The sequence below is a fragment of the Delphinus delphis genome, chromosome 1 (assembly GCF_949987515.2).
Source record: "Delphinus delphis chromosome 1, mDelDel1.2, whole genome shotgun sequence".
Taxonomy (NCBI): domain Eukaryota; kingdom Metazoa; phylum Chordata; class Mammalia; order Artiodactyla; family Delphinidae; genus Delphinus; species Delphinus delphis.
This window is the reverse complement of record NC_082683.1, coordinates 123,586,910-123,811,125: the sequence shown is the minus strand read 5'-3', so window position 1 is coordinate 123,811,125 and position 224,216 is coordinate 123,586,910. Positions and strand designations below refer to the sequence as shown.

The following is a 224,216-nucleotide window of genomic DNA, read 5'->3' as shown; positions in this document are numbered from 1 at the left end:
ATACCTGACCCCAGGGATATCACAGAAGAGGGGAGGGCCAAGATTGTGAGGGTCAAGCAGTGTATGTAGGGGTGGAGTGTATGATCAGGCCACTCAAGATGGCTGCTCTCTTGCTCTCTGTACATCTCCTGTTCAACCAGTCCCTGCCTTACCTACGCCCTAACTCACCTGACTTCCTCCTAATCATGGAAACTAAACAGTAACTGCCCATGTGCTTGCCCTCCAACCCCTGCCCCGAGCTCGTGATTGTTCTAATCCTTAGGCCAGAACAGCTCCACCCTGCTAGTTTATCAAAGGGAAACACCTGCCCAGGACAGCCTTAACCTGAGGGCTCGGAGGGACCTGCTCCTCTGCTGGTCTCCCTCATAACCAATGAGCAAACCTGATGTCAATTCCCCCTATAACTGATATCCTCCCTCTCCCCTGTTAGCCAAGACTGTTGCCCTGCCATTTGTTCTGAAATCTGGTTAGCAATGTAATCACCTAGAGAAGTCAGAAGGGGGCCTGTGGCTGTAAGGGGCAAAAGAGTACCCAGAGTTCCCTTTTAAACACTAAGCCAGCTCCCTTGGGGCTGTAGTCACCCTCAGAAATACGTATGTGTTTGGTTGGTATGTTTCTTGTGCAGCTTGGAAGTCAGAGTCCCAGCAGAAGGAGGAAACTCCCCAATACTTAATTCTAATTTGGGAGGAACCAAGAGAAACTGATTTCATTACTGCTGCCCTTGTGGGCTGGGGGAAGTATCTCTTTTCTTTTTCTGCCACATCACACATGACGCGGTTCACAGGACATACACTCCCACAGGCAGCTACAATGTCTCTTCTCTATATATGTGAGTCTGTTTCTGTTTCAGAGATAAGTTCATTTGTGTCATATTTTAGATTCCACATATAAGTGATATCATGGTTTTTGTCTTTCTGACATACTTCAATTAGTATGATAATGTCTAGGTCCATCCATGTTGATGCAAATGGCATTGTTTTATTACTTATTAGTATTCCATTGTATATTTGTACCACATCTTCTTTGTCCATTCATCTATCGATGGACATTTAGGTTGTTCCATGTCTTGGCTATTGTGAACACTGCTGCTATGAACATAGGAGTGCATGTATCTTTTTGAATTATAGTTTTGTCCGAATATATGCTCAGGAGTGGGACTGCTGGATAATATGGCAGCTCTAGTTTTTTGAGGAACCTCCATACTCTTCTCCATAGTGGCTGCACCAATTTACATTCCCACCAACAATGTAGGAGGGTTCCCTTTTCTCCACACCCTCTCCAGCATTTGTTATTTGTAGACTTTTTAATGATGGCCATTCTGACTGGTGTGAGATGGTATCTCATTGTAGTTTTGATTTGTATTTCTCTAATAATTAGCGATATTGAGCATCTTTTCAGGTACTTATTGGCCATCTGTACATCTTCTTTGTAGACATGTCTATTTAGGTCTTCTGCCCATTTTTCAAATGGGTTGTTTTTTGTTGCTGTTGAGTTTTATGAGCTCTTTTTATATTTTGGAAATTAAGCTCTTGTCAGTTGCATAGTTTGCAAATGTTTTCTCCCATTCTATAGGTTGTCTTTTCGTTTTGTTTATGGTTTCCTTAGCTGTGCAAAGGCTTGTAAGTTTCATTAGGTTCCATTTGTTTCGTTTTGCTTTTATTTCTATTGCCTTGAGAGACTGACTTAAGAAAACATTGGTACGATTTATGTCAGAATGTTTTGCCTATGTTCTAGGAGTTTTATGGTGTCATGTCGTATTTAAGTGTTTAAGCCATTTTGAGTTTATTTTTGTGTGTGGTGTGTTCTTTCATTGATTTGCATGCAGCTGTCCAACTTTCCCAACACCACTTGCTGAAGAGACTGTTTCCCATCATATATTCTTGCCTCCTTAGTTGAAGATTAATTGACCATAGGTGTGTGGGTTTATTTCTGGGCTCTTTATTCTGTTCCATCGATACATATGTCTATTTTTGTGCCAATGCCACACTGTTTTGATTACTGTAGATTTGTAATATTGTCTGAACTCTGGGAGGGTTATGCCTCCTGCTTTGTTCTTTTTCCTCAGGATTGCTTTGGCAATTTTAGGTCTTTTATGGTTCCATATCAATTTTAGGATTATTTGTACTAGTTTTGTGAAAAATGTCATGGGTAATTTGGTAGGGACCACATTTGTCTTTTTAAAAATTAATTAATTTTCATTTTATTTATTTATTTTTTTGGCTGTGTTGGGTCTTCGTTTCTGCGTGCGGGCTTTCTCTAATTGTGGCGAGTGGGAGTTACTCTTTGTTGCGTTGTGCAGGCTTCTCATTGCAGTGGCTTCTCTTGTTGCGGAGCACAGGCTCTAGGAGTGGGGGCTTCAGTAGTTGCAGCATGTGGGCTCAGTAGTTGTGGCTCGTGGGCTCTAGAGCACAGGCTCAGTAGTTGTGGCACACGGGCTTAGTTGCTCCGCAGCATGTGGGATCTTCCCAGACCAGGGAAGTCCTTGCCTTTCTTCCTTTTTAATTAAAAAAAATTATTTTTATTGAAGTATAGTCAATTTACAATGTTGTATTTAGTTTCAGGTATAAAGCAAAGTGATTCAGTTATACAGATATGTATATTCTTTTTCAGATTCTTTTCCATTATAGGTTGTTACAAGATGTTGAATATAACTCCCTGTGCTATACAGTAGGTCTTTGTTATCTATTTTATATATAATATTAATCCAAAACTCCTAATTAATCCCTCTCTTCACCTTTCCTCTTTGGTAACCATAAGTTTGTTTTCTATGTCTGAGTCTATTTCTGTTTTGTAAATAGGTTCATTTGTAGATTCCACATATAAGTGATATCATATGATATTTGTCTTTCTCTGACTTATTTCACTTAGTATGATAATCTCTAGGTCCATATTTGTTCCACATCTTTTTTTTTTTTTCCTGCGGTATGCGGGCCTTTCACTGTTGTGGCCTCTCCCGTTGCGGAGCACAGGCTCTGGACGCGCAGGCTCAGCGGCCACGGCTCACAGGCCTAGCCGCTCCACAGCATGTGGGATCTTCCCGGACTGGGGCACGAACCCATGTCCCCTGCATCGGCAAGTGGACTCTCAACCACTGCGCCACCAGGGAAGCCCATTCCACATCTTCTTTTTCCATTCATCTGTCAGTGGACATTTAGGTTGCTTCCATGTCTTGGCTACTGAAATAATGCTGCAGTGAACATGGAGGTGCATGTATCTTTTCAAATTAGTTTTCATCTTTTACAGATATATGCCCAGGAGTGGGATTGCTAGATCACATGGCAACTCTGTTTTTAGTTTTTAAGGACCACCCATATGGTTCTGCATAGTGGCTGCACCAATTTACATTCCCACCAATAGTGTAGGAGGGTTCCCTTTTCTCCACATCCTCTCTAGCATTATTCGTAGACTTTTTGATGATGGGCATTCTGACTGGTGTGAGGTGATACCTCATTGTAGTTTTGATTTGCATTTCTCTAATAATTAGCGATGTGGAGCATCATTTCATGTGCCTGTTACACATCTGTATGTCTTCTTTGGAGAAATGTCTATTTATGTCTTCTGCCCATTTTTTGATTGGTTTGTTTTTTGATATTGAGCTGAATGAGCTGTTTATATATTTTGGAAATTAAGTCCTTGTCAGTCGCATTGTTTGCAATTACTTTCTCCCATTCCGTAGGTGGTCTTTTGTTTTGTTTATGGTTTCCTTTCTTGTGCAAAAGCTTATAAGTTTAATTAGGTCCCATTTGTTTATTTTTTATTTTGTTTCTATTACTCTAGAAGACATATCCAAAAAAATACTGCTGTGATTTACTGACACTGTCTTTCTAAAAGTGGGTTTAAGATTAGTACAACTAGCATTAACTCATAGCGCTATACAGAATAAGAAATGCAAAGTGTCTGGCACACAGCAAGTACTTAGTAGCTATTATCACAGTTATGCCACCTTCTCTCACTTCTAGTGTGGCAAACTCCTTGAGGAGCTGTGTCTTCCTTATGCTTAGCACAGTGCCTGACATAGGATAGTTCTCAAATATAGATTTGTTGACAGATAAATCCACCTATCCATCGGCCATCTAGTCAACATTTATTGAACAACTGCTAATTGCCAGTGTTCTAAAGATGGATCAGTGAACAAAACAGCAAAGGTCTGGCCTCTCAGTGCTTATGTTCTAGTAGGGAAAACAGACAAGCACATATATAGTTCGACAGGGAGAAAAAAGAGCCAGGTTAAGGGGTTTAGGAAGAGCCAGGGATGGGTGAAGTTGCTCTTTCACATATCACGGAAGGTCTCTCTGAGAAGGTGACATGTGGGTAGACACTTAAAGGAAGTGAGGGAGCAAACCATACAAATGTGTACAATGTGTGTTCCAGGCCGAGGGAACGGCAGGTGCAAAGGACGTGAGGCAGGCACAAGTGTGGTGTTTCTGAAGAATGAGAAGCCTGTGTGGCTGGGGCAGGATAAATTAAAGAAAGGGCTTTGATATCTTCTTCACTTGATTAAAAATGAGCACACAACACAGTCCAGTAATTGAAAAAGATGTATTAAAATAGTCACAAAAATACAACAATTGAAAAAGAAAAATTAATGAACTTGATTTTTATTTTTTTTTTACCTAGCTGAATACATTTCCATTGAAAAACTACAGATAGATTGGAATTTTAATCTCAAGTAATCCTTTAGGTGCCCCCTTAGAAAAATCATGTGTAGTTTTAAGAGGTCTCATTCTGCCAATAATCAGACATGGAAAGGACAGCCCTGACATTTGGAAGCAACCCTGCTGTTGTCATCTGTGTCCAGGGATGAGGATGCTGGGACACAGGAGAAAGGGTCAAAAGATCCACAGGAGTTGGTGTGAGGAGTTTTGGAAAAAGCCCCAACACTGAGGTGCTCCACCCAGGTGTGAGCAGCTTCTCTCAGACAAATCAGTCACAGACCCAGAGTAAGAAGCTGGCAGCTGACCACCCTTGCCCCGCAGAGGAGGCCACGGGGAGGCAGGGGAGGGAAGGCCCACGGCTGTGGTTAGCGAAAGCGAGGGCCGGTGCTCTGGGTGGCAGCTTCACAAACATGCAGAGAAATCAGGGCTCTTGCTATCAGGAGGTGTGAGGAAGTACGTATAGTAGATTCACTGGACCTCTGCGAAAGGTTAAGGAGGATCCCCCTTTCTCTGCCAAAAACGACCGTAAGGAAGTTACACTTATCAGTGCACACACTTGGTCTCACCACAACCTGTCTTCTTTCCCCCTGAAGTCCCGGACGGCTGTACAATTCTCACAGTGGGAGGGCTCACCAAGAGTATCGTCATCCTGGCATCAGCCTGAACGGTGACATCCCAACACCAACCCCCGCCTTCCCAACACACAAAAATGTCTCCTAAAGGTTCCTGGAGTTTTCACCGTGGAGGCAAAGAAGCCCCAGGGCGCAAGGCAAAGTTGACCACTTTGCAGAACTGTCTCGGGTAGAGCGCTCCGCGTCCCTGTGTCCTGCGCGGGACCTGTGAGCACAGAACAGGCAGACGCAGCAGAGCCGGCAGGTTTTCTTCCCACGCCGCAACACACGCCAGACGCACCAGCTTCGGAGATGGCCGGTATGTGTGATGACGCAGCCCGCTCCCCGCTCACGTACATATCAACGGAATGTAAGTTGCAGCATCATGTGAATAACAACAAATAGTCCCTCAGCAAATAAAAGACCACACGTATGGGGCAGAGTTCGTTTTGTAGCTCACACACCCTTTCTCTATGTAACCACTTCGTGCACACCTTTAAATCTAAATCCTTCTTTGTTTCCTTAAAACTCAGCCTTCAAACTCCCTCACAAAGATGACAAGATGGGGCGGGGTGGGGGGAGATGGCAGCTCTTAGGGGTCCTCAAAGTAAATGGGAGAAAAACTAACATTACCTGTCATCCCTACTTACCTGAACACATCCTGGGACCCTATTGTCAGTATTCTTCCTCTAACTGTGGGCTTTCAATTTTAAACGAAAAAAATTATTTTAAAAAAAAATCCAGAAAATGGGGGAATGACAACATAAGTGTTTAATGATTTTCACCATGCTTTTCAGTCTGAGTTAAAAAAACACATAGGTTTGAGATGGGGTGTTGGGGGTGGTGGTCAATAGGAGAAAATAAATTGAGAAGGATGCCCAAATTGTCTAGATTTCTCCTCATCTCACTGTTTATCAAAAGAACAAAAAACCAGAAACAGAAGAGATTCCCAACGTAGAAGTACTAACCTTGTTTGCTGATTTTAAAACTCTAGACCCTTTTTAGCCTCAAAGGCCTCGGAGGCGTCATGAATCTATTACAGAAGCCATGACTGATGCTGCCCCTGCTGGAAGCATGACTGAAGCTTCATATAGAAGATTCTCTAGAAAGCACTCTGCGATACTGGAGACTGGCAATCTAATTATTCCATTTCTGCCTACTTAAAAGGAAATGAAACTCAGCTCCTTCAGGTGTATGGGGACTCTTATTACAAGTACGAAGGACTTCAGCAAAGAATGTAACACACTTTTGCTCTCCCAATGGTACAGTACTCCTCAAGCCAGGCCTGGGGTCTCTACTTCAATTATATATTGATTATGGTATTGATCTAAAAGTACCTGGAAGGAAGTGACTTGCGGCACTGATCCTTTGCTAATCTTGCTATGATGAATCCACAAATTGAGACAATATGCTTACAGGGTGTGATGTTATAGTCTACACAACACTGAAAGCTAAAAACTGCTCCGTATTTTAGAGAGCAAAATAGCAACAAAATCTTTCACACTGTCTCTGAGTGGCATAGCAAATGGATGCTTTCTAAAAACAACCGCCAAATAGGTGGTACACCCTGGGCTAAAGGCCACCCTGAACATGCTTCCATCATAGCATCTCCACTCTCCAAGTACAATAAACGCGAAGGCGGGTTAAGCCCTTACATGAAAAGGCCATGTCTATTAGAATACTAAAAGATCTGCTACCATCTCCATTAAGGCAAACCACATCTAAATGATGGTGATAGGAATGTGTCTGAATTTTCTCAACTGTAAATGACCCTGAAGGGAAGTACAAAAACAGACAATTTACGTATACGTAGAATCATACCATCTCTTCATCATGCAATAGTGGCTCCTCGCATCAGAAGATTAAATAGAATATTTATACATATTCTTTATACACTTCTTTTTCTCCCTCTATGAATAAACATGTGCTTGTCCGTGTCCAGGTTTCCAAGGCCACACATGGTTATGAGCTACATTTTCTGCACAAGAGTCCAGTTTGGATTTGTTTCTTGCTTAGGATATGACTGGGGTCTTCTCAATTTTTCCGGATGTCCGCGTACACCACAGACTCTGACTTGTTAATCTTGTCGCTGTGATGTCCGCCAGAGTGGTCTAGCTGCGCATATATGACTGGGCCCTGGAGAAGAGAAGTAGAATTAGAGGTTTGGAAAAACTGGTGGCCCCATTAGGTGCAGGGACAGAAGCAATGATTAAAGGGAATATTGTTAAGGTTCCAGAGCGAAGAGTTCCCTCTTTTGAATGTCTTCAGGTACATATGTTCCTTCTTAGGAACCGTATGTCCAGGACTGACTTTATTTTTTTCCTGGGATTGACTTTAAAACAAGATTGGGGGGCTTCCCTGGTGGCGCAGTGGTTGAGAGTCCGTCTGCCGATGCAGGGGACACGGGTTCGTGCCCCAGTCCAGGAAGATCCCACATGCCGCGGAGCGGTTGGGCCCGTGAGCCATGGCCGCTGAGCCTGCGCGTCTGGAGCCTGTGCTCCGCAACGGGAGAGGCCACAACAGTGAGAGGCCCGCGTACCGCAAAAAAAAACAAGATTGGGTATACTTGGTAATTGTTCAAGCTGGTACACAGAGATTTATTACATTGTTCTGTCTACTTTTGTATCTGTTTTAAAATTTCTATAACAATATAATATTCCTTCCCAGGAGTTACCCTTATCTTAATACCTATCACAGAATTCCTCAACTCTTGTAATTGGGAGTCTCAAGGACAAACATGGGCACTTCTGTCAACCCGAGACCCACTGAAATCATGACTTTCAGAATGATACAAGAAACCAACATATTCAGTGCTACTCGAAAATACAATCAATTCGAACTGGTCACTTTATACAAACAGGTACTTAAAAAAAACTTCAAATATTCTTCCACGTACCTACTTATACTATAATTCTGTTAGTCTAATCTTACCATAACCAATAAAAATATTGCTTCTTTGATATCTAAGATCAGGTAACCATTTTTCCTGTTTTAAAATTTAAAATAACCCCCAAAGCCACAATCTGCAGAGCTATACAGAAAAGCCCTAAATGGACTAAAGTAGAAGAGGTCCTCTTCTCACCCTCGGCAGTAAGGAAGAGAGCTGTCAGGGTCCCACCCGGGACAGCGAGGCAAAGTGGCCTGGGCCAGAGCGAGTCCTCTGACTCTTGGGGAAGGAGGGAAGGCCGAAGGTTCAAATATCAGACAGGTGGCTGTGCTTCACAGCCCTTAAAGTCCCTTCCAACCCAGAGATTCTAAAATTGTCAACAGCAACAACGAAATAGGCCTGTTTCACAGGTAAAGAAAAGTTAATATAACCCAAAGTCGACTTCTCTCCCAATCCAGGGATTCTCTCTTTGAATAGTCTACTACTGTGCTCAAGCTTTCAACTTTGAAATCATAAGCTCAGGAGCCAAAGTATGTGGTTTAAAATAAACATCCTTGAAACTGTTCTGTATGAATCTGTAATGGTGGATACGTGACATATGCATTTGGTGAAACCCATAGAAATGTACAACACAGAGACTGAACCTTAACATAAACCACAGACTTTAGTTAATAATAATGTTTTCTATATTAATTCATCAACTGTAACAAATGTACCACAACAATGCAAGTTGTTAATAATCAGGGAAACTTTGGAGAGGAAGGAGTACACAGGACCTCTCTTTACTTTCTGTTAGATTTTTCTATAAACCTAACTAACACTGCTCTAAGAAATAAAGTCTACTAATAAAAAGAAGAAAAAAATGGAAAAAAACAAACATCCTCACTCCCATCTAGGAGTCCCACAACCTGCGTCCTTTAGTGTGTAACGTGGGATCCTGTGGAGTTCAGGCCCCCCAACTTCTACAGAAGGCGTATTTTAAAACCCCCAAGCATTAGTTTCTTTATCTCTGAAATGGCACTAACAATAGTATTATACGTCTTAAGATGGTGGTGAGAATTAAATGAGATGATATCTACAAATAACTTAAGCGGCGTCTGGCAGCACTCAGTACATATTAATCATTATTCTCATGAACATATTGTTATACAAATATACTTGAAAATATACTGAGGTTACCAGTCAAGTAAATCAAGCAGTCAAAGTCAGTGTGTTTGTCTTTAGTCAGTGTGTGATACTCTCATTCCTGTCACGGGTAACACAACAGATCTCGCTGTTAATACTGAATCAAACTGAAACCCTCTATATTCATCTCAAAAAGCAGCAAGTTAAATGTGATTCTACAAAATAAAAAGTTAAAGTTAACTATTTTCTACTTCCAGGAAAACAATGAAAAAAGTGTTTTCTAGTAAGTTAATGGATCCTTGGTAACAGCCATTTCCAACAGAACAGATCCTGAAATTAAATTATGTAACTTCCTAGACAATAAGACCTCATCCATTAGGAGGCTTAGGGTGTATTCATGGGGGAAGGAGTTTACACCGTGTGATAGATGGTTACAAATTCTTTCCCTTGTTGCATCTACACCCTTACAATATAATGCTGCAGCTCCTCCCACCAAGAGTCAGAACCTGCTTCTTAACCCCTTGAATCCAGGCTGGTCTTATCACTTGCTTTGACCCACAGAATGTGGCAGAAGTAACATGTGTAAGTTCCATACCTAGACCTCAACTGGCCTTGCAGCTTCCACTGTCTCCTTGATCTTGGAACCCACAGAGCCACCACCACCACGTGAAGAAGCCCAAGCTACTGCTGGCTGATGTGAGACACACAGCCCAGTTGTCCTGTGTCTCTCTGGCCCACCAACTGCCTGCCAATTGTCAGCCTATGAGTGAGACCCCTGCCGGCTGTCCAGCCAACTGCAGATGCACGAGCGAGCCAGCAGAGGTCAGCTGAACTGCCCTAGACCAGAAGACCTGCCCAACCAACCCACAGAAGTGGGAGCCAAATAACTGGTGGTGGTTCTAAGCCACTATCTTTTAAAGTGGTTTGTTACACAGTAATAGATAACTGATAAACTGTGCGAGTGGAAGAGACAGAGCACAGAGAAAGCAACAAAGAAAAATAACAGCATAATCTCTGAATTGGTCAGTAAATGTTAAAACACCAGTAAGGTCTTTCACGTGAGACAGTATTGTCCTTCATGGCAAGAGAACGCAACGATTTGCTGAAAGTAACTGGGAAAACACTGAGGGATAAAAGGAACTCCTTCCTACTGATGGATTTAGTTTCTTCAAATTGCTTCCCACTATCTAATGTCCTCACTCCCTTTCCCCCTTAGAATGTAATAAGGCCCTCAGGTCAGGGGCTTTGTTAAATGCCTAGAACAGTCTTTGGCAGACTGTAGGTGTTGGATGAAGGGGTGGATGAAAGAATGGATCTAAAGGAATCCTCACCAGAATTGGAGCTCAGGAATCTGCTGATGAATCTAGCTCCATCTAACACAGCTCTCTAAAGTTGGGTTCCGAGGTTGACTTGGCAGCTGTAGGTACCCTGGGTCTTTGTGGGACATGCCTCAGGACTTTAACACTTTGAGGGCCAAGAAGACCACTGAGGACTTCAGGAGGGGTCAGTGAACCAAGATCAACTTGGAAATGTACCTGCCATCGCTAAGATATTTACTTTGGGGTGTTCGAGAGTTAAAACAATAGCAACGATAACACCTACATTAACCGAGCTGTTTTTTTTTTTGTCTGCATTGAGTCTGTTGCTGTGCGCAGGCTTTCTCTAGTTGCGGCAAGCGGGGGTTACTCTTCATTGCAGTGCGTGAGCTTCTCGTTGCTGTGGCTTCTCTTGTTGCTGAGCATGGGCTCTAGGTGCATGGGCTTCAGTAGTTGTGGCTCACAGGCTCTAGAGCACAGGCTCAGTAGTTGTGGCACACGGGCTTAGTTGCTCCACGGAATGTGGGATCTTCCCAGACCAGGGCTCGAACCCGTGTCCCCAGCATTGGCAGGAGGATTCTTAACCACTGCACCACCAGGGAAGTCCCTTAATGGAGTTGTTTTTACTGTACATCTTGACACTCACTCACTTTCCCTCATCCTCCTTTTTTTTTTTTTTGGCGTTGTCACAAAGAATTACCATAACCGAGTGAAAAATTGCTCTGTACATATATATTTTCCCCAACTACTTATTATACAAATAGTCTTTACTATTGAAAATGTTTCAAGAGACTAATTGCTTGACCTAGGTCTATTCATTTAGTTTCAGTTAGAGATGAAATTACCCCTGAACTCTACTTGCATGAAATTTATCCCAATATAAAAACATACTGGTGAAGGTGTGGGAAGAGGGTCCAGGAAAAGAGGGTTATGGAAGAGCAAGGAGACCTATCTCTGAACAGATATTAATTTCTCGGAAGCTATTATGTCCTGAAGTACACTTTCCATGGTCTCTGTAGCCCTTTAGAATCTGAATCTGGTCCTTCAGGCATTAGGGGACTCACACCTGACAAGCTAGCACAAGTATCACTAAGAGAGAACATCTGTTTTTACCACTTGCTCATTGATTGTTCACAAAACACATTTTCAGTATTTATTTCACATCACCAAATATAGATGTGAAACAGATGTGTCTTGTGACATTCTCTGAGATAAATGAAACTGATTATCAAAAGGAAGCTGAAAAGAACTGGACAGGCAGGGTAGAACAAATACATGCCTTAGAGCCACACACAGATCGGGGTCTAACACCAGCTCTGCCACTAACTACTGACCTTGAGCAAGTGACTCAACCTAACTAAGCCTCAGTTTCTTCACGTGTAAAATAGGGACAGTAAAAGAACCTGCCTCGTAGGGCTGTTGTGAGGACTACATGAACGAATGCACATGCTGTACTTCTGGAGACATCACATATCTATAGACTATAGTTGACAAATACATAACTGTTCCCTCACTGTCCTCCATAAATACTTGCCCCACCCCCCCACTTTTTTTTCTGACTGTACCACACGGTATGCGAGATCTTAGTTCCCCAACCAGGGATCAAACCCACATCCCCTGCACTGGAGGCATGGCGTCCTAACCACTGGACCGCCAGGGAATTCCCGCTTGCCTTTTGTATACAAAGCATTAACCATTTCCAGAAAAGGATCTAGAAAACCAACTGTTCGTAAGATATATTCGCAAAAATTATTTGAAACCCATGTCATTCAGAGCTAAGCGTTACAAAGAAAGATTTGTACTTATCTTTTCCCTAATGCCAGAATACTCCACTCTAGGTAGCGCCTACCTAACACCCTTCCCAACTCAACCTCCCTCTCTGTGTGCGGGAAGAGCCCTAATTCGGTTCTGGTGTGCACCTTTCCTCCGCTCAGGTGAACGACCCCACTCTCCCCTGCCCCCAGGGGTGAAGCCGATCTGTCCCCCTGCAGATGACTGGAAGGGGCATCAGCATGTGACCCACTCTGCCAAGGGGACTAGGAAAAGTTTGCTGGGGAGCCCCAGGTAAAGATTTTCCTCCATAATAAAAACCACCTGGGAGGAGATTCAGCGCTAGGAATTCAGCTCAGGTGCCTTTTTTCATGAGCTGCCTGAAACCACGGCAGCCATTCTGAGGCTGAGGGAAGGAGCCTGAGAACAAAGACAATATGCAGAGGAGGAAGGAATAAAATGGAAAGAACCTGAGTCTTCATGACATTGCTGGGCCTCTTGTGAGTTAATAAACTTCTTACTGTTAAAGGTACTTTTAGTCAAGTCTTCTGTTACTAGTCTTCCAATTATAACAAAAATAGTGGCCAAAGACAGACGAGGAATATAGTGCACTTAATGCCCTGCCTGGCTATTATGTTTCATCTTTTGTAAATTTCCTTCCTGGAGCACTAGTATTCTTTCTCTTCTGATAAAATAACTTTGCGTTATTGATTCATCCAAATAGTAATGACTAACGCTATTAGACTCTCAGATGATGCCTGCAGGTAGAAAATGGAAGGTTCTGATAATCAAGGGAGCATGTCATGATAGAACCCTTGGAAGAAAGTCCCAAGGGGTAGTTTGCAAACATCCCTACCATGCACCCATTTCACAGATCTGATTGCGATAGGTGGGCAGCAACTGCCTAAACCTCTCCTTATAAGGCACCATGTACCATGGACTCTTACAATTAGCACTGGAAAAATGAGAAGGGGCTTAAAGATCAACTTGCCCCAACCCATCATTTCTAAGATAAGGGAACAGATGTTGAAGTTAAATAATGCCCCACAAGTTAACACGATGAGCTGGACCCCAGCGTCAATACTAGTTTGTAACACATCACTAACCCTTAAAACACTAAGATGTCTATCTAAATATGAAGATTTCCTCAAGGCTGTTTTGTCAGGGTATTTACATAAAAAAATTCTCCATATCATAGAAAAGCCTGAAAATGACCTGAACAACCCAGGAGACTCTGAGGTTCTGGAGGGCAGGGACTGGGTGATACTCATGCCTGCATTTCCCACGTCCAGTTTACGCTGTAAGTATGCTGAGCACTCAGATGTGTGTGGAAGTGATCAAAGAGAACGTGCAATGGAATGACTGAATTTTCAAAACAATTGCTACCTTTGCTTGTGCGCAACTTACAAAAAGTACTTAATCTCATAAATTACCTAATAAAATGAACATATCAGGTCAAGCCAGTTTTTCCTAAACCGTGAAACCTTTTCTGCCTTGGTTTGAACAACTGAAGATGGAGTGTATCAAAAGGATCCTGGTAAGAACAACTTCTACAAACACCTCCGGTGCTCTGACACAGAGGTGTTTCTGATACACATACTGAAGACGGCGTGTGATGGCAAAGTAAGAGCACACGCCAGCGTCACCTAAGGCCCTGGAGCGCTTAGGAATTTTGTGGAGTATCTGAAGCAAACGTTTTAACCCCAGGATAGCAGCCCCTGTTCCAAGTTGACCATTGAATGCAAACCGAAATAAAACAAAAATTGGAAGCTAAGTCTCCAGGGGAATCACGCAGTCCACTTCCAAGCCTTGTGTGGACCGACAAAGGCTTTATAAGTCCCAGAAACAGGTAAGGCAGAAAATGTCTTTAACAAGTTGTGTAACTGTAAAATAAAAGGTACAGTACGACTTGATGACAAATAACCAAGTAAGACAAAGGGTGCTCCAGGGACGTGTCACTGAACAGAAACCCTGATTTGCAACACGTTAGAGAAGAGGCCTTCAGGGGCCTGTACTGAGCGCAAAGGAAATAACCTAGGAATCAACTGTGAGGCATGCTGCGGGTTTCCTCTCAAAGCTGACCTGGTGTCATACTGCAAATGCTGAAAAATGATCATATAGATTGACACAGTGCTTGAACTGCTTCTCACTAGCCTCCAGAAAATGCCGCAGAGTCAGGCCTGGGCAGAACCCTGGGGGTTTACTCACAGGAGAGCTGAGCCCATCTCTGACTCAGGGACAGCAGTCACTGCAGGGTAGGGTCTTGGTGCTGAAAACAGGGCAGGCAAATCCACTTACTGAACAGGGAGCCCTCCTCTCTCCTTCCTCTGCTCCATTCCCAAGCATGGAATCAGAGGATTTCTTTCTGGAGAAATCAACTAACCCAAGAGAAAAGACCTTAGCAACTGATACTTAGGGGTCCCCCAGTGAAAGCCAGCCAGCACTTTATACAAACAGTGAAGCCTACTACCCAGTAAGCTCTGTCTCTGCTTAGAGCTCGTGATCAGATCTGAGTGCCTTCAATACAAACAGATAACCAAGGATCGCTGGGCATTTGAGGAAAGCTTTTAACGTGACAGACAAAAATTATAAAAGAAAAAAGGGAATTCAAAAGAAACAGCAAAATCTAGTAACAGAAGAAAACATTGTTTAAAAATCATGAAACAAGAAAAAATGATATGCTCAGAGAGATAAGACAATGCATCCATGAAAAGTACGGGTTATCAGAACCAGAATAAGCAATGGCTCTTGAAAATTAATAAAAAGATAGCAGAAATTAAATATTTAATAAAAGTTGGAAGATAAAGTTACAGAAATTTTCTAGAAGAAACTGCAAAACGGAAAAAATTAAGAAAACGAAAGGACTGCTCTAGATGATCTAACTGCTAACAGGAATTTCCAAAAGAGAGGATAGAAAATGGAAGGAGGAAATTTTCCAAAGAATAATGGAAGACAATACCCTAAAACTGAAGGGCAGAGTTTTCAGACTGAAAAAGCCCACTGAGTAGCCAGTACAATGAACAAAAAAGGCCCACAATTTTATAAAATTTCAGAGCATGAGGGATAAAGAAGATTCTAAGAGAAGGGGTATAAAACTGGTCCCACCCGAAGGAGGAGGAATCAGAACTGTATCAACTTCTTAGCATTGGAAGCTACAAAAATCAGCAATGCCTCAATATGCTGTAGGAAAATGATTTCCAACCTGGAATCCTACCCAACCAGATGATCAGTCAAGCTTGAGGGAGGAGAATAAAAACAATTTTAGACCTGCTAAAAACAAATGTATTATCTTACAGTTTTGGAGGTCAAAAGTCTGAAATGTGATTCACTGGGCTAAATCAAGGCATCAGCAGGGCTGCATTCCTTCTAGGGGCTCTAGGGAGAATCTGCTTCCTTGCTTTTTCCAGCTTATGGAAGCTGCCTGCATTCCTTGGCTTGTGACCCCTTCCTTCATCTTCAAAGCCAGTAGAATAGCATCTTCAAATCTCTGGCTCTCACCCTCCTGCCTTCCTCTTATAAGAACCTTTATGGGGCTTCCCTGGTGGCGCAGTGGTTGAGAGTCCGCCTGCCGATGCAGGGGACGCGGGTTCGTGCCCCGGTCCGGGAAGATCCCACATGCCGCGGAGCGGCTAGGCCCGTGAGCCATGGCCGCTGAGCCTGTGCTCCGCAGCGGGAGAGGCCGCAGCAGTGAGAGGCCTGCGTACCGCAAAAAAAAAGAACGCTTATGATTACATTCGGCCCACATGGATAATCCAGGAAAATCTCTCCATCTCAAGATCTGTAATCACAGCTGCAAAGTCCCTTTTGACAGGTAAGGTAACATATCCCATAGGTTCCAGGGATTAGGATGTGGGCATCTTTTGGAGGTCATTATTCTGCCTACCATACGAAGCCTCAAAATTTGTATCTGCTGTGCATCCTTTCTCAAGAAGATTAAGGAGGCCTCCCCAAACTCTGATGTCCGCCTCCTCAATTCAGTGAGACAGGTGAGCTGTTTCTGTTTTCCCCTCAGCACTGCAGCCTGGAAAATGCCTTGAGGAGTAAGCTGGGACGATCACAGGGCTCTCCTTATTTGTTTCCCTTCTCTTAGGAATCATGGTGCTGCACAACCTGTTTTCCAGTGTCCAAAGTCCATTGTTTCTTTTTTTTTTTTCCTCCCAGTCTGTTTTCAACAGGAGAACAACGCCCATGGCATTTCAAGGACAGAAGAAAAAGTTTCCAAGGCTTCTTTAGGTATCATGCCTACCTGTAACTCTAACGCCTTTATTCACAACCCTATTCCCATTCACAATCCAAATTAGTGAACTGAGGTATCCTACATAATCCGAGAGAGACAGTCGGAGAGACAAACAGAATGAGAGAGATGGACAGACAGATTAGGAACAAGTAAGGAGCCTGATGTTGTGAAGGACAATGCCTAGAAATCTAGGTTCTCGCCCCAATTCTGTTGCTAACTGGGTCTGTGCTTTTAGTAATTTAACATCGCAATGCCTCAGTTTCCTCACCACGTAGGACAACTGTGAACCAAGACTGTGGAATACTTCTTCCACAAAACACTGTTATCCTTTACTTCCTCTTAAATCCACCCGCCCCACTACAGCCTCAATCCCGCCTCCTCAGGTCAAAGTTATAACTGGCCACATTCCTTCTAATGCTTTCTACCCCAGAAGACCAGAATTGGTACTAAGCTCTGGAATTTCTGCCATTTATAGTTACGCCAGCATGGCCAAAACACAATATTAACCTCAATGCCAGATTCCTGCTGAATTCCAAATGAAAGTTATTTCTTCTCTGTACTTTCTACAAGAAGCAGAAACTAAAGCCTTTCCTTGTTCATCGAGCCTACTAATTATTCAGATAAATGTTTACTTTCAATTTCTCCTAAAGAATTCATACAAAATAATTTTTCTGTTCTATTACCAACACCAAAATCAACTTTTTCCTGTGAATTCCATGGCTTATAGAACACCTCAGTATAGAATCTAGTTCACTAGCTTTATTTCTTTGAGCAACGAAGGAAGAAGTATTTACATCTGACAAAGTCATTTCCTAATTTTGCTTGGGCCAATCTGTTAGTGGTGGTTTGGTGGAAACCTTTACTCAAGTCAGATTCTTCCCTACATACCTTCTTGTGGTCCTCCGAAACCAGCCCTTATGTTCCCCTCTGTTTCTCTTGCTCTCTCTCTTTCTGTCCGTTTCTCACAGCTCAGTGTTCTTTCCCACACCCCACAGAGTGACACAGCACCAAACTGCAGAGCATGGCATGGTGGGCGGAACTGCAATCAGCCATTACCTGGTGAGATCCAGAAGGTAGGCTCTTTACTAGACCCTCTGTGTCGGAGGGGGACTTCCGTGGAGCCTGCTTAACCGGTGACACATTCTCTGATGTATTGCAGCTGATGAGTTGGCAATTTGGAGAATGTAAAAAAAAAAAAAAAAAAAAAGGAATTAAAATAAATGGAAACAAAAAATATAGAAATGCAAGTGATGACAAAATGAAGTAGAAGATGTATAAAAACAAAACTCAACAAAACAATGAGTATCAAAACAATCACGTATCTTGAAACTATTTTTTTATCCCTGACACTAATTCTTCCAAGTCAGTGAAGCTACTCCAGGGGAGGTACAAGAATCCAATGTGGTGCAATCTCTTTGCCCCAGTTTATAACAATGATATCTGCTGGATGGGATTCTGGCTACAATGTACATTTATCCTTTTGCTTCTTTGGCTTTTTTCCCTACCATAAATCCTCCTTTGGGATACAGATTTAAAGGAGCAAGCTATACCTTCTTGATAGCAATTCGCTTTTGTGATCATCAAAGGCAAACCTCTTCTGAATGTGCTTCCAAAATGACAGACACTGATCCAGGCTCATAGCCTTGGCTTATCTCATTCCTTCCATCCCCTAGGTCCCCATAAGTTTGTTTCCCCATCAATTCCGCAACCAAACCCAAGAAAATTCAGGAAGTCATGGATGATAAGAAACTGTGGAATGCCACATCACACGGCCTGAACTTTTTCAGGGGCGTCGGGGTCTTCAACAGCAAGCCCTATCTCATAAATAAACCAGGGAAAGTGAATGCCAGGAGGTAACTCATTAGGGATTCCCTAATGGGATGTGTCTTCAGCAGAGCTTCAATCCCTTATAACGTACTTTTAAAAAATCTTAGGAGTGTGGAGAGAATCACATTTAAAGTGTCGTTACTAAGACCAAAGCGTACAAAGCATTCTGCAAACTGTGCCTTCTCTGAACCGGGAGGCTATATGCCACAAACCAAAATGGTTTGAGTATTGTAACACAAAGAGTCTAACTCAGTAATACTACAGTTCAAGTATAAAAAAAACTAAAACACACACACACACACAAAGGCATTTTACATGAAGAACATATATGTTCAGATGACCATAAAACCTGACAACCCAATTTCATTGGGATGGTACACTCAACATGTTTCTAACACAGACACATGACATATTTGTGGACAAACCATGATAGCTGTTGGGTTAGCTCAGAGCTGGCTAGTTAGTTGTCAACAAGGGAGATGGGCTGAATACATACACATGAATATTAACAGCAACGGCCAATGTGATTAGTTACCATGTGTCTAGTGGGAGTGGAAGAGGAGACCCAGCCCTGTTATAGTCCCAATGTGTCGTCTATGTCAGCTTTTCTTAAGAAGTGGAAGATAGGCAGGATCTGATCCCGGCACACCAAGGTAGAAAAGGCAGGGGAGGGGGAAAAAAAAACCAAAGTAAGAAGAATAGCAGCATTCACGATGCCATGCAGAATTCTAAGGCACACTTTTCTGTGCCTTTATTAACCCAAAAAGCGTGAACTACAGAGACTGGCGTGTCACCACCCTGGATTAGTTTCATGTCGAAAACCAATGCTTCGGTTACATTTCATCATAAACCACTCACCATGCAAGGGGGCAGGTGCAGTCAGCAGAATAGAAACATTCCAAGCAAATGATATCTGAATCTGAACACTTAAAACTCCTTAAAACACAGCACTCCTAAAAAGTAGAGCGGCACAGCCCAAAGCGAGAGGTCCCCACCGTCCACCAGCCAGGGAGTCCAGGGCATGCAACCCTCAACCACAGTCCCTTCCGTGCACCGGGGACGCAGCTCGTGCTACATCAACTGAAACCCAGCCTCACTCTCAGTCTTACCACACGAGTTCTACCAAGCTTATACAGGCTAGCTTTCCAGCTGGAGTGGCAGAAAGAGAGGGTCCTTCAATTAGACACACACCCTATGCTCAAACATGTTCTCTTTGAGAAGCCGCAAACAAAACGAAAGTCTTCTTTATTGCTGGTATATTTTGCAACTCTTATTAACTCAGCTTGGATGAGTCCAGCCATGCATTCCAGAATGGTCAAAGCAATAAACCAAACTACAAACAGGAAAAGCCCTGCATCATCACATCGGGGGGGGTCATTTATCAGCATACTCCTCTTATCATTATTATGTTTACCTAACTGAAAAGAAGAACCTTATGAGATTATTACCTAGAGATCAAGTTAAACTCATATTAGGTAAGTGATATCTGTGGCTTAATAATGCTAACTGCAGAGTGGATGATACTGAAACACAGAGCACAGACTACTGAGCAGTCCATTTCACCAAACCTAAGAAAGAAACTGAAACAGGGATTAGTGTCATAGTCTACGTTTAACAGCAGGCCACTGATTTCTGCTTGCCCGTGTCAGAACATCTTCTAAGAAGATGGCTCGATTCCGACATGAATGCTAACGGTAGCTAATTCTTCACAATTCTTTTCCCATAAAGCATACAGAAGTTTTCATAAACTCTGATTCCTTCCCTCCACCCTTCCCCCCAAAAGCAGAGCTGCTTACCCGGTGTAATCCCGTTTAGAGTTTTTCCTTCTATAGAGGACAGCCAGAATCATGGTGATGAGCAGCGTGAGACCCAGGACCACAGCAGTAACTATACCCACCACCACCCAAACGGGAAACGCAGGCAAAATCTCTAGAGAGAAAGAACAAAACAGGTTTAAGGTACACTGCGACAGAGAGAAGAAATGGAATTGTATCAAGTTAATAAACAAGTGTCTTCCTTTAGCAATTACCATACCCTATTTGATTATCCAAATTATGAGATCCTAGTACCTAACTGATGACATAGGAACATTAGCTGATAAAGAATGAGCTTTAGAACTAAAAACATTTCTATATACATAATCCCTCTCAGTGCTCTAAAATCGAAGAAAAGCTGGGGATGTGAATTTACCTCAATCTATTCTCCAACAAAGCAGACTTTGTCTCGAAATGAGAGAGCAGAACCCGCATTGCCTGCTTATTCTCCAAAAAAGGTGAAGAAATAGCTATACTGTTTCTGCCAATGTTAAAGCTTTCTCCTGGAGAATATTAAAACAATATTAATCTCCTTCTTTCCCAATACTCACCCCATCCAACTATAATGAATCTGGCCTTACTTCTAATTAACAGTGAAAAATTCATACTCCTTTAATCTGATCAGTATGCCCCAGACAGCAGGTTTATAAATGGAGAAATCAGCCACTCCGGTGGGAATGAGCTCCCTGACCCCCAGGCATGTTCGGTAGAGCCACAGGTCGATGGAAACAGGGAGCATAACTGTATGGCAGAAATACCCCTTTCAAACACACCCTGAAATGTAACTCTTGTTCTCTAACTAAGCATGAAATAAAGGGGACTGAATCATTACTGCAAAAATACTCAAGGAAGTACCTTTCTCTACAACATAAAGCCTAATGTGTCCTGGCTGGACAACAATGTCAGGCGGATTTTTGACATCACAGATGTAGGTGCCGTTGTGTATAAACTGCATATTTTCTATGTTGATTGACGCATCTTTCTTGTCGAGGTCTCCAGCCCAGCTGATTCTGTCCTTAAATGGTGGGTAATTCCCGGCATACACTTGCCCTTGGGAGTAGTGGAAAAACTGCAATTAGAAAAAAAGAACACATGAGCTATTCTCAAAGGTAGAAGTTCTAAACTCTATTATAGGCATGCTGTGAAGGGTTTTTTTAAAAAAAGACATCATCTGAGGAGCTCCAATCAAGATGGCGGAGTAGAAGGATGTGAAAAAAAGACTTCATCCAGAAAGAAATGCCACATCATATTACAAATCTCAGGCTACAGAACCTAAGCCAGACAGGGATTTAGAAATCATGGAGTTCAACCCTGTCTCAGTTGGAGAAATAAATGTGTACGTTCTCTCTAAACCTCTCAATAGCCCAGTGGTGTAGCAATTACCACCCGTATTTTTATAATAAGGAAATGGAGACTCAAAGAAACCATTTGCCCAATGTCACAATGACAATAGGTGGTGGATCCAGAGTTAAAGTCAGGACCACCTGACTCTTCAAAGCCAATGCTCTGATGGGCACCACAGTTGAGCCCAGTGAATCCAAAGGTTTCAGCCTTAACTCACAAAGCTTACCATTAAGATATGCAAAGCCATCAAGAAAAAGAAGCCCAAATATCACAGATCAGTTCATCTGATGGGTTACCCAGTCTTACTTATTGGTTTCCTACAGAAAAGTCATGGACGTGTGAAAGGAACACAGCCCAGACAACCCAAAATGTTCTCGTCCGCCTTTGCAGGTTCAGCCTTTAGCCCCTTCCTCTTTCCACTCTCACTCTCTCCTCAGACCTGCTTTCAGCAAGGGAACACTTTGTCAAACCCAGCCCCCTGGAAGTAAGGTCAGGCCTGGTGGGTGGGGATCTATCCTGATATGCGGCTTCAATACAAGCACCTCTGCTAGAGGCTGGATGTCTGTTCATATTCACAGATGGGGCGATAGTGGGGTTGGGGAGGGTGGTGGAAATGAGCATTAGTCAACCACTGAGCTGCACTGGCAATCCAAGCACAACATTTTCAGAACCTTTTGTGGAAGCTGCAAACCCCTGTGCAATCTCACCCATTCCTATGACTTAATGGCCATCTACATTTTGTTAACGCGCAAACCTCTCTCACGCATAGTGCTTCCTGGAGCTCTAGACCCCTAATCCAACTGCCTACTCACGCAGCTGCCTCCACCCTCCAAGTCTGCCACCTTCTCCTATCAACTCCATCTTCTACCTGTGTCTCTCATCTTGACTGATGGCTACATGCCAGTCTCCCAAACCATAAATTTTGGAGTTATCGTTAATTCCTCTGTCTTCCTTCCCATCCAATTAATTTCCCGATCCTGGGACTTCCCTGGTGGTCCAGTGGTGAAGAATCCACCTTCCAAAGCAGGGGATGCGGGTTCGATCCCTGGTCGGGGAACTAGCCTCTCGCATGCTGTGGGGCAACTAAGCCCGCGCTCCACAACTACTGAGCTCGTGTGCCTCCACTAGAGCCCGCATGCCGCAAACTACAGAGCACACACACCCTGGAGCCTGCACGCCACAACTAGAGAAGAGAAAACCCACAGGCCACAACTAGAGAGAAGCCCATGCACCACAACAAAAGATCCTGCATACCTCAACGAGGATCCTGCATGCTGCAACTAAGACCTGACGCAGCCAAAAATAAATAAATAGATAATAAATCATTAAAGAAAAAAGAAATCCCCAATCCTGTCAATTCCATGTCCTAAGTTTCTCTTTTCTGTTTAGTTCCCACTGATAATACCTGATGTTCATGTCCTCAGCATCTTGGGCTATGACCTCTTAACTGGTCTCAAGCTCCTCTAATCCATCCTCCACAAGGCCTGAATGATTATTGGGAGAAAAAAAATTAAAAACCATTTATCAAATATATACCCTGTGTTTACTATAACTAATGCTTGTTAGGAACTATGAAGGCTCTGAGGTTCTACCCTCCCTGCAAGTCTGCCACAGGTTGACAGATGCCGGCAGAAGACACAAGACTCCTGGGAAGTCTTTGTTCTCATGAAGAAGACTTGGAGACAAAGGACCCTATTACTTACAAACAGCCAGCAGCATGTTTTTATCTGTGGCCCCTGCCCCGCAAGGCCCACAGGGAAGGCACGGAGGGGCTTGGGTGGATGCTGTGCGTGCAGAGGCTCGGTATCACAGCTGAGGAGCCCCAAGCTTAGGAAACCCAAATCTTTTATAATGGCCCCAAAGGGAGACATGTTACTATCTTGGACAGTAAGCAAACCTGTCCTCTGCTCCAGAGGGAGACACCGTCTCTGCCTTCCAAAGCTAGTCACTGGACAAGAAAGGCAGCCAGGGCCTCCGCTTGTAAGATGGGCAGAAATGGGAAGTACCATGAAAAATAACACTCTGACTCTCATAACCACGCTGCAAGGTGAGATTCACCTTGCCAGATATTTGGCAAGTGAGGAAAGAGGCTCAGAAAACCTTAGTGACTTACTCAAGGTCACAGGTCTCGGAGACAGAATTCAAAGCTTAAGCTATTTTCATTATTTAATGCCTCTCATGTCTGATTGTATCTCGCCTGCCCCAAACCCTTCACCTCTCTTCTTAACCAGGAAATAAACCATAAACTCTTAGCTTAGCAAACAAGTCCTTCTGTCATCTGGTCTCTGCTTTCCTTCCTACCTCATCTACAAACATCCTCTGAAGCAGCAACATAGACTTACACTACACTCTTTCCCACCTTTGGGTCTCTGCAAACCTCTCCCTCATCAGGCTGGGTGCCCTCTGAAGGCAGGGTGCAAGCTGTATTTCTCTCTGTGCTCCTCCACACTTAGCACAGCACAGGAACTGTATGTTTGCTGAACCGCACTGATTAATAACGCTTTGGTCAAACCAGTAAGAAAGAGAGAAATGAAACAGTAAAAAAACTCACACACAAAAAGGGACTAGATCTCCTTATCAACCAACATTTATTAAGTAAAAGCCACAGTGTTAAAACCATGAGGGACGCCAAAGGTGTAAGATAGATCTCTACCCTCAAAATGCTTACATTCAAGATAAAGAAGAGAAAAACTGTCATAGCAAGGGAGTGGCCCAGATAACATGGGCAGGGAGTTTTTAAGAAGAGCTAAAAAGATCAAAAGAGGTCTTATGGAGGGATCACAATGTGAAGATGGGATACAACTTAAATGGCAAGAGTTCAGAAGTGGAAAAACAAAGCATAAAGCACTTTTACTAGACTGAAGGAGATCACGTGAGAGAATAGAAGTGGGGCTAGAACAAACAAGCACTGTTTGCAATGGGAAACTCTGAGGACTCTGACTAGGGCAGTGGTGAGGTGAAAGAACTGTTTTAAGGGGCTGCCCTGGTGGCGCAGTGGTTGAGAGTCCGCCTGTCGATGCAGGGGACACGGGTTCGTGCCCCGGTCCGGGAGGACCACATGCTGCGGAGCGGCTGGGCCCGTGAGCCATGGCTGCTGGGCCTGCATGTCCGGAGCCTGTGCTCCGCAATGGGAGAGGCCACAACAGTGAGAGGCCCGTGTACCGCAAAAAAAAAAAAAAAAAAAAAAAAAAAAAACTGTTTTAAGACAAGGCACCTGATAGACTGCAGGACTGGGTTGAAAGATGGATAATTTGAAGTCGGGGAATAACCAAGGGGGTTGCCGCACAAGTCCCGGCACACAGTTTTTATCACTTAATGGAGAGTGGAGAAGCAGGAAAGCTGACAAAAAGCTAGATGCCAGAAACAAAGTAGGAAGAGCCAGCAAACGTCCTTATTTCTCAGGGTGGGTGTGAGGAATAGAAGGGAAGAGGTAGTGGATGGGGAAGGAAGGACAACCACCCCCCCCCAAAGCTCGAGATTTAAAAAAAAAAATCAAGTCCCTAGAAGAACATAAATACCCAAAAAGAACTAGCACAGAAGGGAAACAGAGGGGAGAAAAGATGAGCTCTGTTTTAGACATGTGGACCCTAATTCCATGGACCAGAAAACCCATTTCTGGCATGTTGGGCTTGATTTTACTTCTCCTGAAAATCTATAAAAATGAAGAGCGTCCTGCTCATCTTATTAACTATGCCCTGACATTTGGGAGAAAAAGGATCCTGTATCAGTGACTGAACATTCTGGAATGAACCATAATCAGACTGGTGTGTAAGTATAAATTGATTAGCTAAAAACATTAATCAGAAATACGGCATGTGTGGACTTCCCTGGTGGCACAGTGGTTAAGAATCTGCCTGCCAGCGCAGGGGACACAGGTTCGAGCCCTCATCTGGGAAGATCCCACATGCCACAGAGCAACTAAGCCCGTGCACCACAGCTGCTGGGCCTGTGCCCTAGAGCCCGTGAGCCACAACTACTGAGCCCATGTGCCACAAATACTGAAGCCCACGTGCCTAGAGCCGATGCTCCACAACAAGAGAAGCCACCGCAATGAGAAACCCGTGCACCGCAACGAAGAGTAGCCCCCCGCTCGCCGCAACTAGAGAAAGCCTGCGCGCAGCAACGAAGACCCAACATGGCCAAAAATAAATAAGTAAATAAATAAATAAATTTATTAAAAAAAAGAAATACAGCATGTTCTTAATATTAAGGCTTGGGGTATGTAAACCTGCTTTGACCCACATGACAAGAATGTTTTGAGCATAAGTAAAACTGCTCTTTGAAGGAAAGAGCATCTGGGTGTCTTCCTGATGATGCTTTACTTTCTATAGATAAAACAATGTCCCTCACTTCTAGTCTGGCAAAAGATGTCAGTGGGAAATCTTCACAAATTTAAATAATTCTTTGGACTCTCCTGGGTCAATCTGTGTGTTTAATTTTGCATCTATAGGATACATGTTCCACGTTGATGCCATATTTATGGGAAGCAAAAGAATGCCTCTGACTCTGCTTCCCCATGACATTTGCACGGGTTCCTGCTCTCACTCACTCTGGGACTCTTTTACCCAGAACCATACCCAATTGGACCCAGTGAGGAAGTCATATAAATTTGTAATCTCTGACTTTACCTCACCTTTCCTTCCTATTCAGACACAACACCCAAGGGGCCTTCCTTTTTATAAATCCTGAGGGACACAGGTCCACTCAAACATTTGGAAATCAGGCATACCTTCCAACCCAGTACACAGATAGACAGGTAGATAGAGATATCAATATCAGTATCAATATAGATAAGAAGCTGCATTTAAGAGATGCTGAATTTATTTTTTTTGGAGAGTCTGAAGCAAAAGAAGGGCCTTGAAGTCCCTGATAACAAACTCACTCATTTTGCAAGTGTGCAATCAGAAGGCTGGATCGTTAATCACACTAGAGCAGTAAAGAACCCCGTGAGGTATGACCAGCGGACCGCAGACAAGCATTCCTACCGACACAGTGGTGTCAGTCCCCTCTGGCTGGAAGCTCCAGGAGACTGAGGTCAACGTGCCGGTCGTGTTAGTAGACTTGAACTTGCATGTCAGCTTCCCTTGTGTCCCATTTGCCACGAAGATTTCTTTTGGTGTATACACCTCCAGGGCCGATACACCAGCAGTCACTGGAGAGAAAGGAACAAGGAAAGCTTAAGAGTAGGATTTAGCATGAATACCACTGTGCATGTTTATCAGAGGACAAAGAAAAGATACAAGAACGTTACAAGATGTATACAGTAATCCATCAGCACTGTGTACTATACATTTCTGGCAGAATATTATATGGCCAGGTACTTCCTACAGACTAAACCACTGAGAGTCTGGGATTTTTGCTTTCTAATAAGAAGACATTTTTACTGGTTCAGTTATACCTAATATTTATGTTTTCTTTTGAACTAGCAGACTATTTTTCAGAGCAGTTTGAGGTTTGCAGAAAGTAGGGAGTTCCCATATATTCCCTCTCGCTTCCCCCAAGCCCCAGTTTCCCCTATTATTAACATCTTGCATTCGTGTAGCACTAACGTTGAGAATATTCTATACTTGGAATCACTCAGTAAATGTAGCCTTTTCAGATTGGCTTCTCTCACTTATATTAATTTAAGCTTAATATTAATATATTAAGCTTATTAATATTAATTTAAGCTTCCTCCATGTCATTTTGTGGCATGAAAGCCCATTTCATTTTATTGCTGAATAATATCCTTTGTACGGACGTACTACAGTTTATCCATTCATCTACTGAAGGACATCTCATCATGCTTCTCTGACGGTCTGTTTTTAATGATGTGGAGGCCATATTTTCACCTCTTTAAATAGTTCTCATATTCACCTGCTACATTTCAATTTATATCGAGTTGACCTTTTCTCATCTTCCATATATAAAGCAATTAAAACTGTTTTAGGTAAGAAATCACTTTATTTTAAAGCCATGTTTATTATTTAACTAACCCTTTTCCTATAAGGTATTTAAGGCAAAAATAACATATCTTGCTTTCATGAGTGAAATCTTACCTACCTCTGGATTTTAGTGTGCTAGATACACGTGTACTCAAGAAATAACTGACCACACTGGGTCACATATTCATTTACTCACTGAGTTTTTTCAGTTAGCCTAAGCCCAGGAAGTAGTAATTAAAATGTCTATCACTTGGCATATAAAAATAGCTCTTTTTCCGAGATCTATAATCAGAGGCAACTGCAAGAATTATTAAGGATTCCTGCTAAAATAAAATAATCTTCACGCAAAAAGAGACCCTTTCATGGACTAAAGGTTAGAAAGAAACTTATTTGGCCTAAAAGTGGAAACAATTAGAGCTAATATAGAAGAGATTAAAAACACCCATTTTCAAAATAAGGTTTTTTTAAAGAAATAGTCAGGAGAGAATCCCTATCTGCAGTGTTCCCATTATTCTTAGAATGTAACAGACAAGCAGAATAAGGAAGGGTATTGTCACCCAGGACTGATGGTCATAGTCAGAATTTTTTCTTCCTGAGGTCTTAACTATGACTCCAGGCTAAGGAGAACAAGAGTACTCCCCCATTCCTCCCAACCATCTTCCAAATGTTTATCCTCACGACACAATGGGCACTTTTGGCCATTCTTCTAAATAAACTGATAGCCACACTGCATCAAGCAGATTTTTTTCTGCTAAAGAGGGTGGATTATTATTATAGGGAACAATGGATTATTCTTCGTGGTCCAAACCTCAAAACAAGCCCTTCTTTTAAACAAGAAGCAAACAAAAGACAGTTCCTTGCTATTGTGGGTAGGCAGAAAAGCAGCCCCAGGGCACTTGAGTTCAAAATGAAGGACAAAGCATAAAACTGGACAATTTGACCAGTCTATTCCAGGGAGAAGCACTGGTTTGTAACCCTTATTTACTCTGTGTGATTTTGACTAGTTTTCTCCACTGGGATGAGCACTGCATGGAAAGCCACAGTCTTTAAAGTCAACAGATAAAGTTTCTCAAGGATTTTCTCAAACCAGATCCCTGCCACAAGGCCTGGCTGCAAGAACTGTTACCCTGAGATGTTATTTAATGATGCAACTAGGCCAAGTGCCCAAGTTTACAGTCATGGAATTTTGACCAAAAAGACCAACCAAATGCCTAAATGGGCTTTTAGACAATCTATTTAAGACAGACAATTTAATTATGCCAAAGCTGGTTAATAAACAAGTGGCTTTTAAAAACAACAACATACCATCACTCTTTGGCTAATTTGGACATGCAGCTCTTGGAGCCAGGAAAATGAATTCTGACTCCAGCCAATCAGCCAGTTGCAGAAAAATAACTCCATACATAGCTAGTTAACTTCCTCTTATCCCTGGCTCTTTCTCCCACTCTTGTCATAATTCTTGGAGCTTCCATTAGTCATAGGAAGAACCTTCCAAAACCCTGATCTCTTTGTTTATCTTATCTTCTCCAACGATCTTATCCTCAGGCCTATCCCAGCTGCTAATTCCCATAATCATACCCTAGCCCAGGGTTTCTCAACCCTGGCACTATTGACAATCGGGCCAGATTAGTCTTTGCTGTGGGGCTTGCCTGTGTGTTATAGGATGTTTAGCAGCACCCCTGACCTCTACCAGGTGTCCGTAGCAGCTTTTCTCATTCCAGCTGTGACAACCAAAAGTGTCCTTAGGCAATTGCAAATGTCCCCTCCTCAGGGGCAAATTGCTCCTGGTCGAGAACCGCTGCCTGAGACCCTATCATTAATCCTGTTCCCCCTCCACAATCTTAATTTTCAGGCTCTCTGCCCTCTGATTGACCACTTCTGACTTTCCAGAACATTTCCTCCAATACCCTGATTTTATCAATCCTTCAGCCACATTAGAACCCAGAATCCATCAGTCCTCCAATCCTTTTACTGTCTCATCCCCAGCATGTCTCCACTTGTCCCGCTCGGATTAGATCCACGGTGCAGCACAAGACTCGTCCCCTGGCTGCACCGTCAGCTCCCCTGCCTCTCTCTCCCGTCAGCGCATTCGCCCGGCCAGACCTCAACTCTGGTTAAGTCCACTTCTCTATCCATTCTGCATCTCTACCAGGGTGGCTGACCATAGCTGGAGAAAAGCACACAACCCCACTGACTGGTTTTACCTTAAATTCATGACCGCTAACTTCAAAGAGGACTCTTAATGGTGCCCAGCAATCCTCCCACATTTCCCTACTGCATCTAGGCTCCACTCTCCTAAATGACTATTTTATACTTTCCTCTCTAACCTCAACTGTGGACCTCCCCCTGCTTCTCTCGCTCAGCTGATGACTGTGCTTCCTGTTTCCCTAAGAAAACAGAAGCAATCACAAGAGAACTTCTCTGTGTCCCCAACCACATCCTACCGTCACCTTCTGCATCTGTGCCCTGTCTTCCTATGTGGGAAATGTCTGCACTGCTCTCCACTGTGCACTGGATCTCATCTGCTCTCACGCACCTAGGGACACCAATCCAGCAAGTCTCCCTTTTTCTCCTGAATATTTCATTCTCTACTGAGCTACTGCCATCAGCCATAGAATTATATACATTTATATCCCAACTTTAGGGGGAAAAAATCTTGACCCTGCATTGCCCCACAGCTAAGATCCCTTTGCCCTCCTCTAACTTGTAAATCTTGAAAGAATTGTCTGCAGTCACTGTGCACAGTCTCCCTCCTCCCACTATCTCCTGAAGAAACCCAATTCAGGCTTTCATCCCCAGTACTCCACTAAACCTGTTCTTGTTAAGGAATCCAACGACCTCCATGTGGCTAAACCAACAGTTAATTCTCAAATCTCATCTTATTGATCTGCCTGCATTTGACACAACTGATCACTCCCTCCTTTTTTTCCAGTTTGGCCTCTGAAACACCACCCCCTTTTGACTCTCTCATCTCATTACCTGCTCCTTTTCTCGTCCCCCTGACCTCTACATGCTGGACAGTCCCAGATCATCCCTCTGACCTCTTATCCATCATTCTCTTGATGACCTCATCTATATATCTATCTATTTGGGCTGCACCATGCGGCATGCAAGATCTTAGTTCCCCAACCAGGGATGGAACCTGCACCCCTTGCAGTGAGAAACCAGAGTCCTAACCACTGGACCGCCAGGGAAGTTGGTAACCTCATCTAGTTTCAGGGCTTTAAATGCCTCCTAAATGCCAATGACCCCTGTACGTACACACACACACACACACACACACACACACACACACACACGTGTGTGCATACGTATTCAAACGTTTATCCAGCAATGACACTTGGATCTAACTGGCATCTTAAATTTAACAATGTCAAGATTGAACCCCTGGTTCCCACCTCCAAACCTGCCCTTCCATGGGCTTCTCCATTTCAGTAAAGGACAACTCCAGACGTCCAGTGGCTGAGGTCAAAGCTCTGGACAACTCTCTTTCTCACAACTTACGCCTAAGCCGTCACAAAACATGTGTCTCTACAAAAAACATATATAGAAGTTGATCTCTCCATGCTCTTTCAGTGCTACCATCTTGGTTCAGGCCTCCATCACCTTTCACTCAGGTTATTTCCGTGACTTCCTAAGCTGGTTCTCTCTTCCACCTCATCCACTTAACTGTAGCCAATCCACGGAGCGGCCAGAGAGATCTCGGTAAAATGCAAGTCAGATCTTATCACTCCTCTGCTCAAAACCCTCCAAGTTCCCCACGTCAGCCAGGATCAGGTCTAGGTCCTCACAGTGACCCACAGAGCCTGATGTAAGCTAGCCCCCCCGGCCACCTCTCAGACTTCATCTCCTACGCCTCCTCCCTAAACATGCTGAGCAGCCACCCTGTCACCTTGTTGCTCCTCTGCCTGTGATGAGAGCCCCCAGGACAGAGAGTGCTACGGACAAGGAGACGGGAAGTCATGATGACATGAGAGCTGAGAGAAGGGCATTCAACCAAGAGAACTGCTGGGAGTCAGGTGCTCTGCACAGCTGATCTCAGGGAGAAGTTTCAGCAGAGACCTGTACTTAAAACTGCATGTGGTTACCATGCACATCATAGAAGCCCTAAGTGCTTACAGCAGTTTCTGATCAACTGCGATGAGCATGAACGCCAGCAAAGTTTCTCCTATGTGGGGAAAGAGAAGGAAAGCATAGATCTCCCCCTCAGACTACATGCCATGCAGCCCAAGCCAGGGATGAATTCACTGGTTTCTTAAACAATTGGGAATGGTTTGCTTTGTCAGCCTTTTCTTTTTCTTTAAGTGACTAGGGGTATTATGGAAGTACATACTAAAATTATTGTGAAATTCAGATGGCTTGTCTTCAGTCATAAAAGAGAGTTTTAAGGGGCTAGTTAAAATGGCTAAAGAACGCAAATATAAAGAGCACTGAGATGCAGAGAAACTATTGTTCTAATCCATGTCATCCCATGTCACTGTAGACTGGACTCCCAGTCTGAATAAGATATTACATAGGTTTTTCTTTAAGCCTCAGATTTACAATTATGGTATAGTGGCAAAAATCACTGTGAAAAGTATGAAAACTTTAGTTTAAAAACTCATTGATGGGGCTTCCCTGGTGGCGCAGTGGTTGACAGTCCGCCTGCCGATGCAGGGGATACGGGTTCGTGCCCCAGTCCGGGAGGATCCCACATGCCGCCGAGCGGCTGGGCCCGTGAGCCATGGCCGCTGAGCCTGCGCGTCCGGAGCCTGTGCTCCGCAATGGGAGAGGCCACAACAGTGAGAGACCTGCGTACCGCGAAAAAAAAAAAACAAAAAACTCATCGATGGGGGGGAAAAAGTCTCCTGTTGAATCTTGGAAAAACCAGTTGCCTCAGGAATAAAAACACAGAAATGAAATGAAATGAAATGAAAAGATTAAATGATATACACATGTTTTTACAACCGGCCAACTTTGGATTCTGAGTTACATATTAACTTACAGATAAACTTCAGAATGGTAACAGGAGCTGAGCTTACTTTCTTCCTGGGGAAGGAATCTTGCTAAGTTACACTACAGTTCACAGGGCAAGAAAACATATAAACAAAAACAACTCTTCTGATGTGCTCTGGGAAACAAATTTCTAAAATGCACCACTTTTGTTGCCCAAAAGTATCATTTAGCAGTGGGGTGATAATGACCCTCAAAGTAGGAGATCAATTCAAATGAAAAAGCCTGCAAAATCATTTGACAAGTATCAAAAAGACTGTGCAATCAACTCACTAAGGGTCATTTCTACAGTAGTCAAATATGATACCCCAAACTTGATATTTTTCCATTTTGGATGGAAACCTGAACAGTTTAGGGGAAAAAGGCGGGGGGGTAGGGTGCAAATACAGAATACAAACATCCATCACAAGCACAAAAAAAGCAAATTCAAGAATGGTTTGCCCAAAGGGCTATTTCCTGACATGATCTATTTCAATATTTTGAATTATTGAAGTAATACAATGTCAATCATGTCTCCCAATGTCAATCATGTCTCATGTTAGTCCATGTCAGGGTGACCTTTACGCCAGTAAATTCAAACTCTGATACCACAAAATCATTTGAAATATACTGGAGTGGCATTATTACGAATGAACAAACACTTTCATGGCGTAGTTTAAAATAACAGTGTTTTCATTGTTATTGTTAAAGCAATTCCTTGCCGTGTTACTTCTGGGTCCATGTGTAATACACCCTGGTTTGTAAAAACCTTACCCTTTTAACAAACCCTGTTAAGGTTTTTCCTTGAAATTGAAAGGCTTTTGTTTTTACTTTTGATTTTTTTAAGTACTTTGATGTGACCAGTATATTCTCCTCTAAAGAGTACAATCAAGCAATTTATTCAAACAGTTTTCCAGGCTATTTCTTGTTTGCTGTTGGTACACAGTGATAATCTGATATTGTAATATCACCTAGTGCAAGCGTAGATATGACCTTTTAAAACATAGTAAAAGAGAGGGACAAAAGAACACTGAACACAAAATTCAGACTAGTGGTTCTGATTGGAACGGGGCTTATGGCGCAGGATGTGTGCAGCGCACACTGTTGGTCGTGTTTAATTTCCTAGGCTAGGTAGTGAGGGCATGGGAGCTTGTTTTTTAATGTGTACCCTGCAAAGTGTATCGACATGTGTGCGCACACACTCGCCCACTCTCTTTCTTTTGTATATATTTTATTTTTCATAATAAAAACTGATTTTTTTTTAAAGAGAGAAAGGAAGACATCAGTAGGTATTAAGAGATTTACTTCTTTAACTCCCGAATGCTCCAGTGAAAGCATCCAGCACATGATTCCCTCCTGGGAGCAGAGCTGTGACTCCTATAAACAGGCTGAATAAAGGGAAGCCAATGGACGGTGCGTGTCGGTGGGAAAAATGCCGGTGTCTAGTGAGAGGCCTCACGCCCGCCTCAGCACCAGGCCACTCTGCAGCTGAAGGGGGCTGCTTTCTGCCATGCATCAGGGCTATTCTGGACCTGCTTCAGCTGGGCGGCACAAAGTAAGGGGAGGCTAAAAAAATATACTCTATTCAATGAGCCATAAATATTAATAAACTAAGCTTTTCATTTGTCAGGAACACGCTCTTCCGTACGCTTTGTCTAAAGTTATGCTTCAGGCCACAGTCTAAAAATGACTTCCTCCCAGTGTCTGCCCCACATCCCTCACCCTGTGCCCCTTTACAGCCTGCCTTTCCCGTCAAGGCACCCTTCACACTCTACGGGAAGGACCTGCTGCCTGGAACCAGGGGAGGGCCAGTGGTTGTGTCCACCTTGTTCACCAAACCAACCTCTTTACCTCACAAATGCCTGCCCCTGTCAGTGTGCTCGACAAACATTTGTCTGAAAGTTGGAAAAAAATGAATGAATGAAAGAAGGACAGAAGAAGAAAAGAGACCAACCACAACTCATTTACGCTCAGCTATAAAAAATTATACTTGCTTCACAACCAATGGCTTCAGCATAATGCCCAACGCAGAGGAATTTCAGAGATTACTCAGGATCAAGTTTGAATGCTGACATCATCTTGGAGGAAGTTTAGATAGGTTTCCTCCAAGAGTCACCTTCCTATTTTGATGAGAAAATCCCAAAGGCAACTCATCTTTTGAAATGTTCAATTAAAATTAAAAAAAAAAAGTTATGTACTTTTACTAACACACAGGATTACCAAATTCCTCTCAGAGCTGATTCCTTCTACTCAGGATCGATGGCCAGCTGGCCACATCTTTATCCTTAACCTTTTTGCACCAGCAAAGATCTTTCTGTTTCTCAAATGAGAGATATTCAAAAGGTCATGAATCAGGCTAGTCATTGAACTGATCACTTGACTCCCTAAAGCCCTGGTATTTCTTGTTCACCCTCCTCTATGTATGTACTGTTCATCTTTCTTTTCTGCTACGGCTTTCCTTCTTTCAATCAGCCATTATCCTTTCAAACCATGCTGGGACTCGGCTTCTGCCCTTAATGGACTGACAGGCTCGTGGAGACAAATGAACAAACATCTACAGTGCAGTGCCTGGCCCCTGGGATGCACCCGGGCTGGTGCAGAGACAGGGCACAGTTTCCACTAAAGACCAAAGTCTCCAATCAAGCAGTGAACACAAACGCCACAGTTGTAGTCAACCTGAATTGTATCATCTGTGTCCAAATGTTTGTCCCAAACTGTCCAAACATTTCTCAGTTCTTAGCAAGGAGATGAAAAGAAGACACTTTGGGGAAGAAATCAGATCATTTTACTTCTGACAGATTATAGTGGACTAAAGTGTTCAGCATAAAGAACACGTTGAAAGCTCTGGGGGCATACCCACGGATAACAGAATAACACTCTCACGTGCTTTGTGCTTCCCGGGAGCTGAGATGGCATATCAAAATTTCTACTCAAGCAAAAGACCACTGTACTGTAAATCTGTATTGCCGAGCTCTCAGATTTATTTTATCGGAAGGCCTACAGTATGTTAGAAGATATTTGAACAAAAATGTAATCCAAACCAGAAGAGGCTAATACAAAACATTACAGGAACATCAAAACAAAAGATGGTAAGGTATGTGCCTATGTTCGATGGCAAGAAGGGTACTTCTTGTCTCCAAAATAGGACAAAAGGTAAAGAAGCAATGGACAAACCATCACTTATTAAGTGCTTACCATGGGTTAAACATTATTAAACTATGGCACATTTATTATTTTTCAGCTTCACTGTTGGGTATTAGCTATTGGATGGAAGCTCAGAGAGGTTAAGGAACTTGCCCAAGTGACTTATTCAGCAGCTGTGGAGCCAGAAGTTGAATCTAGGACCCTCAGACTCCAAAGCCTAGCTCTGTTCACTATGCTGATTACCAACCTTTAACAGAGTCCTTTATTCAAACAAAATCTTATGGGGAACCCAATATATAATGGAGATAGAGGTAGTTTTCATATACAAGTCAGACAAGAAGTACTCAAAACTTACAATAATAAAGCCCCAGAAGTAGAATACAGCACAATGGTTCTCAACCTTGGTTATATTTTGGAATCACCTCGAGAGCTTTGAAAATTAGTGATGGCTACTGAAACTACTCTGTATGGTACTGTGTACTGATGGGTATATGTCATTATACATTTGTCCAAACCCACAAAATGTACAATACCAAGAGTGTACAACACCAAGAATGTAAACGATGGACTTCGAGTGATTATGAGGTGTCAATGTAGACTTACCCATTGTAATAAGTGTACCACTCTGGTAGGGGATGTTGGTAATGAGGGAGGTTATGCATGTGTGGGGAGCAGAAGGAATATGGGTGTATGGCTATATGACCTCCCAATCTTTCTGTGAAAAATAAAGTCTATTTAAAAAAAATACTGGACTTCCCTGGTGGCGCAGTGGTTACAAATCCACCTGCCAATGCAAGGGACACAGGTTCAAGCCCTGGTCCGGGAAGATCCCACATGCCACGGAGCAGCTAAGCCTATGCACCACAACTACTGAAGCCCACGTGCCTAGAGCCCATGCTCCGCAACAAGAGAAACCACCGCAATGAGAAGCCTGCGCACCACAACGGAGGCCCAACGCAGCCAAAAAAGCAGTAAAACTAAAAAAAAATACTGGGCTTCCCTGGTGGCACAGTGGTTAAGAATCTGCCTGCCAATGCAGGGCACATGGGTTCGAGCCCTGGTCCAGGAAGATCCCATATGCTGCAGAGCAACTAAGCCTGTGTGCCACAACTACTGAGCCCACGTGCCATAACTACTGAAGCCCGTGTGCCTAGAGCATGCTCTGCAACAAGAGAAGCCACTGCAACGAAGAGTAGTCCCCGCTCGCTGCAACTAGGGAAAGCCCGCGCACAGCAAGAAAGACCCAACACGGCCAAAAATAAAAACCAATAAATAAATAAATTTATTTAAAAAAATACTGATGCCTAGGTCCTGCCCCTATTCCTAGGGATTCTGATTTAATTAGTATGGGGTGTGGCCTAGGCATCAGGATTTTTAAAAGGCCCTCAGCTGATTCTACACTTGTAACCACTATCCAGCACACCAATGAGATGCTGAACTCTACTTATGATACTATAATAAAAAAGACCATGCCTGAAGCAGATGAGCCAAGCCTTGCCTGGCATTTGATTGAATGTAGATATAGGTATGCTGACTTGTAAAATATAAGTTAGTGCACACGTGTGGACCTGAATTTTTCAAAAGACTGGGGCGATGGTCTACTACCCTCTTAATCAAACGCACACTTACAAGTTTAAATGTATACATAGAAATTACAAAAACGTGCTTTATTCTGAAGAATGCATTGGCTGCCAGAGTTAACATGGTGGTGTTCTCCAAAGTCCCCAAATCATGAATATAACTTCATGTCTGGCACATTGTTCCTTATTATTATTTTAATGGTTAAAAATATACTTTAGAGGACTTCCCTGGTGGCTCAGTGGTTAAGAATCCGTCTGCCAATGCAGGGGACACAGGTTCGGAGCCCTGGTCTGCGAAGATCCCACATGCCCCTGAGCAACTAAGCCCGTGCACCACAACTACTGAGCCTGCACTCTAGAGCCCGTGTGCCACAACTACTGAAGCCTGCGCTCCTAGACGTGCTCCGCAACAAGAGAAGCCACCGCAATGAGAAGCCTGCGCACCGCAACGAAGAGTAGCCCCCGCCCGTCTCAACGAGAGAAAGCCCACGCGCAGCAACGAAAACCCAACACAGCCATAAATAAATAAATAAAATAAATTTATTTAAAAAAAAATATATATATATACTTTTGAAACAAAATGTACATCAAACATTTGGAAATTCTAAAGCACTGTTCCTGAAATCCCCTAGAAGTCTACTGAAGAGAGCTTGAAAACCACTTCTCCGCTTGGTTTTTGAGAAGTTCAGGTTTACTGTAAGTGTGTAAAACCAGCTTATGCTGCCATAGCAACCTGAAATTGGACAAACAGACTAACCACATTGTAACCACAAGGGGGAAGTGAATTAAATGAGGGAGGAAATACTTCAACCTTTTTAGGTCCATAGGTACTGTCAGAGCTGATCTTCAACCTGGTAATTCTTTGGACAGGTTCTTAATTAAATGCAAATTTCTAATTTCTTATTTAAAACCCAGTTTAAAGGCTCCCTTATTGCTTCCAAGCTTTTCAGAGTAACATCTCCCCTTTCCCGCTTTACGTTTGGCGAGGGCTACTGCTGGTGAGCTGGTATCAGCTTGCTCTTGCTTCCTTCAACATGCTACGCGGTTGGCATACCTCTGGGCACAGTTTGGAATGAGGCCACCTCTGAAATCCTACAGAATCTCGACTCCACCTAAACAGAACTTCAGGAAAACCCTCCCTGATCTGACCACCTGTTGCACCCCACTACTCAATGTTTCTCGTAAGCCTCTTCAGTAGGCTGCAGTCTACTGAAGCTACAAGGGAGAAGCCAAAGCTTTTTGGTATTTAGCCCTGCAATTGTCTTGAACTCCACTCTCACTTGAGACTCTGAGGGATGGAACCTCATCTTATTTGGCCTGTGTGCGTCGAACACATAAGACAATTCCTGGTGACCAGAAAGTTCTCAAGGAGCATTTAAAGAGTAAACAGACCGATAACAGCTGTGTTTTTAGGATTCCTATAACGTGAAGCTTTGGTTAATGAAATGTATAAGCACCTTTAAAAAAATAAAGAAAGAAACCAAGTTGCCCTTAAATGGAAACCTAATCCTACTCAGTCAAACTCTCTCTGGCTCTTAGAAAACTCTGGCAAGAGAGTCCAGATTAATCAGTGCCAACTTATCAATGCCCGAAAGAGTTCAAAGTGTAAATGCTCTCCTTTGGACAGAAGTAGAACATGAGACAAGAATGGAAATGTGTGCCCTCTTTTCTGTTGAGGTGCAGGCTTTGTTAGAATAAAACAAAAAAAGACAATTATATCAATTAAATAACTCTTTTTTTTTTTTTTGGCCACGCTGCACGGCATGTGGGATCTTAGTTCCCCGACCAGGGATTGAACCCGCGCCCCCTGCATTGGAAGCGTGGAGTCTTAACCACTGGACCGCCAGGGAAGTCCAAATCATTCATTCATTGAATAGCAAATAAGTGCTACATTCTAGGGGGGATGCAGTCTCCTTAGATACTATGCATGAACATACACACACACACACACACACACACACACGCACGCAAGAATGTATACAGCAAACACTGAGTGCCTACTGTATGCAGGGTCTGGGCACAAGGGAGGACGCGGGAGAACAGCCTTCCAAACGAGGCTTACAGGCTACCCAGTCTTTATTTTATTTCTTGTTTATACCACCTTATCGTCCCTAAAAAAGTTCCTACTAAAGCATCTCCGTAAAGTAGCAAATAGACTACATGTAGTTAATTAATGTTGAAGTTTGAAAAATGAAGAGGTCAGGGAGTGTTTTAGGGGAAATACACTTGAATTTTATCTGGAATGCTGAGAAGAATCAAGATAGGATGAGCATTTTGCAGAGACAAAAACATGAGATGCTGTTTCCAAATGGATTGTGTAGATTACTTTGGCTGGAGTAGAAGAAAACTTTAAAGTTGAAAAGGTAGGCTGAGAAGTTGGAACTCGATCCTGTGGGGAAATGGGCACCAGTGAATGTTTTTAAGCTGGGCAATAAGGTAAAAGTGGGCTTCTTGGCAGAGATGTGAAGAAACACAGAAAAAGGAGGGAAAGGAGAGGCATTTAGAAGATGTTTTTCCTCAAACAATTTTTGTTTGGTTCATTCTGCCCCTAACACTGGACAAAGGAGAAAAACTTCCGAGAATGACTCATCCCTAAATCTTTCAAAAGCAATAATACTACTAAGAAACCAAATTACTTTTACATTTATAAACCTACAAATTGACTTTAGATATGTGAGGGATATTTTTAAAAACTAAGTACTGCATATATCTAATTTCTTTTAAATAATTAATAATAAGGAATTCTACATGATCGTATTTGTCATATGGTTGCCACAAGTTCTTTGAAGTTATTTTTTTACCACCACAACCATCTTGATGAAAATCTTGCTAAAATGTATTATTTTTCTTCTGTCTTCATAAAACAATAATACAGTGAGTGAAGATTTGCAGAGGAACAATATTTACGTAGTTTTGAAGCATTCCTCCACAAGATAGTTATTAATTACAAAGGGAAAAGATAGCTCCTTTACAGTGGAGAAATATGGCAGACACCATCTTAACTGAGGATCAAAGTTAATGTCACTAATAATGCAACCCATTGGTAACGAACGTCTCCTTATACGATGTACTGAGAAGAACAGAACATTACTTCTGCAGTATTCCTGCCAAATGTGCATAACCTGAATCATCAGACAAACCTGATGGAAGGACATTCTACTACGTAACTGGTTTGTACTCTTCAAGAATGCTAATTTAAATTAAGGGCAAAAAGACTCAGGAAGTGCTGCAGACTAAAGGTGACTAAAGAGACATGACAACTGGACGAAACACACCATTCTCAATTTTCTTCTGCTACGGTGGACATTTTTGGGGCAACTGGCAACACCCGAATAAAGTCAGGTAATTACACTGCGGTTATATAAGAGGACGTCCTTAGTCTTTCTTTCTTTCTTTTGGCCGCAAGGCATAGCTTGTGGGATCTTGGTTCCCCGACCAGGAATTGAACCCTGGCCCACAGCAGTGAAAGTGCCGAGTCCTAACCACTGGACTGCCAGGGAGTTCCCTTGTCCTTAGTCTTTAAGAAATACACATTAAAGTATTTAAGGATAAAGGCAGGTGTGCGCACGGGCGCGCACACACACGCACACACACACACACACGCACACACAGTATTTAAGGATAAAGGACCAGCATTTCTGCTGCTCTCACATAGTTGAGAGATACACACGTGAGGATTAAGAAAGTGTAATAAAATGTTAACATTTGAGAAATCTGGTTGAAGGGTAGATGGTATTCTTTGCATTCTTTTGCCACCTTTCTGTAGGTCTAAAATTATATCAAAATAAAAATGGAAAAGAAATAATATACTATTTTGTTGAATTTTTGGCTAACTCTTTGGTAACTCAGGACTTGTGTGGACATCAAGAACATAATATAATTTAGTGATACCTTCTGGGGCCACTCAGGTATGTAGGGCTATTTGCCCCTACCTAGCTGTCTCCGGCCATGATTATTTCTGAACTTTTGTAAATGCTTTTCATTTTCTTACAATTACCATTCCAATCAGGTAATCAGTTGTCAGCACTGCTGATGGCAGTTTGCCTTCAGCATCCTCTATTCCACCTCCTAATTAATTGCTCTAATCTATTATGGGCTTGGAAACTCATCTAGTTCATGTTTATTTTACAGGTGAAAAGACTCTAATCTAGAAAGGGTAAGTAACTTATTGAAGGTAACCATTATCATCAAGAACAGAAAAAGGATTTGAACAATTCCAAAGTTCTTTTTGTGACATCATGCTAATTTGGTCAGTGCATAAATAAGAGGGAACAGTCTCTTAATAAAAAACTGTGTTACACTGAGATCAGACTTGTGGCTGCCAAAGGGGAGGTGGGAGGGGGGAGGGAGAGGGATGGACTGGGAATTTGTGGTTGGTAGACGCAAACTATTATATTTGGAATGGATAAACAACAAGGTCCTACTGTATAGTACAGGGAACTATATCCAATCTCCTGGGATAAACCATAATGGAAAAGAATATTAAAAAAGAATGTAAGGACTTCCCTGGTGGTCCAGTGGTTAAGAATCTGTCTGCCAATGCAAGGGATGCAGGTTTGATCCCTGGTGGGGGAACTAAGATCCCACAGGCTGCAGGGCAACTAAGCCTGTGTGCTCTTGAGCTCGTGCACCACAAAGAGAAGCCCACACACCGCCGCAACAAAGAGCCCACGTGCCGCAACGAAAGATCCGACGCAGCCAAATAAATAAATATTTTAAAAAATTTAAAAAGTATGTATGTGTAAAACTTGAGTCACTTTGCTGTACAGCAGAGATTGGCACAATGCTGTAAATCAACTATACTTCAATAAAAAAATTTTTTTAATTAAAAAAAGAACTGTGTTACAAGTAAGACTCAGAACCTAGAAGGAATGGACTTTGCCATATTAATCTTAGCTGTCCCTTGGCCTTCTCTTTGCTTACTTTCCAGTGGCCAGATAAGCCTCTGCAGATTATCAAAATGTTGGTGTATTTCAAGATTTCCCCCTAACCTTCTTCTTTATTTAAAAAAAAAACCCACATGTTTCAAAATCTCTGGATACTCTATCCCTTACTGAGTGGCTGGCAGAATCGCCCAAAGTTTAGATTTTTACCCACTTACATTCACATACGCAAGAGACAACAATGCCACAAAATAGTAAAAGGAGGACACATGCTACTAAGTCATCTGTAACTGACTATAGTTTAAAATGTACAACAAAATTTTAGAGCACCTTGTTCCTCCAAAAGTATTTTTACAGATATTTTCAGATAACTGAAAGAATCTTCTGACTCCTGACTTACTGTAAACATCTAATGGAGGGAAAGCTCTTGAAATAATTCCTTGGGGTCATTCTCCCCAGAGGACTGGCATTTACTCAAAGGCTTCTGGATGGCAAGAATTGCTTAGAGGGCTTCCCTGGTGGTGCAGTGGTTGAGAATCTGCCTGCTAATGCAGGGGACACGGCTTCGAGCCCTGGTCTGGGAGGATCCCACATGCCGCGGAGCAGCTAGGCCCGTGAGCCATGGCCGCTGAGCCTGCGCATCCGGAGCCTCTGCTCCGCAACAAGAGAGGTCGCGATAGTGAGAGGCCCGCGCACCGCGATGAAGAGTGGCCCCTGCTTTCCACAACTAGAAAAAGCCCTCGCACAGAAACGAAGACCCAACACAGCAAAAATAAATAAATTAATTAATAAACTCCTACCCCCAACATCTTAAAAAAAAAGAATTGCTTAGAACAAAAAGTCTGTGAAATGGTTGAAACTGCCATTTTGAGGAGGCTGGTATGAAATAACGTTTCAAGCCACAGTACATTTTGAAATAATTTCCAAACCCAAATGTTTATGTAAATTTCCATCAACGGGGAGAGACTGCTTAAATAAATTTGATATATCTGTACACTGGAAAACCCTGGTATTATAAGAAAGAATGAGGAAGTTCTTTAGTGCTGATATGAAATGATCTCCAAGACATATCATTAAATGAAAAAAGCAAAAGGTAGACACACCATCTACAAAAATTAACTCAAAATGTACACTGACATTATGTAAGAGCTAAAACTATAAAATTCTTTGAAGACAACATAGTTTTTAGGTATGATATCAAAAGCATGAGCAACAAAAGAAACAATAGGTAAATTGGACTTGATCAAAATTTAAAAACCTTTGTGCCTCAAAGGATACTGTCAAGAAAGTCAACCCATAGAATGGGAGAAAATATTCACAAATCATCTATTTATTAATCATCCAACAATAAAATTATCCAACAATAAAATAAATAACAAAAATTAAAAAAAAATCATCCAACAATAAAAAGACAAACTAATTAAAAGATGAGCAAAGGACCTGAATAGATATTTCTTCAAAAGAAGATATACAAATGACCAATAAGCAAATGAAAAGGTGCTCAAACATTACCAATCATTAGGGAAAGGCGAATGAAACCACAGTGAGATACCACTTCACACCCACTAGGCTGGCTATTCAAAAACACTCTAACAAGTATCAGTTGGGATGTGGAGAAGTTAGAACTCTACATCGCTGGTGGGAATGTTAAGTAGCACAGCCCTTTGGAAAACAGACCGGCAGTTCCTCCGACGGTTAAACGTAGGGTTACCATATGAGTTAGCAGTTCTACTCCTAAGTATATACCCAAGAGAACTGAAAACATGCCCATCAACTGATGAGTGGATAAACGAAGTGTGGCACATCCATACAATGGAATATTTTTTAGACACAGAAAGAAATAACATCGATACATGCTATGTCACGGATGAACCTTGAAAACATGGTAAGTGAAAGCTGGATACAAAAGGCCTCATACTATGTGATTCCACTTACACAAAATTTCCAGAACAGGCAAACCCATAGCGACAGGAAGCAGCCTCTGGGGGCTGTGGGCAGAGGGAAATGGGGACTGACCCCGCTCATGAATACAGAGTTTCATTATGGGGTAATGAGCATTCTAAAACTGGGTAGTAGTGGTGGCTGTACTATTCTGTGAATTACTAAAAAACATTGAATTCTATGCTCTAAAAGGGTGAATTTCATAGTATGCAAACTGTATCTCAGTAAAGCTGCTGTTTAAAAAAAAAAAAAAGCAAGCTGTTGAGCAATAATGTATGTGATACTACCACTTACAGATTTGCTCACATGTCCATAATGTATCTCTGGAAAGATACAATGTTAGAAAACTAACATTGGCTTCCTCGCAAGGGGACTGGAGACAGAGGAAGAGTCTTCATTATGTGCTCTTTTTAAACTTTTGAACTATGTCAACACAGTACTATTCAAAATTTTTAGTTAGAAATCAAATGAAATTAGAAAATGTTTTTAATAGACTAGGTCCTTCCACTGGTTTGACAATGCAAAGCTCTATGCAAAACAATACACTTGGGAGCTGTAGACGGTGATGAGTTACTGAAATTAGCTTGAAGTAACAGAAAAATCAGTACAGTTTCCTTTTCTATACTGTTTAAATCTGCTTCCGTTAACTTTTCCCTTTTGGTCTTCTAACTCTTTATGTCTCAGTGGCTCTTTGATGAAGTAATTTTCTGTACCTCTTTTATTTGGAAACCCAAACTGAACAAATTTCTTCTATATTGGATCAAATTCCCAAACGTGTTTAAAAAAAAAAAAGGAGCAAAAATCCTATTTTAAAAAAATGTATTATAAAACCTCCCTCTACCAGACATTATACTTTAAGAGGAAATTAAGACTAATAAATGACCCTTAATTTAGGAATAAATTTAAGAATAAATGACTCTCAGGAAAAAGTCAAAACAGTTTCGAAACACTACTTCCTACATGCTCCACTCCTAAATTTCCAACCGAGTGGATTAAAACTGCCCTCTGAAAGCCATTCTCTATTTTTCACCAGCGTTGTCATAGAGCTAGTGCAGAAACAGGTTTCCAAAACAGGACACTGAACCCCAACTCCACTCACAACAGGGGCAGAAGGAAGTAGCCCCGCTTGATGAAGAAGTTCTCCCTTCCACTTAATTCCATCCACACTGTCCAGCTGGAATCACAGTGTAGTTCTGTACTTTGCAGAGTTCTGTACTGTCGATCTTATCTGATATATTGCTTCATCCACGCTCTTCTATTATTATGTCAATGCCACACACCCCCTTGAAGATGCCGAGAGCTGCAGGGCTGTGTCAATACAGCTCGACTCCGTAGCAGGGCACACAAAGCCCTTCAAAGCCTGGCTGCAGGTTACAACCATTGTGGCCAGTTCATCACTCTCCCCATCTCACCCCAGATCCTACATTTCTGCCACATCAAACTTCTAGCCCTTTCCCCAACACACTACACTTTTTTGTTTTTTTTTTGCGGTACGTGGGCCTCTCACTGTTGTGGCCTCTCCCGTCGCGGAGCACAGGCTCCGGACGCGCAGGCTCAGCGGCCATGGCTTACTACGGGCCTAGCTGCTCCACGGCATGTGGGATCTTCCCGGACCGGGGCACGAACCCGTGTCCCCTGCATCGGCAGGCGGACTCTCAACCACTGCGCCACCAGGGAAGCCCCACACTACACTCTTTAACAACAATATGCTTTATACATGCTACTCTTTTGGTCTGGAATGCCACCTCCACTAACTCACACACTCAAACTGGGTCAATGCCTGTGCTTCCTTCAAGGCAACTCCAAGATAATCACCTCTGTAAAGGCTCCCCTAACTTGGGGTCTAATCGTGGATATTTTTTCTGAAGTTTCAATGAATTTATATTAAAAAGACTTATAAAGTAATAAAAAAATTAGGATATTTCATAAACTTGAAGACACCACTGATGACAAGAGACATTATTTATGTGTCACTGGGAAATAAAAATGATGGCTCTGACTCACCAGTGACTGTAAAGTACATCCCAATGTCAGAGATATTAAAATGTACAAAACTGTCTTCAAATTTTTAAAATGTAGTAAACCACAAAGCTCAAAGGTAAAGATGTTGTCTTCCATCTGTCTGTCTACCTATAACACATCTCTTGATTGTTATAGGTAAATTGTTTCCCAGTCTCTCCGAGACCTTTGGCATCTAAGATTTTGGATTTTACTCACATTTGTTTCTGCCCAATAATTAGTTCAGAACCTAAAACCCAAGATATGCAGTGTAAAATAAGAGTCCAGCTTATTTAAATTTAAAAATAAGAGTTCCTGACATTTTGCCAAAGAAGAAACGCAGATGGCCAACAGGCACATGAAAAGATGCTCAACATCGCTAATTATTAGAGAAATGCAAATCAAAACCACAATGAGATATCGTGTCACACCTGTCAGAATTGCTATTATCAAAACGTCTACAAATAACAAATGTTGGCAAGGATGTGGAGAAAGGGGAACCCTCCTACACTGTTGGTGGGAATGTAAGTTGGTGCAGCCACTGTGGAGAATAGTATGGAGGTTTCTCAACCTCCCTTCCATATGACCCAGCAATTCCACTCCTGGATATATATCCGAAAAAACCCAAAAACACTAATTCAAAAACATGCATGCACCCCAATGTTCATAGAAACATTATTTACAATTGCCAAGACATGGAAACAACCTAAGTGTCCATCAACAGACGAATGGATAATAAAGATGTGAGATAGATACACGTGTGTGCGTGCATGCATGTGCACACACACGCGCACACACACACACACACTGGAATACTACGTAGCCATAAAAAAGAACGAAATCTGGCCATTTGCACCAACATGGGTGGACCTGGAGAGCACTATGCTAAGTGAAATAAGTCAGACAGAAAAAAAAATCAATACTGTACGATATCACTTGTATGTGGAATCTAAAAAATATAACAATAACAAACTAGTGAATATAACAAAAAATAAGCAGACTCACAGATATAGTGGTTACCAGTGGGGAGGTGGGGAGGGGCACATAGGGGTGGGGGAGTGGGAGGTACAAACTAGTGGGTGTAAGATAAACTCAAGGATGACACGGGGAATACAGCCAATATTTTGTAATAACTGTAAATGGAAAGTAACCTTTAAATATTGTATACAGGTAATTTTTTTTAAAAACTCAGTTAAAAAAGAGTTCCTATTTATTAAGGATCTGTCTAATGAAGTACAAAAAGAATGTGATAAAACTTAGAAATCATTAATGCCATAAAAACAAAGCTTAAAAAAAAAGCTTCTTGGCTTCCCTGGTGGCGCAGTGGTTGAGAATCTGCCTGCTGATGCAGGGGACACAGGTTCGAACCCTGGTCTGGGAAGATCCCACATGCCGCGGAGCAACTAGGCCCGTGAGCCACAACTACTGAGCCTGCGCATCTGCAGCCTGTGCTCCGCAACAAGAGAGGCCACGATAGTGAGAGGCCCACGCGCCGCGATTAAGAGTGGCCCCCGCTCAACGCAACTAGAGAAAGCCCTCGCACAGAAACAAAGACCCAACACAGCCAAAAATAAATAAATAAAATTTAAAAAATAAAATGCTTTAAAAAAAAAAAAGGCTTATTTGCCCACAGTGACTCAGGCAATACCCAATATTTCAGCATCATTGTTTTTTGTTTTTTTTTAAATGAATTTATTTTATTTATTCATTTTTGGCTGCGTTGGGTCTTTGTTGCTGTGAGCAGGCTTTCTCTAGTTGCAGCGAGTGGGGGCTACTCTTCGTTGTGGTGGGGGCTTCTCATTGCGGTGGCTTCTCTTGTTGCGGAGCACGGGCTCTAGGTGCGTGGGCTTCAGTAGTTGTAGCACACGGGCTCAGTAGTTGTGGTTCGCGGGCTCCAGAGCACAGGCTCAGTAGCTCCACGGCATGTGGGATATTCCCGGACCAGGGCTCGAACCCGTGTCCCCTGCATTGGCAGGCAGATTCTTAACCACTGTGCCACCAGGGAAGCCCTTCAGCATCATTTTTAACCCACACATATTGGAGATGTTAAATTTTTCAGTGTTTTTGAAAGATACACAGGATATGCCCTTGTATCCTCCAAAAACATTCTTAACAGAATGTGCTGAATCTTCCATTTGCAACATTAGATTAATGGTGTTTACTTAGTACAGAGACAACATTTTTGCCCCACAATATAAACAACGATAAGCACTTAAAACTATATTTGTAATAGAAAATCTGATGTTTGCTGACAACTTTCAAGCTGTTCCAATCCCCTTCCCCCGAGGGGAAGCTGATAAGAAAACCCAGGTGACCCCTCCTTTGGGGCAGATGGGAAGCTAAAACCAAGCCCTGGCCCGAAGCACAGATGGGAGCTCTGACCTCAGGCCCCATCATCTAATCAAAATAAAAGCAAAGCCAGACTTATTTCCCTGTTCTTTCAAGCCACTTTTGGACCAGCTTGAGAAGCCTGCCCTGCCCTTCCCAGAAAGCCTTATTACATGACTAACAAATCTCTTCATACCTTCTTGGTACACATGTGGCATCATCAATTCTTATATCTGAACCGAATATGGGGTGTTGGTCTGTTGGTGTCCATCTCACCTCTGTGGAGTGATCACAGCAATATTTATTCTTGAATTGATGGCAGCAGATATCATTCTGTTATGATTTCACTCCCAATTTAAAGTAAATAAATTTAATGATATAAATGGATAAAATGTTCACCCACTATTGTAAAGTAGCCATAATAAGGACTTTTATTAAGGCCTATATGTAAACTTATTTCAGAGGGAGGAAGTGGGAAAACCCATCTGTGGATGCGTAAGTTCTTACAGAACTCTTGGGGGGAATTCCCTGGTGGTCCAGTGGTTAGGACTTGGCACTTTTGGTGGCGTGGGACTGGGTTCGATCCCTGGTTGGGGAACTAATGTTCCGCGAGCCGCGTGGCCAAAAAACAAACAAACAAAACCTCTTGGCTTCATTCAGATATACTTTCTAATGGGTCTTATTTATCTTACACTTCAAAATTTCTCCCCCTAGTAAGGTAAGTTTTTTACAAGATATCCACAATTTTTCCTGGGAAACCACCGGTGTGGCTCTGTGGTCTGCAACGCTAGCAGCCAGAGAGCTACCTGAAATAACAAGGAATAATGAAATAACAACCTTGGGCAAAAACCTGTTGTTGCTTCAGCTGCTACTACTGTAAATGTACTCTAATAACAGTATCTACCTCATAGGGTTATTATGGAAATGAAATGAGTTAATATTTATAAAGGGCTTATTAGAGTACCTGGCCTATGATAACCTCCATACATCTATTTGATAAATAAATAAGCAGCTGCAAAAACATTTAGGTGTATTTGTGCAATGCGATGCTTCTGGACTATAAAAAGTATCTATCAAAATAGACAATAGCCTCTTTTCTCTGAAAAACTATTGCATTAGTAAGGAGTCTAAAAATGTCAGTCCCATTTACTTCATGCACATTAGTTATCTCTCCAAATGGACTCTAAGCACCTTGAGGGCAGAGGTCACTCCCACAGTCCTCTACTGTACCTGCCAAGCACTTTCACAGTGTCAGGATCCCCAGGTGTACACAGCAATGCTAGTGGATTGGCTAGCTTTGAGAATGGTGTAAACAGTGCTGAAAGTAGAGGACAGAAAGGCTGCCCATTCCGCCTCCATGAGATCTACTTTTTTTTTGAAATGGAAGGTGTTCTAAAGTAATCTCTAAGTAAATACTGGTCAACAGTTGTTCATGCAGAGTCCAGAGACAGAGGCCAAGTTAACCGGAATCGGAGCAATGGAAAATAAAACACTATGACTTGACTACTGGAAGCAAGAGGCATCGTTACTTTCATTTATTTATACTCTGCCTAGTTATATGAAGGAGTTGATGTGGCTTCCTAAAAATACGTGTAAACATAAATATTAAATAAAACATGGAATCAGGATAATACCCATTAAAAGATCAATGCTGAGGGTAGGGTAACAGAACACATATATGCAGGAGATATGGTCTATATACTGGCTAAAACAAAGCTTTTCCTGGCCACCGTCTCCAGGAAAGATTTCTCACGTAGGACACCCTGAGTAATGCAGGAGACATGTCTTCAAGAACAACTTGGAGCAGTCCAACAGTGACTTTTATAAAGCAGGCTCTCCTGACACCCCTAAAAAAAATGCTGATGACATTACACCACAACAGGATTCAAAGAAAGCAACTGTGTAAGGATCCAAAGCATGGCTGTCCAAGTACAAAGCTAAACCAAGGACAGGACGGGGAACAGCCACAGAAATAAATGGACTGCATATCACTTGAACAATCCTCTACAAATATCACTTCCCTTAGCTGGGCTCCTGATAAAAGTTGTTCGGCGAAACATTTCCTGTTATATTCTTTGCCAGTGTGGGTCTGTGCTGATTATCAAAGGTAGATCCACATTCTTGACAGATCAAAGAACAAAGCAGGTGGACTGTAAAAACTGAGGTGCCAAATCAAACCCCTCACCTAGATCTGTGGCCATCTCGCTCATGGGTGGGAGGTGAGCCATGGGAATGCCCCGGGCAAGCAAAGCAGCACTTCTCTTAGAGAATGACTTTGGGATTGCTCCAGTATAAAGAGCAAATGATTGGTCACACTGCCAACTCCAGACCATAAAGCATAAGCAATATGATTTTAGTCCAGAAACTTCCCACAGTACTTGCTAACAGTCACCCTACACAGCCAGGAGCTACACAATTTGCAGGGTCCAAGATAGGGGTGGGAGAGGGCTTGGTACTTGGATCAGGAGGGTAAGAGGACACTGCTGAGTTGCCCACCAAACTCACCAGGGTGCTGCCAGCCCAGGGGGAAGGGAATGGTCACCGTGCTGCTCCACCCAAGAACACCCCAAGGCACCTGGGGCTGGAGAGCAAAAACCCATCCCTGGGAGGCAAGGAGGCTGCAGGAGGCAAGCTTCCATGTGAGCTCAGGCTCTGAGCCCCACGCACACCCCACTGCCTCATCAGACTTCACTTACAAAGTACACATTCAAAGATAAAATCATTAAGACTTTCAAGACGGTGGCCTCAGAGCAGTAAACGCCAAGCTGGTTATAAGGTCCTTTGAGTGTGAGGTCCTGCGTGACTGTGCTGATTGCCTGCGTATGAAGCTGGCTCCAACAGCCATAAAAAGATCTGCAGAACGTTCTCGCAAAGTGTCTGATTTTGAGTGATAAACCCCATCAACAAACCTATAAACTGAATGAGTTAAAAAGACATCCCTCTATCACACTTACAACTCTCTACCATATCAGACATAGTACACATTGGTTTAAAGTTACCACTATCACCACCACCTAGAAAACAACATCTAGAGTTTGTGCGCTAGTTACAAAATGAAACTATCTATTATGACTATGGTAGACTGATAACAGACTCCTTACCAAAATTCCTTAAGGCAATCCATGTATATTTATTGTAAAAGTTGGATAGTATCTTTTTCATTTGAAAGTTACTATTAATACATCTGCCCATAATACTACAATTAAGCAATATACTCTTATGCTTATATTCCAGGCTTTTGACATTATGGAAACAAGAATAATTTGATCATACCAACAGGTTTTAAAACGTTTCAGGTAAATGACATGCACTTTAAAATAGTTCTAATGGAGGGGAATGTGGGCAGCAGGAGGGAAATTCATTAAGAATTTACTGCAATAGGGCTTCCCTGGTGGCGCAGTGGTTGAGAGTCCGCCTGCCGATGCAGGTGACAGGGGTTCGTGCCCCGGTCTGGGAAGATCCCACATGCCGCGGAGCGGCTGGGCCTGTGAGCCATGGCCGCTGAGCCTGCGCTCCGCAACGGGAAAGGCCACAACAGTGAGAGGCCCACGTACAGCAAAAAAAAAAAAAAAAAAATTACCGCAATAGTTCTGGGATAGAGCAGTGGTGACCTGGACCGGAGGAGAGAAGATGGAAAGAGAAATGGACAACCAACAGGATTTCTTGCTGATAGCTTAATATGGGAATGAAGAAAAAGAATACATCAAGAATAACTCCTGAGTTTCTGGCCTGAGCAACTGAATAAGTAAAGTGCTTACAGAGCTAGAGATTTAACTGGGGAGAAGGAACAGAAATCAACCTGCACTTTTGGAAATGTTAAGTTTGCGATGTCTATGAGACCTCCAGATGGAGTCAAGTAGGGAACTGGATACGCAGGTCTGAAACTCAGAGGTCTGGGCTGTGCATAACTTTCTGAAGTTACCAGCGTGCAGGTGGTACAGCACTGAAAACCACAGAAGAAAATGCCATCACCTCAGAAAATAATGTAGTGAAAGATGAGGGTCAGGCCTAAGTCTGGAGGAACACCAGACCCTGTAAGGGCAGGTGTGGAGAGAAGGAAGATCCTGACAAAGGTGGATGAAAGGGAGCAGATTGGGAGAGGGGAAGAAAACTAGAGAATGGGGTGTCAGGAAAGAAAAGAGAAGAGGAATGGCAGGGGGTCTCAGACGATGACTACAGAAAAGGATCTAGAGAGTCTGGCAACTTGGGGTGCACTGGTGACCCTGACGTGAGAAGTTTCAGCGGTGTGGAGGGGGCAGCCTGTGAGAACGGGTGGGAAGGGCAGAGATGTGCACAAAGACAGGAGTACAGACAACTTTTCAGAAATGTAGCTGAGGAGACTGTGAGACCAAGAAAGGACTTTTAAAGATTAGAAATTCTAGAGCTTGTTTGTATTGTACTAAGAATGATCCAAAGAGAGGCAATGACTAAAGCAACAGATTCTTGAGGAGATGAAAAGAGATGATAGGGCTGGGGGTTGGCCAGCTGATTACAATGGAGGGACAGAAGGGCAAGGGAAGTAGGAGTATTTGAAAGGGAGTGATTACAACAATGGACCATGGACTCCAAGCTGGAGACAGAGAGAGGAGCAGAAGGGAAGTGACTAATGTAAATAAGAGAGTTGGAAAGAATCATACGTCTTAATCAGTTCCAGAAAGTGCTGCAGTGAGACTGTAAGAAGGAGGTCGCACTTGAAGAGTAGGATGAGATTTTGGAGTTGGTGCATTTTCTGCTGATGACGAGGCTCAGAGAAGACAAAAGGGTAAGAGAGATGGCCACGGTAGAAGATGTTCTCAGTAGTAAGAAACAACTCCTCAAGAGACAGCATGCATCCAGGGACCTCCCACAGGTGACTGTGGTCAACGGGGATATGAAGAATGAAAGGGTAAATCCAGATACTCTCCGAGAGTAAGGGACAAACAAGTTCTCTGGCTGCATTCCCCAGGTATACAGCTGCGTAGTGGGCTCCCTGGGGCTTCTTAGGGTGTCATGGCAATGCTTGTGGGAAGGCAGCACCTACTGAGAATTCCAGAGCTCAATTTCCACAGTTGTATACGGTAAAGTATACCTTAGAGTTTTAGACAGTTTTATTTAAAAGTTCAAAAAGCTCTCTTATTTCAAAACTTTCAACTAACAAACTTTAATAAAGTACTATAGCAACACTCTGCCCACCCCCAACAAATATATTCAACAAACTCTTACTGGGTTCCCACTATGTCCCAGGCACTTTCTGGGCCTTAGTGGAGATTTATACTCTAGTGGAAGAACCGAGAAAGAAGAAACATACAGTGAAGAAATAATGTATTTTCAGCTATAAACAGCAGGGAGAATACAAACTACAGCAATGGAGACCAGCAAATAATGGGGTTAGCGGTTGTATGCTCATTTTATTTTGTGCCATTGCACTGGTAATTGACGTGAGTGTTCACTGTGTTTGTGTTCACTTTTGTGTACTCTGACTCCTAAGTCTAACGTTCTTCCCATTCAACATTAGTATATTATATACCTTGAAATCTGGTATAGAACCGATTACTTAAAGAAAAAAAAAAAGGTCTACAAATTTTGCAAGAACTATCAACACTCAATAGATGATGTTAGTCATCTGTAGAGAGAATCCACTCTATACGACAGGCTCTCTGTCTAGGAAAACTCTCAAGATGCAGGAAACTATCAAGGTTTCCAATGAAGGTTTCTAGGCTGTCTCCTCATGTCTAAAGTGTCATTGTCAGTATGCGACAGCACTCTCCAGTGAAGAGGACGACTTAACCAATCCAATGTATCTGCCAGTTATATGCCTACCACGGAGAGAGGGGTGTTTCAGGCTATCATGGCTTGACGATCATAGCCATCATGGTCATTCAACAGACATCCATTGAGTTGATCCCATAATCCCTGGGCAATCTTGTGAGGACAGTCTGTCTTTGGACAGGGAGAAAAATACATTAACAACTCAATGCACTTAAACATTCTAGCACCCCAGCATTTATAATGCTCACTGAAAATCAATAAGCTGACATGATGTTCTTACTAGATACAATGCTCTTGAGAGCTTGGTTAGACAGTTTCCCCCCGAGCCATATCACTGTCAAATCCAATGTCTGAACTATAAAACTGACATCTGACTGCTCCCTGCATCTTGAGATTCCAAGTCCCAGAAGGACCTACCTCCTTATTTTCACTCAATCTCTGCTCTAATGTTTATAGTTCCTACATGGGGTTCAATTCAACAGTTCACCTAACATCTACTAAACACTTACTACGTTCCAGGTAGTGTGCTAAGTCTTGGAGACCTAAAGATGAATAAGGCACGGTTCTGCATTTAGAGAAACAATCATATAAAAAGATAATTTCAGATGAAGTGACAGAGCAGAAGCTTAGAGGCAGGGCACTTGGCCTTGCCTCAGAATATCTGCCGCACGAGCTTGCACTTGAGATAGGAAGGCTAAATAGGGGTAGCCGAGTAAATAAATAGGGAGAAGGGTAATCAGGAGGGAGAGTGAACATACCACACAGAAGATCAAGGAGACAAAATAGCGAACCATGCAGAAATGCTGCAAACAATCAATAAAGCGCAAGGAAGGGAATGGCAGGTGACAGGGCAGAACACATGAAGCAAGCTAAGGACCTGAGCTTACCCTGGAGGCTATGGGGAGGGATGGAGGGTCTTAGCAGAGGGTAGCACAATTAAGGCTGCCCACGAGAGATCCCTCTGGCAACAACTGGGAGGGTGGACCTGAGCGGAACTTGACTTGCATTAGGGAGACCGGTTAGGAGGCTCTCGCAGTCATCTGGACTTAGAAAGATTGGCACTTGTCCAATTGCAATGGAAAACAAGGGGTGGATTCAGAAATAGAAGGTAAACATTGTCAGGGCCCTGATTAAACCCATGGAGGTGGGGTGAGGGAAAGGAAGGATTCTAAGATGATGTCCAAGTTCTTGTCTGAGAGAGAGGCAAATGGGACAGTGGGAAACAACAAGAATAATGGCCACTGGAGTGAAGTAGAGGCAGAGTTTGGAAAGGATACGTGGAGTGGAGTTTTGAACATACAAAGTTTGAGGTGCCTCTAGACATTCAAATGGATATGGGCAGTGGGTAAGAGTCTGCAGTTCAGAACACAGGAGATATATTTGGGAGTCACCATTTATTTAACAAATCTTTATCGAATGCCTTACCTGCCAGATATGAACTGCAGTAAAAAGAACAAAATTGGATGAGGTCACCAAAGATGAGCACGTGATGAGACTAGCAGATGGCTGAGAGCAGAACCTTAAAATCAATGTTGGGGCACAGGCAGAGGGAGGACGCTTGGAGCAGACAGGGAAGAGGGATGAGAATCACAAGTAATGTCACAAAGACAAAGGAAATAAGATCAAGGTGGTCAAAAATGTCGAGGAAGCAAAATAGTCCAGGAAGACCTGAAATACTGAGACGGTCAGTTGGTTTGGCAACCTCAGGGGACCTTTATCAAAGTGTCAACTAGGTGAGAGCAGGCAGAAGTCAGATCACACTGACCTGAGGTGTGAACAGGAAGTGCTAAACTAGAGCGAGGGAGAGAACTGTTTACAATCAAGGGAAATCAACGATTTGAGATCTCCACTTATGGCTTAGCTTTTATAATTCATTACTGGTGTGGCGGTTAATTTTATGTGTCAACTTGGCTGGGCCACCAGCTGGACCAATAATCTTTGTTGAAAGACTACTGTGGATGTTTCTAGGAAGGTGTGTTTTGGGATGAGATTACCATTGAATTTGGCAGGCTCTGCGCAAAGCAGATTATCCTCCCTAGTGTTAGGTGAGCCTCATCCAATCAGCTGAAGGTCTTAAAAAAACAAAGACTGACCTCTTTGAGAAAGAATTCTACCAGCAGACTGCCTTTAGACTCCAACTATACTACTTCCTTAAATTTCCACCCTGCCAGCCTACCCTGCAGATTTTAGACTTGCCAAGTCTCCACCGTTGTGTGAGTCATTTCCTTAAAATATCTATCTATCTATCTATCTATCTATCTATCTATCCATCCATCTATCCATCCATCCATCCATCCATCCATTTATCCTGCTGGTTCTGGTCCTGTGGAGAATTCTGACTAATACAGATTTTGGTACCAAGAATGGTTCTGGAAGAAGAGAATCTTAAGGATGAGTTTTCTGAATTGGTTCTGGGGCTTCTGGAACTGGCTCTCCACTCTGATGAGACTTAAAGACACTAATGACTACTTCCAGTAGTAAAGAGAGCACTGATAGCCCATGACACAATGTGGTCACAGAGATATGCAAAGCATCACCAGTGAATACTCCTAATCAAACACTTACAAAAGGCAAGGTTCTGGATGACCATGTATATAACACCTTTGAACATTTTTGTCAAACGAATGAGGATAATGATATTGGTTAATTGCTCCTAAAGTCACTAGACAAAGTGGGGAAAGGATGAGCTCAAGGATTCAAATTCCCAGCTCAAGTGTTCATAAATGACCAGAAAACTTCTACGTCTGCCCTGAAAGGGACCCTTATCTCCTACAGCTACAGGGCTGAGACTGCTAAAAATCAAATCCAGAATTTCATCCTGAGATTGGCTGAATTACAAAGCAATCTGAATTCCCAACTTCACAGGTGTCTACTGTTAAAGTGAGGGCACTGACTGAGAAGGAGTGGGGACCCTGTTGGGAAGACCCTGATAAAGCTGGGGACATTGAACCCCGAAATATCAGAGTCTTCTCTGCCAGAAGAAGCAGACCCCAGCCTGAGATTAATCCTGCTTTGCTGGAGGAAACCTTAATGGCCTCCCCTGAGGCAGCTGCCTTGAAAGACACTGCTGATTGTCTCGACCACCCATCCCACTCTTTGATTCTAGACTTATCACCAGACTCAAGTCATAGAAGGCCCCTACAGGTACAAAGTGTGACCCATGAGGAGATGCACTACACTCCAAAACAACTACTTGATTTTTCTAACTCACACAGACAGAAATCAGGGAATATGTGTGGAATGGATACTAAGCATGTGGGATAATGGTGGAAGGAACAGAAAGTTGAATCGGGCCAAATAGATCGATAAGAGCCCATTAAATAGATATTCTGCATTTAATGCCGCAACTCAGGGCCTTAGAAAGAGCTCTTGTTTGTTTTGGTTCCTCGGCTACAACGTGGACCCAAAGTGGCCCACAGTAAATGAACTTGGAATGCCAGACCTGCCTTGGCTTAATGTAGAGGAAAGGATTTTTTTTTTAATTAATTACTTTATTTATTTATTTTGGCTGCATTGGGTCTTTGTTGCCGCATGCAAGCTTTCTCTAGTTGTGGCGAGCGGGGGCTACTCTTCATTGCACTGCGTGGGCTTCTCATTGCGGTGGCTTCTCTTGTTGTGCAGCACGGGCTCTAGGCATGCAGGTGTCAGTAGTTGTGGCACGTGGCATCAGTAGTTGTGGCACACGGGCTCAGTAGTTGTGGTGCACGGGCTTAGTTGCTCCATGGCATGAGGGATCTTCCCGGACCAGGGCTCGAACCCGTGTCCCCTGCACTGGCAGGCGAATTCCCAACTACTGCGCCAGCAGGGAAGTCCCTAGGGGAAGGGATTTAATGAAAGTTCAGGAAGATTGGAAAGTTAGAGTGGATCTGTCATTTAAGACACAATCATCCACCCTGGGAAGGTCCAGAAGACATGCCTTTCAGCGTAACTATGAGAAATAAATTTGTGACAGGAGCCCCAGCATCTTTGAAGAGCCCCGGGACCACTCTTCTCTGTAAGCCAGAACTGACAGAGGGAATTGTTAACACTGATGTGATGCTTCCTAAATGCAATGGAAGGAACTGGATCCTGGAGTGTCCGGGGAAGTGGCAGCACTCAGCTGTCAAAGGCAAGGCAGGTATAGTTACCATAAGGAACAGCAGAGGGAAAGCAGCCAACCAGTGTAGTCTGACTCACAGGGACACACAACGCTGGTTAGGTGATCACAGTGCTCCTGGAAGTGATACAGACGGGCAGCCAACTAAATTCCTACTTGAGCTATATAAGCAGAAAAGTTCTAGGTCACGGGAACAAAAGTCTAACTTGAATCATAAAAACAAAAAGTCACGTCTCCTCCATCAATTCCCAGACTTGCGCCAGTTTACAGATCTAGAACCCCTTGAATAAAGAGGAGGCCGAGTCCAAGGTAGCATAAACTAAGAAAGGAGATTAAAGGCGATTAAGTGGCAAGCCATTAGCTTTATGTATTAGATGTGTTTCAGAAGGTAGACTTTTTCAGATTTCAGAAAATTAATACAATGCATATACTATATATTATATAAACAGCCCCAACCGGGTATAGGGCAGCATCCCATAAACAAACACATAAGTATTTCTGTATTGAAACATATAATTGGTCTTACCAAGTGGATCACGATTGAAAATAGTCTCTCATTAGTTCAGGTCAAATTTTGCAGCCAAAAGAGTTTGTATTGGGACTTCCCTGGTGACACGGTGGTTAAGAATCCGCCTGCCAATGCAGGGGACACGGGTTCGTAGCCCTGGTCCGGGAAGATCCCACATGCCACGGAGCAACTAAGCCCACTCGCCACAACTAGAAAAAGCCTGCGCGCAGCAACGAAGGCCCAACGCAGCCAAAAATAAATAAATTAAAAAAAAAAAAGAGTTTGTATCAAACTTAGGAAAAATCTTTCAGTTTCAGAGCTTTTGGGATTTTGGAATTGCTGGTAAGAGAATGTGGACCTATAATTTGAAATGAGAATGAGAAATTGCCCCTCAGCATTTTCTGTTCTGAAATCCATATACAAATCAGCATCACCTCTGCTTATTATTGAAATATTTTCTAATCTCTCTAGTGTATAAAGTTCAGCAAGCCTTACTGGGGTTCTTCTATACTTGCAGTCACTGGGGTGGGGGGGAGGGAGGAATTAAATTCCAAACAGCTGAAAGTGATCAAGACTGAAAGTTCCCTACTAGTTAAGAGACAAGGGCTGGAACTTCTGCTCAAGGTAGGCAGCAGGGCTACAGAACCTCTTCCAATGGGGTGGAGGGGCCAGGGAAAGGCGGCCAGTGAGAAGCCTCTGGTTTGAACACCCTGAGCCTGTCTGGACATCCTGTAGGGCAAGCCTGCCAGGAGTCTAACTGCAGAAGGATCTGCACAGCCTCCAGGGAGAACTCAGCCCAAGTGAAGAGGGAAGGTTCAGCGGCTTGTCAACATGTAGTGCCTCCTGATGAAGGGCAAGGAACCTTGCTGAGCCTCATGGTGTCAGACACTTGGATAAATGGATTCATGCTGTGTCCTCGCCAGAGGGAGCAGTATCAGAGTGAGAAACTACAAGAACCACACCCTTAACAATCCCTGAGGAGCAGTCAGAGCACGATTTTGCATCATTAGTGAGGAGGGTTTCACCGCGCAGCTTCATCCCTCTAGGGTGGAGCCAGCAGCATCAAGGCATGGGGTTCTCAGCACAAACATGACCACAGAGACGAGGACATTGGTGGATGCCCTGGGACAGTTAAAAGACTCTTTGCAAACATTTAAGACATCCTGGAAGCCTCCAAAAAAGTGGTTAGAAACTTTGAAGAAGAAATTCTATAATAATGCAGAGTGGTTGCAAATATATGCTTTGGAGTTTTGAGTCCCAACTCTACCATATATTAGCTGTGTGATTTTGTACAAGTTACACAACCTGTCTGATTCTTAGTTTCCTCATCTGTAAAATTAATAAAAATAATGATTATCACACAGAGTTGTAAGGAGATGAGATAATGGATATAAATTGATTAGCAAAGGCCTGGCACATGGTACACACTCAATAAATGAGGGCAGAACAAAAGAAATAACATGAACCTAGTTTTATATCCAAACTTCTAAGTTATACCTGGCTGAAAAGAAAAAGATATATATATAGATAAATATATATATAAAATCTGTATCTATATCTAGACAGATAGATAAAATGTGAGTTAATTAATTCAAAACTTCTCCCTAACTACTCACTTTCTCTCTGCCCTTCTTACCATTTAGGAGATTTCAAATATTTGCATTTTAACACATTTTTCTCTTAGGAAGCTGAGTCCTTTGCTTATGTTTCCTAGCAACACCCTTCAGAGGAAGGTAAATAGCAATTATGACCTGGATGTGAGTAACTGTAGGAAACTGTCTGGCACAGGGTCATATAAGTTCTTACTGAAGCTTAGTCTACAATATAGCACCTTCATCTTTTAAAGTGTTATCCGGAAGAAGCACAGGATTACGTTAAACTTACATAACTGCACACTGGGTTCTTTAACGTTTGGAGAGAAAAGAAAACATTTCTTAATTCTGATAAAAGCATTTTTAAAATGGTTTTAAATTGCACATAACGAACTCCCCAGATGCCAAAGTAGAATATCAGAGTCTCAGTATAGAAAATGTTCATTGCAAATTCACTGACATTTGCTCAGCTGGTTACAAGTTACAGCACAGTACTAACAAACTCAAGTCAGGGATTTCATTCTAAGGGGCAATCTTATCTATAATAATAAATAACTCAGGCTCAACAAAGACATACTGCCTCTCTAACGCCAATTAGTTAAACCTAAGAACTGGGTACAACACATCACAGTTGTTAGAAAACTATTCAAGCCACAGGCCCTGAGAGTAGATCAAAGGTGTTACAAAGGATCACAATTTCTAAAGAGACTTTGAGTTTGGAAGGGGGAAAAAAAAAAGAATAAATCACTGAAGAAGAATTTATCAATGAAATTATCCTTTTCATAAAGGCCTAATGGGACCAAGGGAAAATTATAAGTGAAAAAAAAAAAATTACAGCAGTCCACATGCATTCAAAAAGATAATAAATAAATAAAGAGGTTTAAGGGCAAAGATATAAAGGTCCCAGGAGACAATTGCAATTTCTCAATTCAGGCGCTACAAATGGTCACAAAGCCAACTGACCTCTGCCTTCTTAGCAGCCAAAATTCCAATGACTTTGGTCTAGACTCTAGGGCATTGCTAATGTCAAGCGCTTGGCAAAGAGTGGAAAAGGAAGAAAGGACTATCACTCAAGATATATGAAGCCTTCATATCTCACCAGCCTTAGGGATGGAGACCCAGAGCCATCTGATACTTGAGACCTCAGGCAATGCTTTTAGTTCTTCTAATAATTAAATTTCCTTTGATGGAGGCTAAAGACCAAACTAACCTATAATGAATTCCATGTCAAAGCAAACCATTTATTCTCTTTTTTAAAATGACTCCAATGGTCTTAAGCAAGATTAAAATCTTTGCAAGGTTTAGGTACACGTGAGATGCATGTCCTACACAGAGAATCCAAATTCTCAGATAAAGATACAATTCAATAAAAACACAACTGGGCTCCAGTTAAAAGATTCTAATCATCCAGGAGAAATGTGATTGTGGCTGCACTAAATCAGCCTCGGTGGCGATAGAAAGGAATGTGAGAAATATTTAGCAGGTAGACCAGCATTAACTAGGTGGAGGGGAGGCAGCAATATTTCTGAAAAACTGTGTATATTATGTTTTGGTTTTTGGTTTTTTTGCGGTACGCGGGCCTCTCACTGTTGTGGCCTCTCCCGTTGGCGGAGCACAGGCTCCTAACGCGCAGGCTCAGCGGCCATGGCTCACAGGCCCAGCCGCTCCACGGTATGTGGGATCTTCCCGGACCGGGGCACGAACCCGCGTCCCCTGCACGGGCAGGCGGACTGTCAACCACTGCGCCACCAGGGAAGCCTTATGTTTTTCCCAATTAAATCACATTTTAAACTCAGTAGGAAAGAGCAACCATTAATGAAATCCCACAATGGATCCTTTGTAAGTTAAAAAAAACATCTATTTTGTTAATGCCAATAGTATTCCCTCTCCCTCTTTTCTTTTTTTTTTTTTTACTGCAACCTTTCACAATAGGTGAATACCTTAAATGTGGTGACTGTCAGGAATTTAAACTGTCCTTTGGTGTTCATTATTTTATTTGAATAGTCTGTCACCTCCCACTAGAATCTAGGCTCCCCGCTGCATCCACGGTACCTAAAACAGTGCCTGGCGCCCAGTAGGTGTTCATTTGGTTGAATAAGTGAATAAAGACTTTGTGAAAACACAAATTTGCATTTTATATACTTTTCACATATATCTCTCTTTCACTTAATAGTGTCTTTATTTCTTTTTCAGGCAGCTTCTGAGCCTAGTGAATACCCTGGAGTTAGGGTAAAAATGAATGGTAGATTACTTAAAAAAAAAAAAAACAAATAAGTTTTTGTTTTACTATCTCAACTAGTAAATAAGGAGTAAAAGGCTGTGGGAAGTGGTAATTAGATTAGTGGCCTTTCAACTACAGGGGTAGTACTTGAAGTCTACCTTGGTCAACAAGCCTCAAAAAATATAAAAGTTTTATTGATAAAACACTCAGATACTATAACAAACATGATAAAACAATTTTGGTATATAATAAGTAGTAATTCCAAAACTATAGTGCTTAAAGTGGTTGAAAAATGTTAATTCATTCCATACATTTCTGAAGAAATATGAAATAGTACTCAAAGAGTGATAATTATCAGATAATGTATAAAAATCGCACTTGGAAAAAATATTCCTTCTTTCAACAAACATTTCTTGGATACCTACTATGTGCCAGGCTAAAAATACCTACTGTGTGCCAGGCTAAATCCTAACTACGTGTGGCAAACTACTAACAAACTGTTATCCGCCTCCTTGCCATTTAATAAATATTTATTAGTATCTATCATATCCACTACGCTAAGCACTAGGGATACTTCTATAAACAAGGCCAACACTATCTCTGTCCTGGATTCTAGTGGAGGAGAAAAGAGAAGAACCACCAAACAGTGAGGAATTACAATAAGGACATAAAGGGCCAAGAAATGATAACAGGGGACCCCACTGGATAGGGTGGTTGGAGAAGGCCTCTCTGAGGAAGTGACATTTAAGCTAAGGCCTCACTGATGAAAAGGAGACAGCCCTGGGCAGTTTTGGGGAAAGAGCACACCAGGCAGCAGGAAAAGCAAGTGCAAAGGACCTGGGGTGGGAATGAGTGTCTAAGAGCAGAAAGATGGCAGCATGGCTTGAATATAGTGAGCAAGGGGCACAAGTTGAAGTCAGAGAGGCGGGCAGAAACCAGATCACATAGACAACTATAGGCCATGGGGAGAAGTTGGGATGTCATTCAGAGTGCAACGGGAAGCCATTAAGAATTTTAAATGAGAAAGCAACATGATCTGATTTGCAGTTTTATAAAGTCATTCTTGCAGTTCTGTGAAGAACGGACTAAAAAGAGGCAAGAGGAGAAAATGGGGAGACCAGCTGGGAGGCTATCACAGTATCACAGGCAAGAAATGACAGTGATTTCGACTAAAATGCTAGGAGTGGACCACAGGTAGAAAAAAAGTGGGTGAGAGAGAAAAAAAAAAGAAGTGGTTGATTCCTAGAAGTATTTTGGAGATGGGAGAACTGACTGGATGTGGGGAGTGAAGGATGGGGCATTATCAAGGGCAGATCCTAGGTTTCTGGGTTGAGCAGTTAGATGGATGGTAGCGCCATTTACTGAAATGGGTGATGCAAATTACTGAGATTTATTCTTCATACACTGTGTGTTCATTCCTACCTAAGGGTTACCAAAGACATTCCAGTTGCCACATTCAGTGAATCCTTGAAGTATTCACTCTCTCTTCATCTGACACAGTTAAAACTTCTTCCTTAAAACTTCACTCTCTCTCAGTTTCCAAGACACCACACTCTTCGGGTTCTTCATTTACTCAACGAGCGTCCTTGTCAGGCTCTGTATACCCCAAGACCCTGTCCTTGGCCTTCTGCTATTTCCTTCAATACACTCTTCCTTGCTGACCTCATCCAAGCAATCCATAGCTTTAACTACGACCCGCATAAAGCCTCCCAGCTCTCTATTTCCTACCAGAACTTTCTCCTCACCTCTAAAACTATCTACCCAAATGTCCCATTTCTACTGAGATATATCAGGAGCATCTTAAACTCAACATATCCAAAAGTAACTTCACCATCCTCTTCTTCTAACACTCCTTTCCCCTCATCCATAATCTTCATCTGTGAAAAGCCCTACTTTCCAAAACTATGCCCAGCTTTCCAAGCTCAAAACCTTAGGGTCATCTTACACTCCTCTCTTTCAAGTCCACATCAAATTGATTTCCAAGCCCCACCAAATTCACTTTCTAACAAGCTCACAGATATGACCTCTCTTCATAACCCACTGCTTTAATTTGGGTCTTCAATCCTCCTCCTCTGGATTGTTACAATAACCCTCTGGTTTCTTCAGCCTCACACCATTCTATCTCACACTTCACATCTCGATAAACACAGAAATCCTTCACAGGCTCCCCACAGCCCTTAGGATAAAATTCAGCCTTATGAATGGCAAACAAGGTCCTTTAGGAGTTAGTGCCTCTGGCTGGCTCTCCTGCCTCAATTCCCACCATCTCTGGCTGGCTCTCCTGCCTCAATTCCCACCATCTCTCCTATACACGATCCAACTTCTCACGACACTGACCTACCAACAGGTTCATTCATGACTCTGCCTATACTGTTTTCTCCCAACACCTACTTAGCTTAAGCAACCCTTTCTCTAGCAGCCTGAACTTCGGTCTGAGATGATGACTCTCCTTAGTGCTCTCACAGCAAACCATTAATGAAAGACTTCTCATATTGTTTATCACACTTTGTTTCTCCCACTGAACGATAAATGATGTGAGGCCAGGGACTGTCCTTCCTAGAATACTTTTTGTGCTTAATACTTAAAAAATGCTTAGTAAATGTTTGCTGAACAACTGTATGTAGATCAAACTTGAGAAGACTTTCTGTCAAACATGAACTGCTATGTACAGTTATTCATGATAAGAAAAGGTAGCTTGAAAGAAGAAACATTCGATAGTTTTCTAAAATTAACCAATAACATCAGCTGCTGACTTTCACGTATCAGCATTCATCCTTCATTACGGAAGAGCTATATATGTCCAAGGTGTATATAGATGTAATTCTGATGATCTTTTTGTATTAGTATCCATAAATATTCAGTTTTTCAGTTCTGCTACTTTTTAATACCTTGAGTTTAATTAAGATTACTCTGACTGCTCTTGTCCTCAATAAAGACGGGTGTCTGCCTATGCATAATAATTCTGTCTGAACACACAAGATTTCTGATACACCTTAGTTTTAAGCTATTTCCTACTTCTTCACTTAAAACATGAATATTACCACCATCACCACCACCACAAACCCCCCATGCTTTTTAACCCTTTTTTTCCCCCTCAGGAGAGACATTTATACAGAATGGATTGTCTTATATATACAAAGTATATCTTCATCTATCAACCTCCAGAGGGTGGGGGGACTTTTACGTTTATACTTTACAGCTCCTGGAATCATTCATTAAATGGTATTTTTCCTGGCTCCAAAGATTACATTAAGAACTTTTCCATGAAAGTAATTACTGAGTATACTCATGTTCAGATATTGTCATGCAACTGACATTTCGCAAAACAAAAGAAATGAACAAGGCTCCGTGGTGTTTTAGGAGTTGGCTCTCTTTATAACCATTACTTAACCACATTCTGAGACAGCAACAAGTACTCTGCTTTGAACAACACACACAAAAAAAGTCCTGTGGTAGACACCACTGCAGATGTCCGTAAAACAACTCATCCAATTCAATAAATCCAGCCTGAGGTTTACTTTATGTCTCACTCATGAAATCTGGCAAGGAAAAAAACGTGTTTTTTTTTTTTTTTAAAGAAAAATGAACCTTTTAATGTCCTATGTCTTGTCAAACTACGGCGACTAGGACTGTAATTATTATGGATTGGACCAAACTCTTTTAAGCCAGGTCACTCCAGTGGTATTCCCAGCTCTTTGCATCCTAACACAGAAGTAATGTAAATTTCTTCCTGGTGCTCTGCAGACGACAGAGATGAGACAAATGAGACTCCGGGACCCTTCTATCTCAGAGGCTTAAAAAATGCGCTGGAGAGCACTGGAAATGGAACTAACAAGGTAAAACAAAACAGTCGCTTAAAAGGGAAACAATCAACAAAGGCCCTACAAATGAAAACCCTGCAACCTTCCGCCACCTCCCAAAGGTGGAGAACGCCAGAAGCCCGGGTTCCTGACCCGGAATCCCAAGCGGGCCTGGGCGACCCAGAGTCGCCAGGCGGAGACGGTGGGCGACTCAGCGAGGGCGCAATGCGGCCTCCCGCCGGGCCCGCTCCCCAGACAGCCCCCCAGGAATGAGCAAGGTAGGGAGTTCTCCCCGCCTCCTCCACACGCAGGGATCCAGGAAGAAGAAAGAGGCTCCGCGCCCCTTCAGCCCGTCGCGGGGTCCGCCGGCTCCGTTCCCCAGGCCCCAGGGCGTGCAGGCCGCGCCCCCTCCCCACCTCGGCGCCCCGCGCGCGCAGGGCCCGCCACCTGGCCCCGCCGCCCCCGCCATCCCGGCTTCACTCACAGAGCCCGAGCGCCACCGCAAACACCGACCACAGCCAGCGTCTGCGGTCTGGGGATGCAATCAGTGCCCCGGCCCCGGCGGGCGCTGCCATCGTCCTCCGGCCGCAGTCGCCGCGGCTCTGGGCCCCGGTCCCCACTGCGGTTAGCTCGGCTCCGGCCCGGGGGCTCCGGACTCGCCGCCGCCCGCGTCTGCTAGCACCTCCACGCCGCAATCCCCGCTCGCGGCCCCAGCCGCTGCCAGCCAGCCCTCCGCCCAGACCTCGGCCCCGCGCCGGCCCCAGCTGTCCGCTCATTGGCCTGCTCCGCGCACTTTGAAGGACTCGATTGGAAGGCACCGACTGTCCATCACTTCCTCTCTGCAGGCGGGGCCCCGCCTTTTCGGTCCCACCCAGGCTCCTTATGCCGGCGCTGGAGGTCCCCGGCTGTCCGAGGCGACCGCCGCCAAGCCCTCTGCCTGCCTGCCTGCCTGCGTGGCTGTCCGCTGGTCTGTCCCGGCCCGCCCGCCCCCCCTGCCAGCGTCTCCTCTGCCTCTTTAAGGGTCCAGTCCTCCAGATCTATGCATTGTCTGTCTTCCCCTGTTTCAGCTTTTCCCGGTTTCTCTGAGCCTTACCTAAAGGAAAAGAAGCAGTTCGTTTACAAAATTAAAAAAACAAACAAACAAAAAACAAAAAACGAGGGCTACGATGGGGAGAGACTTCTGATTCAGTCGTTCAGATAGAACACATCTCTCCTCTTGTCCTGTCTCTAAGGCCTGTCCTTTGCCTGGATCAGATAATTTATGTGTGCATATTGAGAAATCTACTAGCTTAAAAAGAAGTCTCCATCTTGTCTGAATCTCCTCTTAGGAGACCCCTGTTTTGGTTTAAAAAGGGTTGGGAACGGGGAACTCTTTCCTACTACCTGGAGCACAAATGAATGGGGTTTTGTTTGTTTTGCTTTTGTAAACAAAATATCCCTCGATTTGTCAATTAAAATTGTCACATTCCCCACCCAGACTCTGAAGTGCCGTTCTGAGCCGGCTCCACTTGGCTACCTTGGCCCAGAACGGTGTCTGCCACTTACTGGTTGCCCAATAAATTCTGGAAAGTGTTTGGAAGAGTCCTTATGAGAACAGCCCACAAGAGGGAGAAACGGAAGGACAGGAGCACAAGAAAAATGAGGGTGAAGGAAAAAAAGGAAAAAATCCAGATGGGAGGCCAATAGTGTGAGAGAAGGAAACAAGTATTAGACAATTAGGATGAGAGTGGGAGAAGAGCATGGTGAGAGCACCCAAATGCAGCCCCTTATTTCAGGGTTTTGTCTCAAGTCAACCTTATGAACACCTTTCCTGATATTTTAGCTATTTTACCCTTATAGTTCAGCAAACTCATAATAATTACTTTAGTACTAGTGAGGGAAAACTAAAAAGAAAAAGAACGATTTCACTCTATTTCTCTCTCAGCAAGATCCTCATGAAGTGTTTCTGGAATGTCATAGGTTGGAAAGAATACAAATGCATTAAGTGAGCAATTACTATGTGCTGTAGAGGTAGAATACCTAGACTTTACTCTCAAGAAGCACAGAGTCTACCAGTCAGTGTAGCAAGCAACTACTGAACTAAATCTTTTTCAATGCTTGAAGAGAAGGTCGAACAAAGGAGAAACGGTAAGGCCAACAGGGACAGTGGTTCTCAAAGACACATGTTATGTTAAAAGCTTCTCCACTGACTGTGATGTACCTCAATACAGCTACCTCCCTCTTCTGAGAACCACTGGCCTGTGTGGTGTCTGGAAAAGATGCACAGAGGATGTAGCATTTGAGGTGGATTTTAAAGGCTGAATAAATTTTCACCAGAGAGAAACAGGAAAAGCAAACTCAGAAACAAGAAAGCAGTATCAAAAAAAAAAAAAAAAAAAAAGAAAGCAGTATCAGGTGCAAGGAATAGTGGGTTAATCCTGTGTGGTTTGGAACTTCAGGGGGAGTGAGTGAAAGAGGGGAAAGAGAGAATGCTGGAAAAGGAGGCTGTGGTAATATTTTGAAGAGCCTGGGGTTGTCTTTATCGTATAGGCAGTGGAGAGTGATGAGAGGGAAGTGACAAGTTCAGATCTGTGTTTTAAAAGGGTGACTCCTGCAACAGACAAGGCAAGAGTGAAGAGAGCATGAGATAAGGTGTTGGCAGTGATGGTGGAGAGGAAGATGAGGACTGCGGAAACATTTCACAAAAGGAATGACAGGACTGGGTATAAATTAGATGGGAAGTCTAATCAAAGACAGATGTGACCTCCAATTTCTAGCCAGAGTGGTGAATGATGCTACCAGTTAACTAAGACTAAAAACCCAGGAAGAAAACCTGGTCTGTGAGGAAAGCTAATGAGCTGGGCCTTGAACACAGCTGAAAGAGCTGAGAACACCCAGACGGTCAATCAGAAGGCAGTTAGCTATCTAGGTGTGGAGCCCAAGGAAGCAACAGAAGGGCTACCGTGAAACCGGAGCCTGCTGGGGCAGCAAAGTGTTTCCACAATAAACAATATCAGACCATCAGTAGATACTTAATAAATATTTGTTGAATGAATAGAAGAATGAATGTTTATTGAACTAATCTAGAGAAGTTACAAAGAAAAACAAAATCATGTGAGGTTGTTTTAGCCATAGGCCTTGTATTGTAGTTTCTGATTCTTCTGTAGAGATAGTAAATGGAAAACAAACAAACAAACAAAAGCTTTGGATTTCAATCACTATTGTGAGCCTGAAGGTCTCACTCAACAAACCTCCTCTTCAGATACCTCCTTCTTCCTCCTGGAAACTCCTCTTTCCAGCTCAATCAGTCCAGGCATACAGTCAGAATCAACTGAAGACTTTCCATCATGGTGAGAAAAGTCATTTTTAATGGGCTGCCTTGCCTCTAAAAAGAATGGGCTCCTTGGGGAGAATTTTCCCCACAGAGTCAGTAAGAAGGAAAATCATGTGCAGAGTCTTGTCTGATAATAGTTACCTATGTGCAGATCCATTGGCCTCAAAGACTTCCCGCTCCACGCACTGCACAATAAATGCACTAATAAGGAGGGGTTTTGCCTTGGGAACATCTCAGGGTGTTAAGTCTTCTCTTAATAGAGATCAGATAGGGGGCACCCAGGAGCAACTAGTGACGGCAAATATATATGGACAGAATTTTCTAGAGCTGGAATTAATGGGAGAAGTAGGAAGAGGGTGTCAGGCACCAAAATTTCCGACATCTCTGTGATTGTAGTAGAATTCTCTTCCACCTGCTGTACTCTCACTGGCATTCTCTCCCTCCTTGTTTTTTAAGATCTGTTGCCAGAAGAAAATGGAATGCTGTGATCTGTGGGTGGTGATAGCAAGCCATTCCAGGATGACTGAGATTTGATGAATATGAGATAGAGTCAAAGGTGAATCCCAGGCCACACTGAGAAAGATTTACCTGGTGCTAAACCAGTTTCATTAACATTTCTGCAGAAAGAATGTCTCAATCCAGGAAAGGGGTTGCATTTTTCTAGGAACTTTTTGAAAATCTGAAAATTCGAGTGTCCCTGGGCACCAAGTTGGGGGAACATGGGTAATGGGGTCTTTAGGGTTCATTGTATAGAAGGATATGTCACCAGGCTTCTTCATTTACTGTGGCTGGAATAAAATGTTCTTCAAGCTCCTCTGTCTCCCTGTGCCTTGCTGCCACCTATGTACTACTACTGCCTCACCTATGAGGGGAGAATGTACACTGGAGAGAGAGCACAGGCATTCCTCTCACCAGGATAGAGACATTTCTCACTGTGAGTTGGGCAATTGATATCCTGAGTTTCGTTACCGTCAGTCTTCCTGTATCACGGTTGGGAGGGCAAATGTGATACTCTAGTGGCACCTGCAGCATAAAAGACAAACCCTTTCAATCACTAGAGAGAAGTAGGAGTAAGAAAAAAAAAGCCCTAAAATGATAATAACTGTAGTAAATTCAAGTAGGAAAGATGAGCATAGCGACAGACCTCTTGGTAACTGTAGAGTTGGAGGTTTCCAGAAAACTGAAGTGGTTACATTATTTTACCTAACGAGTTATATTTTGTAGTTTCCTCATTCTTGGGAGAAATAGAAATTTCTTAAGTGTCCAGGGCACATTTTTTTCCAGTTAGGTTCTGATGAATAAACTCTGCTGGCATCTAACGAACATCTTAAAAGGTATTCTTATTCTCCTTGCCTTGGGCCCTAAGGAGGACTGAAGACTCAAGTTAGGGCAGTTTCCAATAAAACAAAAGGTGGGGACTGAACGTTGGAGCTCCAGAACAGCAATTTACTCGTATCAAACCATAAGAAGAAAGTTGACAACTCAGAGGCTGGCACATAGCGCTTCTAAATGTTTGTTGAACGAATGAGCAATCAAATGAATGAATAAACTGGAGAATGAATGTTATATGACATAAAATAAACAAATAGGCCTGTTCAGGATAGTCACCCTGTCTACTTGTAGTTTCCTATCTGGTTAGTTATTTGCTAAAGTTGCAATTCACAATTAGTGGTTGTCCAAATACCAAAATTTGTATTTTTAAGGGATTTGGAACAAATGGTGGTCATTCAGAAATTATTCACTGAACACCAGTTTTGCCAGCATAAGCCTCAGTACTAAGTATTTAATAATTCAAAATATAGTAAAGAAGCCATGCGTTAAAGATATTGGGCACCAATTATATAACAATTGGTTGTCAATTATACAGTCGAATTCAGTGTTGCTGTTAGTGTTGATGTCTTGTCCTCTAATAAATAATGATTAGAGGAGACAAGACTGCAACCCAATTATATACCACATAAAATTGGTTTTAATATGTTAAAGGATCTTTTTCTGAGAAGGTCAGAGTTTGGGATTTATGGAAAAGAGAGAGAGACAGATTTTCCAGCTGAAGAAAACAGTTTGAGTAAAAACACAGTGATGGTAATTTGCAAGGCTGGAAAGGTGGTGCTTTGAACACTAGGATGAAAGGTGTAGGCGAGAAACGGACAATTTTACTACTATTGGAAAGAGCAACATCCTGAACGCAGCAAGGGAGAGAATCTGGAATCCGCCTGCCACAGGGATATTGCCACACACTCACTGCAACTTATCAGCCATAAATATAAATGGAATTGTAAATATGCCACTGGTAGTGACACCGTTGTTTTCTTCTCTGTCATTGATTTTCAAAGACCAAGAGAGAAAAGAAAGAAAATCGAAAACACAAGAACGCGAAACAGCTGAAGGATATAAACATATTACACGGATAACCACTTGGGGGCGCGGGACTAAGTAGTTCCTCCTTCTTTTATAATGACGGAAAGCAGTGACACACGACGGCTCGTTGGTCTAGGGGTATGATTCTCGCTTAGGGTGCGAGAGGTCCCGGGTTCAAATCCCGGACGAGCCCGCCTTTTTCCTTCTTCAGGAATTAATAATTTCTAAAGAAATTAATTTTAGAATAGATCCATAAATGTAATAAATACACGTTGGTGGAAAATACAAAGTTGAGACTTTTTGATCTTAGAGCACACTTTACGTTCAAATACCATTAAAAGACGTAACATGAAAACGTAGAAAGTTTGCTAACCATGTAATACTTTGAAAATGCTTGTCCCCATTCCCGCCAGTTTCGGAGTCGAGCGCTTGTGTTAGGGACTGAGTTCCGATCTCGATTGCCTACAGGTGCGGTTTAAACTTGCCCAGGCCCGCGCATGTCCGCACGCACAGCGACCGCTGGAGGAGGACAGCGCGCCCCATCACCCTGGTCCCGCTAATACACGGCGCCCCCTGCTCACGTTTGGAGTGTTCGAGGGGTGCCCAGAAGTCCGCACGAGGCTTGTCTTTTTTCCAAGTACGTGTGTTTTAAATGGTACAAGCATTTTCATACCTTGCCCTCAGACGTACAAAGACCACATACTGAACGAATTGATCTCATCCAATCCTTTACTTCCTAAAGCGAAGACGATGAAGATTCGAGCTCAAGGGACCGGACTAGTTTCACTTCAGCCTCTAAATGAGCCGTGTGAGGAAAAGAAACTGTTTTTTAAATTTTAGGCATAGACAGAAAAGGTTCGGGCTCGTCCGGGATTTGAACCCGGGACCTCTCGCACCCGAAGCGAGAATCATACCCCTAGACCAACGAGCCGCTCTCCGCAAAAACGCTCCCAGCGCCTCTCTTCAGCCTTGCCTCGCCTCTGGCCGCACTGCCTGACTGACCCCAGCCGGTGACCCTTCTTTTACTCCCCAGGTCTCTGGTCGAAAACCCTCCTCGCCACCCGAAGGAGCGCCGGGAAGGGACGTGCACTTTGCCCCGCGGGGCCGGTGGTATCACCCAGCGCCCGGGCTCTGCGCCTCGGCCTGCGGCCGTCCGTCCTCGATCCGAGAAGCCGCCTCCCCAGAGCCAGGACGGCCCCTGCAGCGCGGTGGCTGCTGGGCGCTGGGAGCCCGAGCTAGGAGGGCGCGGGCAGGGCCCCTCGGACATACTGGACGCCGCCGGGTGTCCGCCGCCCAGCGTCTCCACGCTGCCAGTTTCGCTCCTTGCGGGGAGCTCCTGCCGCTCTTCACTCAGACCATCCTCAGAGCACTTGGCTGTGTGCCGCTTGCCCCACCCCCGTCCCCATCCCAATCCCCTGTGCTGCAGCGGGACGACGCTCGCGGGTGGGCGGGGCGGGAAATAGCGCGGAGGAGCGGGCGAGAGATGGGAAGGGATGCACCTTATCCCTGGGAGGCAGTGATGAGGCGAAGAATTTGCAAAGGAGAGAGTATTCACAGCTAACTTATTTCGAACGTTCATTTTGAGATCCTGCACTCTTTTGGCGTTTTACATGTACTGAACTCACTGCATATTTGTAACAATTTTCCCTTAGTTACTACTGTTATCCTCATTTTGCAGTGAGATAACTCAGGCCACACGGCGGCAAGGAAGTGGTAGCGCAGGCACAGGAACTACCGAGGTCGTGGAAGGTGGGGTTAATAGCGAGGGCCGTGAAAGGGGCTGGGGAGCAAGGGGGCAGAGTTGGGTGCCTTGGTAGCTTGGAGGAGTGGAAAAGGCTGTGGTAGTGGGCAGGACCTTCGCTCTGGCGCCACCCCACCTCCATCCCCTACTGTAATAGGGAAGAACAAATCTGACTCACTGGATCTGTATCTTTTACTTTAACCTTTGTATTCTATTGCTTTTGTTACAAGTTAATTACTAAAGGGCTGTTGCCTGTAGCTTAAAGTACACATGATGGCCCATCTCTGGTAACCCTGCCTCCCATGCCTGAAAGTTAAGCTAAAACACATTTGTTTAAGCTCACAGGAAACATCCTGACCAGGGCCACCTGTGAATGGCTGCAGGAAAGAAGGAAGTAACACATCCGTTCCAGAGTCTGGCCAGAACCAGGAAATGTTTGCAATAACTTCTCTCTCTCTCTTTTTTTAAACGTTACCTCTTATATGTTCTGGCATAATGTTATAAGTCATAATTCTAGTTATTACTTTAAAATGTATATCTCAGAAATAACTAAATTTCCTTGTCAATTGCATTATTATGAACTTTCATCAAATCTTTAACCGTGGTCACTTTTAAGTCTTTTGTCATTTACAGACAGTTCTGGGTGTACTCTGATGCTTTTGCAAATATGTTCCTATAAAAGGGTTTCATCGTCAAGGAATTCATGGAAAAGACTCTGACAGGTACAGGTTTCTGTTAACTGACTATACTGCTGAACTGAATGAATAAGCATTTTCAGAACTCTAATGGAAAACTGATGAATTCATAAAAGTGCTAACAAAAGATCAAGAGGAAAAAAAATTAATTACATGGGACTGAGTGAACTGATGAGGATAATTATAATTTTTGTGACTTTCTGTTTGAATAAAAAAAAAAATCCCACAAGGACTCAGAGGCAAAAAATATACAAATCAATTTGCACTGCAAAGTAAAGGAGCTGTTACAGTGGAGGATTCCTGGACTGAATGTCAATATTATGACATAGTGTGAGTGTGTTTCGTGTTTGGTAATTGCAATCATTGTTGCTTTTGTTGTGGTCATCCATTAAAACAAAAAACAAAAAACTTTACCTCCTCACTTCCCCCTCTTTGTTCTATAAAAGAAACAATCATCCAAACCTGGGCAAGATGATTCTTTGGGACACTAGTCCCCCATCTTTTCAGTCTGCTGGGTTTCCAAATAAAGTTGCTATTCCTTGCCTCAGCAACTCTTCTCTTGATTTGTTGCCCTGTGGAGGAGTGAGCGGTACCAGCTTGGACTCCTTAACACACACACCCCCCCCACTTGTGCCGCATAGTTTGAGCCTATCCTAAGGCCCTTAACCCCAGTGGACCAGGAGTGCAGGGTCTTAAGCTAGCCTTGCCTACTTTTGGCCTGCACTCCCCTCTCCCTCCCCAACACCCTTGAGTTGGTGGTTGGGTTGCAGAGGCTTCTCATTTCTGAAGCCCTCTTCCATCCTTAAGGTACCTTGAATTTGGGGGTCACTGGAATACTTTCCTTCGAACCCTGGTCAGACTGCTCTCTGAGGGTCCAGGTGGTGTTTCTGTCCTCTCACCCTTTGACTGAAAGCTCTCCATTTGCACCAGCTTCTCTGCTCATCCCGTGATCCCTTCCTTCCTCCTGATGCCAGTGGGCTCTGGGGGTGCCACAGCATATAGAAGGTCAGGACCAGAGCTCACACCCTTGGGGAGTGTGACAGGGGAAATACAAGTGAAAACACTTCAAAACAAAGAGTTAAAGCTGGAAAACCTTTCTATAACCCATTCTGGCCATGTAGAGAGATCCCAGAGCCATGCTGCTCCCTGGAGTAGAAGGACATGTGTAGGGTGGGCCGCTCTAAGCCTTCCATTTGCTTTGATAGTACGTAAATCTTTTTAAATAAATTTATTTATTTATTTATTTGGCTGCATTGGGTCTTCATTGCTGTGTGCATGGTGGTGTGTGGGCTTCTCATTGCGGTGGCTTCTCTGTTGCGGAGCACAGGCTCTAGGCATGTGGGCTGCAATAGTTGTGGCTCACGGGCTTAGTTGCTCCGCAACCGGGCCTCCAACCCGTGTCCCCCGAATCAGCAGGCGGACTCGCAACCACTGCGCCACCAGGAAAGCCCCCGATTTTACTTTTAATCCACTCTTTTGTAGTCTGAGAATGGGTCCGGGAGGGTGAGGAAGGAGTTCTCAGGCGGAGTCCTGAGTGATCTAGGTTTTGCCCTCCCCTTTCAGACTGTGCCTTTTCGAGGGCTCCCTCTGCCCTGCCTGAGCTGTATCTCACTCACTCACCAAGGTGCCATGAAAGATGGCAAGACTGGAGACCTTTCCTACCTTTGCCAGTGGCCACTCTCAAGGTTTTTGTTGTTATTCAATTTCCCCATGCCTGTTTTCCCATCCCTTTAAGTTGTTTGTAATAATTTTATACTATTCCATCAAGACAATATAGCATATAGCATACTTTTCTTTTTTCTTTCTTTTCTTTTCTTTTTTTTTTTGGTCGCACCACATGTCTTGCAGGATCTTAGTTCCCCCAGACCAGGGATCGAAACCAGTGCCCCCTGCAGTGGAAACACAGAGTCCTAACCACTGGACTGCCAGGGAATTCTGATAGCATAATTTTCTTAATAATTCTTCTACTGTATAATAAATCATTGGTGTCCAACATTTCACTGATATAAATATTGTTTGGCCCATTTGTGTATATACTTTCCCCACGTATTACATGATTTCCTTAGGATTTACTCCCAGAGCTGGGATAACCGCTTTTGTGGGTCTCCATGTAATTCCATGCCAATGAGCTGGGCTTAGCTGGTTAGCAAGTAAGATGAAAACTGATGTGGAAGAAGAGGACCAGGGGCTTCCAGAGAACTTTAAAAGCCATGATTAAATCTTTTAATTTGATTTAAGGGATTTGGTGGCATTAAAGCCTTTGAGAATGGTGGTATGTTAAAAGTACTATTGAACATAACAATTTTGACTTGGGTTCAGCTGCATGTGAGGGCGAAGATGAAATGAGAATAAGAGGTCCATTAGTAGATGATTAGAATAACTCTAAGATGATGTCATGGTTGATGCCTTGAAATTGTGAATGGCTTTTACAAACACTTATGGTGAGGGATTTGTGTCTATTTTGTCACTAATGTTTGCTTGCCACTGAATTCTGACACAGTTTGGGCTTAAGTGGTACAGACTTGGCTCTGACTTGGAATGGTCAGCCCTTGGAAGTGAGAATACAATTTAATTGTGTGGGTCTGCCATTCAAAGGAAACCTCTGGCTAACTTGCCCCACAGGACTGGCCTCAGGACAGTGTGCTGCGTCTTATTTTCTGCCCGTGCAGTTAAGCGCTAACTGGCTCGCAGGCCACCGCCGTTGTCATGCTGGTAGGTTTGCTGCGTTCACTGCAAGCCATGTCCTGACCCACACAGAAAGTAGGATCAGATTGAACATTTGTGCCTTTTCCAGACTCCAGTCCAATAGCCTATAATAGCTTCAGCTAGTTTTTACTACAAACATTTCTTTGTGCTTTCCCTCCGGTGATCCTTTTTCAGAAACTTATCTCATGCCTCCCTCTGAATTTTGCAATCCCTAAATAATTAGGAATGATATTTTGGAGTTGCCTCAGCCCTTTCATTTTTCATTCAAAGGTTTTCACTTGTTTTGAGAGTGCATGAGGCCATAAATGTGATAGGAATCTAAGATCTAGACTGTGAAAAGAACTGCTTTCCACAACACCTTCGTTTCCACCAGGGTATATTATTACCCCTCTTTTATACACATTTGGTCTTACTCTGGATGTTATTGGTTGAATAGAAGAAGACAAAAGTGTACAGTTTTCATGATCAAAATTGTGATTGTTTCGGAAGACATGCTCATGATGGTATGTTACAGAAGAGAAGAATACACAGTTGCATACAGTGAGATCCCAGTTTTGGAACAACAACGAATTAAGAACAAAACATGTAACACACGCATTAAAAAAACTAGAGGAAAATCCATAGAATATTAACACTAGCTATCTCTTAGTAGTGGGATTATGAATAATTTTTATTTACTTAAAATATTTTTTCTCCACAAATGTTTAAAAATAAAGGTGTATTGCTTTTATAATGAGAAAAAATAAGGATAATTAATATTTTTAAATCACAGAGAAAACAGGGCTCCTAAAACTACGTGTTTCCTTTTGCTTGGTAGAATGAAAAGAGGCACAGAATTAGAGGGGATGCAGAGCAGGCCCTTTTGCCCTTTCCCATCCCAGCTGCTTCCAGAGGTCGTCAAGAAGCCGCTACTGTTGTTCCTGAGGGGCCAGGTTCGGCCGTGATGGTGAGTGCCTGGCACCACCCAGCACCCATGGGTTCCTTAGACAATCCAACAGTAGCGACTAGTGTTTGAGGTCCTATTATTTTCTTGGAGCAGAAGGAATATCTGCCTCTTGGTAATACCATCCTTTGAGTACCAACCATATAATCATTCTAGAATCTTGCTTCTGAATTTTGGTTAAAGTGCAATTCAGTCCACTCATGATTTAAAACAGAAGCAGTTGATAAATGTAATAACTGGCATTACAGGTTTGCCTAAGTCATTTTTTTCACATTTTCATTTAAAACTACACCATCAAGGGTCAGGGTCTCAGGGTCGTTACCGACAGGAGTGTGCAGCGGGGAATCCTAGCCTGTCTCGACCTCTTCCTTTTACATCCTGTTTCCTTCATAGCATCTCCCTGGCTGTGCCTAGGCGTTGCAGGTCCCATGGAGAGCCCAGAACTTTCCAGGAGGAGGAGGAGAAGAAATCCCTTTGCTCCTGTTTTTGAAGTGGGTGGCTCCCTTTGTGCTGTGAGGCATTTAACACTTTCACCTCCTCTTCCTCTGCAGAGGATCAAAGAACCACAGTTTCCTGCCCCATTTGACCACAGTGGGGCCTCTCCCACAGCTCTCCTCGAATTTGAGGGCAGAACTGGAGTAACGGTTTTCTCAGCCTCCATAGCCACTCTGGTCAGGACATAACTGGGCTAAGTGGGAAGCTGACTTACCCTAAGCAAGACGGGGAAGTCAGGAAAGTGTGTCAATTGCCCCTAGAGTTTCACGTACTTTGCTCTTCTTTTTCAACCCCTTCTGGGAAGACTTTCTAGAACCAACTCAACTCAAGATGTGATGACCGAACTTCCCTGGTGGTGCAGTGATGAAGAATTCGCTTGCCAATGCAGGGGACACGGGTTTGAGCCCTGGTCCGGGAAGATCCCACATGCCGCGGAGCAACTAAGCCCGTGCGCCACAACTACTGAGCCTGCGCTCTAGAGCGTGAGAGCCACAACTACTGAAGCCCGTGTGCCTAGAGCCCGTGCTCCGCACCAAGAGAAGCCACCGCAATGAGAAGCCCGCGCACCACAACGAGGAGTAGCCCCCGCTCGTCGCAACTAGAGAAAGCCCGTGTGCAGCAACGAACACACAAAGCAGCCAAGAATAATGACCTCCTTTTAAGTACCTCCCCTTAAGAAGAAGCCCATCATTCCTCTAACTTACCTCAAGGAGACAACAGACCATGGGAAAAAAAAAAAGATGTGATGACAAAGGAGGCCTAAAATATTACCTCTCTCAGGATACATGTTTTGATTGGGAAGAAGACTAGAGCCAGTGGAATCAGTTGCTAACATTTCAGGCATCTGGTATCAGTGAGGGAGTTTTTGGGCAGCGACAAATGTTGAAAATAATCCTATTCCAGCTCTGAAATCAGTTTAATCATTCATTACTTACCAAATGTTTATTGAGCACCTATAATACATGAGGCATTGGCACAATGAACTACACAGACAGACTTGACCCTCATGGAGCTCCAGGCTGGCTCTGGACACCGTGATACATTATTACATTTAAAATGAGACTGATTTTTCTTTGGTGGCTTATGAAAACAAATTCCGTTTTATCTGAGTAGCACTCGAATTTTGCTCAGAGCTCTATTGTTGTTGTTGTTTCTCCCACCCAGCATCATATCTTTTAGTAACAGCACTCTGATTTTACCTTGAGGCACCCTGTTGCTTCATCCACAGTCCTTGCAGATGAAATAGAATTAACTCACCTAGCCCCTCACTGCAGGAGAGTGGCAGAGGGCTGGCCAATCTGATCTCTGCATCTCCTTGGTCATAATAATTGGCTCAGGTATAGATATAGGATCCCCACCAAGCCTATAGAAAACCTTTGCAGGATTTTTTCCCACAGTTACTGGGAAAAAATAAGCTCTTTCCATTGGGTTTGCAGGCTGGGAAGAGGCTGCCTGAGAATATGGCCAACACAGAGGAAAGCAGAGACCAATAACAGAGAAAGATTTCTGACATTGCTTAAGTGATTGTATTCAGGTCTGTCCATGGATTGTCAAAACATATTATTCAGTGTACAGAAGGAGGGAGGGAGAGACGGACAGACAGAGAAAGAGAGAGAGAGAGGGAGATTCATAGATATAGCTGTTTTGTATCAGCCTGTTTGAGGAGGGTTCCTTTCATTAGCAACTGAAGGTCCTCATTCATTCAACTGTATTAAAGTTTTACATTCCCAAGAGTACCAAATCAAAAGAAGATGATGAACTGGTTGTCTGTCCACTCCTTTATTCCCTTATCTGACATTTTATGGAGTGACTAGTCAGCTGGTCACAGGCCACAACTGGTCTGGCAAACAGGGTCCTGTTGAGGGTGACCTCAGTGGGGAGAGTGGAGTTCTGAGGCCCCTGAGCTCTTCTTCCTGGTCATATCTGGTTACCCAGTTCCACATGCAGCCCCCTTTTCAATATTGGCATATTCCTTCAAAGCATTCAAGTTTTCTTCCTGCTCCCTCTCTGGAGAAAGGAAGGACACAGTTTAATATTCAAGCTAGATTACAAAGGTAGTGGAAGAATGATTCTGATTCTTCTCTTCAGCCTTGTAGCTGTGAAGAATCAGTGTTTTCCTTCAAGCCTATTAAGGAATCCTGATGAAAGTCTTCCTGGCCTGGTGATGACTCTGTGCCACCTAAGACACAAATGGTTTTCTTCAATCCACAGTGTGAAATCCCAGTCTCAACCATGGTGTTGCAACACTGAATCATGGTCACTTCGAGAAAGGAGAGCATTAAACAGGTTGCCAGGTTGCAGCGCCCACAGGGAACAGGTCCTGCCTTTGCTTCACGAATTCCCCGCCAAGAACCCTATCACTAATAACAACGCCTGCGGTGGGGCCTTTGTGTTCTCACAAAACAGATCAAATAATGTGACTAATAGGGAACTGGGGAGATTTTTGGACACCGTCATACATGCTCCTTCAGTGTCACATTCTTATTTTTTATTGCTCCTTCTTCATCTGCTACTGTAAGGTACGGACCCTCCAGAAGAAAAATAGAGTTTTATTTTTACATCTACATCCCATCTGTCCCGTTCCTTTTTCTAGTAAGAGAAGTGGCAGATTTCCCCTTTTCGTTGCACAGTCATGCTCACGTTCTCAAAACTCTTGCCCAGATATGTGCACGAATATATAAACAGCCCAAAGACATATATAAATAAATCCATGTATTGTTTAGGGGGTATACTTCTCTGTCAATGACAGATAGATGTTAGGTTAGATAGATGATAGATATTATACAGATCTCAAAATAACTGACACACATATCTCCCAAACTCTGCTAAAATACAAAGCTTATTATGGTATCAGTCTTCACTAGATTACAAGGTTTAGAAGTTGCATTTGATTTAAAAATAGTTTTTGAAAAAAAAATATATCCCAAATATTAACACTATCCTGGAGTTAGAAAAACTGTAAATTTAGAAAAACTGTAAATGGGGTGATAAACTGAGGTACCAGCAGTGAGATAAGGCCTTTTAAGTCCGGGAAACTACTTTCTGCGGTCAGAGTAGAGTGTGGTCTAAGAGACCTCCAGAAAAATGACTGCTCCAGCTACCAAGTCAGCATGTTGAGATACTGAAATACTCAAATCTGAATAAGGGCCAACCCTTAAGATTAAACATTTATTTGGACGAGCATCTTTCAGCAGGAGTGTGGGAAGAGGGGAGAGGATATGTCAAGGAAGGGGTATCAGGCCCCCTGTCCACGGCGAAGCCTCATGCACTCTCCGAACGGACCGATGAAGCAAGAGCTACCCAGGAGGAACAGACAGAAGACCCGCCCCACCCCTCCTGAGTCGGGGAGGAGAGCCTGGGTTTCCATTCAAGTCAGGGAAGCCAGGAAGGATGTTCTCATTACGTAGCTTGCACATCACGATGCTCAAAGCACTTCCCAGGAGATATCTAATCCGTGCTCGAGGCTCCCCCTCTGGAGGCACAAACTTCATCCTAACCAGAGGGCAGGCATTGTCCAGGTGTCACTGCTCTGCTTACAGGATGAGGAAATGCAGCACAGAGACATCCTGCCTCTCCAAAGGAGTTGCTGCCTGCCTCTGCCTGCTCTCCTCCTGGCAGAAGCAGGTGAGCCGAGCTGGTCGCCTCCCAGTGTATCACCAGCTAGAGAATTACCTGATGGAGAAGCTCCTGTTGCTGGAACAGACACATATTTTTCAATGTTTCAAGAATTATCTCTTCTCGGCCAATGTTTTCAAAATTGGTTGGCCAGTCAAATCTGGACCAAGCTGAAAGGTCGTCTCAGGGTCTCCAAACAATTTAAGGTCTTCTGTAACTTACAGGATTTATATTTCCAGTGATACTACTTTGTTTCTAGCTACTTGAAATGAGTTTTTACGTACACTTGAGAATCATGAAAACTTAAGAACAATAAAAAGGCTGTCACCTTACACAAACACAATCTGATTAGGTAGATCCCAGTCCAGTTCTGAGGTCAGCTATAGGGTTAGGTGGGTGTGGACAGTATATGGGCCCCACAGTTTGACCAGTATCCCTGGGGAGTTGTCACCATAGTAAATTGTTTTAAATAAGTTTTTTTTTTTTAAACCAAGTCCATCAAGTGACACAACTTTTATCAAGTTGATAAAAGTCTGCTGCCCTCAGATCCAATCTCTGTCTACAATGGTGCGGAGGTCGGGAAATGGCACCCTGTGTCCTCAGGCTGACTCCAGACCCTCAGCCCATCCTGCTTCTGCGATGGCTTCCTTTGCTGCCGCTACAATCATTGCTGCTACTTCAAGGACACGGCTCCAGCAGCTTCATCACTAGGCACAATGAGATCTTCTTCACATTTTAGTGTCCTGGACAGGGGTATTCTCCTGTGAGCAGAGGAGGAGGGAATAAATTAGGAGGAAAGTAGGAAATCTGGACACTCAGCCTGTCTCCTTGGGGATGCTACGTCGGGTAATAGTAGTAATAGTGATAATAATGCTATGTGCCTGACATAGTTTTTCACGTGCATGAACTCATTTATTCCTCACGAAAGCAATATGAGTTTGGTAGTTCTATTAGCTCTGTTTTATAGGTGGGGTAATTAAGGCACAGAGAGGTCAAGTGACTTCCCCTAGGTCACACAGCTAGTAAGTGGTGGAGTCAGGATTTAAACCCCAGGACTGGAGCTTGAGCCCTCAATGAGGACACTGCCTATTCCTTGATGCATGGCTTCCCATGTCCTCCTTGCCCTAGCTTCTTACTTCCTCACTCATTCCCATTAATTTCATCATCCTGAAACACTGCTCAAGAATCAAAGAGAAAGAAGAAAAGTACCTCATGAGAAGAAATGCGTTAAGGCTAACAACGGAATTTCAGGTTTCAGTTAAATGTAAGTGAAGAAACAAAGCGAGCAGCAGTTTGGTTTTGGAGATACGGAGCATGAGGGACTGGTGGGCCTGTGGATGTGTGGTTGGGACCGTGGTGAGAGCCCGGCTGGTGCTAAGCAGTCAGGAGGGGCTGGCAGGTAATGGTGAGGACCAGGTGTAGGAGTCACTGACAAAAGGAGATGAGGGCTTCCCTGGTGGCGCAGTGGTTGAGAGTCCGCCTGCCGATGCAGGCGACACAGGTTCGTGCCCTGGTCCGGGAAGACCCCACACGCCGCGGAACGGCTAGGCCCGTGAGCCATGGCCGCTGGGCCTGCGTGTCTGGAGCCTATGCTCCGCAACGGAAGAGGCCACAACAGTGAGAGGCGCGCGTGCTGCAAAAAAAAAAAAAAAAAAAAAGATGAAGCCTGGGAGTGGGAGCCAAGGTCAGGGTGTGGTGACGCCACCCTAAGAGGCAGAGAGGGGGCCAGGGCAGCCCAGCCAAACAGCGGTTAAAGGAAGGAGGTGGTTTTTAGGGCAGGTTGCCGGCATTAGCTGTTTCAGAGCGGTGAGGATGACAAGAACGGAGACATGACCGGTCTTTGGTGGCCGGGAGGGCGTGTGTGAGCTTCGAAAGTCAATGATAAGAGCGAGATCACAAGGGGAGAAAGAGAGAACTGGGGGTGGAGTGGGGGGTAGAGAGCAGAGTCGAGAACTTTTTCTTTAGGATTACAGAGATCCAAACATGTTTGTAGGCAGAAAGGGGTGAGCTAGTGAGGAGCTGGAAATACAGAAGAGTAACAGAATGGGGAAATCTTAGTGTAACCCTTCACTTAAAATGCACACACACGCTCCACAAATATCTTGTAGAAAAGTCCAGAAAATGGTAGACACAGCAGACAAGGGGGTTTGTCTTATCCAGGAAAGGGGCCTCTCTTCAGATGTGCAGGAAGAAGAGACTCTCGGAGGGTATGAGCAAGTGGCAAACAGGCTGGTCTTCCCTTTAGGTAAACAGGAAGGAGGTGAGGTCATCTGCAGAGCGGGAGAGGAAGAGGTAGGGAGAGAGCTGGACGAACGGTGATGAAAACAGGATGATAGAGAAGCAGTGAGAGGGTGTCAGGCAGCAGTGAGGTTGGATACGGTTCAGCTGGGTTGGTAAGAGTTTATAAGAGATCCAGGCAGCATGGTTTCGTGAATTCCACCAATGACACAAGTCTTGGCAGAGAGGGTGGGTGTGAGAGTGACTTAGCTTTGGGGATTAATACAGAAAGGTAGAGCAGGTCGATGGTGAGAGGGAGATTAAAGTGCAGGACAACAACGACAAAACACGTGGAAGGACAGCTCGTTAAGTGACTGGCCACGGAGGGAGCCTGCGGGGCAGGGACATGGGATCTCAGTGGAGGGTAGTTAAGAGGCTAAGGGAGGGACTGAGGTAGAAACGCAAGCGGAGGAAGGCGGCAAAACTTTGACAACCTTAGTCCAACCCCCTGGTTTTGCAGAGGAAGAAACCCAAGCTCCAAGAAGGGACAGGAGTTGTCCAAGGTCACAGAGCTCGATGTTGATACGAAGGACACCAGCGCTACTCATCAGAATAAACTGCTTCACAAAGCACCTCTGTACATCTGCATAATTTATTTAATCTGGGAGGCGCACTGCTTCCAATGCTTTTTTGGTCTTTTCAAGCCTGGTCAAAGCTAGAACCAAGGGCTACCCTGGTGGCGCAGTGGTTGAGAGTCCGCCTGCCAATGCAAGGGACGCGGGTTCGTGCCCCGGTCCGGGAGGATCCCACATGCCGTGGAGCAACTAAGCCCGTGCACCACAACTACTGAACCCGCGTGCCTAGAGCCTGTGCTCCACAATAAGAGAAGCCACCGCAATAAGAAGCCTGCTCACCGCAACGAAGAGAAGCCCCCACTCGCCGCAACTAGAGAAAAGCCAGCGCGCAGCAATGAAAACCCAACGCAGCCAAAAATAAATAAATAAATAAAATAAATTTATAAAAAAACAAACAAACAAAAAAAAATCTTTGTCCAAAATAACTGCAGCTCAGTCCATCAAACCCAAATAGGACTGAAAATAAGAACACTGAATTGTATATGGTGATTATGCCTACTAAGGAGAGAGGTGCAAAGAGGGAGACGAGGGTAGAGATACAAAATTCATTCTCATATATCACTTATATGTGGAATCTAAAATATGACACAAATGAATATATCTATGAAACAGAAACAAAGTCACAGACATAGAGAAGAGGCTTGTGGTTGTCAAGGGGAAGGGGGTTGGGGGAGGGAAGGATTGGGAGTTTGGGGTCAGCAGACGCAAACTATTATACATAGGACGGATAAACAACAAGGTTCTATTGTATAGCACAGGGAACTATACTCAATATCCTGTGATAAACCATAATGGGAAAGAATATGACAAAGAATATATATGTGTATAACTGAGTCACTCTGCTGTACAGCAGAAATCAACACATTGTAACAACTATACTTCAATAAAATTTTTCATTCTCCATACTTCTATATGGCTAGAATCTTTAAAAGATTGTATTCAATGCACTACGGAATAAAAATTATTCTAGACAATTTTACCAGTAATTTAGATATAGGTCAGTTGGAAAATGACTCTAACACCTTACTACTTAAGTCATTAATTCATGAATTGATGTTAACTATAGGCAAAATAGGAGAAAGGCTATGCTATGTCTGCCTGCTTCCATTTTAAAACCACAACAGGAATCTAGAGACCAGACCTTTTGTTCACCTTATCAAACTTTGCCAATTCCTTATGAAAAGTAAATAAACTGAAAAGCCCCAGTGAGTAGCAAATTATTATTAGTATGATTCAAGGGAACAACGGAAAGTTTGGGGGTACAATTTCTGGAAAAGACATATTTTCAACCAAGTCTTTTTGCTGTTTATTTGGCACCTCAAACACATACCCATCTTTATCCTTGTATATTAAAGAATTTAATATAGTAAATCCTCAAGAATTTTTTTCAAGAATTTTATAATATTCTTTAATTAAAATCTCCTTGGGAGTGGATGTGCGTTCACGTTTGTTGCAAACACACACACACACACACACACACACACACACTACAGCTACTACAGTGTTCTGCACATAGTGAGGATCTGACATGTGCAATTAAATGAGAAATTATATGCTGTTAAGCTCTTGTAAAGAGGTAGCACCTTGCATTTAAGTAGTAAAACAAAAAATGAAAATGGTGTCTTGAAAATTTAAAAATCCAAATTTTTAAAAGTGTTTTTAGGGCTTCCCTGGTGGCGCAGTCGTTGACAGTCCGCCTGCCGAGGCAGGGGACACGGGTTTGTGCCCCAGTCCGGGAAGATCCCACATGCCGTGGAGCGGCTAGGCCTGTGAGCTATGGCCGCTGAGCCTGCGCGTCCGGAGCCTGTGCTCTGCAACGGGAGAGGCCGCAACAGTGAGAGGCCCGCGTACAGCAGAAAAAAAAAAAAAAGTTTTTTAAATTTTTATATTTTTTTGGCCATGCTGCGCGGCTGTGTGATCTTAGTTCCCCGACCAGGGATGGGACCCAGGCCCACAGCAATGAAAGCTCCGAGTCCTAACCACTGGACCACCAGGGAATTCCCCCAATTTTTTAAAGTATTACTATATGAAAGAAAGCTTAATGAACATTCGAAAGCAACACGTTTAGAACCTGAACACTATCAATCTGGAGTATAAAAATACAACCACAAAGAAGAAAGGCTGGAAGGATGTACACATGCCAGCCCTATGTGATTTGGGCACGGTCCTAAACAACAGCTCTCAGATGGCATTTTGGAAAGCTACAGGTTCTGAGTCCGTTCAACCAATTTTGGGCTTATAAATTACTGCACCAAGTCACTTCAAGGATCTAGATATTAACCACTGTAAAAAACAAACAAAACCAAAAAACATCACCACAATTGGGGCACAGTATGGGGGAGAGTCAGGGAGAGCTGGGCAGGGGCCCCCCATGCAGGGCCTCACAGAGGGTTTGGAATCTGTGTTTTGAGTGCTCTGGGACAAGGGGGAGCAGAGGTGCCATGGGTTGTGTCCTCCTCCAAAGATATGTCCAATCCTAACCCCCAGTACCTGTGAATGTGACCTTATTTGGAAAGAGCATCATTGTAGATGTAATTAAGGATCTTAAGATGAGATCATTCTGGACTTAGGGTGGGTCCACATCCAATGACGGGTGTCCTTATAAGACAAAGGAGAGGGAGATTTGAGACACACAGACACAGGGAAAGACCATGTGAAGATAGAGGCAAAGGTTGGAGTGATGAGTCTACAAATCAGGGAACACCGAGGATTGCCAACAACCACCAGAAGCTGGAAGAGAAAAGAGAGGATTCCCAGGGTCGCCAGCAGCCACCACAAGTTAGGGGACAGGCTGGAAAAGACTCTTCCTCAGAGCCTCCAGAGGGAACCAATCCTGCCAACACCTTGATTTTGGAGTTCTGGCCTCCTGAACTGTGTGACAATACATTTCGATTGTTTTCAAGCTGCCAATTTGTGGTAATTTGTTATGGCAGCCCTAAGAAACTAACACAGGACATGAGTAATTTTAGCAATGAGTAAACACACACACACCCCCCTCTGGTTGCTGTACAGAGAATGGACTACGTAGGCAGAAAAAGTGGAAGCAGGAAGTGACATAAGAGGCTAATGTCAGAAGCTGACGGTGGCTTGTGTTAATGAATGAATGAACTAACATAAAGGGAAGGGGGAAACACTGGAAGGTGACTTTGTTGATAAGATTGTTAGGGGGTGAGGGGCTTCCCTGGTGGCGCAGTGGTTGAGAGTCCACCTGCTGCTGCAGGGGACGTGGGTTCGTGCCCCGGTCCGGGAAGACTCCACAACGGGAGAGGCCGCGACAGTGAGAGGCCCGCGTACCAAAAAAAAAGAAGATTGTTAGGGGTGGCAGTAGGGGGTGGGACACAGAGCTTTTCTTGTGGAAACCAGCAAGGCTGGTCGTGCTCCTGAGGGCACAAGTAGGTGAGCTCAGGTGGGCTTCCTGGGAGTGGTGGGAGGAGCCACATGACTAAGTGTGGGCCCAGCAGGAGGGCGGGACTGAGGCAGCCGGTCCTCATGTGCTCTCGGTGTCTAACACCTGTGCGTGCACGGATGGAACACAAAGCCTCCTTTAAAGCTTCCCTAGGGGAAGCCCTGCCCATTGCCGTGTTCTGCCTTCTTTACTGCGCCCCAAGGAGCTGCTGGTCTCATGCACTATTACTGTGAGCTTTGTATGGAAAGGAGCACCCCCTTTTCCTCTGAGAACGCCCCACAGAAGCGAGCCCAGTCCAGGATGCTGCATCAGGAGGCCTCGGTGTGTGGGCCTCAGTCACATCCAGAAGGGCACCAGAACCCCGAGGCAGCGAGAAGCAGAGAGCATGGGACACGCTTCCCTTTCTGGTCCTTCTCTCCCCTCCCCATCAGTGACAGCCCGTCTCAATCCAGTCCCTGTGCTACTGCACACACCCAGCTGATTGGTGATGGGTGTAAGGAACAGGGCACGGGACATAGGATGCGCTGGCCCTGCCCTGTCCGGGTCGAGGGGACAAGCCAGGCCACCTACCTCTGTCTTGGGGACCTCACTGCTAGTGTCCGGCTGGGCATGGTCAGTGACAGGGTCACAGCCTGGCTCGAGGATGGTCCCGTCATCTTGCTTTTCCTTGCCAGCCCCCTGCTCAGAACTGTGGTCGCCCTCCCCTCCTCCAGGGGGGCTTTGGGGGGTCTCCTCCCCCAGAGCTCCCTCCTCCAGCCCCTCTGTGTCTCGGCTGCTTTGTTCAGGCTCCTCCTCTTCGCTGGCCGCCCTCTCCTTCACCTCCGTAGGCTCTTCCATCTGCCCTTCAGCCGGTTTCTCCTCCGTGGGGCTCCCACCCCCGTCCTCTGCCTCTGGGCTGGAGGCTCGGGCTGGACGCTGGCTGGCCCCCTCCTCAGAGCTCCCCACGGCCTTTTCGTGCTGCTGGGCTACCCTCAAAGCCCTGCCCTTCTCCTCCTGCTTCTCTGTCCAGCTGGGCGTCCTCCTCAGAGGAGGGGATCCTGGGGTCTTGCTCTTGGCTGGGAACACCTCGTCCCCATTCTCTTCTTTGGCCCCATTCTCCTGGGAGGACTCCTCGGCCCTGAGCCCCGCCAGGTCCGCACAGTCCTCCGACTGAGACCTTCGGAATCGCCTGGAGGGAGGGCGCCTTTTTATGGAGCCCCTTGTCCGCACCTGCAAGAAAGTGTTAAGGAAAATGATCTACACCTGTGAAAAAGGCCAAACAGGGAGGGCGCATGTTCTTTCAATGTCAGTCTCACACGCACAGCTTCACAAGCCCACCTGAGGATCATTTGATTTTCTAGGAGGATGTACCATTGCTTGCTATTTATTATAGGTTAGAGCCCTATGGGGCTGTGGTATTACATGGTAACCTGCAGATTTTTTCTGTGTGTGTGAAGATGAAAATGCTGTCTATCCAGTAAAAAAAAAAACCTAAGATTTTACTGGCCTGTAAAATAACCATCAGCTCAGTGTCTAACTTAGCAGTGTTATTCTAACATTTGTCCTTTTTAATTGCCTATAAATAACCAGTTCTTTGAATGAGCTTTACCATCTTACAGGATCCCTCCTAAATTAACAAGTTGAACAAAATCTCTCTCTATTTCGTACCAGAGTCATGTTTTAACATTTTGAAGTTTCTACTTTGACAAAGGTGAACCCAACGGAAAACAGGGTTGGGGGTCTGTGGGTGGCTGGTACCATGACCTCATGGGTGTGGAGCTGGACAGCTGGTGATCAGCTTCCTCCCTTCCCCCCACCCCCACCCCCACCCCCCCAGAGCTGGCTAACCCCGGGAGAGCTGAGCAGCCAGAATCCTTTGCTTTCTCCAGCGAGGTCCAACTCTAGCAGAAGCCACACCTTAGAAACACCCAGCAGAGCTGCCTGAAAACCATTTTTTCTCTGGGAAGTGTGTGAATCTCAGAACCAGGCCTCACCTGGGTCCACTGGACTTTGTCAGAAGTTCAATGGCGTGTTTATAGTGGGTGTCCTACCTTACTCAAGTGATGTGTCTTTAAAAATTTATGTGCAAATTAAATCTTATTTTCTCACTGATTTGCATTTTGGTATTTGTCAATCCTAGTTGTCTCAGAAGTTTGGAATGAATACTTTTTTTTTTTTAATAAATTTATTTAGTGGCTTCTCTTGTTGCGGAGCACGGGCTCTAGGTGTACAGGCTTCAGTAGTTGTGGCGCACAGGCTTAGTTGCTCTGCGGCATGTGGGATCTTCCTAGACCAGGGATCGAACCTGTGTCCCCTACACTGGCAGGCGGATTCTCAACCACTGCACCATCAGTGAAGCCCTGAATACTTGGTTTTAAAAGGGCTTCCCAGGAACTTTCCTGAGACCACAGTGAGGCTAGCCCTGCAGGCTATCAAGGCCCCAGCCCTCATGGCCAGCAGGGTTCAGAAATAATCCTGCCTGCTCCCTTACTGCTGTCACAGACTAAAGCCCCCAGTACTATGACCAGGTGGCAGAGCCTCCCTCCCTGCCTCTACATCCCACTGACATCCTGTGAGAAGACAGGGCTCTCTCCTGGGTTCCTCTCTGCTGTCGGGGGTCTCTCCATTGCCCTGGGCTGAAGGATCTCCACTCTGTCCCCAGCCAGCAGGCTCAAGCCTACCCCATCACCTCCTCGCCACCACTTTTGTTTCCTTGGGCCCTACCTGTTTCAACACATTTGACCTCTTTCCTAGATGGATCCTCTGGAAGGGCCCAGTAGATCCTGCTCTCTCCATCCTTAATTCTAAGGTCACATTTATTTAACTTTTCCTGGCATCAGAACCCTTTAATTCAGGGACTTCCCTGGTGGTCAAGTGGTTAAGACTCTGCGCTTGCACTGCAGGGGGTGCGGATTCGATCCCTGGTCGGGAAGGTAAGATCCCGCATGCCCGTGGTGCAACCCAAAAAAAGAAAAGAGCCCTTTAACTCTTAGCCCCTGCCTGGCTCTGGTCCAAATTTGCTGGGTACCTGCTTGGAGTGTACTGGACTGTACGTACCTCTGATTCTCTTGATTCTTACCTCCTTCTAGTAGGGCAGGGATCTGATGAAATCACACACACAAGTATCAGGGCAGTATCTACAGAAACAAGTGCTGCCATCCATCTTTTTGCAAAGGGAACGAGTTGGATATTCTTCAACTGGGGCAAGATGCAGTAAGAATGATTTGAACCCGTTCTGGGACACTTAGGCGTATTCATATCAGGGCAGGACAGGACAACCTAGTGACCCTGCCCTCCCTTCTGCTGAGTCACTGATCAGGTCTTTAGCTTTTGTTTTCAGCTTTTGACATAACTCTCTGGGCAGCTGGGATCAGTACTGAATTCCTGCCCCTCTCTCCACAAAGGATGGAGCGCTCCATCCCCTGCACCTTTCAGGTGAGTGGCACAGTTACGGGAAGAGCGGATGAGAGAGGCAGGCTAGGTAGCGGGTGCTCTTAGCTCAGGGATCACTTGCCAGGAAGAGAAGAAATTTCCTTTGTTAAAAACCACATCTTACCACAGCTCAGAAGTGTCCTCCTTTCTCCAGGACAACAGGGTAGAGGTGATTCAGAATTGCCCAGTGTCCGCATTTCCACAGACACACCACAGTACTTAGGATCCAGATATTACCTTATTGTAAGAGGGCAGATGACTGCCCTCAGGAGGCTGGTCAAAGCTGACGGGCACCTCCTCCGGCTCGCTGGCCCGAGACCACACGCCAGGGCTGCTGGGGGTAGAAGGCGGGCTGTGAAATGGTGACACCATGGCCTTGAGTCCAGGACTCTTGGGTGAGGCCCCAGGCAGCAGGGCCGCTGGATCAAAGACTAAATTGGCCTGTAGAGAAAAGATGAGGAATTTCAAACCCAGGCTGCATTCCGTAATGCCCAGGAAGCACTGATTTGATCCGGCAAAAATGCATTGGAACAGTCCCGATTTATAGACAAAGAGGCCAGAATAGCACCTGTCAGCACCTGCAGGCACCAGGCTCTCATGCTGTCAGCACCCTTTACCGTCGTTCTCATCAGAGTCAAGAGCAGTTACTGCTTACTGGATGCCTACTCTGCTGGGCATGTGCAGTTTTCCTCTCTACAACCACCCTACATGTTCAGTTTTGTTCTCATGGCACACATTAGCAAAGTGTTTAAGGAATCTGCCCTGGGATTCAAGCCAGGTCTGTTTGTCCCTCAGTCTCCAAGTACAGGGTCTCTCTCGGTAGACCACAGTGGTGGACACAGCAGGCCACCACGCCTTTCCAGCGGGGAGCCAGCGGAGCAGATGCCAGTGTGTGACCCTACTTGCAGCATCGCAGTGCAGGTGCAACCAGACCAGAATGAACCCCGAGGGCAAGCAAAGGGGAGGGGTTACCCGAAGGTAACCAAGGCCTGAGGGAGTCAAGAGTTTGGCGGGGGAGGAGGCGGTGGTCCCAGATCTATCCGACTGCCTCGGAGAAGGTGGTGGTGCAGATGTCTACGGAGGGACTGAACGTGAGTCCCTTGGGTCCTCTAGCGCCACCTAGGGGCTCTTGTTCCTCCTGCTCTGACCTCTGCGTGTCCAAATCATTGCGCAGTTGCATCCTCCAGAGCAGGAGGGCCAGCAGCAAGGCCTCCAAGGGGAGGGACCAGGCTGGAGGGGCAGATGATGCTCTCCACGCAGACACACCCAACTCCAGATGTTGTTTCTTTCACTTAATAGCTGTGTGACCTACAGCGAGTCCAGTAGCCTTCCTGTGTCTCAGAGTCTTTATTTGTCCCATCTACTGAGCCTGACCTTTAGAGTCTTTTATGATCTGGTCCCCTTACTCTCTCCTGCCACTACCCGACTCACACCCTTTCCCTCCAGACTCCCCTTGGTGCCACCCTCCTGCCAGCCGAGGCTCTGTCACCTTGGAGAACTCCGACATGTACTTTAGGACTGGCACAGTATAGAACATTACACATGTTTAGGACGATGTTCGTATTTCAATTGTGATTTTAAGAAAGAATTTATAATATAGACAAGATTGTGTCATTGTCCAATTAAAAATATAAAGTTAAACAGCAACAGTGTGAGCCCACGCCATGTCTAAAAGCAGCATGTTGCAGGTGCAAAGGGACAGGTTTGGACCACAGAGGCTGTGGGAGATGGTGTGCTAGGATGGCTCAGAGGACTTCATGGCAGAGGCGATATTAACTGGGCATTAAAGGAGGTCTTCCTGCCCTCTCAGGGTCAAGCTGGGACATTCCCTCTGTAAGACTGCTTGCAAATAAAATGGGTCTTGCTAGCCAGCGGAAAACTTGAACTTTGAACTAGTGAAGAAAAAATCATAGTTCCTAAGTCATCCAATAGAATACTTAGAAGAAAAATGAAGCTGGTGATGCACTTCTTAGTTCTTTCCCCACGTATTTCCAACAAAGTAAGGTTCCTATGGGATTTGGCCAAATTATATACTGTCGCTGACATTCTTCATGAGATTAAACCATTAGAGATTAAACCCTCATTCTCAGGTTGCGATGTTTCCCAAAGAGGCTTATTAATGACTGGAAAGGGGAATAACACCAAGACTGCAGGGTACACAGCATTTGCAAACTAACTTCTGGTAGGCTGCCGGGAGACAGAGGTAGGGGTTCTCGGCTACACCCTTTGGATGGCTGCTAGGAGGGAATGTCTGAGTTCTGGGGTCCCTTCTGAGAGATCCCTGGTATGTATATGGGAGCCCTGCAGCCTCCTACAGCGATGGGCAGCCCACTGCCTCCCTGCAGCTGGGGTGGGATCAGGGCTTCTCAGTATGAATTAAACTTCAGGGGAGACCCCACCCCCACCCCGCGATGAGGTAGGCTCATAACCCAAACCAGAGATGCTTCCCTTAACCCCAAATCAGGCTGGGGGCCAAATCCCTGGTCTCTCACATAGCTGGGAACTGCAGAGGCTGTGGCTACCTGTCTTGACACACCCCTAATGATGGCTTCAGAACAAGGTAGACGAGCCAATTTTATTAGTTGGACCCAGAGGGGAGGATCCAGTGCAGGAGAGCCTTGTTGTTCTCCTGCACAGGGACTGCGGTGAAAGCTGGGGCATCTTCTACAGGCCCCACCCAGATATATCACGCCTGTCCCTCCTCTGTGCTTTAGCTCATGCTGTTCTCACACCAGGAGTACCTTCCTCCCTCCTTTCCAGCCACTATTCCTAAGGACTGACTCAGGAAATAGGTATTTCCTAAAGCATTTGTTAATTACTCCTGCCCACTTGACTGTCTTCTCACTGTAAAATTTTACCCGCAGTGGTTCTCAGTGGGGGTAGGGGGCAGGGGGATGATTTTGTCTCCAGGAGACATTTGGCAATGTCTAGGGACATTTTTCTTTGTCACAGTTTACTGAAGAGTGCTGCTGGCATCTAGTGGATAGGGACCAAAGCATCTTGCAGTGTACGAGGCAGCCCCTGCAACAAAATTTACCAGCTCAAATAATGCCGAGGTAAAAAGTCCTGGTCTAGGGCTTCCCTGGTGGCGCAGTGGTTGGGAGTCCACCTGCCCATGCAGGGGACACGGGTTCGTGACCCGGTCCGGGAATATCCTACATGCTGTGGAGTGGCTGGGCCCGTGAGCCATGGCTGCTGGGCCTGCGCGTCCGGAGCCTGCGCGTCCGGAGCCTGCACTCCGCAACGGGAGAGGCCACAACAGTGAGAGGCCCGCGTACCGCAAAAAAAAAAAAAAAAAAAGTCCTGGTCTAGAGCAGTAGGAGTCGGATAGTTACCCACAATTTAGATCTCCGGTATTTACCCTCCTATATGTCTTTTATTGTATCATGTGTGAAAACCTTGTGTTCCCAACAAGATTGTGAGATCAAGTGCAGTGTCATATACTTCGTTTACACTCCCAGGAAAGCCAGCCCCACTGTGGGCACAGTGGTGAGGGCTCTGGATGTATAAGGTGGCGAGGTAGGATGCAATGCTTTCCAAACAATGAACTTGGCCGTAGTGGTGTAATGACTAGCACCTGAATTTCAGCCCTGTGTAAAGCTGAAACGGTTTGTGGCTGCATTCAGGCCATGGAGAGGACTTGGCTATTCCTGGAGTGTTTCCTGTGTATAACATCCTTTCCCATAAGACTCTTGAGGCATCTGATTATCTTCAATCTTCATTAGGTACTAATGACATGAGCTCATGTTTGATAGGGTCCTTATTTTAGCATTTTGCCCCCAGGTAGAGCCCCTCATCCTTCAGGGCAGTTTGATCACTAGCCGGTTATCAGAGGTCAACTGTCCAGGTGACATCTGGGACTACCCTAGGAGCCCCAAAGACATGCAAATGTTGGATAAGAGAGGGGGTTGGATAGGAGGTAGCATCGATTCTGAACTTACCTGGAGCTTCTCGATCAGAGGCGAGCTCTTCACCTTGACTTTAGGAGGGTGGCTTGCATTGGGCGGTGACTTCTATAAAAGCAAATGGACCAAAACAAGCAAATGAGTGAGGTGAAGGGAGGTGGGGTTCTGGCTGGAGCCCAGAAGCCACAGTTGGAATAAGAGGAGAAGAAAAAGTTGGCTTTACCGCCTCATCCCTTAGCTCCGGGAGCTCACTTACCTCCTGAGGTCCTGGGCGTGGCAGATTCCCCTTCCCCTCTCCCTCACCCTACCACTAACAAGACCGCTTGAATCTATGGATCAGAGCAGGCAGGACGTCTGAAACACAGCAGGCCTCCTGTTCCAGGAAGAATGCCTTCATGGTCATTATGAGAGAACAGACTATGTCTGAGGGGGACAAGATCTTCACCTCATGACCTTCAACAACATGAGCCAACAATTGGAGGGGATTTCAAAGAGAAAGGGCACAGTGACCATCCATTCTGTTTGTCATAAACATAAGAAACCACAGAGCCGGAGTGAAACCTGACAGAGGTATACTTGAAGGTCTTCCCTTAAACTAATAATATTTTGGAAAACCCCACCAATAGTGTTGTTTATAAATTATCATATTCTAAAACACTGACTATTCATTTTGATTAAACGGACATTTATTGAGTATCTCCTACATTCCAGGCATTGTGTTGGTTACATAAAAATGAATATGATTGAGTGCCTGCCCTCTGAAAGTGGTCAGTGTCTGAGATATCTTGTGTGTGTATATATATATATATATATACACACACACACACACACACACACCCATATATATGTTCTGTTAGTTGGGATATTTTTGTGATGAGTGTGTTGTCAGGAATCTTGCCTGTCTTTGGATTTTATATTATCTAAAAAGATTGACTCCTTCCTGTTTTGTGTAAAATCCCTACAACTTGATGCTAGTTCCACAGCTATATTGACCCTCAACAGGTAGGAATGATGACAGCGATGATGATGATGATGATGATGAAGAAAAAGATGACTTCCATGCTGTCGGACAGAGACCTATAGTTTGGGGACCCTGCTCCTCGCACCCATGTGCTAATTTACTTGAATCATAAGAAGAATAACACAATTTCTTATAAATATTCTGAGATAGTTATTGAGTGAGATGATTGTATTTTAGTGATGGAAGGAGACAGACTCACTCAACTGAACTCCCTGTGACCTTTTTAAGGCCCAGCATTGCAGGGCGGGGGAGGTGCTGGAGAGTGGGGCAGCCACTGGCTGGGACTCAGGAGCTCCCTTCCCCAGCCCCTGCTAACTCCGGCTTTGACAGGAGCCAGACGGCTGCCCCGGCCTCAGCCTCCCCGGCCAAGACCCAGGCAGGTGGGTGGGTTGGAATAAACGATTCTAAGGCCTCCTCCAGCTCTCAGGTGCCTCTGGCTCCATGAGTTTATACCATCAGACATATTTCCACAGCAGTCAGTCTTTCAAGGAGCCTTGTGTCCACCGTGAGAACAAAGAGCTTCCAGCCCAAACTCAGTTGTCCTTAATTTCTGGGCTTTACAGTGAAAGTTCATATGAGGCCGCGTTTCTGAAGATACTGTTTAGGAACTGCAGCAACAATTGTGCTGACAAAGCTCACTTTATGTAATACTTTATTCTCTTCTGCAACTGACTAGTATCTTCTGAAGAGAGTGAAAATTCAATAAACACAGCCCCTTCATCATAGGACAGTGCTGGGAACCCAGCTCATGCCCTACAAAATCCTTGTTGATTCGAATTGAACTGCAAAGCAGGAAGAACCCCAAAGAGCCGCCGATGCCATTCCTGGGAACGGCTGAAGGTGGCAGTATTTCCTTTACTGTTTAACAAGCAGCTCTTTACTGTTTAACAAGTGGCCTCCGCTCATACAGTTGGTGGAGAAAAGTCAGCCTGATATCTCTCTTTATGTATGTATATATGTCCATATATGACATTCCTATAATGTCTAGAATAATGACCAGATTTTTCAGATGGAACTGTTTTCCAGCCCTCCTGTGGGCAGGCAAGGCAGGCTCAGTGGCCATATTAAACACTCTTTTGGGTGGGTCCTCCAGAGAGGGGCAACTCCAGGATACCCTGTCGGCAGGGGCTGGCTCCACCGTCTCAGGCCTGTGCAGGCATAGGGAGGGGGCAGGGATGAAGAAGGGATGGGAAGCCCCTCTCCGGCACTGTGCATTGGGAACCGAGGGGTAGCCTGACTGGGGCCTTCCCAGGCCCCCAAGGCTCCCGGCACTAGGGCTCCTGCAGGCTGTGTCGTGGGAGTCCGGAAGGAGAACTGTGGCAGCAGCCTCCACAATTTTCTAACCCAGCCAGACAGAGCTGGCTGCTCGTTTTATTTTTATGTGAATTTCAAGCTCGTGACAAAAAGTCACTGATCTCTGGAAACAACGTCCTTCCCACGTGCAAGCAGCCTGTCACTCCACGTGGAACCTTCCCTCTTAAATCCACCCTCCCATTCATCCAGCCCTTGGCTATTACATGCCATTTAGCTGCTGGTGGTGCCCCATGGGATGGAACATGTAAACGTATTTCTCCCAGAGCCACTGAACTCCCTCCACTTTTATCCAGGGGATAAAAGTCCCCATCCGGCCCCCATCATGTCTGGTTAGTGTTCTTGTCCCATTTTACAAAAAAGGAAGCAGGCGCAGTGCAGTGACTTCTCTGGGGCTGAGTCCAGGTCATCAGGGGGCAGCCTCACGGTAGGCACCTAGTGGCCACGGCCTCAGCCTATTGCCTAACACAGACTCCAAGCCCTCAGGGTGAAGGTCACAGGAGAAGTTCACCCTCAGTAAAGAGAAGTTGTTGGTATGGCTTTGATCGGAATGCTGGCTGATGACCCCACGAAGATGGGGTCAGAATCATGATATCAGCACCTGAGGAGACCCCAAGAAAAACGTAGTGTTTTTTAAACTGGGCTTCTTGGGGCGTTCTCATCCCAGAAGACCCCTGTCCCGTTTTGGGGGGGAGTATTCTCAGAGCATATGGGGGGCCCCACCCCCTGCCCACTTGGTTGAGAGCAGCTCTGAGTTTCTGCTTTACCTGATGGGCTTCTGCGCATATGCCTTGGGTTGACAAAAAGGTTTGAAAACCGTTGACCGACTCCAAATGTTTCACTTTATAAATGAGAAAATGTAGACACCAAGGGCCTTGCCCAAGCCCACATGACTATCCAGTGTCTGTCGTCAGGATGCTGGCCCCCAAAAAGGAAGCGGGGGAAAGAGGTATCACAGTTGGCATGTGGGAATTGGACTGTCTTGGGCTTGCTTGCTCTATTTTGGGGTTGGCCTCCCAGGCTGGACAAGAGAACACGCTAATCCATTTCTGGCGGGGACCACGACCACAGTGAAGCTTCCTGGGTTCCTGGGAGGGTGTGGACAAGTTGCTCTTACAGCTACAATTAGATAAATAAGGGTAGGTGAACATGCAGGCCGGGAATCCATTGGTGGCTATGATCTATGATACCAGAGCCTTTATTATGTTGGTAACATTGGTTATTAATATCTGAGGGCAATGAGGCCTCCTGTGTGCTCTGGTTCTCTTTCAGTGATCCAGAACAATAGCCAGCCTTTTCAAGATACCACAGAAACCCACGCCTCTCTCACACTGCAGTTCTGCTTTACGTGAGTGCGGCCCTCTTTCCAGATGCTTTGCACACTTGGAAGATCGTATCAGTCAGACCTGGGAGTCAAACATGACTTTCATGACTCCTGAATCTGGTGTGGTAAAATACTCCATGGACCCATTCTCTTGGCGGAAATGCTCAGGCTTGAAAAATAGTGCTTCTGTCCTTGAAAACCATAAGGGAGGCTCAGTAACAGGGCGTAGGAAGGGACCTCGTTTTCAAAGTAAAGGATTCAGGAAGTGTTAAGGACATTCACCCCTGAATCTGAAATGGAGAAATTCCCTGCACAGGTTTCAAGTCTAAAAGTGTGAATTGCATGCCTCTTCCTACAAAAAGGAGAAAGAAAATCCATAACCAGCATCCTCTGAGCCCCCAGCAGCAGAAGCACTTACCTCTTCACCATTCTGGCCCAGCTCTACCCTGGGGGGGAACAGAGAGAGGGAGCAGGGCGGTTTCCTTCTTGTTGGCTTACTGGCTGGTGTCTAGAGGGAGGGCGACAGACAGACACACAGAGAGAAAAAGAGAGAGAGCTAATCAGGCAACAGGGAGGAAGAGGAAGGAAGTAGAAACTGGTTTTAGGAATGTTTAGGGATGTCTGGTGGAGAAAAGAATGAAGGGAGGGATTGCATGTCTTTGTGACTGCCCGTTAACTTTATAAATTCATTCTAGTGAACTGTCTACCCGTTTTGACTTTCAGGCTCTCTAGTCCTTTTCAGACTCTCCCAGTCCTTTCCTGCTGGAGCACCCTCTTTTACTTGTGATTCACTGGCCGGCCTGAAGCAACATCTCACAATGACACCCACACCCAGCTTCTAAGCACTGTCAGCGCCTTTGATCGATACTATCTCCTTCACCCTTTATGACATTCTTATCGTGTCTGAAATTATGGACCGATTTTTCAGATGGGAGAATAAAAACGCAAAACAACACACTAAAAAAGCATGACAATTACACTCTCGTTTGTCCCAAGGGGCCATGATAAACCTCCCCACACACTGGGGTTCCCTTCCCTCATTTCACTTCTAAGGAGCTCCTCACACTGCAGGACTCAAGAAAATCTAGCCCAAATCTCTCCAATGCTGCAATACCCCATTTGACACTGACCTCTCCAGCAGGATTCTAGAATCCACTGGTCACCGGATCCCTTTCCTTCCTGATCCCTGGCTTCCTACCTGAAGGTGCTTCCGTTTCTGTCCTCTCTTTCTTCCCAATTCTCCTTCTGGAATCCACCCTTGTTCCGGATTCCTAAGCTTCCTAAGCTCCGGGGAGGAGCCTGGTGTGGGGACTTCTTTATTCTGAAGCAGTCCAGGCCTGGCACAGCTGTGCAAGAGCTAAGTCTCTATCAGTGGACGACTGGGGTGGACAAGCCCCGGGTTCAGACCCCCCATCTCTAACAGCAGGGCTTTCAGCTCTCAGCCCTCCTGGCCGCAGGGGAAGCCTCACTCTGGTGGGGAACGGTCCTGCCCAGGCCCAGCAGCATGGCGACATTCCTCACATTCAGAGAGACCCCTCTCTGGCTTCTCTTCCTAATTTGGTAATTACCAAGCCTCCTCCCTCCCTCTCCTCTGGGCCTGACCCAGACTTCCCCTTCCTCCAGCCCCATCCCAGGAGAGGGGCTCTGAAGCCTCCTGACTCACCTTTGCAGCGGCCGCCTGCTCCCTGAATCGCCCGGCCAGCTGGGCCACCGAGGGGGGCGCTGAGTCGTCCACACTGGCGTTGGTCTCTGCCGGCCTTTCCTGGCAAACCAAAGGGAAGCCAAAGTGAACCAGCAAATATGCACTTGGCACTGCTGAGCATCAGCACCGGGTGCCACACAAGGTGCTTGCTATGTGGCCACAAGCAGGGATGCTGCCACAGTGAGGTCTTTTCACAGCGTTTTGCAATTGGCTCCTGCATTCAAAGATGTAAAAAACCCGTTCAGTCAACTGCATTTAGTGAATGTTTATAGTGTCCTTGGCCCTGGGTGTGGCTCTGGGGATCTGGAAAGGAATAAAACTTGGTGTTGCCCTGGGGGTGGAGGTTAGGGCACCCAGGGATCTGGGAGGCAGGACAAGGCCGGGTTCCTCGTCCCATGGAGACCCAGTCCGGAGAGGGCTCTATCAGGGACAGCATCTTCCTGTGGTCACATGAGGCTTCGAAAACTGTAGGCTGGCAAAATGCACTGGAGAGAGAGGCCTGTAAGTGTATCTAATGGGAGGAGAAAACGTCTTTGATTGAACTTTTATTTATTTATTTATTTTGGCTGCATCGGGTCTTCGTTGCTGCACACGGGCTTTCTCTAGTTGCGGAGAGCGGGGGCTACTCTTCGTTGCGGTGTGCGGGCTTCTCTTGTTGCAGAGCACGGGCTCTAGGGCACGCGGGCTCTGTAGTTGTCGCTCTAGAGCGCAGGCTAAGTAGTTGCGGCGCACGGGCTTAGTTGCTCCACGGCATGTGGGATCGTCCCAGACCAGGGCTCGAACCCGTGTCCCCTGCATTGGCAGGTGGATTCTTAACCACTGTGCCACCAGGGAAGCACCTTGATTGAACTTTTGACAAGTATTTTTGTGTCTTGTTTCCCCTACTTAATTGAGTGCCTTGGGCATAGAAATGTTCAGAAAATATTCAAATAACATGAGAGTCAAGTAGCACGGCGATGAGAACCAGACTATCTGGATTCGACCGCTGAGTCGCTCCATCTCCCTAGCTCAGTGACCTTGGGCAAATGATTTTACCTTTCTGTACCTTGACAGGGATAACAGCAGCACATCACTCACAAGGTTGTTCTGTGGATTAAATGACTGACTATACATCTAAAGTGTGAGGACAAGGCCTAGGACATAAGAAGAGCTATAGAAGGGTTATTATTACTACGGGTAACGGGGTCCTTCCTTCCAAGAACACTGCAATGACTTCAGTTCTAGGGATTTGCATATTGCATTACTGTTCTCTACAGTGTCCTCATTGAGAGAGACTCACCCCTTTTACTGTTCTGTTCGTTTTTGCTGTGAGCTTTCTGCAAACTGGTGACCAGCTGGTTACCATGCCCCTGCTCTACCCCCAATGCAACCGTTGGTTTCCTGTGGCCTTCCCTCCCCCAAGGTGCCTCTAGGCCCCCTGAAGAGGCCAAGATGCACCCTGGCCACTGTTCACTCCCATGTGCCATTTGTCACCAGGACTGATACGGTGAGTCAGTAAGCACTGGAAACGGCCCCCTCACTTCTGCCTTGTTACATGCGGCCTAGGGAACCACACAGTTTTAATAATGTTTTTTAAATGTCCAGTCTCAGAGACATTCAGCTTTGGTTTTTGGTGACCATGACGATGGCATTTCGTACACAGACTGCAAACTCCCTCTGCCCACGTCTAGCCTGAAACTGGGAGGATCTGGGTAGCAGTTTGCTGGAGAAAGTCCATTTCTGTCTTTCCACGGGGCTCATGGCCTACAAACACCAAGCATGCTCCGCTCCAGCTGCAAGTTTGCATCCCTGTACACCCCCCCCCCCCACACTCTCTCTCTCACACACACACTCTCTCTTTCTCTCACACACACACACACACACACTCTCACACACACACACACACACACACACACACACTCACATACACTTCCTAGGCCCTCCTTTTTGCGCTAGAAGTGTCTCCAAGCTTTCTTACTTGGGTGCTCCCTCCAAAGGAAATGTCGCTGGTCACACGGTGATGCTGCCCCTGGAGCAGGGGAGGCGCACACGGCCGCCTCCCACCGCCTCGGGTGAAGTTACATGGGGGCCAAGCTTTGTGAAGGGGGCTTTGCTTAGAGATAGGAAAGAACTGCAGTGGCCACGGACCTTCAGATCTGCGAACAGGCTGCTCTGGAGGAAAAGACAGGTCCCTCTTTACTGTTTCCTGCTGTAAGTCAAGTTTATTCTCATTCCAGCCTAAACATCAGATGCTGATTTCACATAAAGATGTAAAAGGATGCACCTCTCTTCAAGATGCCAGAGTCCCCGACAGCGCTGGCGCGAGCGGGGAACCCAGTGCCCGCTCTGATTAGTGCCCTACATGTGTCACGCAGGGCGTGTTCAGAGGCGAACATCTTGTCCTTGTGATTAATTAATTGAGCTGCTCTTGGCAAACATGCTGGGCCCATCAGTCTGTCCATCTGTCTAACTTCCCGCCCCCATAACAGCTCAGTCTCTCTGTCCGTTGCTATATACTGCTCGTGTCCTGCTGACAGTGCACTTTACCCTCGCCCCGAAGGCGCCAATCACTGGCGGTGCAGGAAGATACATTCCAGATAAAAATAGAGCCGTACAGGAATCAGAAACTCCTCCCTAACTTCCCTGTCTCAAAACCAGGCTTGGCGAGGGGCAAGACAACGATAAGGCTTCTGGAAACATTTAGAGCTTAAAAGCTGGGTCAAAGGAAAGATTATAATACGTCTGAATTTGTTTTCCTGGAGCCCAGTGAATGGGTTTTCTTTAGAATGTCTATGGACTCCAGAGCTTCCTGAAGCCTGGCAAATCCACTCACTACCATCACCTCTCCAGATGCTTCTCATCCTATGTTGTAGAAGAATGACTGATTGTTGCCTCCTCTCAGTTGGGCACATCGAAGCCCAGAGAGGGCAAGTAGCTTAGCCAGAGTCACACAGGAGAAGCCAGGCAGAATAATCTGTGAAACACTTGACTCCCACCACCTGATAATCCAGCAATGGACATCAGTTAAGTAGCCTAATTTGTGAAGGTGCTTTGACAACTGTAAAGCGATATATATATAGTGAAACTATTATAAGCCGCTGGGCTATGCAGGTACAGCAGAAGAAGCATGGCTTTGGGCGTGGACAGGCACCGTGGCTCAGCCTGTTTGAGGCTTTGCCTGGATTTCTGCCTTGCAAGTCTAGCAGGTACCACTAGTGACCTCCTCCAGTGGTTCAACATCACACCGCCTTGGCCCCAGGCAGGTGAGAGTCTCCTTCCAGTTCGCCTGCAGGTGTTCTCTCTCTCTCTCTCTGTCTCAGCCCTGAGGCTGGTTTGGGAAGGTCTTGCTCCCACCTTGATTGTTCTTAGATCTGAGAATGACTTCAATGTCCCTGCCTAGTCCCCAGATTTCCTGGGAACTCACCCCCCACCCCAGCCTCTCTGGGACTTAGAGTTCTTTCTTTGTTCCAAAGATGTCCATTAAGTGTTGAACATAGAGCCGGGAACACAGAAAGTCCTCCTCGAAGGGTGCTTTCTTTCCCTTCCCCCCATCCAACCCAGTTGTGATGTCAGGGCCTGGGCACCTGCTCCCAGAGTCACTGATACCCTAAGCTCACCCCTCTCTCGCCTGCATCCACATTCCGGGTCTTGGTCAGTTTTGACCTCAGCTGGTCCTTTCTTCTTGGGGCCAGTTTCCACATCTTAAATCTGTTTTCTGAACTCATCCCCCTTTGCGTCCTGCTTTAGTTGACCCTCGTCTTTACAGATTGCTGTCCCCCTGACCCCATTCCATCTTCCTGGGCCCAGATCTTGCTTACCAAGCCCTCACTGCCACCATTCCAGCCTGGCTCTGCCAGCAAGCTTGGAAACCACTCCTGTGGTTCCTGTGAGTGCCGAGGCCAGAAGAAAATCACCTCTGGTGTTTATTTTCTGTTTCTATGGGACTTTCTTCTGAGAACTGAGGAACCCCTGTGTCTGGACAGCATGGAACTTCCCCCTCACTGTTGCCACGCTGAGTAAATACAATTTGGGTACCGCTGACCATCCACATAGTGGAACCTTTGTGTACAGGCCTAAATCGGGCTCTACGTACCTCCCTGGCTCTGCCCCTGTTTCTCCATCCTCCTCCTTGGTCCAAGGTCTAAGTATCTACCAGTCTCAGGGCCACGGGTTAGGGAAACAAGGCACCAGGGGAGGCTTCCTCATCTATAGCTTGCGGGGGAAGCAGTGAGAGGGCTCTGCCTGGGGGCTGAGGAACCCCTGCTCTTAGCTAAAAGGAAGATTATCTCGCTCACCAGAAACAGGCCAGACAAGCCAGAGCCTCAAAGTATAAGGTACGCTTGCTTCTTTGCTCTTCTAGAACTGTAGTGGATTTTTTTTTTTTTTTTTTTTTTTTTTGCGGTACGCGGGCCTCTCACTGTTGTGGCCTCTCCCGCTGCGGAACACAGGCTCCGGACGCGCAGGCTCAGCGGCCATGGCTCACGGGCCCAGCCGCTCCGCGGCATGTGGGATCCTCCCGGACCAGGGCATGAACCCGCGTCCCCTGCATCGGCAGGCGGACTCTCAACCACTGCGCCACCAGGGAAGCCCCTAGAACTGTAGTGGATTTTAAGACCATTTACCCCCTTCCAATATAACCATACTTAAACCATCATTTGAAAAGGAACAACAGACAGCCTCTTTGGGATGCCACAATGATTCCAGGGTCTTCCTTTACACTTACCTTACCCTTAACTCTTCAATTCACCCCAATGTTTAACCATTACCACCCGGGGACGATGGAAAGGACAATGGACTAGGAACCAGGTTGGCCCGTTTGACTTACCTACCTACTTAGAGCAGCTGCTATCAGGGAGGCACTGTCCTTACAGCACTTGATACATTTTCTACCACTCTCACAATACCTCTTCTCGAACAGAAAATGGCCCAGAGTTGCTAACTCACTCTTCAAGTTAGTAAGTACAGCACCAGCGTTATCTGAAGATCTCTTTCCACAGGGACATGCTATATTAACTCTAGACTTTCTCTGCAAGAGTCATCTTAGTCAGTCTCTCATCAGTAAACATTATTGTCCTAGGCCCTGCGGTAAAGCAGTGAACAAGACAGAGTTCTTGCCCTTAAGGAGTTGCTACTCCAGCAAGGGTAGCAAAGAGTAAACAGAGAGGCAGATAAGTAAGATAACGTGTTAAATGCCATGAAAAAGAGGAAATAGGGCACTTTATCTATGGGGGTATGGGCAGACATCTCTGAGTCATGTGAGTTGAATTCCAGCTGGGGAAAAGATGGGAAGAAAACTGTTCTGAGCAGAAAGCACAGAGAGGAACAAAGGCTGAGGGACAGAGAAAAAGAGAGGTGGCAGGGACCTGTTGCAACCAGGAGACAGGAGGAGAGACAAAGGATGAGAGGCAGTCTGGGGCCCACTGCATGAGGCCCCGAGGACCATGGGAACCTCTCTCTTTAGGTTTTTTATTTTATTTCATAAAGTGAAATGAACAACACTCGTTCTGGAAGGGGAAAATCAGCAGTTTGTATTTTATTCATTTGGAGGGTTTCGAGGAGGGACGTGACCTGAGTTACACATCAAAAGGCTGTCTGTGGAGGATGGATGAGAGTGGAAGCAGAGGGGACCAGGAGGAAGGTTCTGGCAGTGCTCCAGCTGAGCAGCGATGGTGGAGCGGACCAGGCTTGTAGCAGCAGATGGTGAGAGGGGGTGGATCTGGACGTAGGACAGCTTAGGAATTAGGACGTAGGACGTAGGAATTACTGATGCACTGAAGTAATTACTTCCCTTACTGTGGGAAGTAAGGGAAATCGGGCAATCAAGGATGACTCCCAGATGTTTGACGTGGACAACAGGATGCATGGGGGTATTTTTTCCTGGGTCAGGGAAGTCTTGTTGGAGAGAGAGATGTGGGTGAGGGTATATGGGGAGTGAACAGCTCTTTCTTTCTCAGTCATGAAAGCTTAAAATGTCTATTAGACATCCACGTTGAGACGCAGTGGAGGGAGTTGAATATATACCCAAGTCTTGAGTTCAGGGGAGGTGTCCAGGCTGGAAACAAAACTTTGAGAGTCACTAGATAGAGATAGTGTTTGAAGTCACAGGACAGTATAAAACCAGGAAATATAGAACAGGGAAGGGGAGAGGTCCAAAGACTGAACTCCTTATATTAGCTGTGTCTCCTTATTAGCACTGAGCTGCCTTTCACTCACAAAGGAGGGGACCTTTCCTGTTATCCCAGTGGGAGGCTTACAGACATTTTGGTGCAGATTGCCAAGAGGATGGGTCAAGGCCAGAAGAGTTCTTTGGCTTAGATGATAGAGGATAAAACCCTGGAATGTCACGGGAAGGAAGAAACCTCGTGTCCTCCATCTATGCTGTTGGGTCATGTAGTCATCACATCACCACTGCAGGATGCACTGGGATAACAGTGATTGGGGGAGTGGTGGTGGTGGCGTGGAGAGGAGGTGAAAAAGAAGAACGACAACTAGACAAGGCAGAAGAGAAACAGGTACACGTGAACGCTGATCGACTATTTCACATAAGACCAAAAGAGTCCCAAATATCCCCTACCTACCCACTTGTCGGCTTTAAGAAGCTGAAAATGGCAGGTCCTTGGCCTCTGCAATTCTCTCCCAGGGAAAAACCCAGGTAGGATGCTCTGCTAACACAAAGGATCCACGGGCCATGCCCTGGGTAGAGTGTCCCTCCGTGGGACCTCCAATGCTTCCCACTTCCTCCCAGGATGTGGTGCTGCAGCCCAGTGGCCTGGACAGGGTTCAGCAGCCCTCAGTCACTGGACACCGGCCTGACCGCTTCAGTGGTTTTAGAAGCAGGGTAGCCCACAGCCTCAGATGCTTGGCTGGCCAGCCAGGTGGGGTCAGCGGGGTTAGTGTCCAGGTACATTCCCAGGTAACAGCAGGGACAACAGAGAAATGGGAGGGAGATGTTCATTCTGAATGTCATGATAGTGTAGGACCTTATCAATGAAATCTCAGCGATAACGTATGTGAAATTTCTCTGTGAAACCTGTTAACTGTTGTATAAGCGTAAGGATAAAAATTTGAGTCTGATGGGTTTGCGGATGCACAGGGACCATGTGACAGGAGTGGAAAGAACAGCTAATTCAGAATCAGATCTGGGTTTCAGTCTTGGCTCTGACATATAATTGGGGTGGACCTTTCTGAGCCTCAGGATTCTCGTTGGTAAATGAGATGATTAACATCCATCAGCCTTTGCCCCAACCCAAATCGCAACATGTCCCCTGTAGTCTGGAGGCTGCACCACCCTTCTCCCATGGACAGCAGGAGGTAGCCAATATCCCCAGAGTCCCCACAAGATTCAGAATCAGGCCTGTCTGTGCCAGGCATAGCACACAGATGATGGGGTTATGGTGCTGTATTTGGGGCAGGAGAGCACAGAGCTCAGGCTTCGAGCCAGACTGCCTGGGTTCAAAGCCAGGCTCTGCATATACTCGTTCTGTGGCCTTGGACAAGTTGCCTAACTTGTTTGTGCCTCAGTTTCTATTTGTAAAATGGGGAGAATACACCAAGGGATGCCCAGCATCTCATCTAGTCTACCCTTGCCCTTCCATTCTCTCTGGGGCACAGGTCTCCCAGAGGCAGCCCCAGATGGCTAGGTTGTGCTCCCTGCTGCTTCCTGCCACGCTTAGTCCAGGAGTGGGCCGTCACGGGTCAGCCATTGGTGGGCTACACTTAACAGGCACTTAACAGACATTCCATTCCTGAGCTCTCAAACCAGCCCAGAGAAACTGATGTGCGTACTAACTAGCAATCAAAAAAATAATAGGGCTTCCCTGGTGGCGCAGTGGTTGGGAGTCCGCCTGCCGATGCGGGGGACATGGGTTCGTGCCCTGGTCTGGGAAGATCCCACATGCCGCGGAGCGGCTGGGCCCGTGAGCCATGGCTGCTAAGCCTGCGCGTCCGGAGCCTGTGCTCCGCAACAGGAGAGGCCGTGATGGTGAGAGACCCTCGTACTGCAAAAAACCAAAAATAATAACAATAATAAAGCTAAGTTTAATTTTATGGCTTTTAGGGTCATGACCCTTCTTCCTTCTCCTCTACGCTTCCATCTCTCTTCCTCCTTCTTCGTCTGATTATGGTTATTGCTATTATTTTATATGCTCTCCTGCCACCTAATTCAGGGAACTCTCGGAGGCTTGCCAGTAAGGACGCTGGCTAAGTCCTGAGCATGGACTGGGAGCCCTTTCTCGTGCCGCCTTGGTCAAGTCACATGAGCTCGTGAAGCCTCAGCTTCCTCATCGGTACAATGGGAAGAGCACCTGCCTCGCCTTCCTCCTGGGATAGCTGTGAGGCTCTAAGGACACAGTGAATGACAGCACACTGGAGGAGAGGTACACAGAGATGGGTAGGATGGATACTGTCTGCACCCCTGAGTTTATGGCCTACTGGGGAACAGGGGCAATTAAGCAAGTATTTAAAGTATGATGGGTCAGCCAGTGTGGAAGGCAGAATGATAGCCCCCAAAGATGTCCACATCCGAATCCTGGAACCTGTAGATATGTTAGGTTATGCTGGATTATCCAAGTGGGCCCCATGCAATCCAACAGTTTCTTAAAAGTGGGAGAGGATGGCAAAGGAGTCAGCGTCAGAGTGACGGGATGTGAGAAAGACTTGACCCACTATCGCTAGCTTTGAAGATGGAGAAAGAGGCCAAGAGGCAGAATGCAGGCAGCCTCTAGAAGCTGGAAAAGGCAAGGAAGCGGTCTCTCCCCCTGAGCCTCTAGAAGAAAGGCAGCCCTGCTAACACCTTGATTTTAGTCGCAGTGAGATCTGTTTTGAACTTCTGACCTCCGGAACTGTAAGATAATAAATTTATGTTATTTCAGCTGCAAAGTCTGTGGTCCTTTGTTGCACTAGCCTTAGGAAACTAAAGCAGTCAGCAAGTACTGCTGAGCACCCACTAAGGGCTCTGAGCTCTGGGGATGTAGCGCTAAAGCAGAGAGAGTCCCCACTCTCACTGGAGCTCAAGTTCCAGGGGACAGACAGGCTGTGAACAAATAAGCAAGTGCACCTGTAGTACGTGATTACTGCTAGGTGCCGTGTCAAAGGAGGCCTCCCCGAGGAGAAGCAGAGGGAGGTGACATTGAGTTCAGGATGCTGTGACTGGAGAAGGACAGGGCGAAAAGCACAGCAGGGGCACCCAACCTGGCCAGAGGCATCCAGGAGGGCTTCCAGGAGGAACCACCAACCTGGCCAAGCTTGAAGCGTGGGCAGAGTTGGTCACTCTCCCGCTGAGGGAGCTAGCTGCATGTGAAGGTTGCAAGGCCAGGGGCATCCCAGGGAACTACTAGAAGTCCCGAAGCCTGGTACAGGGTGTGCGGTATGAGGGGCAAGATGAGGCTGCAGAGGAAACAGAGGCCAGAGCAGGCAGGGCCCTCTAAGCTGGGACCCTGTTCTTAGGGCCATGCAAAGTCATTGGAGGGATTTTAGCAAAAGAGTAAAACCACTGGATTTATTTTGATGGTCCCTTTGGCGGCAGTGGGGGTGGGGAGACCAGTTCAGAGGCCACTGCTGTTGTCATGAAAGGTAAAAAAATGAGCAAATTGACAACCCACTGCCTCCTATGGAGTCTTAACCACTGGACTGCCAGGCGAGTCCCTTCTACTGCCTCCTACGGAGGGTGGATCCTGGCCCCCAAAAGTCCTTTCACTGAGCGGAGCCTCCTGTTGGGTCCGGATCTGCCAAGGGAGCTGGGAAGAAGACTGTAGAGGACAACAGGAGGGGACGGGGCAGCTGAGACCCTGAGGAGTGGACAGGGTCAGCCACTTGTGGGGGAAATGGCCACTATGAAAGAAACCCCTGATGATGGGGTGACCAAAAGGGTTTTGATGAACAGGAATCTCTGGTCACTGATTTACAATTGTTAGCTGTGTCATATCATTATGATCACTTCCTGCAATCTGCAAACCTTCAGTGGAAGTTCTACTGAAAGCAGCAGCTTTTTATTTGTGGGTGCTTTTGAAAGGGGTACTGTGAGACTCAAAAGCGTCTATGGCCCACCACTGGTAAAGGAATGCCTTCAGCAAGAAGAGGTTATTGATTCAACCATTCAGTAGATATTAATGAGCCCTACACATGCCAGGTATTCACAGGGTGTTTAGGTCTACTAGGCTTATAGGAGAATGGAGAACAAGGATTCAGTAGAGGCAGAAAACTGGGACCAAGGGTGACCATGAGCAGATAAGTCCATCTGGGAATTAGTAACTATCTTAAGGATGGCTTAGACATAGGGTTGGAGCCAACACTCTGTAGATCTCTGGAGTCTGTGAGTCTGCAACAAGAGAAGCCACCGCAAGTGAGAAGCCCGAGCACCGCGACGAAGAGCAGCCCCTGCTCGCCGCAACTGGAGAAAGCCCGCGCAGCAACAAAGACCCAACGCAGCCATAAATAAATAAAGAAACTTAGGAGAAGGATTGACTGACCAGGTAGGTGCAGGGAGGGGCCAAGACACTGCCCAGGTTTCTGGCTCTGTCTGCTGGGTGGACAGGGTGCCATCCACAGAGATGGCAAGCCCCGGGGAGAGCATGGCTGGGAAGATAGAGGCAAGAGGTGGCAAGAGAAGGGAAAGATGCCCCGAAGGGGTGAGTGAACAGAGCAGAGGGTCCAGGACAGACCCTTGAAAGACCTGCTTGGGATTTCTGGAGTCAGATGAAGCTGGGTTTGAAACTTGGCTCCTGTTACAAGGTGATGGCCGAGTCTGAAGACAGGCAGGGTGAGTGGAGGCTGGGAAGGAGATGGAGACGGTGCTGGGATGAGGAGGCAGAAGCAGCGACCTCGCGGTCCAGGCGGTGCACGCACAGCCATCTTCCTCTTCTCCCTCCTCCCACCAGTGGACGTGCAGGGGGGCAGGATCAAATTCAACCCTGATTCAGTCCCAAATTCAGTCTGGCAGCCTCAGAGCAGTTAGTTGTTTTTTTTTTTTCTTCTTTTTGTTCTTTTTAGGGGAAAGGGGAAGAGTGTGGAAGAAAAGCTTCTGCATAGTTAGCATAGGTGATGCAGAGGGATTCACTCACCTAGGCCAACAAGTGAATCTACAATCTGTTGGCTCTTCAGAGAGAGTCCAGAGACTCCTGTCACGTGCTCTCTTGTGCTGGTTAGTCCTGTAATAAACCTGATTTCACCGCGAGCCCCTCTGACTCCTGGGGTTTGCTGCAGCCAGAGGCCCCCCCCCCAAGAATATCCTTCCCTGGGGGCCATTTCTACTTCCCAAGCAGGAGGGATAATGTGTGTGTCCTGAGGTCTAGGACATTTGCCCTTCATGCCACAGCAGAAAGCCCAGGCATACCTTCTAAGATTAGAACAAGTCGCCCAAGGACCAGGGCCTGCCTCCCAGTCAGCTGCAGCCTCTCCTGTTACAGCGGCTGCTCTTCACTCCCTCCCCTCCTCCCTTGCAGTCTGGAGCTGGACTCTTAGCAGGAAGCCCCTTGGGATGCTCTGTGGGTTGGGTCACCCTGTCAGGGTGTGGTGCTGGGTCCTCGGCTCCTTTTTCTTTTACCATATCTTGGATTCATTCATTCATTCATTCTTCCTGTACTCCAGGCCCTGCACGAGGATATAGCTACGAACAAGATGATACAGACTCTTTTCATAATGTAAGTTATAGTCTAGTGAGGGTAACTGTTCAACAACCATCATTATTTTTACCCCAGTTTACTGTTTATTCGGGCGATAAATGTTGCAGAGGGAAAGGACTAGGAAAGCGAGTGACAGGGGGACCCGACCCAAAGATGTGCCGTTTAAACTGAGATGTGAAAGATAAGTAGAAGGGTTCCAAGCAAAGTGTGTGTGGTAGGGAAGGGAGCGAGGGTAGCCAAGGGCCTTCCAAGTAGAGTTACACAAAGGCCTGGAAGTGAGAAGAGCAGGAGGGGTTTGAGGAAATAAAAGAAGGCCAATGAATGTGGCCGGGAACTCAGGGAGCTTATCAAATACCCAGGGTTTTGCAAGCTTATTTCTTTCCACTGTAAGCAGCATCCCCTAACCTGTTACCATATTAAGTGCTCAAATGCTGGTAAATGAATGAATGAATAAATGAATGCTGCCTCAGTAAACCAACACCAATGGGCTGACATTGTGAGGGCTTGATAAACATAGATCAGAGCCTTGAAGTAAAAATGGAAACAAAGTGTCAGCCAGGGTTGGCTCTAGGCATACCAGGCTTGAATAGTTAGTCCAAGGTCACTGGAATATAACTAGAGGGCAAAGAATGAGACCTTCTCTGATGAATCCCATACCTAACAGTCTGAGCCTCCAGACTCTACTCGGAGCTAAGAAATGCATTATAATTTCATAGTCCCATCCCTGGGTATATCTGTTTTCTCTAGTTTTAATAACCCAATCTATCCTAAAACATGACCTATCTAAAAAATACTTTAAATGTGTCTATTTCTTTATCTAGAATGGTTGAATCTTTCTGTTAGCTGCTGACTTTCAGACACATTTCATCAAGGAGGCACTGAGGCACAGGGAGGCATGGGTTCCCTATCAGGGTAGAATGGTGTGGAATGGTGTCTGCCCAGGATCTGAAATCCACATCTCTGGTCTGTTTCTGCAGTTGTTCTCAGACGCCAAAAGCTGTCCTTCCTTACCTTGCTTCCCCCGAAGCTCCAGGCAGGAGCCCATAATCTCCAGTATATCAAAGAGGCCCCATGCAAAGCACAGGACAGGCTCTACCTGCCTTAGAAGCTGACTCACTGGGATGGGGCCAAAAGGTTCCTGAAGCAGTTATACTAATTATCTTTCCCATCTCCTCTTGCCACACCCTCCAAAGGAGAGAGAAGAAAAGAAAACCACCAAGCTGAGTTAAGTTGCTTCACTTGAAAGGTCTACTGGGCTTTACAGAACAAAACAGCTGACTGGGAAGGGTGGGGCGGAGGGTTGACGGTCAGCCTGCAGAGGCTTGTAGATGGCCTGATCTCTCTTTTCCACCTGTCCTTCCCTCTGGCTGCTCCCTTTGGGCCTGGGGCTGATTCACAGTGGGAGTGTCTCCTCCAGGCTCTGACTGGGAGCACTCTAGGGTCAAGAGTCCCACAGGAGTCCAGACCTGATGAGCTGCTCAAGTCCCCTCTGTGCCCAGCATCATCCCCCTACTGGGTGATTCTATCTACACTTACTACCATTGCTCAAATGGCTCTCTTTAGAAACTGCTTTTGAATTAGTAATAGTAGCCTTTTGTCATGTATTTTCTCAACAATAATAAAGCAGCTAATTTACTGTAAGTTTATTGTGCCGGGTACTATGTTAAGATTATCTTTTCCAGTCCTCACAACATCTCTGTGACATGGGTTTCATAATCACTTCCATTTTACTCATGAGAAAACTGATACTCAGAGAGCTCAAGTAAGTGGTCCAGGATTGCACGGCTACTAATGGTAGGTCTAGAATCCACTCTCAGATGGTCTACGAAGGCCTGTGTTCCGAACCCCAATGCTACATGCCTCCAGAAGCCAAAGCATTTGAGAGTTCACATTTTGGGGTTAAAAAGTGCTCATCAAATTCCATAATAATAAAACAAACAACCCAATAAAAAAAGGGCAGAGTATCTGAACAGACACTTCACCAAAGAAGATATATGAATGGCTAATCAGCACATTAATCAATAAACACAAATTAAGACTGCAAAGAGACATCACTACACACCCACAAGAACGGCTAAAATAAAATAAACCGACAATACCAAACGCTGGTGAGCCTGCAGAGCAACTGGAATGCTCATCATGGTTAGAGGAAATGCTAAATGGTATAGGCGCTTGGAAAAATACTTTGGTAGCTTCTCATCAAGTTAAACATAAACACCAACCAAACGATGGCCAAACAATCCCACTCAGGTATTTGCCCAAAAGAAATGAAAACGTGTCTACATAAAGACTTGTATGCAAATTTTAGAGCAGGTTTATTATTACTAGCCCCTATCTAGAAACCCAAATGTCCATCAACTGGTGAGTGGATAAACAAACATACTATGTTACATGCAAATCATAGAATACCACTCAGCAATGAAGAGGAACAAACTAGTGATATGCACATGGCACGGAGGAATCTCAAACGCGTTACGCCAAGTGAAAGAAGTCAGACATGAAAGAACTACCAGTATGATTCCATATACATAACATTCTTAAAAAGGCAAAGCTATGATGATGGAAAGCAACTCACTGATTGCCTGGCACCAGGGGTAGGGGCAGAGGACTGACTACAAAAGGTATAAGGGAACTTTTGAGGTGAAAGAAATGTTCTATATCTTGACTGTGATCTATATCTTGTGATGGTGGTGGTTACATAACTATATACAGCTGTCAATACTCATCAAATTGTAGTTTAAAAATAGGTGAATTTTATTGTGTGTAAATTTTATGTCGTAAATGTGATAAACATTTTTTTAAATTAAAAAAAATGTGCTCACCATAGTTTAAAAAAGAAAAGGTTGAGGCACACTCCCTCTGCATGAGGTCTCCGTTCATTTGCCCTGGGGGTAGGGGAGCCGGCTTAGTCCCAGGATGCCAGCCCCATGGGCCCCACCGTGTTGGCTGTTGGCAAGAAGGTGCTGTGGCTGCAGGAGGCTGGCAGCCTCTGGCAGCTGCTAGGAGCAGGCCACACCCAGCCATTCCTGTCCAACCCAGGGCAGCCACCAGCACTCAGGAAGCAAGAATGGTGATGAGAGCACGGACTTTGGCGCTTGACAAGCTCAGGTTTGAATCTCATTCTCTAATTTATGGGTTGTGGCATCACAGGCAATTGACTGAACTACTCAGAGTCTCATCTGTAAAATGTGGCTAATACACCCCCGATGGGGTCGTGAAGATGCTAAGAGATAGTGTTTGATAGGACAGTTTGGATCCAAATCCAAATCCTGCCTCTTACTCGATGTGTGATCTTAGGCAAGACTTAACTTCCCTGAGCCTCAGTTTCCCCACTTGTAAAATAAGGCTCATAATAGCAATTGTCTCATATGATTGTTATAAAGCCCAAATGAGATAATTAATGCCTGGTACATAATAAGCTTTGCCTCCCATTTTAGCTATCGTTGTCACCTAAGAGACTGGTCACCACTCAGTAGGTATTAGTTGGAATGTGGGCTCCTTTGCATGCCTTATAGGGATAACAGGCTGTTGCCCGTTGGCCCTGAAGAGTTGCAGGGGGACAGTAGGGGTCTGCTGCCGCCAAGTCATTTCCATTCCCATCCTGTAGAACAAGTCTGCAGACCAGGTGGGTTGGCATTGCATCTTCATGTCAGAGGAATTTACAAATGGGAATTTTCTGAATCACGCAAAAGGGCAGACTAGCTAATTGGAGTGAGATTCTGGACTCCAGCCACGAGTAGCCTCACTTATAGCAGGGCCGTTCATGTGCTGGGTTCCAGTTGGATGTTTCGGGGAGGTGGGGTGGAGTAATGGGGGCATGACGAGCCATCAAAGGGAAGCCTGCCTCTGGCTTCTTCTGTAGGAGGGGAGAGTCCTGCCTTTCACCCAGGGCCCTGCACCATGAAAGACCATAAAAGGAAAGCCCCATGGCCAGAGCTTGAGGGTGGCTGCTGCTCCTATAGGGCCAAGCCTAATCAGGCTAGTTTATCAAGTGGAAGCAGGGGCCCTCAGGGGCTACGGTGGGTGAATGGACACAGTAGCTCTCCAGGGAACATGCTTGGGTCCGAATGATGCAGGGAGTGGGAATAAGAGGTTATGCCTCTGGGCAGACATGCTTTGTCCTGCACAGTCAGAAGGGAAGATCCCGATGAGTTATTTCAAGAGCTGAGTACCTTGGGGGCGGGGGAGGCCACCGACCCAGCAGTCAGGAGAGCTGTGTGAACTCTCCGCCCCTCTCTGCCCTTCCGTCTCCTCAACGGTAAAATGAAGGGCTTGTCAAGGATGCTTTCCAAGGCCCTTTCCGCTGGCTAACTACTTTTTTTACTTTAACATCACTGAGGAAAACAGGGAACGCTTAAGTTACCTTTCTCATGTAGATGAACCGGTGGATGGATACCTGACTAAATTTAGGCAGAATCAGGAAAAACTCTGCAAGGAAGCTCAGGAATTCCCACGGAAATGCATCAATACTACCCCCTGGCCCCCACCACCTTGACACACAGCTCTGCAAAGTAAAGCACCCCATCATCCCTCTTGTATCTGCCTCTTCCAAAGAAGATTCTAAGAATGGGATGCTCTCCTATTCTCAAACCAGGAATCAAATGGCAATGCAGTATAATCCCTTCATTCCCGATTAGCAAACCGGGGTTACTTATTCTCTTAAAAAGAAGAGTTTCAGGAGAGGGAGAGGACAGGGCTCAAACAGCCTAGGCGTTTAAAAGTCATTAAAGAGGAAAGTGGGTGAGAAATTAGTAACAAGGAACAATGACCACTGAAGAGATACAAAGGCGGAAAGAAGTATAAACTGTAAAGGGGAAAAGTAACTGAGTAGAGAGTTCAAGTTTTTCCCCAGGCATGTTGCTGCCCAGCTGGGGAAAAAAAAAAACCCTTACTTTGGTTTCCTAGGGAAGTCATACAAAGATGGAATGACTACAGGTTTTGTTTTCTTTCATTCACACCCTTCGGCCTGTTACTTTTTTTACTATCTACTACACCAAGGGCTCAGTGCCTTGGCCAGCTTGAGAGCCTCACGGTTCTGAAGCAGGAACTAGGGGCGGCTCTAAGAATAGAACAGGCCTGCAGGAAAGCATTTGGAGTAGATACAGACAGAGCTTTTCATGAACCCTCTAGGGTGAGTGACTCTCTGGGGCCCCAAGGGAGAGGGGAGGGGTTGCCCTTCTTGCAGGGGGGCTCCCAGGCTCTGAGCAGAAGTTCCTCACAAGAAAGATCCTCCCAGTAGCAAACACAGAAATATACAGGCCCCCAGCGCAAGAAGAAACATGAGTAGAAGGTCTAAGATACAAGTAAACCAACCTCCCCTTGCTCCCCTCTTATCGGCAGTTGTACCGCCCTCCACCACATGCATGAGAAATCTCTTTGGACAATGGCCAATGTGCTCCTCATGTAGATATTTGAGCGGATGACTCACAAGACGGTTTGGTTTTCTTATGGACAGTCCAGCAGTACTTTATCCCATCACTCCAGCACACCCACACTTACACCTCCAGGCCGCCTCCAGGGAGCCCAGGATGGCAGCTGCTGTGGCTCTTCCAGGAGAGATGGCTCCACGCTTACTGGCTTCCAGGCCACTTCACACAGAGAGGATCTGGGATTGCAGAAGGACCTCCTCCACCCCTCCTCCACCCCCACAGAAAGCAGGGAGTAGAAGTGGTGCTCATTTCCACCCCAAGGTCAGCATGGTGTTGGTGATGAGATCAGACTGGCCCATGCCGGCCCTTCTGCAATCATCCTGCCATCCAAGCACAGGTTGTTGTGATGCAGTTTGAAGAGGACTCACAGTCCCAGATCTATCTCCTCTGGACTTCATTTTCTCCTGTGTAAAATGGGAACGAGAACTACTACACAGGGTCATTATCATGATGAAGTGAAATGTGCATGGGAAGTCTTACAAGCCAATATTGATTGATTGATTGTTCCTACTTTCCACTGATTTCACTTAATAAGGCCAAGAACTGGCTTATGCTGGCATTAGAACCTTTTTAGTAGTCAAGACCCTAAGCTAAGCAGAGATTTTGGGGGGGTCCATAGTTGCAGGTATTTTAAAGCCAAGTGAGACAGAAGAAGATTCAATATTCCTACAGAGTCTTGGTTAAACATTTTAGTGAAGGCTGGAGAAGGTTCCTGAAACAATCGACCAACACATGTCGGGGAGGGGACAGTTACAGAGAAATTAAGTCATGGTCCGTGTTCTGTTGAAGCTGACAGTTCAGTTGGGGAAATATGAAGCAAAGGTCGATTCAATACAAGAGCAAGTTAAGCAGACAGTGGTACAAGAAGTTTTACCCGTGTAGGCATGATTAATGGCCCAAGGAGCAGCACAGGCTGTAAATGTGGCTGCGTCCGAAGACTCAGGAAGGAGAAGTGATGGAGTAAGGATCGGGGGTAAGGCTGGATCAGAAGGTGGTTACATACAGTGCTCCGGAGACAGAATGTTTGATTCACATCCCCACTCTGCTCCTTATGTGACCGAGGGCAGGTAACCAACCTCTGTGAATTTCAGGGGCCTTGTCTGCAAAGTGAGGATAGCAACGTTTGCGTCATAGGCTTGTGTAAGAATCAAAAGAGATGAACGGTACTCAGCAGAGTCTGGCACACAATAAATGCTCACTAAATGCAGGCCATTATTATACACGAAGCCAAGGTATTTGGAATTTATCCTGAAGAAGTAAATCCGGCAAGGAGTTTAAAGGAAAACATTTGTCCTGAATTCCCACTATGCAAACCAGAACTGCAAAGGGGCAGTCAGGCAGCCCCCGCAGTGATGCAGACATCCTTTTGCAGAGAGGGCTGGACATTAAGGGAAGGGCGACCCGGCTCAGATGGCTGGAAAGGACCCTGTGACCCTAGGAGGCCCTGGGGCAGGCACATGGAGAGTTCAGGGACATTCCCCATCTATCCCACCAGAAAGAAGGACAAAATATAGAAGAGAGCTGAGAAGATGGAAGGAAGACGTCTATTTAAGGAGCAAATGGGGGAGAGGTCTGGCAGGGGAGGGAGGAGAAGACAGAGGCTAAAAGCTGGGGATAGAAAAATTCCAGACTGGTATCAGCTATAGGATCTGGCCAGAGAATGGACACGTGGTCTAAGGGGAGCCTGTGATAACAGTTCCCAGCATGCTTTGCTGATTTCCCATGCCTGCCTCCGGGGTTCATGTCATTTTGAAGGCAAACTGAGATTAATTAGCTGAAACAAAGGATGTAATAGCAGAATATAGGATAGAAGAGTGTTAAAATGAAACATTTCCCTTTTTAACTAAGAAAGAAATCCCAGAGGTTAATTTTATATATATATATATATATATACCACACACACACACACATATATATATTTTTTTGCCCCTCTACTATACAAAAGTAAAACTTTTTAATGGCAAAAATACTATAAATGAAGTAAACAGAACACAGTAGAGCTGAAAAATTATTTGTAACACAGATGAAAAGGAGATATCTGTTATACAAAATGCTTTCACAAAATGACAAGAACAATATATAAGAAAGGATATAAATAAGCATTTCATAGAAAGGCAAATTCAAAAAGCCAATAAACATAAAAAGATGTTCAAACTTACTAGTTGTCAGGCAAATGCAAATTAGATTAACACTGAGATTTCTCTTTATGCTTATCAGGCAGGCAAGGAGAGGGGAAAGAGAAAAAAACAGCCATTGCCGTTTCAGAAACAGGAAAAAGGAACCACCACAGATTGCTGGAGGAAATATGAGTTGTACAGCCTTTTAGGAAAGTTATCTGGGAACATTTATTATATTAGATTACACAAATCTTTCGACTCAACCCCACACTCCTGAGAATCTACTCCACAGACACACAAGCCCCGGTATATAAGGACGTGGAGGCTGACTGCAGCACTGTTTACAGCAGCAAAACTCTGGAAACAAAGTGAATAGCCATGAAAAGGGAAATGTTTTATGGTCCATTCACATAACAAGCTATTATGAAACCATTAAAAAGGATGAATCAGAGCACTCCAAACTTCCATGAAAAACTGTAAAGTGAGAACAGTTAGACGCAGAGAAATGTGTATAATATGATTCCAGTTTTATAAAGCAACACAGTCTACCCCCATATGTGTCTATGTGTACACATACCTATCCATCATATGTGTGTGTATAATGTATATGTAATAATTTATATAGTTAAAGAATATGAAATATCCTACAGAAAGGTATACATATGAGGTTTCTGGAAGCTGAGGTGATAGGGGAGGAGAGATGATTTGGGAGGGGCAAACCCAAAGAAAAACAGTGTCTGTAAAAAACCAGCATGGCTGCTATGATTTCAGTCATGTAAAACTGTGTACGTGTATTTTTTTTTTTTTTTTTTTTTTGCGGTACACGGGCCTCTCACTGTTGTGGCCTCTCCCGTTGCGGAGCACAGGCTCCAGACGTGCAGGCCCAGTGGCCATGGCTCACGGGCCCAGCTGCTCCACAGCATGTGGGATCTTCCAGGACCGGGGCACGAACCCATGTCCCCTGCATTGGCAGGCGGACTCTCAACAACTGCGCCACCAGGGAAGCCCTGTGTACGTGTATTTGAATGAGTAAATTGGAACTAATTCACAGGGCTGTCCATGATATATTTTCAAGGAAAAGAAAGCAAGTTACCAAGACATAATATGAAAAACATCAAATTAAAAATTTTTTTTAAATACTGAAATGAGAGTTTCAAGCTCTACTCCCCAAATCTTTTGGGAAAGTCTAGTGTGAACAAATAAATACCTGAAAACAACTCTGTAGTGAGTTGTCAGTCTTCTCAAAATATCAAAACAAGGGCTTGAGCGTCTGGGGACAGGACACATATGCCCAGAGGGAAGGAGGAGGTGAAGTGCATAATTCCATAAAGCTATTGTGCCACTAAGTTTACATACATGCACCCTAAAGCTGTTTTCAGGTTTACTAAGATCTAGGGCCACTTACCCCATTTGTAGTAGCTCCCAAAACATTTAAAAATGTTTTCTCTTCGCTATTACAAACCGCTCTCTGCAGTTTGTAATAGCGAAGAGAAATGATCAATGCGAAGCCAAAACGTCCCCTTCCATCTCAGTAGATACGTAGGAAAACCAAATAACCAGACCAGAGAAAAGTGAAAGAAACAGGGTGATTTCCTTTTGACCCCACACCCTGATTTTCTAAAGATCTTGTACAGCTCAGCATGGACTCACTTACACCCCTGGTGATACACAATGCCCTCAGGGGGGTTATGTATTCATCACTTTTGGAAAGGAAAAAGAGATCAGGAATCAGTATTGACGGAGTGCTTACTATGTGCGGGGCACATCACAGATGGAGCTCACTGAATTCTCTCAACAGCCCTGAGAAGTAGATATTATTAGATTATTAGTCCTATTTTACAAGTAATCAGAGATAGAGTCACTTCCTCAGAGTCACATGCTGATGTAGTGGAGCTGGGTTCAAAACCAGGCCACTCTGACTGCTTAATACGACCCAGCCATCCTCCCTTCTATGAAATCTACTTCTACTCTAGATGTCAACGATGTAACTTCTGAACAGGAGCTGCCATTCTGAGAATGCAGCCTGACAGCCGGGTGCAATGACCTCTTTGGGAGCAGATGGGAAATGGAGACTTTCCCAATGTGTAAGACCCATGCAGATCCTGGGTGTACTCTGCAGCCTGTTTCCACACCCCTCTCCCACATCATCTGGGGTGGGCCTTGCAAACTCCAGTGCTTTCAGAGGCCAGGCAGGAAATGGAAAGCGGGGGTGGGTGACCCTGCTACTCAGCTCCAGCCCACTGCCTGTCTGGGGCACACCGAGCCACTTTTCAAAAGATCATTCAAGGCCCAGCATCACCAGATGATCTGGATTTCCAAGAGATTAAAATCCAGATTTTTAAGTGCCATGTATTGATTCCGTTTTTAACATCATCTCAGTTACCAAAAAAAAAAAAAAAGGAAAACCTCAGTGAGGGTAGAAAATGTCTGCCTGCAGCATTTGGCCCAGAAAGCTACCAGTTTGCTACTTCCTGATCAGGGGAAGAATGTTTTTACCCTATTCGATCAGTTTTCCTGGATAATCCCAGGAGGTATCTTTTGGTTTAATATATAAATCTGTTTTTAATTATATGTACACCATTATATCACTGTTCTTAATATTAAATAATATCAAAGGTATTATTACCTCCTCATTGAATTCTAAGGGGGATTAGAATATAGAACTCCAGATGGAAGGAGAAGACTTCAAGTTCTGTTCCTGCCCGCCAGGGCTACTAGACCCCTTAACCATTCTTAGCCTTGGTCTCCTAATCAATAAAATGGATCAGTAATACCCAACTCACAGAAGAGCTGTGAAGGTTTTAAAAGACAAGCTGTGTAGTAAAGGTATTCAATAAATATTTGTTCCATTCCTTCTAAAAGACAGGCGTGAGGCTCCATAAATATTGTAAAATAGATCAATTGAGAGAGATTATGTTGCTTTACCAATGGTTTTTTCACTTGATAAAAGGATTTCCCATTGTGGGCTTCTGTCGTGCATGAAAAACATGATGATTTCCCTAAAATTTTAGTTTATGCATAACTTTTTTGGGGGTAAAAATGAACAAGCATTCTGCCCTTTCAATAGCAAAGACATCCTCGCCTGTTCTACGAGGCTGTCATAATTGGTTGGAGATGGGAGAATTGTCCTACGTATGAGAAGTAAAGAGTAATTCTGGACTTCCCTGGCGGTCCACTGGTTAAGACTCCGCGCTGCCAATGCAGGGGGCACAGGTTCGATCCCTGGTTGGGGAAGATCCCGCATGCTGTGTGGCTCGGCCAAAAAACAAGAGTAATTCTACTGGAGCTACCTGGCACCTCTGTGAGGCCACAGTTGCTAGGGGCTCAACTACCAGAGTAATGCTGGAAACCAAAGACTTCCTTCCTCTCATCCTCTCTCCCCAATAGTGCTGCTTAGGTTGGTCTTCAGAGCAAGCCCTGCCTTGCGCCATAGGTGAACGGTGGAGAACACAGAGCCCATTATGCAGGGGGTCTGTATTCACCTCACCTTGCCCACAGGGGACCTGAGGCGGCACACACAGAGTGGGGAGACATTTTGGAAATCTCAGGAACAAAACTGATTATGTCATGGCTCTGTCCTTTCTGAGAGCAACACCATAGGAAACACCTGTAGAGAGCAGGAAACTAGAGGAATTAAAAATATCTGCCTGATCCCTAAAAAATAAATAAAAGAGGAAAGTAAAATGGTCTCTTTTCTTCACAGGGAAAACAAACAAGGTAATATCTGGTTTGAGCCATTTCCGCTCTGCAAAGCACATCCCTCCTGTGGGCCACCCTCCCCAGGCAGACATAGGCCTGGACCACACGCTTTGACAGCCCAGGACATCCGGATGCCTGAGATGGTTGTCAATGAGGGTCCTGAGTAGGGTCCAAGTCCCCAAGCTTCAGATTTCCTTTGTAGGAGGGAGGGTTTGAGGAAGCTGAGCTCATTTCCTTGGGGAGAGGGGTAGCCTCCATCCAGTTTTGGACATAAAAGGCCCTTGTGCTTTTCCTCCACAGCCTTCCCAATCCCAGGCAGTCAGTTCGCTGGAGCCCTGGAGATCAGGGATGGCAGGCCCATTCGGAAAGGATGTGATTGCTGAGCCTGCAGGACCTGGCTGAGCACAGGAGCAGATTTAAAGGTGGTAGAATTAGGAAACCTCAGATCCTACTCTCTCCCCTGCTTTCTCACAAACAGTAGGTCACCAAGCCTAGTCATCTGTCTTCTAGCTCTGTTTCCAGCCTGGCATCTTCATCTTCGCTGTGGTCACTGCACTTAAGGGCCCCTATCATCTCTCTCTTGACTGTGGGGAGAGATTGTGGTCACCTAACTGGTCTCTTTGCCTCTGATCTTCTTCCTCTTGTCCATTCTCCCCTCTGCTGCCCATACAATCTGTCTAAAATCTGTCTGACCATCTTTGCTTGGCTTACCTACTATAGAGTACCTCTTATATAGAATGTAAGGCTCCTGTCCATCTTTCCTCCCTAGAAGATAATAATTTTTCTCAATAAGAACAGCCAACACTTACTGAACATTTACCATGTGCCAAATACTATGTTCAGTGCTTTAAAAAGATGCTGATTGGGGCTTCCCTGGTGGCGCAGTGTTTGAGAGTCCGCCTGCCGATGCAGGGGACACGGGTTCGTGCCCCGGTCCGGGAAGATCCCACATGCCGCGGAACGGCTGGGCCCGTGAGCCATGGCCGCTGAGCCTGCGCATCCGGAGCCTGTGCTCCGCAGCGGGAGAGGCTACAACAGTGAGAGGCCCGCGTACCGCAAAAAAAAAAAAAAGATGCTGACTGGATCTACCACCAACCAGCCAGGTATTATGATTGTCACAATGTAGATGGAGGGATCAGAGCTTAGAGAGGCTAAATGAGTTGCCCAAGCTGACAAAGCTGTGGTGGACCTGGGATTCCAACCCTGGCAGCCCAAGTCCACACCCCACGCTTCCTGCCGTGAACCTCTCTGCAGCCCTCTAAGCACACTATGCATTTCCTTGCCTCCATGTCTTTGCATGTGCTGTTGCTCTACCTCAAATGCCTTCATCCTTATTCCTGCCACCTGGGTAGCTCTTCTTCTTCATCCAAGACCCATCTTCTTGCTACGTCCTCCCAAAAGCCTTCATGGACCTCTCCCCTGGGTTGTATCATCACAGCCAGCCATGCAAACCTCTCTCGTAGCACTTCCCTTGCTACATCGAGCTGTCTGTCCCCCTCACCAGAGTATGAGCCCCTTGAAGGCACGTGCCACAGCCTTTATCTCGACTTTCCCCTATTCCTAGCAGAGTGGCTGGCATATAGTACATGTGCAATAAATATTTATTGGTTTAAAGACACCAGCCATTGTAAAAGATCGAGGCTCTGGCTTCTGGATCAAGTCTCTGGGCCTTGGGATCTCCATCTGTTAGATGAGAGCAGCAGTCTGCTCAGCTCCTCTCCTTTATTTCCCAACGGACCCCAGGTCCTGTATTTTAGAAACTCCCTCCACGGGACTCCAGCATGCATCCAGGGTTGAGAACCACGGCTTTGATCTAAAGAAGACTTAGTGGAGACAAAGCCTGCCAGGGAGAGCCTTGCTAAGTGAAATCACACACATATTTATGCATGTGAAATCTGTGTAAAATGAACACCAGAAAGCATCAAAGAAGATAAACTTCCAAAGCATGGGGAGAAAATACTGACCCAGAGTTGTCATTTGGGAAGACACAGGACATTGATAGTTAATACTAAAATGCAAAGTAGCTTTAAGGTAGCAGTACACAACTATCAGATTGGCAAAATGTTATAATAATAAAAAGCCAGAGCTACGAGGATTATGGGGAAAACTGTTCCCTTAAAAACCGCTGTTAACATTACACATTGGTTAATTCTGCCCTCTCAAGACAATAATCTGGGACTATGTAACAAGAGCTTGAAAATGCTTTGTTCTATTTTTAGAATATATGCTAAGGAAATAAAGGAAAACGCAGCTTATACAAAATCATCTATAGCATTGCTATTCACATGAGGTGAAAACTTTAAAACCATCTGAACATTACATTTCAGAGAACAGTTGAAGTAAATTATAGACCATAAAGGCAATAAAACACCATGTTCCCATTAAAAATGACACTCAACCTTTCTAACACATGGAGATATGTATGGAACAAAAAGGAAAGAAAAGGGCTGAGAAATTCACAGCGTTTTGTACACAGTGATGAGAGTTACACAAAAACAAACAAATACACTTCGACAAAAACTGGAAGTGAATTTGGAAAGATGGGGGGAAAAAAACGTAATGTCCACCAGCTTTGAAGTTGTTCACAGGTTTTGTCATTAGAAAACGTGTGCCTCCAGCTGGGGCAGCAACTGGTCGGTCCCTCTCTATGGAGGGGCAGGCCTGGCCGCGGTCTGACAACTGCTTGTATCTCTACCTAGGCCTCTTGGCTGAAAATACACTCTAGTATCTGGCCATGGTGAGGTTTCAACTTTAAAGGGGCCTGGTTCCCTTTAAACTCATATCCTCTCCAGACCAGATGATAAGCGGGATATCACTGGCTCCACGAGGAATGGAGACTGAGATTCAGGGGTGGGGAAATCTCCTCCCAGGTCCTGGTAACGGGGCACCACCCTCCTGTGGGAAAAGGCGCTGGTGACCGTCTGGGGGAGAGGAAGCATCTGAGGCCCACCCTCCAGATAAGGGTGGAGATGGGGGCAGAGGGCGGTCCCTCTCGGGACAAGTGGGGGAACGCCGGTCAGAGGCTCAGCCTCCTCTGGCTGGCCCAGTGATATCAGAACAGAGGGGAGCCAGGGAGCTGGTGCGTCAGGGCTGACCATGGGCCCTGACATGCCTGCCCCCTGCCTTGCCTCACCCCTTCCCCTCGTCTTGGCTGGGCAGACCTGGCCCCATAAATGGACTAGTGACTGGGTAGTAAACGCCCCAGCGTAACGAAACTACTCACAGGAGGCTGGGGAAGAGCAGGGAAGTTCGGGGCAGCGAGGCCAGCAGGAGCAAAGCTCCACAAGACAGAGAAGGCCGAAAGCTCAGTCGGAGTCCATCGCATTGCGCTCTGTGTTGGCAGGAGAGGTGACATGAGTTTATCTACCCAGAAGGGGGTAACGGAAGCTGTGCCTGGGGTCAGGGGAGATCAGGAGAGTAGGAGAGCCGCGCAGCAACACTGCCAGTGCAGAATGCAGGGTGCCCTGGGGCTCTCTTTCTAGGATGTGGCTGAGGGACAGGAGTAGCGGAAGTAGCCAGGCAAGGAGTGAAAGGCCACAGGTGGGGTGTTCAGAGCCCTCTGAGTTCCATTTCTGCCCCTGTGGCTTGGTGATCTCCAGTGCAACTTTTCCATTCTCACCCACAGCCAGAAGTGAGGCTCTGGGTCTGGGGGTGTTGTTATATATCGAGTTGTGTCCCTCAAATTCATATGTTGATGTCCTAACCCCCAGTACCTCAGAAGGAGACTGTATTTGCAGATAGGGTGTTTAAAGAGGTCAATAAGTTAAATGAGGCATTAGGGTGGGCCCTAATCCAATGTGACTGGTGTCCTTGTAAAATGAGGAGATTAGGACTCAGGGAGGGAAGACTCTGTGAAGACACAGGGAGAAGATGCCCATCTTAAACCAAGAGAAGTCCCAAGAAAACAATCCTACTGATACCTTAATCTTGGACTTCTAGCCTCTAGAACGGTGAGAAAATAACTTTCTGGGTTTAAGCCCCCCAGTCCATGGTACTTGTTCTGGCAGCCCTAGCAGACTAATACAGGCATTGCACCTGGCCTGTGGAGGCTGTCTCTGGGGCTGAGCCATGTCCTCCTTGCCCCGTCATGCTATGTATACTCTTTTTTTTTTTTTTTGCGGTACGCGGGCCTCTCACTGTTGTGGCCTCTCCCTTTGCGGAGCACAGGCTCCGGACGCGCAGGCTCAGCGGCCATGGCTCACAGGCCCAGCTGCTCCGCGGCATGTGGGATCTTCCCGGACCGGGGCACGAACCCGTGTCCCCCGCATCGGCAGGCGGACTCTCAACCACTGCGCCACCAGGGAAGCCCTATGTATATATACTCTTGCTCACAGCATGCTGTCAGGATAAAAGCGCCTTGAATCCTTTTCCCCTACTCTATAGAAACGGCCCAGGGACTTCCCTGGTGGACCAGTGGTTAAGACTCCACCCTTCCAATGCAGGGGGCATGGGTTCCATCCCTGGTCCAGGAATTAAGATGCCGCATGCCGCAAGGCGCGGCCAAAAAAAGAAAAACTGCCTAACTTCACACAAGCAGAGCCATTGGCTGGGCTGCAATTACTGGGCCCTCTCCCCTCTGTGCTCTGTTAGTTGGTGCTTTTGCTTCTAAAACTCAAAACAGTTCACTGGACAGAGGGGGAATCCCTATAGCTCCTGAACTTTGCCCTTGACTGTGGCTGGAACAGAGCTGTTGCATGGAGGCACAGGGCAGTAGTCTCCCTGGTGTGGACTGCAGGTCTTTCCTCAGGACCCAGGCCTCCTGGTGGGCACCTGGGGTGTCAGGCCAGGGACGGACCCACATGCTAGAGTCAGGAAGTCCTGCCCACCCCACTGGTTGCCTCTTTGTAGCTTCAAACACGGCCTCTGCCTCTGAGCAGTGATCTGGGCAGGGCCCAACCTGGTCTCTCATCTGTAACAGCTGCTCTGAGCTTCAAAGAAAAGCCACAAGAAGAGCAGGAAGCAGAGGCCCAAGGGGAGTGCACGCCCCACAGATCTCTCACCCCTACCCTGCCCCACACGCTCCAGAGTGCCTGCTTCTCTTTGAGGCACCAAGTTATTTCCAGATATTTCCCTCTGTTTTTGAAAACACAGAGGTGACAACACCTTGCATCTGTCCAGTCCTTTATACCTCTTCCAAGTCCTTGGCGATGAACACATTCACTCATAATCCCCCCAATAAGCCAGGCAGGGACAGAATTATCATCCTGGTGAGAGCCTCAAATCTTGGGCCATTGATTCAAGACTGCACAGCAATTTCCACAGCAACGGAATTTGGTCCACAGCCCTGAACTCCTGCACCACCATGCCCGGCCTCTTCCAGCTAGACTGTTAACACTCACCTGGTTCTCCTCCACCACACGCATACACAATGTACCTGCACATGTGCCCAGGAGGCACAGGTGAGCTGCTCTTCATTATAGACACAAGAAACCCAGGCCCACATCTGATGCCCTTTAAATGCTATGGCCACACCTGGGCATCCCCATCAGCGCACAGGCCCCTGGGAACCGTGCTGCCTCTTTTTTTAGTCCTCAGCTAGGGCTTAGGTAGAAAGTTCTCGGCCTGTGAGGAAGGGTCCCCGCTCAATCTCCTCTCTCCGCCTCCGCCCCCAGTCCTTTCCGAAGCCCACCTTGCCTGGTTGTTAGTCCAGGTGACTGAACAGCCCCCTAAAGGTCTCTCTCCAATCCATTCTCTGGGGACCATAGCCACAGTGAACTTTCTAAAGTGTAAATCTGATCACCTAACCCCCGTTCTCCATAGCTTGGGGAATAAAACAAGTGGCAACACAAAGAGGTGGCTTTGGAGAGCTTGAACATTCCCTGTAATCTCAGCAGCCACGCCAAATACATACCCAGTAGTTTAAGTTAAGAAGTGTGCCTGCCCTACAGGTTCAGCTTCAAGGCTAGCCCCGTAAGCACTCCCTGTGCAACAGGACTGTGTCTCCAGAGGCCTCTGTGTGGAAATCCTGGAGCTTCCGAGGTCAAGTTCTAGGGAGTCAAGCATGGCCTACCCACTAAATCCAACTGTACTTCCAATGCCCTCCTCTCTCCTGCCTCTCCCTCCAGCTGCAACATCCTTCTCTTCCCTCTTCAGCTCTCCAGCCCCTCCTCAACCTTCCTCCTTTGGGAAGTCTTTCCTGCCCCCAGGTCATACCCAATCTGTGTCCTGAGCACAGATTTATCAGCATACTTGACCAAACTCTTATAATCACCTGTTATCCTTCTGATTCCCTTACTAGACCGCAGGCTCTCCAAGGGCAGGATCCCAGTTGTATTCCCTTTTGTGTCCAGAATTCTCAGCAGAGAACCTTACACAGTGGGCACTCCTGAAATCCTTATGAAGTGAGGGAGTGAGTGGGTGACTGCTTCTCCTCCCTAACCCAGACCACTCTTGCCCACCACAGCAAGGGATTTCCTAGGAGCGGGTCGTTGCTTCCTAGAGGCCAGCCCAAGCAGGCTATTCTGCTTCCATCCTTGATGGTGGGTGAGGTTCTGGGTGACCCCAGGCTCACTCTGCCCTGCCCCCATCTCGCTGGTACATAATTTTCCCCTATCATCTGCAGCTGCTCCAGCAGGAAGTCCAGATGGTTGCTTCATTTCCCAGGGTGTCCACACCCTTTTCCTGCCCTCCCCTCCCCCTCCCTGTTGGCAGGATGGGGAACCCACAGGAGTACAGTGGGAAGATGGGGCTCTGTGCTGAACCAGCCTCCATAGGGCGCTCTCACCTCACGTTGTCTTCCCGGCACACCTCGCTAAGTCTGCAATTTGTGTACCAGGTACAGTGAGCCTCTGCAGAAGGAAGGCAGCCCAGGGCTAATTTGGCAACATTTACCAAGAACCATATCCTTTGGCCTAATAATTCCACTCCTGGGAATTGCTTCCAAAGAAACTATTCAAGAGAAGAAAAAAAGATACATGTACTGTTTATAGCTATGTTATTTAAAATAAGGAGAAAAGGGAAGCAAATGCCATGTCCCAAAATAGAAAAATGATTAAATGATGTTATATTTGTGTAATAGAATATCATGCAGAAATTTTAAGTGAAAATGTGACTCTGTAGAACAAGGATATTGTCTTGGAAATAGCATTACATGAAAAGATACAGTACAGAGTTGTATAGACACTTATTATAATTTTGTAAGAATTACATATATGGCTAAAAATAATAAAGACATAGTCATTATATTAAGTAGTATTGTCTTTTTCTCCCAGTTTTTTTTTTTTTTGATGATAAAGGGGGTAAAATGGAGGATCAGAAGGGAGCAAGAAAAAAAAATTAGCTGTGTTAGGATGATAATTCTAACAATTTTACCTTAAAATGTTTAACATTAGCTTAATAATAAAGTAATATTTTAAAACTAAAGGGAAACCCCTGAACACCAAGTCCTAGGATTTTCAAAAAAGGATTTTTTTGTTGGTTGTGGTCTTATCATTGTTTTTAAAATAATAACAAGAACATGCCTCATTCAGACCTTCCCAGTGTGTGGCTGTGCATCTATAAATTAATCTGATGTGGGACCCATGACCTGATTGCCACTAAAAGCACTTAAAAGACCTTTGCCTAATGGACAAATAATTCTGTCCCCTCTCCCTCCCTTCTCTGAACCTCGGCTACCACATCCCAGCCTCAGGTGACAGTCTAGAAGTACTGAGGCCCATTCCCTTGAGGCCTCCATTCCCGGAGCTGAGAGAGGGTTAGGGGAAAGGAGATGTGATCACACAGAGAGTCCTGGAGAGGTCATCTGGGCAGGATGAAAAACTTTAAGTCCTACATTTGTGGGATACAGAGATAAAGTCTGAGACTGAACCTTTTTTTTTTTTTTTTTTTTAAAGAAAAGGGTTAGGTTACGGGAAGCTTGTGCTCAGCGAAAACTCCCAGCCCTCTGCACATAAACTGGTCCTTCACTAACTTTAGTCGTCCTGGTGTTCCTCAGATGTGAGGGATGCCCACAGCACTGTCCTTGGCCTGCTCCTTGCTTTACAGTGGCCTCTCACTGCTCGGGCTGCAGAGACCACTTCTGTGCAAATGACTGCTGAACCCATCTCAGCCCAATGCCCTTCCACGCTCCAGTTCTGAATTTCCAATTCTGAATGTCCCGTCAAGGCCTCAACCGAAATGCAGCCTCTCCGCCACCCAAGCCAGCCCAATCCTTCTCCTTGCTCCCAGACTGAAAATGCAGTCACGCTGATCACTTTCTCTCGAACCCTAACACCCACGGCAGCCTCCCACCAAATGCCAAATAGTGCGAGTCCTTGCCTCAGTTTATTCCACAGTTTCATTGCCTTTCCAATCTCAAGGCCCTCCCTCATTGGTGCTTTAGCCTCTCAACTGGTAGTCCAGCCTCTGGAGTCTCCCACCTACTCATCCTGCACACTGGGGCCAGGTGAACGGGCCTCCAGCGCTCCTTTGATCCCGGAAGCCCCCTTTTCAAAGACCCTCAGTACCCACTGAAGAAAGCCCATGTTATCACACTGTCTTTCTTGTCTGTGCACAGTGTAGTTTTATCCTCTCTCTTCGGCAGTTTCGCTCACGCACACATGTGTGCACACATGCCCACTCGGTCACTGAGGGTACTCATAGCTCCCCACTCCCCCAATTTATCACTTAGCTGCCCACTACTGTTACTTCTTTGCCCTTCACTATAGCCACCTGCTTAGAAACAAACTCCTGGTTTTCAGTGCCCACTGTGAACTCACTCTCTCCCATGAAGCCTTCTCCAGTTGCACCAGCTGAGCACGATCTGTCTCTGAGCAAGACCCCCAGACCTGTGGTCTTGTTACTTACATGATACTTCATACCTGGCATCCTGTATTTATTTGGAGATGCATCGTATCACTTCCCTGCACCGCTACTAAACCTTCTGCTTATTGAGATCCTGTTTTTATATCTGACTCCCTCTGAGGATCCAGACAGCATCTTTCACACAGTGGGCCTGATAAATATATGTGGAATTGACTGAACAAATGAGTGTGTATTTCCAAGCCAGGTCTGGCCTACGCTGGTGTCTGACATTCCAAAGCTAAGCAGAGGGCTTGACGTTCATTCCTGTTTAATTTCGTTATGTTGGTTTTGGCCCCGGCATACCATCCTATATAAATCATTTTGAACTTGAATATGTCATCTATCATATTAACTATCCCAGCTGTGGGTCATCTGGTTTCTTTCTATTTTTCATCCAAGTCATTAACAAAAATGTTTAACAAGCCAGGGCCAATAACAGAGCCCGGTGGCCTGCCCTTGGAGACTTCCCTTGGGAAGGACCTGGGATGCAAAGTGCAATGAAGCTGGGCTTCCCTGGTGGCGCAGTGGTTGAGAATACGCCTGCCAATGCAGGGGACATGGGTTCGAGCCCTGGTCTGGGAAGATCCCACATGCTGCGCAGCAACTAAGCCCTCGTGCACCACAACTACTGAAGCCCATGAGCCTAGAGCCCATGCTCCGCAACAAGAGAAGCCACCGTAATGAGAAGCCTGTGCACCGCAACAAAGAGCCCCCGCTCCCTGCAACTAGAGAAAGCCCATGTGCAACAACAAAGACTCAACGCAGCCAAAAATAAAATAAATAAATTTATTTAAAAAAGAAAAGTGCAGTGAAGCTACGCTAGGAGTTAGGTAGCTCAACCACCTCTGAGTCCATCTTACCAAAACCCTTTACTTGCATTTACTTACTGCAAGTAATTATTTTGGCAGGATGAATTCAGAGCAGGTTGAGCTACCCTGACTATCTGAGAAACCAGAAAACCCTTGCTGGCATATGAAGGCACTTAATTCCTTCAGCACAGCAGGAAGCTCGGGATTGATGTCAAGCTGAGACTGATGTCAGCTGAGAAGGGCTCTGAATGGTTAGCTTCTCAGTCTCCAATCCCTGCAGCTGCCTTTGAAATCACAGAATCCCACCCTGTTCAGCTCCCCAGCAGGGGACTCCCATGCAGGTGTGAAAGGTGAGGACAGGTCAGGGAAGGGGTGACCAATGTAAGCAAGAAGGAGAAAGAGGAAGGGATGCCATACTTCAGTTGGACTGTCTTCTTCCCTTTTCCTACCTCCTCATTTCACCTGCTCTACCAGGGTGAACCACAGAATACACTTGCTGTCTCCCTTTCTTTGAAATGCATTTATTGAGCCAATAATACTCCCTTCTTCTTGCAGGCCCTGGATGCGCTGTGAGCCTGCAGCTGCTGTTCCATGCCTAAGGCTCCCCCAGGGCTGTTTCCTTGGTTCTAGTCTGGACTTATGTGGGTACTGTTCCAGCACTGCCTCCGAGGACCAACCGCATACAGAAGTCCAGAGAGCTCCACCAGCAGAGGTCAGCACGCAGCAGGCACTAACCACCCTTCCACCCAACACTCTCAGGCTGGAGGAGAACTTCAGCCCATCCTGGGTCCCAGTCAAAGCTGCACCGAAAGCAAAAGAGGCCATTCTCTTTTAAATGACTATAAACACTTTAGTTATTCAACAATCATATCACATCAAATATATGCCAGGCACTGTTCTAAACACTTTACACAAATACAGTTGGCCCTTTGTATCCACAGGTTCTGTATCCTTAGATTCAACCACTGTGAGTCAAAAATATTCAGAAAAAAATGTTCAGAAAGTTCCAAAAAGCAAAACTTGAATTTGCCATGGGTCAGCAACTATTTACACAGCATTTACATTGTATTGGGTATTATAAGTAATCTAGAGATGATTTAAAGTATATGGGAGGATGTGTGTAGGTTATATGTAAACACCATACCATTTTATATAAGGACTTGAGCATCCACAGAATCTGAGGGGGGTGGGGTCCTGGAACCAATCCCCTGTAGATACTGAGGTACATTGGCATTAATTCATTTAAGCCTCACAATTCAATCATGTAGGTACTATGATTATTTCCATTTTTACAGATGGGAAAACCAAGGCACAGAGAGGCCACAAGCTAGTAGCTGGCAAAGTCAGGATTCAAATCCAGCTGTCTGGCTCCTGGATCTGTGCTCTTAACCCCTACATTGTGCTGCCTTGAAGCAATATGAAGCAATATGAAGCATTCCTGTGTTCATTCAAAAGGGTGTGTTGAAACATACAGTTGACTCTTGAACAACGAGAAGGTTAGAAACCCCCTCCTTCCCCCAAAGTCAATAATCTGTGAAAATCCATGTATAACTTTATAGTCAACCCTCTGTATCCAAAGTTCTAAACTCACGGGTTCAACTAACCGTGGATCATGTAGGACTATAGTACGATGCACTTAGTGAAAGAAATCCAAGTATAAGTGGACCCATGCAGTTCAAACCATGTTGTTCAAGGTTCAACTGTACTATGTTCATTGTAGCATACTAGAGCCAACGATGGGAATTTTTAGAGCTTTAAATTAAGAGATATGGGAAAGTGCTTTGACAAAAAAGCACGGCAGAATTGTAAAGTATTTTCCTTATCACCACTGCACAAATCAAAGCCTCTTTTGTGTGTCCTTTTTGGTCCATAATGGAAGCCTTAGTTTTGCTCATATTCTCCAACACCACCTTCTTTGTACTCCCTCTGCCACCTTCTATTAGGCAAAGAGAACACCAGAGTTTTCTTACAGAAGACACTCAGGGTTGTTACAATTTTGCACGATCTCCATGTAATAGATATTAATAATCATACCACCATGACTTTATGGGATATTTTACCTTTCTAGGGTACTTTCATAAAGTACCTTAAAGTACTTTATACAAGTATCTTGGGCTTCCCTGGTGGTGCAGTGGTTAAGAACCCACCTGACAATGCAGGGGACACAGTTTGAGCCCTGGTCCGGGAACATTCCACATGCCATGGAGCAACTAAGACCGTGTGCCACAACTATTGAGCGTGCACTCTAGAGCCCACGAGCCACAACTACTGAGGCTGTGTGCCACAACTACTGAAGCCCACGCACCCAGAGCCCGTGCTCCACAACAAGAGAAGCCACGGCAATGAGAAGCCTGAGCACCGCAATGAAGAGTAGCCCCCGCTCGCAGCAACTAGAGAAAGCCCGCACACAGCAACAAAGACCCAATGCAACCAAAAATAATAAATAAAATAAATAAAAAATTTAAAACGTATCTTATTTATGATGCATGATCTTACTTCCTTTTCAAAATAGCCCTATAAGGTAGGGAAAGCAGGTACCAGTTTTACAGATGGAGGGACCAACAAGAACCCTAAGGCTAGTCACTGACTCTGGACCTGAAACTCAGGTCTCATGGTTTATCTCTCTACACAGCAACACCCTTGGCCTATCCCAGATGTAATCAACCAACAAAGGAAACCTAAAAAGAACAGAGGGCAGAGGGCAACCTGGTGTTTCCATTTCCTTCAAATTCCATTGCCTAATGTCCATGTTATTCACAGGCTGACTTTCACTAACCCCTTGCTTAGGCACCAAGGGCAGGGCTTATTTACAGGCTTATAGGGGAAAAGAAGGCAATTCCGAGTGTTATATAACTCCATGTAGAAAAAGGCATAGATTCCCTGTTCACTATGGGGGAGCACTTCCAAATCAAAAAGGATGCCTGTAAGCCGTCTCTCTTGATGGCATGGCCTATGGTATTGGCTGTTCTGGGGCTAAGATATTTGAGAAACATTTTAAACAGCTGCACCTAATGGCTTATGTCTATTTCATTGATTTTTTCTTTTTTTTTGCGGTACGCGGGCCTCTCACTGCTGTGGCCTCTCCCGCTGCAGAGCACAGGCTCCGGACGCGCAGGATCAGCGGCCATGGCTCACGGGCCCAGCCGCTCCGCGGCATGTGGGATCTTCCCGGACCAGGGCACGAACCCGTGTCCCCTGCATCGGCAGGCAGACTCTCAACCACTACACCACCAGGGAAGCCCTTCATTGATATTTTAACCTATAGAAATGGGGCATATATTCTATTCACCCTCTGACTTCCCTTTCAAACCTACCTACCCCTCCTTATCACATCTCAAAGCATGAAAAATAACTGAAATCACCAAAAACATTTTTTTGTGCCTGCAAAGCAGCTTTTGTTTTAATCAGGAAGAACATCTCCTACCATGAGAATTGTGTTAAGTCTCAAGTGAGTGAGCCCAGAGCGGCACAGATAAATGCTTTCTTCCTCAGCCTTCACACCTTTGTCAGTCTGAAAGACACAAGTCTTACTTCCAGACCAACTCAAAGATCATCTGCTCTGTGAAGTCTTCTAAGATTCCACCAGGACCCAAAGGATGGTCACGAAACGTATCTAGCTCTCATCATGTGGGGCATGTGGGAGGATTGCACTTCCTCATCCCTCTGGTTGAGTTGATGTGGCTCATTCCAACCCTTCCAGGCCACAGCCACAGCCGGGGCAAGTCCTTTGGAACCCTCCCTCCCTCTGCTATGATAACTGACAATGTTCCATATGGTGGCTGCTCTGTCAACCTGGGTCCCACAGGGAGGACGACAGTGACATGGAGCAGAGCCCCCAGCCAACCCTCCGCAGAGTCAGAAACAAGCCTTCATTGTTTTCAACAAGTAAGACTATGGAATTGTTTTACAGTGACGCTAGCCTGCCTAGACCGCTACGATCACCTGTCCTCACTTGTCCAATTGGACTGCTTACACACTGGCTTTACAGAGCCCATCACATTGCTCTGCAATCATTGTTTCCATTTCTGCCCTGCTCTCTTCCTCCAGACTGTATGGATCTTGAGAACAGGTACTGTGTCTTATAAATTCTCATTTGGTAGCTGCTCAGTACATGTTCTTAAATGAATGAATGGAAGAATGCATGAATAAGGTACTTGATCACAGAATATCAAATGAGATCACATAAAATGTAATTCTATAATCTTTTTTTTTTTGCGGTACGCGGGCCTCTCACTGTTGTGGCCTCTCCTGTTGCGGAGCACAGGCTCCGGATGCGCAGGCTCAGCAGCCATGGTTCACGGGCCCAGCCGCTCTGCAGCACGTGGGATCTTCCCAGACCGGGGCACGAACCCGCGTCGCCTGCATCGGCACGCGGACTCTCAACCACTGCGCCACCAGGGAAGCCCTAATTCTATAATCTTGTTAGGCACAATCTTCTCTGAGGGTGGAGATGATCCCAGATAATCTTTTTTTTTTTTTTTTTTAAATTTTTGGTCACACCCCAAGGCATGTGGGATTTTAGTTCCCTGGCCAGGGACTGAACCCGCACACCCTGCATTGGAAAGCAGAGTTTTAACCACTGGACCAGCAGGGAAGTCCTGATCCCAGATAATCTTAAGTAGCTCTTCATCCTGAAATCATCCTGGCTTATCAGTGTGGGTCCTAAATCCAATGACACATGTCCCTATGAGAGACTCACAGAGCAGGTAAAGTGAACAAGAGGCAAAGACTAGAGTGGCCACAAACCAAGAAAGCCACAACCACCAGGAGCTATAGGAGGTGTGGAATGGATTCTCCCCTAGGGTCTCCTGTGACACCTTGATTTCAGATATCTGGCCTCCAGAACTGTGAGAGAATAGATTTCTGTGACCTCATTTGTGGTCATGTGTTATGACAGTCCTAGCAAACTCATGCATCTGCCAACTCCACTGGTTTTAGATCCCATCTGGGCAGCACTTTGGCATTCAGTCTATAGTAGCCTGGAGCACTGGGACCCCTCTGAGTCTCCCATGCATTTCCACAAGGGCTTGGAATCATCCTTGTTCCTCTCCTCCCAAGTACTTCAATTCAGGCTTTTGTGAGGGGATTCAGGCATGACTAGGCAGCAGGGGCCAAGGACTCCTCCAGAGAGACCCCTTGAGGGCATCACAGAAAGGAAGGCTAGTAGGACAGGGTGTAGTACTGCCCCTGGTGGGGTGGGGCCCTCCCAGACTTAGCTCCGGATCTCTTGGCACTTGTTGGTTAGAACAATGATAAAGGGGCTTCCCTGGTGGCGCAGTGGTTAAGAATCCGCCTGCCCATGCAGGGGACACGGGTTCAAGCCCTCGTCCAGGATGATCCCACATGCCGCGGAGCAGCTAAGCCCATGTGCCACAACTACGGAGCCCGCATGCCACAACTACTGAAGCCTGCGCTCCTAGAGCCCGTGCTCCACAACAAGAGAAGCCACCGCAATGAGAAGCCTGCGCACCGCAGTGAAGAGCAGTCCCCTCTCGTTACAACCAGAGATAGCCCGTGCGCAGCAGCGAAGACCCAACGCAGCCAAAAATCAAATAAGTTAAAAAAAAAAACCCTTAAAAAAAAGAGAAAACAGATGGAATAGGACTTTATGAGGATTAAAAAGATAAACTTATGCAAAACTTCTGTATATAAGTAGGCATTCAACAAGTGGTAGTGATTACCATGCAGCAAGCTTTAGGTTTCTCCCACACCGACATCAGTGTGGATGCTCAGAAATGGATTTCCTATTATCCATCAAAACATATCTCGAAAGCAAGACAAGCCAGAAGCCTGAAGCCTGGACATGTATTTCAGAGATGGAGGCAGGGGTGTGTGCGTGGTGTGCATGGCCCCATCAAGGTAGGAGAACTGTCCATCTGGCTCATGTGCTTGGAATGAACTATGGAGGGTAAGGGTCTAGCAGGGAGGCCCCAAGGAAGCTGGAAGCCCTCTATGGCATGTTGAGAGATGTAACTTCTCTGTGACCTCTGGTGTGGGTGCTTGGGTTGTGTAATAGCAAGCCACAAGGCTCAGCTTCTCGTTTATGTTGCACTGTTCCGCTGGGCCCAGCCCAGGCTGATGCACGCGGCTGGCTGCTGTTCCTGGGCCCACCTCAGCTTGTCCCGGTTCTGCCTTTGGACAAAAAGGAGAAATGCTGGCTTCTTGGAGCATGCACAGGATGTGTGATCACAGTGGGAGGAATGAGTGGGGCTGCAGGTGGAGGTGTGAATTGAAAGAGGAGATTTTTTGTGTGAATGTGGTTTATTCCCAGAGGCCTCTTTCTGCCAGAGAAAGCAAGAGGGCCTTGGGGGGTGACCAAAGGCATTCCCTTGGGGCCTGGAGCCTATTTCAAATTAGATATCCTCAGCAAAAGCTTTTAAGTGCAGGTCCCAGGCCGAGTGTGCTAATCACTGGGTTGAGATCCCCTGTTAGCTGTGCACCACCAGGGCTGCCAGGGGGCCTGGGAAGAGCCACACTTGTAGGGGGAATCCCCAGCACAGGAAGCAAGTTCTCTGTAGCTTCCATTAGAGAAGCTGACTTTGAACTCCCACACACCTGAGAGCTTATCAGGATACAATCTCGTATTTTTTTCTGTTGTGTCATATGTGTATATCTTGTTTCCCCAAACAGAAGAGAGCTCCTTTTATGGCAGGAACTGTAACTTATATTTCTCTCATCCCTCATCTAGTCCCCCAACTTCAAATACCTTTATCTTGCTTTATCCTCCAGAAACGAACCGCTGGTAACTCATACCATGTTGTTGCTAGCATCAGTGCTTTGCTCGTCATTCCCTCTGACTGGAAGGCTCTTCCCAAATGTCTGCACTTGATCAACTCCTACGCATCCCTCCAGACTCCACTTAGAAACATCTCTCACAGGAAGCCCCCTGAACCCCAGGCAGGGTATGACACCTCTCCTCTGTCCACATGAACTCAAACTCCTGTTCTCCACACGCCTGTAGGTGGTTGCCCCCCTTCTTAGACCTGAGCTCTTCAGAGACCAGCAGGGTGAAACATTCATCTTCGTATCTCCGCTGCCTGCCAAGTATCTCCACTGCCTGCCAAGCAGTACGGCCTCAACGCATGTCTGTTGGACCTAATTAAAAGAGCTAGTGTGTGGTGTCCTATGACTTGCTATCAATCGATTATGGAATATCCAGCTTAAGAGAGATATGTGATTGCTACCCCAAGGCCAAGAAGGTGGCCCCAATATGGTTACAAGCAGGTTCAAAATGAAGGGCATCTTGGGTGGAGAGAATGTCCAGTTCCAAGGTCTGGAACTTCTCAGTGCTTCCAGCCTGGGGTCCACAACGTTCTCCATTAAGGATGGGCTCTGATGGCATCTCAGGAGGGTCTCTTACAGGTGTAAAGGCCCTGAATGGCCATCTCACCTCTCCTATGGAGGCGCCAGAGCTTGAAATTGCAGAGGCTGGAGCCCCTTCCCTCAAGATGAGATTTGACCCATGCAAGTGAGACTTTACAGGTGAGCCTCAGCGGCTCAGCAGTCATTTCCCACAATGCCCAGGAGATAGATATTCAGGAAACCCAAAAGGAAAAAGATGGGGAGCTCACTCCCCAAAAGACCACAGTATGAGGGCAGTGTCCCCCCTGGCGTGACTCAGGTAGATCTACTGGGGAGATGAGCCCCTGTAGGGCCCTAGAGCAATAATACTGATGCTGGTGACCAAGCCTTAGTACTGTATTAGCAGTTTCATTGTATCTTCTTCTGCAGAGAGAGATTAAAAACTTCTACATAACTCTCTGAAGGCCAAACATGAGGTGGATATTGATTTTGTGATGAAACTGACAATTCTACCTCTTAAAGTTTAGGCTGAACTACTCCTCCCCAGGTGAGAGAAAAATTGCAAGCTGTTGGCTTTCCAAAGGTCCATTGGTGCCTAAATCCCCAGGCAGCCTCAGTCTCTGCTTCTTGTTTTCTCCTTTACAGTATGGCAATTAGAGATTGTTTCGTTCCACCCAGAGCTCTGAGATGTTCAAATTCTAATGAGTTGAGTAGAGGTGGTCAAGCTGACTCTGCAAACCCAAAACTATTACTTTAGGAAGGCAGATCTGCCTTCAGATTTCTCTGGAACCGAAACGTTCTCTTGAGGCCCTGATAAGATTACCGGGCTGCTGAGCCGCCAGTGTTCAGATTTCCCACGGAACCGCGCTCGCCAGACTCTGGCTTGCCTGGCTGCGAGGAGCCACGCTGCGGATTGGGCTCTGAAACCTGACTCCGCTCCAGGAATGCATGCTCACCCCCTCCTGCGATAGCGCCTGGGCCCTTCCAGTCTGCCTACCCGAACTTCCCCCTGTCATTGCGGTCCAGTGAATGCAAGTGTCTGTTAAGTGGAAGCCGGTGGTACTTAGAGGGTCCCACAGAGTGGGAGCCAGACAGGAATGTGCGGGGTACTTGGCCAGGCCTGCAAGTCCACCAGCCAAGCTCCAGCTCCCAGAGGCCAAGCAATCCCTAATTATGACCCGTGGGCTCCAGCCAGCAGCCAACATATGGCTCAGTGACAGGCTGGGTCCAGAACCAGCAAAGGCTGTTGGTGAAATTGTGGTAGAAGATATTTAATGAAGTATGGGAATTCCCTGGCAGTCCAGTGGTTAGGACTCCGAGCTTCCTGGTGCAGTCAAAAAGAAAAAAAAAAAAAAATTAAAGAAGTAAAAAGATATCATTGAAAAAGTAGGTTACCAAGTGAACACATTATATGTACCAGCATGTACACATACACACAAACCCATCATCAGTAATACTGATAGTCTGTGAGGATGAAAAGACATGATAGCCCAATATTTAATTAACATTTACTGCACAAGATCTAGTACAAAATAAATGCTCAGTAAACACTGAACAAATGGATGAATGACAAATAATATCTGGAAAGAACTTGGAGTTACCTTAAGGAAAAGGGCTCCTTAACTGTCTTCATCTAAATTAGAAATTCATTACTTGTTCAGTGGAAAATTAAACTTTTTTTTTTTACATCTTTATTGGAGTATAATTGTTTTACAATGGTGTGTTAGTTTCTGCTTTATAACAAAGTGAATCAGTTATACATACACATATGTTCCCATATCTCTTCCCTCTTGCATCTCCCTGCCTCCCACCCTCCCTAGCCCACCCCTCTAGGTGGTCACAAAGCACCGACCTGATCTCCCTGTGCTATGCGGCTGCTTCCCACTAGCTATCTATTTTACGTTTGGTAGTGTATATATGTCTGTGCCACTCTCTCACTTTGTCACAGCTTACCCTTCCCCCTCCCCGAATCCTCAAGTCCATTCTCTAGTAGGTCTGTGTCTTAATTAAACTTTTTCAAGCACTCTCAGGTTATTTGGTACTGCCTACAATTTGTATTTAAGCAACTAAGAATATTAGTTTAATTTTGATGTCCGAAGTCTCCAGCTCTTTCTTTATTATATATTTCTCTCTTCTGGGTTCCTATCCAGAGTAACTTCACCTATTATCTCTTCTAGAGAAGAATCATATTTTCATTATAAGAGGTCTGTACTTCTCATGGAGTGCTGGACATTCCTGCTTAGAACAATCAAAACTAACCTATCTAAACCTTGTTTTCTTTTTTTAAAAAAATATCTGATCTTTCTCCCATCTTCAACCATTTATTTACTCATTCAACAAGCATTTGCGTGCCATCAAGCCCTAGATACATAAGATATGGCCCCAGTCCTCAAGGAATTTTCCAGGAAGAGAGCCAGGTAAGCAGACAGTTACAGTTCTGCCTGGTACTCTAATTCAGTTTGAAAAAAGTGTCGAGAGTTCTGTAGAGTCTGAGGGCATCTGTGAAGGTTCCCGAGGTAGAGCTATTGGAGCTGCAGGCTGAGAGGGGAAGAGTTCCCTGTTTCTGTCAATTCATTTATCAAGCAAGTTCTTCTCGAGAAATTATATGATTATCTAGGCACTGTGCAAATCTCTGGAGACCTAAAGACCAATAAGACAGTCCCTGCCTACAAAAGGCTTATAGAGGCATAAAAACAATACTGCCATTCTCCTTGGCATCTTAGAGAACTCTACTCATCTGGGCACCCTGGCAGGCTCAAACACAGAAGTCATTTCTGGTTTCTCTTATAACACGTGGCCTTTACTCTTCCATCTTTTCCGTTCTTGCTCTCTCTCAAAGTCAGAATATGCCTGGACTCTCAGAGAAGCTCCTGAGTCTGGTTTCCTGGCTCACTGTACGCATTGGTGTTTCTGCCATATCATCCCTGCTACATGGTGGCCGCCATCTTACTCAACACCACTCAGTTTCCTACTGTCCATGGAGCAGAATCCAGGGCCATTCACTATCTGGCCTTGAGGGCTGCAGCTGGCCTCTGCCTAAATTAGAAAAAGGCCCCCTTTGGGGCACAGCTAGGCAAGGAGACTTTTTACAAAGAAAAAGTAACCCTTTCTTCCAGATGGCTTGAATTCCAGCTCCCACTCACCCACTTGGCCAGCATCCACTATACTCAGAGGCCCTGTGGTTTTTATCTTATTACTTTCATTTTTTTCTCTCTCTGCTTCCCCACTTTCCTCTCCAGCCAACTGGCCTGCTTTCCTACACAAAGCTGGCATGTTCTCCGGGCACCTATTCCTTATGCCTTCTCATCCTCACCACCTACCTTTCTTTTATGACTTCTTCTGAGACTTAATAGAAACACTGAAATACTATGGAACTTTTGGTCTGCAACTGCCATACCTTTGGCACTTAAGCATTTGAAAATTATATGCATGACAAGATATAATGGTAAGTCTCATTTTCCCTATTGGATTGTGAACTTTTAAAAGGCATCTTTATCTTGTTTATTGCAGAGGGCTTAAAGAGGGCTGAAATAATGATTGATGTTGATAGCAGTAAAGTAACTTAAAAAAAGAAAAGATTGGGCTTCCCTGGTGGCGCAGTGGTTGAGAGTCCGCCTGCCGATGCAGGGGACACGGGTTTGTGCCCCAGTCCGGGAAGATCCCACATGCCGCGGAGCGGCTGGGCCCGTGAGCCATGGCCGCTGAGCCTGGGCGTCCGGAGCCTGTGCTCCGCAACGGGAGAGGCCACAACAGTGAGAGGCCTGCGTACCGCAAAAAAAAAAAAAGAAAAGAAAAAAAAAGAAAAGATTTCCCAAAGACTTCCAGTAGGCAAGTGGGCTCTAGAGAATGAATGCTGAGTAACTCTTGTTGGCCTGGTTTAAATTCCTAGTACTGGGAAGTAATATAACTCAATTTCTCACCAAATATAGTGGTCCTTGCATGTCTCAAAAGTGGGTTTCACCTCTCAAAAGAGGGTTTTACTATGAGATTTTTCAGGAATTCCCAAATCTCACTCCTGCATATCATGTCCCACCATGAAAAGTTTACGTCCTGGCTGAGAAACGTCACTTCTCCAGCCCCTTGGTTTCCTTTTTACTTCATTTACCAGCGCTAGCAGTTGCAGTTCTTTTTCCAGGCATTTTGACAAAAGAACTTCAAAAGCAGTCACTGCCAACCAGCAAACCCATGCCCTGTACAGACTCGGCGCGAACTGACAGGCTTCCTGGCTGGCCAAGCAATGCCCCCATCTTGGTAGAATCCCCCATCAATGACTACATGTCTTGGTTTGTACACTGGAGGACCTTCTCTTTTCACCACCCCCCAAACACAGGAAGTTGCTTAAGCGGCAGTTTCAGGGCCTCTGCCACACACTGTTCCTTCCTCAACTGAGGGAGAAAAAAGTACCTTAGGAAGGAGTCCCTTGTGTCTTCCGAGAACAAAGTTCAAACTTGCATTTGGCCCTCAAGCAGCAAGCAACCTGCTTTTAAGCCTAAATCTTTGCTCTCATCTTCCATCCATTTCTGCAAGAGATTAGACAGGTCCTAAATCGCACTGTACCTCTACCTGGGGGCCTGAGGCACCCTGTACTTTCAGAGGAGGAAACCCACTCCTAAAGCAACTTCTTCAGGAACCTTCACTCAGCCCGTGGGCATCCCCGGGGCCATCTCCCTCCTCTGCCCTGAAGCTGTAGCCAGCCAGAGAGGATCTTATCGCTCTGGGCTATCTTTGAGTAGACTTGTGAACACCCACTGCTGGGCTTCCCTCCCACCCTTTCCCAGCCCTAATCTGCGTGGAGTTTCGCCAGTTTACAGTTGTTTCCAGAAGGTCTATCTCAGCCTCTGGTGGATCCCACAGTCCCCTGCACTTTATAAGGCCTCCCTGAGGGTGATCCCTGAAGACAACTGGTAGAGCTGGATGCCTAAATGCAACTGCCCAGGACAGACCTATTGCCCTCACAGAGAAGTCACAGTGTTTTGTAGGCCAAGCAGTGAGGTTCGCTTGGAAGAGCCAACCTGGGCTCTGGTGTAGAGACAGGAGCGGGGAAGAGCTAGCAGAACTGAATCTTGAGAGTGCTGACCACAGCCTTGGAAGCAGCAGTTCAGCTTTTGAAAAGGGTGGGAATCACCTTGAAAGCTAGGTAACATTCACACCTTCTCTTTTCTTCTTCTCAAAAGCAAGCCCAAGTCTGGCTAAGACTGGCTTAGGGCTAAATGTCAGGACTCAGTTTCAAGGGGAAAATCTGGGGAAGCCTCAGGATGTGGAGAAGGCAGGGAGGAGGGGAATACACCCGGCCGCTCCTCCACTGGAGGGTGGTTCCTGGATCCCACTGGAGCGGTCCCAGGAAAATCCCAGGCCGGGCAGTGGTGGGCTTCACCCTGCAGCCCCCCCACAGATATGTGGCCAGCACACTCCCATGCACGCAAGGACATACAGGGGAGTCTGAAGTCTAATCAGAAGGAGCGCCATTTGCCCACGAGGGGAGCTTTTCAGAAAGTTCTGAAAGATGTGACCGACAGAAGCGGGACTTGAGAAGCAAGAGGGCGACCGGACTCTAAAAAGTCCAATGTTCATAGAAAAGGGAAGCCAACGGACTGGTCAAAAAAAGTGCCTCACGTTAACAGTTCTGTTTCTCTTTCAATACCCACATCTTCAGATCCAGCGGCTTCTGCTTTCTTGAGAGTTTCTGGTCGCACGTTTGCCCATTTACAAAGTTTACAGCACTTTTTTTATCTGAAGCATTTAGGTCCCTAAGCAAAATACCTGTATCTCTAGAAAGGCCCCTCCCCTCTCCCTAAGGTCTTCCCCCGCCGACCCCCTGCCTGCTCAGAGGAGTCCCCTAGGTAGGATCAGGGGCGAGCCTCCGGAGTTGGCCAGGAGGCGTGGGAGCGGCGGGCATTCGCCGTGCTCCCGGGGCGGCAGCAATGAGCCCGGTGCTCCCGGCTCCCCGCTCGGATCCCGGCCCCGCTCGCCGCCCTGCCCGCGCGCCACCGCCTCCTTTACCTCCATGTCCTCCAGGTGCCGACTCGGCGGCGGCCGCGCGCGCTCGCTCTGGCCGGGGCTCGCGATCCCCGCTCTCCGTTCGGCTCCCGCCTGGGCCGGGTTCGGCTGCGGCGGGCACAGCGCAAGTGGGCGGCTGCGCGCCCGGCTCGCTGGCTGCGGGACTGCTCGGGCCGCCCGCGCCCTGCGCTAGAGAACGAGGAAGGAGGAGGGGGAGGGGGAGGGAGGAGCAAGGAGGCCGGCGATCAGGGTTTAAATTTAGACACAAATCTAAACAGATACTGTCCCCTCCCGGGGCAGGACGCAAGCGAGGGAGCCACGACTCCATTAATCTGCCCAAACATGGGGATGGGACAGCCGCCTGGCCCCTCTTTCTCTCTTAGTTTCTCCAAGACCCTGGTCTTTGCCCCGGTGTCAGTCCTTCTTCACCTCTTCCTCCTTTAACATGCCACTTTTCATTTTTCTTGCCCTAGAGGTTAGAGTCGTTCTTTCATTCTTTTTATCTCCCGTCTTTTCTATTTACTTCTTTTATGTACATTCCTACCCCCTGTCTTTCCTCATTTAAAGAAAACTTGCACTCACAGCATACCTAGTTTTCCTGGCGTTCCTGGGCGGAGAGTGAGAACCCTCCCTGATTGACACGTTGTTCTCCCACTGCCCCCCCCGCCCCCCCTCCCCAAGAGGGGCTGTTCAGACAGTGCATTCAATGCTCAGTGTTGGACGGCGTCGACCGCCTTCCCCTCTGTCATCTCTTTTCCTCTCCACCTCGCAGTCTCAGATTCTCAGGAAACCACTCTCAATCTATCCATCTCTCATCTATGTATCAGGAAGAGGAGGAGGAAGGGAAAAACAAGCAATCCAAGCAGTTTTCCAAGCTCCCTGTAGCAGTCTTTCTCTCTCCCCGAATGATTGATGCGTTCGATTTTGTGGAATTTCAGCCCCCATAAGCTTCTTGTTGCCTTAGGGCCCTTTTGCTGTTCCTAACTGTACTCTAAGAAAGAGCGCAAAGGACAAGATCCTGAACTTCCGATTCCCATAGGCCCAACATAGCAATCCTCCCCCAGGGCCATCCCAGCTCTCTGGGCAGCAAGGAGGCTGAAGAAAACAAAGCTGCATGGGAGGAACAGGGGAACTGGAATCTGGAGCAGCTTCTCTCTCTGCTACCAGTTCGTACACTGGCCATCAGCTCTAGGTGCCCCTTCTGGATCCCCCACAACTGCTCGCAGAGAAGCAGAGGGGGAATGCCTTCAGGGACCTGTGAGTGTGAAGGGCATCATCTGGCAGGGATGCCTCTGTGTCTTTCTGCAGTGTTCTTGCGTCCCCACCCCTACCCCAAACCCTGACCCAACTCACCCTGGGAAAGAGACAGTGGGCCAGGTGATCACCAGCACTGTGAAGAAAGATATATGGAGAAACTGATCAAAGAAACCAGCTGAGAGTTTGCTCACACTGCAAAGAACTGCCCTGATTCTGCTCCTTAACCCAGCATGACCTGCAGACTTTCGGGCACTTAGATTGCTTCTTTGGGTACCAGCCTTAGAAATATGACCTCTTCCCTGTAGAATCTTCTAAGGCTTGTCTTTCTAAACACAAACAGCCCGGGCTTCCCTGGTGGCACAGTGGTTGAGAGTCCGCCTCCCAATGCAGGGGACACGGGTTCATGCCCCGGTCTGGGAAGGTCCCACATGCCGTGGAGCGGCTGGGCCCGTGAGCCATGGCCGCTGAGCCTGCGCGTCCGGAGCCTGTGCTCTGCAACGGGAGAGGCCGCAACAGTGAGAGGCCTGTGTACCATAAAAAAACCCCACAAAAAACAAAAAACACTAACAGCGCTAATGCCAAAGTGTTTTCTAGTTCACTTAACTCAGCTGAGCGTAAAGATAAGACCCTTGATTTCAGAAACAGATTGAAGGTTGAATTCCAGCTCTTCTACTTTCTAGCTATGTTTTCTGAGACAAGTCGCTTACCCACTCTGATTCTCATTTGCCTCACCTACATAGTTTGGTAGGCACTCTGAAAACAGTAGCTACTTTTATAATGCTTAGCCTCATGTACAAGCTCAAATGAATAGGGACCCAATATTTCTTTTATTGCCAGGCATTCTAAGGCCCAGTGAATGGGGCCTGCACTCCCAGGAATTAATGGTGAGTCCCTTCCCATTCCAGCCACACAGCTACAGAGGTGAGGGCACTAGGGCAGAGTTGGCAGCAAGAAAGGAAGTTTCTTGGTACCTTGCAATGCATACTCGTGCTTGTGATTCTTTTTCCTTTTCTTCTTTTTAAAGGTGCAGGACTAAAAAAAAAAAAAAAAGGTGCAGGACTGAGTTGGTGATGGGAGCATAGTCTCTTCCCATATCTTCTAACTCTGACTCATGGGGCATTTTCCTTTCTGCCTCCATCTAGTCCTCCTTTCTGCTCAGAACAGGGCTGTCCCAGCACAGGTTTCTGCTTCACAAACAGGATGGCGGAAGTGCCTACCCAAAAGAAACCGTTAGACTTAGATAGCATCACAGTTACTCAAGGTGACTTGCGGCTGTAGCCTGTGCCCTGCTCAGGCCTTCCCTCAGCCATGTAAGAACCCATGACGCACAACGCAAATAAGCTCGGCCTCCACCATGCTCCTGGGTCTCAGAACATTCGGGGTGGGATGCTGCTCCCTAGTTATTTGGGCCCGAGGCAGAGACCTTCATGAAAGGAGGGAGTGGAAAACTGGGAGAGGGGCAGAGGCCCAGAGCTCAGTTTCAGCAGCCCTGAGTAGGTATGGGGACTGTGCTCCCCATATATTCCCTTTCCACCCCTCCTGAAGGTCCCCAGAAGCCAGAATGGAAATAACCCATCTGGTAAACACCCTGCTTTTGCTGGGCTATCTGGGGTTCTGACTTGCTGCTCTGTGTGCTGGGAGACGCTGACAACCCAAGGGGAAGGGAAAGTGGCTCTGAGGGGGTGGTGTCCCTCCCTCTGTAGGGGACTGGTTGGCTCACAAGGACGCACTTCCTTTACTCTCCCCACTTCACACACCCTGGTAGTCTGAACCAGCCAAGCAGTAAATACAGGCCGGTGCAGAATGAAGAACAAGAAACCTCAGAGCAGCCCGGGCAGGGGAGCCCATATTACCATCAAATAAATACCACCAAATAAATATTTGGTGAATGAATGAGTGGATGAATGAAGCAAATTAATGGGATCTTTGCTTTTAAACCAAAGGCAGAGTCTTTTTCCATAGATGGATCTTCAGTGGGAGAAAAGACCCCGTGGGAGAAAAGATCGCGGAAGGGTACAAGTTAAGCAGTAACTAAGTTTTTAAGCAGACTTGCAAAGAGCTCCAATCAGTCATTTCTTAGTAAGTGGCCACACTGGGCTGCTGATTTGTCCATTTTGAAAATTAAGAGCAAGAAGCAGATGTTCTTTCATGGCTATAAATACTAACTTTAAAACATATATACTTCAGCTCTAAGTCCTGGGAATGTGGCAAAAATAAAATAAAACAGCTCATTCCGCTACAAGTGACTGTCAGTGGGGAACAGAGTTGAATATACTGAAGTGAAAGCACCAAGGCTTGAGTGCTTTTATGTGTTCAGGGAATGGCAGTGGAGGGTTTCTCAGAGGAAGATGGTAGCATGTGAAATGTAAATTGAGGAGGAAGGTAGCAGGGTAACAATTGGGCCACAGGGAGGATGTTGAAGTGTGGAGCAGGCAGCCAGCACGGGTTGGTGACCTCATGAGGAAGTCTTTTGACTGGCCCTCTGGGGACTGGGAGATTGATTACATATGGAAATTGAGCAAAGAAATTGACGTGTAGAAGCCAGTGGGAGACAGACAAGATTCTCTCTGATGGGGAAGGGAGATACAAATATGCAAGGGGAGTGGGGACTGGAATGAACCCTGTGGTGCTGAATTGGAGTGGGAGGTATTCGTGTGAACTAATGGTTTTCAGTCTGTAAATACACAGATGTAGATATAAATGTGTATACATACATACATATATTTCTTAGTTTGATTTACTGAGAGGGCCTGGGAGAAATGATACGCCAGTAGCAATCAGTGCACACAGAGCCCAGATCTTGGTTTCTGAATACCATTCTCCACTAAAGGAACCAAGGGTCCTTGGAGAAAATGGCTGATTACAGGGCTGGGGCAGGTAAAGAACAAGATAAGCCTGGAACATCTTGTGCCAGAAAATTTGGAAGTGCTCCATAAATGACAGGAAGATGTTTAAAAAAAACCATAGAAAACAGATTGCAGGGACTCCTAGGACAATATTGGGATAATAAAAGGATCAAAATAAACAATGATAGCAATGTATTATGCCCTTCAAATAAAATAGGAGTTCATGAGTCCACACTGATATAAACAAATAAGTGAATAAGTAAGTGGGAGAAAGCTCTTTCTCATAGCACAATGCTGACGAACAAATGTAAAAAAAAAAATTGCCATATTACAACAATTACAGTTATAATAATTTTAGGCAAGAAACATCATTTGATGCTAAATCTAGCGGGTAAAAATTGAATGAGGGGCTTCCCTGGTGGTGCAGTGGTTGAGAGTCCGCCTGCCGATGCAGGGGACACGGGTTCGTGCCCCGGTCCGGGAGGATCGCACATGCCGCGGAGCGGCTAGGCCCGTGAGCCATGGCCGCTGAGTCTGCGCGTCTGGAGCCTGCGCTCCGCAACAAGAGAAGCCACCACAATGAAAAGCCTGCGCACCGCAACGAAGCGTAGCCCCCGCTTGCCGCAACTAGAGAAAGCCCGCGCAGCAATGAAGACCCAACACAGTCAAACATAAATAAATTAAATAAAATAAAAAATTATTTCAAACTAAAAAATTAAGAAAAAAGGTGGTGGGGATAAGAATTGAGCCCTCCCATTTCTTTTTTTTCCAGACTAACTCCCTACCCAGTCCCTTCATCATCTCTTCCTCCCCCCACATCCCCCCGCCAGAGATCCACAGGATGGGCCAGGGGCCTGTTGACACTGGTGATAGATGATAGATGGATAGATAGATGGATGGATGGATAGATGGCTAGATAGATAGATAGATAGACAATTGGGAGAAGAGAGAGAGCCTAGTCTTCTGGAATGATAGTGGTTGGAGACAGGAAGGGGAAGATTATTCAAATCTTTTTTGTACAGATATCTTTGTGATGTTTCAGTGGTTGAAGCAAACACATGGATATTTAAAGTTTTGAGGAGAAATTTAAAGTTTTGGATAAAGTTTTGAGGAGAGATTTAACGTTAAAAAAAAAAAAGGGAAGAAAACACAAGAACCAAACCAAATTGGACTGAAGGAAGCCTGGCCATACACTGAGAAAGGGGTTGGGAGTCTGTGGCTGAGAAGGGCCAACTAGGGATTTCCTGGGGTGAGGCTGGGGGAAGCCAAAGAACAGTTTGACAAAAAAACCAAAGGGGACGGTCTGGAGGCCTCAACATATTGCAGCTTTCTCCTTCTGAGGCATAGCCCAAGTTCAGGAATGAAATTATACAGATCTACAAGGAAACCCAAACCTTCTCAACCCTAAAGTGTATCATGCAGAGCATCTGAGCACCAGCTTCAACTCTGGATGTAGATTAGAGTGACCCAGGGAGCTTTGAAAAAATAGCTATGCCTGACCCGCCCACTTCCTGTAGGTGAACACAGAGTGGGGCCTGGTGTGTCAGTTTAGTTTTAAGCTTCAGTAAAGAGGTAAATCTTGAATAGTCTAAGCCAATTATGGAAATAACATTCCTCTTGCCAGAAATTGGTTTAGAGAGAAATATGTGAGGAAATTTTGGCCAATGAGGTAAAAGGGGAAATCTTTATCCTTTCTGCTAAAGAAACACATACGAAGAGATGCCGTGTAAATATAAGGTGTTGTCCTACCTGATGTAATGCCTGGAACTACAGCAACTATTGTGCTACCATGAGACAAAGCTGGGAAGATTCAGGACATAAACTCCATGAGGACAGAGACTTTTGTTTCTTTTTTTGTCAGTGTATATCCCATGTACCTAAATCAAGGCTGAACACAAATAGTCATTCAATAAATATTCATTGAACAAGGAACCAATGGCTTTGTTGACCAAATGATTTTGTCGAGGCACTGAATTGACCACTCCGGAGGGACTATCCCCTGGAATTCTTGTTATGTGAAGCAATAAATTTCTTTATTTCAAAGTTAAGCCATTTGAGTATGATCTTTTTTTTTTTTTGTGGTACGCGGGCCTCTCCCTGCTGTGGCCTCTTCTGTTGCGGAGCACAGGCTCCGGACGCGCAGGCTCAGCGGCCATGGCTCATGGGCCCAGCCGCTCTGCAGCATGTGGGATCTTCCCGGACCGGGGCACGAACCCGCGTCCCCTGCATTGGCAGGCAGTGAGTATGATCTTTTGTTATAGCTAACAGCATCCAACTGATTCAGATATACACAAACTGACAAGAAGAAGACAAAATCAGACACATATACCAGTACAGAGAAAGAAGCAGTCCCTCAGATAAATGTCCAGCAGAGATGTGGAGAAAGACTGGCATGGAAGTGCATACACACACACACACACACACACACACACACACACACACACACACACAGATGGGAGAATGTGAAACAGAAAAAGAGAGTGGGAAACCTAACTAATATCCATTGGGGAAGAAAAAAATTCTGATTGAAAAAATAAGAGTACTGTCAGAATTTTAAATGTCTTAATTCCTACCTAAATTTCAGACAACAGGTGGTCTAGATAATCCTTTGTCTTTTTTCTTTTTCAAAAATTTATTTTATTGAAGTATAGTTGATTTACAATGTGTTAATTTCTACTGTACAGCAAAGTGATTCACTTATACATATATATATATATTCTTTTTCATATTCTTTTCCATTACGGTTTATTACAGGGCATTGAATATAGTTCCCTGTGCCATACAGTCCTTTATCTTTTCTTATTATTAAAAAGGAAAAGAACTAGGAATTCCCTGGCAGTCCAGTGGTTAAGACTCCGTGCTTCCACTGCAGGGGGCACGGGTTCGATCCCACGTGCCGTGCAGCCTGGCCAAAAGAAAATAAATAAATAAAGGTATGTTTTCATGAAGTTATTTCATATCACAATTTCTTTTAGGATATTGTTAGTAACGTCAAGTGATGTTGCAGTTTTGCCACTAAAGGCATTTGCTAATATGAATCAGTAGCTTGAATTGGGCAGGAGCTGTCCAAAGCTGGAGGTTACCCACATGGCCTTACAATGAATATCTTCAGTGATTCTACACTAATAAAGTGAAACAGGTTATAAGAAAGAATAGTACCCAATTCCCACTGGTCACTCATCCTCTTTGTTTTTTTTCATGGGCAACAGGCAAAGAATTATGTGGAAAGTTTTCTGCACAAAGTATGCATTTGCAAAATTATACTAAAAACCTGTGTCCCCACCTGTTTCTCTTTCCTCCTTGTGGTGGTCTTGCTATCCATCCATTTGTTTATGCCAGAAACCTGGGAATCATTCTTTTTTTTTTTTTTGCAGTATGTGGGCCTCTCACTGTTGTGGCCTCTCCCGTTGCGGAGCACAGGCTCCGGATGCACAGGCCCAGCGGCCATGGCTCACGGGCCCAGCCTCTCTGTGGCATGTGGGATCTTCCCGGACCGGGGCACGAACCCACGTCCCCTGCATCGGCAGGCGGACTCTCAACCACTGCGCCACCAGGGAAGCCCAGGAGTCATTCTTGATTCTTTCTTCATCTTCACCAACCAGGTGCTACAATTCTATCTCTAAAATATAATGACATTCCTCCCCGCAACCTCCCACCAGTCACAGTCATTGCCATCTTTCATCTGGATTAAGAGAACAGTGTCGTAGTTCATCTGTATATCTGCTAACTGTTGTCCTTGACTCCAACCATGACTCACCATCTCCCTGCATCTATTCTCCACTCCACAGGCGGTAATCTTTCTGAAGATTACTTTGGAGGGTGCAACTCACACACTTTCCTGACATGGTAATGCTCACCTCTCCAGCCTCTGCTCAACAGAGAACACCCAGTACTGCACAGTCAAGACATCCTGATGTGATTTCAGGTCCCTGAATGAGCTCTTTTCTCTGCCTGGAACACATTCCTTACTTTGCACAAAGAACAAAATTAACTCTTATTCATCTCTTCGTTCTCAGATTAGGCTTCCTCCAGGAAGATGGTCCTGACCACCCCTCTCCAATTCCCACCACCTGGAAGAGGTGTGCTTCCTATGTGCACCTCATGCCTACACTATTCCTGTCCTTGCAAGGATTACTTTATAATTATCTGTTTGCTTTCTTTATCCTACCACAAAACTTTATTCTTAAAGAGAGCACATTCCATTCTGTCTTGGTTAAGTTCCTATGATTGATGTTGGGTTCAAATTTGGTGAGTAAATACATGTTGGATGAGTGAATGGACACTGGCTCCATGCAAAAGAGGTAGATAATCCACTTTGTAATCCAGTTCTTGAATGTCCACCTAAAAATGTAGTACAAACATGGAAAGTTGTAACACAGAGGACAGCACAGAGATTTAAAGATCAGCACTGATGGGCTTCCCTGGTGGCGCAGTGGTTGAGAGTCCGCCTGCTGATGCAGGGGACACGGGTTCGTGCCCCGGTCCAGGAAGATCCCACATGCCGCAGAGCGGCTGGGCCTGTGAGCTGCTGAGTCTGCGTGTCTAGAGCCTGTGCTCCGCAACAGGAGAGGCCACAACAGTGACAGGCCCACGTACCACACACAAAAATATATATATATATCAGCACTAAAACCAGACTTCCTGGGTTTAACTGTGGCCTTGATCAAGTTACTTAATTTTGCTTCTGTTTCTCCATCTGTAAAATGGGGATAATAATAGAATTTACCACACAGAGTTGTAAGGATTAAATGAGTTAATACATGTGAAATGCTTCAAATAACGCTAACAAATAATGAGTGTGATAAAGCCTGGGTCATTATTGTCATAGAAGTAATAGGAGCAGCATTTTATCATGAAGAAGTGATTGTAATCAGGGGCAGTTACCAAATGCAGCTGCTTCCACATGATTCCATGTTCATCTCTCAGTTCCAAGCTATCCACTCATGATTTTCACCTACTTTTTTTGGCCATGCTGCGCAGCTTGTGGGATCTTAGTTCCCCAACCAGGGATCAAACCCAGGTCCTTGGCAGTGAAAGCGCCAAGTCCTAACTGCTGGTCCGCCAGGGAATTCCCAATTTTCACCTACTTTTAATAAATTTATCTGCTTGGCTGCAGCTTCACCTTGGAGGAAAGACTCATCTTTGTCTTATTTCTTCTCATCTGACTGTTCTAGAATATTCTAAGTTCAGATTCAATTCTGTATTTTTTGCTTGTACATGCCAAAAATTAAAAAAATGGTGGGAGGGGAGTTCCTCACATCTCAATTCTGAATAAATTTCACTATCTTGAACAGTGTTTCATTTTGGAAACCAGTTTTAAGTCACACTGATTTAAATAATGCATAAATTTAATGCACAGAAACTATGGGTTTTTTTCTGGCATAATCAAGGATTTGACCTTCTTTCCTAAATCTGACCACTTATTGACTAGTTTACTTGCTCTCATCCCATTGTATAACCTCATAACTCCTGGTGCCAAAGTTTTTCCAGTTTTGGAGTATGTCATTATTACATTTCCTACCCTCATCCATCTTCATTCATCTTTTCTGCTTTCTGCCCTGTGATAGTATTTGAGATGTTTTCATATTTTTCACGTCTTGGTCTCTCCAGCATCATTCAGCCCGTGAGGCGCACATAGGGTCCCTATCATATAAACTTATCATTTATCTGAGAAGGCAATAATTAATAGACCCTGGAATATTTGAATCATAATGCAAACTAAATGCTAAATGTCCAGAAGCAGTATAAAACTGAATGCTGCTGAGTCCTGAGGAAGGCCAGAGGGACAAGGATGGAGGATTCAAGGAAAGCCTCGGGGGCAGGAGGAAGAGGAAGCTGACCTAGGCGAGCTTGGTGAGATGGGGATGGTGGGGCTCTGGGTGCCTTGAAGGGTCGTGTGAGCAGAGGGCTCCGGGAGCCTGGAGGAGGGGGTGGAGAGGGACAAGAGGGTTTGTCAGAGGCCAGCTTTCACTGTTCTTCTCAGGTTTGCAGTGTCTGCTCCAACATGGCACACATTAGCCATTTAAGTGGGCATTAAGTTTGGAATTCTTCCTGGCCTCCTTATAGGGAGCCTGCTGCCCCTGGAGTCTTGTTCTGAGAATGTTTTATGCTTGGTATTTGCCTCTGTAAAAATAGGTGATATTTGCATTTTGAAGATTACTGACCTGAGCAGAGTTGCTTCTGATTTATATTTTCTGTTTCTTGTTTCCTTTATTGCACATGGTGGGGATTTTAGGCAGCAATAAAGACAAAGAGATGGGGTGAGAGTGAGTAGGGAAAGAGACATGACAACCATTTACCTGTAAAGACTCTGTAGGCAAAGGGACCAAGCTGAGGACTGGGGACTCCAGGACCCTACCACATATGTGCTTTCTAAGGGGCAAAGGTTTTTTGTTTGTTGTTTTTTTAATAAATTTAGTTATTTAATTTATTTTTAGTTTTGGCCATGTCGGGTCTTTGTTGCTGTGCGTGGGCTTTCTCTAGTTGCAGCGAGCTGGGGCTACTCTTGGTTGCGGTGCATGGGCTCCTCATCGCGGTGGCTTCTCTTGTTGCGGAGCATGGGCTTTAGGTGTGCAGGCTTCAATAGATGTGGCATGTGGGCTCAGTAGTTGTGGCTTGCGGGCTCTAGAGCACAGGCTCAGTAGTTGTGGCGCACAGGCTTAGTTGCTCCGTGGCATGTGGGATCTTCCCGGGCCAGGACTCGAACCCTTGTCCCCTGCATTGGCAGGCGGATTCTTAACCACTGCGCCACCAGGGAAGCCCTAAAGGGCAAAGTTACTTCACCATTCTCATTTCCTAATTGATGATAATTCTCATTAGTCACCCAGGGATGTGACAAGGAACTCCTAATCAAAATGACCATAAATCTAAAGCCATAATGTAATGGGTTAAGCACTCAATCTGGCCTCGCACAGCCGAGTTGGCAATGAAGCACAGGATGCAGACAGCCCCTGCTGGAAGTCACACAGGGAGATGGATGTATCTCTGCTGTGGAACAGGGAATGGTGTGCATGGCAGTGGTCGGGGAGCAGAGTCAGGGTAGGGAAGGAATTTGCATCTCATGGCTTAATCAGATCTGAAAGCTAATATCCTGTTTTTCTGAGGGTTGAGCACATCAGTAGCTGAAAGCCTTCTCTGACCACGACCAGGCTCAGGAATTGAGTGTCAACAGCCTTGCAGATGGGAACCCAACTCCTAGTGACCATGCCTGCAAAGGCGTTCCACCCCATTCTGGCCAGGCCCCCTGCACTCCTCTACTCCAATTCTAGAACTCCAGACCTCACCCCTCCTCCCCAGAGACTTATCAACAGGAAGTTAAGTCAGCTGGAACACTCCGTTCCCTTGACATTTTTGTTTTAATTCTGCAGCTGTGTTTAAGGTTTCATGAATTCTCTGTCTGGTTCTGTGTCTTGGGACTGTCTGTCTGTCTGCCTGGTGCTTTTTCTCTCACAGCCATGCACCAAGTCGTGGTTACCATAAGGCTGGTGGACCAGAATGAGAAGTAGGGTTGGTAAGAAGGAAATGGGGAGGGGGCAGAAGAAAGCACTTTAGGGACTGTAATACTAGCTGTTGATGAGCTGAGGAAGGTGACCAATTGCTCAGGAATCATTACTGAGGGGAAGCTGTAAATGCTGAGGAGGAATTCCTAAATCATGAACAATGTGCACTTCCAGAGCCACCCCTCCTCATTGCTTCAGGGTGCTTATCTGTACCTCATATCAGAGTGATGTGTGGGCATGTCTTCTCAATATTCTACAGTGCCTACTCAGCAGATGGCTTATTCATACTTACTTTCTCTTAGGAAGCAGTTGGGAAATAAACAAATGAAGCTTCTCTCCTTCCTTTTATCCCAAGTCAGCCTAACACTTAAAAAGCCGAGACAGTTCCCAAATGCAACTTGGTCTATTCAAGATAACATCTCGGAATCTCTTGTAGCTGCAAGTTCCTTACTTGCTGAAAGTCTATTTTTTATTAGCAGCACATTGTTCCAAGACTCATGAGGGCATTATTTTGTTCTGTCCTGGTTGCTTTTTTCCTACTGCCTCTCATTCAAGTTTAGAGGGGAAGGACCTCTAAACTTAGAGACCATGAATCTCTAAAGCCACTAAGTGGCTAGAAGGAAAGTGGTGATTATTCTCTCTCCAAGTTCTTCTTCAACAGACCCAAGAAGAGAGTATCCCTCATTCATTATAGTAGCTGGTCCATTGAACTTACATGTGTAAACTGCCAAGGTTGGTTTTTAAAGGATCACATGAGGCAAATGACTTATAGTCACACAGGTTGGATATGCTTTGTCAATCCCTGTCCTTGAAACCTAATTCCGAGAAAACATAGCTCACAAAACAGGTATGGTACCATATGTCTCCATAAAACCACATCTAGAAAATCCATATGCAGATCTTCTTTTGCTAGTTGGTAATCCTGAGCTATCATTTCAAATGCCTGCTAGTATTTGTCCAAATTTTATATTTCAGAATTTGTCCAGGAATTCTATATTTTAAAAAGTAAACTAGGGCTTCCCTGGTGGTGCAGTGGTTGAGAGTCCGCCTGCCGATGCAGGGGACACGGGTTCGTGCCCTGGTCCGGGAAGATCCCACATGCCACGGAGTGGCTGAGCCTGCGCGTCCGGAGCCTGTGCTCCACAACGGGAGAGGCCACAGCGGTGAGAGGCCCGCGTACCGCAAAAAAAAAAAAAAAAAAAGTAAACTATAAGTCTGCAATTAACATGATACTCAACAATGAAAAACATAAAACTTTCCCTCTAAGATCAGGAACCAGGCAAGTTTGCCCACTATTGCCACTTGTATTCAACATAGTACTAGAAGTTCTAGCCAGAGCCATTAGGCAAGGGAAAGAAATAAAAGGCATCCAAGTTGCAAAGGAAGAAGTCCAATTATCTTTGTTGCAGATGACATGATCTTAAATGTAGAAAACCCTAAAGATCCACCGCCTCCCAAAAAACCTGTTAGAACTAATAAACAAATTCAGCAAGGTTGCAGGATACAAAATTGACACACAAAAAGCAGTTGCATTTCTATAACTAACAATGAACAATCCAAAAAGGAGATTAAGACAACAGTTCCATTTACAATAGCATCAAATAGAGTGAAATATTTTGGAGTAAGCTTAACCAAGGAGGTGAAAGACCAATACACTAAAAACTACAAAACATTGCTGAAAGAAACTAAGGAAGACACAGATAAATGGAAAGGCATTATGTGTCCATGCATTGAAAGACAATATTGTTAAAATGTTCATACTAACAAAGCTATCTACAGATTCGATGCAATCCCTTTCAAAATCCCAAAGACATTTTTTTTCAGAAATAGGAAAAAAATCCTAAAATTCATATGGAATTTCAAGGGACCCCAAATTGCCAAAATATCTTGAAAAAGAACAAAGTTGGAGGCCTCACATTTCATGGATTCAAAACATATTACAAAGCTACAGTGAGGTACAGGCATAAATACAGACACAAAGACCAGTGGAACAGAAAAGAGAACCCAGAAATAAACCTTTGTGTTTATGGTCAAATGCTCTTAAACAGGATGCCAAGACTACACAATGGGGAAAGGAGAGTCACTTTAACAAACCGTGTTTGGATATTCACATGGAAAGAATGACGTTAGACCCTTACTTTATACTATATACAAAAATTAACTCAAAATGGATTAAAAACCTAAACTTAAGACTTAAAACTATAAAACTCCTAGAAGAAAACATAGGAGAAACACTTCATGGTATTGAATTTGGCAATGATTTCTTGGCTATGAAATCAAAAGCACAGGCAACAAAAGCAAAAATAGACTAATGGGACTACATCAAACTTTAAAACTTCTGCACATTAAAGGAAACAATCAACAGAGTGAAAAGGCGATCTATAGAATGGGGGAAAAATAGCAAATCATATATCTGATAAGGAGTTAACATACAGAATACATATAGAACTCCTACAACTCAACAATAAAAAACCAAGTATCTCAATTTAAAAATAGGCGAAGAACATGACTAGACATTTCTCAAAGAAGATATGCAAATGGCCGACAAGCATATGAAAAGATGCTTAACATCACTAATCATTAGAGAAATGCAAGTTACAACCACAAGGAGACATCACCTCACATCTATTAGGATGGCCACTATAAAAAAAAAAAAAAACAAAAACAGAAAATAACAAGTGTTGGCAAGGATATGGAGAAATTGGAACCCTTATGCACTGCTGGTAGGAATGTAAAATGGTGAGGCCCCTATGCAAAACAGTATGGAGTTTCCTCAAAAAACTAAAAATAGAATTACCATATTATCCAGCAATCCCACTTCTGAGTATATATCCAAAAGAATTTAAAGCAAGATCTCAAAGAGTTATTTTCACACCCATGTTCATTGTAGCATTATTCACATTAGCCAAGAGGTAGAAACAACCCAGATGTCCATTGACAAATGAATGGGTAAAGAAAATGTGATACACACACACATAGACACACACACAGACACACACACACACACAATGGAATAATATTCAGGCTTAAGAAGGAAGGAAGTCTTGCCACATGCTACAAAATGTATGAACCTTAAGAACATTTTGCTGAGTGAAATAAACCAGTCACAAAAGGAAAAACAATGTGTGATTCCACTTTTATGAGGTATGTCGAGTGGTCAGATTCATGAAAACAGAAAGTAGAATTGTGGTTGCCACGGGTTGCGGGAAGGGGAACAGGGGAGTTGTTATTCAATGGGTATAGAGCTTCCGTTTTGCAAGATGAAAAATTTCTAGAGATCTGTTACACAACGTGAGTATAGTTAATACTACTGAACTGTACACTTAAAAATGGTTAAAAGAAAAATAACAAAAAAACAAAACCAAAAATAGTTAAGAGGAGGAATTTTATAGTGTATGTGTGTGTGCTTTACCACAATTAAAACTAAAAAAGAGAAAACAAGAAGTAAAATTATAAACTTTTGAATGTGCCTAACCATAAATGGCCTCCATTGGTGCCACTCCTCTGGGTTTACTTCAAAGGCCAGGCCTGTGACTTAGTAAAAATTTCTTAAAAAGCAGATTTGTCATCAACAAAGAGGCATCAACCTCTATAACAACTAGCCTTCCAGCTGTGGTCTCTCTGAAGAAGGAGAGTGCTCTCCAGTAGCAGAGATCACAAGCCAATCTCAGGCAACCACTTAGGGGGATGTTATAAAGCATCCAGGTTCCGATAGGTTCAAACTGCTTGACTTTCTTAGTTCCCAACTAAGAAAGTAGAGATTCTTGGATTATAAACCACAAAATTGGGCTGAGAAGTGGCAATAGGAGAGGCAAAAGGCCCTTTGGCTTTGCACACTATCGCATTCTCCCTGATTAGGCCAAAAGATTAACTGCTGCAGCCACAGACTGAAGCCCCATTTGAGTGGATAGGTGTAAGAAAGCTATTTCAAGGTGTGTCTGGTGGGTTGGGAAGGGGGCAGTATTCAGGCACTGAGGAAGGGGCAAGGAATAGATCAGGAAGCCAGCAAAGCCTTGGGAGGAGTGAGAGGGGAAGGAATGCTTAAAAGTGGACAGCACTATCAATCTTAGCATTTGTCAAAGTGGGAAACAAGACATTATGTTCCTCCTGATATGATGCAATAAGGAGTACATGGGGCCACCTATGATGTGATATTTGCAAAAGTAAAGAACCTAAATACTAAACTACAGTCCAATCATGCCTCTAGTTCTAACTCCCAGTTTATAGGAAATATGGCATATGGCCCATTTATGACCCATGAGGATTTAATCAACAAAGCCTGGATGGGGGATTTCTGTAGATCAAATGAACTGGTCTCTTCAATGAATGAATGACACTTAAAAGGTAAAGACAGACTTCCGGGAAGATGGCGGAAGAGTAAGACGCGGAGATCACCTTCCTCCCCACAGATACACCAGAAATACATCTACACGTGGAACAACTCCTACAGAGCATCTACTGAAGGCTGGCAGAAGACCTCAGACCTCCCAAAAGGCAAGAAACCCCCCACGTACCTGCTTAGGGCAAAAGAAAAAATAAACAGAGACAAAAGGATAGGGACGGGTTCTGCACCAGCGGGAGGGAGCTGTGAAGGAGGAAAAGTGTCCACACACTAGGAAGCCCCTTCGCGGGCGGAGACTGCGGGTGGCAGAGTGGGGGAGCTTCGGAGCCGCGGAGGAGAGCACAGCAACAGGGGTGCGGAGGGAAAAGCGGAGAGATTCCAGCGCAGAGGATCAGGGCCGACCGGCACTCACCAGCCAAGAGGCTTGTCTGCTCACCCGCCGGGGCGGGCGGGGCTGGGAGCTGAGGCTCTGGCTTCAGTCGGAGGGCCGGGAGAGGACTGGGGTTGGCAGCGTGAACACAGCCTGCAGGGCGTTAGTGCACCTCGGCTAGCCGGGAGGGAGTCCGGGGAAAAGTCTGGACCTGCCGAAGAGGCAAGAGACTTTTTCTTCCCTCTTTATTTCCTGGTGCGCGAGGAGAGGGGATTAAGAGCGCCGCTTAAAGGAGCTCCAGAGACGGGCGCGAGCCGCGGCTAAAAGTGCGGACCCCAGAGACAGACATGAGACGCTAAGGCCGCTGCTGCCGCCACCAAGAAGCCTGTGTGCGAGCACAGGTCACTATCCACACCCCGCTTCCGGGGAGCCTGTGCAGCCCGCCACTGCCAGGGTCCTGTGATCCAGGGACAACTGCCCCGGGAGATCGCACGGCGCGCCTCAGGCTGGCAACGTCACGCCGGCCTCTGCCGCTGCAGGCCCGCCCCACACTCCGTGACCCTCCCTACCCCCCGGCCTGAGTGAGCCAGAGCCTCCGAATCAATGGCTCCTTTAACCCCGTCCTGTCTGAGCAAAGAACAGACGCCCTCCGGCGACCTATAGGAACGGGCGGGGCCAAATCCAAAGCTGAGCCCCTGGGAGCTGTGAGAACAAAGAAGAGAAAGGGAAATCTCTCCCAGCAGCCTCAGAAGCAGCGGATTAAAGCTCCACAATCAACTTGATGTACCCTGCATCTGTGGAATACATAAATAGAAACGAATCATCCCAAATTAAGGAGCCGTGTGGATGAAAGGCCCTCGGTGCTGCAGCCAGGAGTTAGTGCTGTGCCTCTGAGGTGGGAGAGCCAACTTCAGGACACTGGTCCACAAGAGGCCTCCCAGCTGCACATAATATCAAACGGCGAAAATCTCCCAGAGATCTCCATCTCAACGCCAGCACCCAGCTTCACTCAACGACCAGCAAGCTACAGTGCTGGACATCCTATGCCAAACAACTAGCAAGACAGGAACACAACCCCACCCATTAGCAGAGAGGCTGCCCAAAATCATAATAAGTCTACAGACACCCCAAAACACACCACCAGACGTGGACCTGCCCACCAGAAAGACAAGATCCAGCCTCATCCACCAGAACACAGGCACTAGTCCCCTCCACCAGGAAGCCTACACAACCCACTGAACCAACCTTAGCCACTGGGGACAGACACTAAAAACAACAGGAACTACGAACCTTCAGCCTGCAAAAAGGACACCCCCAAACACAGTAAGATAAGCAAAATGAAAAGACAGAAAAACACACAGCAGCTGAAGGAGCAAGATAAAAACCTACCAGACCTAACAAATGAAGAGGAAATAGGCAGTCTACCTGAAAAAGAATTCAGAATAATGATAGTAAAGATGATCCAAAATCTTGGAAATAGAATAGATAAAATGCAAGAAACAGTTAACAAGGACCTAGAAGAACTAAAGATGAAACAAACAATGATGAACAACACAATAAATGAAATGAAAAATACTCTAGAGGGGATCAATAGCAGAATAACTGAGGCAGAAGAACGGATAAGTGACCTGGAAGATAAAATAGTGGAAATAACTAACGCAGAGCAGAATAAAGAAAAAAGAATGAAAAGAACTGAGGACAGTCTCAGAGACCTCTGGGACAACATTAAATGCAACAACATTTGAATTATAGGAATCCCAGGAGAAGAAGAGAAAAAGAAAGGATCTGAGAAAATATTTGAAGAGATTATAGTTGAAAACTTCCCTAACATGGGAAAGGAAATAGTTAATCAAGTCCAGGAAGCACAGAGAGTCCCATACAGGATAAATACAAGGAGAAATACGCCAAGACACATATTAATCAAACTGTCAAAAATTAAATACAAAGAAAGCATATTAAAAGCAGCAAGGGAAAAACAACAAATAACACACAAGGGAATCCCCATAAGGTTAACAGCTGATCTTTCAGCAGAAACTCTGCAAGCCAGAAGGGAGTGGCAGGACATATTGAAAGTGTTGAAGGAGAAAAACCTGCAACCAAGATTACTCTACCCAGCAAGGATCTCATTCAGATTTGATGGAGAAATTAAAACCTTTACAGACAAGCAAAAGCTGAGAGAGTTCAGCACCACCAAACCAGCTCTACAACAACTGCTAAAGGAACTTCTCTAGGCAAGAAACACAAAAGAAGGAAAAGACCTACAATAACGAACCCAAAACAATTAAGAAAATGGGAATAGGAACATACATATCGATAATTACCTTAAATGTAAATGGACTAAATGCTCCCACCGAAAGACACAGATTGGTGGAATGGATACAAAAACAAGACGCATATATTTGCTGTCTACAAGAGACCCACTTCAGACCTAGAGACACATACAGACTGAAAGTAAGGGGATGGAAAAAGGTATTTCATGCAAATAGAAACCAAAAGAAAGCTGGAGTAGCAATTCTCATATCAGACAAAATAGACTTTAAAATAAAGACTATTAGAAGAGACAAAGAAGGACACTACATAATGATCAAGGGATCGATCCAAGAAGAAAATATAACAATTGTAAATATTTAATGCACCCAACATAGGAGCACCTCAATACATAAGGCAAATACTAACAGCCATAAAAGGGGAAATCGACAGTAACACATTCATAGTAGGGGACTTTAACACCCCACTTTCATCAATGGACAGACCATCCAAAATGAAAATAAATAAGGAAACACAAGCTTTAAATGATACATTAAACAAGATGGACTTAATTGATATTTATAGGACATTCCATCCAAAAACAACAGAAAACACATTTTTCTCAAGTGCTCATGGAACATTCTCCAGGATAGATCATATCTTGGGTCACAAATCAAGCCTTGGTAAATTTAAGAAAATTGAAATTGTATCAAGTATCTTTTCTGACCACAACGCTATGAGACTAGATATCAATTACAGGAAAAGATCTGTAAAAAATACAAACACATGGAGGCTAAACAATACACTACTTAATAATGAAGTGATCACTGAAGAAATCAAAGAGGAAATCAAAAAATACCTAGAAACAAATGACAATGGAGACACGACGACCCAAAACCTATGGGATGCAGCAAAAGCAGTTCTAAGAGGGAAGTTTATAGCAATACAATCCTACCTTAAGAAACAGGAAACATCTTGAATAAACAACCTAACCTTGCACCTGAAGCAATTAGAGAAAGAAGAACAAAAAACCCCCCAAAGTTAGCAGAAGGAAAGAAATCATAAAAATCAGATCAGAAATAAATGAAAAAGAAATGAAGGAAACGATAGCAAAGATCAATAAAACTAAAAGCTGGTTTTTTGAAAGGATTAACAAAATTGATAAACCATTAGCCAGACTCATCAAGAAAAAAAGGGAGAAGACTGAAATCAATAGAATTAGAAATGAAAAAGGAGAAGTAACAACTGACACTGCAGAAATACAAAAGATCATGAGAGATTACTACAAGCAACTCTATCCCAATAAAATGGACAACCTGGAAGAAATGGACAAATTCTTAGAAAGGCACAACCTGCCAAGACTGAATCGGAAGAAATAGAAAATATGAACAGACCAATCACAAGCACTGAAATTGAAACTGTGATTAAAAATCTTCCAACAAACAAAAGCCCAGGACCAGATGGCTTCACAGGCAAATTCTATCAAACATTTAGAGAAGAGCTATCACCTATCCTTCTCAAACTCTTCCAAAATATAGCAGAGGGAGGAACACTCCCCAACTCATTCTACGAGGCCACCATCACCCTGATACCAAAACCAGACAAGGATGTCACAAAGAAAGAAAACTACAGGCCAATATCACTGATGAACATAGATGCAAAAATCCTCAACAAAATACTAGCAAACAGAATCCAACAGCACATTAAACGGATCATATACCATGATCAAGTGGGGTTTATTCCAGGAATGCAAGGATTCTTCAATATACGCAAATCAATCAACGTGATACACCATATTAACAAACTGAAGGAGAAAAACCATATGATCATCTCAATAGATGCAGAGAAAGCTTTTGACAAAATTCAACACCCATTTATGATAAAAACCCTGCAGAAAGTAGGCATAGAGGGAACTTTCCTCAACATAATAAAGGCCATATATGACAAACCCACAGCCAACATCGTCCTCAGTGGTGAAAAACTGAAAGCATTTCCACTAAGATCAGGAACAAGACAAGGTTGCCTACTTTCACCACTCTTATTCAACATAGTTTTGGAAGTTTTAGCCACAGCAATCAGAGAAGAAAAGGAAATAAAAGGAATCCAAATCGGAAAAGAAGAAGTAAAGCTGTCACTCTTTGCAGATGACATGATACTATACATAGAGAATCCTAAAGATGCTACCAGAAAACTACTAGAGCTAATCAATGAATTTGGTAAAGTAGCAGGATACAAAATTAATGCACAGAAATCTCTGGCATTCCTATACACTAAGGATGAAAAATCTGAAAGTGAAATCAAGAAAACACTCCCATTTACCATTGCAACAAAAAGAATAAAATATCTAGGAATAAACCTACCTAAGAAGACAAAAGACCTGTATGCAGAAAATTATAAGACACTGATGAAAGAAATTAAAGATGATACAAATAGATGGAGAGATATACCATGTTCTTGGATTGGAAGAATCAACATTGTGAAAATGACTCTACTACCCAAAGCAATCTACAGATTCAATGCAATCCCTATCAAGCTACCACTGGCATTTTTCACAGAACTAGAACAAAAAATTTCACAATTTGTATGGAAACACAAAAGACCCCGAATAGCCAAAGCAATCTTGAGAACGAAAAACGGAGCTGGAGGAATCAGGCTTCCTGACTTCAGACTATACTACAAAGCTACAGTAATCAAGACAGTATGGTACTGGCACAAAAACAGAAATATAGATCAATGGAACAGGATAGAAAGCCCAGAGATAAACCCACGCACATATGGTCACCTTATCTTTGATAAAGGAGGCAGGAATGTACAGTGGAGAAAGGACAGCCTCTTCAATAAGTGGTGCTGGGAAAACTGGACAGCTACATGTAAAAGTATGAGATTAGATCACTCCCTAACACCATACACAAAAATAAGCTCAAAATGGATTAAAGACCTAAATGTGAGGCCAGAAAATATCAAACTCTTAGAGGAAAACATAGGCAGGACACTCTATGACATAAATCACAGCAAGGTCCTTTTTGCCCCACCTCCTAGAGAAATGGAAATAAAAACAAAAATAAATGGGACCTAATGAAACTTAAAAGCTTTTGCGCAGCAAAGGAAACCATAAACAAGACCAAAAGACAACCCTCAGAATGGGAGAAAATATTTGCAAATGAAGCAACTGACAAAGGATTAATCTCCAAAATTTATAAGCAGCTCATGCAGCTTAATAACAAAAAAACAAACAACCCAATCCAAAAATGGGCAGAAGACCTAAATAGACATTTCTCCAAAGAAGATATACAGACTGCCAACAAACACATGAAAGAATGCTCAACATCACTAATCATTAGAGAAATGCAAATCAAAACTACAATGAGATATCATCTTACACTATCTGATGATACACTATCTGATGATAGTCAGAATGGCTATCATCAAAAAATCTAGAAACAATAAATGCTGGAGAGGGTGTGGAGAAAAGGGAACCCTCTTACACTGTTGGTGGGAATGTAAATTGATACAGCCACTGTGGAGAACAGTATGGAGGTTCCTTAAAAAAACTACAAATAGAACTACCATATGACCCAGCAATACCACTGCTGGGCATATACCCTGAGAAAACCATAATTCAAAAAGAGTCATGTACCAAAATGTTCATTGCAGCTCTATTTACAATAGCCCGGAGATGGAAACAACCTAAGTGCCCATCAACGGATGAATGGATAAAGAAGATGTGGCACATATATACAATGGAATATTACTCAGCCATAAAAAGAAACGAAATTGAGCTATTTGTAATGAGGTGGATAGACCTAGAGTCTGTCATACAGAGTGAAGTAAGTCAGAAAGAGAGAGACAAATACCGTATGCTAACACATATGTATGGAATTTAAGAAAAAAAATGTCATGAAAAACCTAGGGGTGAAATAGGAATAAAGACACAGACTTACTAGAGAATGGACTTGAGGCTATGGGGAGGGGGAAGGGTAAACTGTGACAAAGCGAGAGAGAGGCATGGACATATATACACTACCAAACGTAAGGTAGATAGCTAGTGGGAAGCAGCCGCATAGCACAGGGAGATCATCTCGGTGCTTTGTGACCGCCTGGAGGGGTGGGATAGGGAGGGTGGGAGGGAGGGAGACGCAAGCGGGAAGAGATATGGGAACATATGTATATATATAACTGATTCATTTTGTTGTGAAGCTGAAACTAACATACCATTGTAAAGCAATTATACTCCAATAAAGATGTTAAAATGAAAAAAAAAAAAGTGATTAAGACCAAAACCAGCCCATGGTGAAACCAAGCAGGGAGACAGGGATTGGTATCTGGGCACACAGGATGTTAAGAGGTACTGGTATTGTTCTCTTTTGTATGCAGTCTGATGGGTACACATGAGTTCATGTCAATATTTTTCTTTAAATTCTAAATATATGTTATATAGACTCTTTAAAAAAAAAGGTAAAGACAGAGAAAGAAGGAACTTTTATAAATTTAAAGACTTAAGAATCAACAAAATGCAATGTGCAGAACCTCATTGGATCCTGATTCAAACACACGAATGTTTTTGAGACAAATGGGAAAATCTGAACACAGATGATGTTAAGAAATCCACGTTATCTTTCTTAGATGTGAGAGTGTTGTTAAATACAAACGTTCTTATGTGTTGGATATACATACTGAAGTATTCACGCTAAAATTATGTGAGGTCCAGGATTTGCTTTAAAATATTCTAGAAAAAAAAATGGTTAGGGGAATAGATGAGGTAGGACTGACTGGGAATGTATTGATCATTGTTGAAACTGGATGTGGGCATGTGGGAATTCGTAGCACTATTCTCTCTGGGTTTCTGTATCTTTATACATTTCCATAGTCATGGGAAAACAGTGAACAGACGCAGGTTAATTGGGTACCCAGGACAGGTCTTGGTGTAGGAGAGGGAAGGGGCACTAAAAACTTCAAGATCAATAAACACATCTTTATCTACATTACAGCTTTGCTTAAAGGCAGTCTCCTTCATATGGTTGTTGGAGGAGTTACCTTATTCATTCCCTTAAAACTTTGAGAGTCAGTCACTGAGGAGTCCACACTGGCATTACGGATGAAGACCAAAAGCAGATTTTTCCAGGCTGTGAGGTCAGCAGAAGCAAATCAGAGGATACATGAAAGGGTACACAGTAGGGAGGGAAACGCAGAGTCCAGTGTGGCTGGGATGGTGGAGAAACACGGGGACTGGATGTGGATATGCTAAGGAGTTTGGACTTTAGTAGAAAAGGGGGCAACATGGCACAGGCTGTTTTACAGGGGCCAGAACTGCATTTTAGGAAGATGACTCCGGCAGCAGAAGGAATCAGAGGCAATATGTTTGCAGACGTCAGCTGAGACACAATGAAGACCTAAACTGGAGAGGAGGAAAGGGGTTGAAAGATATTACAAGGTTGATTTGCCAGGACTGGCATGCAGGATACGTAGGAGGTGCTGAGAATTACTTAAACTCTCAGGGTAGGCTTGCCAGTTTTATCAAACAGAAATACAGGACTGGCATCCACTTAAATTTGAATTTCAGACCATCAGTGAATAATTTTTAGTATAAGTATGTCCCATGCAATGACTAATCTAACATTCAAACTGAATTGGGTGTCCTGTATCTTATCTGGCAACTCTGTTTCAGAATCACCTCCCTAAAATGCAAATCTGATCTGCTTAAACCATTGCTATATATATTTTTTAAAATTTTTATTGGAGTATACTTGTTTTCCATTGTTGTGCTAGTTTCTACTATATAGCAAAGTGAATCAGCTATATATCATCCCACCCCCCCACCCCTTCCCTCTTGGTATCCATACGTTTGTCCTCTGCGTCTGTGTCTCTATTTCTGCTTTGCAAATAAGACCATCTATATCAGTTTTTAGATTCCACATATATGCTTTAATATATGATATTTGTTTTTCTCTTTCTGACTTACTTCACTCTGTATGACAGTCTCTAGGTCCATCCACGTCTCTACAAATGACCCAATTTCATTCCTTTTTACGGCTGAGTAATATTCCATTGTGTATATGTATCACATCTTCTTTATCCATTCCTCCGCTGATGGACATTTAGGTTGCTTCCATGTCCTGGCTATTGTAAATAGTGCTGCAATGAACATTGGGGTGCATGTGTCTTTTTGAATTATGGTTTTCTCTGGGTATATGCCCAGTAGTGGGGTTGCTGGGTCATATATTACTTCTATTTTTAGTTTTTTAGGGAACCTCCATACTGTTCTCCATAGTGGTTGTATCAATTTACATTCCCACCAACAGTGCAAGAGTAAACCGTTGCTATCTTAATTCGACTCCCCAGGTAAATAATCCTCCTGGAAAGAGATTGCACTTGTTAGCAGGAAAGAGTATTTGTGTCAACTGAGCAATCATATTTCTCACTTTCAACTGGACAATCAGCCTAGTGAAGAGCATCATTTTTATTTTAGCATAATTTTTTTAAGCTTCTTAGGCATTCTTTATTTTTTTAATTAAAAAAATTTTTAAAAAATTTTTATTTATTTATTTTTGGCCGCATTGGGTCTTTGTTGCTACGCACGGGCTTTCTCTAGTTGTGGTGAGCGGGGGCTACTCTTCATTGCAGGGTGTGGGCTTCTCATTGCGGTGGCTTCTCTTGTTGCAGAGCACGGGCTCTAGGCATGCAGACTCCTGTAGTTGTGGCACGTGGGCTCACTAGTTGTGGCTCGCAGGCTCTAGAGCACAGGCTCAGTAGTTGTGGCGCACAGGCTTAGTTGCTCTGCGGCATGTGGGATCCTCCCAGACCAGGGCTCGAACCCGTGTCCCCTGCATTGGGAGGCAGATTCTTAACCACTGTGCCACCAGGGAAGCCCTGTAGCATCATTTATTCAATATGGTTTTTAGATCTATACTAAATTTACTCAATTTTAAATTTAGCATTGTCCTAAGTAATGATATCCATGAAATCACCAGTTTAGTGGGCTAGTTATTTTTTTCTATACCAGTTAAAATAAATGTATGACTGTGAAGTAAATTTTTTATTCCCTTACAAACTAAGATTTGCATACATACTTTGGGAAATTCCAGTAAAGTCGGGAGGGCCATGCCTGGGCTGGTCTGACTCGTACCCAACAAGTCTTGAGCCCTGATCCCTGTCCAGATGAGGAGGCGGATGGCCTGGTGTGCTTATAAACCTGCACTTGACTCTACTAGATTAGGAGGAGATGGACAGGCCCCTGATAAGGATTGGGCCAGTGGGGACTGGAGCTGAGCCTCCAGGAGTCCAGCAGGTCCCAGAGGGGCAGAGGCACATATGTGGTGGAGCCCCACTGCCTGAGAAGAACTGCATGAGGACCAGTCAGGGCTGAGAACTTAGCTGGAGGTTGGGTTGAGGAGTTACATCCCCAGGGGAACAACCTCTCTCCCCAGGGGCTGTAAGCTGATATCCAAGAATGCTTGTTTTGGGATTTGGATACAGACTGTTGATCTACCTGCTCGCACAATGTCCAATTGTTCTGGATTTGTTAAGAAAGCTTCTCCTGATACTTGGTAGCAGTTCAGGTTGATGTCAGTCCCTGGGCTGTCCAACAGAGAGGTTTTCCCAGGTTTCTTGGTGGAGACTGGAGCCACCGGATTGGGGCACCCTGAACTCAAACCAACCAGCCTCTGACCCCAAGGGTCATGTTGAGAGCCCAGTGGCTCTGATCATGATTTCAGCACTTCAGCCACATAATGGCCCCCACTGTCATGTTTCCCAAATGCCACAATGCTCTCTTCCCTCCAGGTTTCGCTCATCCATTCTGCTTGTAAAAAGACTCCTGGACTATGCCAGCATTACTCTGGGACTTGCTCTGTGTTCATCAAAGTTCAGGCTCCTTGGTAAGGGCTGATGCATCCCTGTGTACTTGTCCACAGTGGGCTGGTGAGACACGAGACAGTAGGGGTAGGGCTACCACTCTGTCCAACACTCCTGTGTCACAAGGCTGTTCTGTGGGGGGCAAGGCAGAGGGGCTGGGCAGGAGACAGTAGTGATGTCTGTTATGCTAAGCTAAACTTTACAGTGATCCAGGAGGCAGGTACCGTCATCTTCATTTTACAGATAAGGAAACTCAGAGAGATTAAATAACTCGTATAAGGCAGAAAAAGCAGAGCTAGAATTAGATCTCAGGCTTTCTGACCTTAAGTTTGGCACTCTTTGAATTATGCCACTTGAAATCGTTTTAAGAAGACAGGTAATCACTGGCTCAATTTCAATACAGTAAGAATTTGGAGGCACCGTCTGTGTGCCTAAGGGTGAGTGGCTGTAATTCAGGTGATTTGCATCAGGCAAAACCTACTGGTATCAAATCCTTCAGAATGTTCTGCTTTAACTCCCATCCTTTTTTTTTTTTTTTTAAATCATCCCACAGACTACTTTCCTCATTACTACTGTTATTAGATACACATACCCACATTAGTTAAGAGTTAGTTAGGCTGTGTAACAAAGAGACCCAAAATACATCACTTAAACTTAAGTTTATTTCTCTCTTATATAAAATTCCAGATAAGTAGTCCAGAGGTGAAATACCCCAAAATAGCTGTCTCAGCTCCTACCATCACATTCTGCATCCCTGCCATCAGGAAAGAGGAGAACACATACCTTCATTTTAAGGGGATGGCCTGGAAGAGTGCACATATCACTTCTACTTATATCTCACGTTGATCTAAACATAGTTACATGGATGATTATGGCTACAAGGGAAGTTGGGAAATGTAGTTTTCAGCTGAGTTGTCACCTGTGCAGTAAAAACTTCTATTGCTATGAAAAAGAGAATAGATATTGGAGAGATCAGATAGCCACCACCACAATAATTTTGGGAAACTCTTGTATGAATTGATAAGTCATTATGTTTTCTGTAAGAAGTCTGGATTTAGAGTCAGATCACTTAGCTTAGAGCTACAATTTTGCCACTTAGGTGTGATCTTGGTAAGTTGTGTAACTTCTCTGAATATCAGTTTTCCTCTCTGTACAATTAGGTAACGATAGTCGGCTTAACTCACTGGTGTGCTGGGAGGTCCAAACAAACTCACGTCTTTGAGAGCCTAGGCTGTGAGGTCATATGAAAAGTGAAATGCTACTGTATTAGGACACCCAGATGTGGTTCTCCATTTTTTTTTTTTAATTGTGAGCACTTGGTGCTGGCTCCCCAGCTTGGTTTAGGATGAAAACCACATATCTGAAATGTCTATTTTGTATTTCCACTCAAAGGGGAATACTTTGGTGTGTCCTATCTGCTTCTCCTGGTTAGCCTGCCCCGCTGTGACCAAGTAGCTCTCCCCAGGCGCCTGGGCTCTCATCCTTCTCTGGGGTGAGAGTCACTGGTAACCTGCCCCACCGGCTCTTTCTGTGCTCTAATCGTGTGTGGCTGATGAAAGCCCTGAAACTTACTCCTCACAAAGTGGATTTGGGTGGAGACGCTGGAACAGAACTGGCAGGAAGGAAACCAGCCAACAGTCCCCAGTGATGCCAATCTGAACGGTTTCTCCCCACCCTGTGTGCAACAAACCACAGAATGCAGTCTTGGCATAATTTGCATCCCTAGTGGAGCTTGTATGTCAGTCTACAGTGTGTGTCAGTTATAGCAGAACCTGTTCTTATCTATTAGCCTCTAAACTCCTTAAGGAAGGAAGGAAGGAAACCTTTCCTCAGCTTCTATTATGTTGCAGGCACATAGACAACTTGCCTGTATTTATTTCTCACCCAGCCTCACTGCCAGCAGATATTATGACTTCCTTACTGATAGATGAGGAGTTGGAGGTTGAAAATCTACCACCTTGCTCAGTACTGCACAGCCGTCAAGCAGAAGAGGTAGGATTTGAACCCAAGACCTTTGACACCAAGTCTGGCTCTCATTCTACCATAGCACGATTATTTTCATTATAGTCGAGTGTGAAAGGGTAGAAGCCACACGTTCAGTCACTGGATCCTCCCCTGAGTATGGGCATGATTTCATGCCCATAGTGGGGACTCAAAACGGTTGGAATGAATGGCATTTTCACCATTCTATCTCTGGCAGTACACAGCCAAGTAGCTGACATGTGAAATGGGTCATTACAGTATTTTGGGGTATACTTAAGTCATTGGATTGATATTTTTTAAAGAATCGTAACTGAGTTGAAGTTTAAAAACACCTTGCAAAGCCCCCACGGGACTAGGGTCTTTACACAGATAAAACAAGCAAGTGAAGTCAAGGAGAGGTTTCCTGGACACAACTGTTCATCCCCGGCTTCCTAGCAGAACCTGAGCAGTAGTTAACCAAGGGTCTACTGGGGCTGGTATCTGAGTCACACTCATAGCCTTGAAACTGCGGCAAAAGCAGATGGCACTTCCAGTAGGCATCTCCCAGAGGAGAGAATTTCCCATGAGGTATGTGCGTGGCAACTATCCACCCTGGGTTTCCTGGCATGCTCCAAGTTCTTTTGTGCGAAAGTCCTTAGAATGGCACGTGTCCTGGCTGGGTAATGAATCCTGCTTTTGAATATGGAAAATATGGTTACAGCAGGCACGTGGAAAGTGCCTTTTATTGCTTCCTGCTGGCAGATCAAAAGCAGAGGGGTTGGACTACCCCAGGAGAGCCTGTTTTACCCAGGGAAAGGGAGGGGCCTCAGGGCTCAAGAGTCTTTTGTTATTCTGTGCAGGTCAGGAAGCCAGGGGGAGGCTACTGATAGAGAAAGCCAACCAGGGCTGGAGCAGGGCTGTGTCCTGAGAACTGGGTCCCAGAAAAGGCAAAGAAAGTGGTAACAGGAAAGAAAAGAAGCAGAGGCAGAAACTTCTTTTTTGTTGCACAAAGGAAGGAGGTGACCCAAGGCTCCTTGTGACACAGGAAGAAGCATATTTGGGGAAGTGAGAATCTCTCTCTATAGATCCCTTCAGATCAGAGGCCAATTATGGGTGGCCCAGGGCAAGCAAGAGGCTCTTTTGTGGTTCTAGCTCTTTCCACACCCGGATGGGGTCACTTGTGTAAAGGTGCCCTTCATAAGCATGTTGAAACCAAGCCCAAAGCCTATTTGTTTTCCAGGATCAGTCTATTAAGGCCCGCCTCCCCACTCCCAGGTCCTCCCACCCTTCAGCTCCCAGCTGGTCCGGCAGGTCCCTAAGGGTTAATTAAGCCTTGGGCTAGTACTCAGGAGACCTGGAGTGAGTCTTATCCTGCTTCCATAATCAGCTCTGAAACCCGGGGAACAACTTTTCCCCTCTGACCTCTGCTCTCTCAAATGGGGAGCAGAGAAGACTGACAGAATTATAGTGCTTACTACAGACAGACTGGTTACTTTGCCCTGAAGGTGATTCAACTAACTGACTCCCCATTTAAAAAGGTTGAAAGTGTTCGTATTCCTCAGTGCTGTAAAATCCATTATATGTCAGCCATGCTAAGCAACAAATAGCGATCACTTCTGCTTACTGAGTCCCTACTATGTGTCACATACCGTTAGATGCTTTAGATTGATCATCCCATTTAATCCTCCCCACAGCTCTATGAGCTACTACTTTCATTATTAGACTAAGAAGAGTTTAAGCAACTTGCTCCAGTTCATACATCTTTGATTCTAGGTCAGACTCCAAAGCTGGTGTTTTGATACACTAATTCTGTCACTGCATAGATAAATGAGATGCAGTGGGTCCTGATCTCAAGGAGGTTCCAACCAGCAGCGCTGTGGCCAGAAGGCCAGCTTGCAGGCTCTGAAACCCTTGACATTGTTCACTTGGTACAGTAGAAGATGTTCCATCCATTTCAGAAAACCTGGTGAACCTGGACCACACAGCAAACCCTTTTCCTCTTCATGCCTCCAGCCATGAGTTCCACAGACCTAGTTTTCTACGGAAATTTCTGTACCATGAATATTATAAACTGAAGAAATAGCGCCCTCATGTGTCAGGAGTACAACACTCTCCTGCACTCAGGAGAAAGGTACATTTAAAAAAATCTTAATCTATGAAACACTTGTTTTTGTTTTTGTGTTTTTATTTTTGCTTTCTATGACTTTGAAACATGCTGGGGAGAAACACGGGCCTCTCACTGTTGTGACCTCTCCCATTGCGGAGCACAGGCTCTGGACACACAGGCTCAGCGGCCATGGCTCGCGGGCCCAGCCGCTCCGCGGCATGTGGGAATCTTCCCGGACCGGGGCACGAACCCGTATCCTCTGCATCGGCAGGCAGACTCTCAACCACTGCTCCACCAGGGAAGCCCCTGATCCTAGCTTCTTGACATGTTTCTTTTCTTCCTTTCTGTTTCCCCCTGCCCCCCATTTCTTTTCTCTTTTTCTTACTTTATTATACCTTCATTTGCTTCTCCCCACACCACTCTCCCTACCTGTTCTTAGAAATAGTTATATTTGCTTATAAACAATACCATCTTTATTTCTCTTTTTTATGGGATTAAAAAAATTTACCTCTTCTTTTCTGGGTGTGTACTGGGGGTAGGGGAGGGTATGCAAAGAGGGAAGCACCGATATAACCGAGCATTTAGAAGATCTGGATTTGTCTCCATCCATCCATCCCTTCCTCCTCTTTCCATAAAGGATTAGCAGTCACTTATTAAAACACATACAGTAAAAATGACACAATGTAGAGTTTGAGGGGATATGATGAAGGAAAACATGTGCAATAATAAAAGGTCAGGAGGAAGACCTGCACAAAGTAACGTGCACCATAGAGTCCTGTACGTTTGCTGAAAGTAGGTCACAAGGTATTTCATTGTGGAATTTCTCAGAAACCAAGGAAAAGATGAAAAAATAATTAGTGATTGTATGTATCATATTCATTAGATGAAAACGATGAATTGTTCTTTGGAAGTACTGTGCTATCTGGTAGTGAGGCCTGACAAATTCTCCCATGGGTACTCATGAGGAAAGGACTGTGTTACAGTGGGAAACACTCCCAGCAGTAAGCCCTACAAGAGCTACAGTAACACATTTCCTACAGTTGTTTCTTATAACAATGTTCAAAGGAAGGCTGATAGTGTAACTCCAGGGTACAGTTCAGTACAAACAAATCCAAACAAGGGAGGAAAACAATATAATCCAAGTAGGCAATTCTCTGCTACTCTGATATACTTCAAGGGAAAAATTTAGAAGAGCTAAAAAAAGGAGTGGACTGCATGTTCTTAGGAAATCCATCGCAGATACGACTCCTCCTGACTGGGCTTTTGATAAAACTGAGCAGAGTGTCAGATTAGAGTGTCTGGTTGTAACTTCCCGAAAGAATCTGTGTTGTTGATAAAAGGAAGATCTTGTGATTTTAGTAACTGAAAGGGAAAAGAATAAAGTCCTTTAAAGAGCATTTAGGAGTCTATCCAGACATGTGACTGACTGGTGTCCACTTCATCTCAGCAGAGGGTGAATTTAGGGAGTACCTAGAAGCTGAAGCCAAAATCTCTTTAGTAAACAGTTTGGGATCTACTCCTGCTTTTGAAAGAAACAGAGAAGCATAAAAAAAAATTCACAAATTTTAGTGTGCCTAGCACATACTAAGATATTTGTTTAGAAAGCAGAGTCCTGGGGCCCAGCTCCAAAGATTTTGATTCCGTTGTTCTAGAGTGGGCCACTGAATCTACATTTTAAACCCAAGAAACAATTGGGACAGAGATACCACCTTAAAGTGGGGCTATGATAATTCTAATTGGGGAAAAAGAAAAAACAACAACTCAAAGCAGATGCTAGTGATTGCTCACTTGGACAAAAATCTCTCGGTAAAACACCTTGACTTAACACTAATTTAAAACTATAGCTTCCTGGTAAAATCTGTAGTACAAATTAGTTTATAATTGTGCCCCCCTCCCCCTCCCCCACCAAGTAACTAAATGCTCTAACCTGCTGTACAGAATGGCTGCTGCAGGCCAATTTTATGCGGGAAGATGTCTGCCAAAATTGATTTCATTTTAGAGTAAACTCAAGTAATCAGATCACTTAGGATTAGGTTTGGCTGCATGGAATGGAAAAATCACAGTGGCTTGAACAACATGGAAGCTTACATCTGTCTCTCAGAAATGAGTTTCGGAGGTTGGCAGTGCTGAGCAAGTATCCTGCTCTACAATGTCAGGGACCCAGTTTCCTTCCATTGCTCTGATCTTCAGCACGTGGCCTCTACTTCATGCCCAAGATGGTTGCTGCAGCTCCCACCATGGTTCTACACAACAGATAGCAGGAAAGAAGAAGGGCTAAGATGGATGTGCTCCCTCCCTTTAAGGATTTTCCACGTTTATACTGAGCACATCTGCTTACATTTCATTGATCAGAACTTGGTCTCACAGCCATATCTAGCTGCAAGGAGTTGGGGCTCTGGGAAATGTAATCTTCATTTTGCATGGCCACGTGCCCAGCTAAATTTAGGGGTTGATTAAAAAAGGAAGAAAAATAATTGGGTATTGGGGGACATCTACCAGTCTCTGCCATAGCCATTTGTGGACATAAATTAGGTGACAAGGTCAGTTGCCAGTTGAAGAAATTCCTAACCAGTAACACCAAAGCCGTGTCACCTCCCTCAGAAAAGAGCCTTTCTGGGTCTTCCCTGGTGGTGTAGTGGTGAAGAATCCGCCTGCCAATGCAGAGGACACGGGTTCGAGCCCTGGTCCGGGAAGATCCCACATGCCGCGGAGCAACTAAGCCCGTGTGCCACAACTACTGAGCCTGCGTGCTGCAACTACTGAAGCCCAGGCACCTAGAGCTTGTGCTCTGCAACAAAGAGAAGCCACCGCAGTGAGAAGCCTGTGCACTGCAACAAAGAGTAGCCCCTGCTCGCCACAACTAGAGAAAGCCCGTGTGCAGCAACGGAGACCCAAAGCAGCCAAAAATAAAATTAATTAAAAAAACAAAAAAAAGAACAAGCTCCAGAAGTTAAAAAAAAAAAGAGCCTTTCTGATCTCAACACAGATGCTCACGCTTCCTGAAAGCGTGAGCAATTCGCAAGATACACACTGAAAAGAGGATGAGTCAGAATCTCTTTGCTTTTTTCCAACCTTCCTCTTTTGAAAGTTGTACACATGTAATATGTGCTCGTGACAAACCCAAGCAGCATGGAAGAGTAAAAAGCGCAAGTTCCCTCCTGCTGCAGCCCCTACCCCCTAATCCTACCTCAAGGGTAGTCTTGGTTATCATTTTGGGGTATTTCTTTCTGAACAAGATTTGTATCTCCCCCTCAAAATTGTTAGCTGATTGATCAGGACCCCATGCTTATCCTGACTTTGTATCTAGCTTTGTTTTGTATCATTGTAGAGTTTACCGCTATCCATTGCAGTAATGCAGTGGGGGGTCAAACATGACAAATGTTAGAAGTTAAAGGGGATGGAGAAATCATAGTGTAATTCTCACAAGTTATTCCTTGGTTTATGTTGAAATGTAAATGGGGTTAGGCTTGCTATTTTTTTTTTCCCACTTGACTTATGGAATTTTATTTATTTTTTAAAAATGCTTGATTCATGTGAAAGTAAATATGTAACTTCTCTTGGGGTCTTCAGTAATATAAACCAGAATATTTTCTTTTTTTGCTCTAGTCAGTCTGAGTGTGATTTTGCTGACAGTTAACCAGACAGTGTCCTCATAGGTAACATCTAAGAGAACATGAAACAAATACAGGGAAAGTGAACCATCCTCCTTTTCTTTTCTTCTTTTAAATTTTTTATTTATTTATTTTTTGGCCACGCTGTGTGGCTTGCAGCTGTGTGGATCTTAGTTCCCCGACCAGGGATTGAACCCAGGCCCCCGGGAGTGAAAGCCCAGAATCTTAACCACTGGACCCACAGGGAATTCCCCATCCTCCTTTTCTATCACAGCCTGGAGGGGCTCCAGTGGCACAGAAGATGGCAGAAGCCCTCAGCCAGGAATCATGGGGTCTGCCATGGTGGCCCCCTGCGGATACATCTGAAGGGGTCAACGGAAGCAGTGATACCCCTCCCAAGGACAGTGGTGTCTGGGGGAGATTCCCCAGCAGAGAGGGCTCTAGCAGGAAGTAGGGAGGACAATGGCCAATGTGGTATAGTATAGTAATTGTCCCAGGCTTAGTTGATGTGCCTCCACCCTTTTCTTCTCTGCTCCACCTGCATCTCCCCCACCCAATTCTCTAGCCCGCTCCTCACCCCAGGACCTTGGCTACGTGCTCAACGGAGATCCTCCACCGCTACCACTGTCCTAACAGCGCGAGCTGCCTCAGCCTCCCCCAGGAGAGGGCTTGGCTTCGGCACGGCTTCCATCATGTTTGTTAGAGCAGTACCAGAGCCCCGATTCTTCCCAAATGCACCCCCAGTGCTGTGGCTCCTCTCACACTTCTGGGTCCAGGAGAAGGTCACACTGGAAGGCAGGGGATCTGACTTTCTCAACAACTTCCCAGAAGGTCTGTGTAACTCAGCCCAGAAGTGCAGGGGAATTAATGCTCCATGCGGTGAACTGCAACAATGACAGAGGAGATGAAAGACCTGGTTGACATATCCCTCTCCTTTCCTCCCCAGAGGCACGGTTCTGAGGCACGGTGTTTCCACCTCGCTTGTCTGAATGACAGTCTGCATGACCGAGCAACCAGCTGTCTTTTCTCGTGCAGCTGAGGGCAGCTAATCAATGTGCCACCTTGTATTTGCTTTCACTCCTTCCCTGCTTTCGCCCCCTGCCCTGGGATTTGCAATAAAGCTGCAGCATGTGAGGTTTGCTTCTGGTTTTTTTTCTAGGGAACATGGGCTAGGAGAGTAACTGATGATATTTGTCATGAGCATATGTGAACTGTTCCCTGGAGGGAGGGTTATGAGATTTGGCAAATAAAAATACAGCACTGAATTCAGAAATACTGAATTCCAGGTAAACAGCGAAATATTTTTTTAGTGTGTGTCCCAAAGATTGCCTAAGACTTAGTTATGCTAAAAGAATTATTTGCTGTTTATCTGAAATTCAAATTTAAATCTGCATCCTGTATTTTATCTGGGAACCCTATCTGAATACACTGAGAAATTCCAGGGGAAGAGGCTTTGCAGGGTTTGAGGTAAGGGAACAGTGTAGGCAAAACTCTACAAAGCTGTACAAAGAATGAAACAACATAGCAAGAATGTAAAATGTGAAGAAGGGGTGCAATGGGAGATAGAGCTGTGTCACAATGAAGAAACTTAGGTTTTTACATTGTTAGAGGAGTGGTGTGGTCACTTAAAAAAAATAGATCATTCTGACGAAAACTCTGAATGATGAAATTCTGAAGAAAAATTGGTTGAGGGGCAAAATGGAATGAAGGCAAGATGGCCAGTTGAGAGGCTGTTCAGTCATTGACACTGGAGAGAACAAGGGCTTGGACCCAACCTGTGGTGGCTGGGATGGAAGGAAGTTGATGGTTTTGAGAACCTCTGGGGAGATTAAATTTAAAAGTCATGGTGACTAACTAGATGGCATGGGGAGTGGTAAGGAAGAGGAAGGAATCTGCCGTGCATTCCAGCAAAGCATTTCTGCTTAGATAACCAGCATCATCAATGCCAATGAGAAGAACAGATTTGGGGGAAGAAAACCACGAGTTCAGTTTCGTACCCATTGAGTTTGAGAGGGTCTGCAGGCATTGCAGCAGAGAGATCCAAGGAATGGGTGGACATCTGGATTTGGGCTGGGATGGACAGGCCCACTGTACAACTCCAGCGGGTACCATGCACACTGTATACAGTGAGACTGGTGCCCCTGGGTACCGTGCTGCATCATACTGATCCTGTGGGTAAGGATGGGAGTGGGTGTGGGGAGATAATTCTCCATGGGTATCTCCTTGCACATCTTGTGGGCAGAGGTATTGGCTGCCTTTGTTCTAGACAATATTTTTAAGGAACTCTGTTTAGCAAACAGCCTTGAAAGATAGAGAGGGCATCTCCCTCCAAAGTGCAGGGCTGCTTCCTGTCCAGTTATCAAGGATAATGTGTCCCTTAGGCAGACTTACTGCCCATTAGAAAACATTTGGTTCCCTAAACTCAGGGTTCCTTTCCTGTATGCAACCCATTGCGTATGCAGGTGACCTGGCCCTCTTCACATTATCTGGTGGGAATTGAGGCTTGGAGAGCCATCCAAATGCTGCTACTCTGCCCACTGCTATTGCTCTGAGGAATAAAATCCTTTGCCTCTGATTTAAGAATCTTGTGGATGCTCTGTCAGCATCCATGAAACTATGGCAGGCTCAACTGCTGGTTTGCAGGGAGAGTAAAATGCCAGGTCCTTCACTGTTCTTGACAGTGGGGAGAGAGGAATGGTCAGGGCTTCACACATAAATTAGAAAGTCATCCACCTACGCGTAAACATTCAGTGTGTGTCCTTTTATCTTTTTCTTCCTATTTTGTTCACTCTTCTCTATTTGTTTCTTCCTCTAAGTTCTAAGCCCCACTGGGGTGAATTTAGGAAGAAAGATGAGTCAGGCATTACAGGTCAGTTCACTCAGTCTTTCAAATTTCCTTCTCCCGTGTGTTTCTCTTGTTACAGAGGCTGGGAATCTAAATATTAATTTTCTAGTCTTCCTGGTATCTAGAGGTGGCAACCCACTCAGTGCTAGCCAATGAGATTTCAGCAAAAGTCTTCTGGAGGGGCTTGGAGGTGATAGTTCTAGGAAAGCGTTTGTTTTCCAAGTTTAAAGAGAGGAAAATTGACACAGGTGTAGTCATTTTTGTCCTTTGTTCTTCCCCTTCTTCAGGCCTAGAATGCAAATGTGATGCTTGGAGGTAGAGTATCCATCCTGTGACCATGAAGTAAAAATCATAAACATAAAAACCGATATTCTTTTTTGGCCGCGTAGGGTCTTTGTTGCGGTGCGCGGGCTTCTCACTGCGGTGGCTTCTCTTGTTGTGGAGCACGGGCTCTAGGCACGCAGGCTCAGTAGTTGTGGCTCGCGGGCTTAGTTGCTCCGCGGCATGTGGGATCTTCCCAGACCAGGGCTTGAACCCGTGTTCCCTGCATTGGCAGGCGGAGTCCTAACCACTGTGCCACCAGGCAAGTCCCATGACAAGGTTTTTAAAACAATCCTGAATGTTTGTTAGGCAAATGACATATGGCCCATGCACTCAAGGTACCAGTTCTGCTTTCAGTCTGCACTTGGATCCTGCTCTAGCTCTCCTCTCCTTAGACCCTCCTGTAGTGGGTGCTGTGGTGTGTCGCCCACATACCCACCCCTCACCCCCTTTCAGGACTGAGACACTCATTTCTTCAATTGCTCAGAGTGTTGGCAACGCACAGCTGGCAGCTGAGTCCCTCCCTGGATATTGCCCTCAGCTGTGAGCACTGCTGGTCAAGACAGGGGTATAAATGTCTAGCCCCTCTGCCCCAGTCTGGGACAACTTCAGCTCAAAAGTTGGTGGAGCTGGGCCACCCCAGCTCCAAAGGACCTGTGGCATCAGTTGAGGCCTCTGATGTGACTGAATCACAGCTCATCTTCTCTTGCTACCCTATCCTGCTCCCTTCAGGGTCGACTCTAAGAGCACTCCCCAGTAAACTTCTTGTGCTAAGTCTCTATCTCAGAGTCTGATGTCCAGGGAACCTGACCTTTAGCAATTAGTGACAAGACTGGTCCAAGAAAGAAGACTGTTTATAAATTGGGTGCAATTTTTTTTTTTTTTTTTTATTTGTGACCCAAGATATGATCTATCCTGGAGAATGTTCCATGAGCACTTGAGAAAAATGTGTATTCTGTTGTTTTTGGATGGAATGTCCTATAAATATCAATTAACTCCATCTCATTTAATGTATCATTTAAAGCTTGTGTTTCCTTATTTATTTTCATTTTGGATGACCTGTCCATTGGTGAAAGTGGGGTGTTAAAGTCCCCTACTATGAATGTGTTACTGTCGATTTCCCGTTTTATGGTTGTCAGTATTTGCCTTATGTATTGAGGTGCACCTATGTTGGGTGCATAAATATTTACAATTGTTATATCTTCGTCTTGGATCGATCCCTTGATCATTATGTAGTTTCCTTCTTTGTCTCTTCTAATAGTCTTTGTTTTAAAGTCTATTTTGTCTGATATGAGAATTGCTACTCCAGCTTTCTTTTGGTTTCCATTTGCATGAAATACCTTTTTCCATCCCCTTACTTTCAGTCTGTATGTGTCTCTAGGTCTGAAGTGGGTCTCTTGTAGACAGCAAATATATGGGTCTTGTTTTTGTATCCATTCAGCCAATCTGTGTCTTTTGGTGGGAGCATTTAGTCCATTTACGTTTAAGGTAATTATCGATATGTGTGTTCCTATTCCCATTTTCTTAATTGTTTTGGGTTCGTTATTGTAGGGCCTTTCCTTCTTTTGTGTTTCTTGCCTAGAGAAGTTCCTTTAGCAGTTGTTGTAGAGCTGGTTTGGTGGTGCTGAACTCTCTCAGCTTTTGCTTGTCTGTAAAGGTTTTAATTTCTCCATCAAATCTGAATGAGATCCTTGCTGGGTAGAGTAATCTTGGTTGCAGGTTTTTCTCCTTCAACACTTTCAATATGTCCTGCCACTCCCTTCTGGCTTGCAGAGTTTCTGCTGAAAGATCAGCTGTTAACCTTATGGGGATTCCCTTGTGTGTTATTTGTTGTTTTTCCCTTGCTGCTTTTAATATGTTTTCTTTGTATTTAATTTTTGACAGTTTGATTAATATGTGTCTTGGTGTATTTCTCCTTGTATTTATCCTGTATGGGACTCTCTGTGCTTCCTGGACTTGATTAACTATTTCCTTTCCCATATTAGGGAAGTTTTCAACTATAATCTCTTCAAATATTTTCTCAGTCCCTTTCTTTTTCTCTTCTTCTTCTGGAACCCCTATAATTCGAATGTTGGTGCGTTTAATGTTGTCCCAGAGGTCTCTGAGACTGTCCTCAGTTCTTTTCATTCTTTTTTCTTTATTCCGCTCTGCAGTAGTTATTTCCACTATTTTATCTTCCAGGTCACTTATCCGTTCTTCTGCCTCAGTTATTCTGCTATTGATCCCATCTAGAGTACTTTTAATTTCATTTATTGTGTTGTTCATCGTTGCTTGTTTCATCTTTAGTTCTTCTAGGTCCTTGTTAACTGATTCTTGCAATTTGTCCATTCTATTGTCCATTCTATCTCCAAGATTTCGGATCAAACTTACTATCATTATTCTGAATTCTTTTTCAGGTAGACTGCCTATTTCCTCTTCATTTGTTAGGTCTGGTGGGTTTTTATCTTGCTCCTTCATCTGCTGTGTGTTTTTCTGTCTTTTCATTTTGCTTATCTTACTGTGTTTGGGGTCTCCTTTTTTGCAGGCTGAAGGTTCGTAGTTCCTGTTGTTTTTTGTGTCTGTCCCCAGTGGCTAAGGTTGGTTCTGTGGGTTGTGTAGGCTTCCTGGTGGAGGGGACTAGTGCCTGTGTTCTGGTGGATGAGGCTGGATCTTGTCTTTCTGGTGGGCAGGTCCACGTCTGGTGGTGTGTTTTGGGGTGTCTGTAGACTTATTATGATTTTGGGCAGCCTCTCTGCTAATGGGTGGGGTTGTGTTCCTGTCTTGCTAGTTGTTTGGCATAGGATGTCCAGCACTGTAGCTTGCTGGTCGTTGAGTGAAGCTGGGTGCTGGCGTTGAGATGGAGATCTCTCGGAGATTTTTGCTGTTTGATATTATGTGCAGCTGGGAGGCCTCTTGTGGACCAGTGTCCTGAAGTTGGCTCTCCCACCTCAGAGGCACAGCACTGACTCCTGGCTGCAGCACCAAGAGCCTTTCATCCACAGGGCTCCTTAATTTGGGATGATTCGTTGTCTATCAATTGGGTGCAATTATGGTGGTGAACAACAAGGTTGAAGTGGTGGCCATGGGGGCCTGACCTGAGAGAGCTATTGAGACAGTGACTAGAATGTGATGTCCCTAGGGGTACGATGAACAGGCAGTCAACAAGGGTTTTGCTCAACCTATACAACCAAAAGAAATCAAGAGTGGACGAGAGACTTCTGTTTCCTGGTTCCGCATGTGATGAGTTTAGAAGTTGCCACTCTGTCTTGACAACAAGTAAAACAGACTGAAAAATTAACTCTTCTTGGATCTGTACAAGAGGGGAGAACAGGGAAGACAGCTGCTCCCAAGCCTGGAGAGGCAGGCAGGTGAATACAGGGAGTCGCAGCTTCCCAGAGCAGAGACACAGGAGCTGAAACAGCCTCTGGAGCCAGGGTCCGGGTAGGAAAACCTGAACCTTGAGTGATAAGTGCTGGAGACTCAGTGAGGAGAACTCTGAGAGTTAAAAACTCCAAGGGGACCCAGTCATAGGGGCTCCCACAGTACTGTGAGATTACCCTCCAGGAACTCCACTGGCTTCCCACAGTAAATACCAGAGAAAAATCCCCTCTGGCTCCCTGCAGGGGGAGGGAAAAAGGAACCATTTTGAAATATGCCAGAGCATTCTCTTCTTAAAAAGGTCTGCCTTCAGGGGAAACTAGTTAACCAGAGCCTAACCTGCTGGGGTATTATCAGAGCCTAATTCTAGTCCACTCTAGCCATCCTGTCCCACCTAAGGGGGGAGGGAAAAACTAAGAAACTCTTGTAAAGTTCATAGTCCAGAGACATAGGCTCATTAAAAGCCTGAGAACTGATCATAGGACTATAGGATGCTTCCCCTCCCCCCATACCTCATAACCATATTACTAAAGGCCTATTTACAGCAGTTCCTTTTACCCAGTAATCATGTCCAGCTGACAAGAAAAATTACAAGGAATACTAAAAGGCAAAAAAAAACCCCAAAACCCACCATAATCTGAAGAGACAGAACAAGCATCAGAACCAGACATGACAGGGATGTTGGAATTATCAGACTGGAAATGTAAAACAAATATGACTAATAGGCTAAGGACTGTAATGGATAAAGCAGAGAGCATGCAAGAACAGATGGGCAATGTAAACAGAGAGATGGAAATCCTAAGAAAGAACCAAAAAGAAATACTAGAGATAAAAAAAGAAAAGAATCTCTGAGCCAGAGGATATATCAATAAATCTGCAAAAACTGAAAAGCAAAGAGAATAAAGACTGGAAAAAATATAGAACAGAATATCCAAGGATTGTGGGACAAGTACAAAGGCATAATATATATACAGTGGAAAAAGAAAGAGAGAAAGGAACAGAAGAAATATCTGGAACAATAATGACTGAGAATTTCCCCCAAATTAATGTCAGACACCAAACCACAGATCCAGGAAGCTCAGAGAACACCAAGCAGAATAAACTCCAAAAAACCCTATATCTAGGTATATCATTTTTAAACTACAGAAAATCAAAGATAAGGAAAAATCCTGAAAGAAGCCAGACAAAAAAGCAACTTACTATATAGGAGCAAAAATAAGAATTACATCTGACTTCTCTTCAGAAACCAGGCAAGCAAGAAAAGAGTGGAGTGAAATAGTTAAAGTATTGAGAGAAAAAACACCACCAACCTAGAATTCTGTAAATTCTATGAAAATATCCTTCAGAAGTGAAGGAGAAATAAAGACTTTCTCAAACAAACAAAAATTGAAGGAATTTGTTGCCAGTAGAGCTGTCTTGCAAGAAATGTTAAAGAAGTTCTTTATAGAGAAGGAAAGTAATATAGGTCAGAATCTTGGATTTACATAAAGTAAGCAGGAACACTGAACAAAGGAATAAGTGAAGGTAAAATAGAAACTTATTTTTCTTATTCTTAATTGATCTAACAGATAAGTTCAAAATAATAATAATAACAGTGCATTCGATTATGCATACTAATATATATTATATATATGCTTATGTATACTTATATATAAGTGAAATGAATGACAGCAATGCTACAAGGGATGGGAGGGAGGAACGAGAATTATTTACATAGTCTTACCATTCAACCCATAATCACACTCCTTGGTGTTTCCCCCAAAAGATGAAAACTTTTATCCATACAAAAACCTGCACACAGATATTTATAGCAGCTATATTGACAACTGCCAAAACTTGGAAGCAACCAAGATTTTCTTCAGTAGGTAAATGGATAAACAAATTACGGCACATCCAGACAGTAGAATATTATTCAGGGCTAGGAAAGAAATGAGCTATCTATAGAATAGATGGACAACAAACTCCTACCGTAAAGCACCTCAAGGAGACGGTGGGCCAGAGGCTGATGAGAGCACGGTGGCATCTGCAAACAGAAAAACAGAAAGGCGGAGAACAATGTCAATACCTGTACAGCAGAAATTAACACAACATTGTAAATCAACTATACTTCAATTAAAAAAAAAAGAAATGAGCTATCAAGCCACGAAAAGACATGGGGGAAACTTAAATGCATACTGCTAAGTGAAAGAAGCCAATCCAAAAAGGCTACATACTGTATGATTCAAACTATATGAAATTCTGGGAAAGGCAAAACTAGTGAGACAGTAAAAAGATCAGTGGTTGCCAGGGGTTGGGGGGCAGGGGCGAGGGGGGCATGAACAGGTGGAGCCCAGGATTTTGAGGGCAGTGAAAGAACTCTGTAGAATACCGTAATGACAGTTACATGTTATTATATATTTGTCCAAACCCAAAGAATGTGCAACACCAACAGACATAAGAAGACTCTGGTCTTTGGGTAATTATGATGTGCCAGTGTAGGTTCATCGACTGTAACGAAGGTCCCACTTTCGTGAGGGATGTTGATGATACGGGAGGCTATGCATGTGTGGCAGTGACAAGTATAGGGGAATCTCTGTACCTTGCACTCAGTCTTGCTGTGAAACTAAAGCTCCTCTAAAAAGATAAAGTTTTAATAACAATAAAAAAGGGTTTACCCCCATTATAGAGTTGACAGATAATTTTTTTTTTTTTTTGGCTGCGTTGGGTCTTCGTTGCTGCACACTGGCTTTTCTCTAGTTGTGGCAAGCGGGGACTACTCTTCGTTGCAGTGTGTGGGTTTCTCATTGTGGTGGCTTCTCTTGTTGTGGAGCATGGGCTCTAGGAGCGTGGGCTTCAGTAGTTGTGGCACGAGGGCTCAGTAGTTGGAGCTCGCGGGCCCTAGAGCGCAAGTTCAGTAGTTGTGGTGCACGGGCTTAGTTGCTCCGCAGCATGTGGGATTTTCCCGGACCAGGGCTCGAACCCGTGTCTCCTGCATTGGCAGGTGGATTCTTAACCACTGCCCCACCAAGGAAGCCCCCTATAATTTTTTTTAAGTGGATCATTAGGAGACTGAGAGCAGCCACCACAATAAAAAGTTAGAAATCTCTTTTTCAGTTTTCAGACCTGAGCCAGTTTTCAGATCTAGAAACCGTTAATTGAGGAGAGGTTGAATCCCTAGGGGGAAGGCCTAATAACCATGGCAAGTTACAAGGTTAAATGGGAACGATCCCTGTAGTCTTTCCCCGGACAAAAATAAGAGCTATTTAGTCAGGCAACTATGGACTGAGAAAAGGGTAGTATCCAAACATTCTGAGGACACGGGGTCCAAGTTGATATTGATACCTGGAAACCTAAAGCATTATCGTGGCCTTCCGTTAGAGTAGGGGTGAGTGAGGACTGGGTAATCAGTGGTCCTGGCCTCAGTCCAACTCACAGCTGGTCTCTTGAGGGCCACAGACTGTCCCAGTGGTCATTTCCCCATCCTCAGTAATATAATTTGAAATGGACACTGAGGGTTGGCAGAAACCCCACATTGGCCTGTTCACGGAGAGGTGTCATAGTGGAGATGGCCCAAATCAAACCCCTGAAACTGTCCCCCCACCCCATCCAAATAGTAAATCAAAAACAATATCACATCCTGGAGGAAGATAGCAGGGATTCATGCCATCTTTAAAAACCTAAAGGATGTGGGTTGGCGGTCACTAACATATGTCTATTTAATTTATCACTCTGGCTTGAGATAGACCTTGGAGGATAACAGTGGAGTGAGGCAGCCTTTACCAAGTCATACCCTCAACTGTAGCTGCTGTGCCATATGAGCTATCTTTGCTAGAGTGAATTAACACTAATTTGTAGATTGTATGTGGCCATTGGATGTGGATTCCTTTCTAGCCCTATCAGAATGGAGAATCTGAAACAGTTCTCATTCATGTGGAATAGTCAACAGTATATACTCTTGCTGCTATAAAACATTCCCTTCTTATGTTATAATATAGTACAGAGGGACCTAGACTTTCTGGCCATGCTGCATGGTCATCTCATTGGTCTACCTTATTAATGACATAGTGTTATTCAGACTATGAGAAAGAAATAGCGAATACATTGGAAGAATTCTTAACACACATGAGCCCTACTTTCTGACACTACCCTGATGAGTGTGAGGTGTGGAGTTGTTATGGCCTGGTAAGGGTGCGAAGGCTCCCCACTTGCTTTTGCTGGCATGGGTAGAGCCTTAGTTTTTCTGTGGCATTTGGCTGAGGTAAAGTGATTGTTATCTAAACGTTTTCTGTCTTGCTAGAATGTTCCTTTCATGGTCTTTAACTAAAGAGAACAGATATTTGTTGGGGCTGTTTTGGGTCAATGCCCATTTGTGTTTCCAGGTTACCAGTTTCTTGAGCTCCAAGTCGGAGATATATGAGACAGAAAAGAAAACTTGGGAAAATAATAATTAAAAAAAGAAAACTCAGGGAACCCACCACTGTGTTGTTCCTCAGGTCCCATGGTCTCCAACTAGTCATACACCTTTACTCCACCTATCAGACTCTTCTTATGTCTGAGTTTTTAGTTGTACATAGTGGCAGGAATAGGGAAAATTAATATTTCATCTTCTGGAAAGTGGAAGTCCATATTTCATTCACAGAAATGAGATCTCCTATAACATAGCATTGGACCATGAGGGTCACTTTACAGCACAGGAGATGCAGAAGTGAGCCCATGACCAAAGGATTCACTGATCCTTCACATACAAGAACACTCAGAAAATGCCATCCTGATAGAACAAAGGAATGCCCTCCTGAAGGCACAGCTGAGGTGCTATGCTGGAGTTGATATCATGTGAAGATGGGGTGCTATCCTCCTGGATGGAGTATATACTCCCAATCACCAATCATTACCCACTGCAGTGTCCCCAGCAGGTGGACTACTTGGGTCTGGAGATCATGGAGTAAGAATAAGAGAGGTCTCACTTACCACAATCCCAAGTGGTCCACTTTGGAAACTTGTGATTCCTGCTCCACAGTTCTGGACTCTGCAGATTTAGAGGTTCTGGCTCTCCCAGAGGGTGAATATTTCCGCCCATCTTCTTGAATTTTTTCATGCTGAGAAACCAGCAGGAAAAGACCCTGATCTTTAGGAGAAGATGAGTCTGCTGTTATGCAATGATGGCAAAAAAGATCGTGGACGGCATGCCGGTGATCCTCTTAGACGTCACTTGGTTCTCCCTTGCCCAATTTTGCTGATAAATGGGCAAATGCAGCAGGCATGGCCTAAGAAGGACATTATAATCAGGGACTCAGACCGCTCAGGGATAAGGGTCTAGGTTACTCCACCATGTATGCCACCTGGACCAGCAAAGATGCTCACGAAGGGTCAGAGGAATCTAGAAGAGACAGTACAAGAAGGAAATTATAAGTAGCAGTTGAGACCAGTTGTAGCAGTGAGTTCTATCATTTGTTCCCACTAATCATCCTCTTCTAAGTTTTCCCCAGGTAGAAAGGCTCACTAGAAAAATCCTCAGAGAGGGACTTCCTGGTGGCACAGTGGTTAAGAATCCACCTGCCAATGCAGGGGACACGGGTTTGAGCCCTGGCTTGGGAAGATCTCACATGCCGCGGAGCAACTAAGCCTGTGCACCACAACTACTGAGCCTGATCTCTAGAGCCCGCAAGCCACAACTACTGAGCCCGCAAGCCACAACTTCTGAGCCTGCAAGCCACAACTACTGAGCCCATGTGCCACAACTACTGAAGCCCACGCGCCTAGAGCCCCTGCTCCGCAACAAGAGAAGCCACCGCAATGAGAAGCCCACACACCGCAACAAAGAGTAGCCCCTGCTCACAGCAACTAGAGAAAGCCTGCACGCAGCAACAAAGACCCAACGCAGCCAAAAAAAGAAAATCCTCAAAGAACTGCTTCCAAAGTTTATACAAAGTAGGTAGATTCAAGTGGCAAAGGGGTGGACTTTGGTGGATGCACTGTGTGCTGCCCAGATCCCTCCTCCCCCACCCCGGATGAAGCCCTCATTTCCCCAGCTGCTGAGAGGGTTGACAGCTGACAGCCTGTGTCTGAGTACTGCTTCCAAGATTGCCTTCAGCAGAGAGCTGCATCATGCACCGTCCTGTTCCCATATCTAATGACAAGTTGATATGGGTGGCTGTAAAGGCCTGGACAGTCAGGACAATCTGGGAGGCCATCCCAGGTCCGGAGCTCTCCATGGGATCGCCTGAGTGTTTCGTTGTGACTGTATCACACTCCACTTCTCCTTCTGCCCAACCCTGCTTTCTTTACTCCCCATACGTGTTGATTCCCGCGTCGCTCCCAATAACCTTATTGCATGCAAATGTTTGTTTCGGAATCTGCTTCCTGGGAAACCGGACCTGAGACACCTCCACCACACACACAAACAGAGGCTGCCCTGCCTGTGAACTGCCTTGCCCACAGGCTGTTCTCTGGACCTGGGGAGTACCGCCAGTCACAAGACGATATCTGGAGGCTCAGAGGTTACACTGAAACACTGCGGAGGAAGGAGTCACTGAAGTTCTTGTGAGGAAGGACCTAGGAGGAAGGAAGTACACAAGAAAAGGGAGATGGATATAAATTCAAAGTTTCCACCAAGTTTGGGGCCTGAATCAGCTGCCTGAGAGAGAGGGGTTGCAAGGAATAAAAAGAGGCAAGCCAGGCTTCCCTGATGGCGCAGTGGTTGAGAGTCCGCCTGCCGATGCAGGGGACATGGGTTCGTGCCCTGGTCCGGGAGGATCCCACATGCCGTGGAGCGGCTGGGCCCGTGAGCCATGGCTGCTGAGCCTGCGCGTCTGGAGCCTGTGCTCCGCAACGGGAGAGGCTACAACACTGAGAGGCCCGCGTACCGCAAAAAAAAAAAAAAAAGAGGCAAGCCAACTTCATCAACTCCCAAAGTCAAGGCATGGGAGGGTCTAAAGCAAGTGGTGCAAGGGCCGCCTAAACGGGCTATTGGCTCCTGTGTAGAGAATATCCTAGCGGCTTGGTGCCACTGCTGCCTCTCAGGCTGTGCAGGGGTGGGGGACCGTGAGGCAGCCAGCCTTGAAGCCCTGAGCCACCACTCCTGTCCCTCGCCTTCCCTGTTCTCTGAACTGACAATCAGTGTTTTGTGTCCAGCCCCAGAGTGACAGCTTAACCTCATACCCTCCACCTTGTTCCTCTTTTTACGACAGAGTCAAGCCTTGATGACTTTCTCCTCCTCCACCCGTCAAACTTAGATGGAATCTAAGTTGAGAAGATTCTTAGCTACAGAACTGGCATGATCTGACTGGGAGGCTGTCGAGCCTATTTTGAACCTTCAGAATACTGAAAAACATATTTTTGCTCTGGTTGTGCCCAGATATAGAAGAATTAATACTATTTCCAAGGGTTCACAGATCAAGCAGGAACCCAAGGACTCAGGGGAAGAAAACTACCAGTGAGACATTCTTATCTATTCCAGTATGACCTTATTAACTAATTGCATCTGCAATGACCCTATTTCCAAATCAAGTCACATTGTGAAGTACTGGGGGTTAGAACTCCAAGATATGAATTTTTTTTTTTTGCACGGGGAGGGACACAATATTCAGTGAGGACTGTCCTTTTCCTGAAAATTGGACATGGAAGCTATGGACAATTTTGTCTGTGGTCCAAGGGTTTGGTTGACCAGGGAACACATTCAACTTTATTTTCCACTCCCTGGTGCTAGGGCAAAGGCCACCACTCATACAAAGTCCCCATCAGTGGAGAGATGATTTACAATCAGCTCTCCAGGGGGAAAAAAGTATCCCTGATTTATGCCAATTTCCATGGTGTAAATACTTCCAACACGGGCAATTTCAAGCTGCTGCAAGGTCATTGAACTCAGAGATAAGAGATGTGTAGAATCAGCTCTTACAGGTTGGTATAAAACTGACTCAAACACCAATGCACCCCTTCCTAACTTTAAACTTCTTCCTGGAAACTGGTCATCTTCTTTCTCCTAATTTATTCCTTCCAGAATTTATCAACAGATTTTGTTTAAGAAGTGTGCTTGCCACATAGGAGCTGCTCAATAAGTATTTGTGGAATGAATGAAAGAATAAATGGAATCATTGTTGGTTGCTTCACTGACCTCAGGTCTACAGTGAAGGAAAAGTAGTTGGTTTAAAAGGCACCCTGAATTAGGAAGGGCACTACACTTGAAGTCAGAAAATCTAGGTTCAAGACCTGGCTCTGTCCTGTAATATCTGTCTCCCTTAGGGAAAGTCCCTTAATGGCTCCGGGCTTCATTTGGATCATCTGTAAAATGAGGCTAAGAAGAACCTGCTGCATAGAGTTGTTGTAAGGATCAAAGACAATAATATATAGTAAAAATTCTAGGGGCTTCCCCTGTGGCGCAGTGGTTGAGAGTCTGCCTGCTGATGCAGGGGACACGGGTTCGTGCCCCGGTCTGGGAAGATCCCACATGCCGTGGAGCGGCTGGGCCCGTGAACCATGGCCGCTGAGCCTGCGCGTCCGGAGCCTGTGCTCCGCAACGGGAGAGGCCACAACAGTGAGAGGCCCACGTACCACAAAAAAAAAAAAAAAAAAAAATTCTATGGTGCTATTTTATTGGCATCACTGCACAGCAGAATCTGAAATTTATAAAAGCTATGAATCAGTTCATAAGGACACTCATCAGAAAGTAAAGTTTAATAAATGGAACTATAAATACAGGGTAGTGAGCACAGGCATTGGGTCAGACAGATGTGGGTTTGAAAGCAGATTCTACCACTTATTTGCTCTGTGACCTGAGGAAATCACATCAATAAAATGGAGATAATTAATACCTACTCCACAGGGTTTTGGCAAGAATTATGATTAGACAGTATATGAGTCAACATAGACTAAGTTATGCTATGAATTCAACCAATAAAAGGTCATTGTTATGTCCCAATCATAATACATGTTCACTGTGTTCACTGCAGATGACCTTGGGGTCGTGGGGATATGCTCTACAATGCTTCAGGGTCCAGGTGGACAGAGCAGCCACAATCTGGAACATTATCAACTGCCTAGGTAGAGGGAAAGTGGGTCTTGCACCAGTATGGAGATGATACACATCATTTCCACATGTATCTCCTTGGCCAGAAGTAGTCACATACCCCTCCCTAACCCCAATTCGGTCAGGAACTACAGTCCTCCCTGAAATACTGCAGACAGCCTGAAATATTGAGTGGACAGCAAAATGTATACCACAGATGGAATAGATGATAACCCTTGGCCCACTTAAATGTTCCTTCCCACTCTCCTCCTTTCTAGGTATGAAGGAATAAAATGATTTCAACCAAAAAGCTTGAAATTTATTCGATCAGCATATATTGTGTAACTACTTAAGAGTTTCCCTTTGCAGTTTTATGAATGTGAAGGAGGGAGAAAAAAAAAAAAAAAAAACCCTGCTAGTTTAAAAATAGGCCCCAGAATTTCTTTAGAAAAAGAAGTGTATTTTATTTAACACAATGCTTAGAAAGCCATTTTATTGGGGGAAAATAGCCTCACAGCAGGGTGGCTGGGCTAGGAAAAGACCTCAAGCTAAACTACTGTCCATATTAAAAAAAAAAGAATTTAAAGTTTCTTGAAGCAGCCTGGGAAACTTTCTAGAAAAGAGATTCGAATATTCAATTTAAAATAATCTGCTGTGGTACATAGCAAAGTAAATCCACCCCCAAATCTTCAACGAAAACCTGCTACACTTTGGGTAGTGTTTGTTATGAGGTGGAGGATTAAAAGAAAGTGTTTGTTGGGTTAATTTAGGACAAAAAGAAGAGAAAGCTTCAAGCTACATCAATAATTTATCGGACAACTATTACAAGAAACACAACCCCCTGAGGATTCTCAATTATTCTGTGAGGAAATGCTGAGTTTCCCAGCCCAGTAAATAGATATTTTAATTTAAACATTAAAGGGGAAAGTAGTCCCACTAAGATGAAGGAGATGGGGCTCTCCAGGCTGCTGCTATCAGATTAAAAAATATATATATAGTATAGGGACTTCCCTGATGGCTCAGAAACCTCCTGAGAATCCTCCTGCCAATGCAGGGGACACGGGTTCGAGCCCTGGTCCGGGAAGATCCCACATGTCGTGGAGCAACTAAGCCCGCGAGCCACAACTACTGAGCCCGCGTGCCACAACTACTGAAGCCCGTGCGCCTAGAGCCTGTGCTCCACAACAAGAGAAGCCACCGCAGTGAGAAGCCCGCACACCGCAATGAAGAGTAGGCCCCGCTCGCCCCCACTAGAGAAGGCCCAAGCGCAGCAACGAAGACTCACAGCCAAAAATAAATTAATTGATTAAAAAAATTTGCATTATAAATTCCATTATGGGTATGAGGAAAATCATAGACCGGAACACGCTATACAAAACAATTCCCATGCTCCTTAAGTAATTATAAATCAGAGCATATTCTTTCTTTCCTCACACCCTCCGTGGCTACTCACTGCACTTAATGTACACAGTGCTTCGCGTGGCCTGCTGGTCCCACCTGAGCGGTTCCCTGCCTGCCTCTCAAACCACAGCTGCTGCCCTCATTCACCCTGCTCCAGCCACATGTCTCCTTTCCGTTCCCCAAACATCTCAAGTCTTTTCCACCTCAGGGGTTTTACACTTGCTCCTCTTTCCTCCAAGAACTTACTTCTGTGAGCTCTTCGTGAGCCAGCTTCTTCTCAGCCTTCACAACTAGTAAAGATAACTTCACAGAGACTTTTCCTGACCATCCCATCCAACATAACCATTTCCAGCCATCACTATGGCATTTATTAAGTGCCATGTGCCCATCACTACCATTTCTAGCACCATCACTCTGCTTTACTGTCTTCCTAGCACTTGCAACAATAAATAATCACCTTAGTCCATTCCTTTTGCTGGAATGGAAACTCCCAAGAGAGGAGGACTATCTTGGTCCATTTGGCTGTTATAACAAAATACCAGTTTTTAAGACTGGGTGGCTTAAAAACAATAGAAATTTATTGCTCACATTTCTGGAGGCTGGAAGTCCAAGATCAGGGTACCAGCATGGTCAGGTAAGAGCCCTCTTCTGGGTCAGACTTCTGTGTCCTCACATAGTAGAAGGGGCAAAGGAGCTCGCTCTGTGAGATCTCTTTTCCAAGAGCACTAATCCTATCCATGAAGGCGCCACCCTTATGATCTAATCACCTCCCAAAGAACCATCACCCCCCAACCCCCCGCCACCTTCTAACACAGGGTATTAGGATTCCAACATATAAATTTGGGGAGGATGTAACCATAGCCAGGACCTTGTCTCTCTGGTTCAGCCCTGAATCCCCAGGGCACAGAACAGTGCCTGGTCCACAGCAAGCACTAAAGCACTCACTGTTAAATGAATCAGTAAATGGATGACTAAATCATGGGAGATACTTTAAATATTTTTGGCTGAGTTTACTTCTATCGTGTATTTAACTTGGAGGACAGTTAAAGATCACACTACTCTACATTCCCATGCCTCTATCGAAAGAATTTATTCCTTCCATCTTTGTGCCTTCCCACCCCCAACAGGAAGCCCAAGAATTCTGGGCCACTCTTCAAGCTATGGAGCCGATTCTGTTCCTATTGTCTTATGCGAAAGCAAATAATTTAACAAATGAGAAACCAAAGCCCTCTACAGACAGACTGCATTCAGAGCCTTCATACTGAACTGTTGAGGACACATTGCAAACAGGCAGCCTGGTGCTGGCGTGTAGTTTCTCAGGGTACAGATTGGAGAGGATGCCCTCTCCCATGGTGTTGCCCTAAGCTGTGATCACTCTGTGCACCTGTGAAACTGAGCTCCCAAAGTAACAGTTCCTTAGTTACAGAACACTCTCAGTGTAATCAACATGGCAAATATTTATTAAGTGCCATGTGCCCAGCACTATTCTAAGCACTTTTATATGTATTACAGGCCCTCAATCTCACATCCTCATTTTGAAAATCCAAAACCTCTGAAAACAGGAAGATTTTGTAAGTCACTTGACAGCAAACCTTACCTCTGGGAGGTTCTTCATGGTTTTTATCCACCTTCCTTACTGCAAGTGTCCCTGTGTGTCACATAGAATTCCAGATGTTGTGGAAGGAAGACTTTGTGGTTCCAAAACCTTCCTGAGTGATAGGAGCATCTTTTGTTATAATATTTGATTGAGTCCCTGACTTTTCTACCTTGACCTCCAGGAGGGGAGAGAGACTGGAGACTGAGCTAATCCCCGATGGCCAATGGTTTAATCAATCATGCCTATGGAGTGAAATCTCCATAAGAATCCTAAACAACAAGGTTCATTCAGAGTTCCCAAACTCCACAGGGACAGAAGCTCCTATGCTCCAGCCCTAGTCCTTGCCTATGTACCTCTTCACCTGGTTGTTCATCTCTATCCTTTATTATATTACTTATAATAAACTAGTAAACATAAGTGTCTTCCTGAGGCCTGTGAGCTGCTGTAGCAAATTATCAAACTTGAGGAGGGGGTCATGGAAACCCCCAATTTGTAGCCAAGTTGGAAAGAAGTGTGGGTAACCTGGGGACCTACTACTTGTGATGAGCATCTAAACTTCTAAAGGAGGGCTGTAGTCTTATGGGACTGAGTGCCTAACCTCTAGGGTCTGAGCAAGCTCTGGGTAGTTGGTGTCAGGATTGAATTGTAGGACACCCATTTGGTGCCAGAGAGTTGAGGTGGTTGATGTGGGAAACCTATACAGACACATTTGATGTCAAAAGTGTTGTGAATAGAAGAAAGGTTTTTGTTTTTCAGCCATTGACAATAATTTAAGGACTTTTTTTTTTGAGGATTATTTAGAATAAATAAAAAGCTGGAATGACTTTTTATTGAAAGTAAAAAGAGAAGTGCTTACAGCAAAGGAAACCATAAACAAAACAAACAGACAACCCTCAGAAAGGGAGAAAATATTTGCAAATGAAGCAACTGACAAGGGATTAATATCCAAAATATATACAAACAGCTCATGCAGCTCAATATCAAAACAGCAAACAACCCAATCAAAAAATGGGTGGAAGAGCTAAAGAGACATTTCTTTGAAGAAGACATACAGATGGCCAAAAAGCACGTGAAAAGATGCTCAACATCACTAATTATTAGAGAAATGCAAATCAAAACTACAATGAGGTATCACCTCACACCAGTCAGAATGGCCAACATCAAAAAATCTACTAACAATAAATGCTGGAGAGGGTGTGGAAAAAGGGAACCCTCCTACACCATTGGTGGGAATGTAAATTGGTACAGCCACTATGGAGAACAGTATGGAGTTTCCTTAAAAAAACTAAAAATAGAATTACCATATGACCCAGCAATCCCACTCCTGGGCATATACCTGGAGAAAACCATAATTTGAAAAGATACATGCACCCCAATGTTCATTGCAGCACTATTTACAATAGCCAGGACATGGAAGCAACCTAAATGTCCATCAACAGAGGAATGGATAAAGAAGATGTGGTACATATATACAATGGAATATTACTCAGCCATTAAAAAGAACAAAATAATGCCATTTGCAGCGACATAGATGGAACTAGAGATTGTCATAAAGTAAAGTAAGTCAGACACAGAAAGACAAATATCATGTGATATCGATTATATGTGGAATCTTAAAAAAAGGGTACAAATGAACTTATTTATAAAACAGAAGTAGAATCACAGATATAGAAAACAAACTTATGGTTACCGGGGGATAAGGTGGGCGAGGGATAAATTGGGAGTTTGGGATTGACATATATACACTACTATATATAAAATCAATAACTAAAAAGAACCTGCTCTATAGCAGAGGGAACTCTACTCAGTATTCTGTAATGGCCTATATGGGAAAAGAATCTAAATAAAAGAGCGGATATATATATATATATATATATATATATATATATATATATAAAACTGATTCACTTTGCTGTACACCTGAAACTAACACAACATTGTAAATCAAGTATACTCCAATAAACATTAAAAAAAAAGAGAGAGAGAGAGAGAGAGAAGTGCTTAAGGAGGCTAAAGGCTCTGGCCAAGTCCTCAAGGTCTGACAGGGAGGCCAAGGCAGCCTTTTCCCACTGCAGGGCTCCCCTGGCTACGCATCTATGGGGAAGGGCTCCCACTAACAAACCTGCTTTAACTCTCAACAAATCCTCTCAGGACTTCATGGGTAAACATGGGTAAATATTTTTAAAAGCTGGAATGTCACAAAAAATTTAAGTGGATCCCTTCTCAAAAGGGAAAAAAACACCTCAGGAAGAGTTCCATAAATCTTTATTTTACTGCACCCTCTTCACAGAACCCAGTTCTGTTCTACTTCAACAAAAACAAAAAATAACGCAGGAGGCTACAAATAAGAGTTTATTTGGAGTCTTAAGAATTGTAATTTGGGAGGCAGAGATTCAGGTAACTCTGAAAGAGTGTTCTGAGGAAGAGAAAGCATCAGGGACTTACAAAGAAGAAAAGCCACCAGGCCGTTAAGAGTTGCCTGGAGAGAACTGTGATTGACTCTGACTGCAGTCAGGAAATATTTGTCCTTCAGGAATAACAAGTTGTTTTAGTGTAGGGGGTCCCATAAGTAGATAGACTATCACAAATTATTTTAGGGTAAGGGTCCAATAAGTATCTTGAGTTTCTGGCAGGTGTTCTGGATGACATCATCAGGTCAAAAGGTCAGATTCCATCCAGGCTGAGACATGCATAAGTCACACTTTCTTGCTCCATTTTAGAGAGCTCTCTTAGCCACACCGACTCCATTTTGATTTTTCTTTCATACTACAGACAATCTAGTCCTCTCACATTCATCACACCTAAGCTTATTATGACCCTACATTCCACTTGGATTTCAGGAAATGTAATTTTGTTTGACAGGAGGCAGATACATGGCATGTGGAGGTAAATTAACCCCCTTTCATGGTGCTGGCTCCAATGCCCTGGAGGGGCTGTGGGTTATGGAAATAACTGTTAGGAAAGCAAAGGGATGCTCGGGAACAAAGAACACATGCAGAGCTGGCTCCCAGCCTCAGCCCAAGAGAAACATGCCTGACTTCCTAAAACATAATAGACAGAACTGCAGGGAACTCATTTCAATGCTTCATGTGCCAGATCCTTCTTAATAAGATGCTGACGTTTCTTGAAGAAAGCAACTTCAATTATGATTTAAAAAATATTAACCAATGGCATCCTCAAAGAAACTCATCAATGTTGGAGGTATATGCTATTTTGTTTTTATAAATTTATTTATTTATTTTTGGCTGCGTCGGGTCTTCATTGCTGCGCACAGGCTTTCTCTAGTTGCGGTGAGTGGGGGCTACTCTTCTTTGTGGTGTGTGAGCTTCTCCTTGCGGTAGCTTCTCTTGTTGCGGAGCACGGGCTCTAGGCGTGTGGGCTCCAGTAGTTGTGGCATGCAGGCTCAGTAGTTGTGGCGCACGGGCTTAGTTGCTCCGTGGCATGTGGGATCTTCCTGGACCAGGGCTCGACCCCATGTCCCCTGCACTGGCTGGTGGATTCTTAACCACTGCACCACCAGGGAAGCCCCCATAAGGCAAATTTTTAAAGGACTATTAATTAATTCTGGTTACTGTATCTGGTATTCTAGCAGTCACCCAGGTGACTAACACTGCCTTCAGTCACAATTTAACCTCCAAAACTAAATCATCCCCCATGTTATGAAAGCCTGTGATTATTGGAAATAAGGCACACGATCTAGTAAATGTGGCTTTTCTACTCTGCAAAATATCCTTACATTAAACATATAAATATTCATCAAACACTGGTTTAAGTAATGGTGTGTATGGAGCGAGATCTAAATGACATAAGGCTCTATATGCAAGCCACGTAATATCTTGACAATTCACCTCTATCTGTCACAACTTAGCTTTCATTTCCCTTCTTGCTTTTAGGAAAAACTATTACAAAAAGCTAGGCCAGGGACTTCCCTGGTGGTCCAGTGGGTAAGACTCTGAGCTCCCAATGCAGGGGGCCCGTGTTCCATCCTGGTGGAGGAACTAGATCTGGCATGCAGGCTGAAACTAAGAATTCCACATGCTGCAATTAAAAAAAAAAAAAAGATCCCACATGCTGCAACGAAGATCTGGCGTGTTGCAGCTAAGAACTGGCACAGCCAAAATAAATAAATAAATAGATATTAAAAAAAACAAAAAGCCAAGCCATCCCTATCACCCCACATCTTGCCATGTCACTCCTGCACTTTTTTTTGGGCGCACGGCATGTGGGATCCTAGGTATGTGGGATCTAGTTCCCCAACCAGGGATCGAACCCGTGCCTTCTGCAGTAGAAGCACCGAGTCTTAACCACTGGACTGCCAGGGAAGTCCCAACTCCTGCACTTTTTTGATAAGTGAAGATTTTGACTCCGAGCCTAAGCCTCTCAGAGGTTGTGGAGAAGAAACAAGAGGAACCTAGGAATAGCTGTTCTGAATTCAGTGCATTGCCTGCCACTTTAAGACCTCGGACCACAGTCAACTTCTCATTCACCGCAAACTAGCTAGCCAATGATTTTTCCTTCTTTCCAGTGAAAGCTTTACCTACATAGGTAGCTTCTGTTTGCCTGGGAGATAAAACAGGTCACGTTAACATTGAACTCTAGCTCTATGGCCCTCATCTCTACTCAACACAGTGGGACCTCTATTGCTCTCCAAGCTTGTCCTATCACTGAGATGTCTCTCACAGGCTCAAAACAAATGAGCTCAACCTCCAGTGCCTGCTGAAGCCACCTCTGCCTGCACTGCTGCATAAGGGCTCTTCTTCTGTTGTCAGAACCATTAGTCCAGCCACTTTCAGGGGGCACCACTGTGTTAAGCACTGCAGATCTGCACCAGCCCACAGCTGCTCCACTGTTGCCAAACATTATTGCCACCATATGCACTTCATGTGGTCTTGTTTTTTTTAGTCACTTCTTCCCCTTTCCATCGTGTTCCATTTTTAGACTAAGGCATGAGACCAGGGGAAAGCACAGAGCTGGTCTGGAGAACAAATATAAATTGTAGATGCTTTTCTGAATTCATAACTGAACACTAAAGTTATGTAACTGCACCAATCCCAAATACCCGTCTTTCTCACCTCTTAGTATTTGTGTTCTATGTTAATCACCTCTCTTTGAGTGATGGGATGCCACTCCAAGATTATAAAAAAAAAAAAGGTATAAAAAGACTCTGACTTCTATCTTGCTGGCCTTCCTTATCCCTCATTTAGTTGCTTCAAGAGAAGCCAATTGCCATGGTGTGAGCTGTCTTATGGAGGGGCCCATGTGGCAAGAAATGGAGGGAGGCTTCCAGCCAGCAGCCAGCAAGAAACTGAGGCCCTCAATCCAACAACACACAAAGGACTGAATCCTACCAACAGCCATGTGAGAGAGCTTAGAAGTGGATCCGTTCCCAGTAGATCCCTGGGTTGACTACAGCCCTTGGCGTGATCCATTTCCCCTACACAGCTGAACATGCCTGTCTCCCACCAATGGTTCTTCACACTCCCTTCAACCACAGCTGCCTTCCCAACACATCATGTCTCCGTGCCCATGTACATTCTGTGTAAAACTCTTCCCTTCCTTCTCTCTCTCCCACCTTCGCATTGTCTGCCAATCTTCTACCTATCCTTCAATTTTCAACTCAAGAACTGTCTCTGATATGAAGCCTTTCCTTGAGGGTAGGCCTAGGTTCCTTCTTCTGTGTTTCCTTTGCCCCTTGTATAGTCCTCCATATAGCACTAATGACATTGAATTATAATTTTTCTATTTGCTTACCTGCTAATTAACTAGGAAGAAATTTTCCTTAAGGGCAGGGACAATGTCTATTAATATTTGGTTTCTCAGCACCTATCACTGTGCCCCCAGGGCTTGGCTAGCACTCAATGTATACTTGTGAAATGCATAAATTTAATACACAAATGCATACATAGTGAAAATTTTGGCATCTGGTAGGGAAAGTGGACATATATCTTGTTATAGGTACTCTTTTATTTGTACTCCTTAAATTATTATGATAATGATGTGAAAGTCTGGCTTTTAGTATAAATTCTAATTTAATAATTTTCTTCAGACTCACCAATAACTTCCTTTTCCTATTAATATTAGTAAATCATTGAAATACTAGGAAGATTACTCTTCTAAAGCTTAGTTGATGTGTTTTTGATTTAAAACACTTAATTCAAAAGATATTAGATAATACGTCTTTTTATGTACCAAGCACTACCCAGGCAGGTGGAAAACATGTCCTGTAGACTGACAGGAGTCAAGAATTATTTCCAAAACATCTGGAAAACCATTGTTAGTCAAATGTAAGTATGCATGAAAGAGTGAAATACAAAACTTAAGGTAGTCAACAAAAGGGTAGCTTTGTATTACTATTTTTTTAAAGGTATTTTTTAAAAAAATTATTTATTTTATTTATTTATTTTTGGCTACATTGGGTCTCTGTTGCTGTGCACGGGCTTCCTCTAGTTACGGTGAGCAGGGGCTACTCTTTGTTGTGGTGTGCGGGCTTCTCATTGTGGCGGCTTCTCTTGTTGCCGAGCACAGGCTCTAGGTGCCCGGGCTTCAGGAGTTGTGGCTCGTGGGCTTAGCTGCTCTGCGGCATGTGGGATCTTCCCAGGATAGGGCTCGAACCCGTGTCCTCTGCATTGGCAGGCAGATTCTTAACCACTGCACCACCAGGGAAGCCCTGTATTACTATGTTTTAAAGTCTGGGAACATTTGATTAAAGTGAGGGTGGATGATAAGAAGTGTGAAGGAAAGGACATCTGATTAATGAAAAATAATATGCATGGGCATTTTCTCCCTGAAAGTAGGTGTAGGCTATGAAACTTCTCAGTAGCTACTTGAGGAATTCCCAGACATTTTGTAAAGTTATTTTTTCAGAAGGCATGTTTTTTTAAACAGAGGCCACAGTGGAAAGCATTCAATTTCAAAAAGAGATTAAATGAAGCAATCTACAGATTTGCGGCATAGAAAGTAGGAACAGGAAGAGTGGAACAAAAGCTAACAATCACTAAGATAACAACTAGAAATTACTGAGCATTTACTATGTCCCAGGCGCTATGTTGGGTATTTTACATTATTATCTCATTTAACTGCCACAAAATCCAATGAGGTAGGAGGTATTATTTTCTTCTTTTTAATGACGGGGAACTCATCCTATCACAGTCATGCTTAAGTGGCTGACTCCAAAGCTAGCTCTCTTCACCATGTCACTAAGCAACCTACTATTTGAATCATGTATACTGCAAAGCAGAAAGTTCCTGAGCTATTGCAGACAGCCTGAGAACATTCTACGGTTGGTAAAACTGTTCTCATACAATTCATTTTGTCAATAGCACGTAATGGATGCCTGCTGGATGTCTGGCATTGCACTCAGCGCTGGGATATGGAGATAACGTAGCCACAGCTCCTGAACTAGATGAAACTTGGGCTGGTAGCGACCCAGACAAATAAACAAGGGTAACACCATGTAAAAGGGTGCGTTCCTCACCAGGATCGAACCCAGATGTAAGGAGAAGACGACCATTTCCCGATGGGTCTGTGGGAGATGGGGATCAGTTCAGGCTGTTCAAATATGGACAGAAAGTCTAGATGAGAAGCAGTGGGATTTGGATGGTTGATCCAGCCACTCCTGGCTAAGGGCTTTTCCCAATTCTCCAATGTGGAGGGTTTGCTAAGAGCTGAAGCGCCTGTTGCTATTCTTGAACGTCTCCATTCAGTTGTCCTAATTGGCTAAATATTGATTTTATAAGGCTCTATGTGCAAAGAATTCTGTCAGATATTACTCATTAACTCAGTCATTCGATAAATATTTATTGAGTGCCTACTCTGCACTGCGGATATGGAAGTGGACAAGACAGACGACATTCCTCCTTTCCTGGAGCTTACGTTCTGGCAAGGGAGATAATGAACAAATACCTAACTAAATAAATATGGTTGTTGCAGAGTGTGATGATCGCTGGTTGTTGGGAGGGGAAAATTTCCCCCTTCCTCTCTTGGTTTTTTTAGCTGGTCAAATAACTAAAATGACATAAGACAGATTAACCGGAGAAAAACAAATTTAATTAAGGACTGTGGGGAATCCACATACCATGAAAGATTCCAAAGACAGTCAGGCTAAATGAGATCTATATGTCATTCCAGACTAAAGAGAAAGGGGTAGAAGTCTGGGACTTCAAAGGGAAAGAAAGCAATTTAGAGGAAGATGAAAAACAGCAAACGTTTGGTAAACAAATGTTTTCTGCACCATACAGAAACAATAGGTTGCAGAGAGGAATTTTAACAAACAGACTTTGCTGGGTTCTGTGAAAGGAAAATAAAAATGTAGTAGGTATTGCTAAGAGAGCTCTCTAAAATGGAGCCAGGAGGCTACTAAAGAAGTATGACTTATGCACATCTCAGCTGGGATGGAATCTGACCTTTTGACGTGATGAAGTCATCCAGACATCCACAACACCTGCCAAATACTCAAAATATTAATTGGATCCTTACCCTAAAATAACTTGTGAGAGTCTGTCTATTTGTTGGACCCCTACCCTAAAACAACCTGTGATTCCTTATGGACAAATATTTTCTGACTGCAGTCAAAGTCATCACAATTCTCACCCAGCTACTTTTAACAACCTCGTGGCTTTCTGGGTTTTTTTGGCTTTAACAACCCCTGACTCTTTCTTTTTCTCAGAACACTCTTTCAGGGTTACCCAAATCTGTGTCTCCTGAATTGCAATTCTTAAGACCCCAAATAAACTCTTACCTTCTTTGCAGCCTCCTGCATTACTTTGTGGTTGACAGCTCTTCCCTGTCTAAAACAACTAGTTCATGTTACACTATAGTTATCTATGGTGATAGCTCCCTTCCTGGAACAGGTCCTCTACTACTTTTAGGCAGTTAGGGGGAAGGTCAAAGGTTCTTCCCAAGTCTTTGGGCCTTGGTTGTTTTCAGCTCCAAATAATCCACATGCTTATAGCACTTGAAATCCTGGGCATTGAATTTCAATACAGCTGTCATCACTGCAGAGAACAGAGTAAAGAAATAGGACAGAAACAGGATGTCCTACAGAATATTCAGAGGGCTCTTAAACTTAGCCAATTTTCTCTCAAAAAAGGATGATAGCTCCATCTTCTCAGCAAAGGCTCTAAATAGTAATGAATCAAATGAATGAATCTTGGCATTGTAACTCCTTTGAATTATCTCATGTTGTTCTTAGTTATGCAGTTAAAAGGCATTTAAAAAATCTTAGATTGGATGATGCGATCATACCAGAACTTCTTGAAGGGACCAAAGAAGCACCTACATTGTTTACTAGGAAGAAAATGCCTCATGAATAAAAAGAAATCTCCAAAAAAAAAAAAAAATTCACATGCCAAAGTGGTACATCTTGGGGCAACTTATTCTGAACTACTGCACTATGAAAGAAATAAACAGGGCTGTCCAATGGAGAATAACAAAGGAAGACCTCTTAGAAAGAGTGGTCAGGGAAGCACCCTTAAGAAGTGACATCTGAGTGGAGATCTGGATGTGAATGAGGTAGCCATGCCCTCAGCTGAGGGAGGAGCATTTTGTGCAAACTTAACAGCCAGCGCAAAGACAGACACTGAGGGGAGGTGCTTAAAACTGGAGGTTTGTAGACCTTATTCTCATGCTCAGATGCATAAGACCAAGTTCTAGGCACCTGTGTTGTAATGGGGCTATAATAGAGCTTACTGTTATTTCATAGACTAGCGATAGTGGTATAGCAATAAACAAAAAAGATTTTGTAGTCCTCTTGCAAAAAAAGTATTCATGTTCTAACACTTACAAAAGGCCCCTGTTTTGCATGTTAACAGAAAAACAGAGAAGAGAACCAAAAGAGGTATCAGATATCATCTAATCCAACTCATTTTAGAATCGAAAACAGTGGTCCAAAGAGGTGAGATGGAAGTCCCACGTTCACATGACTTGACAGTGGCAGAGCTGAGATTAGAACTCCAAATTTGAAACTCCATATGCTTTTTCCCTTAACAGGTTAGGGATGAAATATTTGTAATTGGCAGGCACTCAAATGATTTGTATTAAATATTTTTTTTGAAAATGATAAACCTGATTTTCCTCCTCTCAGATTTCTCCCACTTAGTTTTCCATCTAGCTCGAAGCTCTCCCAAATTCAGTTGTTAAAAAGAAAACCAACTTTGACTAAGGTGCTCACCCCCTTACCTGAATGTGCAAGCAGTGTGTGTAACACCCCTTGGCCACCAGAGGGAACTGAAGGCTGCTACTCAGAGTAAAAGTTCTTGTTTCTGTACCCAAGTTCTGATGGGGGTAGCCTGAGAATCTTCCTGAGAATATGGGGAGGCGGAGTTGGAAGCAGGAAATGGAGGCGGGGCTTCGGCTCACACACCTGTGGCCCCCACCTGCTCATGGCCCAGGGCAGCTGAGGGAAGTTACCTCACCTTTGTTGAACATCTTAGCTCAGAGAGCCAGGTCCCCCAGAGCCAGAGCTGACAAACTCCTACACCAGCACCACCACGCAGCATTTATAACAACGATGAAAATGCGGGTTTGAGGCCAGGCCAAAAAGATGCGGACTCACCCTGAGGAGATGTGACCGAAGCTTATAATTATAAAGACGGCAGATTAGGTGATATGAGCTTACTTACCAATTCCCAGAGTATCAGAAAGAGGAAGCACCCCTGAAGAGACTGAAGAGACCTTTTTAGGAGGAACAAAGGGAAATGCCACTTACATGGGGTGAGAGGTCAGCAAGGGCAAGACATTTGTGAAACCACTGCCTCCACGCCTGATGACTTAGGCCCATAACTGGCTTCCATGAGTTCAAATTCGTGCCTGGTGCTAACGCATATAGGCTGAATCTAAAAAAAAAAAAAAAAAAAAAAAAGGTTCTGAAGAACCTAGGGGCAGGACAGGAATAAAGACGCAGACGTAGAGAATGGACTTGAGGACACGGGGAGGGGGAATGGTAAGCTGGGACGAAGTGAGACAGTAGCATGGACATATACACACTACCAAATGTAAAATAGCTAGTGGGAAGCAGCCACAAAGCACAGGGAGATCAGCTCGGTGCTTTGTGACCGCCTAGAGGGGTGGGATAGGGAGGGTGGGAGGGAGGGAGACGCAAGAGGGAGGGGATATGGGGATATATGTATACCTATAGCTGATTCACTTTGTTATACAGCAGAAACTAATACGACATTGTAAAGCAATTGTACTCCAATAAAGATGTTAAAAAACAAACAAATTCGTGCATGGAATCCTGATAATCCCCGAGTGTCTCTGTCTGAGAGACTCCTGGGCCAGGAGTAGTTTATAAGGTGTTAAATTTGGGGGCTTCTATCTGTCCCACTGAGACCCTTCCTGCTCTTCGCTGCGGATATTGAAGTAAACGCATACGTGGAAAACGCAGCATTTCCTCTCAGATGCCAGGTAGTCATATCCAAAGGTATTGAAGGAAGGCGTACGGGTGAAGAGACTGGTCCTTTCCTAGTAGTATGACTTAGACAACTGCTTAATTTCTCTAAGCCTTCGTTTTTCCATCCGTCAAACAAAACAAATCCCATTTAGGACGATTTCCCAATCCTGTCAGCGGCAGGGCGGAACGGTAAGAAGGTGAATCAACAGTCGGGTCCCAGCAGGCTGAGGAGCAGGCCTAGGGACACGCCCCCCCGCCCACCACTCCCGTACTTCGATTGGTTCTCTTCGGAGGGGCGGGACTGGCTTGCCCGCGGTGGGCGGGGCCGGTAGCGCTGGGCGGGGCCCGTAACGCTGGGCTAGCCTTGGGCCTCGTAGGTCATAGGGCTCCGGACTCTCGAAGGGGTCACCGCCATGGCCGGGCGTGCCCGCGGGTCCGCGCGTGCAGTTCTCGCTTTCCTGCTGGTGCCTGCACTGGTGGCTCTGCTGGTGGCGCCGGCGCGGGGCCGGGGTGGCCGGGGCCACGGGGACTGGGGCGCCGCCGAGCAGCTGCCGCCCCGCGAGAACGCGGCGCTGGTGGCTCGCTTCGTGACGAACGTCTGCGACTGGGGCGCGCTGGCCACCATCTCCACTCAGGAGGGGGTGCGCGGCCGCCCCTTCGCCGACGTCTTATCGCTCAGCGACGGGCCCCCGGCCAAGGGCAGCGGCGTGCCCTACTTCTACCTGAGCCCGATGCAGCAGTCGGTGGGCAACCTGAAGGTGAGCGGGCGGGGCCGTGTGGCTCCGCGGGCCGGAGCGCGAGCCTTTTGACTATAGCTTGAATTCTGCTTGCGAAGGAGAGCCAGCCTCGTAGAGTTAAGAATTTGAACCCAGCCCAAACCCCTGCCTCTTCTCTCCCGCGCTGGCCGGGCTGACATTGCAGTTTTCCAGTTGTTGGGCAACTAAATACCAGGAATTTCACACACGCCCTCGCCACCGCGCCACTCACTTGGGGCGAATTCTTTACCAGCACCTGGAGGACTTCTCAGCCCTGAGTCGTCTTGGGGCACGGTGTCTCATTAACTGGGCTCTAATATTAAAAGTTTTACCGGGTGTAGAGGCTGTTGGGTAGTTTAGCACTTTGTATAAGTGGCTTCGGGATTTCTCTTTGACACCGCTTCTTTTGAGCTAAGGATTTTCCCTTCAGCAGCATGAAGCGAACAGACAACCTCGTGAATGATTATTGCAGTCTTTAGGCCTCGTGTGCACATGAGCTTCCCTAACACAGGTCATAGAGTGGTGGCCCATGAGCTGATCAGGCCCACAGACTGGTTTTCTTTGGCCCACGCAGAGTTCTGTTTCGTTTTTAATAAATCTGAATTAATTATCAACATTCAAAAATGGAGATTGCAACTAAACGTCTAAATTTCTAACTTCTTGAAACATTGGAAGCTCTGTGGCACTGGGGGCCTGCATTCTTTGAGCAGAACCAGAAGCAGCTGCCTCCTTAGCCAAGACACATACAGCCCCATTCACCATTTGCTTATTCCCAGCCCACTCCGCTCCACTCCCTTAGACATTTGCTCAGAGCAAGCTCATTCCACTCCCACCAGTGCTGTTCAAACTTGGCTGCAAATACAGTCACCTGGGAAGACTTTTAAAAAGACAATTCCAAGACATTTTACTAAAAACACATTTTATAAAAAAAAAAACAAAACACCCCAAATCCCTCCCTGATGCTTCTAATATTGGGGGAGGGCAGTGAGAACCACTGCTATACATGAATATATTTAAACTTTTGCTGATACTATCTTCCTCGTTTTAGGAAATGTGGAAACTCAAACTCAGAGGTGCAGAGACTCACTTGTGACTAGTTAGCTAATGGCTGTCAGGTGGAACTTGAGCTCAGGTCTTTGACATCTCTAGAAAAAGACAGTGGTGAGGCACTTGCCCAGGATTTCAGGTTCGTGATTGCAGTGAAAAGGCATGGCCACATCAGAATTAGTCTGACTCTGATGCCATCAATTAACCAGTCAAAGCTGGTTTCTGCTTTCTACTTTTCCCCTCCTTCTGACCTCTGTCTTCTTCCTGTCTGCTCTTGTGTACCCTACCCACCAGATTTACATGAACAAAATACCACTCAGCATTGCCGTCTGCCCAGAAACCTTTAACAACATCTGGCTGCCTAGAGCTGCATAGGATTCACCTGGGTGTTTGTTAAAAATGCAGATACCTGGGCTGGGAATGGAGCCCAGAAATCAGCATTTTAACAAGCTCTCCAGGTAAGTGGTTCTTGGAAAGCCCTGACAGATGCCAGCCTATAAGATACAATCTTGGCTCCTTAGCTTGGAGGTGAACCACCCTTACTACCCCCAGCCCCTGACCTCCCCCCACCTTGTCCCCAACCCCCTTCCCTCAGGAAACCTTTCTTTCAAGCAAATTGGGTTTTCACTACTCCCAGTTGTGTCTTACACTTTCCCAGTTCTGTGTTTTTGCAGTTACCATTCCCTTTACCTTTAATACGTCTTCCCACTTTTGTGCTGATTTGACTATCTTATAAGGCTTTCTAGTGTTTCCGTATCACTCCAGGCTGTGCTGACATCGTCTTACTCTGAACTTCAAATACACTTAACTTGGCAATTACTTGGCAATTGGTACCATTCACTTGGCAATTAGTTATGTGCTGCTTTTTGACCTCTTCTGTGTCTTTGTGCTGCATTTTAAAAATTTTATTTATGTCTGACTTTTCAACCAGATTATAAACTTACAGAGAAGGGAAAGACCTTATCTGAGTCTCCCCCTCCCCTATTTTTGGTCTCCTATAGTGCCTTACCTAATAGTTTGTCGACAGCGAATACTTGGCCTAATGATTCCAAAGAGATCTCTTTATGACTCACTGTTTTGATGGGTCACTGTGAGATGGCACAATTCCCCACACAAGACACTTGGGGTTTAAAACACTAAATACAGCATGTGAATTTTATTGTAATCTGTCAACAATGCCTTTTATGAAGCTGATTTCCGAATAAGAAAGAGTTAGAAATTTTGCTTGCATCACATTTTTAATCTAAGAATTCTCTTATTGCTAGAACAGGAATGAGCAGCTTCTCCAATTTTGAAATCACATGACAGTTTCTGCTAGCACAAGATAACCAAGAAGCATGATTCAGCTACTTTCTTGCTTAAATTGTACAATTAGCTAGTTGAGCCACTGTGGTATTTTTATGCACTAGTTTCACATTAGTCTAATCCTTTAGTTCTTTCAGTGAAGACTAGAGATCAGCCTTGTATTTGGGTGGTACTGTAATTATAATTCCTCTGGTGAATATGGGACAAATTAAGAGTTTAAGAGAAAAAAAGCATTAAAATCATCCTTACCAAGTCAATTGATTTTAAATATGAAACAACATCCAACACACCTTTTTTGGAGAAAGGGTAAAGATCAGTCTCTATCCAAGTAGTAATTTCCCCAAGTGGAAGGTGGTATTTTCCAATTCATTGTTTCATGGAAGAACGGTCAAGCTCTGGGGACGGTATGCAACTTGTGAAATTGATAACCTCTCCAGAGACAGTATTTCACGTGAGAGGTCTTCATTTTCTCTCTACAGGAGAATCCATATGCTACGCTGACCATGTCTTTGGCAGAGACTAGTTTCTGCAGGAAATATGGATTTGATCCCCAAAGTCCCCTCTGTGCTCACATAATACTATCAGGAACTGTTATCAAGGTAAATATTTATCCTACAAGAACAGATACTTGTTTTAGAAGAGCATCATGTTATTAACAATGAAGGAAGAGATATCTTAGAATAAAATAAAATTGATTTGTGGTTGAGATACAGAATTAGAATATGTTCTAGTATGTAATTTCATGAACGCTAACAGTTTTAATCAGTTGCTTTCATATAGATGTTCAATAAGATATTTATGAGGAAAATGAACTATTTTTTGAAGCCGAACAGATATAACAGCTATTAAGCGCGTATATGAGGAACATCTGCTCAGCCAAAATTTATACTCCTGACCATGTTGTACGTTGTACAGTATTTCCCATGTTTGGGTTCCTTGTCTCCATATTTTAACAATGACTTAGAGCAGAGAGTGGATTTAGTAGGTTAAAAGGGGAGTATCCAGTATTAAATACTAGAAATGAATTTAGACAGTTTGGGGTGAGTGCTAGAGGGAAGAGGTTAAATAAAATCGTGGGAAGGGCAAAGGGCGAGGTGTCATGGGAACTGATCTGATCGCCAAGCAGCAGACCACCTTCTTGACCTTGTCAATCATGAATACCTCAGATAAGTTTTATCTGTGGTCTCAAAATTCTATGTGGATGCATCTCTAGAGTTGAGTGTCCTTCACTGGCAAGAGAAAGAGGGGCAGCAGATACTCTTGAGTTCCATTGTGCTTCTTCTAAAGACTTTTATCCTTTGTGTACACTCATCTACGTGTTTAACATGTGCATGTAATGGGATAAAAGTGCTAATGTTACATAGCATAACCACCAGTAGCATTTTATTATAGCACTTTGTGCCAATTACTCTGATAGCTCACAATTGCTATTTAGCAGCGAAAATTGGTTCTCATGATGGTTTCCCACTTTATTATGGTATGTGTTATCACCAACGTTTGAAATCTCCATTGTTCTCTGCATTTCTTCAAATTTCCTTTACTTCCTCTTGATTCCTTAAGATCAGAATTTATAGTAGATTTTAAATGTTCTCAGCACGAGGGAAAAAAAAAGAAAAAGAAAAAAGATGAGAAAAAAATTGTGTCTATGTGTGGTGATGGATGTTAACTAAACTTGTGGTGATTATTTTGCAATGTATGCACATAACAAACATTATGTTGTACACCTAAAACGAATACAATGTTATATGTCAATTATAGATCGTTAATTTTAAAAATAAAAATTAAAAAATTAGGATTTATAACTAAATAAACTCTTTAGGATTTGTGGAATGCTAGAATCACACATTCTTAACAGCCAAGAAAACAAAACGTCACTGCTATGAGTAGGTTTATTTTACGTATGTCTTTTAGGTGAGCGAAGCAGAAATGGATGTTGCAAGGAATTCATTATTCATTCGACACCCTGAGATGAAAACCTGGCCATCCAGCCATAATTGGTTCTTCGCTAAGTTGAATATAACCAATATCTGGGTCGTGGACTACTTTGGTGGACCAAAAATAGTGACGCCTGAAGAATATTATAATGCCACATTTCAGTAAGTATTTACATGTCTTTCATCTTTCTAATATTACAGCCCTTTTAGAAGGTTCTCAACCTTCTAAAGCAAGGGAGTCTTAACCATTTCATGTACCATGGATCCCTTTGGCAAGCTGGTAAGTCCTACAACTCCCCTAGGAATAATATTTTTTAAATGCATGAAGTACACAGGATTACAAAAGAAATCAACTATATTGAAATACCTTTATAAAAATATTTTATAAAATGCGTGGTGTAGTAATATGTTGGCTTTTTAATGAATATGTTAAATAATAAGGTCTAGTAGTGCGTCCATAACTTTTCTGCACTTTCAGAGTAGTGAGAACTGAATATATTAAGACATCTGCAGCAACTCTACCATGATGTGAGAGTATCTGCAATTTCTATATTTCTGTTGCTGGCCATCACAGATACACTGTCACCACTGTGGTTTATTGCCTACGTTCATCATTGAAAAGAATGATACATTTCAGTTAGAGCTTAATGAAAATGAAAACTTTTTCCATCCCAATTTTTTCCCATCACAACCCCCCTGAACTCTATCTACAAACTAGGACACCAGGTGGAGATTCTATTATTTTTTCTTTTTTTTCTCTGCACGCCATGGCTTGAAGGATCTTAGTTCCCTGACAAGGGATTGAACCTGGGCCGTGGCATTGAACGCATGGAGCCCTAACCACTGGACTGCCCGGGAATTCCTGAGACCCCATTTTAAGGCTATGCTTCTGGGGCCCTGGGTGGAGACCAGTTCTGACCCGTGGTGGCATTTTCTCATAAGAATCAGACCTGGGTGCTTCCAGACCATGAGGGATCCACATCGAGTCCGAGCACGTGACCCCTGTCCTGTGAGCACCTGTGGAGGTGTGTGGTGTATTCCTCCAGGAAGTGGATACTTAGAGGGAAGGAGTCATGGGAGAGAATGAACGAGAAGAACATAACCTGAAGATGGAAAAGGGACAGGAAAGAAGGGTCTGATCAGATTCTTTGAAATTAGGTCAGGGTTCAAATGAAGGAATACAGGGACTTCCGTGGTGGTCCAGAGGTTAGATCTTCGCACTTAGTTCCCCACTTGGGGAACTAAGATCCTGCAAGCTGCGAGGCATGACCAAAAACAAACAAAACAAAACAACCCCCCCCCCCCCAAAAACAAATGAAGGCATACAAGGGACTGATACTTTTCCCAGGCGACACAGGTCACGGTGGCATGTCTGGCAGCCTCAAGGTCTAGCGGATGGTGATGACAATAACAGTAGCAGTAGCGTTTGTTGAGCATTTCTGGCTGGTGCTGTACTGGCAGCTTTACATGTCTGAACTCACTGAATTCTCACTGCAATCCTATGAGTTAGGTAGTGTTTTTCTTCATTTATGAGATAGAGAGCTGATGCGCAGAAAAGAAAGAAACTGGCCTAAAGCCTCACAGCCAGTAAGCAATGGTGCTGGGATGCAAACCCCAGCATTCTAGCTCCACAGCCCTCAACTTGCTTCTAACCAAGATGTTTTGCTGCCCCTCTGGTTACCTTACTGGCAGCTGGCCAGGCTTCAATTCCAGTGTAATTTAAACACTTTCTACTTGTAACAGACTGACTGCTGTTTGTGGAGATTAGGGTGACATGCTAAGCTAGACCTGTAGGTTGCAGTTCAGGTTTGGGTTTAAATTCTCAGCATTCGTTTATTCTGTCTTATTCTATTGTACAACAGTTCTGTGGTGAACTATTGACTTTCCACCATGACTGTAAGTCTCTTCATAGCAAAGCTCAGGTTTTAGTTTTGGTTTTTCATTCCAAACTGGACCTAGGACAGTACATGGCACAGAGCAGGTGTTTAATAAATACTGGCTACTTTTCAGGCTGATCCTTTGAGACAAAGATTCTCGACTTCCTTGTTTGAATAAAGAATCTAACAGTCATGGTGTTTATTCCGCTGCCATGCATGCAGGAGAAGAGACCTGGGCCAGTGATTGTCTCCTGGACACGAAAAGCCATCTTACTTTATAGGAAGACAGAGGTAGCAATTACAACATTATGGCAGGGCAACAAATTATCAAGGAGGAAGGCCAGTAAGATAATAGGCCTGCTCTTTGAGGTTAAAGATCACTTTTACAGGACATAACAATCTCTGAAGTACAGTTATCTTTGTATAAATAATATGCCCGAGGGCAATGCTTGCTTTAATAACAAAATAAAACTGGGTTTTCCCATAAGTCTCCACACTGAATAAGTGAGTAAAATAGATAAATTTGAGGTTCCCACTTAATTAACACAGACGAGTGGGCCTTTTCTGCAGCTCAGAGTTAAAAGGGAGCACTCTCTCCTGTCCTTCTGAGAGGAGGACAGAAGACTAGCCCAGGGTGTGACCCATCCTGAGACAGGACTCCAGAATCCTAGGAATGGGCAGTGACTTGAAGGTGACCTTCCCGAACAGGTGCCTCTGACTCCATTTCAGAGTCCAGGAGTGGGTGCCCCACCATCCCACCCACCAGGTTTGCCATCAGAACTGTTCAATAGCCCAAGAGAGTATACAATAGTCCTTGCCTTGCTGGACTCATATTGAACGGAAGGTTGATGTTCACCCAAAGTATTTGCGCTCATGCTTGAGTAAGCAGTTCTCATAAGTACCTCTCTCTGTTAAGTATGAGCAGCAGGCCTCTCTCTGTTAAGTATGAGCAGCAGGCCTCTGGGCTGCCCACGTGTTCCCTGGCAAAGACAGAGGTAATGAGAGGTCACAGCCTACAAGCCTGCCCGCTCTGCCTTACCTGGAGCTGGATTTCCTGATGGCAGTGGTCGGGGCCGCAACAGGAAAATGGGTCAAGGTCACGTCCCCGGCTGGATGCTGGCTGATTGCTGCTCTTTTGCCCTAATGTTCAGGACCCCTTCTGTTCTCGACTGTTTTTGTCTTTTAAACCTTCAGATATTCTTGAATGAGATGATCACAGCAGCCACAGCTGCTGATGAATGTTTCATCCCAGCAGCGTTTGCTAAGTGTGTCAGCATCATACTTGGAGAGGAGGAATGATGGCCGAGATGAAGATTCCTAGCTAGGCCTGACCCTAAACCAGAACTCAGGAATCTGCATTTTAGCAAACTCAGATGATTCTTTTTTTTAAATTTTTTTTATTTGCAAATCATATATTTGATAAGGGGTTAATATACAAAATATATAAAGAATTCATACAACTCAATAGCAAATAAAACAAACAATCCAATTACAAATGGGCAGAGGATCCGATTAGACGTTTCTCCAAGAAGACATACATGGCCAGGTACATGAAAAGATGCTCAGCATCACCGATCATCAGGAAGATGCAAGTCAAAACCTTAATGAGATATCACCTCACATGTGTTAGAATGGCTGTTATCAAAAAGACAAGAAATAACAAGTATTGGTGAGGATGTGGAGAACGGGGAACCCCTATGCACTGTTAATGGGAATGCAAATTGGCGCAGCCACCATGGAAAACAGCATGGAGATTCCTCAAAAACTTAAAAACAGGACTAACATATGTTTCCAGCAATTCCATTTCTGGGTATTTATCTGAAGAAAATGCAAACCCTAATTTGAAAAGCTGTATGCACCCCATGTTCATTGCAGCATCATTCGCAATAGCCAAGACAGGGAAACAACCTGTGTCCATTGATGGATGGATAGAAAAAGAAAATGTGATTGCTGTATCTCTCTATATAGATATAGGAATATTATTCAGCCATATAAAAGAAGGAAATCTTGTCATTTGTAACAAAATGGATGTACTTTGAGTGCATTATGCTAAGTGAAAAAGTCAGACAGAGAAAAATACTGTATTATATGTGGAATCTAAACAACAAATAAGCAAACCAACAAAAAACCAAAGCAAAGCCAACTCATGGGTACAGAGAACAGATTGGTGGCTACCAGAGGCGGGGTGGGGTGGGGTGGGTGAAACAGGTTAAGGGGGTCAAAAGGTACAAACTTCCTGTTATAAAATAAACAAATCATGTGAATATAGTATACAGCGTGGTGACTATAGTTTATAATACCATACTGCAGATTTGACGGTTACTGAGTAAATAGATCTTAAAAGTTCTCATCCCAAGAAAAAAAATTTTGTAACTCTGTGTGATGATGGATGTTAACTAGACTCCTGATGATCATTTCTCAGTGTATACAAACGTGGAATCATTATGTTGTACACCTGAAACTAATATGTTATATGTCAATTATACCTCAATTAAAAAAAGAAGTGATTGTATAAGTGTTCAAAAATATAGATGCAGTGTGGCGTTCTTTTCTTTTCCTTTTAAATAAATCCCGTATTTAAATCTAAATCTTTTTTTTTTTTTTCCTTGGCTGTGCTGGGTCTGTTGCTGTGTGGGCTTTCTGTAGTTGCGGTGAGCGGGGCTACTCTTCATTGCAGTGTGTGGGCTTCTCATTGCAGTGGCTTCTCTTATTGCAGAGCACAGGCTCTAGGCATGTGGGCTTCAGTAGTTGTGGCGCTTGGGCTCAGTAGTTGTGGCTCGCGGTTTCAGTAGTTGTGGCTTGCGGGCTCTAGAGCACAGGCTCAGTAGTTGTGGCACACGGGCTTTGTTGCTCTGCGGCATGTGGAATCTTCCCAGACCAGGGCTCGAACCCCTGTCCCCTGCATAGGCAGGCAGATTCTTAACCACTGTGCCACCAAGGAATCCCTAAACTTTTTTTTTTTAATATTTATTTATTATTTATATGGCTGCGCTGCGTCTTAGTTGTGGCATGTGGGATCTTTAGTTGCTATGTGCACGATCTTCATTGTAGCATGTGGGAACTATAGTTGTGGCATGTGGGATCTTTAGTTGTGGCATGCTAACTCTTAGTTGCAGCATGTGGGATCTAGTTCCCTGACTAGGGATAGAATCCGGGCCCCCTGCATTGGGAGCACAGAATCTTAGCCACTGGACCACCAGGAAAGTCCCATGGACTTTAATTTAAAGTATTAGATTTTATACTCCAATAAAGATGTTTAAAAAAAAAAGCATTAGATTTTAGATTATGGAACATTCATATAATGAACCGTAAAGCAGTCATTGGAAGTGATGTAATTAGACATAGACATGTAAAGATGATCACAATATATTAAGTTTAAAAAGCAAGTTACAAAACTGTATGTGTCATAAATGCCATTTAAAAACATATAGTAAAAATAACCTACTCTAGTAATAGAAAAAGAGTTCCGGCAAGACACATTAAAACCTTACAGTATATAATTCAACAATAAAAATATAGTTAATTCAGTTAAAAAACAGGCAAAGGATTTGACATATGTATGAATATTAGTCAGTCATAAAGAAGAAGGGAATCTTGCCATTTGCTACAACATGGCTGGACCTTGAGGGCATTACGTTAAGTGAAAAAAATCAGACGAAGAAAGACAAGTCCTGTATGATCTCACTTATTTGTGGAATCTAAAAATAGAAATAAAAAATTTGAAAAAACCCCAAACCCTGAACTCACAGATACAGAGAACAGATTGGTGGTTGCCAGAGGTGGGAGGTGGGCGGGGGTGGGTGAAATGGGTGAAGGGGGTCAAAAAGTACAAACTTCCAGTTATAAAATAAGTCATGAGGATATAATGTACAGAATGGTGACTATAGTTAATAATACTGTGTTGTATGTTTGAAAGTTGCTAAGAGAGTAGATCTTAAAAGTTCTTATCACAAGAAAAAAAACATAACTGTGCAGTGTTAGAAATTAAGTAGCCTGGGTAATCATTTTACTATACATACATATTTCAAATCTTTATGGCTGTGCACCTGAAACTAATGTTATGTGTAAAATAAGCATAATACAAAATATACAGTTAGAAGGAGCAGCAAGAAATATGAAAATCTGAAGGAAGGAGAAATCACTTCAGCATAGTGGGATTAGGGAAGGTTTCGTTGGAAGAGTTAGCATATGAGTTGGGCCTTTTAAAGATAGCAATTTGGTATGTGTGAAAGGAAGAGACAGTATGCTAGGCAAGGGAACGACATAGATTTAAAAAAAGAGCAAGGAATTGTGAGATGGGGTCAAAGAATGGTGTTTAGTTTCACTTGGAGGATGGTAGAAGGTAATTTCAGAAGGTAGGTTTGGGCCAGTTTGTAGAAGACGTTGAGTATGAGATTAAAATGCATATGTTACTTTGGATTAGAACAGAAGGATGTGTATGCTATTTTATGGTATCAGTGAAATGACCTCACCCACAGCGTTAGTCAGGAGGGTCCAAGTTATGTCTCTTACGTTGTTAAGAGATGACATTTAAATTTCAGTGGCTTAAGAAAACAAAAGTCAAAGGTTTATTTTTATTTATGCAAATTCTGCCATGGATTTGGGCAGTTCTCCAGGACAATTATCCTCTGTGTGTTGGTTGGCTCCGCAGTCTGGTCTCTGTGGACCCTGTGGAACCTCCATGTTAACACAGGCTTCCACAATGGCTGTGGCAAGAAAAAAGTTCTGAAAGCTTACCCATCTGGAACTAAGTTACTTTGTTCTAGAAGCCACACACGCACTGCTTCTGCTTACAGCTCATTGGCCAGACAAGTACCGTGGCCCTTCCTAATGCATGTGGGGACTGGGAAGTATGGTCTCTGTGTGTCTGGAAATGGAGAGGACATGGATACTGAGGAGGCCTAGTAATGTCCACCACACCCAGACTGGCAGAAAATCACTGTGATTCAGAACAAGATTGTATTTACAAACAAAATAGAGATACGTAAGGCTTCTAATACTCTATTAACAGAAATTTCCCCATCTGTTGCATTTACAACTTGCAAATGAAGGAAATATTGTTTACGGTTTATCCACCCACAACACATAATGAGAGGAAGATAGCTACTTATTTCTGTAGTCTGCCTGTTATTATCTCTAGGGCAGCATAAATTGGTGTATGTTGTATGGGGCATAAGCTCTGCCGACACACAGCTGACACCTCACTTGGCTTCAGCTGCAAGCTGCAGTCTAGCCATTATAGACCACATCTTCCAAAAGATGCCTCCTCATCAGAATGTGATGAGAGAGAAGGCCATGCTTAAGGAAAGAAGAACACTGATGTAATGTGTATACACACAGTCGCCTGTATGTGGTGTGAACATGTTACATGATCTATATAAATGGAAGATATTTTGAGAATGGAATGTAGAGCTAGTATGGCTTAGTCAAAAGTGCCTGAGCTTTGGAGTCAGAGATCAATAAGCTACAGTCCTAACTGTATGAACTAATTGCTCTGTGACTTCGAGCCTCAGTTTCTCATCTTTTTTTGTTGTTGTTGTTCACACAAACACACGCTGTATTTTATTTTTACAAGAGATAAATAAACTGACACCAAGCATTGTAAATGGATGACCGCAACAATGATTGCAATTACCAAACACAAAACACACTCACAGTATGTCATAATATTGACATTCAGTCCAGGAATCCTCCACTGTAACAGCTCCTTTACTTTGCAGTGAAAATTGATTTGTATATTTTTTGCCTCTGAGTCCTTGTGGGGTTTTTTTTTTTATTCAAACAGAAAGTCACAAAAATTAAAATCATCCTCATCAGTTCACTCAGTCCCATGTAATTATTTTTTCATCTTGATCTTTTGTTAGCACTTTTATGAATTCATCAGTTTTCCATTAGAGTTCTGAAAATGCTTATTCATTCAGTTCAGCAGTATAGTCAGTTACCAGAAACCTGTACTTGTCAGAGTCTTTTCCATGAATTCCTTGAAGATGAAAGCCTTTTATAGGAACATTTTTGCAAAAGCATCAGAGTACACCCAGAACTGTCTGTAAATGACAAAAGACTTAAAAATGACCATGGTTAAAGATTTGATGAAAGTTCATAATAATGCAATTGACAAGGAAATTTAGTTATTTCTGAGATATACATTTTAAAGTAATTACTAGAATTATGACTTATAACATTATACCAGAACATATAAGATTTTTAGAAATTTCATGTAATGTCTGAAACATTTATATTAACATATTTCCATACAAATAACCCAAAGAAAGTTTAGTATTAGTTGTTTCTTTGTTTTTTTTTTATACTGCAGGTTCTTATTAGTCATCAATTTTATACACATCAGTGTATACATGTCAATCCCAATAGCCCAATCCCGCACACCACCATCCCTACCCCACTGCGGTTTTCCCCCCTTGGCGTCCATACATTTGTTCTCTACATCTGTGTCTCAACTTCTGCCCTGC

At 44.7% G+C, this 224,216-nt stretch overlaps 3 protein-coding genes and 2 non-coding genes across 6 annotated transcripts in view; 2 read left to right on the top strand and 3 right to left on the bottom strand.

Moving 5' to 3' along the window:
• Positions 1-4,528: 4,528 nt before the first annotated feature.
• Positions 4,529-67,096, bottom strand: MPZL1 (myelin protein zero like 1). Its single transcript, XM_060033516.1, has 6 exons — positions 66,805-67,096; positions 26,572-26,738; positions 21,098-21,311; positions 20,225-20,357; positions 17,658-17,760; positions 4,529-7,402 (listed from the first exon to the last, which is right to left on the bottom strand). Exons 1-6 carry the CDS (start codon positions 67,094-67,096, stop codon positions 7,301-7,303), a joined length of 1,011 nt encoding a protein of 336 aa, XP_059889499.1. The 3' UTR covers positions 4,529-7,300.
• A 5,016-nt stretch (positions 67,097-72,112) lies between these two features.
• On the top strand, positions 72,113-72,184 carry TRNAP-AGG (transfer RNA proline (anticodon AGG)). The gene has a single exon. It is a non-coding gene; the product is annotated as a tRNA-Pro (tRNA).
• Positions 72,185-72,850: 666 nt separating this feature from the next.
• On the bottom strand, positions 72,851-72,922 carry TRNAP-CGG (transfer RNA proline (anticodon CGG)). Its single transcript has one exon. It is a non-coding gene; the product is annotated as a tRNA-Pro (tRNA).
• Positions 72,923-81,100: 8,178 nt separating this feature from the next.
• Positions 81,101-146,964, bottom strand: RCSD1 (RCSD domain containing 1). The gene is made up of 7 exons (XM_060015289.2): positions 146,853-146,964; positions 101,080-101,178; positions 99,835-99,924; positions 95,797-95,868; positions 92,093-92,296; positions 89,015-89,653; positions 81,101-82,947 (listed from the first exon to the last, which is right to left on the bottom strand). The coding sequence occupies exons 1-7, from the start codon at positions 146,856-146,858 to the stop codon at positions 82,915-82,917; spliced, it is 1,143 nt and encodes a 380-aa protein (XP_059871272.2). The 5' UTR covers positions 146,859-146,964; the 3' UTR covers positions 81,101-82,914.
• A 64,236-nt stretch (positions 146,965-211,200) lies between these two features.
• CREG1 (cellular repressor of E1A stimulated genes 1) overlaps positions 211,201-224,216 on the top strand; it is a 20,251-nt gene continuing 7,235 nt past the window's right edge. Inside the window, exons 1-3 of one of the 2 annotated variants that reach the window (XM_060033502.1) lie at positions 211,201-211,589; positions 214,418-214,537; positions 215,850-216,034. In XM_060033502.1, coding sequence (XP_059889485.1) covers positions 211,245-211,589; positions 214,418-214,537; positions 215,850-216,034 — 650 coding nt within the window. In that variant the 5' untranslated portion in view covers positions 211,201-211,244. Of the gene's footprint in view, positions 211,590-214,417; positions 214,538-215,849; positions 216,039-224,216 lie in introns of those variants that run through there. The other variant, XM_060033509.1, reaches the window with a different exon arrangement.

Bases quoted from the DNA above. Each gene is read 5' to 3' on its own strand.
- MPZL1 (XM_060033516.1), bottom strand. From the start codon at position 67,096: ATGAGCGGACAGCTGGGGCCGGCGCGGGGCCGAGGTCTGGGCGGAGGG. The intron at 21,312-26,571 runs GTAGGAATGCTT...TTCTAATTGCAG, and splicing joins GGACTGACACCACTGTGTCG to TTTTTCCACTACTCCCAAGG. The intron at 17,761-20,224 runs GTAAGCAGCTCT...CCAACTCATCAG, and splicing joins TCTAAACGGGATTACACCGG to CTGCAATACATCAGAGAATG.
- RCSD1 (XM_060015289.2), bottom strand. The intron at 99,925-101,079 runs GTGAGTCAGGAG...CCCTCCCTCTAG, and splicing joins AGCAGGCGGCCGCTGCAAAG to ACACCAGCCAGTAAGCCAAC. The intron at 92,297-95,796 runs GTAAGTTCAGAA...TTTTCTCTACAG, and splicing joins CTCTGATCGAGAAGCTCCAG to GCCAATTTAGTCTTTGATCC.